This window comes from Argopecten irradians, chromosome 2, assembly GCF_041381155.1.
Source record: "Argopecten irradians isolate NY chromosome 2, Ai_NY, whole genome shotgun sequence".
NCBI lineage: Eukaryota > Metazoa > Mollusca > Bivalvia > Pectinida > Pectinidae > Argopecten > Argopecten irradians.
The window spans coordinates 33,784,850-34,072,124 of NC_091135.1; the positions used below are offsets into that span (position 1 = coordinate 33,784,850).

Sequence of the window (287,275 nt, forward strand, 5' to 3'; positions counted from 1 at the left end):
GCAGGCACACATGTATGCCATACATGTAGGTGTATGAAATATGAAATATGTATAATAGAGTTTGATGACGTAACAGAGTCACAAAGTTTTGGCGTAAAACTGTTTTAGATATCTGCCCATGCTATGTCTATGCAAAATTCAGGCATGTATGTTAAGTATTAAAGGCGCTGAAATCTTGTGCATTTTTGGCGGGAAAACGGCAAAATCGCAGTTTTCCAAGGTCTATATCTCCGCCATTTTGGTTCCGATGAATTTTTCTGTGGCAATTTTCGCTTTTGACATTTGTTTGACCCCGTAGCGAGCTCTTGACCTTGTGACCTTGACATAATCTCTGATAACATGTGATGAACAAAAATCGCGCTATGTCACGATCTACCTTAAAGACAAAACGGGGACAACGTACAGCGTACGGTTATGAAGTAAGGAACGTTTAAAATTTGGTCGAAAAAAAGTAGTTTTTTACGTCTGTGGCCTTGACCTTGAACATTTTTTACAAAAAAAAAACCAAAATGGAGATTGGATTATTCCCTTTTCAATGCTGTCTTCCAATTTTTGCTGACATTTCTGTATCGATAGTTATCAACTTACCTGTATTTTACTCACTATATGGCTCAACTCTCCACACATGCAACCAGCTGTGAAGTATACGGGTAACACACCGCGGGAGGAGGAAGGGGTGTTAGGACATACGTGTAATTAACACATCCCATGGTGATCGATGTTGTACAGGTAAATGACGAGATATATCCTATTTTAAAATGGAGAGGACGAATAGAGAACAATAGGGGCTAATTACAGGTAAGTTATTGTCTGTTTTAGAAAACGATTTACCAGTGAAACACCTGTGCGATAAAGTCACAGCAAGAACATTAGTACTCTTCTGATTTTTTTTATTACATTTTCTTTTCAAAATCACATTATCAACATGCATATCTATTATACCAAAAATATACGTAACTTAATTCCCACATCTTATATCATGAAAATCTTACAATCCTGAATTATTATATATCCATTTTGCCTGAAATATTTATAATGAATATTATGAGATTTACGGCATATGCATCGCTAACTATATAAAGCATTAGCGGCTAAATACTACAATTTTACATCTATAACTCATTTATCTGAAGCTTCATATCTCTTATCCTCGGTTTCTTATAAAATTCAAGATCATTCAGATAAGCCACATTGAAATTAAACCCATGGCTAAGTAAAAAAAAAAAAAAACTTTAATGTAAACAATGCGGTAGTTATTTTATCAACGCTGTATTCGAATTAGGACAGCTATGCAGTACGGTAACATACAAATGTATAAAGCCGATTATTCACCTTAAATAACTAAACATGTATGTATTCCATGAGACAAGCAAATACTTGTACGATTGTCTTTTTATATGTGTATGAATAAGTTTTTATGACTCTTGAATACATTGATTAATAAAAAAGAGATTTTGAAAAACATATATTCATACAAAAGGGCAGTGAAAAACATACAGAACACACAGTATATTTAAACAACAAGTTAAACAATTATCAAGCCCGCTTTCCTCAGAGTTTTTAATAAAAAGACCTAAATCCTGTAGAAATTGTAGATCATTACGCAGAGGATTTAAACTTGATACCGGTTGAGGTTGTAACCCTGGTACATAAGATTGTCCCTGAAATAAAAGTTTTACCTATATATAAGATCTATCAATTAAACCAGAGGATTTAACTTGATACCGGCTGAGGTGCTATCCCTGGTAAATAAAGTTGTCCCTGGTAGAAAAAATTCTTAACCTGATACCGGTGGGGACGCCCCCGGTAAATAAGGTCCCCGGTAGGAAAATTGACTTAAAACCAGATGGGTCCGCCCCTGGAAAATAAGGTCACCCCTAAATGCATGGCAGAAGTCTACCTGCACTATTTCTAAAGTATAACCTGATACCAGATGGGTCATCCCTGGTAAAATTAAGGGTAGAAGTGTACCTATATAACAAGTATATTTGTAGTCATACGAGTAACTCCCAAGAAGCCACATGCTAGGTTATTTAGTCATAGTTTAGATTGTAGGGTTTTATTTGTAAATTTCATAGTATGATTTAATTGCTTTTGAATTAGATAGATGTATCAGTAATAAAACAATTGGAATATAATTTTGCCTCATTGTATTGTGTGTAAAGCGAAATAGAGTCACCGCTTTTGTATAAACAAGTTCTGTATATTTTACAGTATATTTAGTGATTAACACGTAACACTGTGCGCCTCAGTGGCGGCCTAATCTAACAGTATCCAAAGAACGATATATATATTAATATTTTCAAAACGTGAAAACACATCTGTATTCAAAATTTTCGTCCTTATGCAGTCTTGTAAATGCATTCTATACCTTTAGTTTCATGGCCAAAAGGACGCAATTTGAGTTGTCTTCGTGACCGGGCGCGATCGTGTATTTAACTTTGATGACAGTATTTTGATGGCAATATTTCTGCCATTTTGTATGATATGACCTTGAAACTCAAAACTGTTATAGACATCGTTCCATAGAATATACCTACATGAATGTGCGACAATTGGTCATTAAACAGCAAATTGTAAATTCGCTGAGATCCCGTGTTTCGTGAGTATGAAACTTACGACACATATAACTTGAACTATGTTGTGCTCTTGGGGCAAGATTTGACCATTGTGACCTTGAATTCATGTCAACGTGATTGGAATGTAAGCGTATACATTTATACCATACATGAGCTCAGCTGATGTTTCAAAGGAATTGTGTTAATGTAAAATGATATTTCAGCATATAATTCAACATTTTACTACCGTGACCTTTAAGAGTGATTAAGGTCATACAACAAAAACTTATTTTGACATGCGGCAATCAGTCTTTGATGTAAAGATGTTCTACAACAATTGTACTGATGTAGCATATGTGACTTGTATGACCTTGACTATAATTTTAATTTTAATCTCAATTCATGCAGGCACACATGTATGCCATAGGTGTATGAAATATGAAATATGTATAATAGAGTTTGATGACGTAACAGAGTTACAAAGTTTTAGCGTAAAACTGTTTTAGATATCTGCCCATGCTATGTCTATGCAATATTCAGGCATGTATGTTAAGTATTAAAGGCGCTGAAATCTTGTGCATTTTTGGCGGGAAAACGACAAAATCGCAGTTTTCCAAGGTCTATATCTCCGCCATTTTGGTTCCGATGAATTTTTCTGTGGCAATTTTCGCTTTTGACATTTGTTTGACCCCGTAGCGAGCTCTTGACCTTGTGACCTTGACATAATCTCTGATAACATGTGATGAACAAAAATCGCGCTATGTCACGATCTACCTTAAAGACAAAACGGGGACAACGTACAGCGTACGGTTATGAAGTAAGGAACGTTTAAAATTTGGTCGAAAAAAAAGTAGTTTTTTACGTCTGTGGCCTTGACCTTGAACATTTTTTACAAAAAAAAATCGAACGTACGTTTCAAGATCTCATGTACTGTACCTACATAATGTGTCAAAAGTTGCGCGTCGTACTGTGTTTCGTTCGTGAGATATCCTGCTAACAAGATTTGTGGAAATAAGGGAAAAAAAAGTAATAATAACTCGATTTGATCGCGATCAAAACACGGGATTTCCACCTATGTAATGATATAAGTAATGTTAGCGAACAGACGATTGCTTTAATACTCTTTTCCTTCGCTTCAGGTCGAATGAATGAACGAACGGACGATCTCACTCAATATTAATCAAAAAGCGTTTCTTACGAAACTAGGCTGGTCCAACCGTAAACAGATTAAGAGGCAGAAGATTTCATAGAAAGGTGAATATATCGGAGCCTGCTGATTGGATATATTAAAGGTACATCAGTTAATGGTTAATGTGTGGGTCGGGCAATACATGTAGATGTAAAATTTGTAAAGACTTTTGATGTGAATTTGTTTGGTTCTGTGGTTTCAAAACTGCCGGGTATTTTCCCCAACATAGCAACGGTTTTGCTTAAACATCCGGTGTCACATGTGACAGCTCTGCCACATACATAAAAGGTTTTGAACCTGTCAGTTATTGGGTTTGTGCATTACCTTTTTTGTTTGTTTGTTTGTTTGTTTGATTGATTAAATGTACGTCCTATTAATAGCTAGGTTCACGTAAGGAAGGCCTCCCATGCATGCGATGTTGCTACACATGTAAATGTACGTGTATTAACGCAAACATGGCGATTGTGTACATTGTTCGTGTAGAACTTAAAACATCTCGAAATTAAAATATTCAAGTTGGGTATAGGTAACAACCAGCAAAATGAAAAGAATACCTTCGAAACGGCCCGTGTGTAACGAAGATTGAGCCCAGGACAGAATTTTAACCCGGCCGCTGATTGGCTGGCTAATTCTGAATTTCAAAATTAAAAATGTTTTCTGACAGGTAATTATTCCTTGATAACCATGATATGAAATTGGAAATTCAGATTGAGATTAAGGTTCAAAATATCAATTTTGACAATGAATAGGTAAAAACATTAGAATTTCAGGTTTTTTAAAGTGCAAAAATTCTCCTTTTCTTATGAAGATCTTGGACCAATGCGGAATAACTCGTACCATTAGAGTTTTAGTATTAGAGGATTATCTCCCTTTGGTCACATCATGTAATACACATCACTCAACGCACAAAATAAAATCGCTGAAAGGACAATTGATGTCCTATGCCTCCGTCATTTTGAATCATATGACATTAAAATTGGTCAAAATATGTCTGAGAGCGTGCCATTTCACATTCGATTCAAAACCTTTCTCTTGAAAATTTTACTAGTACCGTAAAATTTACGTTAAAAAAGTGAACGAAACGAATTATTCGGAGGGCTGTATTTCCGACATTTTCTAATTCCTGATTTTGAAATATAACCCTGTACAGAAAATTTATCAATATCTACATTTACATAAAATCAACACCCTAAATTAAAAGATAAAGGCCCTACGAGTTCACAAATTACGGGAAAAAAAAATAAGGAAATGGAACAAATTGACATATTTGAAGAGCTATATTTCCGCCATTTTTCTATATAACCCCTTTAAAATCCATAACTTTTGAAGACAAAAGTTTATACAACATAGATTTGAAAAATCAACATTGTACATACAGGTTTAAAGGCGCTGAAACGCGTGCCGCAAGGACAAACATAAAAAAATCGATTTTTAATGTCCTGTATCTCCGCCATTTTGGATCTTATGACCTTGAAATTAGTCATTTTATATGTCTGAGGGCATGCTCTTTCACATCCAATTCAAAACATTTCTCTTTGAATTTTCATGAATTACGGTAAAATTTACGTTAAAAAATGAACGAAACGCCATATTCGGAGGGCTCTATTTCCGCCATTTTCAAATATATGTCTTTGAAATTTCAAACATGTACACACAATAGGCTAAACTTTAATTTTTTTAAAATTCTACACCCTACATGAAATGATAAAGGCCCTACGAGCTCACAATTAACGGAAAAAATAAGAAAATGAAACAAATTGCCATATTTGGAGAGCTATATTTCCACCATTTTTTCTATATAACCCCTTGAAATTCATAACTTTTGAAAACAAAAGTTCCTACAATACAGGTACGAAATATGAAGACTGTACATACAGGTTTAAAGGCGCTGAAATGCCTCGCGCAGGGACAGATATAAACTAAAATTTCGATTTTTGATGTCCTTTATCTCCGCCATTTTGAATCATATGACCTTGAAATTGGTCATTTCATGTGTTTGAGAGCATGCTCTATCATATTCAATTCAAAACATTTCTCTTTCAATTTTCATGAATTACGGTAAAATTTACGTTAAAAATGAACGAAACGCCATATTCGGAGGGCTATATTTCCGCCATTTTCAAATTTATGTCTTTGAAATTAAAAACCTGTACAGACAACAGACCAAAGTCTACATTTACAAAAAATCAAAATCCTACATGAAATGATAAAGGCCCTACGAGCTCACAAATAACGGGAAAAAAATCAGGAAATGAAACAAATTACCATATTTGGAGAGCTATATTTCCGCCATTTTTCTATATCACCCGTTGAAATTCATAACTTTTGAAAACAAAAGTTCTTACAACACAGGTACGAAAAATGAAGACTGTACATACAGGTTTAAAGGCGCTGAAACGTCTCGCGCAGGGACAAAAATAAACTAAAATTTCGATTTTTGACGTTCTATATCTCCGCCATTTTGAATCTTATGACCTTGAAATTGGTCATTTTACGTAATGATGTAACACTATTTTGATAGAGAGCGCAGCTCGAACGGGTTAAAGCGAATTTGTTAAATGACCGAAAGCCTTGATAATCATCCAAATGTGGGGAGTTGCAAAACATACTCAGTAAACTGGAAACGGAAGCAGAATACACTGACGGGAGATTACATCATACGTACATTTTAAAAATTATTTAATAAATACCTTTAATATCGAATGTTAGAATATTTGTTATCTTACATTCACATCTTTGTTCTAAACCTTAACTTCAAAACCGTTTTGTATGACCCTACCGCTTCGGAATTTTCGCTCTAGCAACGTGAATATGATGTTGATAAACATGTATATGTGACCGTAGTCACGGATTGCGTTAAGTTACATCAGAAATGTTCTACCCTATATATCGAATTTTGTAATATACCCAACGCCGCCATGAAGTTATCAGGGATAGAATTAAATATAAAAAATGGTTTGGCAGTAATTAAATGCATGCAATAACCAATAAGAAAGAAACGCATAATCGTTTAATATCACTTTTTGTTGGCTTGTTTGTGGGATTATTTAAATGGTGAAATATATACCTACTGTGTGATGTTCCGAATGTTAAATATTGATTTTTGTAGATCATATATATCACAGTATCTTGCTGAAAAGACAGTCTGACCTTTTACCATTTCTACACAACCAGTAGCTCTCAGTACTCAAACACAGAGGTAAGTAGAGACTTCAGCCAACATCAAGTTATCTTATTTGTTTGGTTTTAAGCGCTCAAGTTACAAATCAATTTGATCGAGTTTAAAGCAATTTGTTTTTGTAGTAATTACATTGAAATTATTCACATAATCATTAATATGAAAAAAAACCTTTTCGATCGAAAAATATGTTATATATATGAAATATATAAGTGTAACGATGAACTTTTAATCCATCCATGAATTTCCGAAATGTGCAGCTGTTTCTTATTTTAATTAAATATATTTTTAATCTTCAAAAATAATGAAAAACTAATGATACTCGTTAAAAACATAGTTAATTATAACTCGACGTAGGGACAGAAAATCAAAATTTACCCTTTTTATAAGCTGCTTGGTGGCTTGTTAGAGTGTCTCCAGATTTTTTCTTTTTTTTATTTATTTGGAAAAATGTTATTTGACATATGAAAATAGCTGATTGACATTGACTACATGATTATCAAACCGAAATTACACATTTTAATTTAGAAACTCTTTATGATAACGATATTGTAGCAACATTAATGGTCTTGATTATTTATGAAATCACTAGTAGAAAAGTGAGGGGGCAATGTTCTGTTTGAAAAGAGTAGAACGAGTTGTTAGAAGTCATTTAGTTGTTTTATAACAAGTAGGTACATTATATACTACATGGAAGCATTGCATTAAGCTACTCTCTATGAGTTTTGCAAACACTGTTCATAATGGGCGATATACAACAGATAATGCTAACTCTCAATTGCTATAAATTATAACTTCTCACTATTAAGTGTTATTACAGTACACATTATATAGACCAAAATGGCAGATGAACTAAAGCGGAGGTTGGTGGTAGGATTGGAATCAAGCCCAAAGTACATTCCTTTCTCGTACAAATACGACGAAGTTGGATCAAGGCTTCAAAAGGAAAGTTGCGAACATGTTCATGATTACTATGTAACTGCAAGTGAAGTATCGATTCTGCAAAACAGCGCCCAGGTGAATAATTCCTTTTGAAAATTACAAACGTTGATATTGTATGAATATGAAGCGTGATATATTGTACATGAATTTGATAAATCCCGCATTTTGTATATTTATCTTTTTAAGAAAACTGTGCATTGTTTGTGTGTTTTATTTGATCTTAACTGTGATAATAAGAAACCTACTGAATTGTTTTTATAATGAGGAAAAGTCGTTTAAGAAAGTGTCTGTCAAAAATCATTTTTTTTCGGAATATTTTAAAGGGGTGGTTATTTTTCTATTGAATGATGCAGGATATCATCCCGAATGTTCCCAATGATTTGACCTTGGTTGACATCGGTAGCGGTGACTGCTCTAAGACGCGGTTTGTTATCGACGAACTGATCAAACGACAGAACACACTGGCATTTTATCCCTTGGACATTTCAGGAGGTATGATAACTTTTGTAAGTTTCTATTTCGAAACGTAGGGGATCCGGATGATAGACCGGGGAATACGAGGTATTTAAGTCTTTAAAGGTTTGCCATCGACAGGCAAAATAATTATCTTAAATATGGCAAACCTACACATTAGTGGTCTTTTAATTGCAGTTTTTACAGCATTATGGTTAATCATACAAGTGATTTACAACCGTTTTAATAATGCTACATGATATAACTTGGATGATATCTCAAAGGTTTTGTTTTTCCTGTCGTAAATGGGAATGAATATTCAAGCTCCGGAATTGCACGAAATTATAAAAGGGGACCCGTCCGGACCAAAATTCTGAAATTCTAAAAAATCGTATACAGATTTTTTTAAACAAAAATATGGAGAAAGTTATGAAATAAACAATAAAGAAGATGTAACAATAACTAATGTGGAATGGTGCTTTTGCGGATTGTTTATAAACATTTCCGTAAAGAATAAAATGGGGATAAGGTTATGAATTCCAAGCTTGCAAATTTGATCAAGGAGCCAATGTTTTTAAATCATATTTGGAAAACATATTGCCTTTGGTATGTTGTATGCAAATGTTGTGAAGATGACATTATTAACTGTTTATGGGCAAAACTATGCAAAAACATGATTTTACGTATAGAAACGTTCCTGGGATATAAAGAAAAATAGTTAGCATTTGTGAAAATACAATAGTTTTGTATCTATCGTTAGATGTGTAAGACTCAAAAGTAAAAGGTTTGATACTATGTTCATTCTGATATAAAAATAGATGACTAAGGCTAAGATTACAACTTTCATTTGAAAAGGAATATTTAGCGTTTCATGAAGAATATTATCAAAATTAGCACTATAGTCTGCCAAATCTGCGGCGACAAAAGCACATTTTTCCAGATTATTTGAAATAGTTAATGATTAATTTATAGTAAATATTAAATCAAAGTTACAATCAATTAATTAGGGTTAACTTTAGTTGGTGATCTGCACACACTGTGAGCTTTAAAATGATAACGAATGTCAGTTATAATATTAGATACGTAAAATGACGTATTGAAGAAGTCCCACAAGGGTCACACGCACACTTCTGGATCATGATAAAATATTGTGCAACGTTTCATTAAGATGTGGGCAAAAGTTATCATGTATGATGTCGGATACAATGGTGGGAGGGAAAGACGCAGACGAAGAACAGGGGAAGGAGGACTTATTTAGAAGGACGCTATCTGCAGTTGCGATAGAAAAGCTGGATTCGGGTTCAAAATTCACTGGCTTTTAATTTGAGATTATTCAAGCTCCGGATAACTATTGTTTAAACAATATTGAACTAAAGACTTTACAAATATTTGACTTTTATGCAAAAATGACGTGCATGGACTATTAGCGGGCCAAGATCGTCATGCTAACCTATCACCATATGGTGAACTACATGTATAACAAATGGAATATGAAACAAACACATCAATTCAAAGAATAGTTTATTAATGATTAAATTTGAAATAATTAAAGTAAACCAGATGTTTCAGTTTAATAAAGATTATATCGATAGTTATTAGCTTAATTTATTAGTTGCAAAAATATATTGATTGGGTTTGTAAGGTCATGATAGATTCACAAATTGATATATTTTCTTAATCTTAATATTAATACATTTTTATCTGATTGAGTATATCTTTATGGTGATTAACATAGTCTACATAGAATAGGTCTGTATATATATGATATATGAAAAGTGTTAGGGAGAAGGAGAGGTTGATAGCTTACTTTATATTTGGACAAATTTATATGTAGAAAATACCACTAAATCAGTTTTTCTTACACGTTATTTGTTAATGTTGTCTCAGACAATGCACAGACATAAAATATTATAAAATGTGTAGAAGAAACTGACGTCTCACATACAGGGAAAGAGATAATTCGTAATATATGTATAAGCGTAAAATTATGAATATCTAACAATAATCAAAAACCACTCAGCAACTGTTTTCCGTTTAAGTTTCAGGGATATGTAATGAATTAAGAAATGAATATTAACTCCATTATGATAAGCATGCTGTTGGGAACATGCCTTTTCTATAACTTATTTTGTCATGTAATTTCTGGGAACAAAAAACCCAATCATTATATACATGTATTGCGTCATATATATCTTTCTGCCATATAATTTGATATCTAATAATCGCAATGTACGTAATTAGATGTACAAAAACTAGCTAAAATTGACAGCAGATATTGATCCATTTATAGATGTTGTTTAAAGTCAGCTATATAAAGAGTATTTATATTGATTTCTTAGAAGCATTAGTACAACTGTTGTTGAATATCTTGACATCGATTTAGTGTTATTTCTACATGTATATAGCATGATAAATTTTCAAAATGACTCTAAATCATGAAACAATTTCGGCTTATATTGGGACTTTTATAGGATCTATATTTATGGTTTAACTCAGTAAATACCTGTTATAAATGTAATTTTAGAAAAAGGCAATACAATGAGAAATAGTTGAACAATAAAGAGAGGATGATGGTGACAATGAGAGTCGCTGTAAGTGTTTACTCAATGCGCTGTATAAACATAAACCATAATCAACTGCTATGAAATTTATCACCTGCTATTTCTATTGTGAAACATGCATATTTTCAGTTTTCAGAAGAGTGTTAACTTTGAATATCTTTCTTCAGAGTTCTTAATGAAAGCAGTAACAAAACTCAAAGAAGAGTATGGTGATTTACTTACAATTCATCCGATAGTGTCTGATTTCATGCACGAACTAGACCAACTAAGGTAGGTTAATGAAACAACAACAAAATGTAGTCCACGGCTATATATATCTATGTGTGTGTTATTGGGGTATAAATATCGATATAACTTTAAATTATTTTATGAACTGCAAATCGTAAGACTGATGGAGGTTCATGCTCCAATAAACCTATACACATTGTATCATTGTAGATAATCTCTATATGTATATTTTATATATTTTTTTAATCTCTACTGTAAGATCTGAACAAATATAAAATTTTGCAGTTATAAATTTTGCAGGACATTTTCAAAGTGGACGGGATCACTCCAGAATTCCGTTAAGGATTTCTTTTTTGAATGCATTTGGTAACATAATGAAATACACATTTTATTTAATTTCCATCGTATTATCTTTTTTCCGTTAACATACAGTGTATCAATCAATGCTTTAGTGTTTAAATCTAGATTTATACAACTGTATTTTGAATCTTAGAGTTACAATATCCATGTAAAGCTTAAGATGCTCCACCGCTGACAAATGGTATTTTTCACTATCAAAACCAGGAGCAGATGATTTAGTATTTTTCTTCAGTTACAGAAGTTACTAATTTAAACCATTACCGCCATTGAAAAACTTGAGCTTCTTATCTTACTTAATGATTAATTGCATCCCGAAAAAAATCGGTGGCATTATATCCTATATGGAATAAAGTACTAATTGCGCATGCATCAAAGGCAAAATAAATTATTTAAAATCGTTTTGTGTTAATTAGACATATATATAGACGATAAAACACCAAATGATGAATATCATTTATGCTCTGTCGGCGGTTGAGCATCTTTAATATATAAGAAAATATATGCATGCATATTTAATATAATCAATTAATATATGAATGCAATCTCTTTAACTTATAGACAGATCAAAGGCACAAAGCTGATTCTTTGGATAGGGTCGATCTTCAACCAGTCATACGAGGATCAAATTAGTACTCTAAGGCTCATCTCAACCATAATGACGGGTATATGATTTAATCATGAATTGAGAGAAGAAATGGTTGAAAACGTAAATATGCTTTTAATGGGAGGAGATGAGTGGCTTAGTAAAAGTCAGTGAAATACATTTCTCTATACTTTCTCCCATAGCCAATGTAATGCAGAGTCTGTTTCTGGTATGTGTAGTCACATAAATTTGAATTCAAGTTAGGATGATGTACAGATTGTCATCATTTTTAAGTTCTTGGCACGTATACCATTTCCATTTCCATTTTCAGATCAATGTCAACTGGCATTTTCGGCTGATATCACCCTGAGTAGAGATGCTGTACTAAAGGCCTACAATGATGATGGCGGTAATTATGTTTCTAACAAATTGAGATAAGACTTTTCCAAATTCAGTTCTTCATTTGCTTTTGTTTAATTCATTACTTTTCGAGAAGATTTATTTTAAAAAAAACTTCACTTCTAACTTTAAATGGCCTTCAGCCAAATCATGACTAGCGGTACGTTAAATGGTCAACGCCACCCTATTCGCAATAAAATTCGAATTTTATATTCCAAATTCAATTCCTCAGTTTGTAAGACAGATGTCATCCATAACAAGTAGAATGCCTATATGTCGGTTATTTAAGGATGTGTAGCGGTTATGTTTATAATATGTGTTTGTTATCTGTTGATACATGTATGTTTGTACTCTGTTGATATATGTATGTCAGTAAAGTTGATATATGTATACCAGTATTTTGTTGATACATGTATGTCAGTAATCTGTTGAAACATGTATGTCAGTAATTTGTTGATACATGTATGTCAGCATTCAGTTGATACGTATATGTCAGTAATCTGTTGATACATGTTTGTTAGTAATATGTTGATACATGTTTGTTAGTAATATGTTGATACATATTTGTTGTATGCCAGTATTCTGTTGATACATGTATGCCAGTATTCTGTTGAAACATGTATGTCAGTAATCTGTTGACACATGTATGTCAGTAATCTGTTGAAACATGTATGTCAGTAATCTGTTGAAACATGTATGTCAGTAATCTGTTGATACATGTTTGTTAGTAATCTGTTGATACATATTTGTTGTATGTCAGTAATCTGTTAATACATGTATGCCAGTATTCTGTTGAAACATGTATGTCAGTAAATCTGTTGACACATGTGTGTCAGTAATCTGTTGAAACATGTATGTCAGTAATCTGTTGAAACATGTATGTCAGTAATCTGTTGATACATGTTTGTTAGTAATATGTTGATACATGTTTGTTAGTAATATGTTGATACATGTTTGTTAGTAATATGTTGATATATGTATGTCAGTAATCTGTTGATACATGTATGTCAGTAATCTGTTGATACATGTATGTCAGTAATTTGTTGAAACATGTATGTCAGTAATCTGTTGAAACATGTATGTCAGTAATCTGTTGATACATGTTTGTTAGTAATATGTTGATACATGTTTGTTAGTAATATGTTGATATATGTATGTCAGTAATCTGTTCAAACATGTATGTCAGTAATCTGTTGATACATGTTTGTTTGTAATATGTTGATACATGTATGTCAGTAATCTGTTGAAACATGTATGTCAGTAATCTGTTGACACATGTATGTCAGTAATCTGTTGAAACATGTATGTCAGTAATCTGTTGAAACATGTATGTCAGTAATCTGTTGATACATGTTTGTTAGTAATATGTTGATACATGTATGTCAGTAATCTGTTGATACATGTATGTCAGTAATCTGTTGATACATGTATGTCAGTAATTTGTTGATACATGTTTGTCAGTAATCTGTTGATACATGTTTGTTAGTAATATGTTGATACATGTATGTCAGTAATCTGTTGATACATGTATGTCAGTAATCTGTTGATACATGTATGTCAGTAATCTGTTGATACATGTTTGTCAGTAATCTGTTGATACATGTATGTCAGTAATCTGTTGATACATGTTTGTTAGTAATCTGTTGATACATGTATGTCAGTAATCTGTTGATACATGTATGTCAGTAATCTGTTGAAACATGTGTGTCAGTAATCTGTTGATACATGTATGTTAGTAATATGTTGATACATGTATGTCAGTAATCTGTTGAAACATGTATGTCAGTAATCTGTTGATATATGTATGTCAGTAATCTGTTGAAACATGTATGTCAGTAATCTGTTGATACATGTATGTTAGTAATATGTTGATACATGTATGTCAGTAATCTGTTGAAACATGTATGTCAGTAATCTGTTGATACATGTATGTTAGTAATATGTTGATACATGTATGTCAGTAATATGTTGATACATGTATGTCAGTAATCTGTTGAAACATGTATGTCAGTAATCTGTTGATATATGTATGTCAGTAATCTGTTGAAACATGTATGTCAGTAATCTGTTGATACATGTATGTCAGTAATCTGTTGATACATGTATGTCAGTAATCTGTTGATACATGTTTGTCAGTAATCTGTTGATACATGTATGTCAGTAATCTGTTGATACATGTTTGTTAGTAATCTGTTGATACATGTATGTCAGTAATCTGTTGATACATGTATGTCAGTAATCTGTTGAAACATGTGTGTCAGTAATCTGTTGATACATGTATGTTAGTAATATGTTGATACATGTATGTCAGTAATCTGTTGAAACATGTATGTCAGTAATCTGTTGATATATGTATGTCAGTAATCTGTTGAAACATGTATGTGTCAGTAATCTGTTGATACATGTATGTTAGTAATATGTTGATACATGTATGTCAGTAATCTGTTGAAACATGTATGTCAGTAATCTGTTGATACATGTATGTTAGTAATATGTTGATACATGTATGTCAGTAATATGTTGATACATGTATGTCAGTAATCTGTTGAAACATGTATGTCAGTAATCTGTTGATATATGTATGTCAGTAATCTGTTGAAACATGTATGTCAGTAATCTGTTGATACATGTATGTCAGTAATCTGTTGAAACATGTATGTCAGTAATCTGTTGATACATGTATGTCAGTAATCTGTTGAAACATGTATGTCAGTAATCTGTTGAAACATGTATGTCAGTATTCTGTTGAAACATGTATGTCAGTAATCTGTTGATACATGTATGTCAGTAATCTGTTGATACATGTATGTCAGTAATCTGTTGATACATGTATGTTTAGGAAATATTGGCGTTAAAATAAGTTTACAAGAACAATGTTGATTGTTTGTGTAATGTAAACAATACTTTATGTTAAACACTTACGTCAGTTACAAAGAAATTGCTATAATACCATATATTCCAGAATAGAAAAATAGAAAAATTAGCATCCGTTTGTCAGTCCTAATTAAACGTTTTATTTCAAACAACCTTTCAATCAATACGCCAAATATACCTTCGTATGATGATTTGAATGTATTTAAATATTTAGTTAATATCTTAGCCTACATTTCTTAATCTAAAAGATGACCTTTCCTGTTTTTTTATTTCTAAGTTTACCCTCAGTTAAACATTTGCTTTCATAAGAAAGGATATCTGCTTCTCTGTCGAGCAGTCTTAGTACATTGTTTTTTTATGAAACATGAGATAAAATGACTGGTGTGTATATTTTTGAAGCAAGTATTTCAGAGATCTTAGTTTAGACCAAATACATTCACAGAACTACATTTTGCTATCAAATATTATTAAACATTTAGTAAATGTTTTGAAGATTCAAATGTATAAAATCATAAAGCTTTCTTAAACAGTTAAATGTTAGGCCCAAGTAAGTGTCAATTACATGTGTTCACACAGATATGTTTAACCCAGCTTCGGTTGAGTCACTGTAGCTGAATAAGCTACAATTTGAATAACCTCTCACTGTCAGTAGGAATTGTTTTTAGTTGTGTACATCTTAACAAGTTGGTATAGTTTTGTCATGGTTTTTTTAAGAAAACAATATACCACAACAAGCATGGTTGTCAGCATTTCACTCATATTTGTACCGGACTAAATAATCAATACAATACATTGTTTTGGTACATCATATTTTTCTTTTCACTCACTCACAATTATACCAATTATACTTTATCATTCAAGGTTACAAGCGAAGAATTAATCTTAACGGAATTTCAAGGCTGAATAGGGAGGAAGGCAGCATGATTGACCTAGACAAGTTCTCGTATCATTTGGATTTCATACGCAACACACATCCTGAATACATGAGTTACGTAAGGGCCTTCATTGAAGCTAAAGAGGATGTCCAGTATCCAATACGTAAGTCAGAGTGTAGCTAGGATAAATCTGCTCTGCATAAAATATGTGGACAAAGAATAATGACGTAGCAGCACAGCGAACATTTGCGTACAGTATAGATGACAACAATACCAACGACTCCAACGTTCATTGGAACCAGTTTGCGAAATAGACTCTTGTTTCTTTGCAGTTCAATTCAAATTTCCCTTTACGAATCCAATAGTAAGATGGACACAATAGATTGGTTCAATGTCTGATTTCTTCATCTGTGTATAGGCATATATATTATAAGTTTCTCATGATACGTTAAATATTGGCCTTTATTACAAACCGTGTAAGGGATTAGTGACGTATCCATTATTAGCAAGATTGAATTGCTAATCACAGATTACATGTGAAAGCTAGATTTTACTTTTAAAATTTTGTAACTGAAATTATTTCAATAAAATATAAATGGAAAAAAATAGACAAACGCTTGCAAACATTCGTCTCCCCCCCAAAAAAAACCCCCACCAAAACTTTCAATAGACATGTAAATAACAGCATTTTTCTTTCACAGGACTCTCACACCATTTTCCGTATTAAAACACAAACTTCCACCACTTTCACATTAGTTACAGACATATTCATCATTTACTCATTATTACCTCTCAATCATTCATATCCATCCAAAATAACTTGATACTTGTATATAATTGACTTAGATAGTGTATAGTTACTTTTCATCAAATATGACAGGGGAGACAACTCTTATTTAAGAATAAGCAAAAAGGAGACTTCTCCGTTTCACATATGCAAACATTGAAATAATTTTCATCTATCTGATGAAATATATAATGATAATATTTTGATTGAAACCGATTGCATGTATCCCTAATAAAACTTTGAAATTAATATCAAACAATAATATATATTTTTTATTAACAGCTGGTTTGGGTATAGACTTGACGATGAAGAAGGGAGAACATCTTTACCTTCACGAAGGTACTGGACTCAGCTGTAAATATACACTGGAACAGCTACAAACCATTGTCGAGAAAGCTGGACTCCGATTGGCTGGAACTTTGATAGACAAAGAGAAGCATGCTGTTTTCTGTCGGTGTGTAACTAAATAAAAAAAAACAATATCCTATAAGATCTTATTAAAATAATTGTGCCATATCAAAATATCTCATCTTTCAACTTTTTGTTGTCAAAATACTTATTAAGGTTTCATAATAAAGTCGGTTCAAGAGGAACATGGACTTGAATGGAATCTTAATTTTGAAATACGTAGAGTGATCGTCAGTTATATGATTTAGTAAATGATGTACTAAGAGCTCGTTTACCAATGTTTATATATGCTTAACATGTATATGTTATCGAAATGGAAACACGTGTTTTTGTTGACACTTTTAGATATCTATTTGTAGGAATGATGCAGTTTAATGTGATATGCACAATAAATATGTCTATAAATAAATTGTTGTTCAAACTTTGAAATTGTTTTCTCATTTTATCAATATAAAAAATGAATGAGTATTGCCAATTTACTTTCTCAACAATGGATATAGAGAATACATGGTAAGTATATTAATATACAAGGTTTGTATTGGTGCGAGACTTCGCCGAGTCATCTCGGCTTTCCACGTCGAGCACCAAAATTAAACTTGTATTGTAAGATACTAACCATGTCTTATGTTTATTCTGAAAACATTTTGGCATACAAAACGAAAGGAAATTCCAGTTCTTTACTTAGTTTCGCTCGAAGCGAGACGCTTCTTTGATGCGAAGGAAAAGATTCATTCACTAAACCGAATGAGAGTATTCTCCTTTTTACTTCGGTGGGAAATATATAAGCGCATTTGCAAACAGTACCGGCGATTATATTCACTGTGTAATATCATTGAAACAATATAAAAATACTCAAAAAAAAAAAAAAAAAAAAAAATCAACAAAGAATGTTTATGCGTGATAATTCATAAGTTATTCATGAACTACAACTCGCAGCAGTATGCACAAACAATTCATGAATATTCACGAAACTTCATGAACTGGAACAATTAATTAATATTCATTAACTTGAGTCGTGTTCATGAAGTTTGATGAATGCAAGTTGAAATCTGCGGCATCTGAAGTTCACGAACTCTTGTGGGAGTCCAGAATTGAAATTTTCTACCAAGCCAATGCATAATCACTATAGCAATATTAGTGTGCAAAAATTTCATTTTGAGAAAGAACTGCAGATAAATCAAAACTTATTGAAAATGTTCATCTGTGCACTAATGTGCCAAAACTTCCATTTTAAGATGAATAATGTTTCCCATTTAACACGCCAGGAGATACAGCAGCCATTTTGGATTGTGACAAGTCATGTGACTTCGGTGGATATTCATTAAAATTCTTCAAAATTCAAAACATGGATAATTCTTGACACATTGATCATGAACAATCATGAATGATTCAAGGATTCATAAAACTTCATTAAGTGTTCATGAAAGTCATTTGATGTATATTCATGAACTTTTTTCATGAACTTCAATCTGCTAATATTCTTGAAAGTTCATGAATCATTCATGAATATTCATGATGTCATGAATACCATCTTGCAGGGGTTATTTTCCTTTTTTATAATGTGTACATTTAGGTGACAGTAAACAGAGGGGCCAGATCCCGGTTTATATTTTTATTCAGTATAAAGACTCTGTTTGTAACCATGCATACAAATTTAGATATCAAATACATGTACATATTATTCTAAAATTTGTACATCCAATATGAATTGTTTGATAGAAGTTACATTAAAAAAAAAATATAACTTACATGTGTTAGAGATTTCAATTTAGGGTTTCTCTGGAAAATAATCATGATCGGAAATGCAAGCTTTATTTGAATCAAAAGGTATTGGAAAAATTGTCAGGGTATTTTTTACAATTAAATGACTTTAAGTCAGGTGCCTAATTTTCATAAAATTGTCCAAATCTACTGCGTTCTGCTTCCTAAATAGATTTTTGAATAATATGCATGTACATGTGCAGTGTATATGTACTTTGGCAATCATGATTAAGCATTATCCATTCATTATTGCTTGAAACCTCAGGAAAACATGACAAAGGCATGTAGAATCAAATATTCTTAACTGGGATCGGTAAAGAGAGGTAATTGCCTTATTTGCTTTTTTTTGTTTATTGGTTTGAAAAATAACTCAAAATAACTTGGTGGGATGTCACGCAATTCATATTGCACTAATTCTAGTCATTTTAACTTGATAAATTGCTTGGGTCTAGTTTCATGAACATACCTTAAGTTTCCTCATAGATATTTCGGAAATATTCGAAACCGGGAAGTTTGACATTTCAAGGGCAAATCTTGCGTATTTAGTCAATTTCTACAAATTAACAATATCGTATAGGACAACATGCTGTTCATTAAACATAGAATGGATTTTTTTGTTATTCATTATTCGATCAATTCAGGAAAATTTAAGACTTGGCAGAAAATTATGCTTTACATTTATTTACCACAACGGCGAGTTTTTAGTATTACACTAGGTACATGACTTTCCCCATGCTAGGCATGTCTTACTTTTCATACTGGGTGTCCATTCACAAAATTTACCTCTATCGCATTTCCACTAGCATTTGTTTCCCTGTAATTAGGTTCATCGATTGGTTTTGTTTTCCTTTAACATTGGGATTGGTAGTGGCCTTCATAATATAAACACATTTTGATTGCTCTCTTGAGGATAATATCTTCATCACGTAGTAGCAGTTGCTGTACTTTTCCATTGGCGCTTAAAACCATTTTGTCCCTTATCACCATATATTTCATGTACTCCGAAATTACAAGATGCTGAGAGAGATCAAGAATTAATCTGCGGGAAGGAAACACTCTTGACCTTCTTTACCCATTATTTCATAGATTTAGTAAAAGAACAGTTCAACACTGACGTTGTACGAAGTACAGTTCATACCATACGACCGCTGCCACGCACCATGTAGATTTGGTGTTCTTATATATCAAACAATACAACGAGTAGACAGACTAGTTTTCATAGCTGCCATGCCGTCCACATCTTTATTAAAAAAAGGACTTGGTTACTTAGATTTAGGAATAGCGCATGATAGAAATAATATTCCGGATCATGATATTTTACTGAACTAAATTGGGTATTGTTCAACACCCACCACACTTCACATACACAGTGGTCTGTCCCTATTGATGAGCTTAGCTGTTACCAATTCTGCCCACACTCATCCAACAGCTGGTCGTCTCAAGTCGAACTTCTTTTAAACGTCAACTTATTTCAGACAGAAATACGTCATCCATACGATCAGGTGTGAGGTAAAGCCTGGATTGGAAAAGACAGGTAAAATTACATCTGAATCATAAACTAGACAGGTGTCCAGATGATATGGGATTAAGAAAACAAATAAGGTTAGTATATAAAATATTAAACTATTTTGAGACTTTCAACAATTAGGATAACAACAGTGTACCTAATATAAATATGAATACTCTCACTGATGTGTTGTAAACAAGGAAGATTTTAGTGTAATAGTGGAATTACATGACTCGGGATTTACTTCGACACAACCGCCGGATAATATATGTTACTAAAATGCTTATCAAATACATTTATAACAAAGAACATGTATCACTTCATATTGATCAAATAACAATATACATGAATAAATATAATGCATAGAATATATAGACTGTTGAAAGTAGACGTCAAACACACTGCATACCAGGTGCAATTAAGATAGTAAGATTTCAATATTTTAATGTTCAATATATCTAATTTATAATATAACACTGCATATCGTCATTTGTAATTACACTGGTCCTGAAAGTTCTGCCTATAAAATTATATAATATGTATAACAGTAAAATCTGTATTACCAATACTCTCTGATATCTCCATTTTTGATCCTGCCATCCAAAACATACAAAGCGGTCGATACCTTATAATATGGCTAGGAGAATAGACACACTCGTAAGCGGAGATTTAATAAGGAAACAGCACCACCTCAGCGAGTTAAAGAATATTCCACATAACAAAGATACCCAGCTCGAAATATCGAAGATGAAATTAAGTGTGCAACGGAACTTGATAGAACAGAACTTGTCAATCAAACTAGAATGAAGACGAGTCTATAATAACACTGGTATCAACCCTTTATTCATAATAAAGACATCGCCGCTACAGTCTAACAAATGCAGAAAAAAAATCATTAAGAGACCATAAAAGAAATTTAAGAGACATCTATTTTTTTAAACAACAAAAGACAGCCAAAAACTTTTAAAGACTTATGTGGAGATCTAAGTTCAAAGAACATGCCCAGTATTAAGTTGTAGAAAGGTAGAGATCACGCTGCGGCACCTGCCAATATCTTATCGCAGGAGGATCGTAATTCGTTAGGGGAACTAAATACAACATGATTTACAATATTGAAAAAAATATCATGCCCAGACTTCAGCGAGTACAAAAGGTATTTGAACCCATACTAAATTATCTCCGTAACTGAGTATTGCAAATTCGAATCCAATCTGCGGCTGCGGATTGGAGACATTTGCTTTTGATTTCTTAGTATTTAATCGGATAAGATAATTCATGTTTTGCTATGATCAGTTATATTTAAACAAAATATTGAGAAACGTATTTGAATCCACACTTACATTCGTGCTAAATTCGAAATTTGTAGTAAGAATCTCAATTCTCCAGATCAACAAAACAAATCTACTTATCAATTCAAAACTTTCACATCAAACGAAAATGCTGCATCTGCAACCGGCTGTTGACAGCGGATTTCTTATTCGAATTTGCAATCCCAAATAAGAAATCCGCTGCTTACATCAATTCGCTATATTACGTAATATGATTTGTTTGTCCGCTTTGCTCTGGTATTTACATTTATATTGACCAAGGTGTCTATGACGACAGGTGCTGTGAGATCTTCACCGATAGTTTACGCTATAAAGGTATAATAGTTTTACATGTGAATGTGTACTGAAGTATCTCGTAAGAGTTCTTATTAGAGAACACGGCACACCTTGACTTACATAAATTATGAGATGCATAAAATAGTTAGTAAAATCCATGATAGTAAGCGAACGTTTTGCACATGAACGTCATGGATGAAAACCATATATGTAATTATTACATTTTTCGCAGTGAAAAGGGTTTTACGGTGAACATAAAAGCGATATACTTAACTCAATTTTAATATTTTCACTTACTTTTGACCAATCGGACAGTGACAGTTAAAATATGATTTTGATAGTTACGTCATTTTATGCGCGAACATGACAAAGATGACAAAGGACAAATAATTATACGTTTCCACCTCACTCGATAAGATATAACTGGTATTCATCAGGAAACAAGGGATATCCTCTATTTTTCGATATGCTCTGGTTTTTTTCACTAGTTTCATTGGCTAATGCATAATCACGTGACGTTCAACGTATAGCATAATGACATGGTATTTCCATTTGTAGAAGCACTTAGTTTATATCCCTTTGTATACACTCTTGCCCAAACAATGCATTCTTCAGGGTAAAGTTCTTTGAACAATGCATATTTCTTGTAATTAGTATTCACATCGGAGATTGATTTCAAAATGTTTTAAAGAAATTAAAGCTATTAATGTCTAATATGAAATTTAAAGATCGTTGTTTCTATACATATGGTTTTATATCACCTTTGTAGAATATGTAACAATGACCTCGACGTACGCCCTCAGTCGTTATTTATTCTACTAGGGCAATATAACACCATATGGACTTCAACAAAGGTTCATCATTGATATGCATGTATCGATTTCGTCCAGAAAAGGTACCTCCCATTGAACGTAAAAACTGCCATTTTTATGAATCGGTGAAATTCAATATTTTAACCAGTCTATAAATAAGTCTGTTAGGATCCGTTTAATTTATAAAAATATACAATAATATATACATGTAATGTGATTAGCTCCCTTGACTTTATTAAGACAACTTACTGATATAATATCTTTTAAATGATAACACATTCTAGGATGTAGTTACGTTTAAAAAATAGAATAACTGTCCAACTTTACTTTGCTGAATTGAAAGCAAGAAATGTACAATTAAATTATAAAAAAAGTTCATCATTCTTATAATTTAATTATTTTTTGACGTGATGTTACAAAATAAAGAAGTGGAATTAAGATCTATTGTTTGTATTATTTGGATATGTTCAACAGTGCATTTTAACTTCATTTATGCAATGCTCGGATCGGTAGTGGGGTTATAGCACAAAGGGGGACATATTTGTATCCCTGAAATGGGGTTACGAGAATTTTACAAATATATATACAGTATACAGTTATGTTGACGATTTAATTATATATATAATAGCAAATAATGCAACTGAAATCAGGCTAAATACATATGTAGATTAGCGGAAACATATATACGTTATCTATGTTTCTAGTACATTTAACTAGAGATCTTATCTCTGTTTTAACAGCTTACTAAATTATCTATCAAACCTCGGGAATATTAATTTTTCATAATGTGATCTAAAAAGAGACGAATTCGAAAAATGATGGTCATATAATTATCCATTTGAATATGTTTCAGTATAGATAAAAATTCTTTCTAGGCCTATGGATTTCAACAGAAATATATATGTATATATGTTTCTGATTTCAAGAACCAACATAACGAAAAGGAAATGTTTTAAATGTATTTCATAGTTCAATACATAGATATCATAGACATCAATTAGGAAGGTGAGTTAAAAAATGGATATCCGAAATCTTGCAACTAACAGCAATATCAAAATTCTTGCATTGAGCATTATATTAGCATTGTTCTTTATCGACATGCCATTTGTAAATAATTTTGTTGTTTTTGTTATAAAGATATATTTACGTGTAAGCAGAACATATATAATGAGTCTTTCTGATATATATACTGTACATCTAGTAGTTGATACACTTGTTATACATTATGTTGGAACGGTATATTTTACTGTAAACCAGAGATTTTTAAGTGTAAACAAATATTACATTATACAACATTTTTATGATGGTCCATCGCTAACTTACCTGTGATCTTACTTTTGACACCTAACGCGAGCTAATCAACAAAACGTGACAGATCACTAAACACCTTTCTTACGTAATCTGGTTAACCCCCTCCTTAGTCTCGGTTAACCACGCGTTTTAGTTACTGCAGTATACAGGTATAGAGATTAACGCAGCACGACATTGGCTATTCGGAATTACCGCATACTTCCAACGTCTCACAAAGGAAAAGTGTGGCAAATAAATGTCTTGCTACCACAATTGACTCCACAATAACCCCCATGATTTCTCGTCACTCGGGACTTATTACCCCCTCGCTTCGCTCGGGATTAATAAATTCCTTATTACTTTACTTACAGTTCTGTTTTTGTTCTGTACTTCATATCTGCTACTTGGATTAGACTTGTCACATAGACATCTTCAGTCTCATTGTTTTCGTCTGACCAGTGCATGATTTATTTTTCAATTAAAAATACTAATGAATGAACTTGAGCGAAATATCAACAAGTCGTTGAGTGTACTGTGAAAGCTGAATGTATTTCGTCAAAAAACAAGTAGATCGATTTCAGATATAACACAATTAGTAGATGCATTTACATATATGCAAAAAATTCTGTTTGGAATCATAACTTAATCGTATGGGCAGGAATTTGTAAAGAGGGTTTGACCAGTAGACATTCAAAGACCCGAGTCGGGCTTTGGATAACGTAATCAAGAATCCTTGATATAATATTCATATATATGTGGTTCCAACCATCGTAGATATACAACGTACGTGGATTATTATGAACATTTTATTGTGTATAATTATGCAGTAATTGCGCAGAGATGTTCATTTATCTAAGACAGGTACATCAATATACATGTTTGCATAGTATAAATCCCTGTTTTCAAGCGTTTTTCAAACTCATATCTGTGATTAAGGATAATATTAAATAAGTATCGGACATGAACACAGGTATTTGAAATCACTTTGATCGGGATTATATTAATTTGTTCTATTTTATATCAATCCACATTCAAATTATTCAGAAAAAAAAGAAATAGACATTCTCGGTCGCCTGATATCTACAATGTACATGTAAAGTTGAACTAATATTTATTTTTCATTTAAATTCCAAAATTTGTAACGGTGTATTTTTTCAATAATAATGGTTTTTAAATTTTCTAAAACAAACAGACTAATTAAGCGTTTGTTGTCATATTTATGACATACATTGGTGTGCCACATATATGAGGTATTCTATCATATCTAATGGTACGCTTTATTCATTCAATGGAAAGCCAATGATTTGGCAGGGCATTTGGTTAGCTCAGGTTGTTGCCTTGGACAATTGATTAAACAATACATTTAATGAAATAATCTTATCCATAAACCGAACATGCAAATATAAATAAAAACACTTCAATCCATTTCAAATTTTTCAATTCCAATGCATTTTCAATTTGATCAAATATTTAGAATAGTTCAGTAGACTCTTTCACTGGCATGAACCCGTGACCATCGAAGGTATTACTACCCCAATGCATAACTAAATGCCAAATTAATGTAAATACTAGAAATTATCATACATTGGGTCTAGTAGTAACATATAGGTACTGTACATAGACATTGTAAATAATATAATTAAGGTTTTCTTGCAATTTCCAGTTTTGCTATTAATTTTTCATGAAATTAGAGCAATTTCATTTCATTAGTTTTTAATCAATTCCTTAAATAACAATAATAAACCCAGAGTATCCTAAAATTTTAGCATTCAAAAATATTTTCATATATCATTTATTGACTTATGAAGAGAATGTGTCGTGAATCACTGGATATGCCGATTTTTAGCACTTTTTTACGTCAATCGCTTTATTTCTTACCCAATATCAAAGTACTGAGAGTACTGAGTTTAAACTGTTAAACGAAAAATGCCCTTCTCTTGGCTATATCATCTATCATAAGCCGCTTTAGCGACGTTATACTTGAGTAAAAAGTATCCCATGTAAGTTGGTGTACCAAAGTTCGGTCAAACTGACCTACATATTAACCTTTGGCCTACATCTAAATAAAAAACTTGTTTTGGCTATATATCATATAATACTTTTCATAAAATGTTAATTTTAGTGTCATAGATTGAACTACACAATATGTTGTGTCATCATGCAAAATAAGGTCAATATGACCTATATTTCCTACATCAATCGTCAGAAGTATTTCCAATTTGTGTCCTCATGGGTTTATTTACTTATTTATAAGCAAATGTTTAATTTAGCAAAACGTATATATGCTGTTGTTTTGATAGGATTTCACTTTTAAGCCAAACAGCCCATGTCTGACTATTATTCAAACAATAAAACATGGTCAAACTACACAATAGTGAAAAAACAAATCCGGTGGCCTGAAAAAGCTTACCTTTTTTGGGCCAACATATAAGATATGCACGCTAAGAGCTCTTCAATAGACGTTCTTGGTGTCTGATATATTTCAAAAAAAATTACCATGAAAGTAGGTCAAGTAAACAAATCATGCGGAATAATTACAGACCCACTATCTGAGTTCTTTACGCCTTTAAAATATTAAAATATTAAAAAGCTGTTTGAAGATTTTCATATATATGACCTGCCTGAAGCCTTTCATTCCAGCATACTTCAAGGCGTCTCAGTTATTGTCAAGAAATATTTTATGTTTGCCAATTTGAACCCTATTACATTGAATTAATGTCAAGGTCGTTCATTTGACAAACAACTATGCTACCCTTTATTCAAGAATACGTCAGGTCTAACATCTTGCTTCGATGCCTTTCAGTTATTGAGAAGAAGTCGTTTGAATGAAACGTTCATGCACGACTGACGGTGCACGAAGGACGGTCACTATAGGTCACCCTGACCCATCGGGCAAGAGGATTTAACAAGAGGCCTATTGGTCTTAACGGTCATCTGACTATCGGCACAATACACAACTGTCAAATAATACAGTAGTAGCAAACAATTAAGACGGTTCAAGGAACTCTTTAGCTTTAGTAGAAGTAAGTTTCTGGTATATTTGATGAATTTGACCTTGACCTTTTTTACTCTGACTTATGCCAGGTAAAAAAAAGGCTCAAAGGACTTTAAATTTACCAGTGTTAATGTAGGGGGCGCTGTAGTCATAAAAATGGTCCAAACGGGTTTAAAGAATTGTAAACATATGTGTATTAATGCTATTAACTAAATGTAAACTCAAAAATCAAAAAAATTATCGTGGGCGGATTTTCACACTATATGCAACAACTCCTTTGATTACAAGTCAAATAATGAACTCTTGTCAATTAATCAATATCTGTTAATCAGAGGGTCTTCTTTTCCTGTTTGTGTATTTCTTTAAAGTTCGAATGTAATTTGATAGACATGGATAGCTGGTTGATATAAAGATATAAAAGTCCTGAAATGATATTTTATGAAATTACTTTGCGTATGTGGCAAGGGGAGCCTCTTGTGTCCATCTTTTGAACATATTTTTTCATTTTCTAATTGTATTCGTTAATAAACGATACTTCATTCTTTATTTTATATCCATTTATGATAATATATTTACGAATTATTTTTACGACAAATTGATTTTCAAGCACAAAAAAAAAATATTGTCAGGATATAAATTGAGGATAATGGATTTGCTCGAAATATTTGGCATATTATCAATTTTGTCTACACTTTTAAACCATTTTAAAAACATGCTATGATATTACAACATACTTCCCCCCCCCCCAAAAAAAAAAAAATGAAATCCAGGAAAATAACTTTTCATAAGCTTGAAATGTAGCGAGGGGAATTTTCTCAAAAATCAATATTTGCCCTAGATCACCGTTAATTTAAAATTGATCATAGACACCCTAATAAAACAACAGTTAGTGATACATTTTTTCGTAAACTAACATTTGTACTAAATATTATTGTATATTTATTCTTGCATTTTCCATAACAGTACAAAAACTCCTAATAACTAATTGTGCTTTTGGGTAAAACAAATAGTTCCTTTTTTAATTTCAGAAATCAAATAATTATTGGAAAGAAATATATTTTCGTCAGCAACTTGGACAAATTAAGATTTTCAATCTAATTGTAGATAAAAACTATTTTGAATTGAATTAAAAATTTTCCCTCTAAAATTCGTCCTAAATCGAGTAAAAAACTTTGTCAGATATTCTCCCACATGTTTACAACTACCAATCGCGAATGCATGCGTTCACCGATTCGGGTAATATTTGAACGGCTACACGTGCACAGATGTAGTATAGCTTATACATGTAGCTAATAACGTTGTGTTATTATGAAGAATGATATAAGGAGAGAAATGTGATCTATATTTCAAAAGTTCAATCCGGTAAAACCAGCGCTTCTACTACATACTATTGACACTATTAAACATAATAGCATATACTGAACCTTGTGAACTTGCAACAAAAATGTATATTTTGTCTTGCATATTTTGCCAAAATTTACAAACAACACAACAATCTACGAATCAACAGTGATATCTTAGATTAGGATGGATACATCAATTAAGTTATGTTCAAGTACACCTTAGAAATAATGTATAGGCATACAAAAAATCACTAGCTTAAACAGGGTCTTAAACCTTAACACTCACAAAATGGAAATTATAACTTGACACTATCTAAATGTTAATGTTACGGTATATTCTATAACTAGCTATTTACAAATTTTGGCAATATATCCACAGATGAACTAAAGCGGAGGTTGGTGATAGGATTGGAGTCAAAGCCAAAGTACATACCTTTCTCGTACAAATACGACGAAGTTGGATCAATGCTTCAAAAGGACATTTACGAGTTTAATGACGGCTACTATTTAACTGCAAGTGAAACATGGATTCTGCAACACCACGTCCAGGTAAATAACACCTAATAAAGCTAGCAAATGTAAATATTTTATGGAAATGAAGCATACAGTTAGGAATTGAATTTTATAAATCGCACATTCTGTAGATTTTATCTCCCTAAGGAAACGGTGCATTGTGGTGGATTCCTTTTGTTTTATCTTCCCAAACTACGATTAAGATACCAACTGGACAACTTTTAGAAAGAGACAGATTTGTTTAAGAAATTGTCTGTCATGAGGTATTTGAAGTTTCGTTTTGAGAGAGAATCTAAGAGAGATGGTTATTGAATGTTGCAGGATATCATCCCTGATGCTTCCAATGATTTGACTTTGATTGACCTCGGTAGCGGTGACTGCTCTAAGACGCGATTCGTTATTGACGAACTGATCAAAAGACAGAAGACATTAACATTTTATCCCTTGGACATTTCAGGAGGTATGATTAATTTTGAAAGGTCGGGTTTTTAAAGATTAGAATACAGTAAAACTTCGTTTAATTCGAAAAGTAGGTAAGCCTTGTAATAGTTTGAGGAATACGGGATATTTGTGTCATGAGAGGTTGGTAACTGATTTAATTGTTAGTATTTAGTGGCATGTATACTGAAACGGGATAATGAATGTGAAATATATTATATATAGCTTTAAAGTTTTCAAAACATAGATAACTTTGAATTTTTTTCCAGAGTTCTTGTTGAAAGTAGCAACAAAACTAAAAGAGGAATATGGTGACTCGCTCACAATTTACCCGATGTCATCTGATTACAAAGAAGGAATAGAACATTTAATGTAGTTCATTCTAGTTTTACATAATTTAAGATATTATAATGCTATTGTAATCGGTTACAAATTTTGATCCTCACAATAAACATATATTTGAAAAGCTTTTATCACACTCAGTTACTTATATTAAATGATATGGAAAGCATTACAGGATATGTATTTTTGAGATGATGATGTATACTTATCAAACGAGTGAAATAAGACGATTTCAAAATAGTAGGTAATCGATTTAAAACCTTTGTTTTTTAACTACTTACCTTTCCGTATGGATTAAATCCCGTTTTAATATAGCACTATAGGAGGCAGCCAATCTCATTACTTCCTGCAAAGCGATTTACCTTGTTTTAGAAATCAGACCTGCACAATGATACATTTCTTTGTCTGTTTTCTGATCTCTTATAGACAGATCAAAAGCACAAAGCTGATTCTTTGGATAGGGACGATGTTCAACCTGTCATATGAGGATCAAATTAATACGCTGAGGCTCACCTCAACCATAATGACAGGTATGTGTTTTAAACATAAATAAGGAGAAGAAATGATACAAAACATGTATAATGTGTTTGTAACTATTGTTGTTAGTTGGAGTAAGGGGAGGTTGGGAGGGGGCGTTTTTGAAGTAAAGTTATTACTTCGACCGCATTTCATTGTAATAAATTCAGATAAAGTATTTTAAATGACTGCTCTTTTCATATGAAATCTTATAAAACGAGTCATAGACGTTTTTATTTGGCGATCAAATCAAAAATGAAAACTTCGAGATGAGATTCATAAAATCTCAGTTACAACCCACAAATATAAGATATTATTTTTTTTTCAACAATTTCTACAGTTTGAAGAATCTCAACGTGAAAATGTATTGAAAAAATCCGACAGAGGCCGCCATTGTGTCACGGCTTTATCGAATCTTAAAGTGACGTCATTGCCTAATTACGTCAAGTTATGACAACCAACGAAAAACGTTTCAAGTTATATTACACTGGTGACATATGGAACTATAATATGTGGGCAAAGTCACTGGGAATCAGATGGATAATGTGATAAAATGTGTTCTTTCATAGCGAATGCAATATAATGTCTGTTTTAGTCACGTATCTCCGTACAAATTTGAATTGATTAGGTAGGATTTAAGTGCTTTTTGTTCTTGGTACGTATGAAAGTTTCAGTTTCATTTGCAGATCAATGTAGACTGGAATTTTCGGCTGATATCACCCTGAGTAGAGATGCTGTTCTTAAGGCCTACGATGATGATGGCGGTAATTATGTTATGAGATCAAAAGTTTCAAACTTACATTCTTAATATGCATTTTGTTCGATTTATCATTATTCGAGTATGAACTTTCTCTTTTACCAATTTGAATAATCTTAAGCCAAGTTATGGTCAAAACAGACCGTGTTAGAAATATTAGCGATAACAACAGAATTTCGCCCTCGTCGATAAGGTATGTCTTTGATTACAACTAGCAAGTGTTTTGGAAATGTGGGGGTTACCCGGGGAATTGTAAATTAATCTATTGTATTATCACTATAACATGACTTTTTATTTCAGAAGACTGTTCACTAGTTCGATATTGTTCTACTTCCATTCTTCGTGAGACTAAATGTAGTTTAATGAAACTCAATTTTCAGCGACAGGTTAATTTTCTCTACTTATAATTTATTGTGGAAATGAAGAAACAAAGCGTTGCGAGGTGTCACTTGAAGCGTTTTTGTTGCGTTTTAAGTGAAAAGGGGTCGTACACATGGATGATGGCCTAAACCATTTTTAAGTAGTGAAGCTATCCACTAAGGGACAACCGCCGACCAAACCAGACAAGACAATCAAGAGGCATCAGTACAAGCTAACAATAGCCTCCTTTGATGCGGAGTTCAGCCAAGGTTCAGCCAAAGTAAACCCGTTATGCTTTGGCTGAGAGGGCAATATTGCCTCATACTGTTGCCTCATACTAGGATAGTACCCTCGTCATCGACTCGGGCACTATCTCATCCTTTTATCCCGCTACAATACTATGAGACAACAGTGCCCTCTCAACTAGGCCATAATAAATACAAACAAAACATTTCAAATTCCATTGTTTTGGGAAATTACCTTCATCTTATCGTTTACAATTATCAAACAGATTGCACTGTTTTGGGAGAAGGCCTTTATTTCATCGTTTACAATTGTCAAACAAATTGCACTTTTTGAGAGATCTCTCTTATATTATCATTTATAATTATTTTTATCGTTTAAGGTTATAAACGCAGATTTAATTTGAATGTAATTACAAGGATGAACAGAGAAGAGGGTAGTATGATCGACCTAGACAAATTCTCGTATCACTTTGATTTTATACACAACACACATCCTGAATTCACGAGTTATATAAGGGCCTACATTGAAGCTAAAGAGGATGTCCAGTACTCTATACGTAAGTCTGACTGTGGCCAGTATAAATATGCCACATATAAGATATGTGCATATATATCAGTGACGTAGCAACATAAATGTCTACGTCATCGCTCTTTTCTAGTACCTACATAATTAATTTGAGTAACATGAAATTATTGGTGGACAATGCATTGGAGTTCTTAATAATCTGTTCATTTAAAACATAGTATATTGTTTTTTGTTATTGACGTACCTTACTTTTATGAGAGGGCAACTCAGTGAAGCAGTTTTTTGTATACTTGTTTGTCTTTAAGTTTCCAGCTGCCTTCATTACAACAATTTTACGATATAATTACCTGATTACAACACAGATTGCATTACTAATCATAAATTGCAACATTGTTTGATACAAAACTAGAATTGATGTTTACAATTGCAATTTAAAAAAAAATCTTAATGAAAATTGCAACTGGTTATATGGATACCTAATATAACTGAACTTAATATTAAACACTTGATTATTTGGGTTTTTTTTTCACATCTGGGTTGGGTATAGACATGGCGATGAAAAAGGGAGAACATTTTTACCTTCACGAAGGTACTGGACTCAGCTGTAAATATACACTGGAACAGCTACAAACCATTGTCGAGAAAGCTGGACTGCGATTGACTGGAACTTTAATAGACAAGGAGAATCATGCTGTTCTATGTCAGTGTGTAACTAAATAAAGAAAAATCATTATAATAGATTTATTAGATTTTATTACAATCATTGAAACTCACAGAAGAAGCATATAGTCTTAATTATATAGAAAAATAAAACTTAGCGACCTTCCTCTAGTACTTTCGCCATGTCTTGATGGCTATTCGTTGTTGAACATATATATATACAGCTGGTTTGGTACAGGCTTGGTAATACCATGTGATATATCGTTACAATAACTGAAAGTAATTAGAAGAATGAACAGAAGGTAAGAACTACATTAACATTGAACTGAATGAAATCTTATTTCCGAAATCAAGAAAGTGATCGTTAGATAGATACCTCAATATAATATGTACTAACAGTTTGTAAGATATAATATATTAGTTAAAACTTTTTTTAAATTTTATTAAATATAATTATAAGTAATATAATGATAAGTTTTGTGCTCTGATAAGATATTGACTTATTTGCGTAATCTACATCTTACTACGGACATGCATACAAAATAGCATCTTGGACAAATTTTAGAGCTGTACGTGAATTGTACATTGGCGTGAGCGCGACAGCCGCTAAAATTATAATACCGCTATTCACACGTATAATATACATTTTTATGGCACGTGACATAAGATTTCATCGTTCTAGATATTTACAATGATTAGTATCCATAGGCAACTTTGACCAATTAGGCCAGATAATTTTGTTTGGTTTGTCCAGTTAACGTCCTACTAACAGCCAGGCTCATTTTAGGACGTGTTGATGTTGGAGGAAACCAGGATCAACCGGGGAAAAACCACAGAATAGCGGTCAGTATTTGACAAATGCACTGCGTGGGATTCGAACTCACAACCCAAAGGTGGAGGGGATTGTGGTAATATGTCGGCCACCGCGGTCTCAGTACTAGATTAGAGATTTAATAGGAATAATGAGATATGGATAGACAGTTTACACGAAGTAAGCCACATTGTTAATGCAGATGTTACACATACTTAATTAAAGGTTACTTTTTGCACTTTAAGTTACCGAGGTTCCAATTATTAACCAATACACAATTTAAGAATAAAATGAAGTGTACAGCTGTTTCGTCGGTTCTTAAAATTAAGAAAAATAAAACAAAGGACTATGGTTTGAGCCCTTTTTGGCCCCAAAATCCATGAAATTTTCAAAACTGTTATTTAGTGATTAATTTGCTGTATTTTAAATACTGAGTACATCCTAGATTCAACAATAATTGGTAACCATCCAAAATACGTATAAATTAGGAGAACTGGTAATTTTGACAATTTTGGCCATTTTTGCTACGTTTTTTTCTATGAAGCTATAGAGCGCATCCTTACGCAATCGTAATATTTTCTGAAAGTATGTTTGCCCTCCCAATACATCTTAAGGAGTTTATTTGAGAATGCCCTCTATGGTTTCTGAAACAAAACCCTTAGCTATAGATGGCAAAAATTGTCAAAATTTCCACATTTCCATAATTTAAGCATATTTCGAGTGGTTACCGTGGCAACTGAAGCTGAAAAATTAGAAAACTTAATTGAATATAATTTTTACATTTTGCTCTGATTTTGACTTAAAGGCCGACTATTTGCTTCGGAATTTTCCGCCTTACAACGGAGAATGATGTTGAGATATTTTCGTAGCCGCAGTCACGTATTTTTCAATAACGTGAAAGTTGAAGTATTCTATTCTAAATATTGTTTTTCTTGATATAAGCTCACTTTGCCAGAAATTCAGCAAGGCTATGATTCTATTATAAAATGCTTTCTAGCAGTAGAGTTAGTAAATACACACAATAGGAAATAAGAACAAAACACATTACATCGATAAGAACTCGGTCGCCTGATGAGTCAGGGGAGATTACTCGTTAGAAACCCATTCTTTATTTACCTGGCATATAAACTGCTTTCATAACAATTATATTATTTCTATTTCATAACAGATTAAAAAAACGAACAAACAAAAAATGGTTTGACTGCTGCGCTCTAAGATAGGCTTTGCCTAAAATTATATTATTTTGAAAATTTGATGATTTGGGGACCAAAAACGGCCCAAACCATACACAGTACTTTACAAAATATTTGCATTTAATTAAGAATAAATCTGCTTATTGCTTGGTATAAAACACAATCCGATACCAAAGTTAAAAAAAACTGCAGAGAAATCAAACAGCAAGTAATATGGGGTAATAAGTATATAACCTTTAATGGCAAAGCTTTATATTTTAAAAATTGGTGTGATTCCGGTCTAATTTATATAAATGATATAATTGGAAAGAACGGAAGTATCGATGAAAATCTTATATATCAGAAATTAAAAAGTAAAAAAAAAAACTGGATCGCGGAATTATCAATTATTAAACGTGCCATACCTAGAATTTGGTTGCAGGAGCTAAATACAGAAAAATCTAAGTCAGTAGTTCAAATCTTATGGAAAGACGTTTGCCTATATAATTCTATTAAACACTGTGTTATATCTTTAACAAAAATAACTAACCGTCACATTTATGCTATATTAAGACGAAAAAAGGTGTTTTAGTCGTAATCTTACTATATGGAAAGATATATTAAATATTGTAGAAGAGACTTACTATTTACCTAACCTATTTCGTTTTGTTTTTAAAGTAATACTTGAAAATGATGAAAAAATTTTTCGTTGGAAATTATTTCATAACATTGTTCCTAATGGTGTCTTATTAAAAAGATGGCGCATTAAAGAGTGCGAATACTGTCATATTTGCAATATAAGGGATGACTACAATCATTATTTTATCGAATGTTGTTGTGTAGATCCACTTTGGCACCATATAAAACAATCGATGAATAAACTTGGATACACCATTGACTTAAAAAAATTGAAATATTTAGTTTTGGGTTATAAAATGGCTTATGATGCTTATTATGATATTAACATTCTTTTATCATTGATTGGCTTCGTAATATACAAATGGTATCATCTCAGTGAATCAAGAACGAAACACGTAGATATACTTCAATTATTTAGGTATGAATTGAAAAGGAAATTTAACTTTAAATTTTACCAAGATATGTCACTATTACATAACTTTCTGTAAGATATGCAATATTTAGCAAATAAGATATCTGCTGATATCCATTGAATTAAATATAGAAAAGCCTGATCAATTGTACCGATTGTCAAATCGATGTGGCAAGAGTTGATACGACCAACACTGAAATTTGACAATCGGTAGGATTGATCAGACTGTTAGTGAAATTATTGTTTGTAATGTATAAAATACTTATAAGGAAACTATTTTTTAAATTAGTGAAATAATTTGTACTATACACAATATGTATAAAAATGGATGAAAATTAGAGATATTTTTGCAATATACTGAATACTGTATGAGAACGCAAAAAATATATTTAAATGTAATGAAATGTGAAAATAAAAAATAAATAAAAAACCACTATGATGAAATGAGAATATAAACAATGAGCAAATGCAAAATCACCAGATGGTAAGTATACAAGATGTAGAAAAAAAACGGTACTATTTGATATGATTGAATGAATTGTTGGATGATGTATGGATCTATGTCCGCGTGCGTGGCGCGCGTTTTGTACGTAGATATATATGTTAGTATGTATGTGTGTGAATGTATGTGTGTGTATGCATGTATGTATGTATGTATGTATGTATGTATGTATGTATGTATGTATGTATGTATGTATGTATGTATGTATGTATGTATGTATGTATGTATGTATGTATGTATGTATGTATGTATGTATGTATGTATGTATGTATGTATGTATGTATGTATGTATGTGTATGTGTGTGATTGTGTATGTGTGTGTGTGTGTGAGGGTGCGTATGTTTGTTTGTATGTATGTAAGAATAAATGTAACTATTAAGTGGATTTTCACAACATTTTTCAAACAAAACTTATTTCATAACCCGATGAAGTTAGAAAATAGTTACATCAATGTTTATAATTACTTTTAGACTACATGATAACACAAAACACGGTTAAACGTACGATTCCATTTTTTTTTTTCCAAAGGATCATTTTTTCTAAATCAATTCGTAACGTCGACGCCACTATTGTCACGTCACCATAACGTCGGGTCTTCGCGCCATTCTCGGATTTAATCTTCATAGTATAATTATATGAAGAGTAAGAATCTGCCAATCTGAAAGTCGGATTTAGTGTGAAAACAAATACAAATTTATCATAGTTATTGATATTTTTCAATATTGTCAATCCTCGAGGTGATATGAAGACACAAATATAAAACAAATATACAAAATGTTTACATAATGTTAACAAATACTACTTAAGTACTTCATTATCAATTTTCATACAATATCAGAATGTCTTTGAATTGATGTACAGCCAAGCCTCATGCGATTGTGTTTAATATTATTGAGCGCAGACCGAACGAACCATGAAATGGCTGAGGTTTATCAACGAAGCACTTATGCACATATTTGTTTACACTACGTAAAAGTTTTGTGTATAACAATAACCGACAATTATGAAAAATAGTGTGTGTGGAGAGAGAATATAATATTGATGATAACGAAATCAGTGATACTGAGAACGAAATGTTGTACCCCTATGGTAATTTGTTATGTTACTTCTAAGGCTCACAAATGCCCCGGTAATAGGCAGAAGCCTTTCACTCGGTTAAAGTAAGATATGAGGTCTTGGGAGATGTCAACGCTTCCTACGAAACATGGTAAGAATGGATATTGATCAAACAATATACATTTTGCCCTATACTTTAACTTCAAATCTGTTTGTGTGATCCTACCGCTTCGTAATTTTATACCTGGTATCAGAGATTGACGTTAAGGAATATTAAGACGTAGTCACGTAACTTTGCTCTAAGTGAAAGTAGGAATGTTCTACGCTATACATATAGTTGTTTCTGATTATAGCCTTAGCGTCACAAGCAATGATAATACATCTTTTTAGTGCTGATAATGCAAGTTAAAAAAAAGAGATGACAAAAATTGAAAAAAAAAAAATCAAAATGCGTTTCTGACAACACCTTGCGTTTCTAAGGACGGGCAGTCGCCATTTGTTTTAACTCCGCAGAGAACTTATAACTAGTATGTCCCAGTAGACATCCCAGCATCGTCAGTACTTATAACTATTATGTCCCAGTAGACATCCCAGCATCGTCAGTACTTATAACTATTATGTCCTAGTAGACATCCCAGCATCGTCAGTACTTGTAACTAGTATGTCCTAGTAGACATCCCAGCATCGTCAGTACTTGTAACTAGTATGTCCTAGTAGACATCCCAGCATCGTCAGTACTTGTAACTAGTATGTCCCAGTAGACATCCCAGCATCGTCAGTACTTATAACTAGTATGTCCCAGTAGACATCCCAGCATCGTCAGTACTTATAACTAGTATGTCCCAGTAGACATCCCAGCATCGTCAGTACTTATAACTATTATGTCCCAGTAGACATCCCAGCATCGTCAGTACTTTATAACTAGTATGTCCCGTAGACATCCCAGCATCGTCAGTACTTGTAACTAGTATGTCCTAGTAGACATCCCAGCATCGTCAGTACTTGTAACTAGTATGTCCTAGTAGACATCCCAGCATCGTCAGTACTTGTAACTAGTATGTCCCAGTAGACATCCCAGCATCGTCAGTACTTATAACTAGTATGTCCTAGTAGACATCCCAGCATCGTCAGTACTTATAACTAGTATGTCCCAGTAGACATCCCAGCATCGTCAGTACTTATAACTAGTATGTCCCAGTAGACATCCCAGCATCGTCAGTACTTATAACTAGTATGTCCCAGTAGACATCCCAGCATCGTCAGTACTTGCAACTAGTATGTCCCAGTAGACATCCCAGCATCGTCAGTACTTATAACTAGTATGTCCCAGTAGACATCCCAGCATCGTCAGTACTTGTAACTAGTATGTCCCAGTAGACATCCCAGCATCGTCAGTACTTATAACTAGTATGTCCCAGTAGACATCCCAGCATCGTCAGTACTTATAACTAGTATGTCCCAGTAGACATCCCAGCATCGTCAGTACTTATAACTAGTATGTCCCAGTAGACATCCCAGCATCGTCAGTACTTATAACTAGTATGTCCTAGTAGACATCCCAGCATGTCAGTACTTATAACTAGTATGTCCCAGTAGACATCCCAGCATCGTCATTACTTATAAACTAGTATGTCCCAGTAGACATCCCAGCATCGTCAGTACTTGTAACTAGTATGTCCCAGTAGACATCCCAGCATCGTCAGTACTTGTAACTAGTATGTCCCAGTAGACATCCCAGCATCGTCAGTACTTGTAACTAGTATGTCCCAGTAGACATCCCAGCATCGTCAGTACTTATAACTATTATGTCCCAGTAGACATCCCAGCATCGTCAGTACTTGTAACTAGTATGTCCTAGTAGACATCCCAGCATCGTCAGTACTTGTAAGTAGTATGTCCTAGTAGACATCCAAGCATCGTCAGTACTTGTAACTAGTATGTCCTAGTAGACATCCCAGCATCGTCAGTACTTGTAACTAGTATGTCCCAGTAGACATCCCAGCATCGTCAGTACTTATAACTAGTATGTCCCATTAGACATCCCAGCATTGTCAGTACTTGTAACTAGTATGTCCCAGTAGACATCCCAGCATCGTCAGTACTTCTAACTAGTATGTCCCAGTAGACATCCCAGCATCGTCAGTACTTATAACTATTATGTCCCAGTAGACATCCCAGCATCGTCAGTACTTTAACTAGTATGTCCCAGTAGACATCCCAGCATCGTCAGTACTTATAACTAGTATGTCCCAGTAGACATCCCAGCATTGTCAGTACTTGTAACTAGTATGTCCCAGTAGACATCCCAGCATCGTCAGTACTTATAACTAGTATGTCCCAGTAGACATCCCAGCATCGTCAGTACTTATAACTAGTATGTCCCAGTAGACATCCCAGCATCGTCAGTACTTGTAACTAGTATGTCCCAGTAGACATCCCAGCATCGTCAGTACTTGTAACTAGTATGTCCTAGTAGACATCCCAGTTTGTCAGTCCTTGTAACTAGTATGTCCCAGTAGACATCCCAGCATCGTCATTACTTAAACTGTATGTCCAGTAGACATCCAGCATCGTCAGTACTTGTAACTAGTATGTCCCAGTAGACATCCAGCATCGTCAACTTTAACTAGTATGTCCCAGTAGACATCCCAGCATCGTCAGTACTTGTAACTAGTATGTCCCAGTAGACATCCCAGCATCGTCAGTACTTGTAACTAGTATGTCCTAGTAGACATCCCAGCATTGTCAGTACTTGTAACTAGTATGTCCCAGAGACATCCCAGCATCGTCATTACTTAAAACTAGTATGTCCCAGTAGACATCCCAGCATTGTCAGTACTTGTAACTAGTATGTCCCAGTAGACATCCCAGCATCGTCAGTACTTCTAACTAGTATGTCCCAGTAGACATCCCAGCATCGTCAGTACTTATAACTAGTATGTCCCAGTAGACATCCCAGCATTGTCAGTACTTGTAACTAGTATGTCCCAGTAAACATCCCAGCATCGTCAGTACTTATAACTAGTATGTCCCAGTAGACATCCCAGCATCGTCAGTACTTATAACTAGTATGTCCCAGTAGACATCCCAGCATCGTCAGTACTTATAACTAGTTATGTCCTAGTAGACATCCCAGCATTGTCAGTACTTGTAACTAGTATGTCCCAGTAGACATCCCAGCATCGTCAGTATTTATAACTAGTATGTCCCAGTAGACATCCCAGCATCGTCAGTACTTGTAACTAGTATGTCCCAGTAGACATCCCAGCATCGTCAGTACTTATAACTAGTATGTCCTAGTAGACATCCCAGCATTGTCAGTACTTGTAACTAGTATGTCCCAGTAGACATCCCAGCATCGTCAGTACTTATAACTAGTATGTCCCAGTAGACATCCCAGCATTGTCAGTACTTTTAACTAGTATGTCCCAGTAACATCCCGCATCGTCAGTACTTATAACTAGTATGTCCTAGTAGACATCCCAGCATCGTCAGTACTTGTAACTAGTATGTCCTAGTAGACATCCCAGCATCGTCAGTACTTATAACTAGTATGTCCTAGTAGACATCCCAGCATCGTCAGTACTTATAACTAGTATGTCCCAGTAGACATCCCAGCATCGTCAGTACTTATAACTAGTATGTCCCAGTAGACATCCCAGCATCGTCAGTACTTATAACTATTATGTCCCAGTAGACATCCCAGCATCGTCAGTACTTATAACTAGTATGTCCCAGTAACATCCCAGCATCGTCAGTACTTATAACTATTATGTCCAAGTAGACATCCCAGCATCGTCAGTACTTATAACTAGTATGTCCCAGTAGACATCCCAGCATCGTCAGTACTTATAACTAGTATGTCCCAGTAGACATCCCAGCATCGTCAGTACTTATAACTAGTATGTCCCAGTAGACATCCCAGCATCGTCAGTACTTATAACTAGTATGTCCCAGTAGACATCCCAGCATCGTCAGTACTTATAACTAGTATGTCCCAGTAGACATCACAGCATCGTCAGTACTTATAACTAGTATGTCCCAGTAGACATCCCAGCATCGTCAGTACTTATAACTAGTATGTCCTAGTAGACATCCCAGCATCGTCAGTACTTATAACTAGTATGTCCTAGTAGACATCCCAGCATCGTCAGTACTTGTAACTAGTATGTCCCAGTAGACATCCCAGCATCGTCAGTACTTATAACTAGTATGTCCCAGTAGACATCCCAGCATCGTCAGTACTTATAACTAGTATGTCCCAGTAGACATCACAGCATCGTCAGTACTTATAACTAGTATGTCCCAGTAGACATCACAGCATCGTCAGTACTTATCAGTTATGTCTATTGTATAGTGGTTTAATGTCGTGGGTGTAAATTTTCGCGATTTACTTTTGAAGCGTATTCGCGGGAGATATATCCATATTGATAATGTAATTCTCAACATTGACTAGTCTTTAGTGAACCGCTATTTCAGACCAAAACACATATACGAAAACACTTGCATGGCGATGACTGTTTGTGTAAAGCAAAATATGATACAGTGTTCACAAGATCTGCTCTTCTTCAAAACAAAGTTGTATAACTAAGGACATGGTTTCACAGCGCAGAAATCCCATCGTTTGTTGTAGACTGTTGTATAACACCATGGTCTGTTTTCTCCAGTCATTCGACACCAATTATGAAGGTCACTGCGTCCCATAGTTTCGGGATGATTATGGTATTCATCGCTATCCCATCTCTGGCAAGTGATGCCAGTTTGTGTACAGGACACCTTGCCGTTGTATGTCGAACCTTGGTAGCAGTCGTTCACTATAAATGTAACACAAGCCATCAAATGGAATTAGAGTTATTAAGTGTATCGATATGGTGTAGTGCTGGGGAAATGTGTTGCCATCTATGCTATTGAAAGTTCCTTACATATAGATTATCTCAGGATACCATGCTCGTGCTTTCACTATAATATGCCGAGTTCAGAAAATTAGAAGTGTTCGCTATAATGTTTTATTTCAACATACCAATGCTAATGTTATCGTCGCTTTGTCTACGTCTTGTGTTGATTATAAGTCCATTAAATCTTTAAAATAAGCCTCGATCGAAATAGACCGGTCTTAAAAGAAAACCTTGAATCACTTGCAGTCACATTTATGTTGAAAATACAGAAACGTATTAGGCTCACCTAGGACTATTTTTCAAAGGTAACGAAATGTTTTATGTGGTGGCCGCTATGTAAATAGCTGTCAGAAATTTCAAATGGCGGCCGCCAAAATAAAATATTTTTGTTACCATATCTTTTCATTATGTGAGCGTAATGCGCTTCTTAAATAATATATGTATTTGAAAACTTGCACTTCTAATTAAACGTAAACTTCAGGTCTCGTAAATTCACCATCATAATAAATTTTAACTTACCTGAACATGAAATATTTGCTTCAGACCAACTGGAGCCATCACATACTGTCACCGGACAATTTTGTTCGGGGCTTGGCGCTGTCAAGGAATCGCACTGGTACCAAGCTAATTCCTGGTAGCCATTAAATGGCCGTTGTATTGTAATATTTCCTGAATACGATGGAGGATTCGGTATAACTGGTGGGGCTCCGCATGTTTTATCTACACATTTTAATTCTTCTACAGGGCAATAGTCCCATCTGTCATCAGGATCCATTGTGTAACACCAAGGGCGATCTTCATCTCCAATTTTACACCTGTTTCCGAGATCACTTCTACCTTTGAAAACAGAATGGGAATGAGGTTCTTGACTGTCCCATCTCTGACACGGTATTCCACTGAGAGTACAGGTTACGCCCCCTACATATTCATGATCAAAGGTCCACATATTAAGAAGGATGAACGCGTCTTTCACTGTGAAAAGAAATGAAATACATACACACAAACCTTCCTGAATGACCATCTCTGCATAAATACCACCCGTTCATTAGTGCCACTTTCGTTAAGTCTAAAAACGGTGAAATTCAACACAACCGACACTGTGTATAGAGATCATGGTCCCTATGGTGATCTCTATAGACATGTTTGGCTGTACATGCTACTTAAAAAGTATTAAGCACATGCTCAGTTATATCTTACAATGGCCATGGTAGCAGAAACAATACACAAAAAGTTAATTACGGAGAGCAAAAAAACTAGCATACGGGTCCTCTTAAGTTTTCCTTGCTAAACTTTCGAACTAAGAACAGTTCAAATACCCTCAAACACTCAGTCAAATTGGATAATGCGTAGGTCGGTAACTGTTAGTTATGACATACCTACCAAATGATGTAGATTGACATCGTACCTAACTAATGTATTACGTTAAATGCCGAAAAATCAAAAAGAACTATTTTTTTTTTCAGCACCAAATTGTATCAATAGAGTGACATAGGCAATGTTTATAAAACATAGGTTTGATTTTTAAAATGATAAATAACAACTCAAAATGAATATTAAAAGTCTATAAAAAATGATGGTACTACATGTAACATATTTTGTAGCATATAGTGTAGTGGTAAAGAATGCACTGATTGTAAATAGTTTTCAACGATTTCTCAGTCATTTTATACACATATTTCCTGAAAGACAGTTTCGTTTCAAAATTATTTAAAAGCGTCATTGTTTTATGCCTGATGTTTTCTGTATCTACTTTTTTATATTCCTTTTGGAATTTTGCATTTCTCTAAAAAAGATATATTTTTTTGTTTTTGTTTTTTTGTTTAGGGTTTATTTTCTATGATTATTTTTTCTTGTTATTAACTTTCCTGATTTCCACGATTCTTGTGAACAAACGGAACGGGGTACGTTTAGCACAGAAACATTTTGAAGGTTGGATATGAACGAACATGCTCTCGGGAACATATAGTTTCCATTTTTAAGGTCATAGAATTTAAAATGGTGGAGATTTATTTCTTCAAATATTGCAATGTTGTTGTTTTCCGTCCGAACATTGTGATGTTGTCTTCAGATATAATTTGAAACGTTGTCTTTCATATAAGGTCATATCATAAAAAATGGCGGAGATATACCTCTGGACAGTGAAAAATGAGGATTTAAATGTTTTCCGTCTTACTTTGAGCTTTTGCAGCGTCTTCAATTATGAAAGTGAAAATTCCATTTCTTGTCATTCTAATTTGCAGTGTTCTCATCGCCATCCGTTCTTCCTTTCTTTCATACATGCGTTCATTTAATTGTTATTTTAAGTGAAGAGAAAATGTATTAAAGCGATCGTCTGCTCGAAACATTATCAACACATTTTACTCATCGGAAATTCAGCGCTGCGATTATAAGAATCAAATTTAGTTGATATGTATAAAATTGTTGTTATTTTTCCTTGCACTGGTGGTTTATCTATGGTCTTCAGTATACTTATAAACCTTTTGTCAGTACTTCCCTATCGCTAATAAACCGAAGCAATAAATTGGATATTGAGTGCTGCATAGAATAAGGAGAAACAATCTTTATAAACCATGGAAGTAGCATTTTTATAAATCACTGCATGTCAACCATAAAGTATACACTAAGAAAAGCTGACCAATACGTCTTTGTTAATCTGTACCAAAGCAGCGATTTATAGAGCCATAAACACATATCACAGCTGTTACCTGAACAGGATCCAATGGAGTTTGTGATGTTGGGCTGACCAGAACATTTCACCACAGGGCAGTAGTCAACCGGTGGTGAGTCGGTCAAGCAGGAGCATCTGTAGATGGCTCTAGAGTTATCGCCCATATATGGAAAGTCTAATTCGTTGTTCATGGACGGTAGGGGAACTGGGCATTGGTCTGAAAATAGCACATGTACTCAATTATTACTGTATTGCTTAGTAGCAACGATATGTTTCGATTAAAATAGACTTGGTAGTCCAAATTCATTACGTTAGGGTACTATAAACATATTTATACGCTTTCCTTATATGGAATTTAAAAAAACCTTTCTACAATAAATATAAAATATTAATTGTTTGTTACAAAAAAAACATTAAAATATTACAAGTTGGGACTAGTTTTCACTTATGTATTACGATGTTTGATATACATGTACTGGATTGTTTCTCTATTTGTCGAAACATATTTGAGACTGGAATTATTTATAAGGTAAAACAATATATTTCCTATTTAAAACACAACAGCTTGTCTCGATTGTCCAATGACGCATTGATATTTAAACATAATTACGATGTTTTTCTCTGGTGGCCTTTCAAACCTCCATTAGCAAAAAAACTTAACCAACCATTAGGGTATAAAAGAAAACTTTCACTCACCCCCAATTATTGTTCTATAATTAATTTAGCTGTCTAATCGTTCATTGGATGGAACATTATTTCAAAATTTGGTCCAGGCATTGTACATATTTGTTTATCGATTGACCAGCCGAGACTTATTACTTTTCAGCCAATGCAGAACGATATAGTTCAGAATAAGTTTTAATGATTAAAATTTTGAAATAACTAAAATGATCTTTTCAACAAAATATGTCGAATCCACATTACAACAATATCAAGTTAAATGCCGTGATAAACTTTCCACACACCCTACCACAGACAAGTTCAACACACCAGTAGCCATTATTTTGCTGTTCCTTATACGAAGCATATTCGCGAGGGTTACATTTCGTGGTTCACTTGTTCATATAATTTATTGACTTAACGCTCCTAGGTATGAATTTCTAAATGTTCATTGCTGTTTGGAATTCGTGGATTTCAACGGAAGCACGAATATAGTGGAAATGAACAATCAAATAGTATATAGGAGTGCGTGATCAAATCATATGATTCACTTGGGTGCACTGTCGTAATGCTAGATGATATTGATAAATAACAAAATATGTAAACAATTTGTACATAGCATTTTAACATAGCATTCCAAACCCGTGTCCATGTAACTCTAGTCCGAATTATTTTTTCATTTTTTTTTTTTTGTCTTTTCATTTAGGCCTTAGGTCAATGGCAGAATTCGTTTGTATTACAATAAAATTTATTAACATAATTATACACCTACTACTAAGCATTGCATTCAAATGACTGATTGGTACGAAGCTCGACAATATGCTGTAGTAGCGCATTTTTCAAATGCGGTTTTTTATGATTACTATGACATTATCGAAGGTTAATTCTAAACAAAAAATGTTAATTACTTAAAGATATACAAATATGTCTCCAAAGATGGGAATTTTACGTAACCCATCAGTCAGAATAAAAGCGACCTTTGCCCTTCATTCAAAAATGGAATGCTCGTTACTACATGTAAGTACTAGTTTCTAAACGTGAAGTGGGAAGACGAGGATATCAAATGTTACATTTTACAACTAAGAAGTAAATTACTCTTCTAAAAACCGTGAGTTTTCAAAAAACGAAAAACAAAAATCCGAATACTACATTTTTACATTTCACTCACCTGGACCAAATCTCATCGTGTCCGATGTTGAGGTTTCTGAAAGAAATCAAATGAACAAAATACCAAGAATGAATATATGTCAGACGTTATATTCAAAATTTTTGTAAAGTTACATTTTTATGAAAAACACGAATACAAATGTGTTATGAGTATAGGAGATTAAAGAACAATATTCCATGATTGAATAATTTTATTTCTCTATGATGTTTCATAAGATCAACACCGCTGCTCTTTTAAACCATGTATTGGCTTAATTTGAATAGGTACACAGATTCATAATGGAAAGTTCTTAATTTGTGTCGTAATATTTTAAATCTTACACAGAAATACTACTTGTTGTAAGTTAGCATCATGTAATTGTTATCATAAAGCATAATGTATCCGTGGGTCATACGTTTCGGAAGGTAAATCCGGATGCCGTTTTTTTTAAATCATTTGACCCATTTACACATACTTTTACAGGCGGAAAGTATGAAATTGTTTTTCACCTACCATGGTCAAGCGGTGTTGTGTTTACAATCGTGGTGTCTGAAAAGTGAGGAGGTTACAATTATTTATGTATAGCGTCATTTTCTTTTGAAATAAAATAGACTGTAAAAATGGCATAAATAGTGTCATAAAGAACACTTCAAAAGCACTGTAGTCAAACATGTGTATAATGACCCCCAAGGGACAAAAAGGTTAAACTAGATAAACAGTTAAAACAAAATGAAAAATCATATGAATAAACAAGGTTTTTACTGTAGAAATCAGTTTTAAATGGATATACAGAGATGATCGCTTAGAAAAAATACTGTTTTGAAACAGTCATGTGGTTTGGCTAAAACTGATGTCATTACAGTATCCTGATTTGAAAACTATGTAAATAAAATGTAAATGCATATGTAAACGGTTATTCTGAATCAGTAACATGATCTTATTGTATTAATATACAAGTATTAGTGAATTATCTTTAGACTTTAAATGTTATATAATCCAAATTATCAAAGCAGAAAATACGCCCCCATACAGGGATAAACAATCGAAACCAAAAAGGTTGATTGGCTGATGAACAGTAACAAACAGATATAGTCTATACAAGTAAATAGAACGACCGGGTATCATCTCTGATTAATACAGGTTTGGATACCAATGTGATTTATGCCAAATTCGTAATTACTGATACATTAGATACATTACTAGACTCTACCTTCTCGATTATTAAATACTACACTTGTTTAGGTACTTATCTATATCCGTTAACTATAACAGTTAAAGGCCCACTACCTTTCCGAAACGGCTTTTAGTTTTAAATTGGGAATGTAAAACGAGATCGACTATTTTATAATATCGTAAAAGTTATTATCTTACTAATAATACTACACTTATCATCATCTTCTGAAAAATAATTGAAATAAATAAAATGTTAATTTTCATAACGCTGGTCGTCTTATTTTCCCGCCGTCGTCCTAAATACCGCGCGGCAGTCGACTATTACTGCGCCAGACGGCAGTACACCGAAATGAATCATCACAGTTATCATATATAATATAACGCAGGAAATTTTGCAATTTTTTATGTTGTTGCCTTATCTTAGGCCATCGATATCTATTTTCCTATGTTATTTATGATTTCAAGAAACCTTTAAATTAAAAAAAAAATAAAAGTAGATGGCCTTTACGAAAAATAAACATTCGTCGATTACTTTTTACTTACCTACGTTTTCTAGTGTTGTTAATACCAACGGAGAAATAACAGCTATTTATTTTTTGAATTATTATGCTTTATATCTAGTCTAGTCCGTTTGTAGTGTATTATTTATTTTTAGATATTATTTCAGTAACAATAAAAGACATTATTCTGTTCCCAGTATTACCAGGGACGTGTCATCCATTATTTATTATCCATATCTACATGTGGCTAGTTTGATAACAGTATTAATTCATACAATAAAATTAGCTATTTATAACTCACGATGCTGAATAGCACTATGGAGTACTAGTCGGAAGCTTTTAAACCTGTACAATTTGGATATGAAATAATATAGTTGTAACAACATCTAGCATCCACTGTATGCTAAGACGTGTCTTGTTTTCATCGGTTGTTATACATGTATGTCTAAAAATGGACATTTTCCGTTTACTCTAGGAGTGGACAATTACTTTGTAAGTACTGAAAACGTATTTAAGATCTTAGTAAGATACAGCACTGCATTATTATCATGAAAACGGTACACATTATGCCTTTTGATTAAAATCTTATTGACTTTTGCTGAAATTGCGAGGCCCCAAATGTAAACAATGCTATTTACCTTGGATTTTGAAGTACTGCCCACCGCTCGTTGGAAGACAAGTTGCTATTCCATTTATGTCTTCAACAACGACTTCACACATGCCGGTATTAACGTTATAGGAGAACGCTAGTTCGCCGTCCATGGAACTGCCTAGTGCACATTGTATAAGTGTCAGATTTGGAATGCGTGATGTCACTTTCAACACGGCCATACACCTCAAAGATTTGTAAAAACTTCCATCCGTTGCGACAATTGTTAAATGCAAACAAACCAATAACAGCAACGTGAAAAATGATTGTAATTCTCTTCCAATATGTTGCATTTTTGCGTATTTTTCTTCTTATGGTTTTACGTTCGAAACATGTACATGAAACTTCAAGTGTGTAAGTCATAATGAAGTGGTGGTTTTTATCTTTATCTATGCTACTCTTAGTATTTCCCTTAGGTATTAAGGCGTCTCTATCGACATTTTAATAATTCAACCGTTATTTTTGCATCTTTTACCTTGACATTTTTTAAAGAAGGTTTAAAATTTTAATCGTGAATCATTGCCGTTTTCGCCTTGATATTTGTGCCAGAGAAGTACTAGAGATTGTTTCCATTACATCGATGTCGAATTACATATAGTATATCCAGACTTGGTACATTTTAACAAAACTAATTGAATGATAATATTGGCCATTGTTTATTTGAGACCATCTTCTATTGTTTTTTCAATAAATGCTTTTGCCATGATTATATTCAATGGGAATAGCGCGCTTTAATCAATTCATTTTTCCATTGTCCGGTCGGCATCCATCCTGTCATCACTGCTAACTGAATGCAGTGCATTGCTTAAACGACGGTGAGTTGAGTGTGACTGGCTGATCCTCGCATATTTTGCACCTTTGTGTACAGTTGCTGCCTGGTCTGATGGCGGTGTACATGTACATATCGTAGTAGTAATCGAAACGCCACACATGAATATCGATTCATGGGTAACTTAAATAGCATTAAGTATATATTTATCTAAGCATTGATGCCAAGACATTTTGGATGCAAATTGGGAAAATATCAATGCTTATAATGATTTTTTTCAGACTACTTGATAAAATAAAATACCTTGAAACGTACGATTCCATTGCTTTTTCAATGGATAATTTTCCCGAATCAACTCGCAACGTCAACGTTTCTATACGCGTTTCCGCGCCTTTCTCGGATTTGTTTTAATGAATCAGAAAACCAGATTTAGTATAAAAACAACAAAAATTAAATATGAATAAATAAACGTTTTATCAACAGTGTTATTTACCTGAATCGGCCTTTACTTCTTCCTCCTTAGTTTTCTACTTTCTATCTAACGTTTCTTTGTGTTTGACACTACGATAAAATTAAGACAATTTATATTTAGTTGTTCGAGTGTTTATATCGATATTTACCAGATAAATCAACTTGCAATCCATTCGAATTGAATCGGGTGGTTGAAAATAGGACGGTTTTAATTATATCGACATCCGAATGGTTAGCTTGTATATGATAAGGTATTGTTTTAAAAATCCTGGTTCAACCTGTGCCGCATATAAAAGTGTGAAATCAGTTAAATATCAGTTTTATTACATAAATTCAATAAATAAATAAATAAATAAATCTCATCAATAAACTTCTAGAGCTTTTTGCATCATATACGTGAGATATCATGACAGAAGTTAAAACATGTAAATAAGATATAAAAATCGAAAATCTGAACGGTTACACACCTTTTAATAATTGAAAGGAATTATTAATTTCAAATACTAAAACAATTTTCAAAAACCTAAGTAAACACTGGTTAATATACTTCAGGGATATAATTGGCATGTGCTTCCACCTTGCATCAAAAGCAAAAAAGAAATTGAAACCCGACAGCTGTTTTTCCTCCTTTTATCATAAATGATAATCAGGTTCCTAAAAAAAACAAATGAAGTTTCTCTGCCTTTTGGTGTTGCTTTCATGCAAGATGGTTGTTGTTGTTCAACTAAAAATATAAAGATTGTAGCAGATAAATCATCGGATTATCTTTTATATTCGTTTCAACTTCCACTTTACATAGATCATAATACAGATATATTTTGTCTTCTCAAAGTGTATCATGTGTATGTGATAAATGGACAAAAACATGACAAATTTAATATTGTATTTTTTCTTTTTTTAATTATGTTAAAATAATTCGTATAAATCCTTGGAAATCTAGATTATCATAAATAATTTGTGATTATTTCATTAGATTTTGTTTCCAGAACAAAGCACAGAAAAAATATTTAGCACTGCAATTGAATTATGAACCACCTCTGACACAATGGGACACTAATCTTAAATTTTTAACGTGAGTTTGTTTTGTACATTTTGTCATGCCTTATGATATATTATAAATATTATATGTTCAGTACAAAAAAGCTTTTAGCAGACTATGTTAGGAAAGTATATTAAATATTCGATTACTTGACCTTGTGCATTGAAATAATAAAACCCATCTTAAGCCTTCAGGCATTCTGACTTTAAAGAATTTGCTGCTTTGTACTTGGCTACTTATGAGGATCGAGTGTCGATGTTGTTTTTTGTGCACGAATTTCATCCACCAATAAACCAAGAAAGTCATTTAATGATTCTGGTTGTTAAACTAATGAAACAATCCCAATATACAAAGGTCTTGAACAACTCGTTCGTGTTAAACTATACGTCTGTGATAAAATCGCGAGGGAAATGTTTCGAAACAAGCGAAATGTTTTTCTTTCAAATTATGGGAGAAAATAATTAAATGTGAGTCTAAAATGTGATTTAGACGAGGTTTAATGATATAGCGAGTGAAAATCTAACGTGTGATGTTTCAATGACTAGTTCGTTGTGTACACTGTCAACTTTATTAGACAATTCATGACCAAGCATGAGTGTTTAACATCAATTTTGGCACTGCTGAGTACACAACACATCTTGCTTCTCTTTGCTAAAACCCTGGACATATATCGCGCGTGTCTATGTGCCCCCTTGTCTCGGTGTGACAATGTACAAATCGTACTAGCCATCAAAATGTCACACATAAAATGTTCACTGGTTAATACATTACAATACATACATCATTTCATAAACCATACTTTCCAACTAAGAGAAAATATTTCCAAATTAACAATTCAATTTGATTTAGATAATAATACGAAAAAATGTCTCTTTTAGTATACAAAATAATTCGGTTGTATACTTCAGCTAAAAAACCTACATCAGTAATGGTGTTGCAACTATTTATATATTCGATATTAAAGTCATTCACCCTTGAAGGGGCATTTAGGCTCCTCGAAATCAAAGACTAGACCAGTCCATTTTGAAATTTTAGGGGTTAATGAGAATAGAGTCCAAGGACTGGGACAAACTAACCTTTGTTTTCTTCAGACTTCAGATGACGATCGTACTAGTCATTAAAACGTCGCACCTGTTAATAGTCACTGGTTGTATAGCAATACCTACATACTTCTCCTACCTAAAAATGTAAAGACTGCAATCAATACAAAATAAACTACTTGACAATATCGTGGAGACGAAAATCAAACTTAGAATTGTTTCCCTTTCTACACATCCATTGAAAGTCTCCACAACAAGTTTATAGGTCGTATCACCGTAAAGGTACATGTTTAAATTCGTTTACTATTTTTAATGTGATTGTTTGTCATCTATATGTTAAATATTTTCCTAGTGCATATTCGCTTGTGTGACTACTGACAATTATTTTTTTTGAAATCAGGACAAAAAATGCCCATACAATATTCCTTGCAAATGCGTACTTACTTTATATATTGCTATATATGGTTTCTATACCATAAGACCCCACATTTATATCGGTAATTAAACTGAACGCAAATCGCCATTGACTACGTGGGACAAATACTTGTACTGATATATAGCCAACCGGATGACAATAATATATCTAGTCATAAAAAGGCGTTGTTTGTTATACATACTATTATAGATGGATGAATGGATAACGTTCCTAAATGACCATTTACGACATAGTTGTTGATTAACAACGGCAGCCAGATACCCTTGTTAAATTAAGTTGAGGGAACGGACCAATAAACTAGAAGTCATAATATGTTATGTTTTTAAGTTGATAACCTTATTATGACGCCTCCCCTATCCCCAATTATACGATGGCATGGAATCGTAGTTACTTATCGGGCTAATTGTGCCATTTGCTATCTACAATGTATTATTACATTTTCATGTTGTATTTAATTGAGTTGTTGGTACAGATCAAATGAAGACGGTCGTGGTTTATGAAATATGTCTTCATTTTCAAGTGATGAGGATTTTTAAAGGGACAATTCATTCTAAGAGAACATTAAAATGTGTACATATATCAGATAAATCCAAGCTCTAATGGAAATTAGATCAGTCGGTTTTACTGTGATATGCCTGACAAGCCCATAGTGGTGACATGTGAGAAACTTGCTCGCTGTCCGCTATTACACACTGTGGTCAAACTTCTTGTATGCCGAACCCTGTCCCTTGCTTGTAGAGTAATGCAACTTTTGTCTAAAACTGCTCAAATCGCTCTGACAATAGTGTGTTTATCTTATTAGGTGAACTGTCTTGCCTGAAAATCATTTATCACCTTCTCAGTGGTTATGTAGTTCATTTGTTTAACGTGCGTTACTTTGGCTCGGGTATGGGTACAGCGTCCATATTGTACCTGCTTAATCGTATTGATCAACGATTTGATATTTCAACGACATTAATTAAAATACTTAACAATGTCGAGGAATTTGTCAATGTTTTACGTTATATGTTTCATAAGAAATGTAGAACAATACATTTATGCTATATTTGGCTTCTTGGTTATGTAATAGAATTAGCCTGAGTGAATTGTCTCTTTAAGTTTCAGAGTATGCTTTCTTATTGATATATCCGAGAGTATGTATTTATGTTTTAACTTTTATCGATTTCGGCAATGCCGATATCGACATCGAATATCGATCCTCGACTTTAATTTTGAAAACAATTTGTACTCTTTTAACACGTGTGTATACTTATGCTTTGTAGTTATTTGTCTGTAAAATGTGACAGTGTGTACACCGCACAAGTTCACTTGTTGTGTAACAAATATCCTAACATAAACCATACCTTCCAAGCAAAGCAGATATATTTGAAAAAAGTATTGGTTTATATCTGATATTTGTTTTAGTATATTTCACTCTTTTACGACTTTTAAGATACCCGTTATACCTATTGTTATCTCTCTTGCGATACGTATAAACTATTGTTTTGATGAAATATCGACCTTGGCGAATATTTAAAAAAAGATACCCGAAATAATGTTGCTTTTGTGTAATGGTACTATCTCTTAGTGTTGTACTGTGAGTTTTTCATGATGCATAGCTGCTACCGAAACAGAATCTTCAATACCGTTGAACTATTTCACTTTTGATAATATCATTTCATTTGATTTTCGCATGACAGACCACACCGATAAGATTTGACGATAACGTATTCCCCATATTTTACCAGATACGAAATGCTTAAGATAAATTAATACCATATCCATTTACCATAAATTAAGCAAACTTTGTGTTTCCGTTTGTACGTTTGATTAACGTAAAATTAGGTAACAATTCAATATCTTTCGTTGGTGATTATATAAACATAATTTTAATTTCATATCAATTCAGATAGTTTTTTGAGCAAATTATCAAACTTTACCGTCGCGCCCCGAATCCGCTGTAGTTAGCGTTTTATAAGGATAATATTATACATGTATTATAAGTAACCAATTTCGATGTATTTAACGTAAATCAAATCATTGTCATGATTTATATGTGTGTTACAGTGACAGAAATACTAACGTTGATGTTGAGGTAGCAGACCATAAAAATAACCTCGTTTGACACCGGAAATATACATACCCCCATACCATGAACGTCATATCCGGTAGATTTCAAGGTCAAAAGATTTTGGGCACAAATCAAACCATTTCATGATAAATAAAGGAAAATAATAATTAAAAAAAACATTTGTTATAGAAATTGAAAATGATTGTTTATGATATTCTTGCATGAAATCTACTTAATGGAAATCTGGATACTCATGTGAATGTCCGCGAAAATAGTAACATTTCAACTTGGTCCCTGGATCACTTTTTCTAACAATATCTTTTTACAAAAAAGTTAATTTAAAGCCATTGGATAGTTAAGATCTATTTCGTATTTTGTTGGAATATAAACCAGATTGTAATGGGCTTTGGTGGTCATTTATAATAAATTGGAAATATTAATAAAAACCTATTTCGATATACAAAACCCAAGAACTTGACTATACCAAAGATACCACTGAATCGGGGATACCACGGAATTAAGTGATTCGTTGATATTATTTGTAAACCTTCTCTATTTTTGGAGGTTTTAGTATGTACAGTTAAGTCTTCTGCAATCATTAGTTAATACTAACCATTTTCAGCTAGCCCTAGATAGACGACATAGCTCTATGGTAACGTTGGAAGTGTGACTGTTCCATGTCTTGTGTGTTGTGCTGCATCTGCTATCATATGTGATGCCTTCAATTTACACTTACGTGTAAAATATCAACAAAACAAATCGCCAATGTGTAATTCTATCTGAAGTTGTGTCCGTATATTTACATACAATTGGTATGGGGTAAAGAAGTAATGCTAACCGTAATATAATGTCAGATTTTCAAGGCAGTCCGTCCCTTTATCAAGATACACATTAAACAAACACAGTCATATGATAAATATATAACAATAGAAACAAAAGTTTGTCAGGACCCCCTGTTACCCTGGACATACCATTGATATTGCTTCCTTGACTAGTACTCACAATTGTTATATTTATACATAGAATTCAAGATGGATGCTGATGCGTATTTATGAATACTATATCACGGTTATAATTTTCTGATTCACATCTGTCTCCTGATAATTTTCTTCTATTCCAAGCTTACGATAGAAATTAGACCTTACATCCCTGCGGCAATACGGTAATACTCTTTTATAGGATCTATAGGATTTCTATTCACCTCATTTCTCACACAACCATCCACTTACACTTAGATCAGTGTACTTTGAATATCTTCACTCAGATTTTCGATATATTATCTAAGGTTTACATAGACTTGTACATCGGAAACGTAATTGCGTCTGATTTGGATGGCAAATTGCTACATTTCTTCATAATGAATGATTCTTTGAGTGTAATCTCCCAATAGTCAAGCTATTTGAAGTAAGCCTGGTGTATGTGCATGTAATTCATTTTACGTAATCTGATGGAAACATTAACCGCATTTTAAACGGCAGCTATTGCAATATGAACAAAATATGCACATTCAAAATATTATCTGACATCCCTCCGTAAAACGAATCTCTACCAACTCTGTGTTTTAAAGATACATCTAATCCTATTAAAAACTGCACCGAAGAACAATCGGGAGGCTGAAGTTGGTTCCGAGTTCCGTTTAAGGTTTTTTTTAAAATAAAATTCAAAAAATTCAGTTTATGTAATTTGAACATATTACAAATGTTCTCTGTTGTGTTTTTTCGTGGATAATTTGCGACAGAGAACATTTGTAATATGTTCAAGTTACATAAACTGAATTTTTTAAATTTTATTTAAAAAAAAACCAACAGAATCCTTAAACGGAACTCGGAACTCGGAACCAACTTCAGCCTCCCAGAACAATCACTGTCTTGCTAAAATCGTCTAGAATTCGTATCATAAAATCTCATAGGAAATGAACATTCATTTAAGACCCTATAGACCACGTCAACACATTTTCATGAGTATGCGGATATGACGTATGATAAACGATATGACGTATGAACAGGAGTGAGTGAAGATAACTCTTGATCATGGTGGGCTGAACTTTAATAGAAACAATCATCAGTAACACTGCACAAACCGTGCACAATAAACGTCTCTCAGGGAATTGCATATAACGCGGAATATTATATCGGACTTTACATCAGTATCATTGCCATTGTCGTTTCCGTAATGTAGGTACAAGAATGTATGTCAATGTTTCTTTGAAGTCTCCTTGTCACGTAAAATCTCTTTCATTTCATACAATTGGAAATGTATGTTAGTAACAAGTTTCTCCAGGTTTTCTAGTCTCTGATTAACGTGTACATTTTCCTCCTTCAGTGAAGAGACTAAGTCATTTACTTGATGTACACCTTTGGAAACTTCCACTGTCCCTATTGCACACTCGCGTAGATGAGACTTCGTGAGGTGCGATTGATTCATTTTCCTAATGGCGTCCAATAACTTCCGGCGGTGACGTAACACATACGTATGATTCATAGAGTAGCCTCGCTTACGTAATCGCCAAACAATAAAAGACTGTTTTACAACATCCGCAGCCGCATTGCGCCTTATTTTATCCATATGTATTTGCTGTACGAATGTATGAACATACCGTTCAGGTCTCGTTTGTTCGAGTTTTCGGGCGAGAACAGCGACACATAGTGCCATGATACCGACTCCCATAAGCCCAGTCTGTATTGCTATTACCCTGCCACAAATGCTCTGTGGTGTGACGTCACCATATCCTAAAGTGAGAAAGGTCACGGCAGTCAACCACAGCGCCTGTGCATAGTGATCCTTTCCATCCGCTGGATTTGTGTGGTACTCACAAACCCTTAGCGACCAACTGTTGATTAGCAACGTCGTCACCAATATGGCGGATAGACACGTGCCCGGTCGCGTGGTCATCAAGGCCTTAAATACAAACTGGGCGTTAATGTTGACCTTGCTTAGTGTACCCAAACTCTGTACGGTGGTGTCCTTAAATAAATCACTGTGTACTACGAGGAATCTTCCGAGTATGTATAATCTAAGAAACATTAAAATGGCTAAAATGGAATTTAACGGTACATACCGCGTAGTGAACTCGGCGCGATCCGACTCGATTTCAACAACAGTCATAGGAATCCTGATATCACCAAACGGAAATGGATGGAAAAAACAGACGATTGCCTCGGCAATCATTTTAAACATTGTACTATACGTGATGACCAGCTGCCAATTGTCTAACCCTGCACTCACGATCTTTAACTGGACACCTATCAAGTTGTAGGCAACCACACTCATCACCAGCAAAACACTCGTGACCGTTGTTACTGCACGCATCGCAATAGAAATAACGTCCAAAGGGGATACAACTCCGGCAAACTGCAGTTCTGTGTCTATGACAATAATAACAACACCAGTGATGCTTAACAAAAACGACAAGTCTACCACCATGGACCGCCGGCCAATCAGCTCTTTGCGTCTGCGCAGTCTGTGTCCAAGATGTTGTTTGATTTCGGGTGATTTTATTCCGGAACTCATGGTGATTTTGTCTTCCTCAATCAGTTGATCTGTGCTGACGTATCGAGCATAATATCCATCACTTTTAACTAGAGGAATGCCTGGACCTTCCATTACTCGTAACAGGAGTTCTGGGATCTGTAACACACAAAGACAAAAATAGTTAGATATACGTATTCAGCTTGAACGAATCGTGTCGATAACCCTAGGGGATATGGTAATGTTTTACGCCAAATCTGAAATGCAATAGTGTTTTAGTTTACGAAAAAGAGGCATTGCCTTCGTATCGTATGATAAACAATAGCATGGGTTGAATCATCAATCCAATGTGAAGCTGCGATCATAACCTTAACATTATTAAGTCGTTGTGTCTAACTTAAAGCAGTGATTGCAATATCTAGCGGATATATGTTGACTTTTAAGATATACTATACCAAGATAACATTTTCTACCACCCGCATGTTAATGCATTTCGAAGTATGCCACACAAAAAGTTCTGCAGCAACTACATCATTTAAATACTACCCATGACCAACATAGTTTCATCTGATGAAGCAGATGCTAAAAAACCTATTATGATATGAAATATCATATACAAACATGCATGCGGCTTACGGCACCTCTCATTACATGGAAATACCCTAATAAAAAGGAGCGATGTCGCTGAAGTAAATGCATATGGAGCCTACTGAGCTACTTGAAGTCGTTTATGAACAACTTTATAGACGATCGTTATTTGGCCATCAACTGATGATAAATACGCCATTTTGGTTGATCTAGACAGGCAAATTGCACTGATTATATCGCAAATACATTTCAGTAGGCAAATCATATTCCCCGTTATCATCGCTAATATCGCAGTCATAGCGTAAGGCATCTCACTATGGTGTTCTAGTATTGAGTTAATGATGAAGTAAAACAGAACCTATTTTGCTTTAAGATAATTGTTCCAGAAAAATCTCAATATTCAAAACAAAGTAGTGCTCATATGATGCATTGTTACAGGCCATGTTTACAATACGTCCGGTTATTCCGTATTGTCACATTATTTTGAAATATACACATGCTCACAGTTTTATTTATTTTTTTCCGAACGATGTCAAAGTCTAGTACATATTTCGAAGACTGTATTATGCATCATTTTAAATTGAAAAAAATGTATGCGAGAATATTGTTTGGTGTTTTGTATTCAGAAAATGATATTGAGAGAGAACTTAGCATGATAGCAGGGTTTTTTTAACAGCAATACAAGAAAATATAAACCGAACATCGACAAAATTATTGTATTTTCCTTGTTTTTGGGGAAACCCATTCGTAACAAAATAGGTCAAATCGGGATAAAGTGAACGCACTGAAAATATTCCGCATTTACTTCCGGAGAACGTTGATCTTTTCATTATGTACTTTAACGTGAACTTCCACATAAATCTATATTTTGTTTACAATTGATTACTTCACTGTGATAATATTGAAAGAATGCAAATCACACAAAACTCCTCCAAGTACAATGCAATTGTAGTGAAATCTAATTAGTGTATGTATTTTTGTACTCTGAAAAACAACAATTATTGGTGTCTTCTAAGTACAATGTAGTGAATACCTTAGTCCTTCTAAAAGTCCTTACAATTAACGGCTAACCTCGTCCATCTTGAATAATTTCTAAGGCATATATAGCCTAATGAACCAATGTTTTCCGGACACAATCATGCAATGGGGACAGATGTATGAGTGTTGAATGACAAATTAGTAGTTTGGAAAACAAATATCTTATCTCAACCTCCAGACTGGTCTGAATGACCATGACCAGAAGAAAATAAAGACTACGAATAAATGATATATGTCTTTGGCTAGTGTGGATGTTTCCAATCCATACCAAGGTAAGGCTCGCAGACGAATCTCATTATTTACACTTTCAATTCTATATTACTCTTCCTCCACATCAATAGCATGCTTTTGATGTAAGACTTTGCTATTGCCGCGCCCAAACATTTCTTGCCAAAAGTGCCACACAGAAAACCCAGTCAAGGGTAAAGGTCAGTGTTCTCTCTATGGAAGATACTGTTATCGTACATATCTTATTGGTCATCTTATTTTAGTCTTCACGCCAGGACATGTGGACAAGAATAAAGTAGTGTTCTTTTTCCTGTCTATCATAAGTACAAGTATTACTGAAAATTAGCAATTTTATCATTAAGGATGTATTCTTCTGAGGTTTCAGTCCCGTTGAAGTCTCGTTTCGACAAAGATCAAAGAAGTTACGAGATTTTCAAATGCAATTTATCAATATCTGTAGCAAGTTGCCAGTTGCAAATTTTGTCAAAAAATTACAGTTCTAACTTTAGCCGATTTTTTATACGGGAATTTTAAGAAATGGCCCATTTGGCGGCCATTTTGAAATTGTGTCTTTTTTCGCTTCAAGTAGAGCCACAGCTTTACCATTTTTTACTGAAAATGTTTTTACTTGAATCATCACTGCACCAGCATTTTTAGCTGTATTGAGCTAATTTTTGCTGTAAATCTTTACTTGGTTCGTGATAATTAAAACATTGAGCATTAATGTATGAAATGATTCACTTTTTTCACTTTATTTTTACATTTAATAGTAATTTGAGCACTTATAATTTTTACTCTAAAATACTAAAAAATAACAAATTTTCAAGTGGGGCAAAAAAGTAAGCACACGGACCCCCCATTTTTCTGCCTGATTCTGAAAGAACAACCCCTTTCCTATTGATATGCAAAATATTAACAAAAATTTAATACCAGAAATTTTTCTATAAAGGGTTAGATTTGGCAAAAATGGCTGAAAATGGTGCATTTTGTAGCTCAAAATTAAGGGGTAGGGGTAGCATATCTTGTTATTCTGAGAAAAAATATTAGTCTTTTTGATCAAAACTGGTATATTTTAAAAGAAGACTACTGGAAAATAAATTATACAAACATAAATACATATCAAACACCTCATTAGGAAATTATGGCTTTAATATCTTGTGTATATGGTCAAAACGGCAAAATTCCCATAAAATCCAATATTTTGTCAACTAGGTATCTTTGAGTGACAGTAGCTCAAAAACGAGCACACGGACATATGTTTTTTCTTTCATTTTCTTTCATGGTATGAACTCCTCTTTCCAAAAATCTATATAAGAAAAAAAGTTTAATACAAGAAAATTTTGACTTCTCAGAGGAGTACATCCTTAAGGTATTTTCAAAATCTGTTTGCGCTAGGATTGGATCTCGCCAAAAAATGGCACGTTCACAGTATGTAAAAACGTTCAATGATACAGGCTAATCCGAACAGTTTATTGACCTGTTTCGTTTCCAAATAAATATTTCCTTTGCCTAACTTTGTTGTTGATTTGAGTAAAGGCAGTTTTGTGAAATAATCTTTTTGGTTGCTTGTACATTTAGCCGTGGTCATCCTGTCAAAAACAATAAGATTTACTGCTTTACTTGATATAGACATTTTGAAGTAGTTATTTCCAACAAAGACATCCACTGCCTATCATACTTAACTAAAAACGAGAAAACTGAATAGTCATTATTGTGTTTACGATTATAAATACAATTTACTCATCTTTCATTATTTCGTGATTAATCATTTGCAATCATGTCAATATGCCACTAAATTGCAAAAATATCGTATTTTAACAAATGAGCAGTTATACGCTATATTCAACACTCTATTCACACTGTACATCGTCTTACTCTGAAATTACCCACATAGTTTAGATAATGTGGACTTACCAAATCAGTAATCTTACTTTCACGCCAACGTAAAACCATCTAATTTAATTTGATTATCTTTCAGTAAAGTTCATGATTAACTCAAACTTCTCTATAAATTAATATTGGAGCAGTTTATTGATTGATATGCGATTGACCAAGATACCCTTTATGCGCCTTTAAACGTAAATGCGCGTGTATGGAAACATTTTAGTATGAAATTAATCAGAGAAATATTTTCAACTATAAAGGGTTAGATTTGGCAAAAATGGCTGAAAATGGTGCATTTTGTAGCTCAAAATTAAGGGGTAGGGGTAGCATATCTTGTTATTCTGAGAAAAAAATATTAGTCTTTTTGATCAAAACTGGTATATTTTAAAAGAAGACTACTGGAAAATAAATTCTACAAACATAAATACATATCAAACACCTCATTAGGAAATTATGGCTTTAATATCTTGTGTATATGGTCAAAACGGCAAAATTCCCATAAAATCCAATATTTTGTCAACTAGGTATCTTTGAGTGACAGTAGCTCAAAAACGAGCACACGGACATATGTTTTTTCTTTCATTTTCTTTCATGGTATGAACTCCTCTTTCCAAAAATCTATATAAGAAAAAAAGTTTAATACAAGAAAATTTTGACTTCTCAGAGGAGTACATCCTTAAGGTATTTTCAAAATCTGTTTGCGCTAGGATTGGATCTCGCCAAAAAATGGCACGTTCACAGTATGTAAAAACGTTCAATGATACAGGCTAATCCGAACAGTTTATTGACCTGTTTCGTTTCCAAATAAATATTTCCTTTGCCTAACTTTGTTGTTGATTTGAGTAAAGGCAGTTTTGTGAAATAATCTTTTTGGTTGCTTGTACATTTAGCCGTGGTCATCCTGTCAAAAACAATAAGATTTACTTCTTTACTTGATATAGCCATTTTGAAGTAGTTATTTCCAACAAAGACATCCACTGCCTATCATACTTAACTAAAAACGAGAAAACTGAATAGTCATTATTGTGTTTACGATTATAAATACAATTTACTCATCTTTCATTATTTCGTGATTAATCATTTGCAATCATGTCAATATGCCACTAAATTGCAAAAATATCGTATTTTAACAAATGAGCAGTTATACGCTATATTCAACACTCTATTCACACTGTACATCGTCTTACTCTGAAATTACCCACATAGTTTAGATAATGTGGACTTACCAAATCAGTAATCTTACTTTCACGCCAACGTAAAACCATCTAAGTTAATTTGATTATCTTTCAGTAAAGTTCATGATTAACTCAAACTTCTCTATAAATTAATATTGGAGCAGTTTATTGATTGATATGCGATTGACCAAGATACCCTTTATGCGCCTTTAAACGTAAATGCGCGTGTATGGAAACATTTTAGTATGAAATTCTCAGAGGTATTATATTTCAGCCAATCATCTCTAGGGGATTTGTTTCCTATTTCATCATGCAATTCCAGCTGTGTCACTATGTCATCATCAATACCCTTCACCGCATGTTTCCGACATGTTCTCCGGCAAGGTTTCAAACGTGAAGGAACTTAATGTGTCAAATTATCAGCAAAAGATGTTTGACATGGACGTAACAATTCAATATGCATACATGTTTTGGGTTTAAAATGTCGGGTTCAGCACAATTTTCTCCAAGTGTCGCCCCCAGGGCGTTGACGCAATAGAACTAAGAAATGAAGGATGTAGAAAATTGCGCCCTATCTCCCCTCGTTCGATCATATTATCGGTTAATTTTCTGTTGGGAACCTTCTGTGTCAATGCAGTTATTAGTGACTGGTCAGGCGAACACACGATCATCTGGACACACGGGGAGTGTCGATTTTCATCCCGATTGTCATTAAGACTAGTGAAATGGTACATCTCGGGGTCAATTTCTGTTAGTGGAAAACACCAAATCAACAATAGCTGTAAAGTAATAACCCACTTACATCCATCTCCCCGGGGATAGTTGTGGGTTATATTCTCAGAACATTCTTTGAGAGTAATCGTGGCGGTGCTATTAGAAATTACTGACTCACCACTTTCTTTCTTTCTTTCTTTCTTTCTTTCTCTCTTTCTTTCTCTCTTTTTTTTCTTTCTTTTGTTATGTTATTAACTGTGTGACATCTGTATATAGTTGTATTTCGGGAATTCGAAACTTCATGAAGCTCTAATACCGCCATCGACATCACCATATCTGATGATAACACTTTTGCTATTCGTCTGAGCCCGGTTGTCAAAAAGGAGGCTTAATATCTTGATTAGTAAAATACATAATTTCTTGTCTGCTGCGATCTTAAAATTATGTCATCTTTACAATGAGTAAGCGGTTTGATAATAAATTATTATCTGTCGAACTGACAAGGAACCATTTTTTGCTTCAGTTTTAAACCTACAACTGGGTATTGGCCTCATTTAGTTAATATTGGCGACATATACGAATATTTCCAATGTGAGTTTCAACATGATTTTGTCAACCAGGCGACTCTGTTCAATTTATTATCTTTTTTATAAAAACAATCCTGAATCAATTAAAATCAACCGGTTATACTACATGTTAATCTTTTTTTTTCATTAACAATTGATGTCTTGATGATACAAATGACCCAATTACACATGACTTATATGTGAGGTGAATACGTCAACTATCTTACGCATCTCACTACTTATGACATTTAAAAAGGTAAGAATATCGGTCAATTTCTTAAAAAAGGTCATTGATAAAATATCTTACATCTTTAACTATTTATCACACTCTTTGTCACGAAATCAATGTCGGTATGTGCCAGCTACCAACTACTCGCCATACGTCGCCGGTGATTTTTATCTGAAAGCCCGACTTTCCGTCACAATCAAAGTCTAAGTTTTGTTTGGAATGGAAACAATAAAATCAAACAAAACCAAAACAAAACAACGCCACACTTTCAACGCACATCCTATCATGTGAAATGAGACGATGCTAATTTCACGCCGAAATCGACAGCTGAATTGCAAACAGGAAATGTATTCGGAAATTACTAGCGGAATACATACGGTCATGGACAAGGAAAATGGGCATTTAGGAAAGAGAACCCTAAAATGAAAGATTGGTTTGGTACAATATCGTCGCGTCGCTACACCAAGTGTTGATACTTACATTGTACAGATTTTTGCTCGTCCGTACTGGATCAATAGTTTCTGTATATGGTACTATTGCTGCCGTCACTTTGACCCTGCACCTCTTCCCTCTCATATACGGACAATGGAAAACGTTTCAATTACACTGACATTTCAGACGGTTCGGAAAAGACATGTGGAACTTTATGTTGTGTTCATCACATATTGTACTAAGGCAAACACGGAACCATTACTATTTACACCAGATAACGTTCGGGATATTCAGTTTATTCGTCCTTAGCATACTATCAACAAAGCATGTAAGTTCACAAAATTGTGTTATTCTTTTTAAATAATGCTTAAATAGAGCAACAAATAACACAATCGAAATCATAGACACAGGTATGATACATTAAACATAATAATATCATATAAAAAAGTCAGAACAGTATGTGACGGATACAACACGACCGGTTGGGATGCGATAGTTTTGTGTCTTTGGTGGGATACTTCAGTGATAAAGCACTATACAATTTTCAATATTACAAAGAGAGACGACACAACTATACCACAGCCTCCCAAAACTTGAGTTTACGTAACTCACACAACATGCCGCATTCCTGTAAGGCCGTCCACGAATTACATTGGCTGTTGGTATTAGGACCATCAACCGATCCTCCAAACCAATTAGAATTTAATTTTTCTTATATTTAAAAAAACCCCGAAAGGTGGGGATATTCCGGCAACAAAGGAAACCAAACCCCATAAATCCGGAAATACCAATGGTACAATAAAAGAACGCGTACATTACCAGAGGTAATACATACTCAGATAACGTTACATCCTATTTGAGACAACAATGGTCGATATTTAACCTCACTAGTATATATGTACCATCGAGACAAAGCCATTGACAGAGACATCATTAGAAACATGGTTTTAGAGATTCTAGTCAGCATATAAGGGTTAATGGGAGACAAGATTGAAATGCGAAGCTTTCTTAAAACAGTCGAGATTTTAAAAAAAATCAAGGAAAATGATAATTAAAAGAATAATGAATACGAACATTATTGGACCGCTAAACAATGGTAAAATATAATTGTAATTTAAATGTGTTCGTCGAAGACTTCTGAAACAGTATCAGGACAATAGATTGTTAATCTATACATAATCATGAAGTGCTCTTAATAAACACACCTTGCTATTAGCCGTGAATTCTTAAAACATTAATAAGCATTTAGAGAACAAATATGTAAACGACATTAATTTCTAACGTACTCATGAAAAGAACACGAGAAGTATAAACCTTATGCCAAGGAATAATTAGCATCTCAAATTATGATCACGTTAGATTTTAAAATTACATTTGGATAACTCGAAAAGGATGTTCAAGCCAACAAATGCAGTATGGACGGGAAAATTGCAGATTTTTAGATATTTTCCCTAATTAAAATTTTGATGTTAAACGCATGAGGTATGATAAGAGTATCACATCACATTTCTGTGTGGCGGATTGAGCAATAGCATTGACATTTAATTGGAACATTCCCATACACTTCGGTAGGTATATCGATATACATCTGTATCGACTGAGGTCTGAAATCGATCTCCTTGCTAATTAACAACTATGTAATTGCTTAGTGTTTGTCTCAAGCCGTATATAACCCTTGCCTTGGTCAGCGTGAATGGGAGAGACTTGGTGGTGGTCAGTTAATCGTATAACAAGCAAATAAATGAAACACTCCCTTGCTTTCTTTCTCAGGCAAGATCTGATCTATGATATACAAGCCCAACTATATATTCGAATGTCCAAATATTACCTATGAACATCTAGGGTCATGTAAGTACGTGCCAGGTTTGTTGGTAGAAGAAAGCCGGAATACCCGAAGAAAAACAACCGACCACCGGTCAGTACCTGGTGACTGCCCAACATGGGATTCGATCTCAAAGAAAGGGATTGCAGAAATATGTTGGGATATCTTAAGCACTCGGCCACCGCGGCCCCATTTTTTGTCAGCTTTTTGATGGTATGAACGGTAAGGAATATGCGAATATTCAAGCGATTTATGATATTCCACTCTTTTTTACGTTGTATCTCTGTAACATAAAACATATCAAATTAATACTTAAAATTCAATTAAGATATTATCTTCACACGGTGATGCAATTTTTACAAGTAAAATTGAATAACATTTAGATATATATAGCAAATGCTCTCCGCTCACACACACCAAATAATGCTATCAAACGGCACAGCCAAACCAGGAACTAGTTTTCTGTTAGAACCTGTCAACATTCATGATGATCATATATTAATTTATCAAACCGTCAGTAAGTCAAACCTTGAGGAGTTTTTTGCAATGTTAGTCATCAACACTAACAGCAGCAAATTCAAAATGGCTCCGACACATAATCAAGAGATTATGGTAGAGTGGTAGCTCCACTGCAGGCAAGAATGGTGAAGTCGATTGCTTAATATTAGTGAAAGATTAATAGTGTTATTTTGGACTCAAAAAGGCCCTATAGTGGCTGAATATTGGCCTTTTATTTCGGATTATTAATATACTAGTTTTACACCGTTTTTACTTCATTATGATATTGTTATTGAAGGACACGTGTAATTTTAGCTCACTACGGGTATAAATTATGTAATTAAAATAGGAATCGTTAAACGTAGAACCTAGAAAATCTAATAATAAATGTTAATACATATTAACTGAAAATTTGAACTTAACCGCTAATTAATCCGATATTACCATAGTGAAGTACATCGAAAACCTTGAATTTTAATGGGACTTAATATTTTTTTCTAGATATATTATAACTTCTTTAACGGGATATCGCAAAACCACAGTTATGTTTTGAACATTTCATCATCTTGATGTTTCAAATTCTATGTTGGTATTTTGTCAATCTGACGTTTGATATGAAGATCTGAGAACATCCCATTAGGGGTCACGTCAGGGTGACCTTTGGAAATGGCCAATCAAATTGGCACTGCCAGAATCTTGACTGGGGACGAACTAGTTTGAAAAAACTGTCCGAATAATTTTCGTGTACGTAGTCATCTCGCCCAAAGTGCACAACAATTCTAAATGTATATGCTTACTGGGACGAAATGGCGTTAACAATTCACACGTAGAAATGTGTCGAAAATGTATTTGATCTGGAATACACGTGGTAAAAGGTCATCCGAACGTGACCCCATATCGGGTATTGTCAGATCCTATATTGAACGGAGTGGTTATAAGGATCTGTATTTCAATCAGATTGGTATTTTGTATGAAATACTTTGTCTGCATTAAATGAGGGCCTATGTTATATAAATCGTCATTTGTTTCCTAATTCACCAAATATTTTCGCAAATATAAAAGGTTGATGATGATCCGCTTTCATCTCCTTATGTGTCTGACAGTTTTACTGCACAAAAACATCTTATGCGAAATTCTATATCAGACAAACAAGTCTTTTATTTCCCCAAACTGGAACTTTTGCCAGACAACTTGCCATTTTAGTACCGTATGCGGAAATATCAACATTTATGTTCTACGTAATACCGACCAATTAGAAATGAAATCCGTTATTTCTAAAAACCGAGCCAAAATATATTGTAATTGTTATTTGATCATTAGACTCATTAGCACTTCATTATAATTGCAATACTTTGCATTAAATACCGCCAACAACATAACAAACTCCACCGCCACCACTTATCAACAGTGATCAGAACTCTGTCGTATCCAAGCACAGTGTCCGAGATATCTACTGGACCTGACAAGTGAATGGCCAGGGATTATCACTGACACATCCACTCAGACATCGGTCAACCCAGCCCACGTTATGCGTCAACTTTCATTTATGTGACCGTAAGGGCGATCACTTAGATCAGACACTGAACTAATAAAGTTACAGAGGCAATATCGAAACCTTAAAAAATGAATAGTCTTCTTTTATTTCGAAATACCCTAACATAAATCTGATTAACATAATACAGTCAAACACTTTAATCCCACCCAAGGGACCAAGAGAGTTGTCTTTTAACCAATGGTCTTAATACACAGGGCACATTGTATTGAAATTGACAATATGGGACCCTGTCAAAGAGATATCTTTTTTATTTAACAATGACTTTTATATATTTACAAAGGGGGTCTCTATGGCAGGTTCCACTGTAAACCATGAATTATCTTGATTGTTAATGGCTATATAAAGAATTGTTCATGAAAAACATGAAAGCATGGCTCCGACCGCATCACGAAATTATTGACAAAATAACTAACGCTATCTGGTTGTATCCAAGAAGGTCAAAACAGATTGCTTACTCATACATCGGGTCCGTCGAACGATTTTTTACGCCGCACTCCAATACAAACCATTAACAAAATCTAACCAAGATGCGCATCCTTTGGAAATACAGTAGTTGGGTATAAAAAATGTATAAATGAACTTGAACGAAATTATTTTCAAAACTAGTATAGACACAGCCATGACATTTCAGTCGTATCACCAATTAACAAAACCAGACAAAATCCAATTATGGAATATCGACTATTGTACGATTTAACGATTCTTTACTGATGTGTTTGGAACAAGATGTCTTACACAGGAGACAGATACACAAACACTTGGTAATCTTCAACTTCGAAAACTGTGTTAAGTAAAAAAAATCATTACATGCATTACATTAATTTGCAGCTAACCCGTACTTCTCACAAAAAATAAAAACAACAACAATAACAAAAACAAAATAAAAAGCAATAAACGCTGTTTCATAAAGTGTAATAATAGGTTGACACATTTGTCCGACATGTTTTATGTAGTACTATGCAAACAAGGGCATCGGATGAAGAGTAATGAGGCAATATTTCAACTTCTATCAAACAGCCCATTTATCCGATTTCGAAAGATCAAGGATGGCTGCTAGAATAGGCTCCCCTGTTTCAGTAATTGGGTCGTTGACATTTGCAGTATCTTCTTATCAATTATGGTAATCGCTTTTGCAAATCTACATAAGGCAGACACAGAGAGACAAATAGCCTAACCAAATTACACATCGACCTTCTTGAACAGAAATTATGACATACCACTGTTTGCTAGGGTTGAATGGCCTAGGAGTAGATAAGGTCATTTATGGGAAGTGATGCTTAAGGATATATTACCGGAGGGAAATGTGAGAACGTCAGTCAAAAGAACAAAGGAAGGAACAGGTGATCTTTTCTGAATAGGGGTAGTGAGTAAATCATAAGGATTTCCCTTTCTTGTATTTTTAGGATTTTACTTCAAAAGTCCTTTTTGAATCCCAAAGTAACAAATTAAGCATATCTGATATGTTATAAAATGAAGATGAGGCATGCTTTTTGTTTTAATTCGTAAATTGTCTTCTTGCATTTTCTTGCAATAATCGTGTGACAATTTCCCAATATAACAGGTTTTTTGTCTGTTTCCTGGTATTATCGTATTCCCATCCAATTACTCCACTTTGCAATGAGGGTGATCGGGTGGTGTAGTGGTTAAGCCGCTCGTCTTTCACCTAGCCGGCCGGGGTTCGATCCCCGGCACGGACGTGAAAAGGTCAGGGGTCACCTGCCCGATCACGTGGGTTTTCCCCGGGCACTCCGGTTTCCTCCCACACTAAGACCCCGCGCGCGCGTACATCCGGGCCATCGAGAGTGAATTATATAAGTTGTATAACTTGTTTCTCAATCGATGTAAAATAAATAAAGTTTACATCCAATTACACTCCACTTTGCAATATCAATCTTCGATTTGTTATTAATGTTTTTCCTAATCATAAAGGACAGCTAGGCTGTAGATAAACTAACCGACTCCGTGTAATCGAACCTTGATGTTAACCTATAATTATGGTTCAAAACTTCTACTGCACTTAATGTTACGGATAAAGAATTTAAAAGTGAAATAAGTAATACCAGAAACCTTGCTCAATGAAATCGTTTAAAAGCATAAACATTAGTAATATCTATCATAAAGAGAAGTATTCTTTTCTTCGACATTTTTCCATTATAAGTTATTTGCTTTTGTAATGTGTTCACAAATAAATACCCATTTGCTTGCATTCGTGGCATTTAAAAATAACTATCCGGTCGAGTTATGTCTTTGTCAGAGAAAAAAAATCACAATATAATTTCGCTAGCAATAGTCGTGATTAAGATACACAATCTACTAATTAGATTTAATACAACACACAGACTTATAAAATCTGTCGTGGTGAACCACAAACCAAACTATCATAGCCCGGTTGTGAGTGTGAGCCATGCGGCCATTATCGCTTCTCGTACACGTCCCTACCAGTCAGTGGAACGCCGTTATAATGATAAACTGCACCCACCAAATTAATCACACCTTTCCGTTTCCTTCAAGAGCCATTGATAATAACTATGTGTCCGTAGACAGCCATTTACTCGTAAATTGCACACCTTTTGTCATAAATAATAACATCAACGCTCCGTGCTATCAAGTATTTCATTATACACACAGGATACCGTCCAATGAATTCTATACATAATATATATATATATGCCCACAACATCGAACCAATGTTTGTGTATCATCGGTAGTTATTATGACGAAAGCCGGACCAAAGAAGTAGCCGCTACTAGAATAAATGCTTTTACAGAATTGTATTATATTTCGGCGCAAGGGAAAATCGATTGATGAACTCGTTGTGATTATTTTTGACAGGTTAATGATTGGCTTTGATATACAGATATCGTTTTCGATTATGACTGGAGTGGGCGGTAAGAGGTTGTTAGCTTCAGATACAGAAATTAGGTATTCATAATATATAACCAGAAACTACTTATATACAATACAAAGAGAGCAAAATCGTTTCAAGAAATACATTCGAACTACTTCGTATTGACGTCATCACGATACAGCACCAGTGCAATTTCAAAAGACGATCAATCTTTGGTCGACGGAATATTGATGATCTCAATAACTCAAGTAACTTTGTTATCAAAACCTACTGCAGAAATACATAAAAGGGATTTGAAATTGTTTTCTTTACTAACTCTCTCGAGAAAACGACAATGCTTTTGAAGGCGGAGAATCTTCACGTATGTTAAGTATGGTACGAGTCGGAACAATACGTCTCCCATGCTTAATCAAATTTGGTTAACTTTTTGATACTTTGTTATCACTTGCCAATGTTGTGTATGTGATGATCGTGCCATCAGGCAATGTATCGAGCCTAGTATGCCTACAGGCTCACAAAGTAATATTTTTTTTGTTATCTCTAGAGCAAATATTGTAATTTATCTTGGTTGTAAATATAGGCTACCATCAAATTATTTTCACTATTTTCTGACAAACCTTCAACAAACTGCTGAATAAGGCTTCATTACACACCTTCAGACAGAGTATGATGTATCCTCTGAACAACTTACAGAGATATTTACGTTCGATTGAAACAATAACAATTAACTGACAAATTTACCCGACATGTTACGAATGTTACTGTCAATGAAATTGAAAAAAGTGGCAAGCACGGATACATTGTGAAGTACGTGAACTTAATTTGTGTCAAATGTTCCATTCAACATCCTATCGTATTAGCATTTGTAGTTATAGCTGTCACGCATCGTTATTTTACATAACCTTAGTTGATGTTACTTTAAAGTTCGTGCACCGCTGTGTTCTGTCATCAATATATCAGGCTTAACAGAAAACTATATGCTTTGTACATATTTCATCATGTTTATAAGGAATGAACTAGAACTTAACACACAACATATTCAAAAACCTATCGCTTATTGAGTTAACTGGAAGTTAACACACAATAGATTCTACGAACCATTGTTTATTAAGTTATATCAACCTCGATGAGACGGCCTTCGTGTGACACCACCAGCAGACAAAATTACACTAGTTTTAAGCCTTCATACTGTCCGTCGGGACTAACACATCTCTGTAGTGGTTCCTTAAGACGGCCTTCATGTGACACCACCAGCAGACAAAATGACACTAGTCGTAAGCCTTCATACTGTCCGTCGGGACTAACACATCTCTGTAGTGGTTCCTTAAGACGGCCTTCGTGTGACACCACCAGCAGACAAAATGACACTAGTCGTAAGCCTTCATACTGTCCGTCGGGACTACCACATCTCTGAAGTGGTTCCTTAAGACGGCCTTCATGTGACACCACCAGCAGACAAAATTACACTAGTCGTAAGCATTCATACTGTCCGTCGGGACTAACACATCTTTGTAGTGGTTCCTCAAGACGGCCTTCGTGTGACACCACCAGCAGACAAAATGACACTAGTCGTAAGCCTTCATACTGTCCGTCGGGACTACCACATTTCTGTAGTGGTTCCTCAAGACGGCCTTCGTGTGACACCACCAGCAGACAAAATGACACTAGTCGTAAGCCTTCATACTGTCCGTCGGGACTACCACATCTCTGTAGTGGTTCCTCAAGACGGCCTTCGTGTGACACCACCAGCAGACAAAATGACACTAGTCGTAAGCCTTCATACTGTCCATCGGGACTACCACATCTCTGTAGTGGTTCCTCAAGACGGCCTTCGTGTGACACCACCAGCAGACAAAATGACACTAGTCGTAAGCCTTCATACTGTCCGTCGGGACTACCACATCTCTGTAGTGGTTCCTTAAGACGGCCTTCGTATGGCACCACCAGCAGACAAAATGACACTAGTCGTAAGCCTTCATACTGTCCGCCGGGACTACCACATCTCTGTAGTGGTTCCTTAAGACAGCCTTCGTGTGACACCACCAGCAGACAAAATGACACTAGTCGTAAGCCTTCATACTGTCCGCCGAGATTACCACATCTCTTTAGTGGTTCCTTAAAATCATCACAGCACCAACTAAGGAAGAAACAAAACTATCATTCTAATTGAAAGAAACACCTGAACATGTTACTTACTGTATGGACGTGTGTTTTAATCCTATTAGGGCTCTATTGTTGTTTGTCATGTAATAAAGTGGGATACATTTCTTGCTTCTATTCCCTTGTTTACTAATAGCTATATCCGAAATCCTGTGAAAGTGAATTCTTCTTGTCAAAAAAACATAACAGAAGGTGGCCGGTGCGGATTGTACATAGTGTTAAATATGTCCCTGTCACTTCGATCACGAAGCATGTCTCTGTGGCTCAGTCATCAAAGTCGCTCGGATATCATGCCAGAGACAAGTTTATAGCTCTGGTCGGAGAGACGTTCATGGAATGTACATGCATTCTTCCTTTCTTCTAGTCCAAGCACAATGATATTGACATATCAATGCATGGTGGTGCTATTCTAGTAAAATATCGTTTGAGTTGTAAATTACATTTGATAAGCAAAAACCCTTCCGAACCTACCTGTCAAGACATGCGTAGCGACGAAAAAATATCATAAAGAAGAAAAAGATAATATCTAAAAACGTCGCCCTTTACGACCATGCACTTGGGGGCAGCGGATAGACAAACTCTAACATCAAACATTCAGGGCAAGTTAATGTATGAAATAAATTTCATGTTTGTGTTTCGTTCAACATAACATTTTTGCTATATCAACATCAGTTGCTATGAGACCATTACTTTGACTACCGCCAATCAACGTTCATTATTTGTGCGTTTATCCTTACACCATATCAGATGTAAAAGTACATAGATACATTGCTTTCGACAGATCTATACTTCAGCGGTCCACGCGTATGGATTTCCATAGGCGTATCGCATGAAGGATAAATGTATTGGTTTCCGTACACAGATATCAGACTAATTATCCGGGAAATATCACTCAAGCCTAGAAAAGCCACGGCAATCAGGGTAGGTGTTGTTACTGCCCTGTCTCTATTGGACGTACTTATGTATCACCTCTGGAAAGATCTGTACATAAAAAAGCAGCGGGCTAAATAGTATTGTTAATGAAACTAGAGCTTAATCATCTATGGGGGACTACAGTAGGGATACTCGATCATTGTAAGGTACATGGCAGCATTTCAAGTTATCAATACATGGATGTAAGGTAGCATTATCGTTTTATTGACGTATGGAGTCACAAGTGAAGTACCATTGCTGTCGTATACGACAATTGATTGCAGATTGAGAAGTATCTTATGCCTAATGAATGGTCTTCGTATTGAAGACGGTTGTAACTCTTCAGACGGACTCTAGATGGGTGATTATTCTGTTCGAAAATCAAATAGATGTCAACAAGGCGTATCGAGTCGTTACTAAGGGTGTCATTGCAGAAATCCCTAGATCCTGGAACAAGAGCGTAACAACGTTATTGACGAGGTCAAGAGGACATTCTTGTTCTGAAATACATACTTGAATATACTATAGGTGGAGCAAGGGAGTAGATACAACACCTAACTGTAGCAACATGTATATAAACATATATCGTATCCTATTATGTAATCGTGTTCGTTTTGTATGTCTTGATAAAGGGGAAGATCGCCTCGAAAATTTGACAATTTTGTTTTGTCCACACGGTTGGAATTACTTCCTTGTCCCATTTTTACCATTTGAAGTAATTCGAATCCAACAGACTTACGTTTGATTGGATCCCGTGTCATCTGGAAAATCATGTTGATATTACTTCTTTGACCCTTATAAACATGTACAGTCATATGCAAATTGTGTTATGTCACAATAAAGAACTCATGCCATTTTTTATTAAAAGACATAGTCGACATTAACTCGTATAGTTTATTAAAGAGAATGATTGCGGAAGTATTCAAAGTTTTAGCAAATATTCATCGCAAATGTTTATCAAAAATTTCTAATTATTCTGATAATATATCTTTTTTTATTTTGGGTCATCGGTTCAAGACCTCTTCAGGATAATGTATGGACTTTTATTGCACTACGTAAACTCAATTGATCAAATGGAACCAAAATATCCCCAAGTAGGAAATAAGCGGAACCTACTGAAGAGTGTCCATACTGTATATTGCTTGTTGATGGCAATACTATAGCTTGAATGTCTTTGGTTAATCCTTACTGAGATAACTCCCAATGAAAGTATTAACATCAATAAATGGCCTGGTCGAATGAAAATAACACAAATCATCACTGTTACACAAAGCTTTGTACCTGCTGTGTTGGGGGAAGTAGACTTGTATAGGTAATTGTTAGTTAAGTACTTAGCATTGATATTCGTGTATGGCTAAATCTTTCTGAAAAACAAGTCGCAGTGAAATGTACCACACCTAGATGACCTAAACGTCGATAAATATCTATTAGGCGCTCTCCGGGTATTGATACATGCTAAATATGCACTCAGTCTTCTTTATATCACACCAAAGGACAAATTCATAGAAGCAAAGTAATGCATTCATGTGGCTTAAATAGCTTTATTGTATTATTTTGATACCATTAGAACAGAACAATTTATGTATATTGTATATCTTTTAAGTTGCCTGAATGCGTGGTTAAAGTAGAAAAAAAAGACCCACCAATTAAATAAAAAAAAAATACAAATTCAATTTTGTTCAAGGAAGGCCATTAGTTTAAGAAGATATGTATTAAAACATTTACATTTGCGTTTTCAGCAAACCCAAGCAGAAAAGTACCAAGAAAGTGTGAGGGACTTCATCGACATTCCATGACATGTAAATGTCGCGCTCTGTAGTAGTTTGATGTGCTTTTGGTCAAAGAGAATATTTGTTATTAATCAGTGACTCTATATTGTATGTCCTCTATGTGTATCAAATGGTATCAATATCCGCAAATTATTCACTATTTGAGAAACAAATTATTAAGTACACTGTTGCACTGTTTGTGTGAAGACTTTTTGACTGAACGACGTATGTTTTAAATGATCATTATGTAATGATGCTAAATACTACATGTAAATTTTTATACTATCATTGCTGTTAGTAAACTGATATCCATTTATGATAGGAATAAATCTATGTCAGATTCGAGTCGAGTCAAAAACATCAATGACAATTTGAAGTGAAAACTCAATCATACACATCGACCAACACTGACCTCTATTGACCTCGAATGGACGATGAAGACGTGATACCGACCGAGTGTGGATTGAATGCATATTTCTTCTCTAGAAAAAATATAATTGATGTTATTATTGATTATGTAGATGACATATTAGAGCAAGCCATACTGCGATACTCTATCAGTCCTGTGTTTAAAGTATTCCCAAGCGACAAGAGGGAAATGATCTCTATAGCTAAGTGGTCAAATTGCGTTTGAACTGTTCACTTTGAACCATTACGAAAGTAGCCTTATATGTAGTAGTTTTTGACACAGATGAGGTCGCTACTGCAGATTTCGCTGTACTTGGAATAATTGATTTAGGTACACACATCCTCCTGATGCTTCCCCCTCCTATGGAGCCTCACCCGTACTTTAAACTGCCAATGACTATTATACTGATAACTATTACACTGTGTAGTGTGTCCTTTACAAATAACACCAGTAAAAACATATATATTGTGTGTTCTCTCATTTCATCCAGACTTTCCGGCCTTTGAAAGAAATACACTGGACGTGAGTAAATGTGTCAGTCTACTAAATAACTAGCCAGCGGTAACTGTCCACCTTTCGACAGCTGGTGTTTCAATGTAGACAATATTTCATCATTTTCTATAAGAACCATTATAGTTTATGGCTGAAAAAAAAACGATTTTAATATAAGACGTCATGTATCATATAAGGTTGGGATGAAGATTTCGTATACAATTTCAGATTTCATTAACTCTATATTCCAAATCTCATAACTCTTATTTATCGGAAATAAATGCATAAATTCAGACACTGAATGATTAAATCTTATCAACCCAAATAAAGCATTGATCTCAAAGTAGATTACCAAATTAATCATGAGAATAATGAAAACAAAATGCAAGTTGAAAGTAAAATTCGAATACATGGAGACATGGGACAAACAACTAATTATGACGTGGTAATTTATTTTCTAGCTTCTGATTTTATCTAATTTAAGAAATAAAGTTTGTTGTAGATTTCTGTTATGTTACTATATATTAAGATCATTTGGAGCGGATTTGTATAAACTTTGCCTATTATCCAATCCAATTGCTAATACAATATACTTTATTATATTTATGATCCATATTATAATTATGTTTATATTTATTGTATTATCAGTAAAGTATTTTGAAACGAAAATCATTTGTACAGTAGTAGTTTTTGCATAACTTGCCATACGTATAACAATATTGCACTTAAGCATACATTATTTTGCTTTATCTTACGAAATCAAGTTGATAGCTACGTGCGATTCGTGTCTTGATTTCGTCAAAATGAGAAATCCCCAGACATATATAATGATTTAAAAGAGCTCTTCAGTTTTTGAAGTTCATTCGTTATGTTTTTTATCAGTCACGATCTCAATATCTGGACGTATATTGACGTCACGCGATGGTTTAACCGTCAAAAGCTCAGTGACGGTTAAGACATTATAAGCTGACATCATTCCCTTTCATGCTCTGTTTGACTTTCGTTGTCAGTACAAGCACATTTATGCCACCAGCAAAAGGAGATACGACTTGGTATACTATCACCAGTGTCATTAACGCCATATATATGTAAAGCTAACATGTCATCCCCTCTCCATCCTGACTTTCATTGCCAGTACAAACACATAGATGGCAGCAACAAAAGATTGGTAAATTACCACATTGTTTTCACTGCTTACGTCATATAAATTCTCCTCATGTGCATTACACCCATCAAGGACACGCAATCTAATTATCAACCTCAGCGCCAACAAAATCAGTGCGCTATTAATATGAAAGAAACTAAGGATATTTGCATTCCATAGCGTGCTTGAGACCTATCTTAATCTCCTTAAAGAATCGCCCACCATACAGAGAATGTAGAGTTGGGCATCGTCCACTCTTTGAAGAGTTTCGTATGATATAGCATTTAGATTAGAGTGTCGTCAACTTAGTTTAAAATATTGATAACAAATCTGGATAAGGCTTAAGGGAAACCATAATTTCCGAAAAGTCTGATTGGATATTATCCCTACTCAAGCTGGCTATAGCCTGATATGTTTCGTACATTAGCATTTTATTTCCAAAATGTAAAATTCAATACTGACATGGAATTACATGTATCCCCATATAACACGCCTTGTTCCAAATGTCTCCATTGGACATATTACCATCGGCATATTATGGTAAGACGCCAAGATAAATAGAAATTTGGAGACAAAAACATAAGTACTAGTGTATGTCATATTCTATTCATCACCCACCAAAAACTGACATTAATTTTATGAAACGGATCGAGTTGTTTTGGGTAGACGGGTAAAATAGACAAGGCAATACATAGAAGAACAACCAATGTCCATGCTCAGAGGAGCCCTCTGTAACTAGGCAGATTCTTGAACAGATGGTTTCTAAAAATAACAGACAATAATAGCATGATATATTAAGGTTTCCACCATAATTGCCATTTTTATGTAAAACTATAATTATGGAGTTCCAGCAGCGGTTAAAACACAACCAAAACTCAAAATAGGTATATAGTAAGGAAGCAAATAGGAAAACTCTCAACCTATTTTGGTATTTTCATTTGAAAAATCACAGAAAATAATACCATCATGATATGAACAATCGACAAGAATAGAAAAGATTACATTTAAAGTAAGAAATATTTTACACTTTCATTGAAAAAAAACCCTAATATTATATACCATAAATATATACTATATATGCCATCTTGTACCATATACTGACAATTTTGATCGTCTGTTTACTGAGCTATTCTTGTTAGGTGATGTTATTATGCCTTCTGCAGTTACATTGCTATTTTGAAAATGCTACATGCATACCGTGCCACAATGTACAAAATGTAAAGAATGCACTCTCTTTTAAAAAGATGCATTACCTCGTTTAATCGTTCCGTCATGTGACGTGTTTACAAAACCTTCCGGTGATATCAATAGACTTCATCATCTTTTTATAGAAAGCACTGTAGCCGTGAAAGACGTATTCAGCCCACAAGCGGTACATCATTTCACCAAAGGTTAGGTAAGCTTCCGACAACAACCCACTCATCCTCGGGGATATTTCGGGAACAGTAATTCAATTTCTAAATCATAAAATATCCCTAAAATAATGTTCCAGCAAGGGTTTACGACACCAAACATCTGTAGTGAACTAGTTTTTAGTTATCTCTCCATGAACGGTGGCGTTTTCACATTGCAATGCTGTTCATAAGGTTAAATCTTCGGTGCAAAGTCAATAATGAATCAATCATTTATTTTATAGATACATTACACAGCGTATTGTTATATATTATTTATAAACGTCGGATAAACGATATAGCCGAATATCAAATTCTTACAATTAGTATAAGAATATAGCTAACTTCCAGGTCGAAATCGTTTTCCAAAGTAACAATGAGTCTATTTCAAAAATGATTCTCCTTTGCTATTCGCACCACACACACTATATTGCTTTGGAAATGTGTCGTCGTGTTAAATTTACTTAGAACCAATTATAAGTAAAACTGTAATGTAAAACGAAAACATCATGATTAAGGTCTTTGAATATCGTCCTCAACATTTATTTATGTTATTTTACGTCAAGGTACTTTATGTATCACCTTGTGTACAGAAAGACACTCACAAAGAATAGCATAACTCATTTACTATTTAGTACTAAAAGGTCACTCTGCAGCAATGAGCAGCACACTTAATTAGTTCATCCGGAAAAGGAAGGGGAAGTAAGCATCTGCTATTTGACATGTTAAAGTGTCTGTTATCATATTAAACATAGCCTTTAACGTCTCTCAAGAAGTGTTTGGTATTTTGTTCATAGTGGTCGCAATTTAGTTGTAGGAAAAGGCCATCAATATGACGACATGGTATTGTCAATAATCAATAGAGGTTTAACTTGCATTGTCAGCATTAACATACATGTACATGTATATAGCTATATTGAATGATTTTACGACACGTTTACTTAAATGATGTTCATAATCTGATGCTGCAAGGCAGTTCCATTAACAATTTCAATTGGACGATTAAATCTGCCAATGTATATAGCAAATACAGTATGTTGCAAGCTAATGTTTATATCAATTTGTTCTGCAAACTTGTGACATTAATTTCAGTTTAAACATCAATATGAACAACTAGTTACGGTTTTGTTTTCTAATTGCATGTATAAAAGTAATTTGGGCCAAAACCTTTGGGTCTGTCTGCAAAACCTTAAAATGACGAAGGACCCGCCTAATCCTCACAATGCAATGCGGTTAAGAATATAAAAAACATATGAAATATGAAGATAAAACTAATCATAAAACAATTTCTAAAACATATTGCCAACCAGATAAACAATAAAACCTTTCATAGAGTGAATTAGAAAAAAAGTCCCTGTTGAATCGGGAGGCGGAAGCATTCCGGAAGGGTAAACGTAAAGAATGAAAATGATAAAAAGTAGTTTGTTTTGGGGGAATAGTTTGTACATCTTTAAATAGCCTTATTTTATATCTAGATCCAGTAATGAACAGCATTTTAACATTCACATTGTATTGTTATAGAATAATAGACAAACTCTGCATGATACCATGTCTACACAGACAACGTACCGATATTATCGGAACATTTATACCCAGATCCACACCATACGGTAATCCTAGGTAATATCGCTTTAAAAAGCGTCAAAAGGCCCGTCAAAGTTAGCAGTAAATTATTTGGTCGATTTGACAGTAAGATCATGCGCTACTTTCTATGTCTTGATAAATGATGGCCAGCATCTGTCTGTCTATGCATTCTCGCTGAATGAAGCCGCACCATGATACATGTAACTACTCGCATTTATAACGCTAATGTAGCGTTATCGAGTTATGAGCTTTATGCTGCCCACAAGTCAATTACTGTTTACATTTCAATCAATCTCGTAACTACTGTTTACACATTTACGGACTCATACGGTTAACATTAATCCAGCTATAGATCTTCTCACAACACTTACAGTATCAAAATAGATTTAGTATTGTCTGTTAAATCAATTATCCACCACTAAAAGTAAATACAAGACGTAAGTGAGACCCGATTAATCATATTATCGGCGGTGTCAACTTTAATAATAATTGATATTGTTACATTGAAACTTAAAGGGGATAGTGAGAAATTATTGAAACAGCTATTGTGGTAATCTTTAGAAGTCATTATGATATATTTATATCACTGATAAACCACTATTCCTGTTCATTACTGTAAATGGGTTAATAGCACTATAAAGTGTATGATTTGGTTCCGATTTTTTTTTCAAATGTCTCCATGTGCATACCATCAACAAAACAGTTCTAAATAAATTAGGAAACAACTAATCCAGTGACCACAATACTGTGTCATTCAAATAAAACCCTCAAGATGGTAAACTTAGAGGTAATATGATAATGTTGAATTTAAGTTTTTTTAACTAAAAAGGTTTAGAGAAGGAAAACTCTATGTAATTTTTTTTCTTGAAAATGTTCATATCAACTGTTATTAAATATAATGCCTATTTTGATATGAATGCCTTACCTTATACGTTAGTGTGGTGTCGTTCACCCGTCCCAGTGGGTTTATATAAAAAGACAAAATCGAGTGTGTCTTTCATTTAACACAGTGGGTGACCGTTGTTTCCTTGTCAGTTATTCCAATTCGAATAAAGATAGAGACAAAAACAGCGCCAAGAAAACCATGTGCTATCGTCTGCCTCTGATACAAATAAATCGATACCAATACATGGAAGTGGCGCCATCTGTCGTTGCGTTTGTATACGTTCGATACACCTCTTGTGTTATGGATATTGCTTTGCTTTCCATTGAATCACATGTCTTTCATACTGATGTATCAATCGAAATGGATATAATGAAGCGAGATGAATACTAGTGCTCAACTGGGATGTTTCAGGCTGAGAAACGCTTTATCATCCCCAAAACTGTATGCCTACTGCATGCGTCAGCCTTCATTTGGCAAAGTGAGCATTGCATATCTTTCGACCAATATATATATAGAATATACGGATGCCAGATACCTTTCCTTGTACATGAATTTATCTAACATTATGACACGAGAGTTCTATAAATAGGACACATAGTCTCGTTAGAACTGATTTATTACGTATTTGGTTACTAACACGTAGAGAAAGTGGAACTCATTCCTAAAAATTATCCAGGAAGGTATAACAAATTTAACTATTTACATTGTGTAGGTCGCAATGGACGGTAGGGATTGATTGTGTTTCTTCATCGGTCTGACGAAACTTGATGGGTTGTTAATTGGGTGAAGAAACTACAACCTAGATTCCAAAATCATTAGAAGGCAACCTAACAAATTTTAATACAAAATTTAGTGACGATATGTAATGTATAAAAACGTAAATTTAATTGTGATTGTCAAAAATTTTTTAGTATATAATTCGATTATTTTGAAAAAATATGACTCACGGAAACAATGAAAAATTACCGTATTCAAAAGCCAAAGTTAAAATAGTGTTCAAGCTGAGTTGTTGCCAAATCTCGGAAAAAATACATCAAAGATAAAAGCGTAAACCGTAAAGATGCAAACCATTTTTCTATACCCCCAATATGAGTATAAGTTTCAGCATTTTCTACTACCATATAGATACTCATCATTGTATGTAGATATGTTTTTTCATGTACTTCACATGTATATTCAAATGAATATATTTAGATCACCAATCGATCTTAAACAGGATGGGAATTGCCACATCTGACACATACAATGACGCCAATCACAATAGTATAACGCCACCATGTTAGCTGTATGTAAAAAATTAGATTATAACCTTTGATACCGATGGACATCTTATATATCCGTGATATATCTCGGGATCACAAAATATTGTGCAAGCCTCGGGTTTTACAACATTTTGTGACCCTCGGGTAGAATATCCCTATCCTTCATATCCACGTGTGAAAGAGTCTTATATTATCAACCCTCTATTTCGGTATATACTTACTAAATATGACGTAGTAGACAGAGGTCTGTATCGGGGATATGGTGGAGAAGAAGAGGGATGTCTGGACCGTCATAGTTCTCATGGTCCTTCACACATCGCCTGTAAAACAATGAAAATAATCCATGTTAAAATACAATTGGCAAAACGATTAGAATATGGTCATTTACCTAACCTATTGTACACAGTACAAGCGATAACACAAAAATACCTGAGTAATGATGTGAGCTTGGTATTTGATTCCATTGATTGGCTGGTAAAATAAATTTACAATCAAAATTCAATTATTTAATTATAAAACGTGACAAAAAATATGTCACTGAAATAGTCATTAACATTTATTTAACATTATGTACAAACCATAGATACTATTTTAAACATTGGAATTTGTTAAGATATTACATACAGTGTTTTCGATCGCCTATCCAAAGAATAAATAGGTTATAATATGCCAGGTATGTTTATTATGATGAATTATTTGAAAATGCTAATAAATGGCGATTGGAAGCTAATAAAAACTAACAAATCGAATTTGGTATGGAGAAAGATCCTATTTGATTGAAGAAACCGGTGAAAAAGCTAGATATCTACATTACAAACAAAGGGTATTCAATCAAGAAACATTTTACATGTTCAAATAAGATGTAATATTCTCCATACTTCACAGGGATACCCCGTGGTTGCTAGGGAAATGATATCTCTATCTTGCACAGGGGGGTGTAAGACAGCTCACACGCGCTAGACAATAACGTGACGTCATCAATACATGCGGCGTAACTGCGGCGCGCATTGTAGATGACGTCATAAATTTTGACGCATAACGACTTTCCTGCGATCATGGCGCGATGAAAAAGCTTGAAACCAATTGGAATTTCATCGTTTTTTCTACTAAGTATGAGAAAAAAAGAATAAAGATAAAGTTATATTTTGTAATTCATTTCCTGATTGTTGTATCAAGTTATCTTTATTGTATTTTATTCAATATAAACTGTATTTGGTTCCATACAAAGTAAATTATTAATACTGATAATTATGTGATTTATTTGCTTGCTTTTTTTTGGCTGTAGTAACTGTTTCATCTGAATATATATATATATATATATATATACAGTGAACCCCCAATAATTCGAACGACGATAGTTTGGAAAACTATCAGTCCATACGGGAATGGATTACCTTTCATATTGACACTACGAACACAAAATTCGGCAGTCCGAACAATTCGTAATCCGGACGATTTAGTCTGGGATCGAAGAGAGTTCATTGTGTGTTGAACGCTTGTATGGGCGTATTCGTCAATTATACATTTGTACTTTTCGTTTTTGTTAAGATTGAATTGAAACTGAAAAAAAAAATGTGTTTTAGCCAGGCACATTCATTCACCGAATGAGCGATCCCGGGTGACATTTTACTAAAACATAGGACTTACCAGTCGCAAATACAATTAATCTTACAAAAGACACCAAAAGTAATATAAGGTCGCTATGACATAACATAGAAATAAATGCCATGTCTTATTTCAAATCTAACTTCTTCAAGGACATGCCACATAAATACAATCTCTCTTGATTTTACTAATTTTCGTCATGTCATGATTTTAATTAAAAGAAGATAATTATCCCCGCCATAATGTGTTCTAATGTTCTTGTAATCAAACCATTCTTATCTCAGCGGAAGCTTACAGGAGAAGTATTGGCATAAAAGCATTGTTACTTTTGTGATCTCCTTTTAATACACGATTGCAAGCTAACCATACTCAACTAAATTCGTAATCAACATGCAAAGAATCTTTAGAAAGCGCAATGCAAGGATGGTATAGTCAATTTGTGATGGGGATTCCACGAATGTTAAGTATAGATTGTAAATCCCAGTGCTGCACTTATTGCTCTTCACCTTCATACACAAGACATTGGGTAATCGACAGGGAAATCTCTCGCTTAATTAAAGTTCACGATAGAGTATCATTAATGATATTCCAACTGTCAGTGGTTGATGCAAGTATGAATACAGTATTTGTTTAAATTATCATGCAAAAGTAACCTTACACTCGTAAACTACATATGTAAATAATACAGTTAATACAGAAAAGCAATATGTTCTTTTTAAAGCTATAATTGATTTCCAGAATTAAACGTATTATTTTGAAATCTTAAGAAAATCAATTAATTAAACAAATTATGTAAACGTTGTTGAAACCCATCGAGAACATATCTATGCACTGTGTCAGCTGATTCAAAATTGACGGATCGCCAACTGTCAATCAAACCGCACTTGACTTTGTATTTTGTAATTGTGTGTGCTACGATGTTTGCTCCGACATTTAATAGAAACACGTGCGTTTGTGAGCGCGAGGCGTGGCTATATTACACCTGGCGATCGGTCAATTGAATGGGACATGTATGTGGTTCTCATGAATACGTTATTTTGTTTTAAAGGAAAATACCTTCCATATATTATATAAAGCAATTAAAAAACATTATGATTCAAGATCAAAGTCCAAAAAAGAGATTAAGTCAATTAAAAAGGAGATGCTCATCAGATAAACTACATATCAAAATTATATAAAAAAGGTGAACCACATAAAACAATATTGAAAGAGGCGCTTTAATAAAATTCTAAATAAAACAAAATGTTTTTAATGCTTATCTGAGTCACACAGTTATTTTGTTGGAAATGTACAGTTAGTGGGTTATAGATGATACATAAATATCATGTCGGAATATTAAATTTACGCCTCTCTTTTTTTTCTTCATCGAGAGTTCGAGATCTAAAATATGCAAGTAATGGTAGTAAGGCGATGCTTCCCTATCTGTTTCTCTGTCTTCCAATCACCACCAGTATCCTGTACGAAAACGAAACGTTAAAATGACACCAACAGCCGTAACAATAATTATCGCATGGATAATGGAGACATTCGAACGTGGAAGCTATAACAAACAATTTATGCAGCAAAGAAATTCAAACGATCAGAAAATGACATTGTTTGGTATATCATGAACTCAGAACCGAAAGTGAGCCATGTCTGTTCGCACATAATGAGAGCTGTATAATTGCATGTCCAGCGATTTACACTTGATTATTCGGTGTGTGGCAGGTCATGGTCAACTCGGAATTAAGCGGTTTTCAATAAAGGTCAAGGTTGTATTGGGATCACCTGATAACAGATAATGACAGAGTCAATATTTAACTTCCCAAATGTTAAATTGATAGTCTATTAATTGACTATTGACCTGAACTATTGTCATTTTAGGCTAGTATATTTACCCAAAAATTTAGGAGTAATCTGACAAAATTGCAAAAGAATTTATTTATGCATATTTTATATATATAATACACACTCTTAATGTACCAAAAAGTCCCCAGGAGTTTGAGAAGGGGAAAGTGTTAAAAATTACCTCCAAAGATGACCTAGTGTCAAGTCAAAATCTGCAGTTTTCTTAGAAAATACAGTAAAACAGAGAGTCCATGAGAGTCTTTTATTAATTTTAATTGCACAGTATCTGATTTCATTATAAATAGAATGAAGTGCTTTTGGTTTTTTTCTCCATTGACTGAAACATCTAATATATTTCATAACTCTAGTTTATATATATATTAAGTTTCTCTTAAAAAGACTCAATGCGCATGGGCGAGTTTCTGACTGTGAATGACTTGTATAAGGCAGTTAAAACCTAGCATAGTTCAAACATTTTTACGATAAATTATAGATTATAGTCGTCAAATTAACAATACATCATGATAATTCATCTTACGCATTAGGTAGTTCAGTATTTCAGTAGCAACTTTTACCATTTCTCGCCAAAGTGAATGTTTTGTCTACACAGATTTGTCAGTTTTATGTGTTCGTAGAAATAAACATTGTTATTACCACGATTTAAACATCCATTTGACAATATAATACAGTTATATGACTTTCCAACACATTAAATGATGTTATACATATATGCATACTTCATAATAGATATAATTACATTGTATAGGTGTTTATAATTTATCAATTATGACACAATGTACTTGCAGATAGGTTTCGATACTTTGAACACTATATGGGATGCTAACGGCATAAATATACGTACTCATGTTAATCAGTGGTGACTTTAATAAAACACCAAGGTATTCCGTATCCACGGTAGCACTGTATTTAAACCCTAACTACTTGACAAACAAATCCTTTTGAGAATCGTTCACTGTTTACATGGAATTCCAGCAAACATACGCAGTGTATCTCCTACTTCAGAAATTGGTGCTGTCTGAGTAAAGTTATATCACAATGCATTTTATCTGTACGAATTTGTTTGCGAATGATATGAGGTCAATAAAAACATATAACTATGTTTCAGTTTCATTGTCATCAAGAGAAACAGAATTAGAACAGCTCACTCCTCTGCATTCTGAACAGCTGGCAGAACAATCAAGTCCATGTTTACGACATGAACATCTTCTTGTCTCGCAACCTTGTTTACAGTTGCACCGAATGACCTTTAGCAAATACTGTGGTGCAGGTGGAAGTGATGATCGAATTGGTGTCAGTCTATCATCCTTCATTTGCCATCCCCATTCCTCTGGGTTAAGGGAACACTGCTTACGAATCCATTCCTGCACCTGAAGGTATACTCGTTTTGTGTGGAAGTTTGCGGCATCTTTCGTTGGAGGAAGCGACTGTACATTGACGCATGTCGTAGACGTAGCGGTCTTTTGCACAAATCGACTAAACCGCAAGAAGTCCAAATCCTCAATATATTGACCACTTCCGATTCCGGAACCATAAAGTGCTTTTATAATCTCCTCTCCTGACCTTGTCAATTCTTCTTTGCAAACATTATGTTGAAGAAACACAGAAAATAGTGACATGAGATGAGGATTAGATGAAATCTTCTTAAGTGCAGCTGCCTTTCCAACACCATATATACGGGATGTAGTGTCGCACCCAGTAAAGGAATGAATGACGGGTAATACTGTCGACAACTGTTGGCCTAAAACTCGTTTGGTCAGTTTTATGTCCCAAATTTTGGTTTTACCTCTGGCGTTGTCAGATTTGAAATAAATGTTGTATTCGCTGCTGATATCGACATGATATAATAATAGGACTAGAAGATCAGTATCTTCGCCGATAACAACAACATTGTTCGAAGAAGAACGTTCGATACCGGTCAAAGCTATGAGTTTGTCTGCATCGCCTTCTGAATGTATGTTTTCAATTCCCTTTTCTGCAAACTTGGCTCCGAGAAGATTAAGAAAGGCTTGTTTGTTTTCTTCATTAGAAAGAAAACTTTCTTTTTTTATCCGACAAGGCATGTCTTCTGTGAAGTGTACTCTTTGGCCTACAACACCTTTCGAGCGCCTGTAGTGTGTTGTTGCTTTAGTAGATTGCCTGTTTTCATTTCCATATCCATCAAACACTATGACAGAGTCAGTGTACCTTCTCTGAACATATTCCAAGTACTGTTGACAAACTGCAGAAAATGTGTCTCCTTTTAACCATGGAATGCGTTGGAGCAATGATCCTCCATCAAGAATGAACAACGGGGAAGACGGCAACTCCTCCACACCACAGATGCCCATTTTCCAAATCGCTTCACCAAGCGGCGGTTTACATGCCTCTCTCGGCAATCCACTAGCATCAAACAATGAGGATGGTACGCTACTTAGTTCATAAGTGAAGATTGAAGAGACTTCTAATCCTGTGACCATCCTTGCTGCTGCTATAAGCCGCTGAAACAGTAATTGAGGATCCACTTGCACAATGTCATCGTCAATTTTAACTCCTACTGTAGTATCCATAGTTGAAATTTGATGAATCTTTTTGAATGTAAAGTCATGGATTCTCTGCCCTTTCATTGATGATATGATCTTGTTACCCACGGCTTTGATATTGTCGGCATCAACTCCCTTTTCAGCAACGACACCTGTTTCGATGTTCCGAAGAGTTATATTGCTGGTATTAAATGGACTTCTTTCTTCGAGAAACTGCATGAGCAGTTTGACATCAGCTGCGTCTCGATTCTGCCTTGCTTTTGTTTGTTCTTTATGCTGTTCATTTGTGCAGAAGTTCATGTCGGTGATGTTTTGCATCTCATTATTAATTTCAGCACATGCTGGCATGGACTGCACCCACTTTGCTCTCTGGATATCTGTCATTCCCCTTCCTCTTGTTAGCCCACCTGATGTTTTTAGACTTCGCATTAAAACTTGCTCAATGATGAGATCGGAAGAAAGCCCTGCCCAAAATCGATCAGTTCTTCGCAAGACATGATGACCATTCAAAAACATTTCGTAGATTCCAGGATTAGTGGCTTCAAGTTGTGTCATTCTCATGAGGTAAACGTAAGATGACTTAAGGTACAAATTATGGCCCGTTGCAGCAAAATAGGGAAGCATATCGCACACTGACTGTAGGTGAAGTCGCCAGTTTCCAGTACGTTCAGCCCTCAAAAATGATTGAAGAATCGATATCATCTCTAGATATGCTAACTACAAATTAGCAGTGCGACTGACCTTCAATGAAGATTTGGTCTTCACAATTTCCTTTTCCAGAGCTTCAAGTAAATGATGGTTGCTGAATTCTTCAAATGAAATTTCACCAGCCAAATGAGTATCAAACAATATGTTAACCTTGTCCAGTAATGTTTTGGTATCAACAGTGTTGTTAGCATCAGCGTTGTTTGCAATCAAATCTTCGTCTTTCTGTTGACTTTCGCCTCGATGAATCTCTTCTTCTTCCACTTGAAGTTTTACGCCAAATGTACTGGAAACTAGGAGTGAATGAAGGGCAACATCCATTAAACTGTGCGCTCGAACGGCACGGCTGACAGCCTTCCCACTCATGATATGATCCACAGCGTTTGAAGCGTATACTTCGTCAAGAACTTCATGTAGACCAGACCCTCTCATAAGATGCCCTATTGACCCAAGAAAACTCATTTCCATGTGGAATCCTCCTAACCGCAATACAACAGAATGCAGTGGACTATTTCGTGGTTCGTTGGCAATCATAACGTAGGCTTTCCAATACAAAGGTTGGTCAAATGTTATGACTGGTGTTGATTGATACTTTTCAGCATGATGAACAATGAAATTCAATGTACTATATATGCAAGAATTGTCTGATGGGTTCATGTCGATCATCGGAAGAAATGTAACGGATGACTTTCCTGGATAGTTCCCTGTCTGACACATCTGCATTGTTCCAGACCAACTAGGCATAGGATTTCGGAGCGGCCACAGCAACGCAGGAATGCTGGAAAATCTTCTCATTGTGTCGATATGTAATGATTCCTGGATTTGATCGAATGTCAATAAGTTGAATTTGTTTGAGAGTGACTGATAGAATTGTACTTCTATGTTAGCACTTCTCTTTACGTCCTCTTGAGAAACAGACAGTCGAGGGATAGTAAATCGTGTCTTCTTTCCAGGTGTTACTGCTGCAATAATACCCATGCCGTGAAACGTGCCTCTTCCATCCAGAGTACAGGAGTTGTGGTCAACATTGTCTGCTGAATATTGTAAAAACGCCCCGTCTGTAAATCCCTGAACTTCGGTGTTTTGCTTGCAGGCTGCATTCAACTCAAATCTTTGAACCTCTTGGTATGAAACACTGAAACCTAAGGCAAACAATGTATTTACCAATGAACGTGATCCAAACTGGTGGTGCACTTGAAGTCCGAGGCCAAGTTGTAATGGGGAAAGCAATTGCCTGGGTCGAGCATTCTGTGTAATTGCTTGTCCTATTGAAGAAACTTTGAGTTTGTCTTTTCCTTGAATGGTTTTCGTCAAGAAATACTGCAATGTTTCAGGTATGTATGACAGGTTTTTCCCCTGAGAACCGATATCTTCGGATGATGGATATACATCTGTTTTAGGATTCATTTCCATTATGTCATGTCTTATAATCTTTGCAGCAGCCTCTATGATGTTTTTCTTCTCTGCCTCTTCATCAAAGTATGTCGAACGTTGGTGGAACTGTTTTAAAATTGATGACATAGCTTCTCGTATGGTTATAATATCAGACTTCCTAAACTGACTGGTGAATATTATACCATCTCCATAATGCTCTTGAAGTTTCCTTTTCATATGTCTATCTGAAAACCCGCCTTCTTCGCCTCCCAGTTCTTCCATTTTTGCCACAAGGTCCTGTAACGTTACCTGCTGGTCCAACCTTTCTTCTAGATAGTCTATCGTCTTCTTAAAGTTTTCAGTTTGGTTACTTCTCCTTCCTAACTTCGGGGTCATTGTTTCTTGAAAGGAAAATGCTTTTGGAATATTGCGTTTGGTTCTAAAATTGACGTTGCATGTCTGGTGGTATAAAGCGTCTGCAGCGTGTAAATCATTCACGGCATGTATGCGACCTTTCACTTGCAAAGACCAGTCATCATTCCTTTCCTCACAAATTGTCAGGATCTGGTCTTGGAAATCCGATGTTCGGACTGGAAAGACATCTATTCCTCTCTTTCGGCCTGATAATGTTGCTGGCTGGGCACAGAGTACACAGTGGTCCTGAAAGGCGAACACTTCACTGGAACGCAGTTTGGGTGGACATGGAGTACCGAAGTTGTCATCTTTACCAAACAAGCATTTTCTTATGTTGGAAGGATGTGTGAAATCCTTTCTGCAGGTTTTGTGTACTTTACTTCCTGAGTGAACAAAGATATTTTCATTACGTGTTTTACTTGCCTCTAAAATACTTCTACAACCTTTTTCTGTTAAAACGGACCGATCATCGTTAGAGCTTTGAAGACTTTATTTGCAGATTGCACATACAGGAGCTATGTTCTCCATATTATCTGTAATAAATACAGAAAAATATTGAAATAGAAAAGCTGTAAAAGAATTTTTCATATGCAATTTCAGTCATTATCTACTATCATGTATTTAAATATATATGGCCAATTCATTGGGTACTGCCAATTTTCAAACATTCTATGGATCCTTATATGAGTGCGCATGTAGATTTATGACTGCATTTTTAAGCTGACAAATAGTCAGTAATCTAAAAATATTTTTTGTGCATGCATATTCTTTGTCAGATTTTTACGATACGGATTTTTGGTATTTCAAAAGATGTTCTAAACAATAAATAAAAATTAAAAAAAATGCTGTATTCGACTCAATAAGCGACCGTCTTCCTTTAATCGCCCCTCCCCATTTTGAGACCTCGATTTCAATTCTCCAGGTATAAATAAGACCAAAACTACAAAAATGTATAGATTTGCAATACAATTTCGTCCTATTTTGTAAACACCCCGGGCGCTTATTGGGTTGAATACGGTACCATGAGTATTGAATTAACAATGCAATAAAACAAACATAATGTAGACGTAAATGTACTAAAACTAAACATAATGTAGACGTAAATGTACTAAAACTAAACATAATGTAGACGTAAATGTACTAAAACTAAACATAATGTAGACGTAAATGTACTAAAACTAAACATAATGTAGACGTAAATGTACTAAAGCTAAACATAATGTAGACGTAAATGTACTAAAACTAAACATAATGTAGACGTAAACGTACTAAAACTAAACATAATGTAGACGTAAATTATTAAAACTAAACATAATGTAGACGTAAATGTACTAAAACTAAACATAATGTAGACGTAAATGTACTAAATGTACTAAAACTAAACATAATGTAGACGTAAATTATTAAAACTAAACATAATGTAGACGTAAATGTACTAAAACTAAACATAATGTAGACGTAAATGTACTAAAACTAAACATAATGTAGACGTAAATGTACTAAAGCTAAACATAATGTAGACGTAAACGTACTAAAACTAAACATAATGTAGACGTAAATTATTAAAACTAAACATAATGTAGACGTAAATGTACTAAAACTAAACATAATGTAGACGTAAATGTTTAAAACTAAACATAATGTAGACGTAAATGTATTAAAACTAAACATAATGTAGACGGAAACAATCCTCCATCATCTTGCAGCTGATTCAATGTTTGAGGTTTGGAAGATGAAGTCTAAATAAAATAAATCAAAATAAAAGCGAAAATAAATAAAATGTGAACAAAATGAAACATACAAATGAAGTATATTAAAAACATGATGTTATCGTCATAAGAAATTAAGTAAAATTCCATGGTCCTTAATTTTCAGTTAAATATAGCATATTTAAATCAATTTGGGATGATCAATATCGCTCCTCATATGACATATTAAAAACTATTCAAATCATATTATCTACACTTTTTACAAATTTAAACTTACAAAACATATATACATCTTGATATTTTGACAAATTACCTGTGTTAATCGGTATCACGATGATTGAGAAACTGATGATGGCCACAAAAATCAAACCCAGAAAAGGCAAAATGTCTGTGAATTTCAAGTCCTGTAATGTATAAAAAGACTTATAAACAGAAATATATCAATCTATATATCTTAGAAAACAAAAAGAAAATTCATATTTATACCATAGACTGTGATTTGAGCATTAATTTTGATCTTGCAAATGAAGTACGCAAAACTTAAAAACGACAAGGAATGACTACCATAGGCTTCCATACATTAAAATTTTTTGACGATCTGAGAACATGTCATCTAATGTTTAATAGTGAAAAAATATCTAATAATCACCTTATATTGGCAAAATTTAATCAAGAAATCATTTATGTTCACTACTACCCATTGTTTTAACTAAAACAGCTTATTTCTATCGTACGGCAACCTATATTTTGTTTTGATAGCGCTCAAGCGGCAACACCCGGCCGTAGCAGACGAATTATTTCAATTCGCATACAATGGAGAATAATTATCATTTATTTAAGTTATAAATATCATATTTATATATTAAACTTGTTTATGGTCACTTACCATTAAGATCCAGGGATATTTAGTCGTTTTTTCTTCATTATGAGTGTTCAGCAGATCAGTGTTGTCGCAACCGGAAGTTCGATATTACGGCTGTATGGAGGACCGTACACGCCATGTAAATTCGACAAAAATCGGCAAATTTTGACCCGTAATTAGACAACTTTCCCATTATTGATTCCTTTGGGACTTTTTACACGTTATTCATAATATTTTTTTCTTTCGACTGCACTAAAAGTAAATTCTTTTGCAATTTTGCCGGATTAAAACCAGTATCTGGACTAGCCTATTTGTTTTGAAGACATATTTCACATATTGATAAATATAATGTCTATTAATATGATAACATTTATATTAACAATAAAGTATCACTGGAAAATAGAATCGTGGTATTAAGTCACTATTGAGAACTCGTGACAGCATCCCGAGGAACTCAACAGGTCACGGAAACGAGCCAAGGAAGTACCTTAATATCATATCAATGAACATCGGTATACTGTAAAGACGATTAAAGTATTTTGGTAACTAGTCGTTTAAATGTTTTACGAAATAATAAGCAAATATTAAGAAGCAATCAAAAAGTCGTTCCATGATCACACTTTCTTATAGGGAATTCATTTGCTTATAATTATTTGCATGTATCAATAAGTTTTAGAATAGTTGTATCAGAAATGTGATTAATGTCCAAAAAAAAGAAAAAGAAACATTTCTTCAACCTCTCAACTTCCTGTAATTAATTGGAAAGGCACTACTGAAAACAAAACAAAAAAATGTTCTAGCGACATAACTCCACGTATTCAGGACACGTATTATATGAGGATGATCTAATGTCGTAGTTGAGACTGATATTGTTCTATTGTATATGCGTCTGAAACGTTTTTGCGATTTCGAGTAGCTCGCTGAAAAACAAACACAAAATTTGAAGTGGTATTTAGTAATCAGACCTAGATAAGTTATGCATAAGCTATATATATATATATAATGTCGCTTTCTTTTTGGAAACATTTTGCTATAAGGTTTACGTATTATTCACAATGTTACATTTATAAACTTTTTTAGATTTTGTGTAAACATTTATTATATTTGACCGTGTAGGTGACACCTCCAGAATATCTGATTGGTTTATTATTTACGCTCTTACATAAACCGTTGTCATATTTCCGTTGTCATATTTATATGGCGCAGGAAAATATATGTACCATAATATACAACGTAACCAACAACGTAACCAACAACCCGCGCCTAAATCATGATACATATATTTTACTGCACCACATAAATATGACAACGAAAATATGACATCGAGCATCCACGTGTTAACAACAAGGGTTCATAACTGGACGTAAACAGCTTTTTATGAAAATGGAAACCACAAACGACCAGTTCTGATTCAAACGGCAGACAAATGTCCTTCGTTCAATTCCGAATATGTGATATCTATAATGATAAAATTAAAGAATCTGACTCGTTCCATTTGTAGTGAGCTGTGTTTGATCGCCAATTTCAGGAAAACATTACCGTTCCGTAAACATATTGTAATATATCGAACATATGTATTCTTGAAATGTGCATTTTCGGCAGCATTTCCTATTATGTATTGGTTTTCTGGATAGTGGTAACAAGTACATTGTTTCGCAACAGAACAATAAAGTAGGTAGAGGAACTCTTCACATGCTTTATAATCCATCTGATGCTGATATGAAATATATCGTCTGTTATACGACTCAGGCAGAAACCCATTAGTGAGCCACATGGTAAAGCAGTTGTAATCTAAAGTCTGACGATTTATATCGTTACTACATAAATATGATTAGAGTTGGTTCTGATTTAGCATGCTCTGCTGCTACGATAATGTGTATATTATGAGCATATAAATATTTCTGATGTATTTTGACCAAACAAATTATACTGCATGGTCGAGTTTATGACGTCGTATATCTACTTCAGTTACTTTAGACGTCACAATTAGAAATATTTATTATGGTAGAGCTATATATACATATCAGCTAAAAGAAAAATAACAAAGAAGAAAAAAGCTAATCTAACTATCAGATAAATGTTTTAAATTAGGCCCAGCAAACGTACCTACTGTACTACATAATCTTGCAGAACCAAGCCCTCCAGTTTCTTCAAAATCCTAATCCTTAAGAAATCACCTTAAAATAATAGTGTCTATTGAAAATCATTGCAGAGGTTCGGGAAAAGTCCTGAGTTAAAGCATCTCTTTCAACTCTGCAATACTTTAGGTGGGTAATTTTGTATTAAGGGATTATTTAAAGATGATCCACCGCTAATAGAGCATATAGCAAACTCTCCATTTCATTAATAACTGGTGTTTACTCATCTGTGTCTAATTATCACAAAACGAAACAAAAAAACAAAAAAACAAATGTTTTGTCTTTGGTTAATGCGCAATTAGTACTTCATTCCATTTAGTGCCTAGTTTTTTGGACGCAGTTAATTATGTTTACTATTTTTAACTTGAAGTAAGAGAAGTTCAAACCTTTCAATGGTGGCAATGGTGTAAAGTAAGTAACTTTTGTAAAAGAATCAAATGCTTTTTCGTCCGCTCATATTTTAATAGAAAAAACATCATTCTTCAGCAGTGTTTTATTTTTACAATTAAGGAATATTAATGAAACTTGTAATGGAAGACAATATCATAATTCCTGATCAAGATTACACTTAAACTAGTAGACTGGGAGTTGGTACTTTAGGTACAAGGACCGCTGTGGTCTAGTGGTTAAAGTTATATTGCATGCTAATTTCACTGTAACGATATGTCACTTAAACATTTGATTTTTGAACGTATTGTTGACATTTTCTCTTGGTTTCACAACTCTCGTGTTACTTCGATATTGTCGCGAAGAGTTTGGAATGATTCAGCATCTTTCGAGTCTATTTTTCACGTGTACACGTTAAATTGTTTTTTATACTTTTATAATTAAAAATATTTCCACTGCTGCAACTTAAAAAAAGTATTAATATTAGAAAGTTTAAATCTCAGACAGACAGAGAGAAAAATGTATAACACTTAAACAGTTTTCACTATGACAAAAAGAGCGAAAATTATAGACCATAGAACTTTAAGGGGTCCAGTCATTTTGCCGCAAACAAATCCTTCCATGTGGGGACAGTTACCGGATACTGACCACTGTCGGTTGTTTGTTATCCAGCTACTTTGACTTTCCAAACGTTAAATCAAGCAAACTGTACATGTGATTAAAATTATTTGCATTAGTATGTGTGATAACAAAAAAAAAATTGACAATAGACACAGAAATCATATGCGGATTGTGATTGACAAGTATTGTGATTGGAAAGTGATGGATAATCTCCCAGAATATTGACCTACACCTCAACCTTCAAACCTGGCAAGCCATCAAACAACCATTGATATCAATTGGGCAGGGAAATAAACAATGGGGGCATTGTTACGCCATTATTGGGCGGTACCTTGTTATCCACACAGATGTTTGTGAAACATAATAAAACAATTTGCTCTGCCTTACCAGTAAAACATAGCCAAATAAAATAAAGTACGCGGGGGTAAAATATTGAATACACACTAAGACATACCGATTCCCATGATAACGATATGAACCATAGACGTCCCCCTTCGTTGATCAGTTAGCAAACGTTTATCCCCTGTGAGTGATATCAAACGGTTCTGAGTGAATGTTGTTTCCACTACATTTAAACGTCAGACCTAAACCTGTTTATGGCATTAACTGAACTCTCCTGAGATTTGAGATATCTCTGTATATCATTTATGCGTGGTCGTGTATGGTTTATTCAGATTCCGGAAACAAAGAAGAGAATATTAGTTTAAATGGACTGTGTCTTTTACTGGCGTATTATTTCTCGTCAATATCGTTTCGTATAGGTCTGGATCTATGTTTTTTCTGAATGTTGTCGTTCATTATCATAAATGTCTTTTCCTCTTTTATAATATTGGTATTATAACCAAAGAAACGAAAATGATTTTTTTACCATCCCATAAAGTGTCATAAGCTAATAAATTGCGGTTTTTCCATTGGGACAGCAATATTCTCTTCTCTCAAGTTAGCTGCCATTGATATATATAATGCTATCAACAGGTGGCCATGTTTTATAGTTACCGTTTCGGCATAGTACATGGCTTCACATCATTTTGTGAACGTTTCATTATTGCCTAATATACATTATATTGGTGTGTTCTCTTTCAACTTACTCATTTTATCGAACTTTACCCTCATCCCATAGCTCAGAAAAGGTGTGAGTCATTGGCTTTAGATTTCAATGTAACAAAGAAAGGCGCTTGTAGGTATTTTCCAGTTCATTTGATCCAGAAAATTATCAATAAAAGGTATCTATACATATATATATATATTCATAATCTAATTGAAGAATAAGAACATCCTTTATCATTAATTAAATGTCAAATATGTTGAATATCGCTTGTTATTGCTATAAAGAGTAAGAAAATTGCTAAAAAATAGTTCGTGGGAATGCCAAAATGATAACTTCTCGTTGATATTCAATTTATAAATTAAAATGATTTCATATTACTTCAGTGAGTTGAATAAATATTTTATAAATGATATGCAAGAAAAGATTGAAATAGATTTAATAACAAAAAGTGACAATGCCAATACGGTATACAATATATGAGGTATTGTTATTAAGATAGCTTCATTTCCAGTTGATAGAATATCTTCGATGAAAGTAAAATTATAAATTGATAATTCACTTTCCGAAACGTAAACAAAGTCATTAATCACAGATTTTTGGAAGATATATCATATCACAAAATAACCTAGGAAGCATTGTGGCAACAGATTTCCACATACGGTATCATCAGTAGCGCCATATGTAATAACAATATTACAAACAATTGTGGGATAGAAGATCTATTGAGAGATGTCATGGAATTCATTAGAAAACCGAAATCGTATCCAAAGCAGATATATTGCAAATTAGGCCTGCTCGTCCAATATTGCAGTCGTAAAACTATATCACACGACCTTAATGCTCTATATGCGTGTACTAGATGCATCTTCTGATTCTCTTAGTGAGAAAGACACCGTTGCCATAGCGACATCTCGTCTAAATGATAGTGGCATTATCAACATTGATATATATGTGCTTAATAGACTATCCATACATGTAGATAGTTTAACGATTGCATGACAAAATAAATTATACCAGGGTTAATTATAACAGAGTTAATTATACCAGAGTTAATTATAACATAATTTTAATGTCACACAACTGCAGGAGGATTATTTCCATCTGTAAAATGTTAATTAAAGGACACTACTGTATATATAACGCTCTTTGGGATATATTTCTAAAGGCAGACTTCTGTGAGAATCAATGAAATATTGTCTTTATCCTATACACATTATGCAATGTAGGTTAAGAAAGGATTACACATGTGATCTTCTTACTTTCAAATGTAACTCAAATCGCCATACGATGTCAAGTTATTTGATTTTTTTAAAATTAGTCCTAAGAAATGCCTGTCCACATGACAGACCTCTGTTTGATTTTTTTGAGTTGCCTTTCCACATTTTCATTGACATCATTTCATCTTTATGCCTTGTCACAAATGATTACACCATCCACAATGTACGCCGCGGTTACATCGCATGTATTGAAGACTACATGTAATTGTCTAACCCCTGTGAGAAGTTTTACGCCCTATGCAACACAGAGTTGCATTTTGCCTAACAAACACATGATACCCCTTTGAAATATGGGGGAAAAGGGATAAGTAGAATCTTACATGGGTCTGTCTGGTGGACAGAGATATCTCAAATCGACTGGAATATTTCGTCTGGTTAACCCGAGGCTTGCAAAGGGCTGGCGGCCAAAATCTTTCACAACATATACAGTTATCTGCATTACATCAATTGTCAAACCTGATTAGAAAACCATAGATGCTTCCAAATAGATAAAGCCGTAATCCAACATCTCAGAAATCAAGTTAATGACTTCAACCAAAATTCGAAATTATATCGGAACTTTCAAATATGAAAATATAACAAAAAGTAGAAAAAAGTGCTAGAAGATAAGCTTATACAATTCCGTTTGATTTCGAAACAAGAAAGATAACAGTTTTGTATACAAGTTTTAGTGTCATATTGAGCTAGAATAGAAATCCGCGAAGCAGTACTTACTCTCTTGGTCGAACCGCCTCTCAGTGATAAACAGATGGTTCTACAGACGTGATCATTCGAGTAAACATGAGATTTTAGTTATATAATAGGAGAACAAACCGGAAGTTATCGTTCGTGGAACTCTTCAACTACGTATCTAATATGCAAATTAGTTCATTAAAAGTACAATTGGTCGAATTGACGTAGTCGTGATAGAGGTTGTAAATATGACACGCAGACAGCAAAAACAATCGATTTTTAACAATTAATCATTTCATTCATATGAATTTAGTATCAAACTTACAATCACCACTAGTACATGTTTGTCAACATAATGTCCAATATTTAAATAAGATAACATAATTCAAATAAAACAAAACTTAAAAAAAATATGCAATTAATTTTATCTCTCTTTGTCTTTTGAGGTGGAATATGTAATTGAACATTTAAGCGAGAATAAGATTCTTAATAAAGCAATTTCCATAAAGTATATAAACTTTCTTTATCATGAATTTGCTGAAGTGAAAACGAGTTTGAAAGTGCATTGACTTTGTCTTTTTACAAGTTGCTTTCTGACGTCAAAACCACTAATCTATTGCGTACTAAGGCTGAAATTCCGCCAATGTCAAACACACCGGAAGAACTTCTTGATGCTTTTTAACACATTAAGCAAACTGAACAACTTAGCATTCGTCCAAACACCCATTTCTGTCAACACAGTTTTATAAATATACTACATTGTCTACTCATTACAAACAGGAGTGTTCCGCTGAGTTTTCCCCGAAATAACCTGTTGTTGTACTGAACTAAACACCAACAAATAAACAAACAAAAACCGCTGGCATGATCTTTCAATAACAGAAAGACAAGTAGCAGAGTGCATCAGGCATTATGTTAATTACTATCGTGACTTGGGGCACAGGTGTTCGTTTCTAATATAAGTATAAGTATAATACTGGGTCAAGGTCTATAACTCGGCCGGCCATATAACACTACCCAATTTCAGAAAAAGTATGATTATTATCCAACCGTATAGGATATAATAATAGAAATACTCTCAATCGACAGCCAGATAATTTATCTTTAATTTGGTATATGATACAATATATATCATGCCGTATAAATGTCACTAGGTATCCAGAAACATCGGAAAACAGCCAGATTTCAACGGGTCGGACACTGTGGTGTCCTCCGATAAACACGCTAGGGCTCTAATGGGTAGTTCAAAAACCACTGCATGTCAACACTTCAGCTTCATAGGAATTAAAGTTTGGTAAAAAACAAACTTACTTACTTGGTTAATAATCATACTTTTTCTGAAATTGGGTAGTGTTATATGGCCGGCCGAGTTATAGACCTTGACCCAGTATTATACTTATACTTATATTAGAAACGAACACCTGTGCTTGGGGTAAGATTATGTTTGGTGAAATAGTGCAAGAAACTATAAAGTATTTTTGTCTGATTTTGTCTAAACACCAGTAGAAAATTCACCGACCTGTGTCCAGCACATGGCAATTGGCCAAAAGCGGCATACAACATAGATACGCACACGGAAGGTTTGCGTAATAATGACACACAAGGTCAGGTAGCTTCAATCATCCAAACAAAATCAATTGAGAATCGTTTATAGCATATGTCTGAAAGATCTAGAGTATGTGTTGTTGTTTTTTCGAGAAAAAAAATCTTCAAGAACAAAAATTCAAATTATGTGACAGCCGTATATTTTCTTTTTTGGTTTATCTATGACGTAGGTTTTTGTCAAACATACGTTACCGATAATATCTTACGACGTCACTAGATGGAAAATCCATGATATATCATTAACAACAACTTGTGTGATTGATTTGGTTTTATATACTTCTTCACTTTTTCATCCACAGAATAGATTTAAATTACCGTCATACCTCAAACAAACGTGAAAAAATCGATTATTTAGATTAAATCACTGAATGTTTAGTCAAAATTCTTTAAAATGAAACGGTGGACATACGAACTGTACCTGCAGCCGACAATGCAGGATTGTAGAAGGCATCTTATTTCGGGATATCTTAACTGACTTCTATCCTGACAACGTTTCTCCTTTTTTGAAAAATTTGCCTCACCTATCCACAAACCTCAAACCTACGGACAAAGGAAAACAGATGGGCCATAACCGGAATCAGTATTATAACAAATAATTTCAAACCCGAGTTGATATTAGGTTTTAACCTTTCAAGTGTTCGTTCTCAAAAGGATTATCTAGACTAGATAACATTTAATGTCAACGCTACATATACACGAACTGACACAATAGGCTAAATAGTATAATTTCTTTCATACCTACACGTGTAATACTGGCTGGTCTATATAGGGCAATACACTCATGTCGCCTGAGGCTGTATTGCATGGCTACCCATGCAATAAAGCCTCGTGACGTCACGGCGTCAACAAAATCTCTATTTCCTCGGTAAAATTTTAACATTTTTTTCACAAAATTGACTGGTTTTACTATAAAAGATGCAAGCAACGGAATTTGTGTTGAAAATATCACGTAATTTTTCATGTATGGAAATTGACTTCCAGTCGTGGATTTCTTCGAATTTATTTCAAAATGGCGGGATATTATAGTTGTAAAATTGCAGTAAAACGTCGTGGTATGAAAGAAAAATACTCTTTCATAAGTGGATATGAAGGATAGGGATATTCTACCCTCGGGATCACAAAATGTTGCAAAATCCTCGGCAAGCCTCGGGTTTTACTACATTTTGTGACCCTCGGGTAGAATATCCCTATCCTTCATATCCACATATGAAAGAGTCTTATAGTATTAACAAAAACATGTTTTTGAAAACACCGAAATCAGACTCTAAAATTGATTCCATTTCAAGCAAATATTCTCAAATATTGATACACTGCAACTGTGTGCTTTCTGGAAGCAATGCAAATGAATGGATGGACAGATAGGTGCTGATATTCAATTATCGTTTATTATATCTGGTCCTATAGTTTATGCTGTCTGATAAAAGTCAAAATGTAAGGTTATGGAAAAATGTTTTAATTTCCTGTTTAATATCATATTGCGGATGTAGTTAAGAGACAAAACAAAACTTGACATAGACATCCACTCCTCCATCCATTTCAGTAACTCAGATATAACTGCATAATTAAGAATTATCTAATTGAATGACAACTCTCAACAGGATGTTATAATAGAAACGACACAAATCAACACATATTTAGAAGAAAAAAAATCATAATCGCCATCGTACCTATCGTCATTGATTCGTCTCAAAGGCTCGAAATATAAAGTAAGGATACATCAGAAAGAACACGCTATATCCGCCACGACGTATTTTGGTATCTAAATATAGATCCCATCAAGAGGGCGTCTAATGAAGTAAAGACGACATGGTTGACGCAATGAAATCCAGAAAGCACTTTTGGACAATATAGCGCTGCTTGTGGGAATTTAATGAAGCTTTATGGTGAAGAGAAAATTAGGTTTTGATTGATGTAAATTAGTTTTGGCAATTATGTGGTTATCATTAATATTGCAATACTAAAAGAATTTCGTGGGGTTTTTTTCCTTTTTTTTTTTACTTATAACATTGATTTTTTCTGGTTGTTGAGAAGAATAATTTCAAAATCTGCAAAAAATTGAATAGCCAATGGCTTTCTGATACGGAAATTTTTGAATATCATACTTATACTTACAAATAGTTATCAATATAATAACGCACACGTTATCGAACCAAGTGGAATTGATAAAAATACATTTTGTATTATTCTTAATAGAATAGGATAATTGATAACAATGCCACATGTAGATACTTTTAACACATTGTATCATATAGGAAAACGAAATCAACAAAAATAAGTATTGCTATGTCAATTTCAGTGTAACGTGATACAAAAAATATTAGCATATTTATTGCAACATAAATCCAGATGTTACGTCATAATTTGGTTCAATATTACATATTTGTAGATTTATGTAATAACGTATGCAATGCAGTATATATAACTATACAGGTGATTCTATTTGATTCTGATTGAGATCGGCTGGCGCAGATGACATCCTACAATTACATGTCATCTTTTGTCCATCCATAATTCTACTTGTAAAAACAGAAATATATTGCATTGTAGTATAAATATCGTTGCTATTGTTGTGGTTTTAAAGGAGCTACGAGACCAGCTGGTTTCATTCGTACAGGCGATAATAGATAACGCTTACATAGACTGCTGTTCTCACCCAGCGTGGGAGGGCGATGTACAATTACTGTTGGGGAAGCTTGTCTCCCAGGTGGTACATATCACTCCACGACTTCTGTGCACTCCTTCAAAAGCGTGTGGAGACACATAAGGGACTAGATATATGTCGTCATAATAATTTTTGTATTGCACAATGAACATTCAAGGCAGGTTATGTCAATGGGAGTGTTTGGTTCGTTAAGTGTGGTTCGGTTAAAAATAGTCCCCTATTATAACAATGACCCATGCAGAAGCTATCGGTATTTAAGGCATATAAGGTTTTGGTCGTAAAGGTAGTCATAACATACGAGTAAAAATTAACGACCTATTTTAATTTGCGACTGCTAAACTTTGGTATTGCCTTTTAGCGGAGTACTGGAGATCAAACACCATTTTGGATCATCAGTATTAAATGGTTATTAAACAAATGTAACCTTTTATTAGTTATTTTTTTCTATAACGTCATCCAATGTGTATTGGTATATGACAGTTCATTCTCAGTCTGCCATACCTAAATATTTGTTTCAGTGTATGTTCAGTGATGCATACATGATGGTGTTTATGGCATCCTTACACACGTGTTTACAAAGAAGTGTAGAGAGATATATTTCTCTTTGTCAGGTCATTTATATAAATACACTCGTAGGCATACAAAAACTACCCAACAGGAAATATTTCAATTGGGGTTATGTATCGCTCTGACTGTCCGTCATCGTACTAAAGGTAACCGCTTATGACACTGAGGAAAATCGTGATAATTATTACCTATACATGTGTTGATTGCTTTTTCTTACCTATTTGAAATACAGTCAAACCTCGAAGTTCAAGGGACCGCCAGAAAAACTTCGAAACATCGAGACTTCGATTTATTCGTGGTTGAAATAAGACCGATGTCTACATGTGTTTCCGAAAAGTAAAGCAACATTAAGTTGCGACGTATTATACAATTCAGCTATTTTGATTATATTTCGAAGTACAGAAACACTAACATGTCAGTTTGGTTTGTTTTTGTTTTAGTCCATTAACAGCCACATGTAAGGACATGCCAGGTTGTGTGGGAAAGCCGGAGTACCGAGAAAACACGGCACATGTCGAAGCATCCAAAAAGATAAAGCACATGTCAGAAAAAGATAAAGGATAGTTAAATGTATTTCATATCTTTTTCTCGTTTCTTTAACTTGCAACATACCATCAAACCTTTTTCTTACAGACATTTAACAGTACACAATGTCCATGCTATTTATATCAATAAAGATTACAAGAAGTATATATGCAATACGATCAATGAACAAAGTGTGTGTATCTTTTACATCTATATTATACTAATCTTTCACAACAAAACTCATTCACATCCAATTAACCTCATTATTACACCGCTACCATCCCCTCCCACTATTTTTTGGTTCGCCACAATAAGGTCTCGTCTTCTTAACCTAGCCGCTTTCCTCGTTTCTTTTCATACTATCATCCCCAGCGGCTTTATGTACCATTGCGCCACATGACATCACAGCATATTGCTCTTCCCTCCCATTGATCAAACATTACTCCTCCTCCAACACTTTAACCCGCGTATCAGAGCTTATAGAACAACACAGAAATAACGCTAATTAATGTTTATCTATGGAAGATATACTTGACCGCACCCCAATTACCTGCCTATAAATACATCCCTATGATGTTTATATATACATACAAACAAATACTCACACACTGTGTTGTGGCACAGAGAACTTAAAAACGAGCGTTGTATGTACGATATTAACTGATCATTTATGCTTCCGTTTATATGATTAGTTATTCATAAAAGTAAAATAGGAGCCAAGAACTACTAACCATAACTCTAAAGAGGTTTTCTCCAAATGTCTTACCCATTACATCATCGTATTTAACACCTATTTTCCAGTAAAGCGGATACATTCTTTTTTAGCTGTCGTCAGGCTGTAAATTAACTTTAGGTGTAAAAGTTTAACCAAACAACATTTCTTTTACAAGAACCAATAACAGTACACGACATGCACATCTAAACAACAATATTTGATAACAGATTTTCTTACAATGACGTGAAGATGTACCTCAAACCAGTAAAAATGGAATGTCGCTTGACGAATACTAGTTATTATTACATTGTAAAGTAATTGTAACGAATCTATAATAATTTAGGGATCGCCATTTAGAAAAGTAACACTTCCGCTACAAGCTTTCCAAATTTCATATGAATATTTTCATTTTCTTCATGATATGAAGGTTTGAATCTCGCCTAGAAACTAAGTAAGCTACGTTATCCTTACCATAGCTCTACTATCGACAGTTAAAACTACATTTAGGAGATTATTATAGCGGTAAGACAGCATATTCACATATCTACAAACAAAATATTACATTTAGTGGGTTGAACTTGCAAATATTGATACAATCTGGAAGCCAAATTAAATATTAAAATAGTTTTTAAGACCGAAATCTACGTTACGCTTGCTACTGCAGTATGAAGGGTAATGCGATTAATCAATGAATAGTGCTTAAAAAGTTCACCTATGGGTAATATAATACATACATATATACATTTCTATCTGTCCTTTTTCCTCGGTGTAAAACATGCCGTAATAGTGAAAATGGTAATTTACGTTATGAAAGCTACGTTACGGTAATCTACGTTCTAGAGCAGTATTCCAATGCGATCTGTGGTATTGAAGCACATTCTGGAAATTCACCCCCCCCCCCCCCCCCTTAAATCCCTAAATATCTACCGTGTTTGGTTTTACCCATTAGAATGCTAAATTGTACTTCCTCATTGGCAACGTGGTAAAAGTTGAAGGGTACAAATATTCAAAACAACAACGATTGTGGACCAATCTCACGAGACAGCATTGGCCTGACATGTATTACATATTTCATCAACAATAGAATGTTTTAATGTATATCACAGAGAAATGTCACTGAACTTGTCCAAGACCATGCTGAATTTATGATACATATGTTATGACCATCTTGAAGGCTAATTAATATTCGATCTGATGGTGCGGTTTTCGTTCTGTTTATTATGTACATATTTAGTTCACAAGAAGACTTTTGTGATCAATGATTAATATTTCAAGATTATTACATACATTTTTTTTATTTATCATGCTCTGTGTGACGTCCTCGTTGAGGTTCTCTTGACTCTTACCTAAGAAATAGCGGTAACGTAGCTTACATCAATTTATGAAACTGCGTATTATCTCCTCATGACTTTTGCATAAATCAACATTAATCGTGAACTTTATCACATTCCAAGGCCACGAATAAGTACAAGTTCAGATAGCAGCGAATAGTTTTACATTTGAAATAGAATAATGACATGTAACTGACTTAATGATGGTAACGTATCTTACTGAAAATATTTGAAATGTTGTTTCACCCATGTCGTAATGTATTGCACTATTTCACAACAAAAAGATATTATGAAGTATTTTTTTTTGGATAATAGGATCTGTTGTTTGAAATAAAATAATAAATGTCTTGTTTTATAGTAGCAAAACACACGATTTCAATTTAATGTTTACGGTAACGAAGCTTGCACTAACTGTGGAAATTATATTATATATTCTTTTATAAACCAAATAAGAATTTGGTAATGTTCTATTGTCTATGAATAAGTCCAGGTAAAACTGTTGTTATAGATTAATTTACATTATAATGACAGATACGACGCCTTAATGTTATGGTAACGTAGAATAAAGAATTTAGTAACGTAAATTACACGAGTTTTAAATCTTTATTTGCAGAGTTCCAATGACGAAAGCTGAAAAACAGAAGGAGTAAAGGGAACGTAAAAAGCTTATCGAAGGTGTTAAGTTATGTGTACTGATAATAAATCACAGATCTCACTTAAATGTTTAAAAACGTCAAAGGGACGATTCAGTGTAATCTCTACGTTACTGCAATTAATACCCATGGTGAAGACAATACAATTATGAAAAGTGAGTGAGTGATAAAATTTCACATTTTGTTTTAGTAGTATTTTTATTATCTATAATCTCTGTGTCACCATGCTTCTTAATTTTTTGTTTAAAACAATAATAACTATGTTGTTTTCAGATTGAATTGACTCGAATAATGATATGATACATTCACTGTACATGATTTGCTTTGAAAGAACGCACATGATATATATATGTGACGATTTATATTTTAAATTCCGTCCATTAATATTGAAGTTTCAAATAAAAGGCAAAAATACACTGATTGAATTCTGTATTTGATGTTGTAACGTAAATTACAGCTGTGTTTCTTGTAATCTTTCTTTCTGTGTATGTCAAAATTTATCTAATGAAGTCTGAGTCGTTGAAAATTGGCAGAAAGGACCCAGGACCTTTACAAATGACGTAAACTAACAAATTGACGGCTTTCTTCTTTATTTGATCTAGTATGGATGTTGCCGTCGTTGTAACGCAAATTACCGCTGTGTTTTTATAATCTTTCTTTCCGTGTGGGTTGAAATTTACCTTATGAGTCTGAGTCGTGAAAATTGGCAGAAAGGTACCCGAGACCATCACAAATGACGTAAACTAATAATTAACGGCTTTCGAAAAGTTTTAATTTTTAATATTCCGATTTCAATGTGGTCGATTTACTGGAGAATATGTATTAAGGTCAATGCGGAAAGCAATTTACCATGCAAATACTAATTAAGCAACTCTAACATCATCAGCTTCTTAAAGTCAGTGAAAGGTACATGTATCATCTATTAGATAACACTATTTGTGCTGTAATCCCATTCAGTGTCATCCTCAATAATCCAGGGGTTACTATAACTGACATTATATCAACCCCTGCTGGACTATTTCATAGTAAAACTGGGGGCAACATATAACAGAACAGGTTATTTATTTCTGTACATCAGAAGAATCGTATAACGATACACTGTGGTTAACTGTGGCTTCGAAGTTTGGGCGTCGCTCTTTCTGTAGTCTTCAAAAGAAATCTTTGCAGGCCTGTGATTGGTTCACATTGTTTCTTCTGAGCTGCCTTCAGTTTTAAAGTAAGATAGTCCAGAGATGGATATGACGTCAGTTATAGTAACCCCTGGAGTATCGAGGATGATTGAGTGTTGATCCAGTAAAAATGTGCAAACAACATGTCTGTACTCTCAGAAGCTGCTGTAGACACAGCTATAGTAATGTTGTATGCCTCTCTGTACAGTTGTTAGTTATAATGACGGATACTGGTTTACATCTCAGAGTAATGAGTATTTGTTTACTCTGGCCATACAGAATACCCTCTTAATTAGAAACTTTGCAACGTGATTAGTGACGTGTGAATGACATTGGTTGTTTCGTCTTCCAACTACTGTAGCTTAAATCATATGAATGGTGATACTAGGGGAATGATGACTGTTTACCGTCTCTAATACACTAAAAGTGATCCCCTAAATATCAAATCATACAATGGTCAAATTATATTGATTCTTGGTGATCCAATATGTGTAACCACCATTGTGGTCACAATATCCAGGAAGATGAATACCAATACCTTGAAAAAGTCTCTTTTACACTTTATTAGGCACATGTTGCCATTGATTTATGAATAATCAAATAAAATGTCAACGAACTATCTGAAAACTATATCAACATTTATGTGCGTTAGTCTACATTAAACAATAAGGGAATCCATTTTTGTTGTGAGGGGAAAGTGGTAGGTAACGAAGAAGTAGATAACTGTTGACTGCGTTGTTGCAATGATTGCGGCATTAGATTTCACGTTTGAAAATCTGGTCACATGTAGCATATTAGACCGTTATGTAGTAAACCGTAGTGTAAGGTACGGCTAACTACGGCGAACTGTTGCTAACTGAGGTACTACGGCCTACTACGGTATAGCGTATAAATGTGTATATGGTCAAAGTACGGTCTACTGCGACCTACTACGGTCTACTACGGCATACCGTAGGGTCCACTATACGCTTAAAGCTAGGTTTGCACTATGTTCCCGGCGGCCACGGCAGCCCCGTTTCAGACTACCGTGGACATTCAAGCATTGAACGTCTTTCAGTTGGCTTTCATAGCCAATATGAATGCAAACTGGACAGAGGCAAATTCCATGAAGCGCTACCTTGAATTTGCCTCTGTCCAATTTGCATCCAATTGGCTATGAATGACAACTGAAAGACGTTCAATGCTTATATTTACATTTGGTTACAATTTTATGACGAAATCCCAATAAATTTTGCATCTATAATGAATTAATCATTCGTTATCGTCATGGATGGAACAGCCATTTGAACAGCCGTCTTCCGTGATCACTGGCATGACAATTGTGACGTCACAATGATAATTACGTCATGATAAGCGCTTGAAGTTCATTGTCTATATGACTGCCAACTGCGCTCGGTAAGGTTACATAGTGGGACTGCATTGAAAATGTAAATATAACTTGGTGACCGCAAGACAACGTGAGACAACGCAGAAGGACGTGATAGACAAACGTGAGCGGTCGTGATTACCGTGGATGCCGTGCCAGATTTTTAAACTGTCAAAAAATGGTCACGGTACAGATGGTGAACGCTACAGGACGTAATATAGCGGTAAATGACATGTGCTAATGTTCTTGCGTTCAGTTTGCCATATTTGTGTTTACTTTCAGAAGGGGTGTAAAATAATTTTCTTCCATGGAAATTTGGTTCAGTACTCCCATATTCACCATTGGAATAAAGACTTTATGATAACACTTCCATACTGTTACTTTATTTGATTCTAATTTTTCAAATGAAGACACTAGTACAATAGTACACATTCTCATTGTTTTTCAAACAACGGTTTTTTACACGTAAGGTTGGGAAATGTTTGAGCACTGTCATTTGTGTTTAAATCAGACAATCCCACTTGTAAATTGATTCTCCAATACTCACTTTTGAGTAAGGAGTCAGAAGCTATTAGTTAAACAAATAATTATGTAAATGAAGGAAGCAAATGGTTCATAGAGTACATGTAGAGGATGTTTTTGACATGTAAAACACTCAAATGTCTTACATGTCGCCATCTGTTTCATGATGTCCTCAAGTCACAGCTGGAGTAAGGGTTGATCCCAAACAAAAACACCACGTACATGGATAAATTAAGCAGGTGATAATTCGTCATAGAACCATCCCTTCTATCGCCATCAATATCATACCTTATTTTCATATCATATCGACAGGATTTCTATACAAACAATGACGCGAGAATATAATTGTAATGTAAGGTTTGTTTGTATTGACCGACTGTATTGTCTGATCTACCCATCGAAACATTACGCTAGGTCCTAATCCACATTCTCCGCTGACAGAGCATAAACGATACGTATCATTTTAACAACAATCTTACAGTAAGTGTTGCAAGCATTAAACGTCTCCTACATTTTCTAATATATGGCAAGTTATTATTACTTAATTATAATATCAGTGTATGGATTTTGAGCAAACTCTGTTGATGTGTTCTCAAGTTATCGTCCGAAAACCATTTTTAGTAACAGCGACATTTGTGCGTAGTTAACCTTTTGACACCAAATTCAATCCCAAGCTTTATTTCTCATATGTTATCATTGTATGAAGTTTGAACAAATTCCGTTGTTGTGGCCTCATGTTATCGTCCGGAAACTTGTGAAACAATCTATTTTTAGTGAAAGTGACCTTTGTAGTTGTCCTTTTGACCCCAAATTCAATCCCAAGATATGTTACCATTGTGTGAAATTTGAACTGTCAAGCTATCATCCAGAAATCAAAATTTGTGAAACAATCTATTTTAGTAATTGTGACCTTTTAACCCCAAATTCAATCCTAAGCTGTATTTCCTTTATGCTACCATCAAGTGAAGTTTGATTAAAATCCATCAATTCGTTCTCAAGTTATCATCTGGTATGGAAACCAAATCCGGACGGACGGACAGACCGGACGGACGGACGGACGGACGGACGAACGGACGACGGACGGACGGACGGGAACAAACACTTAAGTCCCCTACGATTTCACCGGCAGGGGACTAATAACTGATGTTTAACCGCGTAAATATATAAAATAAGAAGCTATTTTTTCAATGTCGGTAAATAACTTTTGTAACTGAAGAAAAATACTCATTCATTTGCTTCTGTTTTTGATAGAAGAAAATACCATTCGTCGGCGGTGTATCATCTTTAGATAAATTCAAGTGTCATATCACATAGACCAAACTGTCATCCGTGTCTTTTACATATGTATTTCACAATGGATTCGCAATGTAGCCGATGTTCCGATGTTTCTACATCAATTAAAGTATAACTTTCTAAACCGCGGATGTCAACTGGACCAGTCTATTTATTTGGTTTATTCAGGAACCTGGTTAATAAAGGGCAGAAACTTTTCAAGGTTTGCTGCGATGACGTGGATTTATGTTGTTGGTGACCAAACTGAGATTCGAACCAGTGACCTCCGATCACTAGCCGAGTGCACAACAGCTGAACCACCTGTCCACCAATGATCGACCCAGTTCAATCCCGCCTCACTCCTCCCTCCGTTTTTGCTATAGCCACAACAATGACTTTGGTAACCATGGTTATTTGATATTAACCCTGTACTTCTGTTTCCATAGTTTTACATTATGTTTTGCCTCTTGTCTTCAGTTATATGATTAAATTGGAAAAAAAGTTCTTATATAGCAAAAACGTGACTGGTTCTAATTATCAATCTAGTCGACGGTTTATTATTACAGCAGTAATAAATCTTTGTCGAGATCATAAGGACACCAAAATGACAAATGTTTATTATCATGTACAGTATTCAATAGAAAATCTTGAATTTTGTCTTTACATTGATCTTCAATCCTAATCTCTATTAAGATTGCAATACACAATTTGTTCAAGTAACTTAGTAACAAGTAATTTAACTCCAAGTGTGAAGGTGGTTTGGTGGGCAGTAATCATCTTTCCATACCTGACAGTTAAGTGTCGTATACCGATACAACTAAAAGTGATGACTACATTATTTTCTTTATCCCAAATTAACTACTACTTCCATAGTGTCTGGAACAAGTACGACTGCATGTTCAATTTGTTTGTAGACCGTTATCGCTAGACATCATCAAGGCAATATTCTATTGTCTGTGTATCGTCTACATCACAGGGGCAAGGAACACGTGTAAAACGTGAAAGGGGTATGTGTTACACGACGGCATGTGATTACAAATAGCCGACATGCATACACACGTGCAAAACACACTGAGAATATGTTTCCTGTTGAGACATGCGTTGTAACAGCAACCAGGCCAACATGTACAACACAAACTGAGTTAGGAATAGTTACATGGCATCAGTTACCTATATTTATTGTCATTTCTAAATTTCCGATGCAGTAAAATGTTAATTGAAAAATAACATATTTATGGTATTAAATTATATTTGTATTCAAAATCCCGGTATGGTTACGAAATATATAAACACGGTTTCTCTCTTGTTTCCTTGATAACAAGCTCAAGTAGTCAGTATATAATGTAATGAAAATCGACTTATATTGTATTTACCTATCTCTAATTTTTATCAACAAATATATGACTGAAGTAACTTTTGAACGTGAAAACAAAATATTGTATTCTATAACACTTTTCAATTGATTATGAGTTTGAAATAAGCTTAAATAATGCACAATGTATATTAATGGTTCGTTTCATTCAGCACTTGCATTTGATGAGACACACGTTATTGCAATACAAAGTAGAACACTTTACTTCTGTTATCCGAGATTTCAAATTATATTGTAGCATACCACCGTAGATTGTATACCTGCTAAAATTGAAGTATTACATATCAATTGCATATACAGTTAAGTATCTTTCAAGTCAAGTAAATATTCTGACTATTGCTTGGCATTTTCATTTTTTAGGACTTGGGAAATGAAATGTACCGTTTCTTATCTTGTGTTGGGTCCAAATGATAGAAAAAGGTAAGCTATTTCGATAAATACACTGCCCTTATTTTGAAATTGTTCTTCCATCGCGGTATGTGTCAAAGGTTCGTTATTACAGACGGATAATGTCGAGAGAAAAATACGGATTCCATTCCATGATACAATAAAACGGAAAAGAAATAATTTAACGGATAAACACAATTAAGTGGTTTCGATGAATGGATGACTGCCCGTAAACCAATCTGAGATACTATTTTAATCAATGTGTTTATTTAAAATGTATTGCAATGTAGAAAGACCTAGAAGGTTTTTTTTTTTTAAATCAGAGCAAACCAATGTCGATTGGATTGAAACGGAAATTAGATTAACGTATTAAGCGTATTTCATCATTTAATCGTCAATCTCGAGATTAGTAATAAAAAACCATGTAACCAAATATATTGAAAAGGGTTTTTTACGTGCATCCAGGCGCTGTTGTTTGAAAACGACAATGCATTCCAACAAAGATATCCTTATAAAATTTCATTGAACAATTTAATGTGAGCGTTTTATATACTGAAAACCAATTTTCTTTCGCATACGTTCAGCGAATTTCGCGGTCACACTAAAGTCGCAAGAGTTCATCTCCACGAAAACACACATATATATATATCACTTATATTGATAAATTTCTTAATCTAATTTATAAATCTGCGAACCTTAATCCTTGCAACTTTATTTTCAATAAAAAAAAGAACAACATTCAGTAGCTCCGAGAAAAAGTTTGTTTCAACAGATGCATTAGGATTTCCTTTATTCGGTTTTAAATCCATTTTAACGAGGCAGGAGTTTGGTGGATATTTCGTTTGTGTGGAAATGTCCACGAACACATGTTTATTGTGTAATTAAGATTGTACCAAAATTACATCACACGGCCGATAAGATGATTGAATTTGTCATTTCCATAACTTGCATAACCCCGTCATCACCTGTCAAGATGAATTATTCTAATACTATAAATTTGTAGCAGATTCGACGTAGATTGAAGATTTTTCAAATTAACAATATACATGTACTCTGGCCGTGTGGGATAACCGTTTAGAATATCATACATTTTAGAATAGCAATAGCGGAACCATATCCTTTTAGAACTTGAGTAGTCATCACTTAAACAAAAAAGTATTTCAAAAATATTGTCTTTTTCAAATGACTGTTCTTATGAAATCAATTTATAAAAAACATTTTTAGTTTTCAACAAATCACTATATCTCCTTAATCAATTTATTTTGCAGCAACGAATAACGAAACAAAAATCTCCAAACGACATTAGAAAAGACATAACAAACTAATCATGTTGTATATGAACTATTTTTACATGAAAACTTTTCATTTTTTATTCTTTTTGAGATTTTTGTATTTTCTTGATTTAAATTTCTCGACGATATTATCAATAACTTTTCATCTCATTCTAAATAGTGAATATCAAAACAATAAAAAAGATTAACTTAGATCTGAGACTTCACCTTTTATACAGTTGGACTGGTGGGACGGTAGGTAAAAGTTATTATTTCATGTACAAATCCTGACGGACCGGCAGAATTTGATACAGGCCTATGAAGGCTTTGTCAAATCTCGCCTGAAAAATATAAAACAATAATAAGATCTGTCATTACTTCATGAACGAACTATGTAGTCGAACCAGTTAAACCGTACTCACATTATTGCAGGTTCAACAGGTGCTTTGTAAGGACTAACAGCTCATCATAATGTCGGTCTACATGCATACTACTATCGTGTTGTCTGTCCGCAATGTCTACGTATGACAGGAGAACAACATTGATTGGCTACGTACATCTAAAGACCTGTTTCTTTGCCAACTGATTCAGTATCCTGTGTCCATTATTATCTCCATGTATCCATTGTGAGTGATACATGTATCTATACTAAAGCATGAGTTAGACAAGATCATACTTCTTTCTCTTAGGAAGCGAGGGTATACACGAAAAATTTTGGACGCGAGAACCAGTACCACAAGGCCTAGAAGACCCTATCTAAAAACCAAATTATTTTCGCGATACAGATTTTCGTGTAATTTCGCCAGAGAGCATGAAGGCGTATTAAAATGTTTCGCAAAACAAATGTAGGAAACGTATATATTATTGCACGATTGTCAGGTAGAACATTTGATTGTCAGGTAGAGCATTTGATTGTCAAGTAGAGCATTTGATTGTCAGGTAGAACATTTGATTGTCAGGTAGAACATTTGATTGTCAGGTAGAACATTTGATTGTCAGGTAGAACATTTGATTGTCAGGTAGAACATTTGATTGTCAGGTATAGAACATTTGATTGTCAGGTAGAACATTTGATTGTCAGGTAGAACATTTGATTGTCAGGTAGAACATTTGATTGTCAGGTAGAACATTTGATTGTCAGGGGTAGAACATTTGATTGTCAGGTAGAACATTTGATTGTCGGGGGTAGAACATTTGATTGTCAGGTAGAGTATTTGATTGTCAGGTAGAACATTTGATTGTCAGGTATAGAACATTTGATTGTCAGTAGATTTGTCAGGTAGAACATTTGATTGTCAGGTAGAACATTTGATTGTCAGGTAGAACATTTGATTGTCGGGGGTAGCGCATTTGATTGTCAGGTCAGGTAGAGTATTTGATTGTCCAGTACATATAGAACATTTGAGATTGTCCGGTAAGGCATTTGATTGTCAGGTAGAGCATTTGATTGTCAGGTAGAACATTTGATTGTCAGGTAGAACATTTGATTCAGGTAGAACATTTGATTGTCAGGTAGAACATTTGATTGTCAGGTAGAACATTTGATTGTCAGATAGAACATTTGATTGTCAGGTAGATCATTTGATTGTAAGGTAGAGCATTTGATTGTCGGGTAGAACATGTAATTATCAGGTAGAACATTTTATTGTTACGTAGATCATTTGATTGTCAGGTAAAACATTTGATTGTCAGGTAGAACATGTGATTGTCAGATAGAACCTTTAATTGTCAGATAGAACATTTGATTGTCAGGTAGAGCATTTGATTGTCAGGAAGAACATGTAATTATCAGGTAGAACATTTGATTGTCGGGGTTAGAACATTTGATTGTCAGGTAGAACATTTAATTGTCAGATAGAACATTTGATTGTCAGGTAGAACATTCGATTGTAAGGTAGAGCATTTGATTGTCGGGTAGAACATGTAATTATCAGGTAGAACATTTTATTGTTACGTAGATCATTTGATTGTCAGGTAGTACATTTGATTGTCAGGTAAGGCATTTGATTTTCAGGTAGAACATTTGATTGTCGTGGGTAGAACATTTGATTGTCAGCTAGAACATTTGATTGTCAGCCAGAACATTTGATTGTCAGGTAGAACATTTGATTGTCGGGGGTAGAACATTTGATTGTCAGGTAGAACATTCGATTGTCAAGTAGAAAATGTAATTATCAGGTAGAACTTTTTATTGTTACGTAGATCATTTGATTGTCAGGTAAAACATTTGATTGTCAGGTAGAACATGTGATTGTCAGGTAGAACCTTTAATTGTCAGATAGAACATTTGATTGTCAGGTAGAACATGTATTATCAGGTAGAACATTTTATTGTTACGTTGATCATTTGATTGTCAGGTAAAACATTTGATTGTCAGGTAGAACATGTGATTGTCAGGTAGAACCTTTAATTGTCAGGTAGAACATTTGATTGTCATGTAGAACATTTGATTGTTAGGTAGAACACTTGATTGTTAGGTAGAACATTTGATTGTCAGGTAAAGCATTTAAATGTGAATTTATATATTCGTGAATGTGTTGTAAATAACGCGATGACACGAAATGTTGTTTTATAGTGGTTAAAATATATCATCTACTGTGTTCATCATTTTCTTAATTCAGCTAATTACAAGTTATCATTAATTTCTATTGTTTTGTAGAACGTGTACCTAAGGTAATGTAATATTGTATGTTTTGGTTTTGGATAAAAAATTTCAGAGCAGTAATTATACATTAAAAGCCACATTTACCGTTTTCTTATTCTTTTCAAAAGAGTATTTTCCCTTTCGTTTATGTCATTTCCTCATATACTGTTTTCAATCTGCAATGCTTAATCTATACATGTACGTGAAATGGACACAGCATACTTAGCTGTTTGTTACGATATAGCTGTACTCTTTTAGACTAAAAGATAAGGTTTACAGATTATGGACATTCACTGTTTTTTTATCGTTTTCTTATATATATTACAACTAATTCAAATGTTTTTCATTTTAGGCGCATTCATTTTGTTGCGCTGTTTTGTTATATAGTGGTATAAGGGTAGCATACATATAGATATAATAAGCATTATATATTTACCAGTTAACTAATGCGAACGCAGCTCAAACAGATTAGTTTCGCTTAAATCACGAAATTGGCATTACCGCTCCAAGACAGCAAGAACATTTTGTTCGGGTTTTCACGAAATCTAAAGCAGTCTCTCTTGATAACGATTTCGGTGTATTTCCCTGAACATCATTCATAATAGATGAAGATTTCGGTGTTTGTGTGATGGAAGTACACGTAATGACATACCGGGATGATGGGTTTACCAGCCAAGAGATAGGGGGTGGGTGTATGTTTACATCACACGGGGGTTCACCAGATACACTCTCCGTTACATCACCAAGCTCACCAGTCTGAAAGTCTGCTGATACTCACAGCTGGGGATCGAAATTGACGGCAGAAAATGACATATGTTGTCAGTGTCATTTTGACATATGCTACATATTTCTGCATATCAAATATTTTATAGTTTGTGCATTAATACTAACACCTGCATGTTAAGGAAATGGATCCATCAACTAGATATTTATTAGCATTTTTTTTAATGATACAGTTATGAAAATGCATATTTTCATAACTCTTCCGTTATGCTTGTATTAATATTATTATATTAGGAACGAATTCATAATGCATACCACACCTCGATACAAATTAAAAAAAGATTAGTATTGTCATATTTCGGCGGAAAGTGAAAACTAAATGATGATTTCCCTAGATACGTCTTAAACTATTTACTCACCTGTTCAATGCTTTTCAATCGGCCGCATAGTCACAGTATACGTGTCCCGTCCAAGAGAAATGAACACACAATCCCGGATCCCAGATCCGCAGCCATTTCTATATCTTAGAATGTTACGCAATGATATCGTGCATCCCGGAAGATGCACCATAACGTTCTAAATCCGGACATGGTTGTTTTTGATGTCATTAAAAACATGAGATGGCATGACACCTCGGCGTGGTATTAAAATCTTCAAAGCTTCTCTCTAAAAAGCTCTGTTTTTCAGATATGTGACTTGTAGGTTGGTCTCTGGTAAGTTTAGAATACACGATAGCGCGCGTGGTTCTCGAGCATGGAGGTACGGTGTGGGGGTAAATTGGTTGCGATGAGGGCTCATTTGTACAATGCATTACTGTCAACATCGCTTTAGAGTCGCTATAGCAGAAACGATACCGTAAATACTTATCTGAGCCACCCTCTAGTGTTAGAGTTACTGGTGTATTATAGTCTCTCTCTCTCTCTCTCTTTATCCTGCATTTGTTTCCTTATAATATCATCCAACAGTCTCCATTGACAGCGATTATTATTAAAATAGAAAATACTTTATCAAAGTCTTGATATTATTAACTAATTTGACATAAATGTTCAAAAAATTTCTTAATTAAAGAAGCGCTATATCCTTCATTATTTATATCTTTTAACCACAAATTATTCAGTAGTTATAATAGTCGTACAGTTAGGGTGTCCGATCGTCTTACACTCGAGCTACATGGTCCCACCTGCTATATTAAAAAATCTATCGGTCAGGTATGTTTTCGTAAAAACGCTTTATCGCCGATGATAGATTAGTTCAATTGCAGAAATCACGTTTTAAAATAACCATAGAAACAAATGATGATAAAAGGTAACAGGGTGCTCAATTAATCATTTACGGTAACAAACCATAATGGACCTGTGCAAAATGTGATGATGTGCTGAGAGGAAAAGAGGAAGACGCTTACAATATCATAATCGCCACGCCACATTCTATTCTCTTCTATACGTCTTTTAACAGATCATCATCGACCGTAAAAGGTCTTTAACCATCACAATGCAAGACCCAGACGCAACTATATTACAGACATTTTTTGTGTTACATCAAAACCGAACTAATAACATTGACCGCGAGTTCAGACATCCTTCCCTTTCGTTTATTTAGCTTTTATAGAAAAGTAACGAAAATCCGCTTACGTTTCGTTATATCATATATAGTATTTGATTTATTTTCGGAATGAGATAAAACAAATAGATCTATAACATTTTATAAAATGTTTGAAAGACTTTGATAAAAAAAAAATGATTATGTATGCCTTCTGTGCAATAAACGAGATGATGGAATCAATAATATTATCCTTATTTTAAAACAAAATCCATTTTCAGCAATATTGGAAAAGACCATTGATACCCAGAGGCGTAAATATATCTAGTAGCAAACCTATTTCTGAACTGGACGTCTTGAGTGTTCCATATCTCTTGGTTATTTGTAAAATAAAGTAATCATTACTATCATGGTCCTGTTTCTAATTTTATTATATCATTTTGCGAGACAACACCATAGAATAAGTCAATCAAGTCACGCAACCCTTATTGAGAAAGCCTAAAACAAATGTCTAGATGTACATTGTATGTCCCGTAAACCGGAGTTCGTCTAAAAATTAAAAGTATAAGTACCGTCTTTATTGATGTAACGTCACTAATGATGTACTATCACTGTTGATGAACCGTCATGGTTATACCCCTATAAAATAGTTCCTATATAAACGCTATTGCCAAAAATGCCAATAAATGAACTGTTCCGTCGAGCGGTCCAAAAACTGTTAAAATAGACTGTTAAGATGTGCTGTTGGACTGTAGTGACGTCACACCTACAATTCGTGACGTAAATGCATTGTTTTGAGTCAATGGGTATAACAAAACAATTATCGACTGGGTTTTCGGGCAACAGATGATTTGTTGGACCCTCACAAATCATCTTTGTTGGACCCTCACACAAACAGTTTATCTTCGGGTTCAACAAATCATCTGTTGCCCTCAACTCCAGTCAACAACTGTATACTGTTGATGTACCATCACTGTTGATGTACCATCACTGTTGATGTACTGTCACTGTTGATGAACCGTCACTGTTGATGTACCATCACTGTTGATGTACTGTCACTGGTGATGTACTGTCATTGTTGATATACCATCACTGTTGATGTACTGTCACTGGTGATGTACCATCACTGTTAATGTACTGTCACTGGTGATATACCGTCACTGTTGATGTACCGTCACTGGTGATGTACCGTCACTGTTGATGTACCGTCACTGGTGATGTACTGTCACTGTTGATGTAACGTCTCTGTTGATGTACCATCACTGTTGATGTACCGTCAGTGTTGATGCACCATCACTGTTGATGTACCGTCATTGTTGATGTACCATCACTGTTGATATACCGTCACTGGTGATGTTCCGTCACTGGTGATGTACCGTCACTGATAATGTACCGTCATTGTTTATGTACCGTCACTGATGATGTACTGTCACTGTTGATGTACCGTCACTGATTATGTACCGTCACTGATGATATGCCGTCACTGTTGATGTACCGTCACTGGTGATGTACCGTCATTATTGATGAACCGTCACTGTTGATGTACCGTCCATATTGATGTACCGTCACTGGTGATGTACCGTCACTGTTGATGTACCTTCATTGTTGATGTACCGTACATGCTGGTGTACCCTCAATGTTGTTGTACCGTCACTGGTGATGAACCGTCCATGTTGATGTACCCTCACTGTTGTTGTACCGTCACTGGTGATGTACCGCCATTGTTGATGTACCGTCACTGATAATGTACCGTCACTGTTGATGTACCGCCATTGTTGATGTACCGTCCATGTTGATGTACCCTCAATGTTGTTGTACAGTCACTGGTGATGTACCGTCACTGTTGATGTACCCTCACTGTTGTTGTACCGTCACTGGTGATGTACCGCCATTGTTGATGTACCGTCACTGGTAATGTACCGTCACTGTTGATGTACCGCCATTGTTGATGTACCGTCCATGTTGATGTACCCTCACTGTTGTTGTACAGTCACTGGTGATGTCTCGACACTGGTGATGTACCGCCATTGTTGATGTACCGTCACTGATAATGTACCGTCACTGTTGATGTACCGCCATTGTTGATGTACCGTCCATGTTGATGTACCCCCACTGTTGTTGTACCGTAACTGGTGATTTACCTTCATTGTTGATGTAACGTCACTGATAATGTACCGTCATTATTGATGTACCGTCACCGTTGATATACCGTCACTGGTGATTGCATAACTATGTATTGAGCATTTTATGTATATACGACTGTATACACGGTTCACATAGGCAATAACTGTATAATCCTTTTCCTCTGGTAATCTAGCTATTAACATAAAGCTAATGTATTTAGCATGTGTAAATCATATTCATATACCATTGATTGAGTAATAATACTCAATTTATATAGGTCAAATCCAGGTCAAACAGAGGTCAAGTGAAAACATCAAATAAATAGAGAATATATGATCAATTGGTCTTTAAATATAAGGTATGTTTTGGCGAGGGTAAAGAAAGTTTATTCTGGTCCAAAAATGTGGTATGTGTTTATTCCGACATCATTATTAAGGCAGTGAATAGTCATTCGAACTGTCGCGCACTGCTACATTAACATGTTTTCTCTGATGATCTCAACAAGCAATTCCATTTTTAAGGGTTGCAGACAAAACTGTTGAATGAAGCATTTTCTTACGTCGTGAAGTGAGGAGCTCATTATTGAAAGGTCCGAATTGAGACTACACCCTCTACCGTTTGAAAATGCGTTACTGTTTTGATTTATCAACTAATGAATATTGATCAAACAAAACTGTATTAACGGTAAGAATTTGGCGATATTTTGCAAACTATATAAGTTTTTGAGACATTGGTCATTTGCTTCGAAATTTATGCAGTATAAAGTGTATTATTAACACCAATAATGAATGTTGGATGATGACTAAATGTACTTTCCACAAATAACGTCTGAATTCACAAGGCACAGGTTTTTTTGTCTACAATTTTGTCTCATTGGTTGAATATGTGGAAAAACCATACATGATTATGCGATTTCCTACTTTTCCAAAACTTATTATAATAAATGAAAAAATAAAGTTGACCGATATTTCTTATGAAATGCTCGAACAGTCGTATTGAAATGTTAGAAACAACTTCGTCGTTTAACCCTTCAGTGATACGGTAGTTATGTTAAATGCTACATTCATACTGCTGTCATGCGATGTAATGCTGGAATTGTGTTAGGAGGAAACTGTAATGTTTTATTGGAATACTGCGGAACGACTGAAAGAGAGATAGTCGCGTATCATATGAACATTTTGACTTCATTCCAGATACACATGACGTGAACCCAGCATTGTCATAAAACTTGAACCGTATCACACAGACCTTGGCATCTGTGGTTGTGTAATGATAATGAACATATTTATGTGGTATTGGTAGGTTCGACAGAAAACATACAACTTTCAACCTTCAAAGACCACATTAGAGTATATAATGCAAAAGCCGTTACCCCATCAATTGCTTAACGTATAAACTGGCAAAGATAAATTAATTAAGATAAATTGTTAAACAGTTGTCTTTATATTAAAAGATAATGAGAACTTTCCGAAGTTTGATGTCCTGGTTTAAATAAGCCTTGCACTCTAAGACAGGTTAACATAGATAGGATTGTCAAAATATGCATGCATAATATTACATAATAAGGATTGGTTTAGAAAATCATAGGAAAACATTTTCAAATATGAACGCCTTGTGCTTGTCATAATGGGAATTAATTAAATGAAACTATACATTTGTATATATGTGACTTAACTTTACCATGTAATTGCCCTATAACGCTACTAGATGTTAGCCCAACATTACGTAAGCGGCTTCGAATTCATTTTTGTCAACAGCTTCTATTTCTGGTATTCCTGCATAAATGAGTTTACATTACGACACTGTTGAAAATCGTTTATGTATAGATTCAATAGAATTATCTTATGTTAATGCAAATGGGAAATGTAAATGCATTTGTTCATTATTTGGAAATCAAAACATACTTTGATTAAGCTTAATTTTAACTTGATTTGCTAAATTCATATTCTTCTGTCACCAGACATGGACTTTCTTCGGCAATGTAAGAAATAAATGATAAAATAATGGAAGTAACACTTGGTGTCGCGATACCAACGCAATGCCAACGGAGCAGAAGATCTGACCTCGAATTCTCGAAACCAATTTTAGTTATAAACTGACTTAAGAAAAAAAAAAAAAAAAAAAAACCCGATGAGTTACACAAGCAGAACAACTTCAGTCAAGTCAATTACATGTAATATTAGGCCTTGATACACGTATATATCACATAACAGACGCGTAACAATGTATACAAAATACCAATTAATTATTCATTTAGACTTGAATTCAGGAAATAAAATATAGAAATATATACTGAATTCTTACTTTTTTTTTAAATTACAGTTGTTGAATGTTTAAAGACTTATGATGTCTGCTTACAGTTTTAAATTAACTTCATCGCACAATATAAACTATGCCGAACCATTTAGGAATTTACCAAAACTTAGCTAGAACTAACGATCAAGCCAACTAGACATGACGACCTGAAGCAACCAACACAACATGCCACCGCGATCCACGCGATAGAAATGTTCTGCCGAGGATGAGGTCCCAAATTCAAACCATACCAGTGACGTAACGAACAATTCGTTTTACGTGCGCATTCGTTAAGAAATACATAGCCCTTTGGTATTGCTGACTCCAGTGTCGTAACATTGTGAAATTGTCGCCATTCCTCGACAGATATAATATCCTACATTTGTGCCACATTACCTCATGTTCTGATAAATTACAATCCCGTTTCTATGGTTCCCATAGAAACGGGAGATCAATTCCGGTATACAATAAATACAAGGATAAAGCAAAAAACTCTGGGCGGGGAGATTTGTTGGCAATGTACCGAATAGCAAAAGCCATAGCAAGCTAGTTCGGAGGCGTATATAAAACGAAATGCAACAATGATTATGAACAGAGATGTTGGCACACGTTATAGTTGTGTTCATCATTACCTATTGAACAACGTATACGATGGGCCGGTGTTCTATGGTCTTGACCCCATTTTACGAACCAAAATCTATTAAAAAAACGGATGTTACATTGAAGTAACGGTGCTTTGAGCTTTAATGAATTGTTCATCTTTTTGGTTAAATATCTTAAAACTTTTTTCATAACTCATAATTTTTTAGTACTTATACACTTTGTGGGGATAATTAGCTATCACTAATATTATACGGCAATACTGTAGCGTTGTTGGTGTTTTTACTATGTCCATTTAGCGATATTTTTATCCAAGCTTTTCTTTATAAACGTGACCGTGATGATATGTATAGGTGTAGTGTAAATAGAAGTAAAAGCTTTGTAACACCATTGTTTACGAATTAACCCGGATCTTTACAAACAATCGATGGCTATGACCTGAAGCATTTAACCGTATCCTCAGATAACATTACCAGTTTATTGAAGCTTGAGACTCGTTATAAGAAAAACGTACTATATGGAAATTGTTGATTTCAAACACCGGTATAAAACAAAAGCCATTTTAGGATGAAAACAACGACCCTTGAGTAACATAAGCTTGAGCACACTAGAACTGTTCTCAATAGTTTGGAAGACTAAATAACTATGCAATGTTTAAATGTACCGATAAAGAGTAGACGGATACATATAAGAATCAAGCAATACTTATGTGAAAATCTGTAAATCGGGATTCAAACACCAGGTAACTATTTTTTCATAACATTATATCAAAATGCATGTTTTTTCTTTCTTTCTTTCTTTCTTTCTTTCTTTCTGCCTTTCTTTCATGTTTTTTCTTTCTTTCTTTCTTTCTTTCTTTCTTTCTGCCTTTCTTTCTTTCTCTTTGTTTTAAGACATAAGGATGTTTAGGCTAAAACAAAATTTTATTAGATTTTCGGTCAGTTACCTAAAATAAGGTCAAATAGCAATTATCCACAATTGCATTGATGTATACTTTTCATGGCATTTATTGATTAAGCACAAGTTAATTAAACTATTTAACTGTATCTAAAGGCAAACTATCAACAGGAACGATGTTTACACCCGGCGACCGGGGGCTATACACGTATCACGTGACCTGTATTCAATATGGCGACGCATTTATTAAGGCGATATGGGTATTATCCCTAACCTTCCAGCGACACTTTCCCGATAAATGGCCTCGTCAATTGGTAAATAACTACTTAATACGAAAACATTGCTATGTAATTGTATCGTTAATAAATGCGTTCATGTGTTATTACTTAGTTTAACAGGCCACTCTTGTTGCTATATAGTTGATAGTCCTGTATACATGAAACGACTAAGACAGGTTATGCGAGTGAACCAGTTATTTTGATGCTCCGTAAAGTGCTGTACTCTATCACACTCTATCTTCGTCAAACATCAAAGCTGTTATATTTCGACTGTTTATTGTAAGCACAATTATCCACACAAATCAAAACACATACAGAGAATCTCAGGAATTCTCCACCAAAAGTCTGATCTGTTCAGCTCAAACTTAAGATTGAGTCCCCCTTGGGTTGCCATTGTAAAATAGCCATAGCATTTGTACTATAAGAAATAGACTAATTATAAGATAATCAATTAATACATTTGTTAGTACTAAAATAATACACTAGATGTTCGTCTTAACTGTAGATAAAACCTACCGGATGTCAATCTAAAGGAAAGGACAACGTTTCGTGTCATTATCCTACATTCCAGACACTTCGTGGTGCGCTATAAAATAAAACAGCTATTGGTGCTAAGGAGAAGTGTGTAGGGGGGGGGGGGGTTATTCCCCTGCGAGACTAATTAAGGGAATTGTCTAGCTAATGAGAATAGATCTCGCGTTCAAAAGGGCTATCGTTTGCAGATGACGTACGATTTTGGTTTCAGTCATAATTACAACCTTCTGAACCACACGTAAGAAGAAAGGTTGATCGTCGGTCGTAGAGGTTCTGATATTTTTGCAAAATTATTTGTTTACATTAGTATGGTCCTTTTAAAAAAATACATGGTGTACACCAATTTCTGATTATTTGATTTCATTGGAAAATCAACCAGGAACAAAAGAAAGCAAGTAATCATGAACCATTGTGTATTTTTTTTCATAATTCTTCAATGAAAAAAAAATATGAACAGTGATATCCCAATGATACATTTATCGAGATTGACAAAGATCCATGTGCAGCGCTATGACAACTAATGTGTGATAGGTGAAAAACGTCATACATCATTTTATATTAAAGCCATTTTGCAATATTTTATCATAAATGTAATAATTCCTATGGATATTGAACTTTTGGTATAAATTGATTCTTGTAAAGCCCTATTAAGAGTCATGATCTTTGAAGGACGTGTTCGGTTTAGATAATAGAGGAAAGCTAGACTACCCGGAGGAAAACCCTCGATCAGCGGTCAGTAGGTCTAGCAACTGTCCTGTATAATCATCTTTTGTTTGCTAAGTGAAATAATTATGAAGCGAGGTTACGATTTTAAGAATTTGACATGGATGTGGCATCAATCATATAAGATCTAAAAAAACACCCAGAATTATTATGTCGCATTACCAATGATAGCTTGTATAGAATACTAATGCATATACAAGATGTATTACTTCCTTTTCGGTTAATTCTATAAAGATACTATTAGTACACTCAATACGTACAGATCAGTTTCTAAGTGACGCACAAAATGTACATCCAATGTACATGGATTTTAGAGCGGAAAAAATAAATACCCGAGTCGTTTACTGTTTACATATAAATGTATAATCATTTTACCACGACAGATGTCTACACTCTTGTTGCTTCATTACATGTGTATAGGATCGGACCCCCACAACCTACAAAATGGAGTGGGGTCAGAGTAGGAAAAGGAACATAACGTAAGAAACAAGACAAATCATGGTTTGTGTAATATAGTCAGTTACTAATTTTATAAAGCATTATACATGATTATTCTTTGAACGTTTAATGATTTCCATTGCTTGATCCATCAAAAGTTGTGGGTTTCAGCGGAATACCGAACAGATAATAACAGGTCAGAACAAGAACTTTAGCAGATCGTGAAATCGGTGCTGTTACTTATATTAATAGGGTATCATATATGCATATCCTTGGCTTTTGAAAATTTCCACTGTTTGATTCATCAAAACTTGTGGGTTTGAATGGATTACCGAAGAAAATAACAGGTCAAAATTAAATATTTTCCTTACAGACAAGTTTGACTGTATATGCAAACCACGACAAAGGAATACATACACGTATACATAATATTATATGCAAAACAAAAATAGTTGTAAGAGGGCTGGGATGTATCTGGCAGAAGGGGTATGGTTGAATGTCTTCTAATTATATTACTAGTACTCACCGTGTCCGAATCACCATGCTGTATGGACCAGTAAAGTCCATACACTCACAGCCAAAGCACATAACATCCCACAGCTAGACTCCAGCATAAGGCGGATTACAGCGTTCCGTATCGTGATAGGCTTTAGTACCATAAACAACGGTGTCGTGTATACGTAATTCTCCTACGTTGGCACGGGCTGAACGTCGTTATTGCAAATGGAACAACGCACGCGTAGCTTTGTTCAATTTACACAAACAACCTACAGAATATGTACCAGGTATGTAACTTGTATGAAAACATCCGACACATGCATTTCTTGTGCACTGTTTCTCATATGTTCGCAGTGTTTTTGAAGCGGTCTTGTTGCTCATGTCGTTTCAACAGGTTAATTCTGGCATTACCTCAAGCAGTATTTGGATAGTCAGCGTTTGAAACCAAAACATTGGCTTCACTGAGAAGATGAATAAATCTCAAATTCAAACAGGATCCTTCTTTTACTTCCCACGTGCAAAGCAGAATACACGCGAGAAAACGCAATATACACCTAATCTATTCATAGACAAGCTTTGAGCAAATGTAATCCACCGAAATAAGCGTTATACCAGGTATGCTTTAATTTCTTTCAAAGGTACAGCCTTGACTTATAAGTCTGTTTGCACTTTCTCTACGTAGTTGCATAACAAATTGGATGTAGAAATTGATAGTGTTTAGGTGCATAAATATTGCTGCAACATGCAACATTACCAATTCCATCTCAAATAACGCAAATCCTATTACACTTCTGACATTAGTGATGTTGCTAATTCTTTTCTGCTGTTTCGCTAATATGAAAGTTTATTTGTAAACAAGTGATTGGACTTCAGCCTGCTCACCAAATGTAGATACAGGAAAATGAACTGGAAACCAATCATCTCTGCTGATTTATATATAAAACGACTGGTTTAAGAGGACGTGTTTCTTTCATACCTACGAGTGTAATACTACCTGGTCTAGGGCAATACACTCATGTCGCCTGAGGCTGTATTGCATGGCTACCCGTGCAATAAAGCCTCGTGACGTCACGGCGTCAACAAAATCTCTATTTCCTCGGAAAAACTTTAACATTTTTTTTTCACAAATATGACCGGTTTTACTATAAAAGATGCAAACAACGGAATTTGTGTTGAAAATATCACGTAATTTTTCATGTTTGGAAAATTGACTTCCAGTCGTGGATTTCTTCGAATTTATTTGAAAATGGCGGGATATTATAGTTGTAAAATTGAAATAAAACGTCGAGGTATGAAAGAAGAATACTCTTTCATAAGTGGATATGAAGGATAGGGATATTCTACCCTCGGGATCACAAAATGTTGCAAAATCCTCGGCAAGCCTCGGGTTTTACTACATTTTGTGAACCTCGATTAGAATATCCCTATCCTTCATATCGACATATGAAAGAGCCTTATAATATTGCACTACACAATAAACTGACTGTGGAAACATCTGGTGATGGTACGCTGAACTTGCGATTTATTCTGCTTTATTGTGAGCTGTCAATATTAATACCATGTAAACCATATAATCAATCCGACCAGGATACTGTAGATAATTTTCTCCATCAACACAAAAAATGTCAGCTGGTACTTTATGTTGAATAGGAAAATGTAAACTACATAAGTGGTCTGATATATCTGATATGCAATCCAATCAGATGTCGACCGTTAGTACTTTTTGATGAAAAGATGATGAATGACACATTTTCAAACTTTCCGTTTCTAAGTAAAGTACTTTTTCATGAAATTGTGATAAATGACACTTGTAATATCTTGTATATATAAGTAATGAGCATTTATTTGTTTTAAGTAAGTCAACTGTTTGTTGGGTGCTGTCGTGAAAACAAAAAAAGTTTTGTTGAGGTGCAAAGATACAGTACTAATCCATCGTTTAAAGTATATTTAACATCAAATCAACAGATATAGTTACTTTAGGACAGACTCCACTGAATGACACCCTATCAACAGTGTCCCTAGCTTTAGGACGGGCTCATCTGAATGACATTCTATCAACAGTGTCCCTAGCTTTAGGACGGGCCCATCTGAATGGCATCCTATCAACAGTGTCCCTAGCTTTAGGACGGGCTCATCTGAATGACATCCTATCAACAGTGTCCCTAGCTTTAGGACGGGCCCATCTGAATGACATCCTATCAACAGTGTCCCTAGCTTTAGGACGGGCTCATCTGAATGACATCCTATCAACAGTGTCCCTAGCTTTAGGACGGGCTCATCTGAATGACATCCTATCAACAGTGTCCCTAGCTTTAGGACGGGCTCATCTGAATGACATCCTATCAACAGTGTCCCTAGCATAAGGACGGGCTCATCTGAATGACATCCTATCAAAAGATATAGTTACTTTAGGACGGGCTCATTTGAATGACATTCTATCAACAGTGTCCCTAGCTTTAGGACGGGCTCATCTGAATGACATTCTATCAACAGTGTCCCTAGCTTTAGGACGGGCTCATTCTGAATGACATCCTATCAACAGTGTCCCTAGCTTTAGGACGGGCTCATCTGAATGACATCTATCAACAGTGTCCCTAGCTTTAGACGGGCCATCTGAATGACATCCTATCAACAGTGTCCCTAGCTTTAGGACGGGCTCATCTGAATGACATCCTATCAACAGTGTCCCTAGCTTTAGGACGGGCTCATCTGAATGACATCCTATCAACAGTGTCCCTAGCTTTAGGACGGGCTCATCTGAATGGCATCCTATCAACAGTGTCCCTAGCTTTAGGACGGGCTCATCTGAATGACATCCTATCAACAGTGTCCCTAGCTTTAGGACGGGCTCATCTGAATGACATCCTATCAACAGTGTCCCTAGCTTTAGGACGGGCTCATCTGAATGACATCCTATCAACAGTGTCCCTAGCTTTAGGACGGGCTCATCTGAATGCATCTATCACAGTGTCCTGCTTAGACGGCCATCTGAATGCATCTATCAACAGTGTCCCTAGCTTTAGGACGGGCTCATCTGAATGACATCCTATCAACAGTGTCCCTAGCTTTAGGACGGGCTCATCTGAATGACATCCTATCAACAGTGTCCCTAGCTTTAGGACGGGCTCATCTGAATGACATCCTATCAACAGTGTCCCTAGCTTTAGGACGGGCTCATCTGAATGACATCCTATCAACAGTGTCCCTAGCTTTAGGACGGGCTCATCTGAATGACATCCTATCAACAGTGTCCCTAGCTTTAGGACGGGCTCATCTGAATGACATCCTATCAACAGTGTCCCTAGCTTTAGGACGGGCCCATCTGAATGACATCCTATCAACAGTGTCCCTAGCTTTAGGACGGGCTCATCTGAATGACATCCTATCAACAGTGTCCCTAGCTTTAGGACGGGCCCATCTGAATGACATCCTATCAACAGTGTCCCTAGCTTTAGGACGGGCTCATCTGAATGACATCCTATCAACAGTGTCCCTAGCTTTAGGACGGGCTCATCTGAATGACATCCTATCAACAGTGTCCCTAGCTTTAGGACGGGCTCATCTGAATGACATCCTATCAACAGTGTCCCTAGCTTTAGGACGGGCTCATCTGAATGACATCCTATCAACAGTGTCCCTAGCTTTAGGACGGGCTCATCTGAATGACATCCTATCAACAGTGTCCCTAGCTTTAGGACGGGCTCATCTGAATGACATCCTATCAACAGTGTCCCTAGCTTTAGGACGGGCTCATCTGAATGACATCCTATCAACAGTGTCCCTAGCTTTAGGACGGGCTCATCTGAATGACATCCTATCAACAGTGTCCCTAGCTTTAGGACGGGCTCATCTGAATGACATCCTATCAACAGTGTCCCTAGCTTTAGGACGGGCTCATCTGAATGACATCCTATCAACAGTGTCCCTAGCTTTAGGACGGGCTCATCTGAATGACATCCTATCAACAGTGTCCCTAGCTTTAGGACGGGCTCATCTGAATGACATCCTATCAACAGTGTCCCTAGCTTTAGGACGGGCTCATCTGAATGACATCCTATCAACAGTGTCCCTAGCTTTAGGACGGGCTCATCTGAATGACATCCTATCAACAGTGTCCCTAGCTTTAGGACGGGCTCATCTGAATGACATCCTATCAACAGTGTCCCTAGCTTTAGGACGGGCTCATCTGAATGACATCCTATCAACAGTGTCCCTAGCTTTAGGACGGGCTCATCTGAATAGCATCCTATCAACAGTGTCCCTAGCTTTAGGACGGGCTCATCTGAATGACATCCTATCAACAGTGTCTCTAGCTTTAGGACGGGCTCATCTGAATGGCATCCTATCAACAGTGTCCCTAGCTTTAGGACGGGCTCATCTGAATGACATCCTATCAACAGTGTCCCTAGCTTTAGGACGGGCACATCTGAATAGCATCCTATCAACAGTGTCCCTAGCTTTAGGACGGGCTCATCTGAATGGCATCCTATCAACAGTGTCCCTAGCTTTAGGACGGGCTCATCTGAATGCATCCTATCAACAGTGTCCCTAGCTTTAGGACGGGCTCATCTGAATGCATCCTATCAACAGTGTCCCTAGCTTTAGGACGGGCTCATCTGAATGACATCCTATCAACAGTGTCCCTAGATTTAGGACGGGCTCATCTGAATGCATCCTATCAACAGTGTCCCTAGCTTTAGGACGGGCTCATCTGAATGACATCCTATCAACAGTGTCCCTAGCTTTAGGACGGGCTCATCTGAATGACATCCTATCAACAGTGTCCCTAGCTTTAGGACGGGCTCATCTGAATGACATCCTATCAACAGTGTCCCTAGCTTTAGGACGGGCTCATCTGAATAGCATCCTATCAACAGTGTCTCTAGCTTTAGGACGGGCTCATCTGAATGCATCCTATCAACAGTGTCCCTAGCTTTAGGACGGGCTCATCTGAATGACATCCTATCAACAGTGTCCCTAGCTTTAGGACGGGCTCATCTGAATGACATCCTATCAACAGTGTCCCTAGCTTTAGGACGGGCTCATCTGAATGACATCCTATCAACAGTGTCCCTAGCTTTAGGACGGGCTCATCTATGAATGACATCCTATCAACAGTGTCCCTAGCTTTAGGACGGGCTCATCTGAATGACATCCTATCAACAGTGTCCCTAGCTTTAGGACGGGCTCATCTGAATGACATCCTATCAACAGTGTCCCTAGCTTTAGGACGGGCTCATCTGAATGACATCCTATCAACAGTGTCCCTAGCTTTAGGACGGGCTCATCTGAATGACATCCTATCAACAGTGTCTCTAGCTTTAGGACGGGCTCATCTGAATGCATCCTATCAACAGTGTCCCTAGCTTTAGGACGGGCTCATCTGAATGACATCCTATCAACAGTGTCCCTAGCTTTAGGACGGGCTCATCTGAATGACATCCTATCAACAGTGTCCCTAGCTTTAGGACGGGCTCATCTGAATGACATCCTATCAACAGTGTCCCTAGCTTTAGGACGGGCTCATCTGAATGACATCCTATCAACAGTGTCCCTAGCTTTAGGACGGGCTCATCTGAATGGCATCCTATCAACAGTGTCCCTAGCTTTAGGACGGGCTCATCTGAATGACATCCTATCAACAGTGTCCATAGCTTTAGGACGGGCTCATCTGAATGGCATCCTATCAACAGTGTCCCTAGCTTTAGGACGGGCTCATCTGAATGACATCCTATCAACAGTGTCCCTAGCTTTAGGACGGGCACAGCTGAATAGCATCCTATCAACAGTGTCCCTAGCTTTAGGACGGGCTCATCTGAATGACATCCTATCAACAGTGTCCCTAGCTTTAGGACGGGCTCATCTGAATGCATCCTATCAACAGTGTCCCTAGCTTTAGGACGGGCTCATCTGAATGACATCCTATCAACAGTGTCCCTAGCTTTAGGACGGGCTCATCTGAATGACATCCTATCAACAGTGTCCCTAGCTTTAGGACGGGCTCATCTGAATGACATCCTATCAACAGTGTCCCTAGCTTTAGGACGGGCTCATCTGAATGACATCCTATCAACAGTGTCCCTAGCTTTAGGACGGGCCCATCTGAATGACATCCTATCAACAGTGTCCCTAGCTTTAGGACGGGCTCATCTGAATGACATCCTATCAACAGTGTCCCTAGCTTTAGGACGGGCTCATCTGAATGACATCCTATCAACAGTGTCCCTAGCTTTAGGACGGGCTCATCTGAATGACATCCTATCAACAGTGTCCCTAGCTTTAGGACGGGCCCATTTGAATGCATCCTATCAACAGTGTCCCTAGCTTATAGGATCGTCTGAATGACATCCTATCAACAGTGTCCCTAGCTTTAGGACGGGCTCATCTGAATGACATCCTATCAACAGTGTCTCTAGCTTTAGGACGGGCTCATCTGAATGACATCCTATCAACAGTGTCCCTAGCTTTAGGACGGGCTCATCTGAATGACATCCTATCAACAGTGTCCCTAGCTTTAGGACGGGCTCATCTGAATGACATCCTATCAACAGTGTCCCTAGCTTTAGGACGGGCCATCTGAATGCATCCTATCAACAGTGTCCCTAGCTTTAGGACGGGCTCATCTGAATGACATCCTATCAACAGTGTCCCTAGCTTTAGGACGGGCTCATCTGAATGACATCCTATCAACAGTGTCCCTAGCTTTAGGACGGGCTCATCTGAATGACATCCTATCAACAGTGTCCCTAGCTTTAGGACGGGCTCATCTGAATGACATCCTATCAACAGTGTCCCTAGCTTTAGGACGGGCTCATCTGAATGACATCCTATCAACAGTGTCCCTAGCTTTAGGACGGGCTCATCTGAATGACATCCTATCAACAGTGTCCCTAGATTTAGGACGGGCTCATCTGAATGACATCCTATCAACAGTGTCCCTAGCTTTAGGACGGGCTCATCTGAATGACATCCTATCAACAGTGTCCCTAGCTTTAGGACGGGCTCATCTGAATGACATCCTATCAACAGTGTCCCTAGCTTTAGGACGGGCTCATCTGAATGACATCCTATCAACAGTGTCCCTAGCTTTAGGACGGGCTCATCTGAATGACATCCTATCAACAGTGTCCCTAGCTTTAGGACGGGCTCATCTGAATGACATCCTATCAACAGTGTCCCTAGCTTTAGGACGGGCCCATCTGAATGGCATCCTATCAACAGTGTCCCTAGATTTAGGACGGGCTCATCTGAATGACATCCTATCAACAGTGTCCTAGCTTTAGGACGGGTTCCACTGAATGACATTCTATCAACAGTGTCCCTAGAATTAGGACGGGCTCATCTAAATGCATCCTATCAACAGTGTCCTTAGCATAAGGACGGGCTCATCTGAATGACATCCTATCAAAAGATATAGTTAGCTTTAGGACGGGCTCATCTGAATGACATCCTATCAACAGTGTCCTAGCTTTAGGACGGGCTCATCTGAATGACATCCTATCAACAGTGTCCCTAGCTTTAGGACGGGCTCATCTGAATGACATCCTATCAACAGTGTCCCTAGCTTTAGGACGGGCTCATCTGAATGACATCCTATCAACAGTGTCCCTAGCTTTAGGACGGGCTCATCTGAATGACATCCTATCAACAGTGTCCCTAGCTTTAGGACGGGCTCATCTGAATGACATCCTATCAACAGTGTCCCTAGCTTTAGGACGGGCTCATCTGAATGACATCCTATCAACAGTGTCCCTAGCTTTAGGACGGGCTCATCTGAATGCATCCTATCAACAGTGTCCCTAGCTTTAGGACGGGCTCATCTGAATGCATCTATCAACAGTGTCCTACTTAGGACGGGCTCATCTGAATGCATCCTATCAACAGTGTCCTAGCTTTAGGACGGGCTCATCTGAATGACATCCTATCAACAGTGTCCCTAGCTTTAGGACGGGCTCATCTGAATGCATCCTATCAACAGTGTCCCTAGCTTTAGGACGGGCTCATCTGAATGACATCCTATCAACAGTGTCCCTAGCTTTAGGACGGGCTCATCTGAATGACATCCTATCAACAGTGTCCATAGCATTAGGACGGGCTCATCTGAATGACATCCTATCAACAGTGTCCCTAGCTTTAGGACGGGCCCATCTGAATGACATCCTATCAACAGTGTTCCTAGCTTTAGGACGGGCCATTGATCATCTATCAACAGTGTCCTAGCTTTAGGACGGGCTCATCTGAATGCATCCTATCAACAGTGTCCCTAGCTTTAGGACGGGCTCATCTGAATGACATCCTATCAACAGTGTCCCTAGCTTTAGGACGGGCTCATCTGAATGACATCCTATCAACAGTGTCCCTAGCTTTAGGACGGGCTCATCTGAATGACATCCTATCAACAGTGTCCCTAGCTTTAGGACGGGCTCATCTGAATGACATCCTATCAACAGTGTCCCTAGCTTTAGGACGGGCTCATCTGAATGACATCCTATCAACAGTGTCCCTAGCTTTAGGACGGGCTCATCTGAATGACATCCTATCAACAGTGTCCCTAGCTTTAGGACGGGCTCATCTGAATGACATCCTATCAACAGTGTCCCTAGCTTTAGGACGGGCTCATCTGAATGACATCCTATCAACAGTGTCCCTAGCTTAGGACGGGCTGGATCATCCTAGGTGAATGACATCCTATCAACAGTGTCCCTAGCTTTAGGACGGGCTCATCTGAATGACATCCTATCAACAGTGTCCCTAGCTTTAGGACGGGCTCATCTGAATGACATACATCTATCAACAGTGTCCCTAGCTTTAGGACGGGCTCATCTGAATGACATCCTATCAACAGTGTCCCTAGATTTAGGACGGGCTCATCTGAATGACATCCTATCAACAGTGTCCCTAGCTTTAGGACGGGCTCATCTGAATGACATCCTATCAACAGTGTCCATAGCTTTAGGACGGGTTCCACTGAATGACATCCTATCAACAGTGTCCCTAGCTTTAGGACGGGCTCATCTGAATGACATCCTATCAACAGTGTCCCTAGCTTTAGGACGGGCTCATCTGAATGACATCCTATCAACAGTGTCCCTAGCTTTAGGACGGGCTCATCTGAATGACATCCTATCAACAGTGTCCCTAGCTTTAGGACGGGCTCATCTGAATGACATCCTATCAACAGTGTCCCTAGCTTTAGGACGGGCTCATCTGAATGACATCCTATCAACAGTGTCCCTAGCTTTAGGACGGGCCCATTTGAATGGCATCCTATCAACAGTGTCCATAGCTTTAGGACGGGCTCATCTGAATGACATCCCTATCAACAGTGTCCCTTAGCTTTAGGACGGGCTCATCTGAATGACATCCTATCAACAGTGTCCATAGCTTTAGGACGGGCTCATCTGAATGACATCCTATCAACAGTGTCCCTAGCTTTAGGACGGGCCCATCTGAATGACATCCTATCAACAGTGTCCCTAGCTTTAGGACGGGCTCATCTGAATGACATCCTATCAACAGTGTCCCTAGCTTTAGGACGGGCTCATCTGAATGACATCCTATCAACAGTGTCCCTAGCTTTAGGACGGGCTCATCTGAATGACATCCTATCAACAGTGTCCCTAGCTTTAGGACGGGCTCATCTGAATGACATCCTATCAACAGTGTCCCTAGCTTTAGGACGGGCTCATCTGAATGACATCCTATCAACAGTGTCCCTAGCTTTAGGACGGGCTCATCTGAATGACATCCTATCAACAGTGTCCCTAGCTTTAGGACGGGCTCATCTGAATGACATCCTATCAACAGTGTCCCTAGCTTTAGGACGGGCTCATCTGAATGACATCCTATCAACAGTGTCCCTAGCTTTAGGACGGGCTCATCTGAATGACATCCTATCAACAGTGTCCCTAGCTTTAGGACGGGCTCATCTGAATGACATCCTATCAACAGTGTCCCTAGCTTTAGGACGGGCTCATCTAAATGACGTTCTATCAACAGTGTCCCTAGCTTTAGGACGGGCTCATCTGAATGCATCCTATCAACAGTGTCCCTAGCTTTAGGACGGGCTCATCTGAATGACATCCTATCAACAGTGTCCCTAGCTTTAGGACGGGCTCATCTGAATGACATCCTATCAACAGTGTCCTAGCTTTAGGACGGGCTCATCTGAATGACATCCTATCAACAGTGTCCCTAGCTTTAGGACGGGCTCATCTGAATGACATCCTATCAACAGTGTCCCTAGCTTTAGGACGGGCCCATCTGAATGACATCCTATCAACAGTGTCCCTAGCTTTAGGACGGGCTCATCTGAATGACATCCTATCAACAGTGTCCCTAGCTTTAGGACGGGCTCATCTGAATGACATCCTATCAACAGTGTCCCTAGCTTTAGGACGGGCTCATCTGAATGACATCCTATCAACAGTGTCCCTAGCTTTAGGACGGGCTCATCTGAATGACATCCTATCAACAGTGTCCCTAGCTTTAGGACGGGCTCATCTGAATGACATCCTATCAACAGTGTCCCTAGCTTTAGGATGGGCTCATCTGAATGACATCCTATTTACAGTGTCCCTAGCTTTAGGATGGGCTCATCTAAATGACATAGTATCAACAGCTTTAGGACGACCGCCTTTGTTTAAAACCCTTACTAAATATATTAAGTTTAAGTTTAAGTTAAGTTAATTTTCCAGTACAGGATTGAGGTCCTCTACACTGGACTCATAATCATACAATAAATACATACATGATACAGTATATAATGTACATGTAGCATTGCAGGTAATAATCTATAAAGTTTCGTTAGTTAAGTTTTTAAGAAATGTTCTATTTCCATGTTGATAATTTCAAGGTGTTCATGTTTATATTGTTAACACAGTTCATAATGACAACTCTGCTCTATAATTATAGAGTAGGTCTTGGTTTTCCCAGAATTTGTCTAAATTATTTATTTTACCATACAAAGTTTGCCTCCCTGTGTTGGTGAGCGTTTTCTGGACCAATTGGAGTATTTATTGTAGTCGTGTGATAACAAAACATATGTCAATGCCTTTAGTGTACCACGTTGAAACATATAGTAAAACACATCAGGGATAATGGTAAAATGCTATCAATCAATGAACTGTTTGTTATCTGAAATTGGATTCGATGTCCTGTTAAGAGTTGAGACCATTCAACTGCAATTTCGTTTTACCCTGAGACAGTTTGAAAGTATTTAGAAAAATACTTACAAACTTAAATAATAACTCAGAATCCGCTAGTCCTTCCTTCAGGAATTTATAAGTTTTCCTTCCGTCAAAATAAGTCATAACTAATATTCGATATCTTGCGTTATATAATGTCTCGCATTATAGGTTCACTGGTTTTTATAAACATTGTATTTAAATTGTTATTTATGTTAAAACAAATATGAACATTCTAAAAAAAATAAGCATAAAGACATGTTTTTTGTATTTATGGGGAACATGAAGTAATTTATACTGTCTGTTTTCAATTTGATTAGTTTTATTTTTTTCTAATCCGGATTATTTTTTCCTATACCGGATTTTGGATCTAGTCACTGCCGTCTAGACGGTCACGTGATCTCTTTGTTTATATTTAGATGCTTTGTTGAAAAATCTATGGCGGGTGAAAACTTTTCAACTTGTTCAGCAACCTTTCTGGTAATTTATTGTATAATGGCGTTTTTTCGAGATTTCCCCAACTTTTTGTGCTTTTAGCCTTTTTTATTTATTGATTCATTGGCATTTAATTAATTTTCGACAATACATGTATATGTCTTTGAGTTTTTTGTCAGCATAAAACCTAGCATGCTTCTCACAGGAAATAGAGTAAAACACGATGGTATAATTTTTAAAGTAAGTGAACGTTTCACTTTTAATGACTTTATTTAAAAAAGAAATCATTTTGATTACATCGATATACTTAGGTATGAAAACACTCTATGGGTGTAACAATAGTAAACTCAGATGAATTATCTGAGCGTCTATGAAGAATGTCCTTCCGTTTTTTGTCTATGATTTCATAACACCAAAAGATATTGAGAATAATGCTTAAATATGAAGCCATACAATCAAACGTTTTATTATATGTATAACACAAAAATGTAATTTGGTTCTGCTTAAAACCACTGACATTATAATGACGACATCATTTTTAAGATATTTGCACGTCAAGAGGACATCATACGGGCACTGTGAAATGTTTTATGCTTTGTAAAACAGTTTTTTGTCATATATAATGCCCCACACTTAAACAACTCAAATCGGTTCTGTGTATTACCAGAAGTACAGAAAGTAATCACCAACACCAGAAAAGATTGTCCAATGCATTAATTAGGCATTATGAAATAAGAAAAAAATCTTAATCTTTAATGCTACTGTTCAGCGGTTGCTAAAATTAATTTCAAGAATAACGTCGCTTTTGTTTTACGGCATTCTGTCTTTTTGTGAAAATCGTTGCGTCACATCTGTCTCGCGACGACCCTTCGCTGGACAATAGGGATGTATATTTATCTTAAGCAGATTCTCTCACGCTATTTTCTTTTTTTTTAATTTTACTTACATCATCCTAACTTCATCACAAGTATAATCAGCATTTACACTTTTTTTTCAAAACTCATTGCATTGATTCACTTTCATTCAAAATAGATAATTATATCCTTTAGTTGTCGTAAATATATCTAAGGGGAGACAACTCTCATATACCATGCTAAAAACGAGAGAATATTTGATTTGGCTTAGAATACTGTCTGTGGTGCCTTACTCGAGATACTTCTTATTTATAAAAATATATATCCGTGATATTGCTTTTTTTTGCTACATTGAATAAATCTATTATTATTATTATTATTTTTTATACATTTTTATCTAGCTCAGTTCCAAATCGAGTTTAAAAAACATAAACAACAGCATATTGCTGATATGCTGACACAAAGAAACTATCAAATTTCTGGATGGGGCATAAGACAATCTGTGATAGCACACTGATTTCTATAATTTTTATATTAACACTTTGTGTATTGTATCCTCTTAATTTGATAGCCATTCACCACCCACAGGATATTATCACTATCCACGGCAATCGCTTTAGGTGGATATTGAGTTGTATAAATAATCTTCACGAAATTGCCTTCTCCGTCGAGCAGAATGATGCACCTGTTGGTAACTTCAGCTACAACTATATTACCAAACATGTCAAAGACTATGTCTCCAGGTCTAAAAGATGTACCTTTGTACTGCCCCAATCCAGAAGGGACTTCCGAGCAACAATAGAGTTGTTGGAGGCGTTTGTTTAGCACCACCAACCTTGTATTCGATTTGTAGTCGTCACTCTTTTTGTCTAGTATGGCAACATTTTGTGATATTGGACATTCACTGATTCTGTAGGGGTGAAAAAGTGGGCACTTTTCCGACTTCACATTTTTTGAACTATGAATGATATTACCGCGTAGGGAAAACTTTGTTACTCGTCCTGACGTTCCGACAAGGATATGGCGATCCATGGTAACACTAAAGCATTTTGGTGTATCTTTCATATAGAGCCTGACAGTTGGCGAACCTGATATTATTTCTACAATACAGTTGTTGACATGATCAGCAGCCCAAATGTTGTCTGTGTCACGTGCATAACATACACGATATGTTTCCTTGTCAATTCTAATTTCGTTTTGTTTCGTAAGAGCTGTATCAAACACATTAAAAATAGTTTTATCTGGGAACGAGAAACATACACATGCAACCTTTGTGGTGTGATGACAACAAACAGATGCCGAGACAAAACCAAGTTTTCCATGTCCTAAAATTTTTACATCAGATAACAAAGTGTCTGATAAAAGTAATTGCTTCGTCATTACGTTCGGTCTATATTTACCAAATGAGTGATATATCTGGCAAGAGTCAGATGGTGATGCTTGGCTTGTTGTCTGTCTTTGTGTTTCTTTTTCGCAAAACGCCTTCTCCAAGTATCCACGAATGGATTCTGTAGGTTCAAAGCTCGTGGTTTGTAGTGCAGGTTTAGTAACTTGCTGCAACCCATAATTCTTCACCTTGTCCTTGGCATCGTAAATAGTTATAGCTGATGCATTCTGGAGTAGACGTTTGCACACCTGTAACTGGTCCTGAAGTTCAGCATCTCCCCTCTCCAGTTCCCGTCTGTAGTTGGTCAGAAGTAGTTCGTTATCCTCTTTCATTTGCTGGTAAAACGACAGTCTTTCTGCTGTCATAATATCTATCTCCTGCTTCATCCTCTCGGCTTGACGTTTTGTTTCCTTGGAAAGATTGACAAAATACTCGGAATTCTGCTGCAGCTCGTCAGTAGTATTCTGAATATTTTCTTGACGCTTAGGAAGCCTGCTTCTTTCCGTTTCCTCTACAAACTCCCGTATGTCATCTATTATCACGGCAGTGATGTCACAAAGGTCACACATATCGTGACCCTTATGAACAGTGGTAACGCATTTCGTGCACGCTACATCCCGGCATTTCTCACAGAAGAGTTCCAGAGTTTTACCTTTATGGTGGACACACGTGATCTGTCCCTGTGGTCGGAAGGCAATTTGTCCGGAGTCGGCCATTGTTGTAAATAAACAATACCAGCTAGGTAGAACGTAAACTTTTAGAGGATTCTGCTTTTCCGTATCAGATTATCTGAGAAGGAAACAAAAGGATGATATTGTATATTACCATGAATACAATCGCCTTCAAACGTATTAGTAATTTAAGTGTATTATCATACAGGCTTCAAAGAGGCGTGTCGTTTAGCGGTCTGGCATATCATATGGCATTGTGAACGTAAAGAAAAACGTTTTGTTGTTGCTGGTTTTTTTTTTTTTTTTTTTTTTTTTTTTGGGGGGGGGGGGGGGGGTTAATTGTTGGTTCAGGTCTATCAATATTTGTGGATAGGATATGGCTTGAAATTGCACTTAAGTTTTATTTTGTGTTGCTGCTAATAGAAAGTTATTTCTTCGAAGGATAGTGAGCTGACATCTGATGCACAAATGTGTTTGACTGCAAGGCGCTATTGCTATTCCTGCTGTGAGGTAAGTAGTTTTGTGTAAAATTGTCCTGTGTTGTGTTGTATTTTAATGATATACTTATATATCGTTGTCGATTTCCTCTAATAATTATGACATTGACTTTTTACACGTAAATAGAACTATGTAAGTACATCTATAAATCAAATTATATGATGTAATTTGTATGCTACATTTTCGTCCAAAATTTGTAGTCAGACATTTTTATTTTTTGTCTTTTCTTGGGTGTATTTACATGTACATAATGTATCAAATATCATTCCTATGTTTCGAGTGACAAATACGTCGCTGTGTTTTATTTGATGGTGTAACCCTTACAACTAATATAAATTACTTACATTTGTAGCTATCAACACTTACTAAAACGATAAACATGTAATTAAGCGGAGATCCATAAGCGATGATGGCATGACAATGGATGGAATTGTTCATGCGAACAACATTAATTCTGACAAATTGTACATTCGTGTCTTTCTTTTTAATTTAAACTGATATCTTTTGTTGTCATTTATATTCAGGAATGTTTGGTATATTATTCTTTAAAACTAAAAAAAAACCCATTAAAATGGCGTAGTTTTGCTAAATTAAAGCATTTTAGTATGAGAGAAGAATTTGTGTTATGAGGATGATCATTATAAATTATCAATCATTTCACAGCCTTTTAATTCCCTCTGTTGTCGCCCCGATTGACCTGTTTACCATCCGGGTATTAGAGGTACACGCACATCGCGTGCTATATTTAGAGGTATATTCTATTAATAACTGTAACTGACGTATTTTGTTGAAATATGGGAATGCTAAAACAATAAGTGAAGTAACATGAACATTGTAATGTATTGTGAACATGACGATTAGTTTACAATTGAAAAGTTACGTGGCTTTAAACTGTTTTTCGGCTTATTTATGACACTTGTGTGCATTCACCACCCAAACATTTACTACACACTTAGCATTTAGCATTTCAATATTGTTTTAATTCATAGATTATGAAGTTAAAATCTAAACATTTTTGAAAGCACTATAAAGGACTTTCAGTGAAGATTCACGTTAATTAATCGCAGAAAAGACAAAGTTTCTAACTTACGACAGAGATTAATCACACATTTCAGACAATATTGACCAGAACGTAGCTTACCTCCATTGTTTATATCTAATACTCGATTATAATCCGTGAGCTTGGGGTACGGTACACCACCTCTGTCTGCCATCTGGAATATCGCCGGGTTGTGTACCAGTCTATCAGATTCAGCTATGTCAAATGTCAAATTGCACAGGTTATATCTTCCTGGTTATGCAAGGTTGCCGACGCTTTATATAGTTATAGCTTTGCAATATAAACGGCTGTGCAGTTCAATACTACCAGTGAATATTAACTCATGTTTAGTCTTGTGATCTATTGTTTGGGCTGAACTATTGGAGCTATTCTTTTGAAATGTTTTGTATGAGCAAACAACTTAATTTGCAAAAGACTGGATTTTCTTTTATTTATCAAATTATTTGCAGTGTTGATTAGCAGTACGGTATTCATTTACAGACCCCGCCATGCGCACTACATTTATGTAGCTATATACAAATATAGAGAATACACGGTTAGTATCTTACAATACAAGGTTTATTTTGGTGCGAGACTTAGGAAAGCCGAGATGACGAGGCTTTGCCGAGTCATCTCGGCTTTCCGTGTCGAGCACCAAAATAAAACTTGTATTGTAAGATACTAACCGTGTATTCTGTTTATCCTGCAACCATTATGGCTTTCAAAACAAAAGCAAATTGACAGTTCCTTACTTTGTTTCGCTCGAAGCGAGACGCTTCTTTGATGCGGAGGTAAAGATTCATTCACATAACCGAATGAGAGTGTACTCCTTTTTACTGCCGTGGGAATTAATAAGCGCATTCACAAACAGTAACCGTAATTCTATTCAGGGTGATATATCACTGAAAGGAAATGAAAATACTCAAATAACGACCAATACCCATTAAAGAATTACTTAACAATACATACCTTTGTCATGAGCCAAGAAAAAGACGACACCGCCATTCGAGATTTTCAATATCGTAAAAATGACGTCATTTCGATGAATGTGACGTCACGTTTTAGCGAGACTAAATGGCGTTTCATTCACCGGAAGGTTCAAGTTCTGGGTCAAGTTAGAAAAAGTTCCGTCAGATATGGAACAAATTCACGTGATCGTATTGACGGATAAAGCATATCGTATTGACGGATAAAGCACAAGTTTATCCGGCAGTAGTTATCGGTCAGTATGTGGGACAGTTGCAGGATAAAGTTTGTTATCTGTAGCCGAAATGAAAAAAAAAATCTACGTATATGTATATGTATTTAATTCTGATATATTATGTACAATTGTATATGCATTTCAGTTATTGATGATGAGAACGCATCATGATCTACACCCAGTGTATAAACTCCATTACGCTCCGTTGATGCCAGCAACGAAATGTACGCTGATTAACCGACGATGTATAGCCCTACATGAAAAGAAACTATGTGAATGAAGCCGTGGCTCCATTTAGTTTAGTGTCATTTCCTGTCTATTTTTTTTTTTTTTTTTTTTTTTGAGAAAACAAGAATGTTCGAGTGATAACAAAAGCGAAAAAAAAACTTGTGTAAAAATTGTAAGCTGTCAAAATATTCAGTCTTTGACAATTATTAACATTTCATTGTTTGCATGTACATTGTATTTTATCGCATATATTATCTATATTAATAAACTCTGATATATCATTGGTACATACACGCCAATGGCTTTTCCACATGGAATCCCCTCCTATCCTGAGAATGTGCTTTTTAAAATCATGTACTTTCATCATTTCCCTATGTTTTAATGCTCAAAGATACCTCCTAGGGGATGTATTATCCCAGATAAGATATACTATCCATTGTGATAATTTTATCGATAAACACTACAAATAGGATAATTAATAGACAAAAAACTACCTGCGATGACGTAGCTCTGAACGACGGACGGAAGATTTCTGACAGAAGGTCGTCGTCAGAGCTACTATTCCGCCTCTTTGACTCTACGGTTGCAAAACATCCAGCATTGAACATGTTAAAATTCACGTGTGTCAAGTAAATTTGTAATTAAATTCAACAACATCCAAAATTTCAAACATAAACTGATTATTTAGTTACTCACCTCCGTTTCTAAATTATGTTTTTATGCACATTTCAATTGATCGCATTTCCGTCACGGCTGAACTGGCCGCCATATGCATGATGTTGCTCGTTAGTGAAGTATCGTTCTCCAAATATGGCAACGTTACCATATACGGAAAGACCTACACATTTTAATACGAAAGAAATATAATGTCACAGAGTTTCTAACTTGAATTAAAAAAAAAAATTTTTTGGTACATTCCAAATGATTCTTGTTTGTTGACTTATGAAAACTTCAAAAAATGTTTCATTTCGTGACGGTTTCCGGTAAATCAAACATGACGACGTATTTGTACAGAATTGTATGTGTGTTGTGTTTCCCTTGGATTTTACCACTATTAGTTGATGAAACATTATAATCAGCAGGTTTTTAATGAAGTAGTTGTCAGAAGAATTGGCGATATTAAGAAAACCATGTGTTGTGTTTCGGAAAACTATGAGTCATCTGCTTCTGACCAAAAAAGAATTACAAACTCCCTGATGGTACCAAAATAAATGTTGGTAAAGAACGCTTCCAGAAATACTCTTTACTCCAACGATAGCTGAAACTGAAATCCCTGGGCTTCAGGAATTAGTTCGTATGAAAATCGAAAAAGCTGACCCTGCATAACGACATGCACAATCACATAATTTTGGCTGGGGAATTACTTCCTGTTTCCGGTATTGCGGAATGCCTTACGATAGAATTAAACACCAGACTTTCTGTGTCAGAAAATGTGAAAGGTGTCGTTGGAGAAAATGACGTTTTGGAGTAAATGATACGAAACATGTAATTACAGTGTTTTTTATTTACAACATGACTTTTTTTTTTTTTTTTTTTTTTTTCTTATTTTTTTCCGATGTCCTGGCTCCAGGATCATGAAACAGTTTATATGACGTAGCATTTTGTAATGTCATATTTGATTAGCTAAGTCTAAAAAAATGTTTTAGACTTAAGACTGTTTCGTGATCTTGGGGTCTTAAGACTTCAGTCACACTAGTTCAAAAATAACACAAAATTATTGCTTTCTTTTTGCTACATTGAAACATTTTTGTTGCATTATCTAAAATTCATATTCACCCTTTTTACATTAAGTCAATGTCATATCGGGTTTAATATATAAACTATTGTACATTATGTATAATGGTGATGTGCTGACACGTAGAAATATTCAATTTTCTGGGTGGAGCATATATAAGTTAATCTGTGGTAGCATACTGATTTATATAATTCTCATATTAAGACCTATATGCATTGTATCCTCTCAATCTGCTTGCCACTTGCCACCCACAGGATAGTATCACTATCCACGGCAATCGCTTTAGGTGGATATTTAGTAGTATAGATAATCTTCACGAAATTGCCTTCTCCGTCGAGCAGAATGATGCATCTGTTGGTAACTTCAGCTACAACTATATTCCCATAGCTGTCAAATACTATGCCTCCAGGTCTAAAAGATGTATATTTGTACTGCTCCAATCCAGCAGGGATTTCAGAGCAACAATAGAGTTGTTGGAGGCGTTTATTCTCTGAACTAAGAATACCTTGACCGCGCAGAGAAAATTTGTGACACATTCTGTCATTCCGACAAGGACATGGCGATCTAGAGTAACACACAGGCAGAGTGGTGTGATTTCTGTTTAGAACCTGACAGTTGGTGAACCTGATATTTTTTCTATAATACAGTTGTTGACATTATCAGCAGCCCAAATGTTGTTTGTGTCACGTGCATAACATAAATGTTGAATTTGCCTGCCAATTAGCATTTCCTTTTGTTTCTTAAAACTCGTATAAAACACTAGAACAGTTTCTTTTTGGAACTAGAAACATACACGCGCAAGGTGTGATGACAGAAAAAAACTCAAATGTTCTTGTCCTAAAATATTGACATCAGATGACTTAATGTCTTTTAAAAGTGACTGGTGCGTCTTTATGTTTAATATATCATTACCAAAAGGGCAAAAGTTCGATGCTTTTTGGCTAGTTTTCTCTTCTTGTGTTTCCTTTTTCACCAAAAGCCTTCTCCAAGTCTCTCCGAATGGATTCTAGTGGTTCAAAACTCGTTGTTGTTATGCAGGTTTAGTTACTTGCTACAACCATAGTTCTTTATCTTATCTTTGGCATCGTAAATAGTACTAGCTGGTGCATTTTGGAGTAGACGTTTGAACTCCTGTAACTTGACCTGCAGCTCAGCATCCTCCCTCTCACGTTTTCGACTGCAGTCGGTCAATAGTCGCTCGTCTTTCATTTGTTGGTAAAACGACTGTCTCTCTGCTGTAATAACATCTATCTTCATCATTTCGGCTTGACGTTTGGTTTTCTTGGAAAGATTGTCAAAAAAGTTGGAGTTCTGCTGCAGCTCGTCAGTGGTATTCTTGATATTTTCTTGGCGTTTAGGAAACCTGCTTCTTTCTGTGTCATCTACAAACGTCCGTATGCCATCTGCTATCCCGGCAGTGATGTCACAAAGGTCACAAATACCGTGACCCTCATGAACAAGTGGTAACGCATTTCGTTCTAGTCGGCGGCAATTTGTCCGCATTCGGTCGTTTTTGTAAATAAACAATACCAACTACTTTAGGTAGGACTTTTATGGGATACGCCTTTCCTGTTTTTTCCTGTTTATGTTATCTGAAAGAAACAAATAGATATTCAATGGAATATTTTGACGATTACGTATTTTGAATTTTACAATGAATACAATCCGCCTTAAAATAGCGTTGGTACGTCATATGGGTTTCACAGAAGTGTGACTGTAAGGTAAAGAAAATCCTTTTTTGCAATATTTGGTTTATGAACATCAATATTGGTTGATAGGATATGCTATAACATTGTACTTATATTATACTCTGTGTTGCTACTAATAAAAATCTATGTCGTCGAAGGAGTGCGAGTGACGTCTGATGTGTATGTCAAATTAAATGTATGAATGCAAGGCGCTATTGATATTCAGGCTGTGAAGTGAGTTTTGTCTACAATTGTGCTCAGTTGTGTTGAATTTTAATGAGATATATTTATATATATTTGTCAGTTTAAAATTATGTTTGCAACATTAGCATTTTGACACATCAAAAAATAGAACTATGAAGTAAGTCTATAAATCAAATTATATAGTAATTTGTATGCTACATTTTCGTCCAAAATTTGTAGCCTGACATTTTTATTTTTGCCTTTTCTTGGATGAAAGTACATAATGTATTAAATATCATTCCTATGTTTCGAGTGACAAATACGTTGCTCTGTTACATTTGTTGGTGTAATCTCAACAACCAAATGAATAAGCGATCAACAGTTATTAATCAAAGGCTATACACATTTAAGGTTTTAGACACTGTTTAAACCAGTAACATTTTGTATGCCTATACATGTATGTCACTTCTTAGGTATACCTGAACATAACTAAGTTAATAAAACGTGTGTACGGGTGCATGAGGCCTAACCATAGGTATCATTGTTGAGACGTAGATTGTTGTGTTGCTTGTACATTATGGCAAAGTATGCAAAAATTATACTTTTCAGTTTAGCAAGTCCATGGGGTTCGGTACAGACATGTATTCTCGGTGTCAACAAATAACCACGCTAACGCGAATTATCAAGATTGTCTGCAAAGCTCCAGCATCTATATGGACCATAGATGCCATAGAAAGATACTTTAATGCTTAAATGATGCAGGATTTGTGCTCATTGTAGAGCTTATAAAGGCAGAATAATAATTTAGCGTTCGAGTGAAAAGTCTACAAAATGTTTTCCCCTCATCATAGCATTATTTTATGTTTTGTTATACGTACTATATCTATATGAGTTGGTAAATGTGCTAATAGCATAAAATCTAAATATATCATAACGTTAATTACTATGTAAATTTACAACATATTTTAATTATTTATACAAGAGTCGTGTAAAGGTATGTTAGTTAGTATGGTAAATATATAGTCTCCACAATGTTAATTATAATTAAATCGATAAAGACTACAAACAAGATTATTAAAAGAAAACCCTGCTCATCCCAATTGCTTGGGTGGTCACACAATGCGTTAACTACCTAGCTATAGGTTAAAGGTCACCGAGCAAACTCTCTGCAGGATGGGACATCGACAATGTATATCTATTTATAGCCAAGTATATATAGGTGGCTTATGAACAGGTGTAGGTAGTGGTAATGTAGCAGTAAATGCATGACATGTGCAGATTACGCTCCACGTGAAAGAATTTTCAGAACAGGTACGGTGTAGCTGCTTATTCTATGATACTTAGAAATGATCGATAAAAGTAATATTTACAGTAAGGACGCCTTACCCATATGGCTGTGTATAGAATCTCACTATTTAAATATCCGAACTACACACATACAAATGTATGGTCACATGGACAACTGGTGCGTGAACAAGCTTAAGCGTTACAAGCACATGTAGATTTAGTTAAAGTTAACTATATGTATAATAGTATCTGGTTTCCTTTAGATCTTTCTTCTATTTTAAATAACCATGCATATCTGTGTTTTATTATTTAGAGACCTTGTGCCTAGTTAATAATGCTGGAATCTCTAATAATACACTTTATGTATAATATGCAATGAAAATGTACATGTACAACGCATAATATTTTGTCATACACATCAGCAAAGAAACATATATATGTTCATGATGTCGCATATTAAGCTCCCTACATGATTTGCATTGTATTATACAATATACATCAAATCAGATCCTGTTCACTACTATTGCAATCTTTAATGTTTAGCAGAATGTAAATAAGTCCAAAACCCTTACTTGTTGTAGATTCTAACACTTTTAAATATTGCGGTTTAGACACGTGTTTTTTTTCAACACAATAATTATCTATTATCTTTACCTTAACTTTGTATACCTCTTTTTGATTGTAATCACTTTTAATATACACTATGTTAGTGTTTATTCTATCAATTTTTTTACTTTTTGACTTACTGTTGCATTCCCCGTGACTATGCTCTCAATATACCTCAAAATGTTATAATATTCCTGTGGTATTGTAAAGTTTATCAGTGTATAATAATGTCTGTGGTATCTTAAAACGTCGCATTCGTTTGTCTACATAACACTAAAATTCCTCAAAATTTATCAGCATCGGTTGAAATCACACTATCAAAAGTTCTTCGGATACAATATGATCTGAACGCAAATATATTCTTGAAATTATCTCCTTTACGATTTGTTTCAGAAAAACAGGGAGGGAAGATGACTGAAGACCTAGTCACACTTGTAGTTGATAATGGTTCGTATTCTTGTAAATCTGGATTCGCCAACGAAAATAGTCCACGTGCTTTCACACCACCCATAGTAGGCCGTCCTCATGACGAGTTGAAAGGTGATCTGAAAAAAGAATATATCATTGGGGATGAGGTACGGAAAACAAAAGAACTGCTGTCAGTGCGGTACCCAATAGAATTCGGCGTCATAAGCAACTGGGATGAAATGGAAAAGCTGTGGCGATATATATTTTACGACCAACTCCAAACTTCTCCGGAAGATCATCCCGTTTTATTAACAAGACCTCCACACAACCCTAGAGGTGTCACGGAGAAGATGGCAGAAATGATGTTTGAGAAGTTTGAGACTCCGGCGCTGTACATAGCTATCACTGGCGCGCTGTCTCTGTTGTCCAGCGGAAAGGGGGCAACCACTGGATTAGTATTAGATTCCGGGGAGACGACGACACATGCTATGCGAATTCACGAAGGTTATTGTATTTCTGCTCGGTGTGATCGAGTGGATTTCGCTGGAAGAAACCTTACGTCGTATCTCAGCAGAGAGCTACACGAAAAAGGTTGCAGTTTCCAACATGGAACGGAATATGATGTTATACACGACATTAAGAAAACTCTGTGTTGTGTTTCGGAAAACTATGAATCATCTGCCTCTGACCAAGAAATGAGTTACGAACTTCCTGATGGTACACAAATAACTTTTGGTAAAGAACGCTTCATTTGTCCAGAAATACTGTTTACTCCAAAGATTGCTGGAATTGAGTTCCCTGGGATTCACGAATTAATTCTCATGACAATCCAAAAAGCTGACCCTAGTCTGCATAAAGATATGTACAATAACATAGTTTTGGCTGGGGGAACTACGCTGTTTCCTGGTATTGCGGATCGACTTACGAAAGAATTAAAAACAGGACTTTCTATGTCAGAAGATGTGAACGTTATTGCTGATAAGAATAGGGAGTATTCCGCATGGCTAGGGGGTTCAATAGTAGGGAATCTATCAACATTCGACAAGTTTTGTGTTAAAAAAGAACACTATGACGAAATGGGCCCTGCTTTGTGCTCTCAAAAATATTTCTAAAAACTTGTAAAGTTGAACCTTTTTTCTTTAGTAGAAGGAAATGCTACTTGGTGTGGTTTCCAAATAAAACTCCATCCTTGCCCAAACAAGTTCTAAAGGGAAGAGCATACTACATGTAGTATCAATGATAGAAACTTCGTTATATACCATTAAATCAACTGTAAAAAACGTCATTACGACATGTACATGTGTGCCTTTTACAACCGAGTAAATTTGGCAAGAAACGGGTTTAAGTAAATATTTACAATGAAGGCAGTTATAATAAGTAAAACTGACAACAGACGCAAGATTCCTTAGGTAGAGTCAACAAACGGAACTTAGGGAAGGTTAGTAAAATATGCAACAAACTAAAGGTCAGTAAAATATGCATCCAACTACAGGTGGGTAAAATAGGAAATAAATTGAGGGTCAGTAAAAAAGGCAACAAAGGGAATGTCAGTAAAATAGGCAATAATCGGAAGGTAAGTTGACAATGAACACAAAAGATGGAGGTCATGATCATTGAAATAAAAAATGAATTGTAAGAACGGTAAATTAAAATAGATAAAATATGAGAAAAGTGATCATCGTAGACAAAAAAATGACATCAAAAGGAAGGGATGGAACAGAGAAGAGAAACACAGAAGAGTAAGTAAAATAGGCATATGAGGGGAATTACATTCAACAAATACAGATTTTATTAAATATATCACTTTATTCAACAGATAATATTTTGTCACAATCTCATCTTTTTCACTATTTATGTACCGAATAAATATAATATCAATATTGCTCAAATAGCAATCCTTCAATTAAAAAGGTTAACAATATCATTCTGTTGTCTATTTTGATCATTTTACAGTGTCCAATGCACAAGTTTTATTTCGATATGCATGTACTATTTAAAACATAGACTTTAGAACGAAAATAATACCATTGTATGTATAACCAAATACATGAAAAACAACCTTCTAGATGCTACATGCTGATTTGTAATACATATGGTTTACCATACAGAAAAAAATGTTGTTCAACATATCACAATAATTATGTCAATCATATTATTGCATGAAAACACCACTCTATTCTTTACTCACAAACATCCAAATCGATTTTCTCTCCACTTTTACAGAGTAAGAGACACACATGTAAAAAAATAAAGTAGTGTAATTTATAAATCAACCCAGAGGATTATAGAGGTATTAAGTGAACATGAATTGAAAAAAAAAGAAATCTACTCTAAACAATACCTGAAGTATTTATAGATTTGATTATACAGAACGTTTTAAAAGAATGACAAATTTCTACCCATTTTAATGGAAAACAGAATTAAAATCCCTTTTTTATCTGAATATGTCATGAAATATATATAATATAAATATTGTTTTTGTCCATTTCATGGTAAAGATGTACAACTCTTATCAATTCTTAATATTCACAATTTTTCATAGTTTTTTAATCTGAAATATCTTTCTTTTACTTCGTAGAGTACCCAATAATGATATCACTTTTACTTTGTAGAGTACCTGCTAATGATATCACTTTTACTTTGTAGAGTACCCGCTAATGATATCACTTTTACTTTGTAGAGTACCTGCTAATGATTTCACTTTTACTTTGTAGAGTACCCAATAATGATATCACTTTTACTTTGTAGAGTACCTGCTAATGATATCACATTTACTTTGTAGAGTACCCGCTAATGATATCACTTTTACTTTGTAGAGTACCCGCTAATGATATCACTTTTACTTTGTAGAGTACCTGCTAATGATATCACTTTTACTTTGTAGAGTACCTGCTAATGATATCACTTTTACTTTGTAGAGTACCCAATAATGATATCACTTTTACTTCGTAGAGTACCCGCTAATGATATCACTTTTACTTTGTAGAGTACCTGCTAATGATTTCACTTTTGCTTTGTAGAGTACCCGCTAATGATATCACTTTTACTTTGTAGAGTACCTGCTAATCCCGCTAATGATATCACTTTTACTTTGTAGAGTACCCGCTAATGATATCACTTTTACTTCGTAGAGTACCCGCTAATGATATCACTTTCTGCGAAACTAATAAATTAATTGATATTGCAATCAAATGTAACACACTATAAAATTTAAAGTTTTGATCCTTTAGAAGAGAAGAAGTTCATAATTGCCGTTATACATTCCTCCGACTGCCAGCGTCCCACCAGAACATCACACTCCTGTTGATTCACATCATGTAAAACTTTTCTCTGTTGGTCTCGGGTAAGGTTTCTGGCCAGTTGTAAACTCTGTGAAATGAAATTTTAATCTACGTAATTCATTCTTTTAATGAAAAGCAAAATGTTATGTGGTATTAAAAACAGTGCTAGTCCTTTTTCGCAAACGTTTCAAAATCCAACCATTCTGTAGCTTAATATTACAAGTTAGCATGGTTTTATTATTAAACTATGGAAACTTCATCTAACAAATCTATAACTATATCCATGCCCCACATTGTTAGCATTGATAACCAGGCACTGTTTACTTTTAGCAAGCAATTACAGAGGCCATAGGCTTTAATAACATTGATCAGCTGATTTTGTCATATTTTTCAGTCAATATCGTCAATATTGGCTAATCAAATCTAAAATTCACATGAAATGTCTTGCACTAATGCTGGAGGCAATGATCATAAAAAGTTCAATAGTTACTAACAAGAATAAAGCCTTTAGTCTTCAGCGATGGTCAATGTTTGGAAATTATTTACGTTATTTCTTATCAATGAATCTGAATGCAAGGTACATGAATTGTACAAGGAGTCATGCTAATCTATATGATACACATCACAATGAACTCGTGATACAAATACTAATGCAATACTAGAAATCCATAATTATGGTATTACAATGAATGTTGGTTCAGAGAGTTGTTGTAAAATGTTCAATAAAATGCCAGATTATCTCTGAGGAGTCTTTATCAACCTTACAATCCAAAATAAATGCATAAAAGCAGATTTGAAGGGAAAATGGCATACATGCACAAGTTGAACATAAATCAGATTTTCAAACACTTACTCCAAAATATTCATTCTACAAACTTGGGGGTACAGACCCTATGCTTTATACATCTAGCATTAGGATACAGCTGGTGACAATGAAGCTCAATAAACATTCTATACACTAATTATGAGTATAAAACATCCCTTACTTGTTTTGGCAACTTTGCAAACTTTGCCACTCTTGCAGTTGTTTCTTGTTGGAAGGCGTGGTCAGGGAACACCTCTGTCACCAGGTTCCTGTCCATAGCTTCCACTGCCGTGATTTTCCTGTTGAATATCAGCAGCTCACTCGCCTGGAGAAAAAAATATCATTGAGAAAACACTGGTCAAAATAAGTTATACTGTGTGTATCCTATCCTATAATTTTGAAAATTGAACAGCCACATAATGAGATCAAAGTCAGAAGTTTCACAAAAAAAAGATATCACAACATATTTAAGCCACAAAAAGAAACTTACAGTATATGATATTCATTTCTTCAGTCTTCTTTATTTAATTTAAGTAAAAATATTTTTTATTTCGTGGTAATTAAACTTGAGGTCTTAAAAAAGAAAATGGCAGATATTATTTGAAAATCTACAAGAATCACGGAATATATTAATTTGAAAACATTTGTTTTCTTTTCGAAAAGAAGAATAAATTGCTACTAGATAAGTGTACACACTAGTTTGGGTAGATCTTCTGAAAACTAGCTACTTACCTTGGCTGTGCCCATTAATCGGGGGAAGGTGTAAGAAGAACAACCCTCAGGGGATTGGCCTAATGCTGTAAAAGGGGTGTGGAATGTTGCCTGTACGCAAAACAAAACTTTATGTAAAAATCACAGGATATTTGACTTATAAAGGATACTTTTAAAAGTACGCCGTGATCATGAGCTGCTTACTAATCTTTGCAAATGTTGGTAATTTCATTAAAAAACTTTGGTATTTATTCATATTAAACTGATTAAAGCCAAAGCAATAACACTATGAAGAAAAATTTTAAAAACAAAATATTACAATTACAATGTATATAGAATATTAAACTAACTTGTGTCACGAAACAAACTTCTAAATTATTACATACACACATATATGTGAACTGTTTGATATATTATTTCATTACATGACTGGTACTTTTGCTGTATTTTGATTGGCCAATACGTTTCTCAGGAGTATTCATCAACTGCAATATCAACCCTGAAATCCCGAAGGTTACTGGACTCAGTCCAGATACCTCTCGCGAGTCCAGTAACCTGTGTGAAAAATAGATTGAGGAAAACTCCCTTAAGATGTGACGTCATAATCACTTTTGACGTCAAGTCAAACCCAAATATAGCGTAACAGGAGTTTCCCTCATTCAATGACGTAGAGATAAGCTGTTGTGAGGTCATTATTATAGTCGGCAACATATATGGCGCAAAACAGCAAGTTTACTGCGATCAACGGTGACAACTGCAAACTTCAATTTATGGAAAACGTTCAAGAATGCCAGACGGGCTGCAGTTGATACAATATTCCAGTTCTACAAGTCTACACTGTAAGCAAGAAGCATTTGGTTATTTACTATATACTATATGTAACTACTTTTGTAAACAGTGTACTTTTCTATGAAGTTCGTCCTTACCTTATCTGAGGCGAATACAGCATCAAACAGGCCAAGGACAGTTACAGAAACACCAACAGCTGGCCCATTGATAAGACCTATTAGGGGCTTGGGGAAGTCAATAAATGAGCTGACAAACCTCCTGTTTAAAAATAAAAGGAAGAATTAACATAAATAACTCATACAAATGTACATGTAGGCATATACCCAAGTAATTAATGTGTGCACCATTCTCCTTGTAAAAACAATTCTTATTACCAAATAATGTGACAATCAATATAATGGGTAAAATGCAAGTGTTGATATATCATATTATCAATCTTTTATTTCTTTTAATATTTTGCTTCTTGAACAATGCTTAAAATTAAACTAGTCTAGTAACTTGCAAAGGAATGGATCGAGAGACATGTATTTAAATATTTATGATCTCCACTTTAAAGCAGTTCGAGCTGAAATAAAATTCAACCATATTTGGATATTAAAATAGCAATAAGAAAACAAGAGGCTCACCTGGTTTTTTGTTAGTAATTATCACAAGACTCTGACAATTAGAAAAATAAGCAAAATTGACTCCCAAAGTTTAATTTTAAATCACAACCATACAATGATGCTATTGATACCATACAAATATGCTATCCAATACATAGGTTCAGAGACAAAGTAATTTATATGAAAATAGTAGCCTAATTGACCTTTTTGACCTCGCATCTATTGCCGTTTAAGGCCCCGGGGGTCAGCCCTATCATTTGTACAATTTCAAATCCCAACCCTACAAGGATGCTACCATTGCATTATGGGTGCTATACCATGCTTAGTTGCAGAGAAGAAGTCATTTATATGGAAATAGCCAAAATGACCCCTTTTGACCCCGCCCCTCAGGCCCCCGGGGGGTCAGCCCTATCATTTGCACAATTTTGAATCCCCACACTATAAGGATGCTACTATTGCATTATGGGTGCTATACCATGCTTAGTTTCAGAGAAGTCGTTTATATGGAAATAGCCAAATTGACCCCTTTTGACCCCGCCCCTCAGGGCCCCCGGGGGGTCAGCCCCATCATTTCCACAATTTGGAATCCCCAGCCTACAAGAATGCTACCATTGCATTATGGGTGCTATACCATGCTTAGTTGCAGAGAAGAAGTCATTTATATGGAAATAGCCAAAATGACCCCTTTTGACCCCGCCCCTCAGGCCCCCGGGGGGTCAGCCCTATCATTTGCAAAATTTTGAATCCCCACACTATAAGGATGCTACCATTGCATTATGGGTGCTATACCATGCTTAGTTTCAGAGAAGAAGTCGTTTATATGGAAATAGCCAAATTGACCCCTTTTGACCCCGCCCCTCAGGGCCCCCGGGGGGTCAGCCCCATTATTTCCACAATTTGGAATCCCCACCCTATAAGGATGCTACCATTGCATAATGGGTGCTATACCATGCTTAGTTTTAGAGGAGAAGTCATTTATATGAAAATAGCCAAATTAACCCCTTTTGACCCCGCCCCTCAGGCCCCGGGGGGTCAGCCCTATCATTTGCACAATTTTGAATCCCCATCCTTTAAGGATGCTACCATTGCATTATGGGTGCTATACCATGCTTAGTTTCAGAGAAGAAGTCGTTTATATGGAAATAGCCCAATTGGCCCCTTTTGACCCCGCCCCTCAGGCCCCCGGGGGGTCAGCCCCATTATTTGTACAATTTTGAATCCCCACCCTATAAGGATGCTACCATTGCATTATGGGTGCTATCCCATGCTTGGTTTCAGAGAAGAAGTCGTTTATATGGAAATAGCCAAATTGACCCCTTTTGACCCCGCCCCTCAGGCCCCCCGTGGGTCAGCCCCATCATTTGTACAATTTTGAATCCCCACCCTATAACGATACTACAATTGCATTATGAGTGCTATCTCATGCTTAGTTTCAGAGAAGAAGTCGTTTATATGGAAATAGCCAAATTGACCCCATTTGACCCCGCCCCTCAGGCCCCCGGGGGATCAGCCCCATCATTTGTACAATTTTGAATCCCCACCCTATAAGGATGCTACCATTGCATTATGGGTGCTATCCCATACTTGGGTTCAGAGAAGAAGTCGTTTATATGGAAATAGCCAAATTGACCCCTTTTGGCCCAGCATCTCAGGCCCCCGGGGGGTCAGCCCCATCATTTGTACAATTTTCAGTTAGTAGCCCATAAGGATGCTACCAGTGAAATTTTGTTGAAATCCGACCAGCGGTTATGGAGAAGAAGTCGATTGTTGACGGACGCCGGACGCCGGACGCTGCAGTATCCCATAAGCTCACCTCGGTCCTTTGGACCAGGTGAGCTAAAAATGGTTTTCGTTTTATTTCAGCATTGAACTGCATTTATACGGCAATCATAGGGGTAAATACCAATTGAACAACAATTGAACAATTTAGCAAATCTAGTAATTGCAGTACAATGCTTATATTTACATTAAAATCTGATAATGATTTTGTAAGAACACCTCAAGAAATTTTGCACCTACCTGGTATTATGAATAAATATATCATAATCAATGAGGCCAGAACGACAAAAAAGAAAAAAAAAAAAGAGAGAAAATTCATTTGATTAGCCAATTTGAAAAGTCACCAGAACATGACCCCCCAATGGCATAGGTTATGTTGTCAGATCCTTTATAAAACCAAGTGATGGGATCTGTATTTCAATCAGATTAAAATTGGGTATTTTGATTCTTACTCCAAGATTACACCGCCATTCTTTGCCATGTCTGCTATTCCATCTGGTGGAACATTCATGAAATTTCCAAGATCATTTCCGCTACAGTAGTAATCTCCAGAACCTGCCAATTATAAGATTTGTTTTTTCTCTAACCAGATTTTGAATTTAGAATATGTGCAGGATATGACACAAAATGTAAAACATATCCTTTACAAAGGCAAATTTTAAAAAGCATTCAAAAATTTGTATGTAAATATGCCTTCTATATGACTTTGGGTAGCATTGGGGATGTTGCAAAAATAAGTGATAGGGTCATCATGGAATAAGGATAGATTACTCTTGCTCTTCACTAAACTATTCCATCATAGCTCCTTACCTGTCAGGGCAGCCAAAACTACACTATCATCCTGCCCAGCCTCTCTCAAAGCATTGCCAATCTCTTCATACATCTGTGATCATAAGCAATAATGATTTATGGCTGGAGTAAGATTCCAAGAAAGACTCATTCAAACATCATCAAATTACTAATTCTAAAGCAGTAATCACTAACATAGTACTGTACAACATTATCAGGAAAAATATATCTATAATTCACCTTGAAAATGTGTATTTGTGGTACAATTTTTGTGTATCAGTTCGACATTAATTTTTTTAAGAACTTGCCTTCAATGTCCTGTTGGCCAACAGCAGGTGACCACAAAAACCAACCTGCCCGACTGGAAATTTGATTTGTCAAATTCAATATAATGAAAAATGATATTAATACTGTAAAGTGTGTTTTAGGCAGTTGTATATTTTCAATCAATTGCATACATCAAACTCCCATTTATATATCTTATACTAATAATCTCTGATTAGAAATAAGTTTGAGAATTTCTCTATTTTAATGATTAGGCATATTGAAGAATTAGTGATGCACTTAAATAATAAGCAATTTTAAAATATGTCCTTTGTTAAGTTCCTACTGTCCAGATGGCATTGAGATACCGGTTAATTATATAAATCTTCCAGATCAGACCTAATAATTCCCATGACACAACTAATCTGCTTTGACATATCTTAATGTTAGTCCACCCAGTATCAGTGATACTTTACGAGATGAACAGGTGTCTTAGCTAACAATAGTTTACGAGCAAAACTGTGCCATAGTGAAAAATTGATCAATGAGCAACTAGGTTGCATGTAGTCGGCAAACAGAACATATACATTTCTTGTTTTTCAGTCAAAAGCTTGTCATGTATAATTAATCTTGCACATAATGATGAACTTTTGATTTCCACCATTGTCATACTGTTATTTTTGCCATACTGTTGCTTTTGCCATACTGTTGCTTTTGAGCTAACATCAATTTCTTTACAATGCTTAGCTTTCTGTCAAATTTTGTTATGACTATTTTGTTATGACTATGTCGTCAAAACGCTTGATTTATTACATTGTGTATGTATACATACTGCATGGGTGTAAAAATATCTTTTTAAAGATGCTCCATCGCTGACAAATGGTAATTTTTCACTATCAAAAACAGGAGCAGAGGATTTAGTATTTTTCTTCAGTTACAAAAGTCACGTTCTTTACACCATTACCACCATTGGAAAGTTTGAGCTTCTAATTTTACTTCATGTTGAAATTACAAAATGTAATTAATTGCATCCCAAAAAAATTCCGTGGCACTACATCCTATATGGAATGTACTGATTGCGCATTCACCAAAGGCAAAATAAATTATTTTATATTATTTTTTTGTGTTAATTAGACATATATATGCACGATTAAACACCAATTATTGTTCAAGTGACGAATATCATTTATGCTTTGTCGGCGGTGGAGCATCTTTAACCATGACTAATTATATCAATAAATCTGTACAGACAGCTTCATAGCTCAGATTTTGTTGCATGGTAATTTCATCTAAATGACTGTGATATCAACTCTACATCAGCCTAAACAAGTATCAATGGCACTGAAATATCCACCTGGCAGACAGGAGGTCTGACCTGCCCATGCTGGGCAGTCGGGCAACGGTTTAAGTCAAGCCATGCAGTCCACTTGGAATTAGGCCTACTCATGAGTCTTCTTGAATTTAAGTGAAATATTCATTCCGTGTCGGAAATTTTTTTAATTGCATACTCAGGAGCATTTGTACAATATTTTCTCTTTATAATTTATTCCAATACATAGTTCTATAATGATGATTTTTGTTCTTTTTTTTTTCATGAAAAGAATCTATATAAATTTGATTGTGTGCTAAGTAAAATTCTAAAATGGCTGCCTGGTTGAAAAACATGCAATTCTTCCTGTAGAAAATGTAATGTTACAAATTACGATACATTAATCACGTATTGCCTAATACAATACAATTTTTTTTTTATTTTTTATTTTTTTTTCATAATATTTACCCTACCCTATTAATAACACATTATTTTTGGCTGGTGATCTTCTATGATACTTTTATTTAATGTTCATGTTCTTTGTAGTTAGTTTTACACATGACAAGCATAGATATAGAAATACCTCAAAATTGAGAGCATTTTTCTTTTCTGGTCTATTGAGCATAATTTTATACACTCCTTCAGTTATGGTTACATTGATAGTTTGGAACTTAGATGTTGATGTTTTCTCTTCACTTGATGAAGGTGTTGATGTGGGTGTTTCTTTCCCAGCTAAATCATCAACAATATCAACATACTTTTGTTTTGCCTCATCCTGCAAACAAAAACAGAAATTGAAAATTTTTCAAAGTTTAATTGCACATTCATCCCTAAATAATTTCAAACTGAATTATTAATATTGGAAAAGTTCTATTTCTATTTCCTCTTGATTAACTAACAAAATCTCTTTCCTGAAATTAATTAACAAAATCTTTTTCCTTTTTTCCAGTTGAAAAGAAATACATATATACAGTGAAACCTGCCTTAGCCACCAACTCTGTGTAAAGACCACCTTCTTAATAAGACCACTTTTTAAGTGTATCCAATGACCATATATATATATAAATCAGTACACATTTATATGACCTGTGTATAAAGACCACTTGGCTATAATGACCATTTCTTTCCCCTTGTCTGATGGGTGGCTTTATATCGACAAGTTTGACTGAGGTATACAGAAGTTAAATCTGCATGATTGTAATCTGCATTACAGTCTTAAATGCTTTTTAGTGTAAACCTCCTTTTGGTGACTTAATAGTAACTTTTGCACGCTGTCCTTGGATTGAAATCTATTCTTCTGTAGTCACCTTTACATGTACATATATACTGTATTCATGAATCTTATCATCTACGAGTTCAACCAACCTGTGTCATATCTCCAAGACCGCTCCATGCATCCCATTTTGCTTTTCCAACAAAGTCCATCATCCCAGGTTTAGGAGCATTGCATTTTCCAGTAGTTGCCTGCATAATAAATTTTGGAATGCCGTATTAATGATTAAACTAGAAATATGTCTGTTAGACATTAAGTGCTCGCTAAATACTTCCTAACCTTATAATTAATTTCTGGCATGAAATCATCCTCTGCAACAGGTGTACGTAGCATTTTCGCTCATTATCCTTGGGACTATTGCAAGGAGATGGTTTACGTCCTTGGTGCATTGTATAAATACTTTCCTTTACTTCATCAGAACTTTTAATGTGAAGTTACTTTGAAGTTCTTTGTTACATTAAAGTGTGTTTATTATCATATTCAATTTGATATTGATACGATACACTTGTTACGCTGTTCAAAATAGTCGTCCGCTAGAACACCATCCAGTCTCTGTACACGTGGTGACTTATAAATTATCCGTGTCGTGCTTGAACACCTTTCTTGGGTACATTAGATCTAGAGCTCAGACACACAGACTGATATTTTATAATGTGTTTTTTATTGTTTCTTTTACGCAAAGCTGTGTAATTTTATAGATATCAATTAGAACTGCAGCAAATGCAGTCTATGGTCACAGGGTTTAGTAAGCGATAGTGCAATGTACACCTATGACCAAGGATGATGTGAAATAAATTAAATATGTGGCCGGTACTGAAGAGTATCCGTTTTGTCACTTTTTTTATTGACTGTATAAACCTGAATTGCATTGCATTGTTCCTGAAGTTTCCAAAGTCAATCAGATGCTTAGAATATCGTGACCGATGCAAGAGTTTGTATGATACGCCGCTTGAAGTTTACACAAAACAAGAGGCCCAAAGGGCCTTAACGGTCATCTGACTACCTTGGCAATAGTAAAATTAATTTTATATGGTGTCACTTTGTCAGGACCATGTCAGGATCATTTTCAATTTCTTTCAACAAATTTTATTTCAAACAAGAGGCCCAAGGGCCGTAACATGTAGGAAATTAATTAGATACAGTGTGATGGTAGCCATCTTCGATTTGGTATCAACCAGAGATGTAACAATACTTTGTCGGGACCATGTCAGGATCATTTCATGCAAGATTTAGCCAAATGTCGCTGGTAGAACTTGAGAAAAGTTCAAAATGTGTTTTCAAGATGGCGGCTGTGGTGGCCATCTTCGATTTTGGATCGAACCGAAAAATAACAACACTTTGTCGCGACCATATCAGGATCATTTCATGCATGTTTCAGCCAAATCACACCGGTAGAACTTGAGAAGAAGTTCAAAATGTGTTTTCAAGATGGCGGCTGTGGCGGCCATCTTGGATTTTGGATCGGCTCGAAAAATAACAACACTTTGTTGGTACCATGTCATGATCATTTCATGCAAGTTTCAGCCAAATCACACCGGTAGAACTTGAGAAGAAGTTCAAAATGTGTTTTCAAGGTGGCGGCCATCTTTGATTTCGGATCGACCGAAAAAATAACAACACTTGGTCAGGACCATCTCAGGATCATTTCAGGTAAGTTTCAGCTAAATCCAACTGGTCAAACTTGAGAAGAAGATTGAAATGTGAAAAGTTTACGGACGGCGCACGGCGCACGACGACGGACAAAGCATGATGGCTATAGGTCATCCTGACCCTTCGGGTCAGATGACCTAAAAATGCATTTAGCACTGTGTAATGTCACTGTTCTTAATTTATAGTAGATTATCGCTGACAAGTATATCTTAATATATGTTTTTGAAAGTTTGGTGTCACTAAATCATGGCGATATCTATTAAACGGTAAAAGACACTGACTTCCAGACTCGCATGCATGCGCAGTTGGAATCTGCGCATAGCGGATGTACACAGACTCTACACCCGACAAGGAAAATAATAGTACGAGTACACTCACACTAAAAATATATCATTCTTGGCACCTATATCAGTGATTTGAATGAGTGAAATGAAGGGAAGTAACTCTGATAGAGAACAGAATCTTTTCAAATGATTAAACAGATAGTGTAGAGTGTTTTCTGTCTTATAATTTTGAAGTCTGTTAAAGGCAAACTTGATTGCTGTTGGTACATGTAGAAGCTAGCTTAAGGTATCATGACATTCCGTTGTGAAGGAATTACAGTCCAATTAACCCACTACAATACGCTCTTGGATAGCACAAAATCCTGTTTTATACAAATGGAAATAAAAAGCCCTGCTAATTGCATTAAAATCCTTGTTTTTATTACCTTTTTAGTATGAATCACTTAATACGAAAACCCATAGATATAATATAAGACATCTTATTTGGGGTCTTTATTTGATTTCACTGCATTTGGGAAAATACTAACTAAATTTGGGAAAATAAAGTGTTATTTTTCAATTCGGAATGGGTCCATTTACCCGATCCTATAAAAGCTTGACAAAAACCCTGATTTATTCCCTGTGACCAAACCCAGTTTTAAGCATTTGGTGGAATATACTTAAGGTTGTATTCTTCTGAGGTTTCAGTCCCGTTGAAGTCTCGTTTCGACATAGATCAAAGAAGTTATGAGATTTTCAAATAAAATCTATCAATATATGTAGGAAGTTACCAGTTGCAAATTTTGTCAAAAAATTACATTTCTAGCTTTAGTAGATTTTTTTATATGGGGATTTTAAGAAATGGCCCATTTGGCGGCCATTTTGAAATTGTGTCTTTTTTTCGCTTTGAGTAGAGCCACAGTTTTACTATTTTTTACTGAAATTGTTTTTACTTAAATCATCACTGCGCCAGTATTTTTAGCTGTATCGAGGTAATTTTTGCTGTAAATCTTTACTGGGTTCGTGGTAATTAAAATATTGAGCATTAATGTGTGATATGATACACTTTTGTCTCTTTATTTTTACATTTAATGGTAATTTGAGCACAATTATTTTTTACTCGAAAATACTGAAAAATAACAAATATTCAAATGGGGCAAAAAAGTAAGCACACGGACCCCCCATTTTTCTGCCTGATTTGGAAAGAACAACCCTTTCCCTGTTGATATGCAAAATATTAACAAAAGTTTAATACCAGAACTTTTTCTATAAAGGGCTAAATTTGGCAAAAATTGCTGAAAATGGTGCATTTTGAAGCTCAAAATTAAGGGGTAGGGGTAGCATATGTTGTTATTCTGAGAAAAAATGTAAGTCTTATTGATCAAAACTGGTATATTTTTAAAGAAGACTACCCGAAAATAAATTCTACAAACATCTATACATATCAAACACCTCATTCGGAAATTATGGCTTTAACCTATTGTGTATATGGTCAAAACGGCAAAATTCCCATAAAATCTAATATTTTGTCAATTAGGTATCTTTGGATGACAATAGCTCAAAAAAGAGCACACAGACATATGTTTTTTCTTCTATTTTCTTTTATGGCATGAACTCCTATTTCCAAAAATCTATATGAGAAAAAAAAGTTTAATACAAGAAAATTTTGACTTCTCAGAGGAGTACATCCTTAAAAGGGGGATAACTCTAGAAGATGGATTGTATGACGGTCAAGTGATCCAGTGGGAGACTAAAAACAAGAAGCCCAGAGGGCCTGTATCGCTCACATGGTTTGAAATGCTAAGTAATGTTCTGAATACAGGTTCATTGGGTTTTTTTCTCAAGGAATTTTACCCCTATTACCCCTATTGGGCCCCAACTCTCCTGCCCCCAGGGGGTTCAGAGCCAAAATTTATACAAACTCTGTTACCCTTGCCCTTCCCCCAAGGTTGTTTTTGGCCAAAGTTACAATTCATGCAGAACTCTATGACTAGTAGCGATTTAGAGAATTTACCACTTTTTCTGCTATTGGGTCTCAATTTTTATAGAAAAATAACAGACTAAAAAGTGACAAAGTTGCTTTGAATCAGTCAAATTTCAAGAAAATTGAACCACAATTTGTCAAGATATAGCAGTTTTAGCACCCAAAAAAACTTCATTTTTCATTGAAAAAGACTTGATTCACAATAGAGTTAATTCCCCTATTATATACACTTTTTATACATTCACTGCAGAACTTTCTGTTACAATATAGCCTAGATGTCAATAGTTTTAACTTTAAAATGATTAACAATGTTTAATCAAGATATATATTTACCATAAAATAGCAATTTAAGGTTGATAGGATTATTTGTGTTGTTATTTTTAAAACTAATAAAAAAATTTATTCATAAATTCAAACTTCAGAAAAGGGCGTATTAATCAAATCGCGGTCATTCAAATGCTTGAAAAGCTTGGGGTACTGTCATAACTCAAGCGTCTGTATGAAAAAATCATCATCTGTCTCCCTTACCATGAGACTACATTCTTAATGGTTCTGGATAGTGTCACCAGCGACCATGCAGGTAGCTCCATATTGGTCGAGCATTCGTCTAGTGTTTGGAGGGTCCTAGTCCCCTGTATTTGAACCCTGCATGGTCTTACCTTTCATTTTTCTGCTCTTACTAAACAGATTATTTTTTATAGTATCATTTAAATCTACATTATGTATGACATAATGACAAACTGTTATCTCATTTAGACAATACAACCACACATTTTTTTTGCTAGAAGTTCAAGGAAACCTAAGAGCTTGGAAGCCTTAAATATAATTGAATGATATAATAATCAATTTAAAAGTAATTGATTTTAAATTAGAAGTAATAACTCTAAAGTACATTTGTACTTCATCATAATATTTTGCAAAAGAGAACACAAAATGTATTTACATAATAGGCAATAATTATTATTATAAATATTATTATGTACCTGTTTAAAAAGTGCATACATCTGTAACTTGACAGCATTGCCTGGATCCTCTTTTAGAGTATTGAGTCTGTTTTTTGCTTCTTTGAATTTATCATCAACACCTGCCATAGTTGGAACTGTCCGGTGGATACCTCTGGTGGCATTCACAGCCAGTCTGAAGTTTTTAGAATAAAAAAATTACATAATAAACTTAAATGTCTGGTGCATTTTCTTATTTCATTTTGTTTAAATATTGAAATTTATAAAGTCCTCTAACTTAATTGTTTACTGACTCTGACAATTTAAGATACTCTGCATATATATATAATATATGGAAAATTTCATCTATATATATACATGTCCATGTATGTACTTCTGGATTCTACATGCCAAAATTACAGATAAATGTAGCTGTTATATTTTTAAAAAAAATAATCAAATTGAGGTTTGTCTGATGAACATTGTTTCCTAAATAGAAAAATATCCGACTAATAAGTTATTTATTTCTTAATTTTTGTTTTATCAATCATTTCATACTCTTTTAAATCTAAACCAATTATAACACTTTAATTTTTAAAATTATAAATATTTCAATATGCAATCCATATTTTTAACAAATCAATTATTGAAATAAGAGACCTTGTGATGCTAAATAATCATTCGAGTTAAATTTTTCAAATTAACTTGAAATAACAACTTTACATGTAGACCTACAAAATGTACATGAGAAACTAGAGGTACCCAAGTATTTTTTTTATCTTTTGACAAATGACATATTGGTAGATATATCTGAATCAACTACCTATAGATGTCTTAACTGTTAAACATAAAGTCTAGCAAAAAAAAAAAATCATCGTTGTTAAATTAATTAATTTTAAAATAAATCAACGAAATGAAATGGAAGCCCCTGAAACAAATTGTAAAACTACTCCAACTCTAATATTAATTGTTTTCCCATCAGAAAGTTTATTAACACATGTGCCTGGCTTGTTTTAAAAAATATGACATGATGATGATATGAAATTTTGATAAAACGAGCTAGAAGCATGTGGCAAAGTAGCCCGAGATACTCTGGCCCTGACACCACGCAAACCGAGACATTATGACAGATAGATGTCTGGTGTAGGGCCATAGCGCACTGCTACACCAAATTTAGAACTCGCCGACACCGTTTGGTATCGGGCCAGAGAGACAGAGACTGAGAGAGAGTGGACTTTGACCAAGCAGGGTGCAATGAAAATAAAATATTACAAACTCTGAAACAAAGACTAATCTACATTAAATATTGAATCATTCGTTTCAGTAATAAATATTGGCATTCCGTGTACATAACCAAGAGTTACAATATGCTACACATCTGCATTTAACTACCTTTGAATAATGCCGGTTGTTATGAAGCGTTTCAGAGTGGAAGCAGCCATTTTGGATAGAGTAGCGCCCCCTAGCGCCAACAGTGGATTCAAGGGAGCGCTCAATATTTGCGGGCAATGGCGGACAACGAATTTTATGAGGTAAAAATATTTTTCGGTTGGCATAATTATGAGTATATTTAATGTACGTTACATGTCACTGCAGTATATTTATGAAATATTGCAGACGATTGTGCGATTGTTAAACATACGCATGCCGAGAAATGTCCCCACTGCGGTATGCAGTTACGATCAATTTTCCACTGTTTTGTTTGAGCTCACAAAAGTTTATGTCCGATGATGACGGATCGCTACAGCAGCGTGAGCGATAACACGGATAAGCTGCAATCGTGTGCAGTGGTGCGCGATCGTATTGACATTTATAATTGAATATATTTAGGTGACACTTATATCACCGTGTAACCCAGATCTATACTATTTTTCAGATATCCCATCCATACTGTGTCATTCGCGATTTGTCATTATTTTGCATGTGATTGCAAAGAAGTTCCTAGATAATAATAGATGCCGACCGGTTTTTATGAAAGTTTTTTTTGAAGAGTTAAATTTGTTCTGTGTTGATCGATTGATTAGTGTCTACATTTATACTAAAACTAAAAGCCCACTACATTTACAAAACAAAAAATAAAAGTTTCATACACGATAATTAGGCCTAACCTAGTACAGGAATTATGGCGATCCTGTACCCATTCAAACTCCTACCCAAACAAACCCACATTTGGCGAACTCGTATCCAAGCATGGCGAACCTGTACCCGTGGAATTTGGCGAACTCGTACACAACAAAAAATTTAAACTTCATGTATTTATTTGTGATTTATATAAAACTTAATATATTGTGTTCGATCAGATGCTTCTAGTCAGTGATCATAAAACGGTACGCAAGCTAAGAGATTCCAGCCAAGATTTATTCATTTTTAATTAGAATTTTTACATTTTCCCCCTCTTGTGTATTTTTCGCGTAGCTTATTATTATTCAAAATAATTAGGAAGAAAAAACCAATTGCATGTCAAATTTTGTTACAACGCATATAAAAAAATAGATAAAAGATAAATATTTTGGCCATTTTCTCAATAGATCTACCGGTATATCAAAGATTTCCTTCCCGCATTTTGCCCCAGACTTCTCTGCATCTGGTTTTTTAGGTCACCTGAGACGAAGTCTCAAGTGACCTATTCTAATCGCCTTTTGTCCGTCGTTGTGCGTCGTCTGTTGTGCGTCGTGCCTCGTATGTCCGTAAACAATTTACATTTTTGACTTCTTCTCCAAAACTGCTGAAGCAATTTCAATGAAATTTTGCACAAACCTTCTAAGGCATAAGACCAATCAAAATTGTGAATTATATGGTCCCCACCCCCCAGGGGGCTGTGGGAGGTGCCAAAAGGGGTAACATTGAGTAAAATTTCAAAAATCATCTTCTCTACTCACAGATGTGGTAGAATCAAATACTCTTCATAGATAGAAAGGTCTTAAGGTCATTTACAAAAATTGTGAATTATATGACCCTGGGGTCTCTAGTTTTCCTCTGGGGAGGGGGTTAAGTTTACTATACTTTATATTGAGAAAACACATTTTTGCGCATTATTTGGTCATTTGTAATAAGAAATGAGTCAAATGTTGTCAGAATTATCAGTATGAGATGGCCATTTAATCCTATTAACAAATTTTCTATGACTGACCCCCAGGGGCCTTAGGGGCGGGGTCAGAAGGGGTTAAATAGGCTAAAACTTTAAAATTCTTCTTCTGAAATTCTGGAAATGATAGAATCAAATACTTTTCTTAAATAGAAAGGTCTTAAGGTCCTTTACAAAAATTGTGAATTATATGACCCTGGGGTCTCACGTTTCCCCCTAGGGAGGGGGTCAAGTTTACTATAGTTTATATAGGGAAAACACATTTATGAGCATTTTTTGCTCAATTTTCATTGGAAACGAGTCAAACTTGGTTAGAATTATTAGCCTGAGATAGCATTTTAATATCATATCCACATTGGTTCTGGCCGACCCTCTGGTGGTAGAGGGGCGGTGCTAAAAAAGGGCCAAATAGGCTAAAACTTCAAAAATCTTCTTCTGAAATTCTGGAAATGGTAGAAACAAGTACTTTTCATAAATAGAAAGGTCTTAAGGTCGTTTATGAAAATTGTGAATTATATGACCCTGGGGTCTCACGTTTCCCCCTGGGGAGGGGGTAAAATTTACTATAGTTTATATTGGGAAAACACATTTATGAGCATTTTTTGCTCAATTTTCATTGGAAACGAGTCAAACTTGGTTAGAATTATTAGCCTGAGATAGCATTTTAATATCATATCCATATTGGTCCAGGCCGATCCCCTGGGGGCAGAGGGACGGGGCCAAAAAAGGTCAAATAGGCTAAAACTTCAAAAATATCCTTTTAAAATTCTTGAAATGGTATAATCAAATACACTTTATCGATGAAAAGGTCTTAAAGTTTGTTTATAAAAATTGTAAATTATATGACCCTGGGGTCTCCTGTTTCCCCTTGGGGAGGGGGTCAAGTTTACTATAGTTTATATAGGAAAAACACATTAATGAGCATTTTTTGCTCAATTTTCATAGGAAATGAGTCAAACTTGGTTAGAATTATTAGCCTGAGATAGCATTTTAATATCATATCCACATTGGTCCTGGCCGACCCCCTGGGGGCAGAGGGGCGGGGCTAAAAAAGGGTCATATTAGGCTAAAACTTCAAAAATATCCTTTTAAAATTCTGGATATAGTAGAATCAAATAATTATAGATGGAAAGGTCTTCAGGTGTTTTATAAAAATTGTGAATTATATGACCTTGGGGTCTCACGTTACCCCCTGGGGAGGGGTCAAGTTTACTTTAGTTTATATAGGAAGAACATATTTGTGAACATTATTTGCCCAATTTTCGTAGGAAATTAGTCAAACTTGATTAGAATTATTAGCCTAAGATATAGCATTTTAACATCTATATCCGTCCTCGATGACCCCCTGGGGGACCAGAGGGGCAGGACCAAACAGGGTCAAATTGATTAAAATTTCAAAAAATACCTCTAAGTTCACAGGTTTAAATTTGATGGAAACAATGGAAACAAATACTTTTTTTGCAAGTATTCAAAGCTCTGCCATCGCACTTCAAATAAACATACTTAACTAATCTACTGTCTCCCTTCTACCAGCTGCTCTCTCTCTCTCTTTTTAGCTCACCTGGCCCGAAGGGCCGGTGAGCTTATGTCATGGCGCGGCGTCCGTCGTCCGTCCGTCGTCCGTCCGTCCGTCCGTCTGTCCGTCAACATTTCCTTTAAATCGCTACTAGTCATAGAGTTCTACATGGATTGTAACCAAAATTAGCCACAAACATCCTTGGGGGAAGGGGAACAGAACTTGTATAAATTTTGGCTCTGATCCCCTAGGGGCAAGAGGGGCGGGGCCCAATAGGGGAAATAGAGATAAATCCTTTAAATCGCTACTAGTCATAGAGTTTTGAATGGAATGTAACCAAATTTGGCCACAAACATCCTTGTGGGAAAGGGAACAGAACTTGTATAAATTTTGGCTCTGACCCCCCCGGGGGCTGGAGGGGATGGGCCCAATAGTGGAAATAGAGGTAAATCCTTTAAATGGCTACTAGTCTTAGAGTTCTGCATGGAATGTAACCAAATTTGGCCAGAAACATCCTTATAAGAACTGTTTGTATAAATTTTGGCTCTGGTTCCGGGGGGCAGGAGGGGCGGGGCCCAATAGGGGAATTATAGGTAATTCCTATAAATCGGTACTTGTCCTAGAGTTCTGCATGGATTGTAAACAAATTTGGTCAGAAACATCCTTTGGGGTAGGAGAACAGAACTTGTATAAATTTTGGCTCTGGCCCCTCGGGGGCTGGAGGGGTGGGGCCCAATAGTGGAAATAGAGGTAAATCCTTTAAATCGCTACTAGTCTTAGAGTTCTGCATGGAATGTAACCAAACTTGGCCAGAAACATCCTTGGGAGAATAAGAACTGTGTTTGTATAAATTTTGGCTCTGGTTCCTATAAATCGGTACTTGTCCTAGAGTTCGGCATGGAATGTAACCAAATTTGGCCACAAACATCTTTTTTGGAAGGGGAACAGAACTTGTATAAATTTTGGCTCTGGCCCCCCTGGGGGCAGAACGGGTGGGGCCCAATAGGGGAAATAGAGGTAAATCCTATAAATCGCTACTTGTCCTAGAGTTTTGCTTGGATTGTGACCAAATTTGGCCATAAACATCCTTGGGGGAAGGGGAACAGAACTTGTATAAATTTTGGCTCTGACCCCCTGGGGGCAGGAGGGGTGGGGCCCAATAGGGGATTTAGAGGTTGATATTAAAATTCCTTCAGAAAAGAAACAATGAACCTGTATTCAGAAAATTACTTGGCATTACAAACCAGGTGAGCGTTACAGGCCCTCTGGGCCACAGGGACCTGGCACGAAAATTTTTAACCAATAGTATACATATATATATTATATTATTATAGTATCAAGGGTATGAACTCGGTGGTCGAGAAAAACGGACCTATTTTTTAGCTCACCTGGTCCGAAGGACCAAGGTGAGCTTATGCCATACCGTGGCGTCCGTCGTCCGTCGTCCGTCGTCCGTCGTCCGTCCGTCCGTCCGTCCGTCAACAATCGACTTCTTCTCCATAACCGCTGGTCGGATTTCAACAAAATTTGACTGGTAGCATCCTTATGGGCTACTAACTGAAAATTGTACAAATGATGGGGCTGACCCCCCAGGGGCCTGAGAGGCGGGGCCAAAAGGGGTCAATTTGGCTATTTCCATATAAACGACTTCTTCTCTGAAACCAAGCATGGGATAGCACCCATAATGCAATGGTAGCATCCTTATAGGGTGGGGATTCAAAATTGTACAAATGATGGGGCTGACCCCCCGGGGGCCTGAGGGGCGGGGTCAAAAGGGGTCAATTTGGCTATTTCCATATAAACGACTTCTTCTCTGAAACCAAGCATGGAATAGCACCCATAATGCAATGGTAGCATCCTTATAGGGTGGGGATTCAAAATTGTACAAATGATGGGGCTGACCCCCAGGGGGCCTGAGGGGCGGGGTCAAATGGGGTCAATTTGGCTATTTCCATATAAACGACTTCTTCTCTGAAACTAAGCATGAGATAGCACTCATAATGCAATGGTAGTATCGTTATAGGGTAGGGATTAAAAATTGTACAAATGATGTGGCTGACCCCCCGGGGGCCTGAGGGGCGGGGTCAAAAGGGGTCAATTTGGCTATTTCCATATAAACGACTTCTTCTCTGAAACCAAGCATGGGATAGCACCCATAATGCAATGGTAGCATCCTTATAGGGTGGGGATTCAAAATTGTACAAATGATGGGGCTGACCCCCCGGGGGCCTGAGGGGCGGTGTCAAATGGGGTCAATTTGGCTATTTCCATATAAACGACTTCTTCTCTGAAACTAAGCATGAGATAGCACTCATAATGCAATGGTAGTATCTTTATAGGTTGGGGATTCAAAATTGTACAAATGATGTGGCTGACCCCCGGGGGGCCTGAGGGGCGGGGTCAAAAGGGTTCAATTTGGCTATTTCCATATAAACGACTTCTTCTCTGAAACCAAGCATGGGATAGCACCCATAATGCAATGGTAGCATCCTTATAGGATGGGGATTCAAAATTGTACAAATGATGGGGCTGACCCCCAGGGGGCCTGAGGGGCGGGGTCAAAAGGGGCCAATTTGGCTATTTCCATATAAACGACTTCTTCTCTGAAACTAAGCATGGTATAGCACCCATAATGCAATGGTAGCATCTTTATAGGGTGGGGATTCAAAATTGTGCAAATGATGGGGCTGACCCCCAGGGGGCCTGAGGGGCGGGGTCGAAAGTGGCCAATTTGGCTATTTCCATATAAACGACTTCTTCTCTGAAACTAAGCACGGTATAGCACCCATAATACAATGGTAGTATCCTTATAGTGTGGGGATTCAAAATTGTGCAAATGATAGGGCTAACCCCCCGGGGGCCTGAGGGGCGGGGTCAAAAGTGGTCAATTTCCATATAAATGACTTTTTCTCTGCAACTTAACATGGGATTACGCTCATAATGCAATGGTTACATCCTTATAGGGTTTGGATTCAAAATTTTGCAAATGATGGGGCTGACCCCCCGGGGGCCTGAAGGGTGGGGTCAAAAGGGGTCAATTTAGCTATTTCCATATAAACGACTTCTTCTCTGCAACTAAGAATGGAAGAGCACTTATAATGCAATGGTAGCATCCTTATAGGGCTGGGATTTGAAATTGTACAAATGATAGGGCTGACCCCCGGGGCCTTAGACGGCAATAGATGCGAGGTCAAAAGGTCAATTAGGCTACTATTTTCATATAAATTACTTTGTCTCTGAACCTATGTATTGGATAGCATATTTGTATGGTATCAATAGCATCATTGTATGGTTGTGATTCAAAATTAAACTTTGGGAGTCAATTTGCTTATTTTTCTAATTGTCAGAGTCTTGTGATAATTACTAACAAAAAACCAGGTGAGCGATACAGGCCCTCTGGGCCTCTTGTTTAAAACTGTGATTATTTTAATAAACGGGTAATATACAACATTGACGGATATCTTACCTTAAAGAGAAATAATTTATCTTTCCATTGAGTGCTTGATGAACAAAATTGGCCAATTATTGACGAAGTTATGGCTTAATGAATCGGGAAATTTACGAAAAATATGCTAGGTAGACATTTCCCTGTCCGGTCGAAATGTCGTCTCGGCTCTAATGGGTACCTCAAAAACCAAGCCAAAATCACAAAATCTATGCTTGTGGTGGTAAACAGTACCCATAACTGTGTTCATCCACAATCTCCTTTGGAGGTGTCATGACCCGTACTTTGTAGAAACTCCATTTAAACATCGTGTAGCTCACTTACTTTAACCGTCACCGCCATGTTCTTTTTTCTCTCGGGACGCTTCTCGACTTTACATATCGTGACTACATTATGCAAATTATGTAATGTTGTGCTAATGGGTAAACTCGAGAAGCGTTCCGAAAAACAAATGAACATGGCGGTGACGGTTAAAGTAAGTGAGCCACATGATATCAATGTTTAAATGGAGTTTCTACAAAGTACGGGTCATGACACCTCCAAAGGAGATTGTGGATGAACACAGTTATGGGTACTGTTTACCACCACAAGCGTAGATTTTGTGATTTTGGCTTGGTTTTTGAGGTGCCCATTAGAGCCGAGACGACATTTAGACCGGACAGGGAAATGTCTACCTGGCATATTTTTCATAAATTTCCCGATTCATCAAGCCATAACTTCGTCAATACTTGGCCAATTTTGTTCATCAAGCACTCAATGGAAAGATAAATTATTTCTCTTTAAGGTAAGATATCAGTCAATGTTGTATATTAACCATTTATTAAAATAATCACGGTTTAAAAAAAATAGGTCCGTTTTTCTCTACTGCCGAGTTCATACCCTTGATACTATAATATATATATATGTATACTGTTAGTTTAAAAAAAATCGTGCCAGGTCCCTGTGCTCTGGGCCTCTTGTTCTGTCTTCTTATTCTCTTTCTACCAACCTCTTTCTTTCCATAAAGTCAATACATTATATTGGTAACATCAAATTTACTTAATTATAAATGCTTGCATTTGGTATTTTATTTAAATTATTTGTAATAATTGTATGTATTATAGTTTTCACACTTTGAAATCATAATAAAATACATAATCTTCAATAACTTTAAACTAATATATGCTAATATAAACTAAACGCAATATGCAACCTGTTAGGAATAAATAGTAGATATATATATATATGTGTTTATGTGTGTTAGTAATGTATTTGATTACCATGTAAAATACTTTTTGAAAGAATATAAAAAATCAATATATTTAAATATGCTCCACCGCCGACAGAGCATAAATGATATTCATCATTTGAACAATAATTGGTGTTTAATCGTGTATATATATGCCTAATTAACACAAAAACTAATATAAAATAATTTATTTCGCCTTTGATGCGTGCACAATCAGTACTTCATTCCATATAGGATATAGTGCCAAGGAATTTTTCCGGGATGCAATTAATTATTTCTTATATTTTTAACTTGAAGTAAAATCAGAAGCTCAAACTTTTCAATGGTGGTAACGGTGTAAAGTAAGTATTTTTTGTAACTGAAGAAAAATACTTAATCGTCTGCTCTTGTTTTTGATAGTGAAAAAAATACCATTTGTTGGCGATGGAGCATCTTTAAGTGGGTGCAAATGTATGAAAGATGAGTGCAAGCATTTTCATACATTGCATATTGTACAGGTATTGATGAAAAACCTGAATAAAAAGTAAATTATAAAAAAAAACCATTTTACTTTGTTATAAGGCATTGGTTTTTATTCGACTTCCTCCTTTGATTAAAAACAACGATCTATTTTGCTTCATTGGATTTTGTTTTGCAAGTCAGTCAAACAAAAAGATTTGCCGTGTGAAGTCACAACGGGCACGGAAGATGATTTTGAATTACCTTTTACAAAAAATTATTACAGATGTCATACCTTGTAAAATATATCAAAGTGCATGTGTATATAAATATAACATTACTGATTAATGTATTGTAGTGTATATTTTTGTAATCTTGAAAAGTATATAGCATGTTACCAGATATTTTCTGATTTTACCAGGTATTGGAATATATCTACGTTGACTCAATTATGCATTATTTAGGCCAGTGATATATTGAATCAGATAAACAGAAGAAATTAATATTAATACCTTAATTAAATTTAAAAAACCAATGAAACTTGATTGGTACGGGTTAGCCAATCATGGGTACGAGCTCGCCAAATATTTTGGGTACGACTTCGCCAATTTTGGGTACGGGGTGGTGGGTACGGGTTAACTATACCCCCACCTAGAGTACAATACTGTTTTATAGTTCACATTAGAAAATCCCCGCATAAATTCTGTCATAACACTACAGTGAATATTAATTTCGCTGGTCGGTCCTCTGGTGCAGTGATTATAACAACTTGTTTATATATTATGGGTATGCCAATTTGAAAAATAGTTCTTCTAGAATTTGAAATTAAAAAATTGGAGCGAGAGGGTCAAAAAATTTTCAAAAATATTTATTTCTCATTTTGGGAGCAAGCGGGTTGTAAAATGCTATATTTTAATATATGTAGGATTTAACATGTTCCCATTTATTATATTTGAGTGTCATTTGTATGGTTATAATGTTCTTGAAATGTTAATTGCTAGCTTTTAATAGCAGTTGACATGAATATTAAAGGTAGTTTAAAATCTTCTTGCAATTGTAGCTTTTGTATGTTCTTTGTCAATATTACCAGTTTTGCATCTAAATAGTATGAATTTGAAAAAAAATTAAGAATGGGGTGGTAATTTATGTTTTATTGCTAAACAACATTAAATAAATCTGAAGCAAGTCATAGGAAATTGAAGTCGTTTTAGATAGAAAAAATCGTAACAACTAATTTAGGCTACTATATATCCTAGAAGTCCATGCATGGACTCCATATGATTCTGATGGTTTCTCAAAATTGTAAGTTTCGTTTTACTGAGACAATACTACAACAATATTAAAATATTATCAAAAACACCTTTTAATAGTCTATAATTTTTATATTATATTTTAATGAAAAATGACACAAACAGAAAACACTTGAGAAAAACACACAAAAATGTCCGTTTAATGTATCCCCAGAAGACTTCGAAGGATGCAAAATTTTGTGTTTGCGTTCATCACAATATTAAATGCTGATTGTCAAGATTCTAACTTAGGCCTAAAAATGTATATATAAATGTATAGTGATCATGATCGCTTTCTCCCAATCACGTGCTGATTTCCGTATATTCAATAAATTTTATACCTAATTCACCATAATAATTTAACGTCATATGATGAGATGCTATTTCGATACAACCTTTAGTTGGTGATTTTGAAGAATGTAATGTTAATCATGTTTTCAAAATATGACCGTCAATCACTAACAACTCTTAACATCAACTTTAACGAAACATTGCAAGATCAGTCCTCATAACCTTATGTTGCCATGCAGGGGACGTCCCCTGTTCCTGATTTAACATTCACAACAGAGACTGATTTTAATCTTTCCTCTAATTGCTTTAGTTTGGCTAAAAGTTACAGTTCTAAAAAGTGGTCAACGAAAGCATATTAATTGTTTACATCCCATTTTTTACGCACCATTTTTGTTTTTCTTTCGTTTTCCGATCGACTCAAGCGTTTAATTGTGCACTGTGCACCCAAAATGCATGAAAATAATATAAAAATGGAATTCGTTCATCAAAATCCGGAATCCGAACAGGAGCGGGATTATTTTTTTTTATATATAATTTTCTGAAATTTCAATTTTAGGAGTGGGAATTCCTGAAGTACTTTTTTTCAAATTGGTATGGCCTAAGGAAAATGGCGGGAAACAATAAGACCCATATTCTGAAAATTAATATTGAATTTATATTAATTAAATTTTTCATAAAGTGATGATAAGACTTATTAAGTTAGTATTAATAAACGTAAAGCTGATAACTTTTATGAATATACAAAATTATTGATATCATTAATTGCCATTTTAAAAATTAGAAGCTGACCATTTCGGAAAGGTAGTGGTTATTAATTGTAGCCCGAGATACTCTGGCCCTGACACCAGACTTTGACATGCATTATGACAGATAAATTGGTGTCTGGTGTAGGGCCAGAGCGCAGTACTATATCCAAAGGTCCAACTCGCCGACACTGTTTATAATTGGTATCGAGTAATTAAAGTTCATCTTCGATTCAGTCTGCTTTAAAACTGTCAATTAGTCTCACCTTCTTGTGATCATAGTATCACATTTTTATGTGACGTTTGTGACATCACAATCACTGGAAGCTGTGACTCATAGACTAATGTAGTTTGGTTTTACATTGTATTTATATATATAAATATGGTTGGAGTACATCTACCTTTAATTGTAAATTAAAATTTATTGGGGGAGGGGGAGCAAACAGATAATTAGAGCCTAGATAGGTCTAGTAGGTTTATCTTGTTTAATTTCTATTGCTATATCATCATTATGATCATCACAACAAGCGATGCTCATGAATGTTATGTTTGATACAAAGCATACAAATAACATATTGTCATCATTATAATTTGACCAAAAAAAGTGTATCTGTTTAGGGTTAAATTGGCAAAAAAATTGGGTCGGTCGGGAGGATTTTTTGTTCTTTTTTTTTTTTTTAGTGTCTTTCACTCTAGATAATGTATGGCCAAAATCGGAGTCTGAGATCGAAATCCCGGCTTTCATTTTTTTTTTCATATAAAAGTGTGGAAGAAAAAAAAATGGTCGGGTAACCCTAAACAGACATTTTTTTTTTGGCCTTATCACAACAAGTGATATTCATGTTATATATATAATTAGTGTATAATTAAAAAAGCATACAAAGAGCATTGTATAATATATCAAAGATATGAAGTTGACTAAATATCTGGATTATCCAGGATAGCAAGGTGATTTTTAATTAGATATATGCGGTAATTTTACCGTACATGACATTTTGTATCTCGATTCTAAAGATAGTTGTATCATTTTTTATTCCTAATTACCTGATAATTATAAGAGAATACAATTTGCACTACCCAATTCAACAGTTATGATATGTGTTGCACATTTTTCAGGTTGAACGTGTTTTAGACAGACAAGTGAATGATTCTACATTACAATATCTAATCCGATGGAAAGGTTTCAGTGAAGATTGGGATACTTGGGAACCTTTGGATAACCTTCTGGATTGTCTTCATCTTATCAAAGACTTTGAAAAGAAAAATGGTGGCAAAGCTCACAAATCCTCCCCAACGAAACAGAGAGACGATGCTCACATTTTTGCAATGGAGCTCATCAGCAAGAGCATGCATCAAAAGAAATCAAATACATTGTTAAAAACAACACCTCCAAAACAGACTGTTAAACTGTCTCCAAAATCAACGTCATCTCCGAAGTCTCCAGAAAAAAGCAAAAATGTTTGTGTTTCAAAAGACAAAAAGTCAAATCAGTCTCCCAATAAAAAAACTGTTGATAAAGTTTCACTGAAGCGGAAAGCTGATGATTTAGATTCAAGCCCCCAACAACCTACTGCTAAAAAAAAGAAACTTTCCAAAGAAGGTAAAGCTTCATTTTCAGAATCTACAAAGAAGGTTAGCAGCAACAATGGGAAAACAACATCTTCAGAAGGAGGAAAGAAAAAACAGAAGAAAGAGAAAACAAATTCAACCGAGTTGCCAAAGAAAAAAGTTCTAAAGAAGACAAAGCAACCCTCTTTAAAATCAGAAAACAGTGGGAAAAAAACTTCAAATGCAGCTAAAAAAGTGCTAAATAAAAGCAAGAAAATTGCTCAGGACAAAGTGAAGAATAAAAATGCTGCCAAAAAACAAAATACAAAAGGATCTCCAAAATCTCAAAGTGAGCAAAAAAAAGACACAAAATCTATTGGCAAACAAGAATCTCAAGGTATAAAAAAGTCAACAAAGCCAATCAAGTCTAAAGGGTCTGAATCTAAACAGTCTAATTCAAATAAAAAATTCTCAATGAAAATCAAATTAAAAGGATCAAAGTTGAGTCCAGACGGGAAATCTCAGAAAAAGAAAGAAGTGAGGAAGTCCAGTGATAAAAGCACAGGCACAGCAGAATTAGAGGCAAAACTTAGCAAAATCAGAGCAATGAAAAAATACCAAAAAAACATGAAAGGTAATATGAACCATGTTGAAGTAGTAGATATAGTTTCAGATGAAGAGTCAGATTCTTCTGGACATGAATGTTGCTTGTCTCATAAAAAATTGCATCCCAAAGTCACAGAAAATTCTTGTAAAGTTTCCCCTAACAATAACATCAGTGTGAAGGCTATTGCAGGAAATTCAAAGATGCAGTATTCTACTCCGACAACACCTACTGGTCAGCGCACACTTCAAGTGAAGATCAGCCCAATAAGAGCCAATCAAGAAACCCAAAGAAAAAAGATTCATTTGATAGACAGTATCAAGTCCAAGAAAGTGATGTTGCCATGTAAGTAAATTAAAAGTCAAATAAAATAATGCATTGTGTGTATACATATACAGGATAGTTCTTGGCTTCCTTTTGTATAATATTGACTTTTGTTCACAGTTTATCATCATGAATCAACAAGTTGGCCGATTAATGCATTTATTAAATTAGATCCATCCATAATTTAAAAATTTATATCACATTGATTTCCATATATAATACATTTCATGTATAGTTTCATTTTATATTTATTGTTTGCAAATGGACTTTTTTTGTAGTGTTTGCCATTCCTATAATCTTTATGAAAGTATATTAAGTCCACCAACCTAATGGCCTGTCGCCTTTCTATGTCTGTATACAAGTATACATTCATTTCCTTTAAGTTTTATTCTGCTTCTTATGACAAAGTTATGTGTACGCTTTTTCTTGTATCAAACACATCAATTTTGTACATGATTATCATTACCTCAATTCAGGGTTTTGAGATCCAAAAATGACATGGGTAAAGTACTATATTTATCTTAGCATTAATTACTAAATTAGTCCCACTTTCCTTTTATGATGTCAAATATTTTTAGGTCACCTGATCATGATCGAGATGAAGTCTCAAGTGACCTAAATCGCCTTTTGTCCGTCATGCGTCATATGTCCGTAAACAATTTACATTTTTTACTTCTCCAAAATTGCTGAGGCAATTTCAATGAAATTTTGCATAGTACATCTTCTAAAGCATAATATAAGGCCAATCATTATCAAAATTGTAAGGTACGTAGTACTACTGAGAGGGGTCAAAGGGCAAACATTGACTAAAATTTCAAAAATCTTCTACTCACAGAGATGGAAGAATCAAATACCATACCAGTATCATTAAAAGGTGTTAAATAAAAGAAAATGTGAATTATATGACCCTGAGGTCTCATGTTTCCCCATGAGGAGGGGGTCAAAGTTACTTTAGTTATTTTGGAAAAACACATTTATGAATATTATTTGCTCAATTTTCATAGGAAATGAGTCAAACTTGATTAGAATTATTAGCCTGAGATATAGCATTTTAGCATTTATATCAGTCCTCGGTGACCCCCTGGGCTTTCAGAAAATCTTCTTCTGAGTTCACAGGTTTGCTGGAAGCAAATATATACTCTTCATAGATTAAAAAAGTTAAATTTATAAAATGACTGACCAACTTCAAGGGCCAGTATGTACATAGTGTTTATGTCTTCATTCTATATCCGAACTCAGGTGACCGTTAAGGCTCATGGACCTCTTGTTAAATGATAAGTGTGATGTCACAATTACTGGCCATGGAAAGTGGAACTAATCAAAGATAAATAGTACTTTACTAACGTCATTTTACGATCTCAATAGCCCTGTGTTGATCTCATGATGGCCTTATATTTGGTATATTTTTGGTATATGTATTTTCAATCATCCTCAGTAGCGAGGCCTGTGTCACCCACTCCTCTGTTCACTACAGTCAAACCTATGAGCAAAGCAAGTGTAATAAAGATGCCGTCTACAGCCACCACTTCCTCGGTCTCTATGGAGTCCCTATGCGGAGATGTACCAGCTTACCAGTACTTCCCTGCTGTCATCCCAGTTAGTCCATCGTCAATGTCGTACCGAATGTTTCTCGACAACCTTCCACAACAGCTAAAACAAAAGGGAGGTAAGCGTGTTGAGAACGGCGACTCTCCCCCAGAGGAAATGGAAAGAAGGATCAGCGTGAGACAAAGTGAATGTGCATTTCGCTACAAGGACATTGTAGTTAAGAAATGTTCTAAATACACACAGATCTGGATGAACACACATACCAAGATGAAAAATGCTCTTAATCCACAGGTATAGTTTGTAAATTAATATCAGTTGGTTTGATTTAGATATACTTTAAACTAACTTTCTTTTACAGCTACAAAATGTCAGGATTTCCAATTCAAAACAAGTTTGCAAAGATTAACAATCAAGGATTGTAAAACCGAATGGAAACTCTTTTCAATAAGGTGTAGATATTAATTCACACTAGGAGTGTCACGGTTAACCGAAAAATTCAACCGTACGGTTCGGTTCGGTACGATAATTCTTAGTTTCGGTTCGGTTCATTAAAAAAAATAACTGTCCTATAATACCTGTAATTTACGTGTATAAACTGTATTGCAGATTATTTCATTGAAAATACGGCGAAGTTGTTTGTCAGAATCCCGAGAAATACACCTGTTGACCGACATATATGTGTAACACGTGTGCAAGTTCAGTCATTCAGAAGATCGTTTTTTGCTGTCTGCGGACATTTTTTTGCACATACATAATATCTAAATGATATATTTCACTTATTGTTTGATATTTTATAATTGATGATTTTTTTATTATATTTTCTTCGATAACAATCCTGCAGAATATCGGCAGCTAAATCAAGCCGCCATTGTGTTGCCGATTGTAAACAATGCCGTTTCCGTCGGCCAATATTCCGTGAATTAAACCATTTTATGATTGAACATGCACCTGGTACGTAATAATGTTTATCTCTATTATAATTCCAATGCATAATACTTTTTAAAAACTTTTTCTGAGATAATAACAATGTATTGATTTGCGGTAAAACTTACGATTTTCACATGTCAATTATCACATAATAATGCGTCATGAAGGATACGAGAAAAGTTTTAGTGACGAAATAATGTATCATAAAGGATACGAGGACATATATCTCTCTGTGACTGATTAAAGGTGATAAAAACAGAAGGGACATGGAAAATGAGATAATACGCTAGAAACATTTGTATGCCCTATCTAAACAATTACCAGTTTGATATTTGCTTATATTTTGTCTCTAAATAGTAAAATTAATGAAAGCAATCTTCACATCTTTTCGACGACAGATTTTTTTCTATGACTTACCTCCCTTGAGTTCCGATGAGTTGTGACGTCATCTGAGACAATCAACTACCGGAAGCCGGTGTGCCGATCGCGGAACTGTCAACATGCATGTGTATTTTAGCCACATGTCTTAGTACTTACGGAAATACACACGGAGAAAAATATGTTATATTTCGACTTATTGGGTAGCGTGATTTATCCCCTACATAATGACACATTATTGACGTCATAACCTATGAAATGACGTCACTACATGTAAATAATGATGTCATTAATGTCGCGGGTACATATGTCATGTGGCTTATGGTGTGCCAGGGGTTAAACCACGAATGAATAAGTAGTTCTTTCCTATTCAGTCCACCCTGGAGTAATACGACTGTGCATGTATGTAATTTATAGTTTACACATAAAATTAACCGAGGAGTTTTGATATACATAGAATCTACTGGTAATTTTATGTGCGAAATAAGATCGTAGCGAAAATGGACAATTATTGGGGCCCACCTCTTTAGACCTACGTTTTAATAGAAAAATCATCTGTTACAAACATACGGAGACATGAAAAATACATGCAGATTAAAAGAAAAAAATCAATAATTTATAAGTTGTGTCTTTTTGCCCCCCATTTTCGTCGACTGAAATGTTCTCAAAATGCGCATTAAAAATAAAAGAGGTCTTTCTGCACATTTTTCATACTTCATTTTAGGGATTTTCATATTTATTTTAAGTTACACAACAATGTGCCGGTGGTGTGAAACCGGTATGTTCAGATCTAGTCCGCTAAACCTGCTCATATTATTAGGCTTTTTTAATTTTTTTTTTTTTTTTTTTGCCTAATATATAGGGGGGGAAAAAAGCCTCATAATATAGGCAGGTTTAGCGGACTAGTTCAGATCGAGCAGGGTTGCATAATGATATGACGACATTCACAGTTATCAATATTTAATTGCAGGAATTTAAATTCGAAAAATTACCATGTTAAGAACGCTCTAAAGTCATCAAAATACATCGTAAAACTCATCTCAGCAATCGTAAATACATTTAGTAGTATTTTTCCTTCTCAGGGTAGACCTTAGGACCCCCAAAAAACAAAATCTCTCGCCTTAAGCCCTCGCAAAATCGTCAAAATACATCGTGAAACTCATATCTCAGTCATTCTAAATTGTAATATCTTTATCAGGGTCTCCCCCGAACCCCCAAAACACCACAATGCTCGCAAATTTGGCCAATTTTAGTACTCATTAATTTCCTGTTATATTCTACATAGTACACTTGCGTATATATATGAAGAATGCGAATTTTACCGATTTTTTTTTTATTTAGACCCCTAGATCGTCTCATAATGGTCAATAGGCTATCTAGTGTGCTGTGGTCTGTGCGTATACTTTTAAAATTTACTAAGGTCAACAGGTTTCTTATTTCCAAAACTCCGCACGGTTAGAATATATGTTGTTTCATGGTCCTGTGTTAGTTGAACTATTACATGTGTATCTTGTCCACGAGTACATGTCATCCATATTAGGTCATTGTATCTAGTTTCTGTGTTTTGTGTCCCGTCTTTTTTATTGGCCGTGCGTGTATTGTTACTACTGTACATAGAACTTTAAGAAAATAAATAAGTCTAGCCCTTTCTGTGCAGTGTTCTGAAGGATTAAGCTTCAAATAGGAAATATAGAGGTGTGCAGTACGTACATAAGGCGGGATAGGGGGCACGTTTATCGCGGTATGATAGGGTTTTGGATAGGGTATGAAGGATGGCGGGTTTTTTTTTTTTTATAAATATGCATTATATGTACATGTATGTGCATGTAGCATGTAGTCTCATTGTAATTTGGGTCCATTTTCTTGTAAAGTTATATTTCTTCTTGTTGGTTAAACTTTAAAGTCTATGTTTTGAGTTTTAAGTTACAGACAAAAGTCAAGCGCAACCCCCTTGAACCTGAGTCAGTGGCACACACGTACACGGTGTCAAATGGCTTTTAAAGATGCTCCACCGCCGACAGAGCATAAATGATATTCACCATTTGAACAATAATTGGTGTTTAATCGTGTATATATATGTCTAATTAACACAAACAATAATATAGAATAATTTATTTCGCCTTTGGTGCATGCGCAATCAGTACTTCATTCCATATAGGATATAATAACACGGATTTTTTTCGGGATGCAATTAATTATATTTCATGTTTTTAACTTGAAGTAAAATTAGAAGCTCACAAACTGTTCAATGGTGGTAATGGTGTAAAGTAAGTAACTTTTGTAACTGAAGAAAAATACTAAATCGTCTGCTCCTGTTTTTGATAGTTAAAATTTACCATTTGTCAGCGGCGGACCATCTTTACCATACTGAACATAACAATTTTATAGCCCAGAATATGACGATAAGAATGAGTAAGCTATCGTTTTTATTATATCATTGTATGTTATAGATTATATATTATATACGGATTCATTTCCACTATTCAATATAGCAACTACACGTAGCGCGACTGTTTTAAATATCTATAATCGCCAATACCGCAACACTGCCCCATTGAGTTTCCCGGCTCTTGTCACAGCTGTTAGTCTCAGATGACGTCACGAATCTACGGCCACCTGGTGATATCAGGGGCGATAAGCGATGCGATCGTTCTAGACAAGGGTCGTTGTGGACTTCGTTTCAAGCACATTTTATGGCAATTACGTCAAATACAACCTGTATTTTTTGTTGGAAATCGTAAAGTGCACCACAATAAACAAATATCAACACAAAAATAACATATTTAAAATCTGTTTTTATCACCTTTAATGTGTCAATAGTACTGAAAGATTTAAAAAGATAAGAAAATGTTCAATTATGTTCTTTAAAGATGTTCCACTGCTGACAGATCATAAATGATACTCATTACTCAATATTTGAACAAAAATTGGTATTTAATCGTGTTATATGTCTAATTAAGACACAAAATGATATAAAATAATTAATGAATTTCCTTGCTGCATGCACTTTTAGAACTTCAATCTATATCGGATATAGTGCTATGGATTATTTTTCAGGACGCAATTAATTATATGTTTTTAATTAGAAGTAAAATATTGATAAAGAAAAAAACCATTTGTTGAAGTGATATACCATCTTTAAATCTAAAGCAAAACTTGTTTTTGATAGAAAAAAGACAAGTGTTCAATGAAGATTTGTCTGAACCGAACCGAAAAAACCGAAAACCGATCAAAAAAAGTTGAAACCGAACCGAGCTGAAAAATCATGAACCGCGACATCCCTAATTCACACAAAAAAACTTTCCAAATTTACTCTGATCGCGTAATTTGCGAAAGTAAATAGCACACAAAAGAAAGTTGTTTACAATAATTATAGATAATCCATGAATTATAGGTACTTAAATATACATTTACCTGCATGGACTCTTAATTTAAAAAATAAGCTGCTGATATATCTTCTACTATATTTGTTAGTGAGATATATGTAATAGTAAAACAACATGAAAGGGTGTGATAGGGAAAAGCGAAATTCTTTCGAATAGGTTCACAATGTTGTTCATTGATTTGTTAAGGTATTCACACAACAAGGTTTAATTAAATGTATCACATATATGAGTGTCACTATGACTACCAAAATTTGTTAACAGTTACAAGTCTGTTGAATAATAGCTAACTGATTTTCTCCCAACAGGTTATACAGGAGATATGCTCAGCGCTCAACTCAGCCAAGTATGATGACAGTAACTTAGTCATGTTTAGTGGGCTCGGCAATGTTTTCTGCCAGGGTCTTGACCTTCACTATCTTGTCAGGGGAGATAAGCGTGTTGCTGCACGTCAGATGGTTGATGCTCTTAGGTAAGCTCCATACATGTACATATATTCCTGTGGTATTGAGTGTTAACAGCTTTTGATATATCTAGAAGGCATAGATTAAAGGCTTGATCATACATTTGGGAAAAGCAAATGCATAATATTGTAGATATAAAATAATGTAAATTTGTTTCAATGAACTGGCTATGCTTTAAATCATATTGGGACATATTCATTTGAAAAGGCTTGTTGGCTATACATGCATAAACATATTGATTTCATTTGTTCAGAATAAAAAAAATGGATCGACACATATGAATTATTCATCATTTTATCTGATTTCTTTTACAATTTATAGAGATTTTACCAAATCCTTGATCACATTTCCGAAGCCAATTGTTGCTGTGGTAACAGGACCAGCAGTTGGTCTGGGTATGACTATGTTGCCACTCTGTGATGTGGTGTATGCCAGTGATAAGGCCACATTCCATCTGCCATATGCTCATCTGGCACAGACACCTGAAGGTGGAGCCACCTACTCGCTTCCGACAGCTGTTGGCATGGCAATGGTTTGTTTACTACTGATTATACCTCCCACAACAAAGTAAAGAGGGGAAGGGGGAGGGTATTAGTTGTCCACTCTAGCAACATTTCTAGTTTTCTTCATACAGACAATATATAACAGGGGCTTAGACGACAGTTGGATCAATTTTGATGAAGATCAGCAGAATGTCTTCTAACAATTTGACTACTATCGATATGATATATGGCAAAAGTCTTTGAATAATGTACATTTACATTAGAATGTATCACTAATTTTAATGCAATAACACATGTTTCAGGCAAATGAGTTGCTGATCGCAGGACGTAAAATCACAGCCATTGAGGCTTGCCAGCTTGGTTTGGTTTCCCAGGTATTTTGGCCAACAACTATCATGCAGGAGGTCATTCCACGGATACAGAACATGTCAAGCATGTCGGGAAAGGTACTATTATAATACAAATACTGAGCATACATATACATCACTCTTACACACAAATGTCACTAAAGGTTAAACATGTCTATAAAGATGAAGACCACCCAAGAAACTAAGAAAGAATTCAATTTGGTCTTAATAGAAAACACATTTGGCTTTAAGACACTCCCCCCTCTCCCCCCAACAAAAAATAAATAAAAAATAAATGGTCTTTTTAAGCAGAAAGGTGGTTACACAAATGGTATTTTACTCAATTAAAAACATGAGCAGACGAATTAGTATTTTTCTTCGTTTACAAAAGTTACTCTCTTTACACCTAGACCACTACCACATTTGAAAAGTTTGATCTTTTAATTTTACTTGAAGATAAAAATATCAAAAAATAATTAATTGTGTCTAGAAAAAATTCCATGACACTATGTCCTATATTGAATGAAGTTCTGATTGTGCATGCACCAAAAACAAAATAAATGATTTGGTATTAATTTTTTAGGTCATCTGACCCGAAGGGTCAGGATGACCTATAGTCGTCATGTTTCGTCCGTCGTCGTCCGCCGTCCGCCGTGCGCCGTGCGCCGTCCGCCGTGCGCCGTGCGTTAACTTTTCACATTTTGAACTTCTTCTCAAGTTCTACCAGTGCGATTTGGCTGAAACTTGCATGAAATGATCCTGACATGGTCCCGACAAAGTGTTGTTATTTTTCGGGTCGATCCGAAATCCAAGATGGCTGCCAAAGCCGCCATCTTGAAAACACATTTTGAACTTCTTCTCAAGTTCTACCGGTGCGATAAGGCTGAAACTGGCATGAAATGATCTTGACATGGTCCCGACAAAGTGTTGTTATTTTTCGAGTCGATCCGAAATCCAAGATGGCCGCCACAGCCGCCATCTTGAAAATACATTTTGAACTTCTTCTCAAGTTCTACAGGTGCAATTAGGCTGAAACTGGCATGAAATGATCCTGACATGGTCCAGACAAAGTGTTGTTACTTTTCGGGTCGATCCGAAATCCAAGATGGCCGCCACAGCCGCCATCTTGAAAACACATTTTGAACTTCTTCTCAAGTTCTACAAGTGCGATTTGGCTGAAACTTGCATGAAATGATCCTGACATGGTCCCGACAAAGTGTTGTTATTTTTCGGGTCAATCCGAAATCCAAGATGGCCGCCAAAGCTGCCATCTTGAAAACACATTTTGAACTTCTTCTCAAGTTCTACCAGTGCGATTAGGCTGAAACTTGCATGAAATGATCCTGACATGGTCCCGACAAAGTGTTGTTATTTTTCGGGTCGATCCGAAATCCAAGATGGCCGCCACAGCCGCCATCTTGAAAATACATTTTGAACTTCTTCTCAAGTTCTACAAGTGCGATTTGGCTGAAACTTGCATGAAATGATCCTGACATGGTCCCGACAAAGTGTTGTTATTTTTCGGGTCGATCCGAAATCCAAGATGGCCGCCAAAGCCGCCATCTTGAAAACACATTTTGAACTTCTTCTCAATTTCTACCAGTGCGATTAGGCTGAAACTTGCATGAAATGATCCTGACATGGTCCCGACAAAGTGTTGTTATTTTTCGGGTCGATCCGAAATCCAAGATGGCCGCCACAGCCGCCATCTTGAAAATACATTTTGAACTTCTTCTCAAGTTCTACAGGTGCAATAAGGCTGAAACTGGCATGAAATGATCCTGACATGGTCCCGACAAAGTGTTGTTACTTTTCGGGTCGATCCGAAATCCAAGATGGCCGCCACAGCCGCCATCTTGAAAACACATTTTGAACTTCTTCTCAAGTTCTACCGGTGCGATTTGGCTGAAACTTGCATGAAATGATCCTGACATGGTCCCGACAAAGTGTTGTTATTTTTCGGGTCGATCCGAAATCCAAGATGGCCGCCACAGCCGCCATCTTGAAAACACATTTTGAACTTCTTCTCAAGTTCTACCAGTGTGATTTGGCTGAAACTTGCATGAAATGATCCTGACATGGTCCCGACAAAGTGTTGTTATTTTTTGGGTCGATCCGAAATCCAGGATGGCCGCCACAGCCGCCATCTTGAAAACACATTTTGAACTTCTTCTCAAGTTCTACCAGTGCGATTTGGCTGAAACTTGCATGAAATGATCCTGACATGGTCCTGACAAAGTGTTGTTATTTTTCGGGTCGATCCGAAATCCAAGATGGCCGCCACAGCCGCCATCTTGAAAACACATTTTGAACTTTTTCTCAAGTTCTACCAGTGCGATTTGGCTGAAACTTGCATGAAATGATCCTGACATGGTCCCGACAAAGTGTTGTTATTTTTCAGGTCGATTCGAAATCCAAGATGGCCGCCACAGCCGCCATCTTGAAAACACATTTTGAACTTCTTCTCAAGTTCTACCAGTGCGATTTGGCTGAAACTTGCATGAAATGATCCTGACATGGTCTCGACAAAGTGTTGTTATTTTTCGGGTCGATTCGAAATCCAAGATGGCCGCCACAGCCGCCATCTTGAAAACACATTTTGAACTTCTTCTCAAGTTCTACCAGTGCGATTTGGCTGAAACTTGCATGAAATGATCCTGACATGGTCCCGACAAAGTGTTGCTATTTTTTGGGTCGATCCGAAATCCAAGATGGCTGCCACAGCCGCCATCTTGAAAACACATTTTGAACTTCTTCTCAAGTTCTACCGGTGCGATTTGGCTGAAACTTGCATGAAATGATCCTGACATGGTCCCGACAAAGTGTTGTTATTTTTCGGGTCGATCCGAAATCCAAGATGGCCGCCACAGCCGCTATCTTGAAAACACATTTTGAACTTCTTCTCAAGTTCTACCGGTGCGATTTGGCTGAAACTTGCATGAAATAATCCTGACATGGTCCCGACAAAGTGTTATTTTTTAGGTCGATCCGAAATCCAAGATGGCCGCTGCAGCCGCCATCTTGAAAACACATTTTGAACTTCTCAAGTTCTACTGATGCGATTTGGCTGAAACTTGCATGAAATGATCCCGACATGTTCGCGACAAAGTGTTGTTATTTTTTGGGTCAATCCAAAATCGAAGATGGCTACAATGACACTATATCTAATTAATTTCCTATATGTTAAGGCCCTTGGGCCTCTTGTTTGAAATAAAATTTGTTGAAAGAAATTGAAAATGATCCTGACATGGTCCTGACAAAGTGACACCATATATAATTAATTTAACTATTGCCAAGGTAGTCAGATGACCGTTAAGGCCCTTTGGGCCTCTTGTTTATTTTCTCGTCAGCATTTTCAAACACTTATTTTATGTAATACATGTACATTTTTTTTTCTTTTTAGCCCACCATCATCAGATGGTGGGCTATTCAAATCGCCTTTCGTCCGTGGTCCGTCGTCCGTCCGTCCTTCCGTCCGTCCATCCGTCCGTTAACAATTCTTGTTACCGCTATTTCTCAGAAAGTACAGAAGGGATCTTTCTCAAATTTCACATGTAGGTTCCCCTAGGGCCCTAGTTGTGCATATTGCATTTTGGGACCGATCGGTCAACAAGATGGCCGACTGGCGGCCATCTTGGATTTTGATAGTTAAAGTTTGTTACCGCTATTTCTCAGAAAGTGCAGAAGGGATCTTTCTCAAATTTCACATGTAGGTTCTCCTAGGGCCGTAGTTGTGCATATTGCATTTTGGGACAAATCGGTCAACAAGATGGCCGACTGGCGGCCATCTTGGATTTTGATAGTTAAAGTTTGTTACAGCTATTTCTCAGAAAGTACTTAAGGGATCTTTCTCAAATTTCACATGTAGGTTCCCCTAGGGCCCTAGTTGTGCATATTGCATTTTGGGACCAATCGGTCAACAAGATGGCCGACTGGCGGCCATCTTGGATTTTGATAGTTAAAGTTTGTTACCGCTATTTCTCAGAAAGTTTTGAAGGGATCTTTCTCAAATTTCATATGTTGGTTCTACTAGGGCCCTAGTTGTGCATATTGCATTTTGGGACCAATCGGGCAACAAGATGGCCGACTGGCGGCCATCTTGGATTTTGATAGTTAAAGTTTGTTACCGCTATTTCTCAGAAAGTACTGAAGGGATCTTTCTCAAATTTCATATGTAGGTTTCCCTAGGGCCCTAGTTGTGCATATTGCATTTTGGGACCAATCGGTCAACAATGATGGCCGACCGGCGGCCATCTTGGATTTTGATAGTTAAAGTTTGTTACCGCTATTTCCCAGAAAGTACTGAAGGGATCTTTCTCAAATTTCATATATAGGTTCTCCTAGGGCCCTAGTTGTGCATATTGCATTTTGGGACCAATCAGTCAGCAAGATGGCCGACCGACTGACGGCCATCTTGGATTTTGATAGTTAAAGTTTGTTACCACTATTTCTCAGAAAGTACTGAAGGGATCTCTCTCAAATTTCATATGCATGTTCCCCTTGAACCCTAGTTGTGCATATTGCATTTTGGGAGTGATCGGTCAACAAGATAGCCGACTGGCGGCCATCTTAGATTTTGATAGTTAAAGTTTGTTAACACTATTTCCCAGAAAGTACTGAAGGAATCTTTCTCAAATTTCATATGTAGGTTCCCCTACGACCCTAGTTGTGCATATTGCATTTTGGGACAGATCGGTCAGCAAGATGATCGACAGGTAGCCATCTTGAATTTTGATAATTGAAGTTTGTTACTGCTACATATCTCAGAAAGTACTGAAAGGATCTTTCTCAAGGTTCATATATAGTATGTAGTAAAAGTTTGAAAAGCAGGGAAAAGATCCCTCTTTCTGTTGTCAGACATAGATCATTCTTTGGTGGGCGCCAAGATCCCTCTGGGATCTCTTGTTCAAATTGATATTGCTATCAAAATACTCTTCCACACTTAAAATGCCATTGTTTGTCATAGTTTGAGACTGGTCATTTCAACTGTCTGCGATCGATTGAGACCAACCTTGGATGAGTCAAAAACCGGGTATTCCTCTAAATATTGATCTGGTCCCCTGCTGTTCATGTTATAGGGGTGTTACTGAATATACACACCATTAAACACCAATTATTGTTCAAATGATAAGTATAGTTTAGGCTCTGTCCGCGGTGGAGCATCTTTAAGGTATAAAAATAAATATATTTGAGAGTTATTTCCCCTTTCACAAAACTGAGAGATTTTGATTAAGGATTGTTTTTCTGTCTCTCCATCTGTCGATTGCGATGAGATAAGATAAATGCTAACAGATTTCCTAAATTTTAGTAATACATGGCATTACCAAGTTTGATCATCATGTCCAGTTAATGTTAAATGGATTGGTAACCATTGAGCTCTCACCACTTGCTTCAAAACAATAAGATTTTAAAATATTGTCTTATTGATCTAATTTGAACAATGGTTGCCTATATAGTGTTTCTCTGTGGAACAGTTGAATAAGGGGAAATATACTCCATGAACTAGCTGTTTATAATCATACAACACATTGTATATATCTTTGCATATATTGTCATGAAGTACCAATTCCCAAATTATGGAAACAAAGAAAGAAATTAAAATACATAAGCTAGCATTTGAAGAAATCATCTGTAAATAATATTTTTAAAATGAATATTTTTCCGGATATCAAATTATCATTAAATATTTGCATTTATGTACTGGTGATGATTTTTTACAGGCCCTTGAAACGACCAAGCTTTTGATACGCAGCCATCAGAGAACTAAATTGGAACTCACAAATGAGTCTGAGAGTAACCTCCTCTTGGAGAGATGGCCATCGTTTGAAACACAGAAGGCCATTGAGGTTTACCTCAGCAACGAGAAGAATTTCATCAGTACATGATGACAATATAGGTCATAGATTGTAAATTCTTTGACTTTTATTTTGTCCAGATACTCAATTAAATTATTTTCTTGATTTTAATGTAAATGTCTAGAGAATGACTACTGTAGATCTGTGAATGCTAAATTATCTAGCTAAAACACATCACTTATTTAAATGAACAAGTTTTTCCTTATTGACCAAACAATTGATATATAGAGGATCTTACACTCGTGGCTATGTAATATGATATTTATCAAACAAGTTCAATAATTTGATATGCCACAAGCCTTATATTTAGGCGAGTGGCATATCAAATTTTTTAACGAGTTTGATGAATTTCATATTACATAGTCACGCCTGTAAGATTCTATTTATCACATAACTTTTATTAATAGAAATATAAGTGAATTTTTTAAAATATTGTCTCTACATAAAACAGTAGAAATCCGGCTCGGATGTGACATTTCCGTCTACTGAGACAATCATGCGACGTCATACAGTATAACTTGTCTAAACCGGATGTGAACGGGACTAGTCTATTTGTTTGGTTTATACAGGTGTCCGGTTTATAGAAGATAGAACCTTATCACAATATGTTCACATGGAAATCACCAGAAGATTTTTTAAATATAGCACAAACATTTATTCCCACATATGTACAAGGTAGAACACAGAATCCCATCCTACGTTTTCTTGGTTTCTGAGGTGTACATGTACGATCCAATTCTCTCGGTGTGCTACATTCAAATGAACTCTCAGAAGTTATGTGTATGTTTTATTGTTAGAATTGACCGTGAAAAGTATTCACAAATACAATGTACATGTAACAAAACCGTCGAATGAAAAGTGAAAAGTTGTCACTATCTAGCCCTTAGTATACCGGTACAGGTAAATCCCCTTAGGCGTCTCATGATCAGTCCCATGTTGTGAAAACATTGCTGCCGGTTTCCCCAAGTTAATTTTACAAAGAAAGGTTAAACAGATTTCCTAAATTTTAGTAATACATGGCATTACCAAGTTTGATCATCATGTCCAGTTAATGTTAAATGGATTGGTAACCATTGAGCTCTCACCACTTGCTTCAAAACAATAAGATTTTAAAATATTGTCTTATTGATCTAATTTGAACAATGGTTGCCTATATAGTGTTTCTCTGTGGAACAGTTGAATAAGGGGAAATATACTCCATGAACTAGCTGTTTATAATCATACAACACATTGTATATATCTTTGCATATATTGTCATGAAGTACCAATTCCCAAATTAATGGAAACAAAGAAAGAAATTAAAATACATAAGCTAGCATTTGAAGAAATCATCTGTAAATAATATTTTTAAAATGAATATTTTTCCGGATATCAAATTATCATTAAATATTTGCATTTATGTACTGGTGATGATTTTTTACAGGCCCTTGAAACGACCAAGCTTTTGATACGCAGCCATCAGAGAACTAAATTGGAACTCACAAATGAGTCTGAGAGTAACCTCCTCTTGGAGAGATGGCCATCGTTTGAAACACAGAAGGCCATTGAGGTTTACCTCAGCAACGAGAAGAATTTCATCAGTACATGATGACAATATAGGTCATAGATTGTAAATTCTTTGACTTTTATTTTGTCCAGATACTCAATTAAATTATTTTCTTGATTTTAATGTAAATGTCTAGAGAATGACTACTGTAGATCTGTGAATGCTAAATTATCTAGCTAAAACACATCACTTATTTAAATGAACAAGTTTTTCCTTATTGACCAAACAATTGATATATAGAGGATCTTACACTCGTGGCTATGTAATATGATATTTATCAAACAAGTTCAATAATTTGATATGCCACAAGCCTTATATTTAGGCGAGTGGCATATCAAATTTTTTAACGAGTTTGATGAATTTCATATTACATAGTCACGCCTGTAAGATTCTATTTATCACATAACTTTTATTAATAGAAATATAAGTGAATTTTTTAAAATATTGTCTCTACATAAAACAGTAGAAATCCGGCTCGGATGTGACATTTCCGTCTACTGAGACAATCATGCGACGTCATACAGTATAACTTGTCTAAACCGGATGTGAACGGGACTAGTCTATTTGTTTGGTTTATACAGGTGTCCGGTTTATAGAAGATAGAACCTTATCACAATATGTTCACATGGAAATCACCAGAAGATTTTTTAATTATAGCACAAACATTTATTCCCACATATGTACAAGGTAGAACACAGAATCCCATCCTACGTTTTCTTGGTTTCTGAGGTGTACATGTACGATCTAATTCTCTCGGTGTGCTACATTCAAATGAACTCTCAGAAGTTATGTGTATGTTTTATTGTTAGAATTGACCGTGAAAAGTATTCACAAATACAATGTACATGTAACAAAACCGTCGAATGAAAAGTGAAAAGTTGTCACTATCTAGCCCTTAGTATACCGGTACAGGTAAATCCCCTTAGGCGTCTCATGATCAGTCCCATGTTGTGAAAACATTGCTGCCGGTTTCCCCAAGTTAATTTTACAAAGAAAGGTATAGTAACATTACCTAGACAGTTCCGGATTATGCAGGTTTTGGGTACTATAGATTATTAAGAAATTTGCCGGGACCAAACAAATTAATCGGTATAGACAATTTTCCGGTTTATACAGGGTTCTGTTTAGACAATTTATACTGTTTAAAGATTACATTTATGACATCAAAACTACCTGTGACGTCACAATAGTGTTATTACACATGTGTCTTATGATATTTATGACATGGTCGTATAACATGGCTAGACGGGCCAGTTACACTGTATATGATAAATATTATATTGTTATATATATAAAGGGGAATTAAGCATTTCCTGGTAACAACAAGCATCTATAAAAATGAAGAAAATTAGAATTCTGTTTGAATGTTAGGAGAGGAAGTTCTACATTCCTGTTGACTAACCCGAACCTTGAAAGGCAATCATCAAAGACTTCAAACTGATTTCAGGGAAAACTTTTAAAACGTATACCTCAGTACCCGTACTAGCAGCTGACTTTACACAGAAATTTATTTATATGATTATACATGTATTTGTGTGCAACGGAAATCTTTTCTATACAGCATAAAATTAGAAACTTTGTAAAACATATATTGGAGAATATTTTTTAGAATTTTATAAATACTTCTATTGTTTGTAATTTGCCTGCTGTAAAGAAAGAAAATGCTTTGTATTTTATTTCAAGTTTAGATATGAGATATGTTTTATTTTTCATTATAGAATATTGGCTATTCATTGCTATTGTCAATTTGACTTCTTTTTGTTTTTTAATTTAAACAGTACAAATACATTTTCTTTTACAAATTTTCCACCGCTTGGCCATTCTCAGGTACGTGGAAACAAACATCAGCTATGTAAAATCTGTCTTGAACATATTTATAAAAAAAAATATTTTTAGCTTTACTCCTAACTTCAAATTTATGTTTAATAAAGATGCTCCATAGCTGACAAATAGTATTTTTTCACTATCAAAAACAGGAGCAGACGATTTAGTATTTTTCTTCAGTTACAAAAGTTACTTACTTTACACCATTACCACCATTGGAAAGTTTGAGCTTCTAATTATACTTCAAGTTAAAAATATGAAAAATAATTCGTTGCATCCCGAAAAAATCCTTGGCACTATATCCTATATGGAAAGAAGTACTGATTGGGCTTGCACCAAAGGCAAAACGAATTATTGTATATTATTTTTTGCGTTAATTAGACATATATTTACACGATTAAACACCAATTATTGTTCAAATAATTAATCTCATTTATGCTCTGTCGGCGATGGAGCATCTTTTAATTTCTTGCATATTCTTGGCGGGTTTCTTTCTGTTCCATCTTTGTAGTTTTAATACAAAAAAAATGATGGCTCCTCTAAAGAAACCTAAATCATATAGAATAATGAACTTGGCCAAACTAGGTTTTCAACAGGAATAGTCTAAAGTGATATTAATATTAAATTATCTTAAGTTTCCTTATGACTTTAGTAATTAGAGATTTAGTTATAAATACAAAGTAAATATGACCAAATTAGAAAGGATTTTGGTTTCATGGACATGGGTAGCTAATTGAAAATTATGGATACTAAGCAGACCAACATAAATAATTTACAGGAACAAATAGATTTTTAGTGTATGTTGATATAAATAAATTTCTAGTTATATGTACAGGACGTACATGTGCTAAATTGACTTGTACAAAGAATTGCAAAGTATTTATTATTACAATGTGTAATTCTTGTTTTATTTGTATTGGTCTATCATTTTTAGGTCACCTGAGTTGAAGTGTCAAGTGACCTATTCTAATCGCCATTTGTCTGTCGCCGTGCGTTGTCCGTCGTATGTCCGTAAACAATTTACATTTTTGACTTCTTCTCCAAAACTGCTGAAGCTGAAGCAATTTCAATGAAATTTTTGCACAAACTTTCAAAGGCATAAGGCCAATTAAAATTGTGAATTATATGGTCCCCCACCCTCGAGGGGGCTGTGGGAATGGCCAAAAGGGGTAAAATTGACAAAAATTTCAAAAAAGACTTTGGGGTCTCTCGTTTCCCCCTCGGGAGGGGGTTAAGTTTACTTTAGTTTATTTGGGGCCAAATATACGGCCAAAAGGGGCAAATAGGCTAAAACTTCAGAAATCTTCTTCCTAAATTCTGGAAATGGTGGAATCAAATACTTTCGTAGATGGAAAGGTCTTAAGGTCCTTTGCAAAAATTGTGAATTATGTTACCCTGGGGTCTCGCGTTTCACCCTGGGGAGGGGGTCAATTTTACATGTAGTTTATATATGAAAAACATAATAATGAATATTATTTGCTCAATTTTCATAGGAAATGAGTCAAACTTGATTAGAATTATTAGCCTGAGATTTAGTATTTTAACATCCATATCAGTCCTAGCTGACCCCCTAGGAAACCAAGGGGCAGTGCCAGACAGAGTCAAAATGACTTTAAATTTCAAAAAATCTTCTGAGTTCACAGGTTTGATGGAAGCAAAAACTCTTCATTTATTAAAAAGTCAAATTTATGAAATCACTGACCGACTTCAAGGGCCAGTATATAAGTGTTTATATGTCTTTGTTTCATTCTAAATAAACTCAGGTGATCGTTAAGGCCCATGGGCCTCTTAATTGTTTTATATTTGTAATACAAGCAAGCCATTTTGTACTGAAACGACCAACTAGTCATATAATTTATAGTAATAATGCCTTGTACGAGCAGTTTAAAATACTTTATTATGAAATTGAAATATTTTGTTGTCCATTCTTTGTATTTCTAGGAAAATGAATAAAACAGATATTACCAGGCATATAATTATAGTGTTTAGCTCAGAGACAAGAACATGATATTTGTCATATTAATGAGAACTAATAGTCAGAGACGAGATATTTGTCAGTTTAATTTGAGTACTTAGTAGTCAGAGACGAGATATTTGTCAGATTAATTTGAGTACTTAGTAGTCAGAGACGAGATATTTGTCAGATTAATTTGAGTACTTAGTAGTCAGAGACGAGATATTTGTCAGATTAATTTGAGTACTTGTTAAAAGTAAATGTTAATAGTAAATGTAGCAAATTTTGTATCATGACATTGTATTGGTTTGTGCAATAGATTTATGCAGATTAATGATCCCACATTTTCATTTAATTACTTATCAAGTTCAATAGTGTCAGCATACCTGTATAACCATTGACTTTTGATAAAATATGCACTTCAAGCAAGAAAATAAAATTTTGAGAGATCCAATTTTGAGAGATCCAACATTAGCTCATAAGTGTAAATATGATTTTTGAGGGGTCCTTCCAACTTCGACTCATCAAGGTTTTACTCTTTTTTTTCTATGCATTCAGTTGTCATAAATATATTAGCTCCATTTGTTGGATATCACTAACATAGCCATCTTCATCCTAAGTTTAAAGCATCAGTATCAAGTTTATATTATTGCTGGTAATTACAATACTACCGACAAATAGATCAGTTAGAAGCTATTTTAAGTCCATGGCTATTGTTGAGTCTACTACAGGGTAAACTTTTAAAATACAATATACCGTACTTGACCAAATTTAAATGCCCACATCCCTATAAGTGACCCTCCCCAATTTTTACGCCTCAATTTCACTGACTTTGTATTAAATGCAGACTGAAAATATGAAAAACTTCAGTTTCTTTATTTGATTTTAGATGGAAAGTAAATGAAATTTGCATTTCAAAATTATTGAAAAAAATATATGATTCTTATGTCTGAAAATAAATTTACATGCACTAAAACAATTCATATTTTAGTTGCATTTGTTTTGAAGTTGAATAGATGTGAATGTAATTTTTGTGACGCCTGCAACTCAAGAGTGACACTTAATTAGGTACCACTATGTCGGCGTTATCGGTGGCATTGGCATCGGTGTCCCGGAAATGGTTTCAGTGCGATAACTTTAGTATTTATTGTCTGATTTCAACCATGTTTGGTATATTGCTTTATATTAATGAGACCCCGGACAAGTTTGATAATGGTCAAAATCCGTCAATATTTGTAAGAGTTACGGGACTTTAATATCGTCAAAACAGGTAAATCCATGCGGTTTCTGCACGATAACTTAAATATTATTGTACAATTTCAACTAAATTTTATAAATTGTTTTGTATCAATGAGATCTTGGATGAGTTTGATAATGGTCAAAATCTGTCCATATTTGCAAGTGTTACAGGACTTTAAAATAGCAAATCTATGGTTTCCGCTCGATAACTTTAGTATATTTTGTCAGCATTTTCAATCCAATTTGGTATATTGATTTATATTTATGAGATCCGGAGTGGTGTGATACTGGTCAAAATCTATCTATATTTGCAAGAGAATGGGACTTGATAACTTCACCTATTAATTTTATTAACATTATTTTAAACTGTAAATAACTATTTTTTGTGATGCTGTGCAGGCGACACATCCACTTCCATGGAATTCTTGTTGAAAATTGTTAAGTAACATTATTTTGTAAGATCATTATTTATGACGTTTTAACATTTTCTCACCATTAATAAGTTTTACTTTAAAGCATTTGCGGCTTTTAATGGACTCAGAAAATAACCAAAGTCTTTTGTATGTTTCTTAATCTTTATTTACAAAATACTAATCATATTTTATTAAATTAATAAGTCTGTCCAGGATAATCTTAATCTCTTCTTTTTAAATGTTCCATATTCAGTTCAACTGATAGGGACTAAGATACATATTGACCGAACTATTAGCTTAAAAATATCATATAAATAAAGTGCTACCAAGCCTAATGCAGCTGATTCTAGAAACAGTCAATTTTAATTTTCATTGAACTGTAGATATGCTATTTCATAATGTCATTAAGTTATATTATTTATTTTTAATTAAATGTTAGCTTTATTCAGAATTGAAATAATGAAGTTATTCTGATAGTTACAAAGCTGTAGAGACCAAGCCATTGTGTCTAACATTCTTCTGTCTCTAGTCTCTAATATTATATTTCATTGAAAGTCCCATAATTTAATGTTCTTTTCAGAAATGCCTTTCAAGATTTTAAATGTATTTTTAAGCTCTATATATGAAAATGGTGTCGTTCCCAAATTCATTCTGCATACAAAAATATGACGAGAGTTATCTATATATATCTAGTATGTGTTTAAAACCTCGATAATTTAGATTTTTTAAAGAGAAATTTCACAAATATGTTTATGTTGGATAAATGTGTGAAATGTCATTCTTTTAAAATTTATTTCATTATCTTTTCTTTGTTGAAGTAATTTTAAATTGCAAATCAATTCAGATTCATTCAGATTCACTTGCTAATATTCATCTTAAAAAAAGAGGAAAACAACAACAATTTATACTCGGTAATCTGAAATGCTTTTATCTTTACTTAACCGGGTAGCTTGTTTTTTAAAGTAAATACTGAAATCTTAAGATCTAATGAATTAAACCAAGTACATGAATTTGAAATATTTTTACATAATTTTATTATATCTTATAATTTGTTAAGAGATGATGTTGATATTTTACCTTTAAGAAGTTTTTTTTTTATCTTGGATGCTAATGGCTGTAAAACTGACATTAATGGCATAGATTAAACGAGTTTAAATAATTTTAGCATGAAAAAAATAATATGAGTGCATACACTTGTATATTTAGTCTCATCAAACTTGTAAATATTGTGTACAGTGTTTTCAATGTGGACATATGTATTTGAGTCAGTGTAAATATATCACAATACAATTGAACAACTGTAAGACGTTGCAATATGTGAAGCTTCTGGTTTAATGTTCAGAATTGTAAAAGAATACTTTATCAATCGGACATCATCTAATTGGTACATTAATACAGTTTGCTACCACAGTGATGTTTTTGGAATTTTTGTGAATATCCAGATTTGTGTTCGACCTTCTTTTGCAATTTTAAATTCTGAAAAAAAGTGCATGTTTGTATTCCAGGGAATACAAAATTAAGTCAAAATAAAATGTAGGTTGCATTCTATTGTCCATGTGTATTTTATTGTGAATGCTTGAAGTCCTGCTTATTCTGTTAAGCACTTAGATTGACCATAATGAAGCAGAACTTTACTCACACACACCCCCCCCCCCTAAATTCTTTGTCTGAAACATCAATAGTAATATATAAGCACTATAACCTATAACCGATTATTTTTTATCTGATTGGACCCTGACTGTTAATTGGACGTTAACTTATAAAATTGAATAGACTGTTGTATGTACCTGGATGTGTAAAACGATTACGATGAGAGAAAAACTCGTTCAAAAAAGATCTTAAGCTAAACAAAATGTGTATGGGACTCCTGTACATGTAATTACAGTTATCACGTCGGCGGTAGATACCTTTTGGAATCATTTTTAGTCAGCTTTTGTGATGCATGTTGGTGGGGACTCCCTTAAATTACTTGATGATATTGTCTTTTACAAATTTCCAGGACATATCTTCATATACCATCAGTATTTAAGGAGTTGCTGATCATTGACGACTCTCACTCGATGACAGTTGAACTTTTATTTTTTATAAATGTGCATCTCTCAATCGAACACCAAGTCTGAATTTGCAGTGACATATTTCATAAAAAATCTTGTTTGTATTTGTTTCCTAGTTGTAAAAGTAAAGAATTTTGCGATGATGCACATGTATTTAAGTAGAAAGCGTTACATCTTTATCTCAGAATTGCTTCCCACCGATTAAATTTCCCATTCAATGATACTGGATGTTTCCAGACAGTATTTACTTGCACAATTCAACCCTCAAGTAAGTATACATGTAGGTTGTGTCATCAATACTATTGACATCGGTTATTGTTCACAACACAGGGATACTCGTCATCTCTGAAAATGCTTTTCAGGAATTTTCTGAAATGATGATGTTATTTAATGCTGTTACTGCAAGAACTCAGAAACTTAAAATATTTACGTACAAGCTGAAAATGATTTTTGGCAAAACTGCCAAACATATAATTTACATGTAGACTACAGTGCAGTAAAATGAGTACATACGTATAAGGTCAGATCTTGAAGCCAAGTTGTATTTAACATTTTTCAGTGCCATTTGTAGTAGTAATGTGATTTATGCAGGTACAAAATGTATACTTTCATTTACACATACATAAGGTATAAAACAGAATTTTAGAGTACATTATAAATTCAGTGCTGTAACTAATGTTTATAAGGCATTATACATGTTCAACTCTCATGGTTAATTTGTTGAAAATATACCACACGTGGTATTCCGAATTTGCATATTACAGAGTTATCTGCACTTGCGGGTAGGTATTGAGTGTGACGTCATGTGTTTATGAGCGTAACGTCATACTTTTCGGAGAAAACGACTTGAATTGCGCTCACAAAACAATGACGTAACAATCGATACCTACCCGCAAGGGAGCTAACTCTGTAATAGAATAATCTCTGTATGCATTCTGATTGGATGACACGGTGAACTTTGACCGAACTATTTATTTCTCATTGCCACGTCATAATTTGTCAACGTCATCAATGATCCAGTGACGTCATGCTATGTTGTAAAGTGTACAGTATGTGAAGTGGTCGTTGTGTCAAAAACATGACTTAGTTACTTTTTAAATGTTACAAAAGACACCAGCTAAAGGTAAAGCTCATGACTTTTGTTACTTTAAAAAAAAAACTCACTCGTGTAGAATAAAGTCCATTCCAACAACCACTCCTTGTGTAACCTACTTTTCATCAGTCAATGCGAAGGATTTTCATAGCTGAATCCATAGGTATTTAGCACGCTGGTAAGTCAAAGACCCACTATAGACTAATACGTACATGTATAGAGATTAGTCTATAGTGGGTCTTTGACTTACCAGCGTGCTAAATACCTATGCTTAGTTCATCAAACGTTAAGGATTTCAATAAAGTATGAAGAAAAACTTAGATGTCAAAATCTTTGCCCAATTATGGCACATATATAACTTTAACTTCTGTATTTTTTCAAAGATAAACATCACCCTCCACCTCTGGAATATGTCATAGTAAAACTGATGGCAGTTCTGGAGGGGAAAAATCAATTACAGGCGTGAAGGGTCTTCCTCCGAGGATTACATAGAGCTATGTCCACATTTAAAGTCACACATTCAATTACAGTTTTTTCACGGACATCAAAGGACCAAATTACCTTTTCATATGTTACATTGCACACGTAGCCCTCATGTTTGCTATGATGTATTCTAGAGGTAGGTATAACGACAGTTATAGTAAACTCTGGAGTATCGAGAATGGAAAACAGGCATATTGGTGAAACTTGGCCCAGAATACTAATATTCACATTATATCGCAGTTAGCAATGACACTAATCCATACTGAGAAGTGAGAACTTAATGGTATTTACATATGTTTTGACGCACAGCATTTTGAATTGAATTTATTTCCAAAAAAATGTGATTTATTGACTAAAACAATCAAATCTTACTCCTTTGTAAATAAGCTCACAAGGTACGTAAACATGTAGAAGACAGTCCAACATGAGAAGCCTTTTTGCAGACATTTTCGATGTGAGGACTTTGGACATGAAGTCACAAATATAACGAAAAAACGAAACTTATTATATACAATATGAGAATCACTGTTCAATTAGTCAACTACGAAAATGTATATCCATGAAATATTTATAAGCTTAAAACCACGAAAAGTTACTACCCATGAACGTGTCATGTTATACAGTATATCTATACAAGGTGTCTGTTCGGCTAGTAATGTTTTCTTAATCGGGACACTTCGGTACTTTCCGTAAACTATAAAATGCTTGTTTCTGTGACAGATTCAAGTAATTAGCCAGTTTGTAAATAATTCACGAGCGTCTGTTTTTGAATATAATTAGCAAGCGTCATTTCCCTAATTGATTAGACTCCTTCAAAACAGCACTTAGTAAATCCATAGACAAAAACATACACACCACGCACATCACACACAAATCCAAACTCCCTTAGATAACCCGCCCCATCCGCCAACTCATAAACAAATCCAACGCTTACACAAAGAATATAAATCCAAACCAGAAATCAAACATAAATATAAAGCAACAAAATCAGAACTACAAAGACAAACCAGTAACGCATACCTCAACTACTTAGGAAAAAACTGATAACAGACATACCAATAGACGAACCTCGATGCTCACACCCCAACAAAAACCCCAATTCCAAAACATTTTTCTCGTACATGAAAAAAAAAACTAAGAAAGAGAACTCCGACATCACAGCCCTACGGAAAGACGGACAGCTGTTGATGGACACAACTGACAAAGCTAACATCCTCAACCAACAATTCCAGTCTGCTTTCACACAAGAAAAGAATACAACCATATAACCTGACAAAGGACCTTTCACCACACCCAATTATGCCAGACATCCACATAACACAACAGGGCATACATACACTACTGAACAATATAAACCCGCATAAAGAAACTGGCCCCGACAACATTCACGGCAGAATATTAAAAGAGCTCAAAGTCAGCACAGTTCCTATGCTAACAAAAATATTTACATGCTCACTTACCACAGGAACACTTCCCCACGACTGGAAACATGCAAATGCCAATCCCATTTACTAAAAAGACGACAAATACAGCCCAGCAAATTAAAGACCTATATCAATCACATGCATCACATGCAAATTAATGGAACACATCATTACCAGTGCCTCCATGTCACATCTGGAAAACAACAACATACTATACGATAAACAACACGGCTGTCTTCCAGATCGTGCGAAACACAACTGGCCACGACCTTACACTAAACCACAACAACAACACGCAGACAGACATCATAATCATGGACTTTGCAAAAGCCCTTGACAAAGTACCACACAAACGGCTCAGTACAAACTCAAATACTATGACATCGGAGGCTGAAGTTGGTTCCGAGTTCCGAGTTCCGTTTAAGCTAAGAAAGAAGAAGAATTTTGTTTTTTAAAATAAAATTTAAAAAAATTCAGTTTATGTAATTTGAACATATTACAAATGTTCTCTCTTGTGTTTTGTTGTTGTTTTTTTTTTTTTTTTTTTTTTTTTTTTTTTGTAATTCCAAAGGACATCTATTTCCGTTTATGTAAAAAACGGAACTCGGAACCAGTTCCGAGATCCGTTTAAGGAAATTTTCTATCATTTTAGATAAAGTCATTCTATATGCCTAAGACATTTGAGAAATGTTGCCTGTTGGCTTTTTAATGGATTAATATTGGTAAATCCACTTTAATTTAGTTTTCGATCAACTCCCATTTCCGAGTTCCGTTTAAGAAAACCAGTTCCGAGTTCCGTTTAAGGAACTGGTTCCGAGTTCCGTTTCAGGAAATTCTCTATCATTTTAGATAAAAGTTGTCAATGTGCTTTGCACATATTAGAAATGTTGCCTGTTGACTTTTTTAGTGGATTAATAATGGTAAATCCTACGGAAGCCGTGAGAGGACATTCTGACTTTTGATTTCTTACTTCTAACTTCTTACTTCTCACTTCTACCTTCTTACTTCCAACTTCTTACTTATTACTTTTGTTATAGAAATTAGGCGGGAAAGAAGCAATCTTTCTTCTTAAGGCGAGATGAACGGAGCTTGGGTTTCTTGAAGTACATGTTATTTCAACGTAATTTTGACGTCGTTTTCGTGAAGTTTAAACTGTTGCGATAATATTGACAGGTAGGTTGGGAGAGCTGGTCACCAATTTACTTATATTCCACGTTATTGTCAATTTATTTCATTGGTAGACATATTGCGAACTGATGTATATATAGAGATTGCATAACAAGTTGGGATATATTATTTTGTTTATCTTTTGTTTAGATTTAAGAGATACCAAATAATATATACGATTCAAATCCACTCCATGTCGAATGTTTGAAATTTTGCTTTATGAATCTCGACAGAATAGCTTTACATTGGAATCTTTATAATTTGAGGTCCCAGAAAGTTGCCGAAGCACGGCATGGAAAGCCCGACGTCCTATTCTTCATTCCAGAGACATTTGGTGCTCGTGACTACGGAACCAGGGTCAACAAACGTGATGTTAAACTATGCATGGAACTGTACGGATCGGCACGAGAAATTTGTTGCGAAGAGTTCAAAGAATTGGTTAATCTGATGACGCCAGACATACAATTTCCTCTTGACACAATATCTACTTTGGAATTGTACTTTGAACTTACCCAAATATTTAGTCATTATTAGTATTAATAATCAAGGATATACCAGGCAGGCATCGACTATTAGGATATTATTCGTTCATACATTTGTTTTTCAAGAGTAATTAGTAATGGTTGAGATTAACTATACTATTAAACACGATAGCATTGTCAACGTTACACAGCAATTAGTGTTGTTATGATGAATCTGTAGGATATGTAGCACATTTCGAAAATAAATGTATCAGCGATATTGAAAACCTAATAGTTTGAAAATAAAATACATTGATTAAGATTTTGGTAATTTGGGCATGAAAATCATGATACACCCAGTTTAAAGTAAGATGTATAGTTTTTACAAACACCTCAATACTTTGAATAGACGTGCTTGAAAAACAAATCGGTGTGAAAATGTTCCCTAAGATCATTTAACTGATCTACTAAACAAGTCATAACAAATGAAACTATGTTGCTGTATGCTACCAGCAAGGTTTAATTTGCAGAACGCTAGACACTCTGAAAGTGAAACAAATGATCCTAAACGCTAGCTATAGGCCTCACTCCCCCAAGCCAAAACACACTGCATGAAAATTACATTAAATTGATAAAGTTTTGTATATCTATGTATAAAACCTATTCAGTTCTCAAATAGATTTAATTTAATTACTGAGATTATTAGCGAGTATGGAAGTATAGAACAAATATGCTATTCAGTCGTATTCCCTTTCCCCACATGTTATGACCGTCCTGAAGTTGAACTTGTTCTTCAAGTTAAGAACTACTAGTTATAATTGTAATGCAGTTCTGACAGCGCTTACAACTCACCCAAAGAAAGTGCCAATCCCAAAAGTTGCAACCATGTTGACCGACAACATGTGGTTGAAGTTATGAACGAGGGTCGTCCCTATAACAAAACATGCACGGTAATACCTCTACGTAACGAATTTGAGCAAAATCGGGCTATATTAAAAAATTGACCAGTAAGAGGACACCAATTTGTTTCCATGGCAACTTGCCCCTCGACATCCCTCAATTCCTCTATACCAATGTCCCCTGTAATCGGCCTATATGTAAATTTCGACTAATCAGTGGCCTCCATTTCGTTTCAATGCCAACTTTAGCGTGGCCTTACAGTTTGTATATTATGATCAGCAAATCTTAAGGTGTCTGTAACGTCATTTCCCCTGATATATGAGAATATATATGATTTGATCCATTCAGATTGACTTCGGATCTTCGAGCTCAGTAAGAATCTTGGCACGATGTAGAACGATGTACATTTGAAACTAAAATTGAAACTTATAAGACATTCTTTATTAGCTACCGTTATGAAGCTATGGAGTTTGCCTGCAAAAGCAGATTGAATCATCAAAGTCATGAAGCGTATTTTCAAAAAATTCAATTGTTAAATAAAACAGAAAAACATAAACAGGAAACCAATTCTTTATTCAAGACCAAAAGTGGTGTACTTTCATATGCTCAATATCCCTTGATCTGCCTGGAGGAGAAAATAATTAAAACAATAATTAACTAAGATATGAAAGTACCAAACTTGGTATAAAATAAGCATATGAGTATGAACTGACCACAGTGAATATAATAATGACCACGATGGGCACGCAGTTATCACTTGCCCATACGATCATGTCTCCTGATGTATTCAAATCAGTCCATGATGGAGAAAACCTTTGTTTGCAATCCAGCAATCATATTTAAATGAAATTAAGGAGATATGGAAAACATGTTCATACTTTATCAAATGATTAGTTGCACTCTTGTGGCAAGAATCGAATAATGTAAAGCCTTGCACTTTCTGTCAGAATTCATATTACAAAATCAAAGGACCATACTTCTTCGGTATAAACTTCACATTACGATATACACATTTTCATATGATACCTCATAACCCATGGTGAATTGCTTAAAATATTGCGTATAATACTGTGGGACTAGTTGCGCGTATAAGAAAAAAATAAAAAAAGTAAAGAAGAATGTACAATGTAGGTATTAAAGTGTCATAACCCTAATTCTGCAAAAAGTTGGAAAGTAACATGAAAACTTGCAATTTGATAAACATCATACAGAAAGTAATACGATGTTATATCAAAAATTATATAAAACAAAAACAAACAAAATTGTAGCTTTTTGTACGGAATTCCATTATTTTGCAATTAAACTGACACACAACTATCAAATATACATGTATTGTTCGAATGTATTCACATCCCCGAGAAGGTTCACATAATGCTGCATCCCACAAAGTTTGACGAAAATCCGACTACAGTTGTTGGAGTTATTGCAGAAAATGTGTGGACGGACGAACGAATGGGTAACAAACGCTTTTTCGTATCAACCTTCTACATAATTTCTATTGTTTTATGCTATACGTATATATACCCATTCAATCACCTGTGACTATGTTCAAGTAACATAAATGATATTTTTGTCCATCTGAGAGTATTCATCTTTTACTCCACCGCCGACAGAATATAAACGACACAGATCATTTGAACAATAACTGATGTCTGATCATGTATACTGTATTTGCGTCTAATTAACACAAAAGTACTTCTTGCTCCACTCCAAATACTTCACTAAGCCCATGTATTATTACTGTGTCATTTGAGACAGCTTGACGACTCTCGGAAAACTGGTATTGTCCGTCAATGGTCTTTGTTAGATATTTTTTACCATTTATTGCAATGGACGACACATTGAAACCATCGTCGATTGAGTTATATTCAGACTCCATTACATCTGGCAGTCCAGACATCATAAAACAGTCCTTGAAGCAGTTGCCTATAGTATTGCTGCTGTACAGAGAAGACTTTTATTTGGAATACTTCAGAACCATATTCGATGGGATTCAGATCCTTGGCGGTTTCCGGCGACAACAGAAGAGTCTTCGGATGGTACCTTAACTCTGGTCACCAAATAAACATTGTATTTTGAAGAGTATAAAATGTGTGCTTTCAAATATTCCTGAAAACTGGATAGTTTACTATCAAGGTCTTGGAATTCTTTTACAGGATCACCTTTGTAATTAGCCAGTGTAACATCGAACTCTGCTAAATTGTCCAGACTACTTATTGCACCTGGAAAGAAAAAGCTTCTTCCCCAGATTTGTTAACGTTGTAACACTCTGGGGGTCATCCTTGTTGTATTCAATAGTTCGAACACCTCCTCCCTTCTTCGATGTTACAAGATGGTAACCACCTTTTGAATAATTCTGCCAGCCAATGCGGATCTTGTATATAATGTGTCTTCATCAGCCTGTAGCTTTGACCTAAAAGTTTGAAAAAAAGTCAGTGTTAATTTTAGATAAGAATATGGTCACGTGACATGTAAGAGTTGATCAATATAAGGAAACTGGTTTACACGAGACTAATTTTATTTGTAGATTCGTGAATTTAGCATTAAACGTTGTTCTTCTCTTAGATATACAAATGTAATTGAATTTCGAATTTGCTATTTTTCTCAGTGGTCAGTACTATACTAGTACATGCAGTTATGCTCAACTGGTTGTGTTTATATTTAGAACTACCTGTTTACATTTCACGTGACCTGGAACACATGCTTTAAACTTGTGGATTGGGTCAAGGTACCATGATGTACATGTCCTTTTTTGGGACTTTTTTTTTAATTTCTGGAATTTAAGGATCATATATAGGCTTTACGTCGGATTCTGTAGGAATCCCTCCCTTAAAGTTAGTCTTAAAGTTAGTAACCGTTTTTATGACGATGTACTAGAAATGTGTTTTTACAGCCGCTAAAGGTAGGCGGGTTAGAAATTTTGAGCTGTGAGCTTTCCTGGACATGATTTCTTATTGTTCTTAATATATATATATATGTATATATATATATATATATATCCGATCCCAGTACACTTGTACGTGTATTGCTTAACATCGTAAACTCGACTCACCTATCGTTTATTATATTCTATAATGCACGACAGGTATATGCTTGTGACAAAAATATTTTTACAAATTTATGGTCATTTTAAGAAATTGGACAAACTAGATATGGACAGATTTGCATCTACAAAAAAAACTACTTTGCCTCAGCAGTAGAATTTTACATAACACAGACGTTCAATTTTTTGTGATCTTACCATTTCCTCTTCATCCATGGTAGCATGACTACTTGACTAGCATCCAAGGTAGCTGTAATATCTGAAAAGAAGATGACTGGCTTTATTGAAGTTAAAAAGAAAACAAAAACACAGACAAAGGTGAATTAGAATCAACATACATATTAAGTCAAAAGTAAGATATCAGAAGTCAGCAGTCTGAAGTCTACAGCAAGAAGTCAGAAGTCAACAGGCCAAAGTCGACAGCAAGAAGTCAGAAGTCAGCAGTCTGAAGTCGTCAGCAAGAAGTCAGAAGTCAACAGTCTGAAGTCGACAGCAAGAAGTCAGAAGTCAACAGTAGATTTTACTTGTTGAATTATTCAACAAGTAAAGTCTACATTACAGTACCAATTACCGTTATTTCTGCGCACGCTCAATCTCCCGCACAATATTTTGAAATTTTTTGAACAGCTAAATTACGGTAGCCATGAAGTGTTTATTCAACAAAAAAATGTTCATTTGCAACCGAAATCCTTTTGAAATCAAATTTTTTAACATTCAGTCACAGCGGGGGATAGCTTGAAATCTAACCATACATTACGATTATATTATTTCATTAAAAGATATCAAATAGATGTTTGTCACTTTATTGAAACACATACTAAGTTTTGGTGCAATAAGCATGTTTTTAAAAGCGCATTTTTAATATATATTTTGAATGTACGCCTTAAAGATGTTCCACCGCCGACAGAGCATAAACGATACTCATTATTTGAACAATAATTGATGTTAAATCGTGTGTAAATATATATTAACCCTAATTAACACAAAAAAGGATATAAAATAAAAAAAATTCCGGGAAAATGATGTAGAGTAATTCTTTCGGTTTGTTTCAGTTCTTTACTTTGTTTTATCGTCATTAAATAAACCTCATACGTCGATCAACCATTGAAAAATTTGAGCTACTAATTTTAATTCAAAATTAAACTTTTAAAAATAATTAATTGCATCCCGAAAAAATTCCATGTCACTAGCACTATCACTAGCAGAAGTCACGGTAATTGGTACTGTTCTGTAGACTTTACTTGTTGAATAATTCAGAGGACCTACATTTACATCTTCGTCCTGTCTATTGTAAAGCAAATATGAATGTTGGGAGACTACTGATGTTCTTTCTGGTGACCATATTTCGTCATCTATATGTCCATAGTATCATCAGGGGCGTAGGAAGCGGGGGGGGGGGGGGGGGGGGGGGGGGGGGGGGGGCAACTCCCCCCCCCCCCCCCGTTCCCCAGGACGGTGGGGCAAACATGTCTTTTTGCCCCCCCCATTTTCGCCGACTGAAATTTTCTAAAAATGTTTATTTGAAAGAAAAAATGGTCCTCCTGCACATTTTTCGTACTTCATTCTAGAAAATTTTCCGCTGCGCGGCGTATTTCCTCAAACGTTCAAGCACATAATGTCAAACCTTAAATAGGCCTAGTCAAAATTCAATACACAGAACTAGACTAAAAATGTCCATCAAAGGATTTTATGTACTACCTAAAAAAAATTCTCTTAAAAGATCAATTTGTTTATGTCTTAGCAAGACAATATTAATTCTTTTTTTATGTTACACAACCATGTGCCGATGGTGTGAAGCCGGTGTATTCAGATCGAGTAGGGTTGCATAATGTTTTGACGACACAATTATCATTTCTAAATGCAAGCAGCTTTAAATAGAAAAATTACTATGTTAAGAACGCTTTATAATCATTAAAATACATCGTAAAACTCATCTCAGCCATTCTAAACCGTAATTTGTTTTCCAGGGTAGACACCCGGACCCCCCCCAAACACCAAAATCTCGCGCTTTCGGACGCTCGCAAATTCATCAAAACTCATTTAAGCTATTCTAAATATTTTTCCTAGAGGAGGCCCCGGACCCCCCAAACACATTTAAGCTATTCTAAATATTTTTCCTAGAGGAGGCCCCGGACCCCCCAAACACCAAAATCCCGCGCTTTCGGGCGCTCGCAAAATTATCAAAATACATTGTAAAACTCATCTAAGCCATTCTAAATTACTATATTTTTTTCCGGGGGTCACCCTGAGACACCTAAAACACTAAAATCTCGCGCCTTCGGCGCTCACACGCTAATCTGGCCAATTTGCGTATTCGTTAATATCCTTTTATAGCGACCCCACTGTCTATAAATGTGTACAAGGATTAAATTTACTGATATATGAAAAATATACATAAAACATGGTGTTACAAAATATTGAGGACCTTTGCCCCCCCCCCCATTACGTTTCATCTTCCTACGCCACTGATCATGGTTACTATCGTCATTAAAACGACGTCAAAATTGAGTTAAATAACATGCTGCGAACGTATAAGAACGATTAACAAAGGAATTAAAACAAACTCACCTTACTGTTTCTCTCACCACTAGCTGTTGCTCTCACCTCTAGAAGAAAAATGGCTTCTTTCCCGCGTATATTTAATACAGCAATAATAAGTAAGAAGTAGTAAGTGAGAAGTAAGAAGTTGGAAGTAAGAAATCAATAGTCAGAATGTCCCCTCACGGCTTCCGTACTGTTGTCTTTTTTCATGGGTTACTAGTGGTTTTTTTAATTCATTTTAATTTAGTTTTCGATCAACTCCTATTTCCGAGTTCCGTTTAACTTAAACGGAACTCGGGACTGGTTCCGAGTTCCGTTTAGCTTAAACGGAACTCGGAACTCGGAACCAACTTCAGCCTCCCTGATGGCATCACAGGTTACACATATGCATGAATTGCAGATTTTCTTTCACACCGCACCCAGACAGTAATACTTGAGGGCAATCACTCAAACAAAATACCCAGAGTCCCCCAAGGAACCTGTCAGGACCCCATACTTTTCTTAATATAAATCAACGACCTACATGAATACATGAAACACAGCACCCTTAGACTCTTCGCAGACGATATTATAATTTACAAGACCATACATAAACAAGAAAGCACACAGAACTACAACATGACCTTGACAACGCAGGACAATGGGAACACGACTGACTAATTATGCAATTTCATCCCGACAGGTGCAACGTCATATCCACTACCACCAAACGCAACAAAATCCACCACAACTACACCCTCCATAACTACTCACTTGGACACGTCAAAAACAGTAAATACTAGCCTCACACTACAAAACAACCTCCAATGGGACAAACACATTAACAACATCACCGCAAATGCAAACAGAACACTAGGTTTCCTAAAACGAAACCTCAATCAATTCACCACACATTAACACATAGAAAGCACTCATCAGACCCAAACTAGAGTACAATACTGACCAAATACAACAAATAGAAGAAAAAAACCTCAACGCAGAGCAGCACGATATGTTCACAACAGATATAATAACACTTCTTCAGTCTCATACTTGTACACTCTCCAATGGCCAACACTACAAACACGCCGTCTACAATCACGACTCATCCTCTTATATAAAATCACACACCACCTCGTTGCCATCAACCCAGAGCAATATCTAACACCTGTAGACACCCACACTAGACACACACATATCCCTATGCATACAGACACATCGCAGCCACAAAGGATACATTCAAGTATTCCTTCTTCCCATACACCATCACACATTGGAATCTCCTCCCTGTGGCAACAGCACAAAACACTGCACTGGAGGGCTTCATGGCAAACATAAACAACGTAGCCCTTGAAGCCCCCACCCACAAATAAACACTTCATTTTATCATGTTTTTAACTTACCTACTTTTATCTTTTCCAACACCAGAGAAAAAAATGCACTGTATATAACCCCCTCCCCCACGGCACTGTGCCGAATCGCCTCGCCTATAATCGTCACTATTGACGGATGGTGTATACCTAAATAAGAAGAAGAAAGAAGAAGACGACTGACTAAGCTCACATTTGTAGACGGAAATCCAGTATTTTACATAATTAACAGGAACATATTTAATATGTTGTCATATGTATGTTTATTGTAATCATATATGCTGTTTGCATTCGGAATAAAAAAATGAATGAAAATGAATGTCTGATTTATAGACTGACTTAAGTCATTTATGCATTGCAACATATTTTATTAGCCCATTTTATTTACAGCATACAGACAACATGACGGTACATATATGAAGCATAAATAATTAATAACGCTGGATAATTAGGTAATCTAATTACTGGAGATATATCAGCAATATTTAAAGCTAAAATATGCCTAATTGTAATAAGTGATCATGATAAAAATATACTGTTTATGTTTTTACTAATGATATATCTATCTACACATCGTGAACGGTAACAAATAATGTCGTCTATTAGTATGCTCAATATGAGCTCAGTTTGGACATTAAATATACATCAGTTATACATAATTGACGGATCGCCAGCTGTCAATCAAACCGCACGTGACTTTGTATTTTGTATTGTGTGTGCTACGATGTTTGCTCCGACATTGAATAGAAACACGTGCGTTTGTGAGCACGAGGCGTGGCTATATTAAGTCAGTCTATAATTCATAATGCACCTGTCTACACAGTATATATATACGTACCTGGCGATCGGTCAATTATGTATAAATAATGAAAATTACATAGTACAATTTTACGCGTGATATTGTATTTATAAATCCTGCAACTATAAAGTGATAACAAGTACACATTAAAACATTTAAAACGTATTGAATGAGATGACTGATCACGCGACTTGTCGCCATTTCGAAATTCATAATGCACCTGTCTACACAGTATATATATACGTACTAGTAGGGCTAGCGGTGCAACACGACACTGACCACGATATTTAGAACTTCAGTATGCATGGAACAAGTTACGTGATTAGTCACCAGTTTCCAACGCGTTCGTAATAGCCTATGAATGTTCTATCTCGCCAAGACGGTAGCAACTTACTACCTAGCTATCGACATTTACTATATTTCGCTATACAAATACATGCCACCATAACTAACAATCCTTTTTATCCAGAAAACATCAGTAGAGTTGACATTTTGCTCGTAGCTAGTCTTTATTCTTCTAAGAAGTGTTCCATATTGCATACGTTATTTCAAAATGAGAAAATCATCATACTACTTCACCTTTAAGAACTATTTCAACACCATAAAATACAGTGACTTTAAACTTTAAATCATCTAAATGTTTAGTTTAATCTAGCAAGCTCATTGTTGGCTTATTGCAATTGTAGATCTAGGTATTTTTACCCTACAGTGGGGATACCTCATCACTTGGTTTTAGGACCTATAATGATTCTCTGCGTAAGAAAACTTGTTCATGTAAAAAAAACCTACATTATGTGATAGTGAAATATGTATGTATCGATGATGATTCTGATATATATTTTCGCATTAATATTCTGATGTCTACATAGAAGCATCGGTTGCATATCATGTAAACATTTTTTTAGAATATTTAATTTATCAAATCATGATTTATTTTTAACAATGCTGGCACATTTTGACATCGGAAACACGAAGGGAAATACAAATATCAAGCACAGGGCAAAAGAAAATTATTGAAAATGAAAACATCGTATCAATATTTAAGAAAATACACTTCTTTTCTTTCTACATTTACATGTACCTATACACGCACAATGGGCGGGGAAGGCAAACATTATTCAGAAATCCATCAATTATTGTTTTTGTTTTGTATTCGATATTTTTTAAATAGGTTTTTCAAAAGAATTAATCAATTTTATACCAAACGTGCGGTCGGAGTACCACGATATCTTACTGCAAAGTAAAGCAAACATGTCAATGTCGCCGCAAATGTCCTAACATACAGAAAAATTCAGGAGCGGTACCCAGACGGTTTGAGCAGCTGGTGATCCGTCAATTGAGGGAATAATCTTCAGTAAAGACACTTTCTGTAGAGTTAGAGGTATTAAAACTGTCGTTATTTTCTATTTCTCCACTCGTATACATATAAAAGTATACGGGTGTGATTAGCAAGAACATAATTAAACATGGAATATATTTATTATATTAACGGATATAGAACTAATGAAAAATAACTTGTGCCTAGTTTCATTTGGATGTTTTCAAACTAAACTAGAAGCATAATTACATGATCCGCATGACTACAAACGGCATTCAGGCATAAATTCCAATAATTTAAACCTCGATGAAACCTATTGTTAACTCGAAAAAAGTTACTTGTGATCAAATTAAGCTATCTTTCCCGTTAAATTTATGTTAACTCGTATAGATATTGCCCACTCCATAATTCATTATTTTGATTGCCTCGGGAAATCAATTTGTAACACTCCAGAACAACACACATTAGTATACAAATGTCCCAAATGTTTACCTGTTCCCCTCAACACCTTAATTCTCATATTTTGTACAAACAAAACAATAAATAAAAGGGGAATTCAAATGTATGTCGAGTATCAAATCAACGAATAAGGTAAAATGTGTTAGATTTTGCGAATGGCTTATGTTCTTTATATTCGCGTTTTAATCGAAATACGAAGTACTTATGATATCATAGACATATCATAATGATAAGAATCGATGAAAAATAAAGCTCTACAAATATCCTTAATGCCCCCCCCCCCCCCCCCCCCCCTATAAGTCTGTGTGTCATATATACATGGAGATTGGAAACTCCTTCCTTGTCTTTTGTTGACAGGCAGCGGGACCTTGCTTTATATGTATTTCCCATTGGTTAACTACATTTAAGTGTATTCTTTTAAAGAAGATATGTTTGCATCAACACAAAGTTTAAACAATATATCATGTTGGATGTGACCAGTAATGCATGGAAATCAGCAATTTTACCTGGTTTTTCGAAAATCAGATATTCAAAAACGGAAGTACATTTTGTTTTATTAATATTTAAGTTAAAATACCATCTTTTTCTATCCAAAATTGTACTCAAACCATCTGAAAATTACTGAACTGAACTTTTAAAACATGTCAAAGATCGATAAAACAACTTCTAATGGAAATTACATCAGTCAGTTTACTGTGATATGCCTGAAACGCTATGGTGTGAACGTGTGTGAAATATTCAAACTTGCTCGCTGTCCGCCATTACACACTGTGTCGAACTTCTTGTATACCTTCCCTTGCTCATAGAGTAATGCAATTTTTGTCTAGAACTGCTCAAATCGCTCTGACAGTAATGTGTTTACCTTATTAGGTGAATTGTCTTGCCTAAAAATCATTTTATCACCTTCTCAGTGGTTATGTAGTTCATTTGTTTAACGTGCGTGACTTTGGCTCGGGTATGGGTACAGAGTTAATATTGTACCTGCTTAATCGTATTGATCAACGATTTGATATTTCAACGATATTAATTAAAATACTTAACAATGTTGTGGAATTTGTCAATGTTTTACGTTATATGTTTCATAAGAAATGTAGAACAATACATTTATGCTATAGTTTGCTTATTGGTTATGTAAAAGAATTTGCCTGAGTGAATTGTCTCTTTAACTATCTAAGAGTTTATCTAAAACCCCTAGGTACATACAGAGGTACATTTGCCGATCGTAAAAATGGCGGAGTTGCCAATCTCTATATTTCTGATATTACAAAGTGAAACATCTATATCTTTCACCAATCATTGTATTGATTTTATATTTTGCTATTACATAACATAGTATGTCAAGTATCTTGTACTTCTCATTTCATTGTTCGTTTAATCGTGTGTACACCAACTATATATCTAGACGTCATTTACCGTTCATTTTATTGTTTCGCAAGTCTTCTGCAAAGCGTCGTTATGTCCATCAGTATCACAGTTCCAAAGATAGAGACCAAGAGGCATATACCTAGGGAGCCGACAGATACAGCGCTGGTCCTTTTATCCGGTACACTGATCAGTTTACGTCTATACAGACTAGTGCTGGTCTTCGCCACGCTCAATTTAACTTCCAAAGCACTAAGTAATGCAAGCTTTTCTTCTCGACTAATAAGCAGCGTTCCGTTTCCCCAATATATTTTGTTTGAGCAAACAGGTTTGTATCCAGACAAAACAAGACTATTTTTGTGAGAAACGGACGATGGTATAATCCCACGAATTGTGTTTGGAGCACAGAAGCAACCTGCAGCTGTATTGTTCATGTTGCCATGAGTAGTGGTTTCATTAACCGATCCAAGCGGAGAAGTGGTCGGTTCCTTTGCAGTCGTTTCTGAAACAAAATATATTTTTATAACATTTATCGTGAGAATCATATTCAGTACATAGAAGAAGAAGAAGAAGAAGAAGAAGAAGAGGAGGAGGGAAAAAGAAGTAGAAGAAGAAGAAGAAGAAGAAGAAGAAGAGGAGGAGGAAAAAGAAGTAGAAGAAGAAGAAGTAGAAGAAGAAAAAAGAAGAAGAAGAAGAAGAAGAGGAAAAAGAAGAAGAAGAAGAAATGAAGAAGAAGACGAAGACAAAAAAAACCGTAATGTTGTGAATTTTTTTAACGAAATCTCACCCTGATATTCGGTTGTCGGAATCCCTATAAGAGCGGTAGTGGTCCTTTCTGTATCAGTCGTTGAATCGGTTAGAGGATCGGTAGTTCTGGTTGTTGGAATCGTCACTTCGGTTGAAGTTACATGCACTGTTTCTTGTTCAGTTGTCACCCTTGTAGCGGATGGCGTTTTGTGTGAAGAGGCCGTGATTGCATCTATTGAAGTTTCGGTCAACATGGCAGTGGTTGTATCCTCTGTTGTTGGATAATTTGTCGTTGAAAAGGTGGTTGTTTCGTCTAAAAACGATATGTAAATTCGAGAAATTTTCAGAAAAAAAAGAAAATGAAAACTCATGCTCAACTAGAATGGAATAAATATATTCTCTTTGTGTCTTTTTTTATACTTTTCCTCGTCTATCTTATCGTACTAAACCTTTAAATTATTACTTTATCTTGGAAACAGGCGACTATGTTTGCATAAAATAAACCCATTTCAAACGATACACTTGGGATTAGTTTACTAATTAGATTTATACATGTGAATGTGTCTAAACACCTCAAAAAGAACTAATCTCTCGCAGGGTGCATTTGCGGTTTCCACATTCATCAATGTGAGGGTCGCAATGAATGCTGGGATATACTGAATTAGAACCAGACTCCGATTTTCTAAACATAAGAACGTTGAAAATAGGCTCGAGTTTATTTAAATTACATATGAAGTTTTGACTTCAGTCAGTGCATATTGCTTAATATGCTAAGCGTTTTTTGTTTCGCCGACAACACTCATGATACAAACCTAGAGCAATCAGTTTGAGTCAAATATCCGGTAATGTCAATCGATTGAAAAAGAGATGTCCCGTCTTTTCACATTACATAGTCAACTCCCTTACGTGAAGGTGTTGGTTATGACGTCATTATTTTGTGTGTGAAAGGACGTTAGTTTCTCCTGAAAAAATATTACGTTACGCTCTCAAATGTATGAGGTCAAAATGGCCAGTGATATTACAAAAAAAATGTCAAGATTACTCATTAATATTTACAATTGCCACTGTTTCTGTATCTACAAACTAAGTTGGAGCAGATCTGTTTATTTTCCAATAACTTTAGTGGAGAACGTGACCCGATTCGGTGCGTATGGATACATGTAAATATTTGCGGACTTTCATTGAATATTCCACAAAATCACGTGTCTATGTTTACAAATAACACATGTACGAGACAATCGGAGACATACAATAAAACGGATTTAGTTTTTTGACCTGAATAAAAGAACTATTTTGTGACGTCATAGAAAAAAGGGCGGATGAAGCTTTCAGTCAACGGCGCGCTTTTTCTGAATGGCTGTTGCATTGTTAAACATGACGGCAGTATAATTTTGACGGCGAATAACACACGGTAAATGATTGTATCTGATTATCTGGTTTATTTTATTGTTTAAAGAAAATATTGTAAATATAAGAATTAACCTTTTACTTTGTTTAGTTATGATTAGTCCATTAGATTATAAACCAAATGGAGCAGTCGGTAAATGTACCTCGTAGGAGGTTAATCCTTAAATGATATGCAATGACGGAATATGTAATGAAAATGTCTGACGTCATATCCCAAAAGAACAAGTGGAGTTCCTAACTTCTTCTCATAGACATTTTCTAAATTTTGTTAACACACTCACTTCCATGGTATACATTTTCTATACACTGTTTAAATACCTGGTACGGCTTCACATATATAAGATTTTTTTGATGTACAGCTCGTGGTACGCATTAAACCATGGCGTAGTCGAACACACTTTTCATTTGTACAAAAGTTAGGGTCACCACCGTTTGCATCCCATTTGTACCACGAACTCGGCTCTCCGCTGTCCCACACGTATCCTGTACAATCGTCTCTGGACGTTTGCAAACCTATCCAAACCTCCCCCGATGATCTGAAATACATATACACTGGTAAAAATAAACACTGATTCCATTTGAGTTTTCATATTTTCTATCTTGACGATGCATTTAGAATTCAGTGCACAGATGTAGTCCAAAGTATAGAGAATAATTATTCGTGTTAAGATTAAGAATATATCAAAATATGTTACCACTACACGCTACCCAAATTGGAACACATTTTGAAAATATCCATTGAAATATTCCACATAATTTTTAAATACCGGCATTTCTGAGGTTTCAATATTTTCATATTTTAATAGCAATATTCAGAAATCAACAAGAGGGAGGCAAAACAAAAATTATTACACTTACTATTACGTACCCTTAGTTTTGTTCATGTTAGGTATTATAAATCGAAATTCTGTATCAAATATCTTGTGTTCCATTTTGGATACCGTTTCATCTTCGGTAGCGTTACAAAATGGGTTCCATTTTGGGTAGCATAAAGTTAGATATATTTGTACCTTATATTGAGTCGATCGTGATCACACAGACTATCACTTATGAAAACGTGTTTAAAACTTTAAACATTACAAAGCAATCGACTAATTCATGAACAAATATGCTACCTCCAAAGCTCTACAATACAAAATTAGATGGATATTGCTATATGCCCTATAAAAGAGCTGAAAATAAAAAAAGAAAGGACAGAAAATAATGATTCAAAATATCACAGACATAAAATAATATTTACATTACTCCGTTGAAATCCGCATCCATTGCCCTGAGTTTGTTGTATTTGTCCTGGGTGCTGATGTCAACAAGCATCATATTGTCTTGAGCACATCTAGTTTGGGCATCAGCCCAGTTGACAGTGCTGCTATGGTAGTAATACGGATAGGTACCTATAACATTTACAACGCTATACATACCCGGGATATCAGAATTAATATCAATGTAATTTTTTTTTTATCTTTTTGATATATTGGTATGTCAGGAACAAACTTGCATATAGCTATTAGTTTAAGTAATTACAGTATACGTGTACAATGTAACATTGTTATGAGGTTATGCTATTTTAGATAAACACGACAGAACAATTGCATTTTTGAGATTTTAAACTTTCGCAGTCTGGATTTAATTGTCAATGTAACTCGATCCTTTCACAATATTTCACTGATCACATTTTCGTGATAATGCCGATTTTCCACAACATCGTGGAAACATCTGTGAATTCACTTGTGTCAGTAAACCATATTATTATTGATATCTAAACGCAGGATATGAGTTGAAGAACTATTAACTAGTGCAACGTACTGATTCTATTTATATTAAACGTTTAGGCAATGTTTTAGAATTAGGGAGATTTGAACACATGCGTGCCCAGCAATACGGATTTACTGATTAACCGGGGAAATGAAATTATGTCAACAACTAATAAATGATAATAACATTGCCAAATAATTTGTAATTGACCTTGATTTTCGTCAAAGGTAATCTAATATGTAAACTGTTCTGCTAGAATAGAGTTCGACATAATGCTGTTTTTTGTAGAAAAAAAACACCAAGAAGACGACTTTAATATTGTTGCAAATTGATAATCTCAATTAGAAGGTTTTTCGGAATAAGTCTCGTACGAAATGAACATACAGACAATTACCTTTAACGCCATGAAATACCACTAACGTACACACCAAGGATACCACACCAAAGCCGTGGACCTTCTCTCTTCTCCCGACCGCCCCTTTCATAGCTTCGTTTGGCAATGTACCTGGCTGGCTTGAGCTTGACAGCAGCACTGAGTATTGCTTGATAAATATTGAAAAGTATCGAATGTCGGCCCTTGAGAAATATCTTTATTGGTTTATTTTTGACATGTGTACTGTATTGTTTTTGTCTGTTAATGTATATAAAGGTTGAAACGAAGCGTTTTCCTGCGTAGCCGTAATCAACACAAAATCCTACCGCGTTAAAAATTGATTATAAATAGCTAACTAGAGTTTTAAGGTAATGAAATTGTTCTGACTGAGCAACTTTCAGAGGTAATCAAGCTAGGATATAACTACCAGCATTTAATCACTTTGGGCTTTTTTGTTTTTGGTTTTTTATGAGTTTTTGAAAAAAAAATCATTCTGTAATGAATATCATTCTACATGCATGGACAACGAATTTGGTTACTTGATATCTAGATTTTTTTATTTATACTGGCGGTAACCCAAAGCCGATACTTTAGACTTGATCGTGAATCTACATTACATAACAAATAACATTTTTTTTTAGTTTTTAGAAAATGCATTTGTGAAAAAAACCGCACGAAACCATCCTTTTATTTAAGGACCTCTAATATGATAACAAACCAACACTAGATAGTAATAAAGATATATAAATGCCAAATTGTAGACAAGAGAACATGGTTTGCCTTTTGAATCTTGAAATTTATTTTGTTTTGAAATACCATGCCAATGTCTATTTCTAGTGCCACTTTTGAAAGTCAACTTTATGAAATGACTACTTGAACTTATTATTCTTTTTTATGATAACATATACTTAATTCGAAAATTAGTCCACCCGAAAATAAGCTATTTCAAATGAGGAACTTTAGGATTAAAACGGGTACTAACAGACGTTGTTATCTTAAAGTGAACAGTCGGGCAAGGATGGCTAAAGTCGGTAAAAATGGTGTAAATGTATCCAGTATAATTTCTTATGAAATAGAAAAATAAAATCTCTCGCCAAAATCTGTCTGCGTACGAAGAAATTAATTTAAAGTATGGGAATTCTAAAACGTCCTCCCGGCTCACTATGTCCGTGGTTACATTTCCACGCAGCCTCGTTTTCAATGCTTTCAATTTTTCTTTACTTTAATGGTCAGAACTGGGAAACTAAGCATAACTTGACCGTCGTATTAATAAGTGAGAACTTTTTGAAGGCCAATGAACGCATTTAGACTGGTTTTCTTTGCCCGACTATTCACTTTAATATTGTATAAAGAGAGAATACATGGTTAGTATCTTACAATGCAAGCCATTTCCAGGTGTCAAGCTGTATTTCGGTTTTATTTCCAATTGCAAAACAGATATTCAGATAACAATAGTGCAATTAGGCAATTAAACAGTCGACTTTGACTGACAATAGAGCCTAGAATTTGGCATGTATCGTGTTGACCAACAAACGGGTTCTATAGGTAATATAGGTGTATGACTTACGCAATTGCTACCTGAACAATTGAACGGACAGATGTAGGTAATGGTCGCGTTGGTCGGGGTCACTTTGTACCTTGACCACGAACAATAAAGATCACAACTAAATCTCTGTCGTTTTTTCTATTCTGCAGCCTTGAGCATCATCTTCAACAAAAAGGAGACACAGAAGGAAATTTAGCATAAAATTAGTACATAAGCATTGATGGATAAAGTATTTCGCATTGAAGGCATCGTGTTTATCCGGCAGTGGTTATCCATCAGTATATGCGCCAGTTGCTAATTAGTATGTCCTTCTGATGAAACAAAATATGAAAAAAATAGTATTGAAACAAACTGTTTTCTCGAGCTTTTGTAGCTACAATGTGTCGTTTACAATCAGGTGTAATCGATTAACACGTGTTTGTTGTTTCATCCATTTTGCATTCAAGTATCAATAACAATATTTTCTCATCCTATCGTATTGTGACTGGTCAGAAGAATTCCCAAACGGTACGATATTTAAACCGGCCAAAAATATGGTGTATCATGCATAATCGTTTTAGGGAATTTCCACTCTATATTTACGTAATGTGGTATGAACGTGTTAAAGCTGGTCTTTGAATTTATTCTAAAGTTTGTTCTAATAATGCTACACCAAATTATGTGATACATTGCACGTTTAATAAACTTTACGGTTAGCTCATCTAGAAACATGAAAACGGTAAAATAGACTAGCTGCAAATCTGCAGCTATTTTTAAACCAGCTACGTAGGTTTTGTGCTGATACGACATGAATGAGAAATATATCTCATCAGTAGTCTCACATACCTCTTAATTTCAACGTAGTTAAATATTCTTTGTCCTAGGTAAACCAGCCTCATACATAAAATACTAAATAGCATGTTTACATATACATGTATGTATGATACATTTATTGTTTAACATAGTTTGTGGATAATGTTTGTTATAATGAAATAAACACGATGCTAGTAAATTACCTCATAAAATGAAAATATATCAATATGCTGAAGTTAAATTGTAACAGAAACAAAATATAAGACAAATAGATATGGTTTGTTTTATTCGGAGCTTTTAAGCACTATAGACTTCCATATATGTTACTGTCACCGAAAATATATTAAAACTATAATATAACACAAAAGTACACGTAGTTCTAAAAAAACTTTTGTATAGAATATTGGCCATTTTTCGAAGCGATCTGCCCCTTTGTCCACAAGAAAATGGTGTGTTGTTTAAATTATATATAAAATATAAATTAGTTGTTATTTACGTACGTAGAGACCCAGTAATAATTGTGTGCAACACTAAGCTTACCTCTTTATAAAAAAGAGATGGCCATTACGCCCTATGAACAAACTCGCCCTTAGTAGGGATATTGGAAAAAAAGATAAGTCTGTTTAGGATTACACTGGCAAAAAATATAGGGTCTGTGTCGGTTGGTCGGGATATTTTTCAGTGTCTTTTACTCTAAGACTCGGAGTTTGAGATCGAAATCCCGACTTTTATTTTTTTCGTAGAAGTGGAAAAAAATAGGGTCGGTGGTAAAAAATTAGGGTCGGTCGGGTAATCCTAAACAGGCATATTTTTTTTGCCTCAGGGCATTACAATATGAGTCAGAAAACCAAAAGGAAAATTCGTAAGCTCAAGTAAACAATTAAATATGTTTGTGAATATAAAAAAGCCAAGTGTTGTACAAAATACTTTTACGGAAGTAACCATAGAAAATGTTAGCATGTGAAAATATACAGAGGGCGACAACTCGCCCAAAGTAAAATTCATTAAGTCGGCCAAAATGACATGACATCGTGATAAGGTTACCAACCGGAAGCTCAACACCAACATCCCAATGTCATACGGACGATAGCATAAACTTAACAGCAGCTGAATAATGTCGAAAAACTATTGTTAGCTTGATACGGGAGGTCATTAATATAAATCGCAGATAAAGCCTGTATCGCTAGTTTATGCCTTGGGGGTATCGGGTCTGCAGGTTAGTGATCCAGAACCTCGCCCTTCTCAAGTTGGACAGTGATCATCTGCATGACCCTCAAACATTAGCAAATGCCATCAGGTAATCTGCTTTGTTTTTGGTGATGAACAGCGGTGGCCCTGATCTGAAAGCGGAGTGTTGTTTCTCGGCATATTGCAATAGCCATCGATATGATGTAAATAACATTGCTTGACTTGCACTGTCAAATAGCCATCAGGTAATCTGTTGTGGGGTCGCTGTATGTGTTTAAGGAACCCGCTGTTAAGACTGGTGAAAAGGAAGCTTACTGCTCTCTACCAGATTCCTTATACATATATATGACAACACATAGTTATGTAATTACTAGTTCGATAAGGTTGTCAATGTTAGTATTTATTTAAACTCGTAAAACAATTATTCATAACTTGATAATTAGAGGAACACGTAGGAACATAATGCAAAGTCAACATTGATCCATGATGCTGAATATCAACGCAGACGAAACCATTTGTCTTGTGGTTCCGGAATGAGAGGTTTATTGGTGTTCCTCGGATTAAGTTTCCATACAACATGTCTGTTTCAACAGTTGTATCCATTTCGTGACAGAGTTCTGAAACTGAAAAGGTTTTTTAAATTTCCAGAGACTCCGTATACTCATGGAGAGCACTGGCGTTGTCCCCGATAATTTCATAACATATTCTCAGGGCATTGTTGACAATCCAGTATGTGCTCACATCCTGTTATTTGTTATGCTTCTCTTTCTGAAGTTGGATCAGTGCTGCGTCACGTCTTCTGGTATCACAAAGCTCATGGCAGCACAGGAATGACAGGAATATATAGCGTAAGGTAGTGGCGGAATCAGCACATTTTCTAATTGTAGCTCAGGATGCAACTGGGATGGACATATAATAGTGCACGTCCTTGGCAATTTTATATATGATGCACATACCTGTTGAAATTTGTGTAGAAGGTAATATCCACGTCCACAGAGATATTCTGAAGTTCATACCTGTCTAGATCCATATCCTCTTCACTACAAAGACAACCGAGATTCATTCTCCATGATGAAATGACGTGTCCACACATGATGTAATTCCTGGTCTGATAGTGGTATGTTGTTAATGTCAATATACCAGGACTGAAATACACGGAGACAAAAGGCGCCATATACCTCTTATATTTCCTAAGGCATTTGTATTTATCTTTATTTCCTCTGGAAAGAGTTTGCTTTTTAAATGTTTCCATTCCTTGACAATGATAGTGCATTAACCATAAGATAATAAGTAACATACTCATCCATGTCAGAATTTGATTTACAGAGGAGATTACATAAATATCTAAATAATCCAGGATACGTCGCACGTGTAATTGTGTCCGTGGTACACTTATCCTCAATGATAATCAAATCATGTTCTCTTCCTAATCGGGCAGGAGTACATGTAGCTAAAACTATTCCGCAGGCTCCATGTTTCACATGGCGGATACACTCTCCTATTTATAGTATGAAGAATGTCCCTATAGACAGACTCTCACGTCATATTGTGTAGATCTACGAGGTAATGAAGGATTTGTTGTTGATTTTCACCATGGACCTTTCCGAGGAACATGTTGTTTGTATTGATAAAGTTATAAGAGCAGTATGCTGCATTTACCCAAGAGGATATAATATTCAAACACAACGTGAAACATAAAAAAAATTCTTGCCACAAAAATAGTAAATTCTAAAAAATGAAATAAAACTATTTTGATTACATACGATGATAGAATATCTGCCTCCCCATATATCTGTTTCAACCTTCCTGATTCTTTAAGTACTTAAAAAGACTACACCTGGAACTGGACTTGATTGATAGAGTGAATGTCTTGCGTTTCGCAGTTGAGAAAGAAAATCTCCACTGCAGGAATGTGTCGGGTGATGTTTTGTTTCCTACTCGAACAAGATAACAACCGCCTTGTACTATTTGGTCTATCAAACTTTTGTTTGGCCAATCATTTAATCGTGGTCTATTAACCCATTCATCAGCCTCTCTAGGCCAACTATAACATGTGAATCCATTGACGTAATCCATATCTTAACCTGCCCTAGTTTGTTCATCAATCATGGTGTTAGCTGGCCCAGTAACGTCCATCGTTATCTGCAACATATCAATCAAGCTAACCTTACAAAACATCATATATTCCTTATAGGAACGATTGATCCAATCATAATAACAGAAAAGACATGTCCCATTTTAACCAGCTCTAACTTTACATAACCATGTCGGTAGTTGGCATCTCTATCAATCTGTCAAATCTATCAATATCTAATATCTTCGTCAATGCTCCTTCTGCCCGACCTCCTGTTAAAATCGTCTCATAATATTCTTCCCAAGTATTCCATATATGTTCCTCTACAAGTGTCACTTTCCTCCTGATAGCCACCATCTCCTGATTCCCCATGATCCTATCCAAGAAGTAATTCAGAATCCATGAGTCCCCGTACAGTTCCCCCTGGTCCGACATGTTTTGCTGTGTTGGTTTATACGACCTATAAAATAAGAATGCAAGAGAGTTTGATTCGTATATTAGTATGTAGCGAAGATATAAATTCTGGGTTACACTGCTAATAAATACATACATGAATGTTGGTTTGGATATCTCGCGTATTTGGAATATCATCTATTTATAAACATGTCTATTCCAAAGTTGATTGATGATGTACATGTACTTCTCATGATAATCAATTCGTAATATGATGTACATTTCACACAAAAATAACCTTGAACAATATTGTAGAAGACAAAGATAATATATCTTCTGATCCAAAGCTCTACGTAGTGTAACAGAGCGAAAGTAGTTTGCGCTAACCAGACACGAATCTGTGACCATGGGTTTACTGTCAATATCTATGATTGTTTTTGTCAGGCATATGCCATCAAAGGTTGTTTTAAGAAAGTATCTCAACGGAGGTCTTAGAAGTATTCTTTGTTCAAGTAACTCAACGGAGGTCTTAATAGCATTTTTGTTCATAAGGCTGGCTATTTGGCAAGGTAAAATCTGGTGTAATTTTAGATCTGACATTGGTTGTGTCCAGTTGCGCTATCGGTGAGTACTGTGATATCAAAGGACTGAGATAACTTCGCTATATGTCACCTCTGTAATTAAACACATGCACCCGTTCTTGTGTATTTTTAGATATTTTATCAACTCCGTAAGTTGTTTTCTAGTCTACTAGTTTAATCGCAATTTTAATTTCATTAAATTGATAATGATTGCCCTGAACATTGACTGTGATATGTATTAAATTAATGAGACTGCAACACCAGAAGCAAAATAAATAGCAACACATATAAATATATACATTTATTTTGAGCTATGAAACTGATTTGTGAATTTATGCAACCTTGCCTCTCCCCATTACAAATAGTCATCGTATTCAGTATCAATGACGCCATAATAAGCGAATGGAAGTTTATAGACTGATGAATGCCAATTGGTCTCCGTAATATTACCTAGTAGGGCTGCAGTTAAATTTAAATATATGGCTGTGGATCAAAGTGTACATTTGAGTACGGATTGCCGTATATATATCCATGAGTGATGGCTTACCTAAGTTCATTGTTCATTCAGAATTCCATTTCCACATTAGAGGATCCACGTTACACAGTAGTCCATCACTGTGGTTGTTAAAGTGTTTCCGAAGTTTAGTAGAACAGTGGGTTTTCATTATGTCTGTAAAAATATAAATAAATGGAATGCCTTTTTATTTTTGAGACTTCATGAAGACATTTAAACCAATAGATTTGATGTTTTCCCCGAACTTCCATTTCTTCTTTTGAATGATAATGGCCATTTTGTATCTCCTTCGGAGTGTTACGTGCCAATTCTTAAAGTAAAACTTCATAATGTATAAGTAATATGCTGTGTATATACAGAAGGAAATGAAATTGAAATTATGTAAAAGATTATACCCTGTGTAAGGGATCCTTCTCTAAGCAGGTTCCTTTATCTGGGTTACCTCATTTGATTCTGCCTTATGTTCATTCATATCCGTAATATTTGGTATTTCGAATGGTATGTGATCTTATATGTAAATGTTGATGTAGATAATCCAACACGGTTAGCAGGAGACCTGTGAGCATCATGTATATATATATTTGTAAATTATCTCCTATATAATACTCTATGTAATCTTGTCATGCACATATATAAATAGCAACGCAATGCCGGTAACTGGCGTACATCGTTTTTTCAGTATTTGATGTGAACATAGAGAACAGTTTACTAAGACTAAAAAGTATAAAACTTCAGACATCTAATGTCTGTAAGGGAATTAATTGTCAGTTCGTAAATACATATCTAAGATGTAATCTTACCCATAAAATATCGGTTATCTATTCTTCTTTTTCCTTACATCATCTCCCTAAAAAAGGAATCGTTAATTGATACACTCTAAAGTACACAACAAAATAATAAATGATTGACTGATAATGAAACTAAATCATTGTTGTTCCAAGAGTATTAAGTATTACCTCAAACTTTCCTTAACCTGTTGTTTAAATGTTCTTGTCGGTAAACAAAACGCATCAAAATCACAGTACATGTAATATATTTAACATTGACACCATCTTGTTTGTAAGCAACATTAATAGTTTGCTAAGACATATTTCAGCTATGTTCTTTTTAGGGCGCTGAAATACTGCTCATCTGTTCATTGTAACGTGAGTAACTTACCGTTGATGGATGCAGATTTTACATTTCGCACAATAGACTTCACGTAGCATCATGATATATTTACACTTGCTAGGCTTGGTCACTATACGCTAATACTAGCCGATTTTGTTTACCATAACTGCATGGTAACATTGAACTTTGAACTTGCGTATGAAAATGTTCTGTGCAACGTAAAAGGACTACTTTTTTTAAAAGAAACACATGGCTTTGTTTACATTTTGACGCAACATTACGTGTATATTGTTGTTTTTCATAGAATTTTGGAAAAATGTAAACGATATATACATGTTTTATATTTATATATGATTCAAACAATTTTTAAATTAACAATTGTATAAAGAAACGGAAAAATATCCCGACCGGGGCGACGTGCTTTCATTTTTGTTAAAAATGATGGTTGTCAAATGTAAACATTACCTCTGTGCCTATGTTCGTCCTACGATCGAGTCTTTGGGATGGACGGGCGTGAGACCCTCTGATAGAGGTCAGTTATAAACATATCCTCTTGTCTTTGTTCTTTGAGAATTTAATCATGTGTATTATAAAACATGCACCGCTAATAATCCACGTGTTGACAGTTACGCGTCACCACAAATACATTGTACATATCCATCGAACACAAGTGAATTTGTTTCATCTATCGATGGCGATATGGATCTAAGCGTAGATTATATAATCACATGGCTCCCAAGGATGTAATATCGTCAAGTCAGACGACATCTCAAACACATTGAGCTACTTGAAAATCGGTGTTTTGCCAACTTCGGCAAACTCAAGTGTGTAAGCGTGCGTCAGCTTCGCCTCGCTGCACAATAACGGTCACCGAGTTCACACATGTGGCCGTGTACAAATTCTTTATGTTATTACGCTATATATTAACTTTTAGCAAAATTGAATATATATTTAAAGTTCTGATCTGATTAAATAAAATTATCTCTGAAATTTACTTTGTTTGTCATGTTTATTTTACACTAAAAATATCATTCGCTGTTCAATTGAGTAAGCTCCTCCCACTTTTGACCGACTTTTATTGAATAATTACGTCACTTTCAAATGACGATTTTATTGCATAAAATATAAATATAAAGTCGTGTGAGTGTAAATATAGGGATTGGATTTCGTTTTTATGTTAACCATGCTTGTATGGGGCGCTAAAAAACGCGCCCCATAGAATATATTCTTAGAGGAATTGCTCCATACAAGCATGGTTAACATAAAAACGAAATCCAATCCCTATGTAAAATGAATCCATACTAAAACCATATTTAAAAATACTGATATGTACACAGTAGATTATTTTTACGGGTCCGAATGATTTTCTGGAATCATACAATTATACCACTGTTTCGTTTAGTTACTGGAGCCACTGAACTACTTTCAATTTGCCCAATAGTCTGTTTTCACAACAACAACAGCCAAATTAAATTATGGACAACGCATAAGAAAGTTACATGTATAATTTACCTACAGAAATACAAGTATACTTACGAAAAAATATCCCTATTGGGGTTTATCAGTTTGTCAAAAATATTTGGAAAAAAATAATGATATATTGAGATTCTCTGGTATACAGCTGCCATATAAGGGCACAGCAAACGCAGAAATACGTCAAGTGGAACCCCATATACAAATGTATATGATAAGTAAGGCATTTGATAACTAACATATAGATGTTATTTGTTCCATGATGATTACAAAAGACGCAAATGAGCAAATTTTTATCTTTAAAAGATGAAAAATCAATATATGTGCAATCAGCATCATTGTAGCGATCAATTTATGCCCAAGGCTAATGAATGTGTTGAAATGAAAATCTTTTGCGTAGTGGAAACTTTCTCCAGCGTCCTACATATTCTTTTAAAATATCATAAATACCTCATCCATCTGAGCCTTCGTTTGATAATAATATACTTGTAATTATAGACTAGACAAAATGAAGCCTAGTGCCAAAATGCAGTGTTCTTATTAACCTCAACCAACAATAATGTTGTGTGAATCCCATATATTTTTATACGGCACTGACGAAAAATAGCAATATTTTAAAATTCGAGCACATTTTCAGCAGATGATTACGTATCAGGTGATTTTTTTCAAAGACGAAAATACACTTCCGTATTTGCAATGCTGCTGGCTTCTTTCCTTTAAGCTTAAATTTTGTTTGACAAATGGTGCAGAATGGAACGTAATACATGGTATTTAGTTTGTTTTTTCTTTTGGCTCAGAACAGAAATAGAAAAGGGCAAATCAAAAACATTACTGCGTATTATCTATGTATAAAGCAAGGGATACCGCTATAGATATATAATGAAATATTGCATCTGTAATTCATAAAAAAAGATTTCCGAAGCCTACTTTACTTACAAAAACAACAGATAAGCGTTTCTCCTTTATGTTGATATTGAATAGTTTTCGCGCTATTGCTAGTAGGGTTCAGAGTCATCTTTAGCACAACGAAATTTTATTGCATTTCCCAATGAAGACACTGACCAAATACGTTTAAAATCAGTTTTTACTTTTTACCAATAACGTTATAAACAACTTACCTCCTTTCTCCTGACGTGGTGTCTCCCCATCACCCGGTTTCAATGTTCAAAGACTCATCCTTACATATGCCATTGCCGCTTTTATTACGACGTCCTTCTCTGGCTATAATTGGCGTGAGTCGCAATATACTCACACTGTGCTGTTTCTAATCCCTTTTCTCTCTCAAGACCGTTTCTGTCAAAAATGTGTGGAAAATGCGGCCATGATTATTCCAATTTGGAGCGAATAGTCAAAAGAATGAGGATGACTGCCACGCTATCGTAAACGTTCACTGGTCCCATGGACTGGCCGACTAGAGGGTATGATGTTTCTTAAGTTTACTTAAATACACAATACAGGAAGTGTTTATTTCCGGATGAAGATGCTAACAAAATTTGTAATACTGCTTTTACACGCACTTGGCCAGAGAAAACTAGAATCTTACATCATTGCCTGAATACAAATGCATGTTTTCTTGTTCCCTTTAAACTTAATTGGCAATGTATTTGATAAAAAGATGCGTTTTCAAATAATTGATATTAGTCACATCATAGCGTTAACGGTTTAAATATCAAAGTTTAATGTCAAAGATATGTTTATATTGTTTCATGCTTTCTTTATCTTACCAAATAATTAATTGGCATTCTCAATCTCATTAATTAACCACTGCTTTACTATCATATGTTGTTATGTTATTTATTTAATCTGTTACCAGATTGGACATACAGTTGATATGAAGCCCAGAAAGAAGATAAATAGAATGGCGCCCGTTTAACAGTTTATTACTTATATTTCCATTGTGATCATTCAAATTCAAATCTATACACGTATATCGTTTGAATTTTCCACTTGCCCTAGTGTTGATGCACTAAGTCCAATAAACGGAACAGCAATATCAACAGCTTCTCAATACAAGCGAACGAATGAAAACTATGCGATTTTATTTTTCAATACATGCTATTTTGTCAACATGATAATACTATTGGATTTCAAAGACCGCACAACTTTTTAATCATTTGATCGTTATGTATAGGCGTAAGTATACATTGTATACATTGTCCGTGACTCGGCGGAAACGTTACGCTTGACCAGATTGGAGGTTTTTTTTTTTGGGGTTTTTTTTTTTTTTACAGGAAAAATTTACTTCACAAAAAGAAATTGTACAACATGTATATAAATGGTATATAAATACAAATTTTGTATAATAATCATATTTTAATCAGATTGGAGTTCATAGCCTGATATTGCCAATCTGGTTTAACATAGAACAAACGGGAAACTGAAAGTAGAATGGAAATATGTAAGTTTGAACCTCTATCGGTTTATGTATATTATTGTATACAATAACTGATATTCAATAACCCAATTGATATCATAGTCCTGATGTATGTGCTTGCCGCATAGTTTTCATGATTTAGAAGAATTCTGGAAAAAATCATGTTGTATACCACACAGAAATAAGATTAAGTAGTCAATATGGGCGGTAACGATTGATAAACGTTTGATTAAAATTTGATTACAATTGATATCGTACATAACTTAAGTGTATCCTGCGTTGTAAACGAACCAATATTATCCAATCGTGTAACGTCGTTGACACCCAGTGACTGCCGTGACAACGTTAAGCCTTTCAGAACTCTCTCGAGAACATGTGATGAACTTTCTGACTTCTATGGCGACCAGTTTAAAGTCATATTTACAAGCATCGAGTTTCTCCAATAGCTTTACCAAAGTGACTGAGAAATCATTATTAACATTCTTTAGATTCATTTTAACTGTATAAGCAATTGGTAAGAATATCTTGGTCGATATAAATCACAGATTACATCTATTTAGGTTCAAATTATTACTTGTTTAAGTGATGTACATCTCTTAGCTTAGTCTATTCATCAGTTTAGATAGGCTTTAAACACGTATGTCGTTGAAGGTTTATCCAAATTCTGGTGTCATTCTTAGTTTATGCATGGTGTTAAGCTGTAATTTACTTGACCGAAAAAAGTCAGTGAAAGGCTGAGAAATGCCTCTCTCAGATAACAATGTATTACATCTACATAGCGGTCAAGCATAAACGACACCGTGTTTTCGTAAGAATTAAATATGATATTCTGTCTGATCTTCAACATGACAAAAATGTCCAACATTTGATAGCGAGGCATTATGCATAAATGACACCGTGTTTTCGTTAAAACTAAATATGATATTCTGTCTGATCTTCAACATGACAAAAATGTCCAACATTTGATAGCGAGGCATTATGCATAAACGACACCGTGTTTTCGTAAAAATTAAATATGATATTCTGTCTGATCTTCAACATGACAAAAATGTCCAACATTTGATAGCGAGGCATTATGCATAAATGACACCGTGTTTTCGTAAAAATTAACTATGATATTCTGTCTGATCTTCAACATGACAAAAATGTCCAACATTTGATAGCGAGGCATTATGCATAAATGACACCGTGTTTTCGTAAAAATTAACTATGATATTCTGTCTGATCTTCAACATGACAAAAATGTCCAGCATTTGATAGCGAGGCATTATGCATAAATGACACCGTGTTTTCGTTAAAATTAAATATGATATTCATTATAACATTTAATGGCGAAGCATTATGTAATGTGATCTGAGTTTTTTCTCACTTGTTTTATACCAACTGCGGTAGATAACCGCAATAACAACTTGAACGCGATGCACCGTCGACGATCTTAACTCTTTAACTACATCGACAGTAAAACTACCTGTTTGTGTTAGAGCTGGAAGAAATGATGAGCTACTTATGAACACTTGGTATTTGTAAACAAGTGCAGAAATATGTATACAACCGAAATAAAATCTTACATTATTAACAATTTATAGAGAGGAATGTAAATTAAGATAGCCAAGTTACTTGAATCTATATTTTAACGCTAGATATATTGACAATATATATATATATATATGTTTCAAATATTTGATTTTTCTTCCAGACATACAGATATTAAATACTGATATTATGTGCAATAATGTTTAAACTCACGAATGAGGAAAATCTTTTAACATATTATTCATCAACAAAAGATTTCAACTTCTTAAGTATGAGAGATTTAAAATTTACAGTGTGAAATCAAAACCATGGAATTTACATGTACATCTACATCGCAGTAAAATTGACACATTGTTAAACAACCAAGAACCCTACCATTTCATTTAACATTTGTATCATATTAGTAATTACATAGTGATTTCTATCTATACTTTTATCTATACATACATAAAGCATAAAACAAGAACTATTACACTGCAAAGAATTTGTGTTGCTGCAAAAGCAGTCAAACCAGGAAGCAAAGTTACAATTTTATTTCACATTTTAACAGCGTTAAAATGATTTCTGCAGGAATGGTTTCATCTAAACATACACAAGGCATAAAAACAAGAATTTTACAGTGCATAAATTCTGTGTTGTAACTACTGGTTATAAGGCATCATATATGTTTGTTCATTTGAATGATTTCCACCGCTTCATTCATTAAAAAAATCGCATGTCGAAATGGCGCATATAACTTGTAACAATTACATAACATTCATGGGAGATCGTCCTTACATTACCAAATATGTAAATAGTTAGTTAAACACAATCAAACAAACAACATACACCTCAATTTTGGCTTCTCCACGACCATATATGTTACTTAATCGTAACTAGAGAGGGAGCGAGACCACAGATCAATAATTCGAACCCCTAAATCACTAAATCTCGGTCATTAGTAAATCTAGATCTTGTATTACAAATAACCGTAAAGTGTTCACTCACGACCTCCATAGTTTGATTATTTGACACAGGTAAGTAACAGACTAGGATTTCCATTGTAAAGTGAAATCTTTTAAACATGTATATACATATATCGAAACCATCATTTAACAATCAAGTGGCACTTCAACTATTGTTAAGTCAATGACCGAATGAAAATAGTTTTTCTCCTGTTTGTCAGTTTTCAAATCAAGATACGGTCGTTATATATGTGTCCTTAAGTCTAGTTTATGTTGACAGTTATATCAATATACACCATATCAAATTTTACATATGTGTTACATAAATATGATCATGTATTAAAACCCTTTATCTGCATTACTGCATTAGTTGCTGTCATCTGTCTGTTGAATGCGAATGTAATCAGTAATATTAACATCAATATAAATCGGGGGTGGTTGGGTGTCACATGCTCTTATTTAATGGAATAGAAGGTATATAGATCGTTCTTGTGACCAGGTAGCCAGCATGTTCCTGTAGCATCAGAACTAAATATATAGTTTAATTCACAACAATATATAAATTGATTATATCACTTGTAGCCTGTAGTAGGTTAATGGATAAAATAATATTGCGTACAAAATATTGGGATTACTGCTATCATCAAGGGCGTAGGAAGCGGGGGGAATACCGTGTTAAGAACGAACGCTTTAAAATCATCAAAATACATTATAAAACTCATGTCAGCCATTCCAAATCGTAATATTTTTCTCGGGGAGACCCCCGGACCCCCAAAACACCAAAATCCATCGCAAATTCAACAAAATGTGTCGTAAAACTCATCTCTGTCATTCTAAATCGTAATTTCCAGCCGACATAAAATCAGCTTTTCGTTTTATTGCCGATATCGCCAGGTGATTTTGACCTACTAGGTTTTCAAATTGAAGGTTTTTTTCTATTTTGACAAATGCCTTCCGATGGGAGGTAGTATAAGCTGTGCTTTGTTCGAAAAATTTGCAACAGTTTTAGACTGGTCTGTAAAACGTAACATGATTCTCCACAATAACAACATCCAGCCAGCATTACTTCACTATTTGGATGATTTTTTGTTCGGCGGTAAGTCTGATACAGACCAGTGTAAAGTCACAATGAAGGTATTTTATGACAGCTGTGCTTAATTGGGGATTCCTTTGGCTGATGACAAAACAGTAGGACCCTGTACAGTGTTAACATTCTGAGGGGTAGAACTTAATTGATACTATTAACATGATTTTGAGACTTCCGGCCGACAAGTTGGCTAAGTTAAAATCACAAATAAACAACATTTTGAATGAAAAAAAAACCCTTTCAGAACTTCAGTCACTGTTAGGACTGTTAAATTTTGCCTGTCGGGTTGTAAGACCAGGCCGAGCTTTCTGTAGGCGGCTCATAGATGCAACCAAAGGGATTAACAAACCACACCACAAGTTAAGGGTTACTCTTGACATGACAGAGGATTTGGAGGCATGGTTAGAGTTCTTAAATGAAAACAACGGGGTAACTGTTATGCCTGATCAGTTTCTGGACTTCAAATAGTTCTCTACTAGGTGCGGTATGTATATTAATAAGGGTCGATGGGCCTTTGCTCCATGGCCTTCTGACTGGAGCGGATTACCCATTTTGAGAAATATTACTTTCCTCGAGCTACTTCCAGTAACTATCGCACTCTATATTTGGGGTAGGGACATGTGTAATAAAAAGGTCCTTTTTCACATCGACAGTCAGGCAGTATGTACAATTGTGAACAAACAATCCTCGAGGGACCCTTTAGTCATGGGACTTGTTAGGCGTCTAGTAGCGGTATGTCTTAAATACAACATAATCCTAAAAGCTGAGCATATTGAAGGATAAAAAAATCAATAGCTGATTATATTTCTCGTTGTCAGTGGGAAAGGTTCAAACTTTTGGCCCCAGAGGCGGATCCCAGACTCTTAGCAAATTCTATGGCACATAGTACCAAAACTACTTATGATACTGCATTTCGTCAATTCCAGACATATCTAGACCAATATAATCTTCCGCTAAAATGGCCTATTCCTATATCTTACATCACATATTACATTGTTTTTATCCTTAAATGATCGTGCACCAAGTACTGTCTGTACATACATCAGTGCTCGGTGTGACGGACAACACAAAAAGCTTTATAGTATCTAAACTCGTGGAGGGAATAAAACGAGAGGGTAATAGGATTAATATCAGAGCTCCGATTAATCTTTCTTTGCTGGGCAAGTTAATAGTGGCCCTGCCCTCAGTGTGTTCTTCTCATAATGAAGCTAGTTTTTTCACAGTTGCCTTCAGCCTAGCCTTCTTCGGTTTTCTTAGGGTAGGGAAATTTACAGCAGCATTAAAATGTGACCAGCGGTCTAGGCCCTTTGAAAAAGGGGATATTTGGTTTACCAGGGAAGGGGACAAAATTCGGGTGTGCATACGATCATCAAAGACCGACCAAAAGGGTCTGCCAATTTCATTGATAATTTCAAAAGCAGCAAATCAATGCGTGTGTCCAGTTCAATCTATGCATAACTATCTAAGCATACGTCCAAATACACTTGAACGACAACTCTTTATTCACTACAATGGCCAACCCCTTATTAGGTACCAATTTTCTGCTGTCCTAAAAAAGTCACTTACATTTAGTGGGATGTGGACTGGTCACTATCGTTCTCATAGTTTCATAGTAATTTATTAGCAGTAAACAATATAATTGTGTTAAACTTGTTTACATTATAGGATCTTCTGTCTGGATTGTTGGCTCATCATATATCAGATGGGCTGGAACTTATGTCTCTACAAGGCCAGGGGGGAGCTTCCATGGGGCTGTATGGCCGTTTGGGTGTTACAGTCCACTGGTATGGCAAGTCCGGAATGAGATGGAGGGAACTTGATGAGACAATCCAGCAACGCCTTAGGTCCTCCCCACCTCCAGCTATGCTCATCATACACCTCGGGGCCAACGACTTGACCTCCGCAAAATCGGTTGACCTTATAAATGACAATAGTGTTCTTTTCTTCGTTTGAAAGTCCTGCTGCCTCAGACAACATTGATCTGGTCCGATATGTTGCCCAGGTGTTATTGGCATGATGCTGACAATGCAGTGAAAAGAATCTTATTAAGTAATAATGGGAAAATCACCAACCATCCCACTATAGTGGTTAAGGAAAAGAGTCTATACAGGAATGATGGTAATCATCTTACTATTTTGGGCAATAGTATCTTTGTCAGTGATATTAAGGGAGCTTTAGAGCGTTTCTATAGTAACCCATCAAGCCAGATTTCCCCGTGAAATAGCTCTTCCTACCTTGTATTTTATGCCGTTGTCATATCCACTACTTTATTAACATAGGTCACATAGGGCATAGGAGGGGGATGGGGGGTCTGAGACTCCCGGGGGTGGGGGGTACTGAGAATGGCAAAAGACCAATTTATGTGGCGTGAGAGGGTGGGTTTAGACCCTCTCATGTGGCGAGATCCTGGGGGGTCTCTGGAATATGCAGTCCAGGCACCATATAGCCCAAATTATATATGTTAGGTCCTACCCACGTTAACCAGGGAGGTCAGGTTCGGGGGGTATTCCAAAATATGGAATCCCCAGGATTGATCCACTCACGGGTACCGGAGGGATCCTCTTCACTAGCGATACTGCTAGGGGGTGTTGTCCACTTGTGGGTACCCAAAGGACAGGTAGAAATTTCGAGGTAGATATTTTAGGGGCAGGGGCTTGGATTGCACCTACTCCGTTTGCACGGAGGGGATACAAGTCAACTCTGATACCAGAGAGGCACTGGCGGGCCAATAAGTGTTTTTAACACAGGCGGTAAGGAAATAAAGAATTTAAAGGAAGGAGAGAACACACACACACCCCCCCCCCCCCCCCCCGGGATCTTATCATAAATTGAGTTAAGCTGTGGCCATATAGTTCCAACATCGGGTCAAAATTGTAATTGGTAATGAATTGACCACTGGTCATAGTCCACGCCCTTCAAGTTCGAGCATTATATTATTTAAATAAAAAAAACATTTCCCATGTTGAGACTTTTATTATCTCAATTCAATTCCTTTATGATACTCATTTGGTCTATTGATATATAGACCGAAAACCGAAGTGAAATCTACATCAAATCAATATGATAGGTATAAAATTACTCACAGACTGACAAAATGAGTAAATTGGGTTTTACAAACAAACCTGAATTAAAACATCCCCCACTAAATGGACACCTCGCCATCCATAAATATTATAAGTGTTTGCATTTTCCCCTTTAAACTTCATCTGATTTATATGACTGATATATTAGTGATATGATTCAGTGGCTGACTGACGATTACGGCAAATATCAACAGAATATAGCATCATTTGATTGAGAAATGGCGACTGTTTATGACGTCATCAAAACGTCTGTTTCAACTTTCAGTTTATTATGATAGCTGAATGATTTAACCAATAAAACACTGCGTTTAAACCAACAGTTGAATCGTTATTGCCTGCTAACATACCTCAGGAATCTGTTAAAAACATTGTCGGTTGAGGTCTGGTCGCTACAAACTGTATTGATTTTAATATTTGAATTACCAATTTATTTAAGATGCTATTTGAAGTTGTGTGAGATAATTTCCTAGATCATTTATATGATCACATGAATGTGACGTAAATAAAATTTTCACAGTTGTGTTTTATCAACATGCTGGATGGTCAGTAATGTAAACCAAAATTAACAGCAGGTTTATAATTCTGTGTATGAATCATGTCAGTGTGTATCTGTGCTCGAGCACAATATGATGAGCTATTTGACATCACACGTGTATGCTATCGGTGTGTTTTTTTATCAACAATAGAACTATTGTTTCACTCAGATAAATAATCAACAGAATTTATCGCAGAAAAAAGAGTGTGATTCCTTTGGATATTGTCCATATCCTTTTCGAATTCAGATAACTGCGTTTGCATCATTTCTGACATATTACTCTGCGAATGAATGTTGGTATCATGAACGATTGATTTTATTTTGATTCATACGTTCCATAAGAGTTGGAAACTTCATGTTGTAACTATGATGAATAGGTAAAGAATTTGCCTCATCAACAGTTTCATAGAACTCTTTATTATGTACACTTGAGAATCTCACAGTTTCGGAACCATCCATCTTTATAATGAATACATGAAAAATTAACACAGAAACTTTAAACAAAAACACAAGTTGTTTTTAAAGGTAAACAAACCAATTTTACCACCAGGTTTCGTTCTAAATGTAATAAGATACGCGTAAATGTAAATTTATTGGTAAATTGGCAGGATCCCACCGCCACCACCACTTGTTGCGATACAAGTAGGCCTAAAAGACTTAGGAGGCGCCGCAGACAATAATGTTCATTATTAGAACGTGGGTATTGAAGGGGAGGAGAAAACATCGAAATGTAAACAAAGCAGTTTTTTCCAGGTTGACAGATCCAGTTAAATGAACAACAAAGATTTGGTAAGAGTTTAAGCTGATACTTATTTAGTAATACAAATATAAAATGTGAATTAAAAACAATAGAAAATATTTCTCTACTTAAAAGACAGATGTGATGTCATCCATTGTCTTTTAGTTCAAAATCCAATAACAGAAACCACGGACCTCTCCTGTCGCTGTCCAATATGTTGTTTAACAGTCCATTATTTACGTGTAGCTGTCCAAGAAGTTCTAACTTAGTCGACAGCTACAGGTAATAATGGACTGCTAATGATAACATATTGGACAGCGACAGGTGAAGGTTTTGGCAGACAAGTTATTTAAATTAAACTTTAATGAATACAGAGATTCAAAATCCATATTGTTCTCAAATATATTGCTACAATAGTCAAATTTTGGTATGAAATTAAGCATTATTTTTTTTTACTGAAAACCAGTAAAAACATATATCAACTTATCTTAACATGACGCACGAACTTCAATTATAACAACAGTAAATGGTGTAGTTAAATATAGTGTAACTAAAACACTAGTTAAAGATAATGAATATGTTAATTAGTATAAGTAGATGCTTGGATGTTAGGATATGTAAATGAAACATATTACAATAAAATTGAAAGAAAACAATTCCTCTAGGAATTGCTCCATACAAGCATGGTTAACAAAAGCGAAATCCAATCACTATATTTACACTCACACAAATTTTTATTTATATTTTATGCAATAGAATAGTCATTTGAAAGTCGGTCAAAAGTGGGAGGAGCTTACTCAATTGAACAGCGAACGATGACTCTTCACGTAAGGCAGAATTATTCATCCGCGACGACAAAAAAAGTCAATATTTTAGTATAAAATAAACATGACAAACAAAGTAACTTTCAGAGATAATCTTATTTAATCAGATCAGATATTTACATATATATGCATTTTTGCTAAAAGTTAATATATAGCGTGATGATATAATGTATTGGTACTCGGCCACATGTGTGAACTCGGTGACTGTTATTTTGCAGCGAGGCGAAGCTGACGCACGCTTACACACTGGAGTTTGTCAAAGTTGTCAAAACACCGGTGTTCAAGTAGCTCAATAGGTTTGAAATTGTCGTCTGACTTGACGATATTACATCCTTGGGAGCCATGTGATTATTATATTATCAATGGTAGATTCATCGATATATGAAACAACTTCACTTGTGTTCGATGGATACAATGTATTTGTGGTGACGCATAACTGTCAGCACGTGAATTACTAGCGGTGCATGTTTTATAATACAAATGATTAAATTCTCAAAAAACAAGGACAAGAGGATATGATTATAATTGACCTCTATCAGAGGGCCTCACGGCCGTCCACCCCACAGACACTGAGGTAATTTTTTACATTTGACATCAATCATTTTTAACAAAAATGAAAGCACTGCACGTCGGGATATTTTTCCCGTTTCTTTATGCAATTGTTAATTAAAAAAAAAATGTTTGTATTATATATAAATATTATACATATATGTGTTATTTACATTTTTCCATAATTCTATGAAAAACAACAATATACACGTAATGTTGCGTCAAAATGTAAACAATGCCATGTGTTTCGTTTTAAAAAAGTAGCCCGTTTACGTTGCATAGAACATTTCCATACGCAAGTTCAAAGTTCAATGTTACCATGCGGTTATGGTAAACAAACTCGGCTAGTATTTGCGTATAGTGAACAAGCCTTGTAAGCGTATGCATATGTAGTCCCCGCATAATTACTTGTAAATTGTACAATGATGTCTTTTATATCAATGTAAAAAAATGTATTGCAAATTACAAATCATTTGCAACCACATGCTTTGTTGTTCCAAAACGAAAGATTTGTTGGTGAGATGGGGATTATGTTAACATTTATTGTGTGCATTTCAGCAGTTGCATTCTTTTCCTGGCAGGGTTATCATACTGAGAAGGTCCTTTAACACCTAGAGATTCCTTATACTCACACAAAGCCCTGGCTATGTCCCCAATCATTTCATAACATATTCCCAGGAGATTGTGGACAATCCAGTATGTACTCACTCCCTGGTATTTGTCAAGCTTCACACTCTGGAGATGAGTTAGTGCTGCATCACGTCTTCTGATATCACCAAGCTCAAAGTAGCACAGGAAAGACAAGAACATGGCGTATGGTCGGGGAGGGATCCAAAGATCCGTGGCTAAACACAGTTCAGGATGCAACTGGGATGGACACATAAGACGACATGTCCCTGAAAACATTACGGATGATACAAATGCCTGTTGACATTTGTTTAGAAGGTTATATACCAGACTTGATCCACCGCACTAATAGTATCATCTACATACACTCTCCGTGACGAGATCGCGTGTCCACACATTTCCAGTGTGTTGATGTAATTCCCGGTCTGATAGTGATATGTTGCCAACGTCAGTAGACCGGGACTGGAACACACGGGGGCAAATGGAGACACATACTTCTTAGTTTTCCTAAGGCATCTGTATTGATCTTTATTTCCTCCAGAAAGGGTTTGCTTTTCAAATGTCTCCATTCCTTGACAGGATAATGCACTGACCATCAGATAATAAGCAACATACTCATCCATTTCCGATTCTGATTTACAGAGGAGATTACCAAGATGTTTAAAGTTGTATGGTCTATAACTTTCGTTCTTTTTGTCACAGTGAAAACTGTTTAAGTGTTATACATATTTTTCTCCGTCTGTCTGAGGTTTAAACTTTCTAATTTTACCACTTTTTTATAAAGTTGCAGCACTGGAAGTATCTTTAATTATAAAAGTAAAAAGTCTTTTTAACGTGTACACGTAAAAATAGGCTCGAAAGATACCGAATCATTCCGAACTCTTCCGAACATCGTCGCGACAATCTCGAAGTAAAACGAGAGTTGTGAAACCAAGAGAAAATATCAACAAATTTTCATAAACAAAATATGTGGTCGACCTCATCAGACTCTATCTACAAAGAAAATAATGCTCGCACATTACAATATTTGATACACACAACATTTTACGGTAATGTGTAAATTGGATGTTTCAAATACTCAATCTGTGGACATATACTAGCATGATTTGCTCATATAGGCCAGAAGGAAAACGTAAACAAACACATGTGTGCTTATGCTAGTTACCTGGCTGACCACGTGCAGGTCGTGTCGAACGTCAGTCACGTGATACGATTAGGAATCCGACAAAACCCGAAGTCACTGAACATGGCGGTGATTGAAGGCGCTTTATTCAAAACCAGGAATATATGATTCCTAGATTTCGGCTCTCTTATAGGCCGACATATGCTTATGGGGAGCTAAATCATCAAGTTACATGTCAATGTTTAAATATCAAATGTTTAAGTTACATATCGTTACAGTGAAATTAGCAGCAATACAACTTTAAATAATCTGGAATGCGTCTCAGATATAGTGATGGTTTTGGTATCGCTGATGATTTTTAAGTCATGTCTTCTTTCTAATACGGTCGCTGTAGGAAGGAACATTTCCCATGCTCCATGTTTCAGCTAATACGCTCTCCTACTGATGGATTGAAGAGTGTTCCTATAGACATATTGTGTATATCTACGAGGGAATGAAGGAGTTTTTGTTGATTTCCAGCATGAACTTTTCCGTAACATGTTGTTTGTATTGATAAAGTAATAAGGGCAGTATGCTGCATTCACCCAAGAGATCAAAATATTCAAACAAAGTGTGAAACATACAAATAGATTTTTTTTCTTGCCAAAATGCCGATGGTGTGAATTCCAAAGCATAGAATAAAAATGTTTTAATTACATACGATGATACAATATCTGCATCCCCATATATCTGTTTTAACCTGGAAGATATCTGTTTTTAAGGTACTTGAAAAGACAATATACCAGGAACTGGACATGGCAGAAAGAATGAATGAGGTTGCGTTCTGCGGTTACGAAAGAAATTCTCCACTGAAGGAATGTGTCGGGTGATGTTTTGTCTCCTACAGGGACAAGATAACAACCACATTGTATTTTTTGATCTATCAAACCTTTATCTGGCCAGCCATGTAATCGTGGTCTATTAACCCACTCATCAGCCTCTTTAGGCCAACTATTACATATGAAAGCATGGACGAAATCCGTATCATAACCTACTTTGGGCGTTAACCAGGATATTAGCTGTCCATTTACATCCATCTTAATCTTGAACTTATCACTCAACGATTCTGTAACTGACCGCCTGTACATCTCACTGGATATAAAATGTAAATCTCCTACAGGTACGACTGATTGAATCATAAATTTACTACATATACGTCCCCGTTTAATCAACTCCAAATTCACATATCCAGGTCGACTGTTGGCATCTCGCATAACAAATACAGTTTTATTGGTAATATCTGGTGTGATACTAGAATCATCATGCGGACATATAACTACAACACGCTTGTCAATTGTCATACGATCACTGTCCGAGCCCTTCATAAATGCTCCCTCTGCGCGACTTCCCGTTAAAATCGTTCCTTGATAACCCATGCCGGCATTCCATATCTCTTCCTCCACAAGTGCCAGTTTCCTCCTGATAGTTACCAACTCATGGTTTCCCATCATCATGTCCAAGACGTGATTTAGAATCCATGAGTCGTCGTACAGTTCCCCTTGGTCCGAACATGTTTTTCTTTATTGATCTATAGAATACCCTATAACATAAAAATACGAGAGTTTTGTATTCTGCTACTCAATTCATACATGAGTGATGCTCTGGATATCTCGCTTTTTTGGAATATCATGTACGATGTATTTCTAAACGCGTTTTTGTCCAAACAAGTAGTATCTCTTTATTCCCAGACTTCAGATTATCACATATGGTTTCTTCGGTTACTCCTTCTTTTCTCACCCCCAACTGAACCTGACATTCCCTTATTATAACTAATGTAATCTGGTAACGGAACATTAAAATATATAAACTATCATTAAACACTTATCCGTAATATGTATAGAAATCTACATTACTCAATATCTTTAGTATCGTTTCGCTGCTTATCACCTCCATGATATAAGGATACGTTTAATATCAGATAATTATGATCTGATATGAAAAGACAATAAACGCCGGTACACATTGGATAACTGAATATTGCCAAAATTTACATAGAAACCTTATCGACACGTCCCGGTAGTTGAGAATGTCGTGTACAAAAAAGGGTAACGTCAGTGATAACTTACTTATATTTAGATGACTAAATTATCATCGTAGGTTTATTTAGAATTCCAGTTCCGCATTAGAGGATCATCGTTACACAGTAGTCCATCATTGTCTCCGAAGTTTGGTAGAGCAGGGTTTCTTCATTGTTTCTGTAACAATATCATTTAATGAAATCATTAGCAATATTGAAACGTCGTGAAATTCAATTTAAACCAATAGATGTTTTCCTTTGAACGAAAGACAATTATCAATTAGTATTTTCTTTGGTTTGTTATTTGTTAATTCTTTTTGACAATTCTTTGTCAACACCAATGTGTTTTATTACATAATTTGTTTACACCAATCTATATATGAAGAAATATAATATTTTCAACTATTACACCGACCGTTCAATAAAACCTTGTTATATTGCACGGTTCGAAGTTATATTGCACGCTTCCATGGAAACGTTATATTGCACGGTTCGAGATGTTATATTGCACGGCTTTAGGAACACCTCGCTGTTGTTGTTTAGTTTTGTAGAAAACTTCCGAGGAATTGCGAGTAACAGTGAGTTACGTTATTATGACGTCACAAAGGTTCACGCTCAATTTCGCGCTGGATTTATAGATCTCGAATCAAGCATGTCATGTAGACGTTTACTTTACCGAGTAAAGGACGGACACGATGAATGTATTAGATCAAAGGCTGCGCAAGCAGGTCTAATAATGTGAAAACAGACAATGAGACATCCAAACCGGAGTTACAACGTGACGAACGTGGGGCTTATACGTCAATCTTCAATAGGATATTAAGTGGGTTTTTTTCGTACGGCACGGTGTTGATGATTTTGTTAAGTGATTTGTCGTATTTCGTTTTTATAAAAAAAAATATTCAGCTGAAAAAACTGGTGATTATTGTAATAAAACAAATATTCCATGGTTTACTGTGCTCTAGTTTTCATAATATTTACCCCTCGGTTGATGGTAATCAACAAATGTTATATTGCACTCGGCCTTTGGCCTCGTGCAAATATAGCATTTGTTGATTACCATCAACTCGGGTTAAATATTATGAACTAGAGCACAGTAACCATGAAATATGTGTATATTATAACATAATTTGTTTACACCAATCTATTTATGAGGAAATATAATATTTTCAACTATTATCCCGACCGTTCAATAAAACCTTGTTATATTGCACAGTTCGAGGTTATATTGCACGCTTTCCATGGAAACGTTATATTGCACGGTTCGTGGTGTTATATTGCACTAGACTGGTTCCCGCCTCAGTTACCTCCCTTGCGTACGCTTCACTGAGGACCGGTATAGCGAGTAGCCATCTTGAGTGAGAATTCCAAACTCCAGAGTAGTGCGCATCATTTCTGCGCATGATATGTCATCATGGAGACGGCTACTTCCGTTAAGAGAAAATAACGTCATTAACGTCGTTCCTATGAACACACTAAACTCTGTTAGCACGAAATGATTTCAAAACTTAAGATCTTATTTAATTTTGTTTATATATCGTTCAAATAAATTATTTATTCTTTACGTTAAGATCCGTCGCTTCGTGCGTAAAGGAATTTCCCACGTCTAAAAAAAGTGATACCAGCGAACCGGATATGTAGATTGACCAATCAAAAAAATCATCATGGTTTAACCGCTACCGGTCCCTAGTGAGCGGAGCGCAGCCTGGCGGAGAGTAGAGAACTAAGGAGGGAACCAGTCTAATATTGCACGGCTTTTGGAACACCTCGCCGTTGTTGTATAGCTTTGTAGAAAACCTCCGAGGAATCGCGCGTTAAACGGTTGAGTGGCGTTACTGTTGGATCGTCACAAAAAAGTTCTCGCTCACATTTCGCGCTTAGCACTACAGATCTCGGATCATACACATCATAGTCGTTGGTCTCTCTGCTTGAAAGTTGGGTTATGTATGCAAGCTTCGAGGCCGCATCACAAAGAATGGTGTTGGATTTAAAAGGCTGCATATAAAAAAGAGGGTACTTTCTAATTAAAAAGGAATGCAACTTCGGAGCATAGTACAAAGTGGAGTTACAGCGTGATCGTACGGGGACTAGACTCAAGATCTTCGAAAAGGATCTGATGCGTTACCGGTACGGTTGTCAGCATATAGGACTCTGTTGATTTTGGCCATTCCATTTAGAAAAATCAACTGAAAAAAGATGTGTGGAGTAATTGATTTGAGTGTAATAAAGTCAATAGTTTCAATGAGTTACTGTGCGCATCTAGTTACATAATATTTTACCCTCGGTGACCTGTAATTAACAATTCGCTAGATCTGCACTCGGCTCTGTTGGCCCTTGATGCGCAATATAAGCATTTGGTGGGATATACCTTACACCGTAGGGGTTATAATATTATGATCTAGAGCCATCATTTAACCCATGACTATTTTGCTATTATAGATCAGACAGCCGGGATAAACGTATCTCAATTAAGGTATGTTTTTGGGTTGTCAAATCGGTGCGGAAGAGATTTGCCTAAACAGGTTAGTTTCGAATTATATTGCCGAAAGCCGTGTAAACCGGTTTGTAATTAGCGTAATATTTTCTAAAACATTAAAATAAACAAAACTGCAATTTAGTTTCAACTAAACATCCAAAGTCCATCGACGCTCTCTCACTTTTACGGACAATTAGTTCAATTATTAAACCAAACCTTCAAGAACAATATAGCGTAAATGATATTTCAATCATAAAATTCGAAATTATATTGCACGCTTCCACAGAAAAGAAACCTTATATTTGCAGGGCTCGAGATCTTATATTGCCAGACGGCTCGAGATCTTATATTGCAGGTTTTAGGAAAGTACCGTGTGTGTCTTATCTAAATATAATATAGTTTTGGAAGAGGAGCTTTCGAGAAATCGCACATAATAATAAGTAACGTAATTATGACGTCACAGTAGATTTCACTTTCAATTTCGCGCCAGACGTCATCCCGTCATACGCTGGTTTATGACACAATGGCGACAGCAGACGGGTCGATTCATCGTTGTTGCCGATATCAAAATCCGATGAAATGTTTAAGATTTATGTAATAAAACAAATATTTCGATGTGTTTCTGTGCTCTAGTTCATTAAAATTACCCCTTTGGCCTCGTGCAAATACAACACATATTGTTTACAACCACCTCAGGGTTATATATTAATAATAACGGTAATAATAATTATGAACTAGAGCACAGTAGCCCTTGACAATTTTGAACGTTGAAAAATAACCCGGAAAACCGTTGAATAACTGAACTTACAGCGCACTTTTTTACACCGACCCGTTGGAAATTGACCCCGTTGAAAAGTGACCCCATAAGAACTCATTTTTACACAACAACACAACACGACACCACAACACCACGAAATCACACAGCATAACACAGCACAGCAACACACCAACAACACTACACAACACCACACAACAACACATCACACCACACAACAAAACACAACAAAATAACACAACATCACATCACACAACACAACAGCGCATCACACTAAACACAACTTCACACAACACACAACCACACAACACAAGGACAACATTACACAACAACACGACACAACATCATAACACAAAAAATCACACAACACAACAACACACAACACAACCACACCACAACACACAACCACGCAACAACAATACAACAACATCAAACAACAACACTCAACAAAACTACACAACACACCATCACACAACACAACATCACACAACACAACAGCACATCACACAAACACGCAACAACAACACCCCAATAACAACACCCAACACCACAAAAACACAACACATATCACAACATAACATCACATAACAACAAAACATCACACAACAACACCTAACACAAAACACAACACAACACACAACACAACACACAACCACGCAACAACAATACAACACCACCCAAAAACAACATAATAACACACAACAACACAACACACGACAAATCACACAACACAACATAATATAACACAAAATCACACAACAAAACATTACACAACAACACAACACAACAACACACAACACAACCACACCACAACACACACACACAACCACACCACAACATTACAACACCACCCAACAACACAACAATACACAACAACACAACACCCGACAACAACACAACATCACACAACATAACGCAACAACACATCACAAAAACATCACGTCACAACACATTACACAAACACGGAACAACAATACAACACACAACAACACAACACAAAACACAGCCACACAACAACACACCAATGACACACAACACAATAACATGACACAACCACACATAACAACACAGCACAACACACACAACAACACCACACAACACAACATCACACTACAACAAAAAACAACACACAACAAACAACACAAAAACACATTACAACATAACCATACGCAGAACAAAACATAACTGATCCATACGCATATATATAATACATGCATTCTTGTATTGCAGGGAATAAATATATCATATATTAACAATTACTGAATATATAATCATAAAAATCCCATAATTATAGTTTTGTAACACTATCCACTGGTACTCGAAAGTGAACACCACAAAGTACAAACTTTGCATGCAGTTGAAAACAACAATTCCTTTTTATTTACTACTTTACCTCAGTGTTATATAGCAATTCCTCAGTTTGAGAACAATTAAATTAACATTATCTACACGGACGAACAAAATGACTATAGAAAAAAATGAAAGTTTTGTAGTGCCGTATCCTCCATAATAAACATACACAAGCACCTAAAATATTTAATTGAGGTATTTGTTACGATTATAACAATACCAAATTTCAATTTAAATAGAGGTGATTACGTAATTTAAATACCGGCACAGAAGGGTCGCTTATATTAGGAATGGCGATTACAGAATTCAAGAATTATGTTTTGTGCAACAGTTATATATATGTGAATGTACTAGGGTCATATTTCAACAGACCATCCGTTGATAGTTTGCCAAAGTCATTTTTCAACGGTCTTTTTCCAACAGACCTGCCGTTGAGAATTGACCCTAGACACTGTCAATTTTCAACGGCATGTTCGGGGTCCGTTTTCAAGGTTGAAAACTGATCCGAGGTCAATTTTCAACGGAGGTCCATTTTCAACGTTACACCGGCTTGCCAGGAATGATGTTGTATGAATCAGATATTTTTTTTCGGCACTAATGAAAAACAGCAGCATTTAAAAATACAGCACGTGCCCGATTAGACTAACATACTTATAAATTCGTTCTTTTGATAAATAGTGCAGAATGAAAAAGTACGCATGGTTTTAGCGGTTTTTTTTTTTTTTCTCGGGACAGAAAATAGACCGAAATATTGGCTTTGTATTCTCTATGTAAAATTAGTAAAGAGTATCGCTATGTTCATATAAATTATTAAATACAGCTGGCTAACATAACCAATACACTAACAAATCTACTTTAGATGTTGGTTTGGTTTTCGCGCCTTTTCTATCGGGGCACACACACTCACTTTTTTGCCTAAATGATGTCTCTGACCTCTTTTTAAAAATAAAGTTTTGGTTTTGACCAGTGACGCTTAAAACAACTTACCTCCTTTCCTCTGACTTGGTGTCTCCCAGTAAACTGGTTTCAGAGTTCAAAGACTCGTCCTTAAATCTGTCTTTATCCCTGTTCTATTTAGACGCCCTTCGGTGGTTAAAATTGGTCTGTGTCACAATATACTCAAAACTGTGTTGTTTTTAATCCGTTTCCTCCTATATAAAATTGTTGCTGGCACTTTTGATAATAATAAAAATGATGCCATAATTTTACCAACTTGGAGCGAACTGTTGAAGCAATTGTGATGACCGTCAATCCATCGTAAACGTTAAGTGGTCCCAGGGACTGGCCGACTGGTAAGTATAACGTTACTACTATATCTAAATACACAGTACAGGAAGTTTTAATCTGGCGTTCCGGTTGATGATAATGTTCAAACAACTTTTTTATACTGTTTCCGTAAGATTACACGTTTTTGGCTCTGAAAACTAAACTCAGAGATTTAAATCACTGCTAGAATATAAATACATATTTTTCTTGTTCTCTTTGAACGTGATAATATAAGAGCGAACAATTTATTATACTCACATAATAGCGTTAACTGTTTAGATATCAAAGCTTATTATTAAAGCTATTTTTAAATTGTTTTCATTCTTTCTTTATGTCAACAAATAACTAATTAATATTCTCCATCTCGTTAGCTGACCATTATTTTACAATATTATGTTTTCTATTTGTTTTAATGTTGTTAATAAATGTCTGAACCTCTATCGGTCTATGTATATCGTTGTGTAAAATGGCTGATATTCAAGAAAATCAATTTATATCATAGGCCCAATATATGTGTTTACCTGATTGTTTTTCAGGATGCAAAATAGCTCTTTAAAAACTCTTGTTTTAAATCACACAAAAAACTAATTAAGAAGTCAATATGACAGATAATGATTCATTCATAAACTTTTGATAAAACAAATAAATATAGAACATAACTTAGTGATCACGACATTGTAACGTCGTTGCCAAGAACACCAAGTGGCTTACCGTGACTACGTAGCGTCTTTCCGAACTCTCTTAAAAATGAAGGCGAGTTTACAAGCATCGAATTTCACCAACTGCTGTACAAAAAAGTTACTGAGAAATCATTTTAAAAATTCTTGGTATATCTTCATTTTATATTTTAAATCGACAAATAGTATGAATATCAGTGTCGGAATCTCACTTAGCTATTTGTCAGATAGATTACTGATTATATTAATATACAAATTGATAGCTGTCTATGTGATGTAGATTATTTGATGTTTGATTATTTAATGACCTTCCAATGAATCAGCTAACTAAGCTACACTTCAATGCTTGTTTCCATAACTAACCACAGGTTACTTAGCATAACCTCGGACAAGTAACTACTCTACTAGGTAAAGCGAGAACACGGATAAGTAATCCTAGCCCATCAATCACTGAATCTCTGTCATGGATTAATAAATCTCTATATATTGGATTAAACAGATTGAAAGTGTCCGCTCACGAGCTCCGTAGATTGCTTACTTGATACACAGGGAAGTACCAAACTAGGATTTCCGTTATAATAAGGTGAACCACGAAGCCATTATCAAGTACCACTTCAACTAATTTTAAGGTAATGGCCGAGTGAAAATATTTTTTTCCTGTTGATTGCATTTCAAATTGAAATACGGTCATCATGTGTTCTCCAAGTGTAGTGTTTGTTGGTAATTATATATACGTATACCACATCACGTTTTACAGGTGTTTTACATAATATCTTATAGTAAACCCCCTACCTTCTATCTTTAATTCACCCATCTAGTATTGAAATATTCTAGTACCATGCAATTGTAGTCATATTAATGATTATTGTGTTCTACTATCTCTAAATTCGATTCGTTCGAAAAACCTTTGTGACCGTGGATAGGGTATTCCTATCCTTCATATCCACATGAGATGGAGTCTTATAGTCCATGAGGTAAGGAGATGTAAATTTCATGTCTCTCTGTTTTTTTGTCTTCCTTATTACCGTTACTTATAAAAGGCAATAAATTACTGCATTGCTTGCTGTCATCTTTTTGTTTGAATGCGAATGTTATCAGTTTAGTTTTTAGTTTAACTCTAATAACTTTTCAATAAAAATCGGGGTTAGATGGAGTGTAACATGTACTTATTTAATGAACTAGATTATATATAATTCGTTATACTTGTCTATAAACTCTCGTTGTTTTTAAACCAAGTAGTCATCATATCACTGTAGTGTCAAAAATAAAAATATCCCATGCGTTCCATTTGCAGATTTGTACCAGTTGTACCGGTACGGATCTGCTGTACCTGTATTGGAACGCGCCGTACCAGCTGAACTGAACCGGGACTACTTGGATCCAAGATCGCCGGCGGACTCGATATTTTTCATTCATCATCGAAATGTTTTCGTTGTTGAAAACAAGACAGAGAGTATTTATATCTGATGGATTTACATGGATTATTTGTTTTAATATATGCCAAAACTATTTAGGTATTACTTTTATTTATATCCAATTCATTGGTAACATGGAAAATACTTGACTTTCATATTTGAAGCGTATCTTTCATATGGGTAGCGCTATCATGGAAAAATCCAAACGCGTTCCATTTGACGGTGCTGTATTAATTTAGTACAACTGGTACGAATCCGCAAATGGAACACACGGACAGTTTGAAATCAAAACAAGATTTCCTTTGATTGTTATATATACATCGCGTTAAGCACCATTAACTTATTTTAATAATAATTTTGCAAATTACTTTCAAAGGTTGTTGTATGATCGCTTATCTTTAAGATATATTATCTTTGTGCGTACCAAAAATACCACTGTACCCGTCCCTACAGGCGTGACGCTGTGCGTTCAGCACAATAGAGGTTAACAACATTTTGTGCAGTAATCAATTGATTGAGAAACTTTTTGTACAATTCTATCGTAAAAACAAACAGATAATGTATACATGCTGTTTGTTTATTCGTAACTTTGATGTTTATCTGCATCTAAAAATAGGGTGGTGCTTAACATTTGACGCTGTGTATTATTTGTAGCATGTAGTAAGTTACTTGATAAAATTATATTTGTGTACAAAATGGATACAGATTTCTGCCATCCTAGTCCATTTCTGCCATCAAACATAATATTTTTCATGGCCTTTAAGTTCAAACGTTATATTACCTAAATAAAAATTCCATACATTTCAATTTAATTCTTTTATAATACTCATTTTGGTCTATCGATATATATAGACCGAAAACGGAAGTGAATTCTGCATCAAATCAATATGATGGGTACACGATAGCTTAAACAGAAATACAAAGGACAAAAGTGGGCTTTACAAACAAATGATACTGGTGTCGACCAAACCTGAGCCAAAACATCTCGCGCAAAATGGACATCTAGCCATCCGTAAATGGTTGCATTCTGATTTCGACTTGTACGATTGATGAAATCCGGCCAAAAATATTTGTGATATAATTCAGTAGCTGACGATTACGGAAACAGAATATAACGTCATTTGATTGAAAAATGGTCATCTATTTATGACGTCATCAAAAAGTGTTTTCAACATTTCAGTTTATGAACTGATATATGAGTTAAATAATTATTATCACCTAGCATACCTCAAGAATCTGTTTAAAACAATGTCAGTTGAAGTCTTGTCGCTACAAACTGCATTGATGTTAATATTTGAATCGCCAATCTATTTAAGATGCTATTTGAAGTGTTGTGTGAGAAAATTTCCAAGATCATTACTATGAACATATAAATGTGATGTAATTACGCTTTTCACAGTTTTTTGTAAATGGGTTTTGGCATCATGAACGACTGATTTTATTTTGATTTATAAGTTCCTTATTAGAACCATTAGAATTAGAAAACGTATATAATGAATAAATTCAAAAAAATAACACATATGTTTTAAACAACAAAAACAAATTGTTTTTAAATGTAAACAAATTTTACCTTCCCGGTTCGTTCTGAATATAATTAGATACGCGTAGATGTAGATATATAATAGGTAAATTGGCGCGATCCCATCCCGCCATCACCTTTTATTACGTTATAAGTGGTTTAAAAGGACACACAGTAAGGAGTTTTTTTTTTCGCCCCAGAGAGACCGATCCCATGGCATGAACAACAAAGAGCTGTAATAGATGAAACCTGACATTTAATTAGTAATACAAATATAATAAGTGAATTATATACATTATACATTATTAATATATAAAGGTATAAATTTCGTCACTAGTCAAGGCTTTCAGGGTAAGACTTGTGCATTTGATTTTATCAACAAAATGCCAATAAATATATCTCACATCCAATCATACTTTGCTTTTTCATTAGGAAAACATTGTGTACTATATGAAATATAACAAATTTCACCTCATGCGCAGGTAAAAAAAAATTTCAAACATTCAAATATGGCCTCTCTTTGCAAACATTCATATAAGCGTTCATATCCTCAACAGACTGCCAAATGCAAGTACAATGTAATATGATTTACAAACGTATTGTCATATCTATTTCATTATTCATAACGTAACTTTTTGTAGTTTTTGTTTTTGAACCTGGAAGCGAAGCACATAAATATATAATGTTCGGCACTAGTCGAGACTTTCCCAAACTCGGGAACTCGGAATTACGTAACTACGACTTATTTCGCATGCGCATGATTTTTCTACTCGGGGCTACTCGAGGTAACCCCAAGGCAGACATGATGCTGTAATATAAATAAATCAACGTGTCGTTTAAAAATAAACAAGCCATTAATAAAACATATTCGAAGTTTCAAACAAGGTAAAATTACCTTGGGTTTTGGAGCTAAATAAGTTCGACTGCACAGATGACTGGCTGGCAGTAAGAGAGTAAGATCCTCACGCGGAACTTCCAAAATTTGCCACATGGTACATACGAGAATCAAGCGATTAACAACGGACAGACCAATGAAAGTATATAACGCGAACCACTAATTTATTTATATTTAAATATAAATGAATAACATTTCATGCTCTGTCGGGCGTGTTGGAGCATCATTTAAAGCAGTAGGGAGGGATTTCTAAATAGGATTGGGTATGCCTATTGAGAATTGAGTACATGTGTTAAACAGTACAAGTTTCGTTTCCTTTCTAATAGCTTTCAACAAGTAATATTTCCCTATAATCTAATGAGTTTATCGTTAGTGTTATCATTCTTAGAGGCAGTTTTTGTAACGTGGCGATAAGAAATGGTATACATTAGTATACCCCTGTTAGACATAATGTAATATAGTATTATGTAGATATGAATTATTATAGTAGTTAGTTGTGGAAATTGTGAGTTTATACAGTGTTACTAAACACATTTGATTTCATGAGTATACGTCTGCAAAGTGATTCATTAATTTATAAGCAGCAAAATAATAAGGAAGTTTTTGGTGTGAACGAGATTAAATCAATATTTAATTAAAGTAGCCAAAATGTCTATTTCAGTTTCGATGGAATGTTTAAGTTGTGCAAGAATGTTTGTGTCGGGGCATAATTTTCGTTACAGCGCTCTTGGGCTTGTGTCGTGCCATTTCTACCGGAGAGTAGTAGCATGTTAGTTATAACGCGTTCATCTCCCATGTAAGCCATGGGCCCGGAGTGAACACTTCCTTCTTCGTCGGCCCGGTCTTGACTTGAAGCAAATCTGCCAAGAAAAAAGATTCCAATCGACATAGCGTTGTTCGTAAGTATTGTGTTGTAAGTGTATCAAGATTATTGCGTGGTCTAATCATTATCACGATACCTTGAGAAACCTGGATGATACTGAGGATGATAGGTCGAGCAGCCGCGTTCTCGTGAAGTTCAGATGTGAGCGCAGTTAAGTGTGGAATTACCGCAGGGCATTTTTAACTTTCAACGGGTGCTCGGAGACCGCTCATGAGAAGTAAGCGATATACAGCAGAATGACCGTACTAAACGTGCCTGGCTCTTGACTAACGCAAACAGTTGTATTAACCACGTTTTTTAGATATTAGCTAGTATATAAATAGCCTTGATCAAATAAAATTTTAATTAAAAAGGCGACAATATATTTTTTCGTTCGAAGATAATTAATGCTTAATTACGAAACCCACGATCTTTTAAAATTATATTGTCTATTATTGTTTTGGGCAAGAGGACTGATAATAGAGACCATAAAATAGTCGTGGGGTGGGCGATGAGACAACGAGATAATGTAGTTTGAATTATATGATGTTTTTAGTGGTGATTCTTCAGATAGGCAGCGGAATCCCACCAGCGGCGAAAAGGTTTTATACCCCGCGGCGACAAGATGGCGCGAGCGCATGTTACCGTTCAACTGTCGTCAGTAGCCACTTTCATAGAGGAAAGACCAAGGCATAACACCTTGCTACCTCAGCACGCCCAAGCCTTTCCGGAGATTCAACCACAACCAGTGTTCTAATTATGCAATGTGCTGTCAATGGAGTTATATCAACATGCCGAGCACTTCGCCCTGAACCCCGACCACCTCTCACCAGCTCCAGCATGAACAAGTCAGAAACACAGTTCTCTGGAGATCTAGGTATGGATCTTGCTGATTTTGATTCACCTACTTTCTCGGTTTGTGTATCATTATGTCTAGGTTGAGATATTCATCAAACATGAAAGAAAAGATCTGGAAAATTGAATACATAGAATTATGGGCCTTACTTGATATAGAATCACAGCCAGCTGTTAGGCAGAATTTGGTATTAGTAAATGGGGTATTACAAGTCAAATCTTCCCAAAGCAAACGAAAAAATTAACAAATATAGAAGAGTGGACAAGGATATTTTTCATTTTTACCAGTGTCTATTTATGCAAATGCCCAGAAATACACCAAGAGTTCCTCAAATATATGAGTATTGTTATGTTTGCTGCTGAGCATTTTGAGGGTGTTGGATTGAGGAATTATGATATTCAGTTTCGGTTTTAAAACAAGTGCGCACTCCTATGCGGTCATGGGCCGAAATAGATTCTGAATTATGGCAGATTTTGGTGTCTTGTGCACCGAGGAGTATTCAAACACCTAACCCTTCCCTTACTAGCAAATGTTACAGCTTCAATTATCAAGGGCAGTGTAGGAGAAATAATTGCCAATATCTACACACCTGCATCAAGTGTAATGGTGCTCATCCAGCATGTCGCTGTGGGTTTAATGCAAATCCGCAACATCAGTATATTACTTAAGGGAATTTTAGATTCCAAGTGCAAGGCATAAGGGGGAATAATCCAAAATTTCGTTATTACAACCCCCACAGATTCACAGGGCAAGGTCAGCAGCAAGGCAATACCAGACCCAAAGGTCAAAATATGGGACCTAGGGGCAACCCTAATTAGGTTACATCCTCTTAAGGTTCATTTGGAGAATTACCCATTGAGGGTTGAGGGTGCAGAGTTAGCAAAAGGTTTTGAATTTGGTTTTCGTTTGGAATATTTAGGACCCCGTATTCCTTTGAATTGTACTAATCTTTAATCAGCAGTAGACCACCAAGCAGCTTTGGCTCAAAAATTGAATCGGAGGTTAGGTTAGGAAGAGTAGCAGGTCCTTTCGTTGACAAGCCTTTAAATAACTTTTCCCCGGTGGGTGTTGTTCCTAAAAAGTCTGGAGAATGGAGAATGATAACTCACTTATCTTGTCCGGAGAACTATAGTGTTAATGATTTCATTGATTTTGACAAAGCATCTGTCAAATTTACATCATTTGATAAAGCAGTGAAATGATACAAAAACTGGGAAAGGGGGCCTTGTTAGGAAAAAAGGATATAAAATCTGCTTTTAGGTTACTCCAATTCACCCTGGTGATTTCGATCTTTTGGGTTTTCGTCTTAAGGGACAGTATTATATAGATAAATGTTTGCCTATGGGCTGTAGCATTTCTTGTGCATTGTTTGAAAAGTTCTCTTCTTTTTTCGAATGGTTAGTGTGTGAAAAATCTAATTCAAAATGTATAGAGCATTATTTGGATGCTGGCAGGAAAGACACAACAGATTGCTTAGAATCTATGAACACTTTTGATCAGGTGTGTAATGAGTTAGGTGTTCCATTAGCTCCAGACAAATGTGAGGGTCCTACAACTTGTTTGACATTTTAGGTCTAGATATTGATACAGAGGAGATGTTAATCAAGGTTCCATTAGAAAAAGTAGTGTCTCTAGTAAACTTAATTGAGAGTTTTTTGAACAGGTCAAAAGTCAGTTTTAAAAAAATGCAGTCTTTGACAGGAAAGGTAGCATTTTGTACAAGAGCAATTCCTGGTGCTCGAGCTTTTTGTAGGAGACTTTACGAGTCCATGCCATGTGTATCTTAACCTTTTCATTGCAATATGCTCACTAAGGCTTTGAAGGAGGACTTGGAAGTGTTATTGCAGTTTTTCTCCTCATTTAATGGGGGTGTTTTATACCAGACAAGGATTGGACAACAAACACAACATTGGAGTTGTATACAGATAGTGCAGGTAACCCAGACTTGGGGTGTGCTACAATATATCAAAATCAGTGGGTTTGTTTGCAATGGCCTTTTGCTTGGAGAAAATTGTATTTGATTCGGGACATCACTTTTCTAGAGCTTGTTCCAATTGCACTAGCAATTGTCATTTGGAGGGGAACAGTTTAAGATGAAGAAGGTGATTTTCCATTGTGATAATCAACCACTGGTAGAAATACTGAACAAAAAGACTTCTAAGTCAAACGGGGTTATGAAATTGATTCGGCCTCTAGTATTAACATCTTTGAAGAGTAACATTCAGTTTAAATCTATTCATGTTCAGCGGCTACACAATTCTATTACTGATGCACTGTCGCGATTTCACTTTCAGAAGTTTCGAAAACTGGCGCCACATTCCGAGGCATATCCTTGTGTAATTCCACAGGAGTTTTAGAGAATTTTCTATCTGAATTCCATTTTTTAATTAACTCATCTATTTCTAGTAACACCAGGTCAACTTATGACAATGCGCTGAATGCATTTAATCAGTTTAGGAAAACTGTTAATTATCCATCAGTTTTGCCTCCACCAGTGCATCATATCATACATTTTGTACTACACCTGTCAAGCACCAATACAGCGTGCTCAACAGTTAAGACTTACTTGGGAGGTTTGAATTTTTCATGAAGCTTAGCAAAAGTACTGACCATATAAGCAATTTCATTGTGAAAAAAATGGTTATAGGTATGCAAAGGCGTAAAGGGTCCAATGATTGTCGTGCCCCAATAACAGTAGAAATGTTGATGTCTTTCCCAAACTCTCTTAAATATGTCTGTACGTCAGATTTTGAAGCAAAACTTTTTTCAGCTGCCTTTTTGTGAGCCTTTCATGGTCTACTCAGTGTAGGGGAACTTGCGGTAACTAGGTTCAATAGATCAAAAGTGGTGCAGTTTAATGATGTCGAGCTGTCTGGTACCCATATTCAATTAACCCTTAACTATTCCAAAACTGATCAGATGGGTAATTTAGTCACTCTATCAATACCTAGAGCAGCTTCTGCTGTTATTTGTCCAGTGCAGGCTTTGGCAAGGTATATGATTGTACGTTCAGGGTTCACTTTTCATCCACATGGACCACTCGTCCCTCTCCTGCTACCAATTTAGTTCAGTACTAAAGAAATCGTTGGAGTTTGGGGATTTATCTGTTGCAATATCAAAACTCATTCCTTCAGAATAGGGGGGGGGCTACTCGGGCAGCTATGGTAGGTTATAGTGAGCAAGAAATCCAGAATATGGGAAGGTGGAAATCATTAGCTTATAAAAGTTATGTAAGACCATCTAGGATAACTCTTCTAAGGTTGCAATACATTCATACATGTTTAAAGTTTTTTTTTCAGGGAGGAAGGTCAAAGTATTTTTGGTAGGCTCCTCAATAGTAAGGAGAGCATATATTACAACTCTTTGAACCGACCAGGGGAGTCAGCTCTGTCTGGATAGTCGTGGATATGACTTGTATTAGCGGGGACAGGGTGGCATGACTCTTGATAATCTAGCCTTTCATGTGGAAGAATTACAGAAGTTGAATAGCACACCTGATATACTATTCATACATTGTGGAGGTAATGATATTGGTCAAGGTGGTACTCTATTTGAAATATGTGAGCTAGTTAAAGGAACATTGAGGTTCATAAAAGAATCTTTGCCTGGCACCCTGTTCATATGGTCGCAGATTTTACCACGTTACTATTGGAGGAATGAATTTAATTTGGACTGTAATAATATAGCCAGGTTAAGGGTAAACCGAGCTGCTGCCAATGCCACCTTGCACGAGCTTAGCGGGTGTTATGTAACATACCCTGAAATTTCTTTGAGTTCTCCAGAAATGTTTTTGCCTGTTGGAGTACATTTAACTGATTTGGGAACCAATATTTTCTTAAACTATATCCAAGGGGCTATAGAGACAATTACTTATATAAGGTCAGGTATTTACCCCTGAGTTAGAAATAGGGCAATATAGGTCACTGTTGTTTGTCGTGGATCTCTTCACCACTTTATTTAGTGGCGGTGAACCTTCTGGCATGACATTTATAATGTGCTTTCCTCCAGGTTCATATGGCGAGTCCTCGACAAACGTGATTGATAGTGTTTTATTGACATTGCACTGATTGATAGTGTTTATTTTACATTGGTTGCACTTATTGATAGTGTTTATTACATTGGTTGTTTGCACTTATTGATAGTGCTTATTAACATTGGTTGATACTTGTTGCACTTATTGATAGTGCTTATTGACATTGATTACACTTATTGATAGTGCTTATTGACATTGGTTACACTTATTGGTAGTGCTTATTGACATTGATTACACTTATTGATAGTGCTTATTGACATTGATTACACTTATTGATAGTGCTTATTGACATTGGTTACACTTATTGATAGTGTTTATTGACATTTTATTGATTGTTCTTCATTGATACCAGTTGCACTTATTGATAGTGCTTATTGACATTGATTACACTTATTGATAGTGCATATTAACATCTTTTGCAGTCATTGATAGAGTTTATTGAAATTTTTTGCACACATTGATAGTGCTTTATATTCACATTATTTGTTTTTATTTGAAAAGAAAATGAATATTATATTAATCATGTGATTGGAATTAATTTGAAAAAAATAAGTAAATGCCAAAGGGCAAATTCTACATTTAGAGAGTAATTTAACTTTTATTGATTAAAGTAACTAAATTTCTTTCGATCAAGGAACTTTATGACTTTTGAATAACTTTTAGTCAAAAAGAAACAATGTGGTGGTAACATAATGGAGTGAATGCTGTATCCTCATTCATCTCTATTGACTTCTTGGAATATTAAGAAATTTTTGTGATGTTGCCAATTACACCCATTGATGGGGCGGTGCATCAAATAAAGCCGTGGCCTTAATCGCAGTATGTGTTTCCGTTATCTTTAATAACATACATATATGAAATAGGTAAAATATATTCAATGACAGACGGCGAATTATTCTATAGCTTCTTTTTGTACAACAAGAGATCCAGAGGGAATCTTGGCGCCCACCCAAAAATGATCTATGTCTGACAATGGAAAGAGGGATCTTTTCCTTGCTTTCAAACTTTTCTTTTTCAAACACACTACATATAAAATTTGAGACAGATCGCTATAGTACTTTCTAAGAAATAGTGGTAACAAACTTCAACAATGAAATCTAAGATGGCGGCCCAGTTGGCCATCTTGTTTACCGATCAGTCCCGAAAGGCATTATGCATCAGTCCTCAAAGGTACTATGCACAAATAGGGTCCTAGGGGAATCTATATATGAAATCTGAGGTAAAGATCCCATCAGTACTTTTTGAGAAATAGCGGTAACAAAACTTTAACTATCAAAATCCAAGATGGCCGTCGGTCGGCCATCTTGTTTTACTGATCGGTCCCAAAATACAATATGCACAACTAGGACGCTAGGGGAACCTGTATATGAAATTTGAGAAAGATCCCTTCAGAAGTACTTTTTGAGAATAGCGGTAACAAACTTTAACTATCAAAATCCACGATGGCCGCCTTGAGTTCTCACACCGAATCGTCCCAAAATGCAATATCCAACTCAGGGTCCTTCTATTATGAAATTTGAGAAAGATCCCTTTAGCGGAACCTGAAACTTTAACTATCAAAATCCACGATGGCCGCCTGTCGGCCATCTTGTTCATCCGATCAGTCCCTAAAATGGCATTATGCACAACTAGGGCCCCTGGGGGAAATTCTTTATATGAAATTTGAGAAAGATCCCTTCAGTACTTTTTTGAGAAAGAACACATAGCGGTACCAAAACCTTAAACTATTTAAACATCCAAGGCATGGCCGCCTGTCGGCCATCTTGTTCATCGATCGGTCCCAAAAGCAAATGCAATATGCACAACTAGGGCCCTAGGGGAATCTATATATGAAATTTGAGAAAGATCCCTTCAGTACTTTTTGAGAAATAGACGGTAACAAACTTTAACTATCAAAATCCAAGATGGCCGCCTGTCGTCATTCATCTTGTTCACCGATCTGGTCCCAAAATGCTATATTGCCACAATTAAGGGGGTCCTAGGGGGGGAAAACTGTTATATGAAAATTTGAGAAAAGATCCCTTCCGCACTCTTTTTTGAGAAATAGCGGTAACAAACTTTAACTATCAAAATCAAGATGGTTCGCATGTCGGCAATCTAGTTCACCGATCGGTCCAAATCGCAATATGCACAAACTAGGGAATAGGGTCCTACGGGGATCATACATACGAAATTGGAGAAAGATCCCTTCTGTTATTTTTGAGAATATAGCGGTAACAAACTATATACATATGAAAATCCAAATATGGACGCCTTGTCATCATCTTGTTCACCGATCGGTCCCAAATGCAAGATGCACAATCTAACGGTCCCTAGGGGAACCGTGTATATGAAATTGTGGAAAAGATCCCTTCGGCACGGTAGCGGTAACAAACTTTAACTATCAAAATCCAAGATGGTCGCCTGTCGGCCATATCTTGTTCTAACCGATCAGTCCCAAATAGCGCAATATGGCAACAACTAGGGGGGGCGGGACTAGGGGTCCTAGGGGAATCTGTATACATGAAATTTGAGGAAAAGATCCCTTCAGTTCTTTTTGAGAAATAGCGGGGGTAACAACTTTACTTTAAACTATCAAAATCCAATATGGCCAACCTGTTTTCGGCATACAACGAAAATTCTTGTTCACGATCATCGGTCCCAAAAATGCAATATGCACAACTAGGGGGCCTAGGGGAACCTGTATATGAAATTTGAGAAAATGATCCCTTCGGCACTCTTTGAGAAATAGCGGTAACAAACTTTAACTATTCAAAATCCAAGACGCCTGTCGGCCATCTTGTTCACCGATCAGTCCCAAAATCGCAATATGCACAACTAGGGACTAGGGTCATAGCGGGATATACATTCGAAATTTGAGAAAGATCCCTTCAGGTACTTTTTGGAGAAATAGCGGGTAACAACTTTAACTATCAAAATCCGATATGGCCGCTGTCATATCCTTGTTCACCGCCGATCGGTCCCCAAAATGCAATATGCACAATTATTTAAGGTCCCTAGGGGAGGAGGAACTGTATATGAATTTTGAGGGGAACAAAGGAGGGAGGGGGAAGAAAAGAAAGGGAAAGAGGGGGGAAGAAAGGGAGAAAGGGGAAGGGAAAGAGAATAGAGTTCCCTTCCGGCACTCTTTGAGTGAAATTAGCGGGTGGGGTGCGGGGGGTTGGTAACAGAAAGCTTTTGTTTAACTATTCAATAATCCGGGGATCAAGGTATGGTAAGGACTGCTGGCATTGTGGGGAATATGCTCAATATAAGTAAACTTAGCTGATAAAACGTGTTTTCTTTTCGCTAGATCATTTTATTTAGGACTAAATAGTAATTCTGTCTTTCCATGATACAGTTATCTGCTCTTGTGTGAAGGCATTGATTGTAAAGTCGTTAGTTTATGTGTGCAATTAGCATCATTTCTTTCGAAAAGTATAAGGTTACGCTAAGGAACATGTACATGCATTCCTGACAAGGGTAGATAACTCTGTAATATGCAAATGTAGACTATACTGTGGCATATCAGAAACTCATGGTTTCATATTTATCTATATAATAATTATGTCACCTGCTCATGGAAATCTTTAAAGCTGACACTCTTCTGAAGACCTCTGTACCCACAAGTAGTGTCCTCATGTTTTGTCACTTCCTCAAGAGTGCCCACGAACTCACATCCTGAACAACCAGATAAACAATTTGGTTAATTTACAAATGATTCAGGCTCTTCATGTAATAGGGTCATATCTTATGTGAATTTGTCACCTATTTGTGCAATAAAGTGGTATGAAAGTGAAATTGGAAGATTTTTTTTTAATATTTACAAATGTATATTAATTTGTATCTGTGCTGTGTTTCACCTGCATGCGTAATATATTGTATATATTCGTGAGCGCTGTATCTAACTATATATGTACATATAGGTTTGTGTACCTGTTAGTAGTGTTCACTGACAGACTTTTATGATGGACAGGACATGTGACTGTTACAGACAGTGACAAAGTTGTTTGATTGGTTGGTAGTTTCAGCTAAACGTATTTAGTATACATCTTTTTGTATTTCGAGAGATTTGAATTTTGTCCCTGTTGTATATATGTCAGACATATACATCTCTTGTGATCATGGTCCACTTATTTGGTAAGTTTTAATTTCGCTCGTTCTACTATTTGGGATATTCTTTATCTTAAATGGTAAATATATTCTCCCCAGTATGGAAATTGTTTGAATGCGATAATTATCAATGTGATCATTATAATTTGAATATTTTTAAACAATGAAATAGATACGGATATATGTACATGAATTGTATACATGTGATCCCATTGTAACTGTAAAATGTATAAGTTACATATATCTTAAATGTACTTATAAGTAAGGATTGTATGTTCTTTTATTTGTAGTTCAATCTGTAGCTATATGATTGGCTGTTTCATGACTGTAGAATACCGAGTACATAAACGTCTACACATTAATACTCTATACGTATTGTAAGTGGGTGAGTTTACTTTTATCTATTTCTGCAATATTGTGATAAGAGTTTTCAGTAATGTGTGAAATGTAAAGATTGTCTTTGAATGTTATTACATGTAGCAGGTGATTCGATTTTGAATGAAAGATGTATGTTTTGAAAGTGGTTCTTATTGTGTTTTTATCATATATTTGCAGAATGTTTTAAAATGAAATAAAAAGTATGAATCTCAACCCAGCTGGTTTGTCATTCTCTCAAACATTTCCTACCTTAAACATTATCTAAACTATGCATTGTGTAGTTATTAAATGCATTCATTCATTTTTAGGCAATATATAACATCAATGGTATATGTTATGAAGACAATATGTACTTTGTATTTACTCTCAGCTACAGTCTGTGCATAGGTATTACTTAATGTAATTATATACACTGTATATGTTAATATTGAAATTTAACCACATGCAAGTATCTTAATTAGTTATGGTAGTAAATTAAGACAACGTTATGCGTGTGATATTTCTGGAAGCATGCAATCAATTTTCTCTTGTTTAGCTCTCTGCAAATTAAGATTTATTTTCCTGTTACCTTTTTCACAGTGTCCACATGGTGTGAAGTGACACACCTCCAGGTGTTGGTCAAGCTCGGACTTCCTAAACCTGCCACAGTGACCAGCATTGTTTGGACATGGTACTGGGGCATAGGTGCAGGTGGACTCATGCTCCTGTCGTTTACCTGATGTAAACAATTATTAGCAAAATAGTATATATATATATGTTTTACACACAGGCATGGGAATAATTCAAGTACTATGTGATACCCAATAATGTTTGAACCGTATTACATGTAGTATCTCCAGTGGTGATGGAAGATTAATGGAACATTAACCATTTGTAATCTTCCTGCTGAAATGACAACGTTAGCATGGGATATATCATCATTATGTGTCATTTTATTCACAAAGAGAAGCAATGGTCCCGCACAAACTTTATCAGGAATCACATGGTATGTGAATTATTCTCGTCAAGGCTCTTGACAAGGAAAGAGTCAGATCAAGGCTTCTGACAAGGAAAGAAACAGATCAAGGCTCTTGACAAGGAAAGAGTCAGATCAAGGCTCCTGACAAGGAAAGAAACAGATCAAGGCTCTTGACAAGGAAAGAGTCAGGTCAAGGCTCTTGACAAGGAAAGAGTCTGATCAAGGATCCTGACAAGGAAAGAGTCTGATCAAGAATCATGACAAGGAAAGAGTCTGATCAAGGATCCTGACAAGGAAAGAGTCAAAGGATCCTGACAAGGAAAGAGTCAAAGGATCCTGACAAAGAAAAGTCATATCAAGGATCTTGACAAGGAAAGAGTCTGATCAAGAATCATGACAAGGAAAGATTCTGATCAAGGATCCTGATAAGAAAAGAATCATATCAAGGATCTTGACAAGGAAAGAGTCTGATCAAGGATCCTGACAAGGAAAGAGTCATATCAAGGATCCTGACAAGGAAAGAGTCTGATCAAGGATCCTGACAAGGAAAGAGTCAGATCAAGGATCTTGACAAGGAAAGAGTCTGATCAAGGATCCTGACAAGAAAAGAGTCTGATCAAGGCTCCTGACAAGGAAAGAATCATATCAAGGATCTTGACAAGGAAAGAATCATATCAAGGATCCTGACAAGGAAAGAGTCAGATCAAGGATCCTGACAAGGAAAGAGTCAGATCAAGGATCCTGACAAGGAAAGAGTCAGATCAAGGATCCTGACAAGGAAAGAGTCAGATCAAGGATCCTGACAAGGAAAGAGTCATATCAAGGATCTTGACAAGGAAAGAGTCTGATCAAGGATCCTGACAAGAAAAGAGTCAGATCAAGGATTCTGACAAGGAAAGAGTCAGATCAAGGATCCTGACAAGGAAAGAGTCATATCAAGGATCTTGACAAGGAAAGAGTCTGATCAAGGATCCTGACAAGGAAAGAGTCTGATCAAGGATCCTGACAAGGAAAGAGTCAGATCAAGGATCCTGACAAGGAAAGAGTCATATCAAGGATCTTGACAAGGAAAGAGTCTGATCAAGGATCCTGACAAGAAAAGAGTCAGATCAAGGATCCTGACAAGGAAAGAGTCAGATCAAGGATCCTGACAAGGAAAGAGTCTGATCAAGGATCCTGACAAGGAAAGAGTCATATCAAGGATCTTGACAAGACAAGGAAAGAGTCAGATCAAGGATCCTGACAAGGAAAGAGTCTGATCAAGGATCCTGACAAGGAAAGAGTCTGATCAAGGATCCTGACAAGGAAAGAGTCAGATCAAGGATCCTGACAAGGAAAGAGTCATATCAAGGATCTTGACAAGGAAAGAGTCAGATCAAGGATCCTGACAAGAAAAGAGTCAGATCAAGGATTCTGACAAGGAAAGAGTCAGATCAAGGATCCTGACAAGGAAAGAGTCATATCAAGGATCTTGACAAGGAAAGAGTCTGATCAAGGATCCTGACAAGGAAAGAGTCTGATCAAGGATCCTGACAAGGAAAGAGTCAGATCAAGGATCCTGACAAGGAAAGAGTCATATCAAGGATCTTGACAAGGAAAGAGTCAGATCAAGGATCCTGACAAGGAAAGAGTCATATCAAGGATCCTGACAAGGAAAGAGTCTGATCAAGGATCCTGACAAGAAAAGAGTCAGATCAAGGATCCTGACAAGGAAAGAGTCTGATCAAGGATCCTGACAAGGAAAGAGTCAGATCAAGGATCCTGACAAGGAAAGAGTCATATCAAGGATCTTGACAAGGAAAGAGTCAGATCAAGGGGATCCTGACAAGGAAAGAATCTGATCAAGGATCCTGACAAGGAAAGAGTCTGATCAAAGATCCTGACAAGAAAATAGTCAGATCAAGGATCCTGACAAGGAAAGAGTCTGATCAAGGATCCTGACAAGGAAAGAGTCTGATCAAGGATCCTGACAAGGAAAGAGTCAGATCAAGGATCCTGACAAGGAAAGAGTCATATCAAGGATCTTGACAAGGAAAAAGTCAGATCAAGGGGATCCTGACAAGGAAAGAATCTGATCAAGGATCCTGACAAGGAAAGAGTCAGATCAAGGATCCTGACAAGGAAAGAGTCATATCAAGGATCTTGACAAGGAAAGAGTCAGATCAAGGGGATCCTGACAAGGAAAGAATCTGATCAAGGATCCTGACAAGGAAAGAGTCTGATCAAGGATCCTGACAAGAAAATAGTCAGATCAAGGATCCTGACAAGGAAAAAGTCTGATCAAGGATTCTGACAAGGAAAGAGTCTGATCAAGGATCCTGACAAGAAAATAGTCAGATCAAGGATCCTGACAAGGAAAAAGTCTGATCAAGGATCCTGACAAGGAAAGAGTCAGATCAAGGATCCTGACAAGGAAAGAGTCATATCAAGGATCCTGACAAGGAAAGAGTCATATCAAGGGGATCCTGATAAGGAAAGAATCTGATCAAGGATCCTGACAAATAAAGAGTCTGATCAAGGATCCTGACAAGGAAAGAGTCTGATCAAGGATCCTGACAAGGAAAGAGTCATATCAAGGATCTTGACAAGGAAAGAGTCTGATCAAGGATCCTGACAAGGAAAGAGTCAGATCAAGGATCCTGACAAGGAAAGAGTCAGATCAAGGATCCTGACAAGGAAAGAGTCTGATCAAGGATCCTGACAAGGAAAGAGTCAGATCAAGGATCCTGACAAGGAAAGAGTCATATCAAGGATCCTGACAAGGAAAGAGTCATATCAAGGATCCTGACAAGAAAAGAGTCAGATCAAGGATCCTGACAAGGAAAGAGTCTGATCAAGGATCCTGACAAGGAAAGAGTCTGATCAAGGATCCTGACAAGGAAAGAGTCTGATCAAGGATCCTGACAAGGAAAGAGTCAGATCAAGGATCCTGACAAGGAAAGAGTCATATCAAGGATCTTGACAAGGAAAGAGTCTGATCAAGGATCCTGACAAGGAAAGAGTCAGATCAAGGATCCTGACAAGGAAAGAGTCAGATCAAGGGGATCCTGACAAGGAAAGAATCTGATCAAGGAGTCTGACAAGGAAAGAGTCTGATCAAGGATCCTGACAAGAAAATAGTCTGATCAAGGATCCTGACAAGGAAAGAGTCTGATCAAGGATCCTGACAAGGAAAGAGTCAGATCAAGGATCCTGACAAGGAAAGAGTCATATCAAGGATCTTGACAAGGAAAGAGTCAGATCAAGGGGATCCTGACAAGGAAAGAATCTGATCAAGGATCCTGACAAGGAAAGAGTCTGATCAAGGATCCTGACAAGAAAATAGTCAGATCAAGGATCCTGACAAGGAAAAAGTCTGATCAAGGATTCTGACAAGGAAAGAGTCTGATCAAGGATCCTGACAAGAAAATAGTCAGATCAAGGATCCTGACAAGGAAAAAGTCTGATCAAGGATCCTGACAAGGAAAAAGTCTGATCAAGGATCCTGACAAGGAAAGAGTCAGATCAAGGATCCTGACAAGGAAAGAGTCATATCAAGGATCCTGACAAGGAAAGAGTCATATCAAGGATCATGATAAGGAAAGAGTCAGATCAAGGGGATCCTGACAAGGAAAGAATCTGATCAAGGATCCTGACAAGGAAAGAGTCTGATCAAGGATCCTGACAAGGAAAGAGTCTGATCAAGGATCCTGACAAGGAAAGAGTCTGATCAAGGATCCTGACAAGAAAATAGTCAGATCAAGGATCCTGACAAGGAAAAAGTCTGATCAAGGATCCTGACAAGGAAAGAGTCAGATCAAGGGGATCCTGACAAGGAAAGAATCATATCAAGGATCCTGACAAGGAAAGAGTCTGATCAAGGATCCTGACAAGGAAAGAGTCATATCAAGGATCCTGACAAGGAAAGAGTCAGATCAAGGATCCTGACAAGGAAAGAGTCATATCAAGGATCTTGACAAGGAAAGAGTCATATCAAGGATCCTGACAAGAAAAGAGTCAGATCAAGGATCCTGACAAGGAAAGAGTCTGATCAAGGATCCTGACAAGGAAAGAGTCAGATCAAGGATCCTGACAAGAAAAGAGTCAGATCAAGGATCCTGACAAGGAAAGAGTCTGATCAAGGATCCTGACAAGGAAAGAGTCAGATCAAGGATCCTGACAAGAAAAGAGTCAGATCAAGGATCCTGACAAGGAAAGAATCATATCAAGGATCCTGACAAGAAAAGAGTCAGATCAAGGATCCTGACAAGGAAAGAGTCAGATCAAGGATCCTGACAAGGAAAGAGTCTGATCAAGGATCCTGACAAGGAAAGAGTCAGATCAAGGATCCTGACAAGGAAAGAGTCTGATCAAGGATCCTGACAAGAAAAGAGTCAGATCAAGGATCCTGACAAGGAAAGAGTCTGATCAAGGATCCTGACAAGAAAAGAGTCAGATCAAGGATCCTGACAAGGAAAGAGTCAGATCAAGGATCCTGACAAGGAAAGAGTCTGATCAAGGATCCTGACAAGGAAAGAGTCTGATCAAGGATCCTGACAAGGAAAGAGTCAGATCAAGGATCCTGACAAGGAAAGAGTCATATCAAGGATCTTGACAAGGAAAGAGTCAGATCAAAGGATCTTGACAAGGAAAGAGTCAGATCAAGGATCCTGACAAGAAAAGAGTCAGATCAAGGATTCTGACAAGGAAAGAGTCAGATCAAGGATCCTGACAAGGAAAGAGTCATATCAAGGATCTTGACAAGGAAAGAGTCTGATCAAGGATCCTGACAAGGAAAGAGTCTGATCAAGGATCCTGACAAGGAAAGAGTCAGATCAAGGATCCTGACAAGGAAAGAGTCAGATCAAGGATCCTGACAAGGAAAGAGTCTGATCAAGGATCCTGACAAGGAAAGAGTCAGATCAAGGATCCTGACAAGAAAAGAGTCAGATCAAGGATCCTGACAAGGAAAGAATCATATCAAGGATCCTGACAAGGAAAGAGTCAGATCAAGGATCCTGACAAGGAAAGAATCATATCAAGGATCCTGACAAGAAAAGAGTCAGATCAAGGATCCTGACAAGGAAAGAGTCAGATCAAGGATCCTGACAAGGAAAGAGTCAGATCAAGGATCCTGACAAGGAAAGAGTCATATCAAGGATCTTGACAAGGAAAGAGTCAGATCAAGGATCCTGACAAGGAAAGAGTCAGATCAAGGATCCTGACAAGGAAAGAGTCTGATCAAGGATCCTGACAAGGAAAGAGTCAGATCAAGGATCCTGACAAGAAAAGAGTCAGATCAAGGATCCTGACAAGGAAAGAATCATATCAAGGATCCTGACAAGGAAAGAGTCTGATCAAGGATCCTGACAAGGAAAGAGTCTGATCAAGGATCCTGACAAGGAAAGAGTCAGATCAAGGATCCTGACAAGGAAAGAGTCATATCAAGGATCTTGACAAGGAAAGAGTCAGATCAAGGATCCTGACAAGAAAAGAGTCAGATCAAGGATCCTGACAAGGAAAGAATCATATCAAGGATCCTGACAAGAAAAGAGTCAGATCAAGGATCCTGACAAGGAAAGAGTCAGATCAAGGATCCTGACAAGGAAAGAGTCTGATCAAGGATCCTGACAAGGAAAGAGTCTGATCAAGGATCCTGACAAGGAAAGAGTCAGATCAAGGATCCTGACAAGGAAAGAATCATATCAAGGATCCTGACAAGGAAAGAGTCTGATCAAGGATCCTGACAAGGAAAGAGTCATATCAAGGATCCTGACAAGGAAAGAGTCAAAGGATCCTGACAAAGAAAAGTCATATCAAGGATCTTGACAAGGAAAGAGTCTGATCAAGAATCATGACAAGGAAAGAATCTGATCAAGGATCCTTACAAGGAAAGAGTCAAAGGATCCTGACAAGGGAAGAGTCTGATCAAGGCTCCTGAGATGAGAAGAGAGATTAAAGATCCTGACATGAAAAGAGGGCAATTACAGGGAATAGGTCACCCCACTAATAGTAAATTCATGGGTAGATGGGCTTATAATGACAAAATAATTTTGAAATTCAGGAGATTACCTTGTTTTTTAATTGTTGGAATTCATTAAATGTTCAAATTTCACAGTCACAGATTTCAAAGGATAAGGATGAAAAAATAGCCAGTCCAGATGATAAAAGTTTTGTAAATTAAAAATTATGCACTCATGTATCTTATACATATATATACTACTCTACATCATATTGCTATGTAAATTAAAAAGCAATTTAAGGCAATAGAATTTAAACAAGTTTATAACAACAAAACTGCCTTTTATTGATTAAACTAACCAATTACTATGTGTTCCTGACAGCCACTCGGGTCTGTGGTGAAACCATTGTCTGTTTTAATTACACCATATCGACAGTGGATCAATAGGTCTTCTATTTGTCCAACCACAATTCTGCAATAAAATCAAACGCTATTACAGGGTATCAATACAAACACAAACTGTTTATGTCAATGAAAGATTATTTTATCCTTCACTTTAAGATTTACATAAATTAACGTAATATTACTCTAACTTTTCTATGTCTCACATCTAAAGTTTGTATGGCTTCGTGAAATCCTTAACTTAAGGATTAAGAACTTTGCCGGTTAGGAAAAAGGAAAAATTAACAAGATACAGCTAATATTATGACATTTGAGAAAGGCTTGGCATTTTTATAATGACATTTTAAAATAATTATTTTTAACAGTAAATATTATGCTTTCATTTTTGGCATGATGGAAATACAGTTTTTACCGTTTTGTCATAAAATACACATAGATACATATGTATACATGTAATAGGCCTACTTAAAATCGTTTTTGCCATTATGTTACCAAACCGATTTTTTAACCTTAACGGTAAATCTTTTAAAGAGACAATTCACTCAGGTTAATTCTTTTACATAACCAAGAAGCAAACTATGGCATAAATGTATTGTTCTACATTTCTTATGAAACATATAACACAAAATATTGACAAATTCCACGTCATTGTTTAGTATTTTAATTGATACCGTTGTAATTACAAATCGTTGATCAATACGATTAAGCAGGTACAATATGTACGTTTTACTCATACCCAAGCCAAAGTCACAAACGTTAAACAAATGAACTACATAACCACTAAGGAGGTGATGAAATGATTTTGAGGCAAGATAATTCACCTAATAAGGTAAAACACACAACTGTCAGAGCGATCTGAGCAGTTCTAGACAAAAGTTGCATTACTCTACGAGCGAGTTTGAACATTTCACCACCATGGGCTTTTCTGGCATATCACAGTAAAACCGACTGATCTAATTTCCATTAGAACAGGGGTGTTTCCGATATTTGTAAAAATTTTAATGTTCTCTTAGACTGAATTGTCCCTTTAATTGTTATTCCTAAAAAGATTTGATATTAAATATTATATGTATTTTACGACAAACCGGCGTGCCATAGCCTAATTATACATTTCAAATACACAAATAAAAATGAAAATACACATGTACCATACACACCTGTTGACAACAAGCTGTGTTGTATCACAAGGTTGGCTATCAATTGGACAGCGGGTTATTCTGAAAGCACACTTGCTGCAGAATGTGTGACCACATTTGACACTAATAACAGGCTCGTTGTATAATTTTTTACAAACAGTGCATTTCAGATGAGGTGATGGTTCGTCAATAAGCAGAATTGGAGGTTCGTCTCCATTAATGGAATCCCGATTCACGGGTTGAGTTTTTATGGGTGACTTTTCATCTTCTTCAAGTTTGTATGTCTCTGAAAGAAATGCCATCTGTGTCACATTATGTACATTGTCTGTTGATGTTTAAATTTCAAGAAAATCTCCATTTACTTCCTGTTCTCAAAATAAACCGAAACTAACAGGTGCTTTTCCTTATTACACACTTCAAACATTCGGTGTTAATGAAATGCTTCTGTTCACCACAAAGATAAACATGCAGAAGACCAAGATAATTTAGGTGCGTTCGATTAAAAAATATATTTTTTTTTTCTAAAAACTTTTTACAAAGGTTACAGTGCTGGCAAAGACTACTTCTAAAATTAACGGCCATACATAAATTCATAGATTCTTTATTGTCATCATGATTTTTTATAAGGTTCTATATACATGTACATCGCAAATATCCATTTTCCGTTTCCAGTCCCTGTTTCCGGATGATTTAATTTATTACACGTCGATATCAAACATCCGGTAGAAGATCAATACTCGATTCTCGGCTCTAAGCTCTTTCTAGTGAAGATGGATTGTTGTACGGTTTCAGTACTTGTTATTTTGTCAGTTTTTATTCTGACGTTTGTTTGGAATGTCAGGGTTCCGAAGAAAATGCAATTGGAAGGAGTGCACGTTCTAGTAAGCAGGCCGGTTACATCACATGAGGGAAACTGTAATAAGTAAAACAATCCGGAATATTAGGACTAGGCCTAGTATTAAAAAAACATAATAAAATATGCATTCTAGTTGCAAGTGGAACAATCCCGTGTGTACAGATAACTGTTGATCCCATGACACGTTACGTATTTTGAATACTTTATAGTCATGTTTGTACGTGTCACTGTGTTATTCAGTTCTAGAATCAATGTAAAGCTTATGGACCATAAAGTATATACAGTATAGATCATTGCATAATTGCCATGAATGGAAATATATTCAAATGTGTCTAGATTTTGTGGCCAAAGTCTTTTGAAAATAACTAAAATATTTTTTTTTTTTACATTTATAACAGAATTTTGACAATGGTCAGTGGCTACATAACTAATTATATAAACTTGCAAATGGATTTACTTTCAAATCAAGTGCCTGTCATGAATTTGTATTCGTAGGCAAAATCCTTCCAGTATAAATAAGGTCTGACCACGGATACACTACACTTCACTCACAGCAACACACAGACACCAACACCTTTACACAGGAACATGGGCATCAATTTACATGTACGGGGAATTTATGAACATTTTTTTTAGTAGACAGAGAAATATTATTGTAATTCCTGTCAGGATGTTTAGGGCTGAACAGTGCTTAGTCCAACATACTACATAATAAGTGAAATTTTTTTTTTTTAACAGCCAATTAATTTTTTTAATTTTTTGTTTTCTCTTTTAGATAACAGGTGGTTCTAGTGGTATTGGGAAGGAGATATGCGAAACTGGTGATCAGTCGAGGTGCAAAAGTGAGCATAATGGCACGCAATAAGGTAAGGACCAAAGTTTATCACACAGATTTTTTTTTCCAATATAATAAAATTCAAGTCAAGTGACTCAATTCAATTGCAGAAGAAATAGAAAATAAATACATTTTTTTTTATAGTGTCTTTATTCATTTTAGCAAAGACTTGCAGAGGCCAAGGAAGAAATTGAACAATGTAAAGTGCTGATACGCATGAATGAGAAATATATCTCATCAGTAGTCTCACATTACCTCTTAAATTTCAACGTAGTTAAATATTCTTTGTCATAGGTAAACCACGCTCTTATACATAAAATACTAAAAAAAAACCAAAACAAAAAAAAAAAAAAAAATAGCTTGTTTTCATATACATGTTATGTATGATACATTTATTGTTTAACATAGTTTGTGGGGTTAATGTTTGGTATAATGCAAATAAAACACGATGCTGTAGTAAAATATTTACCTCATAACATGAAAATAGATCAATATGCTCTGAAGTTAAATTGTAACAGAAACAATATATAAACAAATAGATATGGTTGTGTTTATTCGAGCTTTTAAGAACTATTAGAATTCAACTTTGAGTTTACTTGTCTCAGAAAATAGATATAAAACTATAAATATAACACAAAAGTACACGTAGATTTCTAAAAAAACTTTTTGTATATGAATATTGGCCATTTTTTCGAAGCCGATCGTGCCCCATTGACCACAAGATAAAGGGGTGTTTGTTATAAATGATATAATAAAATATACATGTAGCTTTGGTTATGTACGTACGGTAGAGACCCAGTATTAATTGTGTGCCAATCACTAATGCGTACCTCTTTAATAAAAATAGAGATGGCCATCTACGACGACCTGATGTACGAAACTCGCCCCTTAGTAGGATATTGGATAAAAAGATAAGTCTGTTTAGGATCATCACTGGCTAAAAAGTATTGGGGCTGTGGTCCGGTATGGTCGGGATATTTATCAAGTGGATTTTACTCTAAGAAAGACTCGGATTTTGAGATCGAAATCCCGACTTTTATTTTTTTTCGTAGAAGTGGAAAAAAATAGGGTCGGTGGTAAAAAATTAGGTCGTGTTCGGTATTCCTAAACTGGCATATTGTTTTATTGCCGTCAGGGAAGTACAATATTAGATCTAATATACAAATTGAAAATTCGCGATGCGCATAGTAAAACAATTAAATATGTTTTGTGATTATATAAAAATCCAAGTGGTTGTACAAAAATACGTTTTTACGGAAGTAACCATGAGAAACAATTTAGCTATGTGATAATATTCAGAGGGAGACTACTTCGCCCAAAGTAATATTCATTAAGTCGGCCAAAATGAAATGACATACCCCCATGGGATTAAAGGTTTTACCATCCGGAAGCTCAACACACAACTTCCCAATGACCTACGGACGATAGCATAAACTTAACAGCATCTGAATAATGTCGAAAAACAATTTTTACCTTGATACGGTAGTCAGTAATAGAAAATCGGAGAAAAAAACCTGTATCGCTAGTTTAATGCCTTGGGGGTATCGGTCTGGCCCCCCCGGTTAGTGATTCCAGACCTCGCCCTTCTCCAAGTTGGACAGTGATCATCTGCATGACCCTCAAAACTATGACTCCCGGCAAATAGACCATCAGGTAATCTGTTGTGGGGTCGCTGTATGTGTTTAAGGAACCCGCTGTTAAGACTGGTGAAAAGGAAGCTTACTGCTCTCTACCAGATTCCTTATACATATATATGACAACACATAGTTATGTAATTACTAGTACACTCGATAAGGTTGTCAATGTTAGTATTTATTTTAAACTCGTAAAAACAATTATTTCATAACTTGATAATTAGAGGAACACGTAGGAACATAATGCCAAAGTCAACATTGATCCATGATGCTGAATATCAACGCAGACGAAACCATATTGTCTTGTGGTTCCGGAATGAGAGGTTTATTGGTGTTCATCGGATTAAGTTTCCATAAACAACATGTCTGTTTTCAACAGTTGTAATCCGATTTCGTGACAGAGTTCACTGAAACTGAAAAAGGTTTTTTAAATTTCCAGAGACTCCGTATACTCATGGAGAGCACTGGCGTTTGTTCCCCGATAATTTCATAACATATTCTCCAGGGCATTGTTGACAATCCAGTGATGCTCACATATACTGTTATTTGTTATCGCTTCTTCTGCGTTCGTGACAGTTGGACAGTCAATGCTCCTATCTCTCCTTCTATGTATCACACAATACGCGCTCCTGCGCAGCAGCAGGAATGACGCTCGCGCACAAATCCTCTATATAGCGTAAGTAGTGGCGAATCAGCACACATTTTGCTAGATTGTAGCTCAGGATGCAACTGGGATGGAACAATATAATAGTGCACGTCCTTGGCAATTTTTTATATATGCACAGACCTGTTTAAATTTGTGTAGACGGTAATTATCCAAGCCACAGAGATAATTTCTGAAGTTCATACATGTCTAGATCCCTATCCTCATTCACTACAATAGGACAACCAGAGAATCATTCTTCCCAAGAATGAAATGACGTTGTCCCACACATGATGTAATTCCTGGTCCTGATAGTGGTATGTTTTTAATGTCAATATACCATGACTGAAATACACGAAGACAAAAGGCGTCCATATACCACTTATATTTTCCTAATGCATTTGTATTTTATCTTTATTTCCTCTGGAAAGAGTTTGCTTTTTAAATGTTTTCCATTCCTTGACAATGATAGTGCATTAACCATAAGAGTTAATAAGTAACATACTCATCCATGGTCAGAAATTTGATTTACAGAGGAGATTACATAATATCTAAATAATACCAGGATACGTCGCTCGTGTAATTGTGTCCGTAGGTACACTTATCCTCAATGATAATCAAATCATGTTTCTCTTCCTAATCGGGCAGGAGTACATGTAAACCCCCCTAAAACTATTCCGCATGCTCCCTGGTTTCACATGGCGTATACACTCCCTAGTTTATAGTATGAAGAATGTCCCTATAGACAGACTCTCACGTCATTATTGTGTAGATCTACGAGGTAATGAAGGATTTGTTGTTGGACGTCCCCCTATACACACCCGACATATCTTTCTAACACCATATGACCTTTCACACTAGTCGACGGAACATGTTGTATCTCATATTGATACAACGCAGAGATCACCAAACAGAAGCATATCTATCTTGCCATTTACCCAAGAGATATTATACTCTATTCACAAACAAACATCTACAATGCAGCGCCCTCTAAACACACAGCAGAGAGGAGAGAGGAGAGGGGAGGGAGGTGTCATTGGCCAGCAAAATGATATGTGTAGAGAGGGGTAAGTGGGGGGGGGCTGGAGGGAAGGGGGAAAAAGGAATAAAGGACTATGTTTTGAGTTTACATAACGATGATAGAATATCTGCCTCCCCATATATCTGTTTTCAACCTTCTATTTCTTAAGTAATTAAAAGACTACACCTGGAACTGGACTTGATTGATAGAGTTTGAATGTCTTGCGTTTGCAGTTGAGAAAGAAAAATCTCACTGCAGGAATGTGTCGGGTGGATGTTTTGTTTCCTACTCGAAACAAGATAACAACCGCCTTGTACTATTTGGTCTATCAAACTTTTGTTTGGCCAATCATTTAATCGTGGTCTATTTACCCATATCCATCAGCCTCTCTAGGCAACTAATAAACATGTGAAATCCATTGACGTAATTCCATATCTTAACCTGCCCTAGTTTTGTTCATCAAATCATGGTGTTAGCTGGCCCAGTAAACGTCCATCGTTATCTGCAACATATCAATCAAGCTAACCTTACAAAACATCAT

At 35.4% G+C, this 287,275-nt stretch overlaps 12 protein-coding genes and 1 long non-coding RNA gene across 22 annotated transcripts; 4 read left to right on the plus strand and 9 right to left on the minus strand.

Annotated features, from left to right (window-relative positions):
- The first annotated feature begins 6,858 nt into the window (after positions 1 to 6,858).
- Positions 6,859 to 17,759, plus strand: LOC138316978 (histidine N-alpha-methyltransferase-like). The gene is made up of 8 exons (XM_069258613.1): positions 6,859 to 6,946; positions 7,746 to 7,942; positions 8,221 to 8,359; positions 11,049 to 11,151; positions 12,028 to 12,131; positions 12,384 to 12,461; positions 16,187 to 16,363; positions 17,270 to 17,759. The coding sequence occupies exons 2-8, from the start codon at positions 7,766 to 7,768 to the stop codon at positions 17,455 to 17,457; spliced, it is 966 nt and encodes a 321-aa protein (XP_069114714.1). The 5' UTR covers positions 6,859 to 6,946; positions 7,746 to 7,765; the 3' UTR covers positions 17,458 to 17,759.
- Positions 17,760 to 28,578: 10,819 nt separating this feature from the next.
- Positions 28,579 to 33,919, plus strand: LOC138316612 (histidine N-alpha-methyltransferase-like). Its single transcript, XM_069258287.1, has 9 exons — positions 28,579 to 28,600; positions 29,087 to 29,256; positions 29,542 to 29,680; positions 29,928 to 30,030; positions 30,427 to 30,530; positions 31,203 to 31,280; positions 32,259 to 32,435; positions 32,937 to 33,104; positions 33,819 to 33,919. Exons 1-9 carry the CDS (start codon positions 28,579 to 28,581, stop codon positions 33,917 to 33,919), a joined length of 1,062 nt encoding a protein of 353 aa, XP_069114388.1.
- Positions 33,920 to 42,243: 8,324 nt separating this feature from the next.
- Positions 42,244 to 49,530, minus strand: LOC138316613 (plasminogen-like). The gene is made up of 5 exons (XM_069258288.1): positions 49,338 to 49,530; positions 47,048 to 47,083; positions 45,257 to 45,436; positions 43,071 to 43,523; positions 42,244 to 42,470 (listed from the first exon to the last, which is right to left on the minus strand). Exons 1-5 carry the CDS (start codon positions 49,528 to 49,530, stop codon positions 42,244 to 42,246), a joined length of 1,089 nt encoding a protein of 362 aa, XP_069114389.1.
- Positions 49,531 to 57,181: 7,651 nt separating this feature from the next.
- On the minus strand, positions 57,182 to 130,247 carry LOC138315237 (small conductance calcium-activated potassium channel protein 2-like). Of its 4 annotated transcripts, none has more exons than XM_069256099.1 (3): positions 130,125 to 130,247; positions 84,429 to 84,527; positions 57,182 to 58,780 (listed from the first exon to the last, which is right to left on the minus strand). In XM_069256099.1, the coding sequence occupies exon 3, from the start codon at positions 58,754 to 58,756 to the stop codon at positions 57,347 to 57,349; it is 1,410 nt and encodes a 469-aa protein (XP_069112200.1). In that variant the 5' UTR covers positions 58,757 to 58,780; positions 84,429 to 84,527; positions 130,125 to 130,247; the 3' UTR covers positions 57,182 to 57,346. The 4 variants fall into 4 exon arrangements, with proteins under 4 accessions (XP_069112200.1, XP_069112199.1, XP_069112201.1 ...); XM_069256098.1 differs by lacking the exon at positions 130,125 to 130,247 and adding an exon at positions 120,590 to 120,929; XM_069256100.1 differs by lacking the exon at positions 130,125 to 130,247 and adding an exon at positions 101,429 to 101,467.
- On the minus strand, positions 87,711 to 95,547 carry LOC138315236 (uncharacterized). 4 transcript variants are annotated; one of them, XM_069256097.1, is made up of 3 exons: positions 95,268 to 95,547; positions 94,695 to 94,785; positions 87,711 to 93,205 (listed from the first exon to the last, which is right to left on the minus strand). In XM_069256097.1, the coding sequence occupies exon 3, from the start codon at positions 90,879 to 90,881 to the stop codon at positions 88,755 to 88,757; it is 2,127 nt and encodes a 708-aa protein (XP_069112198.1). In that variant the 5' UTR covers positions 90,882 to 93,205; positions 94,695 to 94,785; positions 95,268 to 95,547; the 3' UTR covers positions 87,711 to 88,754. The 4 variants fall into 4 exon arrangements, 2 of the variants coding, with proteins under 2 accessions (XP_069112198.1, XP_069112197.1); XR_011207475.1 differs by lacking the exon at positions 87,711 to 93,205 and adding an exon at positions 94,138 to 94,411; XM_069256096.1 differs by having other exon boundaries at positions 94,695 to 95,547.
- A 12,387-nt stretch (positions 130,248 to 142,634) lies between the features above and the next one.
- On the minus strand, positions 142,635 to 146,419 carry LOC138315239 (uncharacterized). Its single transcript, XM_069256102.1, has 2 exons — positions 146,269 to 146,419; positions 142,635 to 144,747 (listed from the first exon to the last, which is right to left on the minus strand). The coding sequence occupies exon 2, from the start codon at positions 144,672 to 144,674 to the stop codon at positions 143,106 to 143,108; it is 1,569 nt and encodes a 522-aa protein (XP_069112203.1). The 5' UTR covers positions 144,675 to 144,747; positions 146,269 to 146,419; the 3' UTR covers positions 142,635 to 143,105.
- A 5,959-nt stretch (positions 146,420 to 152,378) lies between these two features.
- Positions 152,379 to 155,426, plus strand: LOC138315242 (actin-6-like). Its single transcript, XM_069256107.1, has 2 exons — positions 152,379 to 152,512; positions 153,488 to 155,426. The coding sequence occupies exons 1-2, from the start codon at positions 152,467 to 152,469 to the stop codon at positions 154,612 to 154,614; spliced, it is 1,173 nt and encodes a 390-aa protein (XP_069112208.1). The 5' UTR covers positions 152,379 to 152,466; the 3' UTR covers positions 154,615 to 155,426.
- Positions 155,289 to 171,469, minus strand: LOC138315241 (enoyl-CoA delta isomerase 2-like). 3 transcript variants are annotated; one of them, XR_011207477.1, is made up of 11 exons: positions 171,338 to 171,469; positions 169,988 to 170,141; positions 165,200 to 165,298; positions 164,418 to 164,609; positions 162,283 to 162,355; positions 161,925 to 162,027; positions 159,226 to 159,346; positions 158,321 to 158,410; positions 157,770 to 157,913; positions 156,639 to 156,871; positions 155,289 to 156,561 (listed from the first exon to the last, which is right to left on the minus strand). XR_011207477.1 is itself a non-coding variant. In XM_069256106.1 (10 exons), the coding sequence occupies exons 1-10, from the start codon at positions 171,385 to 171,387 to the stop codon at positions 156,713 to 156,715; spliced, it is 1,185 nt and encodes a 394-aa protein (XP_069112207.1). In that variant the 5' UTR covers positions 171,388 to 171,469; the 3' UTR covers positions 155,289 to 156,712. The 3 variants fall into 3 exon arrangements, 1 of the variants encoding a protein (XP_069112207.1); XR_011207476.1 differs by having other exon boundaries at positions 156,605 to 156,871; XM_069256106.1 differs by having other exon boundaries at positions 155,289 to 156,871.
- LOC138315240 (testis-specific chromodomain protein Y 1-like) lies at positions 171,425 to 198,841 on the plus strand. 2 transcript variants are annotated; one of them, XM_069256103.1, is made up of 7 exons: positions 171,425 to 171,477; positions 183,097 to 184,477; positions 185,892 to 186,295; positions 191,001 to 191,164; positions 191,478 to 191,688; positions 191,962 to 192,105; positions 197,727 to 198,841. In XM_069256103.1, exons 1-7 carry the CDS (start codon positions 171,454 to 171,456, stop codon positions 197,889 to 197,891), a joined length of 2,493 nt encoding a protein of 830 aa, XP_069112204.1. In that variant the 5' UTR covers positions 171,425 to 171,453; the 3' UTR covers positions 197,892 to 198,841. The 2 variants fall into 2 exon arrangements, with proteins under 2 accessions (XP_069112204.1, XP_069112206.1); XM_069256105.1 differs by having other exon boundaries at positions 185,931 to 186,295.
- A 23,916-nt stretch (positions 198,842 to 222,757) lies between these two features.
- On the minus strand, positions 222,758 to 229,554 carry LOC138315243 (uncharacterized). The gene is made up of 5 exons (XM_069256108.1): positions 227,591 to 229,554; positions 226,685 to 226,835; positions 225,763 to 225,980; positions 224,078 to 224,350; positions 222,758 to 223,792 (listed from the first exon to the last, which is right to left on the minus strand). The coding sequence occupies exons 1-5, from the start codon at positions 227,679 to 227,681 to the stop codon at positions 223,350 to 223,352; spliced, it is 1,176 nt and encodes a 391-aa protein (XP_069112209.1). The 5' UTR covers positions 227,682 to 229,554; the 3' UTR covers positions 222,758 to 223,349.
- A 1,799-nt stretch (positions 229,555 to 231,353) lies between these two features.
- LOC138315244 (uncharacterized) lies at positions 231,354 to 238,643 on the minus strand. The gene is made up of 4 exons (XR_011207478.1): positions 238,359 to 238,643; positions 235,458 to 235,504; positions 234,691 to 234,813; positions 231,354 to 233,629 (listed from the first exon to the last, which is right to left on the minus strand). It is a non-coding gene; the product is annotated as an uncharacterized lncRNA (long non-coding RNA).
- Positions 238,644 to 248,703: 10,060 nt separating this feature from the next.
- LOC138315245 (uncharacterized) lies at positions 248,704 to 258,665 on the minus strand. The gene is made up of 3 exons (XM_069256109.1): positions 258,303 to 258,665; positions 252,764 to 252,892; positions 248,704 to 252,237 (listed from the first exon to the last, which is right to left on the minus strand). Exon 3 carries the CDS (start codon positions 252,149 to 252,151, stop codon positions 251,393 to 251,395), a length of 759 nt encoding a protein of 252 aa, XP_069112210.1. The 5' UTR covers positions 252,152 to 252,237; positions 252,764 to 252,892; positions 258,303 to 258,665; the 3' UTR covers positions 248,704 to 251,392.
- A 13,686-nt stretch (positions 258,666 to 272,351) lies between these two features.
- Positions 272,352 to 282,179, minus strand: LOC138316979 (E3 ubiquitin-protein ligase TRAF7-like). Its single transcript, XM_069258614.1, has 4 exons — positions 281,767 to 282,179; positions 280,567 to 280,679; positions 273,877 to 274,023; positions 272,352 to 272,498 (listed from the first exon to the last, which is right to left on the minus strand). The coding sequence occupies exons 1-4, from the start codon at positions 282,045 to 282,047 to the stop codon at positions 272,383 to 272,385; spliced, it is 657 nt and encodes a 218-aa protein (XP_069114715.1). The 5' UTR covers positions 282,048 to 282,179; the 3' UTR covers positions 272,352 to 272,382.
- Between the last annotated feature and the right edge of the window lie 5,096 nt (positions 282,180 to 287,275).

What these genes read in the sequence shown, in the direction of transcription:
- LOC138315240 (XM_069256103.1), top strand. Translation starts at nt 171,454, where the DNA reads ATGGCGGACAACGAATTTTATGAG. An exon ending in CGGACAACGAATTTTATGAG is followed by an intron (nt 171,478 to 183,096) that starts GTAAAAATATTT and finishes CACATTTTTCAG; the next exon opens with GTTGAACGTGTTTTAGACAG. An exon ending in TGTCAAGCATGTCGGGAAAG is followed by an intron (nt 192,106 to 197,726) that starts GTACTATTATAA and finishes GATTTTTTACAG; the next exon opens with GCCCTTGAAACGACCAAGCT.
- LOC138316979 (XM_069258614.1), bottom strand. Translation starts at nt 282,047, where the DNA reads ATGGCATTTCTTTCAGAGACATACAAACTTGAAGAAGATGAAAAGTCA. An exon ending in ACACAGCTTGTTGTCAACAG is followed by an intron (nt 280,680 to 281,766) that starts GTGTGTATGGTA and finishes ATTTTATTGCAG; the next exon opens with AATTGTGGTTGGACAAATAG. An exon ending in TCAGGAACACATAGTAATTG is followed by an intron (nt 274,024 to 280,566) that starts GTTAGTTTAATC and finishes TGTTTACATCAG; the next exon opens with GTAAACGACAGGAGCATGAG.
- LOC138315237 (XM_069256099.1), bottom strand. Translation starts at nt 58,756, where the DNA reads ATGGAAGGTCCAGGCATTCCTCTAGTTAAAAGTGATGGATATTATGCT.
- LOC138315241 (XM_069256106.1), bottom strand. Translation starts at nt 171,387, where the DNA reads ATGGCTGCTTCCACTCTGAAACGCTTCATAACAACCGGCATTATTCAA. An exon ending in AGTTTTGGCTGCCCTGACAG is followed by an intron (nt 162,028 to 162,282) that starts GTAAGGAGCTAT and finishes TATAATTGGCAG; the next exon opens with GTTCTGGAGATTACTACTGT. An exon ending in AATGGCGGTGTAATCTTGGA is followed by an intron (nt 159,347 to 161,924) that starts GTAAGAATCAAA and finishes ATTTTTAAACAG; the next exon opens with GAGGTTTGTCAGCTCATTTA.
- LOC138315245 (XM_069256109.1), bottom strand. Translation starts at nt 252,151, where the DNA reads ATGATGATGGGAAACCATGAGTTGGTAACTATCAGGAGGAAACTGGCA.
- LOC138316978 (XM_069258613.1), top strand. Translation starts at nt 7,766, where the DNA reads ATGGCAGATGAACTAAAGCGGAGGTTGGTGGTAGGATTGGAATCAAGC. An exon ending in TCCCTTGGACATTTCAGGAG is followed by an intron (nt 8,360 to 11,048) that starts GTATGATAACTT and finishes ATCTTTCTTCAG; the next exon opens with AGTTCTTAATGAAAGCAGTA. An exon ending in GGATGTCCAGTATCCAATAC is followed by an intron (nt 16,364 to 17,269) that starts GTAAGTCAGAGT and finishes TTTTATTAACAG; the next exon opens with CTGGTTTGGGTATAGACTTG.
- LOC138316612 (XM_069258287.1), top strand. Translation starts at nt 28,579, where the DNA reads ATGCATGCGTTCACCGATTCGG. An exon ending in GCATGCGTTCACCGATTCGG is followed by an intron (nt 28,601 to 29,086) that starts GTAATATTTGAA and finishes ATATATCCACAG; the next exon opens with ATGAACTAAAGCGGAGGTTG. An exon ending in GGCCTACGATGATGATGGCG is followed by an intron (nt 31,281 to 32,258) that starts GTAATTATGTTA and finishes TTATCGTTTAAG; the next exon opens with GTTATAAACGCAGATTTAAT.
- LOC138315243 (XM_069256108.1), bottom strand. Translation starts at nt 227,681, where the DNA reads ATGAAAGGGGCGGTCGGGAGAAGAGAGAAGGTCCACGGCTTTGGTGTG. An exon ending in TATATGTGAAGCCGTACCAG is followed by an intron (nt 224,351 to 225,762) that starts GTATTTAAACAG and finishes TATCGTTTTTAG; the next exon opens with ACGAAACAACCACCTTTTCA. An exon ending in TCCGACAACCGAATATCAGG is followed by an intron (nt 223,793 to 224,077) that starts GTGAGATTTCGT and finishes ATTTTGTTTCAG; the next exon opens with AAACGACTGCAAAGGAACCG.
- LOC138316613 (XM_069258288.1), bottom strand. Translation starts at nt 49,530, where the DNA reads ATGGCCGTGTTGAAAGTGACATCACGCATTCCAAATCTGACACTTATA. An exon ending in CACGATGAGATTTGGTCCAG is followed by an intron (nt 45,437 to 47,047) that starts GTGAGTGAAATG and finishes TGCTATTTTCAG; the next exon opens with ACCAATGCCCAGTTCCCCTA. An exon ending in AGCAAATATTTCATGTTCAG is followed by an intron (nt 42,471 to 43,070) that starts GTAAGTTAAAAT and finishes TTACATTTATAG; the next exon opens with TGAACGACTGCTACCAAGGT.
- LOC138315242 (XM_069256107.1), top strand. Translation starts at nt 152,467, where the DNA reads ATGACATGTGCAGATTACGCTCCACGTGAAAGAATTTTCAGAACAG. An exon ending in TGAAAGAATTTTCAGAACAG is followed by an intron (nt 152,513 to 153,487) that starts GTACGGTGTAGC and finishes GATTTGTTTCAG; the next exon opens with AAAAACAGGGAGGGAAGATG.
- LOC138315236 (XM_069256097.1), bottom strand. Translation starts at nt 90,881, where the DNA reads ATGATATCGATTCTTCAATCATTTTTGAGGGCTGAACGTACTGGAAAC.
- LOC138315239 (XM_069256102.1), bottom strand. Translation starts at nt 144,674, where the DNA reads ATGGCCGACTCCGGACAAATTGCCTTCCGACCACAGGGACAGATCACG.